This window comes from Helicoverpa armigera, chromosome 26, assembly GCF_030705265.1.
Source record: "Helicoverpa armigera isolate CAAS_96S chromosome 26, ASM3070526v1, whole genome shotgun sequence".
Taxonomy (NCBI): domain Eukaryota; kingdom Metazoa; phylum Arthropoda; class Insecta; order Lepidoptera; family Noctuidae; genus Helicoverpa; species Helicoverpa armigera.
This window is the reverse complement of record NC_087145.1, coordinates 5,597,492-5,885,849: the sequence shown is the minus strand read 5'-3', so window position 1 is coordinate 5,885,849 and position 288,358 is coordinate 5,597,492. Positions and strand designations below refer to the sequence as shown.

Sequence of the window (288,358 nt, the reverse complement as noted above, 5' to 3'; positions counted from 1 at the left end):
ATCGCTCTGTTTTTTATTACTTTTCTTGGTAAGGAAGATTTATTTTGAGCTTTCAGAACGAGGCTTGTTTGTTTCGAGAATCGAATGTTGGTTGGTTACTGTATGTTATACTTAAATGCTTTTTAGAAGTGTGTAAGTAGTTGTTTTGTAAGAAGATTGTCTAGGAAAATAAATAATGATCAAAACTTTTTTAGCTGCTTTTCAGTGTTACTGAGTATGACGATTTTATAAAGCTTAGTTTGAAGGATTCAAGTCATTGGTAAAATGTTAAATGGATTTGTAGTTTAAAATCAAAGAAGAAGTATAACTACCTACTTACCTTTATAATCAAATATAATTTATAGGCACTCACGATATTTAAAATTACTTGGTACCTAATTACTTAGAATTTACAGTCTATTTTTCACAGAACTAAATAAAGTGTTGTTTACTTCAATGAAAATATAGGAAAATGCTTAAAACGGATATTTATTTAAAGGTTAGCTTCCTTTCTAAGTATTAAACATCGCAGTCAATTAAAGTTAATAGATATTACTCCGTTCGTAGTAACATCGGACTACTCTCTAGGGTTTTATGAAAAACAGTGGAAAAATTCTTGTGAATTGACTTTGTTAGAAATTTTCTAAAATATATACTGGGTTCTTTTGTGTTCGTAGGTAGGTATTATTGTTCGTTTTTTTTCAAGTGTTGAAGTGTGTTTTTACCTACACTCAAACTGCAGCATTTATAAGCTTGTTTTTGATACTTCTCATTACATTAGATGCTATAGGCAACATATAGGCAACATTTTAACATCATGTGTGCGTATGATAACAATAATGTGTTAACGGTGCCTTACCTACACAGTTATTCTAAGAGGTGTTTTTTTATTACATAATTTACATAAGATCAGAAGATCAAAGTAGCACTTCCTCATAAAATATTAACCTACCAAAAAAGCTAACGAATATCTCTCAAGTAGCGTTGTAAAACATCGTCTATAAATTATAGCTACATTTCTGCCTACCTTCTAACCGGCTAGCCTTATAAAAGTATAGTCGGGCTATGTTTAAATTGTCTTAATTTTTCATCTCGCTTCGCCTCGAGCCGGTCGCCCCCCCTCTACCCTCATAATTGTTTTTAATTTAAGTCCGGAATGAGAAACGCTACAAGACTTGTTAGTAAGAGAAAAATAATGACCGTTTTGACAGGTATTATGTAAGAGTTTACGTTATAATTTGAAGGTAGGTTGGAATTTTGGAGGAAGGTTTTGGTGTCTCGTCTTGAAGGTAATTTTGAATTAGCGCAATTATAAAGTCATTATAAGAGTTGCATCAAAATTGTATGGGGTAACGTATGATTAAAAAGAGGGTCACAGAAAACTTGTTGATATACCTACTTATACTGGACCACTGCCTAGCTTTAGTTACATTATTTTGAACAGAAAATGTTTCTATATCTCATTACCAACTCATACAAGTGTAATTGGCGCCCGACTGGGACTCATCATTCGTACACCACAACCCAGTCCAAGTTGGGCGCCAATTCAGCACAGCAATCTTAAAGAAAACGATAGAATCTTCCTCACAGTTTCCAAGTCTAGAATAAAAACATACAAATAAAAGCCCCCGTCACCGTCTGCTGGCCCTGGCGTGATTCCAGAAGACTATAGCTGCCTCCATCCGTTTTCAAGTAACCCCTGAAAATATGTTGCCATGCGAGCTTATTTATGGGGCCTATGGCTTTCTTCGGCCGTTTTGTTTATCGTTTATAGCGAATTATTGGTTTTGGCTGCCAATTTGTATGCGGTTAAGGTACCTAAGTATTGTTCGTGTTATCGTGTATCTTGTTAAGGGCTTGTTCTATCGAAGTATCTCGTACTTAAGTCTGTTTTATAAAAGTACCTAGTAGTGAAATCTACACAGTGACAACAAAAAATAATAAGTTACGATTTATAATTAGCTTTGATAGATCATTCATTTCATGGTACTTTAGCGTTCAAAGTTTCCACATACTTATATCGTACAAGAGAGTGCACATTGACCTACTTAATCGTCATCTTTAACACGTCGTCATCTTTGACGAGACTTAGATATTTATGATATTTACATACACTTTAGTTCAATAAACAATAATTCAATATTTTCATCATTAGGTTAAGGTATACGTAGAACCTTCAAAAAAAGTTACCGCGATATAAATAATGACAAAAAAAAACGTGCTTCTTAAAAAACACGGGTACCACTTTCAACATCACCAAAATACAAAATTGGACCCTTTTTGTAAAAGATTTTTATATAATTATCTATATAAACGACGGTAGGGTTGTTCGTCAGTTACCTAAGGGTGGTTCGCGAAGTTAAGGCGACGAGTTTTTACAAGGGGTAGGCACCCCATTTTATTTTTTATCGCTGCCGAATTATTACTTGTGTGGCTGGAAGAAAGTACTGTGCTGTAGTTATGTGATTTTTTTGTTCACGTTTTTAAATCTTTTGAAAATAAAATAAATTAAGTGAATTCCTAAATCATACTTGAATTTTATGTTTCTGAGAGAAAGGATTTATTTTAAAAAAACACATAACCACAACAAAATCAAGAAAATCATTGGAATGAGAACCTGCTAATACATACCTACAAATACAAATTTCAAATGAATGTCTACTTATGATAAATTAAACCTTTATACCTATCTGTATTTATGTAAAGAAAGAAATATAAATAAATGTTTTTAAATGATTCTTGTTGCGATGTTTCTAATAAGATTTTTCATCTTGACTCGCTAAATTCACACTTCAATCCTTTTAAGACAGTTCAATGACCGCATTGTGAATAATAAGACGCTTTTAGTTTCATTTATTTCACAAATTCTATTCTTGGTGTAAATATTACTAATCATTTCTTTATTTTAGCTGAATTTTTAGAACATTGTAAATGAAAAAAAAAATAAAAAAAAGCGCGAAATAAAAAAAAACATTTTGAAATAAATTTAGCAACACTTTCTTGCTTCCATACCCAGCCTCCCCGGCAAGGTGGTAACAAAACTTAGTCCTCGGACCCCAGTCGAGGGAGAAAAATAAATCTAAATTGGTCCAATCCTTTGAAATCCCCCAATTTTTCTACTTTGGCGTTACCAAGAATAATTGTCGCGGAGTAACTTAAGAAAAGTTAGTTTTTAACTGGCAATTTTCAACCTTATTTCGAGAGAAATACGACTCATATTCACTTGGAACGAAGTGTGGAATAAAAATGGAAATATCTATACGTATTTTAAGTTAGTTTCGAGTTATTTATGCTTTGTAAGTTGAATTGAAAATGGTTGCTATTTTTCATCGGATATTTTAGGTAGGCTGACGGAATAAATCAGATTTTTATTTGAACAAGACGATCTAAAACTTGCAATGTTATTTTGGCGAGAGGGATAGCCGTTTCTTATGCGTAGCTTCGTTCAGTAGATGCCATATGGCACACTTTTTTCTGTTGGATTAAAGCATTAGGTACATAATAATATTCCTCCATATTATTACCTCGCAATGCAACTTTTCTAAGTTTGTATGTACTTTCTAAGTATATCTTAGACACCAATGGCTGATAAAAAGGTGAAGGAAAACATCTTGAGGAAACCTGGACTATATAGTCTGAAATCACCAACCCGCATTGAGCAAGCGTGGTGATTAATGCTCAATCCTTCTCCGTGTGAGAGGAGGCCTGTGCCCAGCAGCGGGACGATAAATAGGCTGAAACTATATACTATTATTACCTCGACCAGTTTTGATGCAGAAACAGAAAGCTCTTACTATAGCGTTCGCTACTAATTAGTTTTCTTCAATACTTCCTAAAAGTAAATAGGTTAATGAACTAAACAGAACCAAACATACTTAGATAATAACTTCTTAACGATTTAACCAAATTATACTTAAAACTTAGTTTAAATTTACCCAACGGAGGGTAGGTAAAGGTGAAAAATTGCTCCAATTCCAAAGTTTCAGACGCTCTCCTGTAACGGAAGTGACGTAATAAGCGGGTTCCGGTACCGCAGGACGTTTCACCGGAACTAGCTCATATACTCTGTTAAGGTCATAATACTATTATTTACTTGATGACCGATACAGAAAGGTTAAATTTTATATTTTATTAACTTAAATATTTAAACAAGTAATATGAATGAAGTAAGTAGGTACATACATGATGTGTTGTGACCCATATCGCCATTTTTATAACATCATTTATTAAAATGTCGTTATCCATCTATAGAGCTCCAAGTTCACATAGTTACTATGAAATTGTGCGTTCAATTTTCAAAGAAAACTGTCATTAATGATGTCGGTGATCTTGGGCCTCAATTTAATGAGAGCGTAAGAGCCTTCACACAAAAGGCTAAACTGTAGGACAACAGTTGGCCCGCTAGTTGCAAAACGGTTTTTGTTTTTTGGTTATTATGAATCTAATCAAACATTTCAGTTGCTTGGGTATCGGCTGGATACCTGATCTTTGTAATGTGCGCACTACCATTCATCTCCATACCGATTTATGAAGCCTATTACTATACTTACGTAGTAGAATTTTCATTGTTTATCTACTTAATAATTTTTAACTTGAAAAAGTTTCTGAAATTCTCAGTTCATCCATTAATAAGTATTGAGAGGTTTTCCAGAAGTTTTTTGCAGCATCCCGGTAAAGTTAAAGTTTAACTGTTAATATTCGCACCTCGAACTAGTCGGTAACTTTGCGACGGTGAAAAATTCGATGAGGCAGGCTAGGTCGCATTGTAAGCGGGGAATCAAGTATAGTAAATAATATTTAAATATTTAAGCTAAACTAACGAGTACCTATTTGTTTATTGGCTAACTGTAAAATAACGATTTATTTACTTATAGATTAGGTACTCTTAAAATTGAGAACCAAAAATAGCAAGGTGTGGTATTGAGGTTGCATTGAGTTATGATTTATCTATGATGGTAAGACGTTAAAATATGCAAAGGTTAGGTAGCCGTTATTAAAAAAAAAACGACCTACTTTTTGCAATAATTTTTATCAGTGCACTACTAAGTATCTCATATTCGCAAAGGAGTAATACTCATTTACTCATGAATCATGGCAAGTCTATGGTGGAAACCCCATAAAAATAGACAGATAGACAGACAGCCAGTTTATCGCTAACAGTATTACCAAAATCGCTGCCCGTTCGCAAATTAAAAAGTTACAGAACACTTTCGCTCGCAAACTTTCAACTATTCCATCCGCCATTTTGGTTTTAAACGGTTAACTTTTTAATTTTCACTCTTTGACGGTAGTATTTGGTTTTCATTCTGTTCGGTTCGGCTGATTTATGAGATTTGTTTATTTTTCAAGTAAAAACAAAAATTTTATGGATCTAAGTACTTGTTGGATTTTAATTTCCAACTAGAATATTAAGAATCCATTTCAAGTACCTACTTAAAGTTCACGCTTAACTAACTTAATTCAACCAAAAATATGTATATTGAAAGATAACTAATTTCATAATAAGTGAAGAAAAGCTGTTTTCCTAGAAGTGAAACAAAAACATTCAGAAATATTATTTCTGTAGGTAAATAAACAAAATCAATTTCAAAGCGAAGGGAAAAGAAAATTATCTCCTTTTGAATTGCCCTCGATTTCTTGAATCAGTTATAATGAATCTATCTTACCCTTATAAATCAAATTATGATTTGATTGAGAATATTCCGAACAAAAAATAAATGAGATTCTTGTTTGTACAGTCACTTACAAAAGATTTACATATCCCACGATATGTAAATAGGTCAAGTATATGAAGGTACCAAATAATGTTGTTATATTTTCTAGGTTTCCAAAAAAATAATGAAAATCATTAAATGAATTATCGTGATACAAAAAAGTTTACAGTTTAAACCGACTTGTATAAGGCTTTAATAGTACCTATGTTGCATATAGCATGTATGCAAATTAAGTGTGTATTTTTCATAATTATACTGTTTATCTGAAACCAAGATATTTTAAACGTCTAAGATAAACATCGACTAAGATAGTGGTATGCTTTCACATTAAAGTTTTTTTTGCAATGTTCACAACCAAGCCATCAAGCCAATGACTTATTATCACCCTTTTCCCAAAAAGAGATAAAAATAATCCCCACTTAATAAGTAGCACCTACCAGCTGAATCGAAATCATTCGTTCTTTCCAAATCTTGTATTTCCATCTCACTCATTATGAAGAGATAAAATTTAAATTGCAAAACTCATCCCCCATCGAAAAAAGGGCCAGTGGGCGTAGAAAAAGTACCAAAGTAAGGGGTGGCCACCCCCACGGAATTAATATTTTTCGAGGTACCCTTTCTTGTGATCGAAAGATTTCAGATATTATTAATATTTGAACGAAGATTTGTGATTTTCTGTTTGACGTTTTTGAATGATGAATGAGTGAATGGTTTATTGGAGCGCTGTTTTCATTTTAAAAAATATGGGCTTTAATGACGCTATTGATTGGGTATTTTTTACACTTTAAAAAAGCTTAAGACTAGGTATAGCTACTTTTTGTGAAATAATAGTTTTATTATCATTATTGTAAAACATAGCAAACATCACTGTTGCTGTGCACCTGCTTATTAGTTGTTAAAACTTGAGAACTTAGGGCCTGCGCATCAAGCAAAGAATGAAATGGAGCGCTGATTCTATTTTATTTAATGTCTTTGAAAAACTACTTATCATGATATCGCTTAGAAAAAATGCTGACATTTACTTATTCCTAAAATAATCTTGTCAAATTCCAAAGCAATGGTCTAAATAAAAACAATAAGCTGTCGATAACAGCCGTCTATCAGCATTGACACTCGAAAACTCAGAGAATTTCTTTCTACCCGCGAAACAAACAAGCAGCCCAAACTCTCAGAGTGCCAGAGATATCTCTAGAGAATGTTTTTAACAAACAAATGGGGCCCATTAAAGAGAAAATTGGCTTTGAAAAGTTTACGCTACGGCGTCGAAAGCGTGACAACTTGAAAAATTTGCGCAAAACTCGGCGTAATTGTCAATGATAGTGTTTTGTTTCTGATAGTTTAAACTCTATAGTCGATAGGTCGATAAACTTAGTTTGTATGTGCGACCTAGCAGGAGAAATCTTCGTTAAATAAGTCATGAACTAAATTGTAGCAGCAATCGTTAGTATTTAATACAATACGAATTTAAGTTCCTAAGTTATGCCATAAATAAGTAGTACCTTAGGCATGTAGGTACCCGCTTGTATTTTGCATAAGCAGCAGTTTATTTCAAAGTCCGTATAGGTAGTCATCGTAGTTTGTTAAAAGTAGGTTGCAAATAAAGTAAATCACAAAATAACTGTTATTTATTTTTAATCCATTTTCACGGTAAATCATTACATTTACAAACTCGTAACATCATACCATGCATCATCAGACAAAAGCAATTTCTCCATAAAATACCAATCTCAAAAGCGTTCGTTTTATATTAATTTTCGAAAATCCAAGATGGCGGCCATCATTAAAATTTTCTCTTAAACTCCCGTCCCCTAATTAAAAAATCGTGTCGAAGGGCAAATAAAATCAATTCCACCCCTTTTCGAGTTCCGAGGAGTTTTTCTTACCCCTGCACCCGTTTTCGTCGTAGGTAATTATATTTATATAAGTAATGAGTAAAAAGTTTTGATGGACCGATCTGGGGCATTATTTTGACGGATTTTTTTGGGAGGATTTGTGAATAAATTTTACTAACATAAATGAGCACCTATTACCATTTTTCCGTAGGTATCTAATATACCATGAAAAATATCCTAAATGGATGGATGTAAAAAAACTACGTCGTCACTAAAAATAGATTTTGAATTTAGTAGCTCTCTACGATTGCCTAAAAGTTACTAATTATTTCAATTGAAAGAAAGCTAAAATATTTTAAAGTACCTACCCGGGTGGCGCCGCGGGTTTTTTTAAGTTTTTAATCAGTTCAGTAACCTAAAAAAGATTTAAAATACAAAAATACTCTTATTTAAAAATTATGTAGAACAACAAAATTAGGGCAAGAAACAATAAAACTTAAATTTCAAAACAAAATGAGCGCTCATTTCAAATAATATTTTTTACGAAGCTTCGGCCATATTGTAACCCCACTCCCTGAGACGCCCACGACAGAAAAACCTTTAGAATTGAACAAAAATGTCCGCGCCAATGAGGGGTTGCTTGTAAAAATATAATCAATAGCGAGCGGGGGAGGGTTGAAAAAAGTTTCAAAAGAATTAGTTGTAAGTCTGCTGGTTGTAGATTGAAGAATGCGAACGCGATGTACTTAATACAAGAAAATATACATATTTCATACTTATTAAAACAATGGATTCGATTTTTGTGTTTAACTGTACCTGCTGTAGGTATACTTTTCTATTTATGTAAGATATGTTTTACTGTTATTTGCTCTGTTTGAATGTAAAAATAAACTGACTACAAAAGACCTTGTTATTTTTTTTACATTTTAATAATTTCCACTAAATAGGTACTCACCATTGAAAAGTGATTCCATGTTGCTCTTTTGATACTTGAGCAGTATTCAATAATACCCAAGTAGACAGTCGACTTGAAAACACGAGTTTTTCTTTACTTTTCAGTGGAAATGCGTTTACCTAAGCTTAAAGCTACACTTTGACTCTCGCATAGTGAAAATATGGAAACCATTTTCAAATTCAACACTGAATCTGCAACCTACTTTTAACCCCAAAATGCCACTATGGGGTCAAAATTACCAACTGTTACAATTTTTACTTTTCAAAATGTTACTTCCGAAACTACACTTCACCGACATGGTCAAAATACAACTGAAGTTAACCCTATCAAAGCGATGGGGTCAAAAAAGTTGTCTTACCGGTTATCTTGCCACAGGGACAAAGGACAGAAGGGTGCAAACTGGACATAAAAGAATCACCTTTTGCTAAAAAAGGGAACGGACGCGCTACTAATAATAGTGGAATGTACCTATTATAATATTTGGACCTATTTAAGTATCCAATGGGTCGGCTATTGTGATTTTTGCGGAACTGACCTGACCGGTTTTGGGTTAGGGTTGTGCTGTGTTTGAATTTGTCGATAGATTTAGTGATGAGATATTTATATGGAAAGTAATTAAGAACGTGCCACTTGATAATTTCTTCTTAGTAATGCTAGTCAAGTAAATGTGTAATGAAGATTATCATGAGGACTGGACACCGGTCACTCCCAAGTACTGCCTCGGGATTGTTCCCTACTCAAGTTGACGAAATCTTTTATTTATCGTGACAGTGACAGGTCATTAATTATTATCAATTTTAATAAAGAAAAATCGCCCTGAAAATATATTTATATTTTGTAGATTCAATATCATTTGTATATTTTGTAGAATTTATTATATACCTTTTTATTCACTATCGATAATTCTAGAACCATCTAAAACCATCGACACGCATATCGATAGACCAGACAACGTGTCCAACGGTCCACATAAAAAAAAACAACAATTAAAAAGCGAAGAATTGTCCAGGGGTACAATGTGCCTGATTTGCATTCTCACCGGACCGGTTCTCACGGCGGCAGTGAAGGGTTGCAGCCGGCCATAGCGTATGTCTTCATTTCACACCTCACGGCTTAGCCAATTTAGTCGCATATAAAACCGTTGGATTTTAAATCATTTTTATTTTGAGGTTTTTATTAAATTAATAATGATGTAGGTTGGTCAGAGTGATAAAAGGGTTAAGATGCTTTTTATTGTCTGATTGGTTACTTTTGTGTAACATGGCTTGTATTAAGTAATTGTTGAAAACTAGTCTTTTTTTAAGCGGACCATTGCTCACCCTGAAACAAAAATGTCGAATCAACAAAATCAACGAATATTTTTGATCCGAACTTTTCATTAGGTACATGAAACACATTAAGTATTGTCCAGACTGTCAAACCAGTACCTACTTACTGTTTTTATTAAATTCTAAGTTATTTATAGAAACAAAATAAAATAAAAAAAAAAACTAACTAAGTAATAGGTAACTAGGTTGACGTGTTTACTCGTAAGTAAGCTTGTAACCGATTACTTAATTGACTACGTCGCTACGTAGCTGTGACACTACCGCTACGAATTACGCAGGCGATGAAAACTGGGAAATATTATTTGTATCCATGTGATTATTATTTAAAAGCAATGTGATACAATTGACCGTTTTAATTTTATTTATTAGGTCGACCAACAAATTGTTTACACTAGGTTTCTATCTATAAAGAAATATGAAGTATGCTTAGGTATGCTTAGTTGCATAACTGTTGCATAGTTTTTGCTTATGCTCGGCTATGGGTAATCCTTCATTTAAAGGATATTTAAACAAGTAATTTTGTCCACCAATAAGTTCCTAACGAACATCAATCACCATAACAAGTGCTAAAAGTAATGATCATAAACATAAGCGTTTTGTGTGTTTGTCATACATACACTCCAACAAAATAAATTGTCGGTAAATAAAGAATACCTACTAGGAGAATGAAATCATCTCGAAGAAACCTGGACTATAAAGTCTGAAATCACCAACCCGCATTGAGCAAGCGTGGTGATTAATGCTTAATCCTTCTCCTTGTGAGAGGAGGCCTGTGCCCAGTGGGACGATAAAAAGGCTAATCATGAAAGAATGTAGATGCGTAGTGGTCACCCATCCGTATTAGTTCAGCAAATATTGCTTAACTTTATCTACCTGACTTACATTGGTGTTATTAGTTTCACAGTTCAAAATCATAACGAGCTCAATAACGGCTATCTGCTTAATAACAATTTCTGTCCCTTTGTCAGAACATTTCTCAGGTTGCCTACTCAAAGACACCGGAAGATGAGCAGATGAATACAAAACTACCCACTGGTCCAAATGATCATTTTTTACCAGCATCTTGCCCATTGTCCTTTATTCTTAAAGACAAATATTATTGTAAGTCCCCCTTGGTAATAGCGCGATAATATGCAATTAATTTGAATAATAATGCACAGGGGTCTGATTGACCCGCGGTTTTTTTCTTGAGAGCGATTAAGGGTTGTCTTTTGAGGGTTATGGACATCTTAAGAGATAAATGTAACGGTTTGATAGTGTATTTGGCGGTTGAGATTATTTTTAAGTAATAGTTTTTGATTGATTTTCTATTACCTAAATCAGGCACCAATTAGCGACTTCACGCATAGTTTTAATTAAATTACGCACAAGGGTAGTACCTTAATATTTCCATGAAGTTTCACAGTCTTTACAATGAAGTTTCACGAACCATTCAGATATTTTTACAGGACAGAATATAGTTATGTTACTTTCGGCATTAATTCCAGCTATTCATAATGATGAGCTTTTATACGGCACGTCTAATGTCTGTATGTATAAGCTATATTACTCAGCAGATAAACAAACATGTAACCATTTCATATTTTGTCAATTAAGATTTTCGCACGCGCAAGTCGGTTATCAAAAAAAGAACTCTACAATTTAACTAACGTCCAGCAGTAAACATTTTTTTTTTCTTAGCCCTTATACACCTCTCGATCCTGAGAGTGCTCCCCCCACCAGTCAGGGTTGTAGGCGTCCAGATCGTCACGCCACCTCTTCCGGGGACTACCCCGTCTGCGGTGGCCATCCTGTGGTATCCACTGAGCAACAACATTGGCCCACCTGTCTGGATGCATTCGGCTGACGTGCCCAGCCCAGTCCCATTTTAATTTTGCTGTTTTTGGCCCACATCGAAGATTCCTGTTTTGGAGCGTACTTGCGTACTCAGTCTATCCGCTTGATACCCAAAATACTACGCTCCAAACTTATGTATATTAAAAATAAGATAACGTAAAAAAGTTCATTATCTATCACTGTTTTATGGTTTTTATTAATTATCATATTTGTACCAAAGAAACCTCAATTTGTTAAGCGACATCTATTATCCAATAGCAGAACTAAAAGCGGTTGCGCCATCTAGTGTGTAATAGCAACAACATTTAACGCCATCTAGTGATGAATGGCTTACGTTAAATAGCGACCTCAGCGGGGAATAGCGGAACTAAAATACTTAGATGCGCCATCTGTTGTTGAATAGAATGACTAAAGTTTGAAGTAATAAAACACGACTAAAATAATTAAAATAAAGCAAGTTATTTTTTATTTTATAGACTCGTAATCTTAACTGAGTATTTTTTTACTCTAATTATATCGTTATGAATAAGGTATTTTTTTACTTCTATATCAATCAACAGAATAATTATAATTTTCTTTGTTCAAGCTACTCGCTGCTAGATGGCACTAGTAGTCCATCCGACACCCCTGTTTGTACAAAGCGCCCTTTCATAAAATGAAGGGTGTCGATGCCACGATCTTACCCGACTCGTTACCTTACTAGACAAATAGAAAGTGGGTATAAAAGTATTATTTTTTTTATTTCGATGACTTTACTTTCAAATCTTAAAGTATTCGTGAATGTGATTTCGGAAGTTTTCTTTGAGTGCAGCTTGTTCTTAGATAAAAAACTATTTATGTCTTCATGGAAATTTTATTTATTAAATGAATCTTTCGTTTAAAAAATATATTCATTCGGTACAGAACATCGTTTAATTTTAGGTGCTTTACTGACTTTTAAAGGTTTCTCGGCTTAAATTGAGTAAAAATTGGTTTTTCCACATGGTAATTCAGCACCTCTTAGATATTGCTCTTCTAATAAGATAATATTTAGGACATACAATACACCTAAACACAATAATAATGCACAAATTGCTATATAGCTACTATCTTAGACATGGGAGGCTGTAGCTAATAATATAAGACTAATTAGTTTAAATATAAGCATGTTGCTTGATATTGAGATGATTTAATTTTGATGCGGTTTTCCTTCATCGAACCGATGGTTAATTTATTTCAAACATCACATCGATAGTAGGCAAGGTTGTTTGAGCCCGATAGATGAAATGGTGGAAAAATAACAATGTTAAAAAATACGCAAAAAACGACTGTTAATTTCCTAACGATTTTAATTCGACTTGTAAACATGTGGCCAGTTACTTAAAATAGTGATAATAATTAATTAAACAATGCAACCTTATTTATAGTGTTTAAAAAATATGACAACATTTTTCCGTCAGTCAATATCCCAAAGCTGCCGAAAGCAAAACCACCTTAATCCGCAAAATTAACCCTCCAAATTCCCACGCTTAAAAAAACACGATAAAAAATAAATAAAACAAACAAGTTCACCTCATAAAGTCAAGCTCTGACTGACCAGCAAATTGCTTGACAAATTACACTTTTTTCACGTTAAAAAAGTGCCGACATACCGCCGTTTAAACACTGAATTAATCACGCCAATAACCCACAGGATATCCGGGTAAAAAAAATCTGTTAACATCCGAGCCCGGGTAAAAAATGCTTGAGCACTTAAAAAGTCATTTATATTCCCTTGTCGTGTTGGAAAAAAGAAGTAAAATATGCTCCGTAGGGAAGGGTTAAGGGGAGAATCTGATATGCTTATTTTCCGGTTAATTTTGGTTTTTCCGCTCTTAGTAGGGGGTTTTCTTGTGTTGTGTAATTAGCTGGATAACTGTTTTTGTAATTTTGTGTGGCCATATGGGCCTGCTATTTACTGGGTAAGTGAATAACCCTTAGGGAGAGCCAGCCAAAATGAAACACCATGAGTTGAGCACGTGGATAAATAGGTATAGCCGCATGGGTTCATCTATCATAAGGATAAGTAAAGCTTGGTGCTGTCGCTCTATGGATGGTCGACCTCCTATCTCATGATGAGGTCCTTTATGTTTCGGAAGACGCTTTAAATTAGGGACTCCAGCCATTGCGGTTAGGTAGCCAGAAGACAGAAAGATTAACAACTATTTTATATATTCACGGTGTATCGGGTTGGCCGTTGGCGACTGCCTATTTGATTTCAACAGGTTAGGTCACTGAGTCGAGATCAGCCAGGCAGTCGCACCTTGTAAAATACTGGTAGGTACTCAGTTGAATAGACTGACTTCTTCTTTCATATTCTGCACTGTGACTTCATCATAAAAATTCTTTCTAGCCACATCGTCTTTCACACAATTAATTAAACAATATCAATTAAAAATAAATACTAAGAATATACCACGCCACAAGAAGACGTTTCCTCTCACAAGACGCACAATTTTTATCCTCACCACCATCTTCCACATTACCTATCCGCAATCCATCTGGCAGCCGTTTCTATCCCCGTCCCATCCGGGGCGATGTTGTCCGGCGTCCGGAGTCCGGGACAACAAGTTACTTAGCCGCCCCCGTCCGAGCGGCCGGACAGTGGCCGGTCCGTCCCGAGGGTGAGTTAAGTTTGAGGTACACAGGGAAATATGAGGCGAATTTTTAATGTAGATTTTTTGGATTTTTTTTAATTGGTTTGTTATTTTAAAATTTTGCAATTAGATTGAGGATTTACCACGCAAATAGTTGTTACAACACTAATAATTTGTATTTCTTAAGCTTTTGTGAGCATAATGTTGGTTTTTGTATATTATCATAAGAGAATCGCCTTAGAATAGTTGGAGAATATTATTTTGTATCTAACCTACGCTACAGAAGCATACAAAATATTTAATACCTACATATTATCCTGGACAAGGTCGTGCACACATTTTTTACTACTAACAACCAAATTACCTAATTTTGTCTTATTTATAAAGGTACATTTATTACCCATAATAAAATCGCCCTTGTGCCTAATTATTGCAATAAGTGCACGCGTTCTTCAGTTCTCTTTTTTTTTCATTATTCAAAAAATACCATTACACTTGCCAACAACATCTCATTTATTAAATAACCAAAAAACTCCCACTGTGCCTCAACCCTTAACAGCTCGTTAGCATTCATTGGCGTTTATTTTACTTTTTTCCGCATTTTTTTTTATTTTGCGCTCGTTTACACGCTCCGAGGGACCGTTCACACGACACCAATGATTTTTATAATTCAATTTAGGGTTTATTTTCGAGTTTATGGTAATAAACTCCCGGAAGCATAATAAACACTTTTTCAAATAAAAATGGAGATTTTTTTCGTGTTTTTACATGAATATAATGGAGTCGTTTAGGGCTTTTTTGTTGGTATCATACATGTTAATGTTTGAGGGATTCTTGCATGTAAAAAGTGTTGTTTGAATTTAATGAGGGGATTTTTTACGGACTGTCTGACTAGAAGGTTACAATCTAAATGAAGGTTATGGTGATACTTTAAAAGTTAAGTGAACAATCATAATTCCTACGTAAACTTTTTTTCAATTTCGAGTGATTACTCTAACGTGGTATTGTACGAATAGGTTACATAGCTCGACTCTTGGCAAAGTCTATAATGTGTTATTGGGCCTATTGACGAATCAAAAGCTATCTTTGCAGCAAATATATATACTCTAAGTATATTCCGCATATTTGGTACAGTTTTTGAGGTATACCTAATAATTGGTAATCGTTGTCAAGGATTTATTTTTCTGTTTTTTTTCTCTCTCCTTTTTCCGCACACAATTTTGGTGTTACTGCTGCTTTTATATACCAGAGAATTACGTCATACTTTTTCCCTTGGTGATATATTTCTAAATCCTGCTGCAACTCTTCAAAAGGAATGTATGTAAGAATTCAGTTCCAAGTGGTTAAATCAAGTATACAACGAAGGTAGTTTTTTCTAACTAGAACATGATCTTATAAGCCGAAATTAGACTACAATTTAATTTAAATAAAAACATATTTTATGAAGAGCACTGTTAGGTCTTTGCTAACAACTGCTCTATATTCTGAGACTTTTTAAAATATTATTTAAATGTACCTGCATATCTCGATGTAACGTATACTGATAAACTGTGAAAGAAAATACCGACGAACCATGAAAAATAAAAATCTATAACTGACTTTAATTATGCGTGGACATGCCTTCTCTTTATGAGAACTTTTACTCGCCTGTGTAAATATAAAAATATCTATGATATAATATATGTGCGAGTGTAGGTAGATGACTTCTTTAAACAATTTTGTAGCCATCATAACCATTCTGCCTTTATCACAATTTCAGATCAGGGCAGCATATCTTCTTCAGAACTCTTCTATCTGATGTTGTCTCCCAAATAACATTCGTTATCATCTTTCACACAGCTCATTCATCGTTTATTTGATTACCAGTATCTAAATTTACCCAGGTTTTTATTCAAAATACTTCACTAAATCCTACTTATATTATAAATCCTACTTATATCCTACTTTATTATAAATGTGAAAGTTTGTGAGAATGTATGGATGTATGTTTGTTATTCAATCACGCAAAAATGGCTTGACCGATTAGCTTGAAATTTGGTATGTAGATAGGTGATACCCTGGATTAACACATAGGCTGTTTTTTAACAACACACCACGCGGGCGAAGCCGCTGGCGGAAGCTAGTATAGTATAAATTAAATTCGCGGATGTAAGTAGCCATCTTATCGTTGCGGGGCGCTTGCGGGTGCTTGCGGGGCGTTGCGGGGAAACTCTGGGCCGTCCGAGATCGTAATCAATTTAATTGGAAATTTCCTTTGATTAAACGCAAAGACGTTGTTAGAAGTTGACCTAATAAAACAGGTAGGGTCCGCAAGTTTGTGTTTGTTTTTGGGTGTATTTTCTTAACTGACTATTTATTATTTGGAGTCGATACAAAGAAGTTAACTTCATCCTTTTTTGCGTTCTGTGTGAAACCGTGGTTTCAGGATTGTTGGTCTTTAAAACTATTTCAGTGACGGCAAACGAAATGCAATTTTTTCAATATATATTCGCTCCAACTTTTCAGTTTCTATTTCAAAAAGATTCGCTCTGAATTTCCACATGTTAAAAAATACGGGAAGTGCATAAATATTCAGTTTCCTATACGTTACAAAGTCAAATAATTTATTTCATCAAGACCTTTACAAAAACTTATTATCGGCAAAAATATAACTAAGTTTGATTCTAGTTGCCCATTGCAAAAGTAGCTTCCTATGGAGAAGAACGGGCAAGAAACTCCATGGTACACTACACTTGTCATAAATCCATAGACAATAATTATATTTTTATAATTATATTTTTATTTGTTACACCATTTGATGTAGGTATCTTCACTTTACCGAAGCCAATTTAATACATTGCAACTACCCCGTATTATTTCATTATTTGAAACAAAATAAACAGTACTAACCAAAAACTGTTTTGCCAACGCTACCAAACGCGTATATCTTAAAATTTCCACCCAGTGAATCTTGCGGCGGACCAAGATTATGGCAATAAAATTTATGTATCGCAGCAAGTTTGCTTTGCTGACGGTACATAAGGCTATGTTGTGATGTAATGAATTCTTGCTACTTTAGGTTATGTTAAAAATTTTGTATTGGATAGTATTGGATAGTTAGGGATAGGAGCTAAGTTTAGGATAGTTGGGTCTTATTGAAATTTTGTAAGGCGTGGGAGTTTTTGCTAGGGGATTTTTGGAGTGAGGGTTATAGGAAAGCGTTTTTGGTTCGATACTAAAGAAATCCAGGCGTTGGATAGATGGTCAGGTACCAGGTATCACCAGGTTTTTGTTTTTTGTTTGTTCGAGTTAAGTTTTTAAGTAATTTTTTCACTTTTGCTATAGCAGCGAAAATCTGTCTGTTCGTACCTAATGTAAAAAAAAATCGGATAAAGTAACTGATAGATCTGCGTAAACGTAAACGCTATATAAACGTCAAACAAAGCGAGCTAGTGAATTATGATGACTTATAAAAATATTGAAAGAGGAAGAAAGAATATAAGATGTTTGCTAAGAGGCGTTGTAACAGGTTCTTGGACTCAAACATGACACCTTTTTTGAACAGTTGCAAGTATTTATCGCATTCATAATCCATTTTCATTTTAGCTTAGCTTCAGCCTCAGTAAAATGACAGTGACAATTTTATCTTTGAAACTTGTCGATCAACAATATATTTATGGTATAGTCAATATTTGAGTCATTCCCGTTGGATCCCACTTTTTTATGTGGGTATTCCCAATGGATCCCATTCGCTATTCCCATTGAATCCCACGGTTAGATGTCAATATTGTACCTACTTAGAAGAAAAATGTTATACGAAAAATACATATTTTTAAGCGACTTCCCAAAAAGGAGGAGGTTGTTATATAATTCGTATGTTTATATTTTTTCAAATACAATAGATAAGTACCTATCTTAACACAAAAAGTTTTCTCCCCAATGATCTACCTACTATTTATTGGAGAACTAGAAATTGAGATATAGCACACCCATATTTTACCATCCAAACATCCATTTCGCACTAAATAAATGAACGTCAAAGCGTAATATACGTAATTACCGTCTTTGTACATACATACATACATACAGACAAGACGATGTATATAATAAATATGTAGAGCGAGGCGCGAGGCACGAGGCGACGTAAAATTTGCGGGGGTGCCGTGTCGAGCGCTCTGGGGAGTGGTGTAAGTGCGATTTTTGTACTTAGTTTATCTTAAAGGGGAACAAAAGAAAAGTAATAACTAGTTTTACTGTGTTAATATGTAGGTGTTTTCGTGTTACATAATCTGTCTACAATATCTACTTATTCTAGCTGTTTCATAGCGAGATTGTTAAAAGAAATAATATAAATAAATATTATATTTTTATGCCGTTATTTTTAAATAATGATTCGCTAAAAACCTTTCTATACATTTCGATCTTGAGTATCAAGCTGGATGTCCTTCCAACCGAGATCAATTCAGATACACTCCTGCTTGGTTCCATAAAAATGAAGCTTTCATAATACTTATACAATCAGGGATTTAGCATAAATGAGTGCACCGACTGATACGTAAACGATCACTTTATGGTTTTACAGCGGCTTTTGATATTTTAATATTCTTGACATAAACTTGTCAAACTGCAAAACATTACATGTTAGTGATATAGGTGTAATAATTTATATAAGTACCTACTCGACATATTCCGATTAAAATTTTGCACGAACCCCTATCTACAAGAACAGCTCTCGCGTCTTGGTACAGCATATAAGTCGATCGCGGGGTGGTTTTTACATTCACCCCACAAGAGTACCCACCCCACCGCGAATCTCCTTCAACCACCCCTTCTATACACGCCAAAACCACCCCTGTAGCTTACGAAATAAGGTGGAATATCGCTTGTATGTTTTAGACGAAGTTTCCCCGGTTATAACCCTACCATCTTATATTAATATCATCTTGGGAGTCTCCACATATGATGAAGTTTTATGTTGTATGGAGATTATGTAGGTTTAGTGTCTATGTGTGACTATTCATGGTAGAATTACTGTCTTATCTGTGAGGATTAATGAATAATAATGAGGGAAGGAAAAAGGGATCGCGGTGTAGGTAGTAGGCACATAGAACCTTCGAGATTTCTCGGCTATTTGCTTATAAGTAGTCTTTTCTTTTCATAATCTTGGAGACGGTAATCCAGTCTTTTTAGATGCAGAACCAGTGCTTTACATGGAGCAACTGTCTAACTGTAGCCTCAGCCTAAGAATTTTACGGCTATCATCATCTTCCTGCCCTGTTCCCAAGTCATTTGGAGTCGGCGCAAAAATGTCTTTTTCTTCCATTCGTCTCTGTCTGACGTCATACTTACATCCACTCCCTTCTGCTTCATGTCCTCTTTCAGGCAATCAATCCATCTTCTCCTCGGTCTACCTCTGCCTCTCCATCCTTCCACATTCATACTTAGCACACTCTTTTCTAAGAATTTTCACTCTTTCTAAGAATTTTACGGCTATATTGATACCTAAAAATTTATAGTTATTACGTTACATAAGTACAAAAAAGTTAAACACGTTTGACACGTCTTTCGTATGATAGATGATATATAAACGAATCAACATCTTCGTATTCACATCTCAAGTTGTATCATCTTTCATACAATGTATCCTCCCCACATACACATTTCCTTTGTCTTGTAACATACTAGCTTTTGCTCGCTGATTTACAACACAACAGAGTAGTATAAGTATTATGTAGTAGCGAAGGATTATTTTTAAATATTTATGATATTGTTATTAACGGATAAACAGACATTCCATATGTGTTTAAAAACCTATTCTTGTGTTTGTTTTTTTTTTTATATATATAAAAACCATGCCAAACTTATTTTATTTGTGATAGCACTATAAATCTTTACACAAACCGACTTTTTACCACGTAGTTGGTTGTCTTGAAGGACCACACAATCTTTAAGGCCTTGCGTAAGTTACTACAAAAACTTAAACATCTATTGAACACTTGTCTAAAAAAAGGGTGGCTGCAAAATGGACCTTATTTCAACGTCATAATCTGTCATCATTTTAGACAAGTGTTCAACAGACTAGACGTTTAAAAGTTTTTGTAGTACCTAAGGACATTAGTGTTTAAAACATATCTAAATTAAGTAACTCATCTCGAGAAACGACATAACGACGTAACACAAAGGGATAACTTTAAATAGACGTAAAATTAAAACAACTAACCAGAAAAGGGGAAAAGGTAGCCCTTACGTTAATAATAAATTTCAAACGTATGGGTTTTTCGTGAAACGGCAGTCGGACGCGCCCTCTATCAAAACAGGAACTATGGCTGTGGCATTAATGTAGGATTATGAATCGTGTAGACAGGAGCATTCTTTGAAGAAGGAAAAAGGTGAAAAGCGACGACTGGGTTTTTTCCTAATTTAACACTAAAAAATACTTTTAAATGCAAAAAGCTTTAAAGATAGTATATGATATTAAATTAAAAGAGGTTTCGGAGATAGTGACATTCAGAATATATGAGTACCTACGTATGGATTTATCATTGTCAATTTATTAGGGAGCAATTCTCTGTGGATTACGAGTATTCACTTGATAGTTGGTATTTTTAAGTTAGCGAATGTGTTAAACTAGAAAAATGCGAAGGCATGAAAGTTACTCAACCATTAATTATAGTGAATGTACTAAAATACTTTCCTAAGTATACCTAAAAGACAGTTCATCAGCCCAAAACTACCAGAATAAAGTCTATAATGTTTAGTGGTGTTTTAGGCTCTATAAAACAGCTTCGAAGTCCGTTCTTTAACAAAAATGGATTAGCATAGATTGTTAGCAAAAGGATTAAATAAAAATAGATGACGATTTTATTTACGAATTGTATAACTTGAAATGAAATTTTAAATAGTTATTCGTGATAATAAGTACCGTATTTCAAGTAAAAACGTTGAATAATACTTTTCTTGAAGTTACGTACATAACACTGTTATGTGAGTTTTCCCTTTATCGATATGAAATTAATTAGCACATACGAAGCCGTTGCTCTAATGTAACAACATTCTATTAATAAGTAGTAAATTAACCTTGGATTATATTAATCACTGGACAAGGGATTGTAGAAATATCTGTTGAGAACTGATTTTAGTCAATTTAAAGATTTTACGTGCCAATTCTTTTCCATCCTAGACATATTTTTTAAGAACTGATTGGAGTTTATTTAAAGATTTTAAATGTTCTTTTTAACAGCTATGTTAGGATCGGCTTCTACAACTTAAGTAGGTCCCTGTAACTCTTATTTTGTGATTCAGATTTTTGTAAGATTGGTAGTCAGACTTTACAAGCTTCGGCCGACCAAACATTTTTGAATGATAGCTGGGCGGTGTTTTTTTTTTTACTTTAGATTGCTAAAGCAAGTTTTTACGAAACGTCAAAAGCTAGGTGCAAGGTTCCCAAAAATTGGGCCTTATGGTGAAGAGCTGACAAGAAGCTCTATGGACATTCTTTCAATAAATATTGTCTTACACTTGCAATAGCATAATTTTATATATTTTCAAAACGACCTATTCATATTATTATAGAAAATTAGAAATCCTACCCTTGGGGATTCATAAAATTCGTATGTATTAAAAATCAGCGTTCACCTCCTAGGGGACTGACTTATCATGCAAAACTCATACGCACTAACAAAAACATCCTTTTCTACCCAAAAACCCGCCAAATTAAAACTAAATCGCGCGACCCGAATTCAAATTTCGAACACCCCCCGCACACAACTACAGAAACAAAAACACCAATGAACGGCGCGCATTTAAATTTGGAACGCAACTATAAAATCGCAGGTATCGTCAACCCACGGTAAGAATTGTATTTTGCAAAAATATATGCGATAGTTATAGTACGTCCCGACCCCTTGGCTGAGGGGGTTGGGAGCAGGAAATGGGGTTGAAGTAGCAGGGAGTTTCTGCGTCGGGCGGGGTGTCTCCTAAAAACGGTTAAGTAGCTCCCCCTACCCTCTATAACTATTTTATGCGGTCCCCTTAGAAAGACAGCGGAGATGGGGCCTCGCGATACGCTATAGGCGTAGTTAGGATGGGGGAAGTGAAATTTTAATATGTCTAGTCGGTTAAGAATTCATGGCGGATTTATAATTAAATGCCTAATTAGGGTATTGCGTTGTTTTCATAATATGAGACGCGTATGAATTTTAACTTGTCTGGTAATCTGGGTTTTGTTTTCATGGGATGCCATAGCGTGGGTGACTGTTGTTATTTATTTATAGAATTGCGCAATTAGTGTGATTGCTAAAGTACATAAATGTAATATTTATACGATTTAAAATAATATGAGACCGCAATTTCAATGCTTATGTACATGTATGTTAAGTACATCAATATTTTACGTAAGTCAATTACATTTCACGCTGTGTATTTTTAATAAGATAACGAATAAAACTTACAGTGAGTATTTACACAAGACTCACATCAGTTTAACACTTCACTTCGACACTTTTCAGTTAGCTCCACTTTTTATTACTGTTGAAGGCACATTAGACAAGACATTGTAAGACGCTATTTTAAGTTCACATCACACATAATTTCACAAAGACACATTTATTACATCTTCACTTCCTAATTTAATTCACGTAAGTTTAATAAAAACACCGAAACTACTAAATAAACTTCACTACTACTTTAACTATCCGACACTTCTAACTATCAAATCACTACTGACAGGTTACACTTACAACGAAATCCTTCTTTACACATTTTATTTTTTTATTGTTATCTATTCAAATGCCCAAAATTCACCTGTGTCACCCCAATTTTCTCATAAAACAGGTTACATCAACTTGATATTGTCAAGTTCTTAAGGAATGACAATGAGAGTCCAAAGATTTCAAAGAAACTGGTTCAAGTCTACCTACGTGGGAATTTTAATGTAAAAACTTGAACCTGTCCAAAGTTAATTGTTGTGTTTAATAGGGTGTGATGTTTAAAAAAACATAAAAAATTAAGAGGGATCAAAAACTGACACTAATATTTTTTTATAAAATTATTTTATTGTCTTTTTAAAATTGTTTTTATGATATTATTTTTTTACTAAAAAAAAAACAATGATTGCGATAATCAATCATATAATTCAAATTGGTTAAATAGTATTTTGAGAGTATTTTATTATCTAGCAAAAATATTAGAACTATGGATAAATAAATGAATGTGAAACAATCATTCAATGGATTACTTGAATACCTTTAGAAAAAAACTTGTAATGCTGGAAGAAAGATCAAAACCCAAAAAAGTCTAAGACCGAAAACCCTACAGCTAAAAGTATTTTCTCATAACCTCTTAGTTCTCATGACCCTAAAACTCAAATAAACTGGAAATCCATACAACTTAACCCGAATCCTGATAAAATAAATTCTTATAAATCAAACTGGTTTCAAAAAAACTAGATTGATTCTTCTATAAAGACAGGTTGTCCAAGAATTGTCCAAGAGATACAATTTTTGAACTCAAATTCCCACACGGCTGTCGGCTATCAAAGTCCCTCGCTTTTTTCAAAACCTGTCGTATTTATAAAGGGATGGTCAGATACACAAATAAAAATTAAGATACGGATTGTAAAAAAACTGGTTTTTGTTGAAGGGTGTTGAGACAGTCTTGGACATTTCTTTGATATTTTTTTCTTGACAAAAAGTATCTTTTTATGTGGAACAATTTCTGTACTACAAACTTGATTTGTATGAAGTGTACAACTTTGACGTAGCTTTGTGAATTAGTAACTTATTCTACAAGATTTTGCGCAAAGGTTTAAGCAATTTATTTTCATAAGAGAACTTATGTGAGAACATGTGCGGTTGACACGGAATAAATATTACATCAAAATAAAAAAATATTGAAATTTTCCGTCCGAAACCGCGTTACGCCAAATGTTTGCGACTCCCGCCCGGCTGCTTATACTCATGTAAAAAGCCAACGTCTAAGGCGCACGGAACAGCGCGGGGGTGAGAGGGTGAGGGGGGGGAGGCACCGCGGCTCATGTATACACCTGAGCTGTCTCTGTGTGCGTGCACCAGATGTAAATGTGAGCTTATATTTTCATTTCAATAGTTTTTGCATTGCATCGGTGGGTGTGAGTTTGCGTGTGTGCGTTAATGCCGTATTGATTCAGCCTCTACGGCAACTTGGCAAGTTTATGATCTTTAAGATGCGTATTTCAGATATAAAAGTTTCCAGCCCACTGAATAAATATAGCGGCTTGGAACTTTGGTAAGTGGTTATAAATATCTATTGTCTAACTTTGTACTTTAGATTGCGATGAAATATTTAGAGAATTCAGCGTAAACTCTGTGTAATTTAATTGAATAGCTAGAACGCTCTCGTTGGGATCATCTGCTTTATTTACAAGATCGGGTTTAGCGGAAATATAAAGTTGCTATTGAATATTGCGCAAAATTAAATTCTATGGTTCTCAGTTAATAATAATAATTTATTAAAGATTCAATGCATAAACATCATATATTTTTCTACAAAGGTACAATACCGAAAGTAGGTTTTGTGCAATTTTTGTGTTTCTTACAAAATAATGTTACACTGTGCTCAGTGAATGTCTGTGCTATTTCAGGCTAGTTATGAGAAAATTTAATAAAGCTGATTATAAGGGACCGTTTATCATAGAAAATCTATTGTGATAGTCATAATATGATCGAGTACGGATACAAAAGTCGTCATACAAAATGTTTAGCCATGAGCCGACTGCCGGTAAAGATGTATGGTAAATGGCAAAAATAGATAGCACCGTGACCAAAAATAGTACATAATAATGAAGGCGGTTTTTTTAGATGTGATGAAGTAATGGTCTTGACTGTAAAGGTGAAAAAGTGATAAATGTTACTTTACTATTGCGTTTTATTCTCAATTTGAACACAAAAGTAATTTATTAAAATGAATTAACCAAACAACATGTCAATTTTCTACTTCTCATGCATTATTCAGAATTATGCAATATCTACCCAAAACAATCTCAATGACTATTTTCAACATTGCTATAACTATCCAAAATCTAAACAATAACACTTTACCAAACGAAATGGTTTTCATCTCTAAAAAAACCACTAAAACAATCTACAACAAAATGTTGACGACCCCACACCGCACACCGGCGGAGTTTGAAAAAGCGAGCGTCTAAGGAGGCGAGGGGCGCGGGAGGCACTTATATTTTAAGATGGCTTCCGAGCGAGCGGGAATATCGACGCGCGACCCCCGCCCCGCGCCTCGCCCCCGCACTTACGTCGCTATTCACTACCACACTGATTTGTTAGTGAGGGTACAACTTTTTTGAGCGCGAATTTTTAGGACGATTTTATTTCAGGAACTTGACGAGGTTTGGTAAGAATTGAGGACGATTTCCCGGTTAAATGACGAGAATCGATTGGTTTTGTTAAGAGACGGTTAGGTTAGCTATGAAGCTTATGTTACGAAAACTAGCATCTGTAAGATTCCTTTCAGATACTCGGATTTGGTCGCTTGATTTTGCGAGTCAACACGGCAAAAAACTTGTCGCATGCAAAAATGCAAACTCAGCCACGTAGGTACCTCGCGGATGCGAAGAAATAGAGCAAAACATTCGCTACCCTAAAAACGCCATAAGCAATACCTAATTATAATTTTGTCTAAATAAAAAAAGGTGGAGGAATATATTAATTTAATTAAAATTAAGTATAATAATTGAAATTAAATCTAAAATTAAAATTAGACGTATAAGTAGGTAAATCTAAAATTATGCTAAGTTAATATTAAATTACAAGTACCCTAAGTACTTGTAGTTCATGATTAGGTAAAATCTAAAATTAATCTAAGCATTAAAATAATGGAAGTATAATTTAAACATTAATAAAATATCTAATTTTAAAATTCCATGATTATAATAATTCACGATTTTCTAATATCTAAATTAAGAAAAATATAACAATTAGATCTACAACATACTTGCTACGAAATCAATATTTAAAATTACCCTAAATGCTTAAAAATAAAAATGATTAAAATTAACTGCTGCTCTTGCTAGGGGTGCTCCTAGCAGTTTTCTTTTTAACAATAGATGTTCTCTTGAAAGTTGACAAATTAGCCTCGAGCATTGCATCAATATCTTGCATCTCTGCACACCATGTAGGCAAATAGTTACCTTCCAGCCTAACGTTAACCAGACCCTTTGGGTTCCTATTCATCTCTTTCTGCGCCACCAGCACATCACGCAACTTCACCACGCTGGCAATAGTAAGATCATTGAAAGCTACGTTCAGATAACAGAGAGTGTTATTACCGCGACAACAGAGTTCATCGTCTCGCATAACAGTGTTATTACGATCAAAGGGATCGAACAAGGGTCCCATCAGTTCCTGGACTATCGCTTCTGCTCTTTCATTGAGCGACATGCCAGCATCTGCATGTGTTGAACTTTTATCTCTGAAAGGCGTTGATTGCTTCCTCTTAATTGTGGTCGACGCTTGTGATTTAACAGCCTTACCTTTTTTTGTTGACTTCTTTTCACTGTCCATTATTCTGAGATCGTTAATAGTAATGAGAAATAAGTCCTTCTTCTCTTTCAAGTATATCATAAGCCTTGATTTTTTATCGAACGTTTCCTGGCTAGTTAGGGGAAATTCTATTAATATGTCAAAAATGTAACCGGCTCCTACGTCGGTAATCTGATTGTCAGATAGATTTAAGTAAGCGAGACGTCGGTTTGAACGTAATGCTTCTGCTAAGTATTTTGCACCAACGTCTGTGATTTCGTTAGTCGACAAGTTAAGCACGGTTAATGATTTAGACGCAGGACAAGGATAAATAATTCTTTCAGCTATCAGTCTAATAACTTCATCATTAAGATTACATTTTGCTAAGGACAAATGTTTTAGGATAGGCTCATTCAATAGAATGTAATAATTAGCTTCAACAACATCCGTATTATCTAAACATAATTCTGTGACTTTAGATACAGGTAGGAGTTGAGATATGTCGTAGATCGTGCCCACGCGCAAGCCACAGTCGATCGTAATAGATGTCAAGTATTTGTACATAGGGACTAGTAGTGTTATTATTTTAATTACTTCTCTTGGTATGTACTTGTTTTTTACAAATTTGATTTGTACTAGGTTCATGAACTGATCATAGATTGCATGTATGTTGACGATATCGTCGGCTCCGGAGACGAGTGATGGGATGTTATAATTGCCGCTGGAACTTTGGGAACTACCGTCTTCTGATGGAGACCGTTTCTTTGCTTTTTTTGGTTTCTTTATTTTGGTGCGATCGCTTGCTACTACGCTTACATATTCACCTGTAGTAATTAAAGACTTTATATAACATGGGCACTACAAACGCGTATGTGGCCTATACAACTTCCCGCACCTCCTTATTCATACTTATAGGTATCAGAGGGTTCACTCAAGAACACTTTATTATATGTGGACTGAAGGAAACAAATACTTACTCATAGCTGTTTTGGTAACGACAATCCTCATTTCGACAGCCATCTGGTTGCAAGCCCATGGTAAATAAGTATCGAAATCAGTTGGGCTTGGATGATTGTGCGTGTTTGCCTGCATGTGCATATGCATCCATTGTCCAGGATCTATCATGATACGAGTATAATTAGGAAAATATTTAATTTAATTATGTAAAATATAAAAAAATGATTGATGACTTTATGCCATACAAAGACTTTGATAGAATATTAATGATGACAGAGGTCAACATTTGTATTTATACTTTTTTGTTAATCTTGGTTTTGTCTTTGAGGTAGACATACTTCTTTCTTGTTTTGGCACCAACGAATCTTTGATGATTTTTACTGAGAATGATAAAATAATAACGGACGGGTTTTAAGTGCTAGGTTCCATTTTATCATTCGTGAGGCCAATATTTATAATTTAGTTTCTTTAGTAAAAAATCTGAATGATAAATAATAGCTTTAAGGTTTTGTATAAAGGAGGTTTTGATCCAGTCAAAAAAAATCTTATACACGACAGATTCTTTTTGACATCCGTCATTTTCACGTAATTTTCGATACAACCTATACTGACGATTATATTTTCTAAATATTATTTTGTTTTAAATGGAGAAGCAAAGCCGCCAAGTCGCTGATCGTCCACTTCCAGAGGACTTCGATAGTTATCTACCTTGGGCCTGTTTCCAACTATCTGTAGATGCAACTGTCATTATAACAAGGACCTTCCAAAGTAAGTAACTGAACTGTGTACTCTACTATACTTATATAACACCATACTTTGATCACGAGTAATTCATTTAATATTCATAGAATCTTTATGGCGTTCTACCAACGATATTATCAAGTTATTGTCTATCTTATTTACAGGTAATCTAAGAACATCTGCGGACCGCCAAAAAAATAAAGCCACTGGCAAATCTAAAGTAGCTAGTGAAACACTTTCTGATCCAGAGAGCCTCACAGGGGGCGGAGGTATTGGTTCAGGATTTACCAAAGGTATAAATATGCTTCAAAAACCTGTCTACATCGAAACGACTTATAACGACTTTTTGCATTTGGTACAAATAAAGTTTCTGAAAAACACTGAAATACCCAGAACGGTTATGAAAATCATTGGTTTTATACTACCGTACCAGAAAACATTAACAACGCTTGTAATCAATAGCGGACTAAGTGCAGGTGTAATTCATGAAATAGAAAGATTTTTGCCAACAACGAACATCACTGAAGTTTGTCTTGACGGTACTACGCTCGTTGAAGCAAATTATCACATTCTCTTAAACAAAGGAATCATAAAATATCTTTCTTTATCAAAATGCAAAATAAATGACGCTGTAGTGAAAAATATTGCTGCAAAGTTAATCCCTCCATGCGCAGCTTCAAAGTCCCTGTCTGCATTAAATTTGGCCACGAATAGAATCACTGATATTGGCGCGAATCATATAGCAAACATATTGCGGTACAATAGACACCTCACTTACTTAAATTTATCTGACAATATGATCACAGATGATGGAGTAAGTAAAATCTTTGACATGTTATTAGAATTTCCTCTAACAGATCGAGAAACGGTTGAAAGAAACAAAAACCGAATGAAATACTTACGAGCGAAAAAACAGCTTATTCTCAAAAACATTCAGGGCGTGCAAATGGATGATTTTGAAAAAAAAAGTAAAAGAAAAGCGACGAAACCAGCTCTTAGTAAGAAGAAAGAAAAGGTTCATTCTTTGTCTACTATAGGCAGAAGTTTGACTGATATTGAGCAGCATCATTGGGACAAAGCTGGAGTTATTGCTGAAGGTATCTTAGGACCTTTCGATGATCCCTTCGGTGCAGATAACACAGAAACGCGAGAAAATAAAGTATATTGTTTTGGGAATAATAAATTGGCATATTTAAACCTTGCTTATAACAACCTGACATACAGCAGTCTTAAGAGACTGCGTGACGTGGTAATGACACAAAATATTTTACGCAGAAATCCACACGGTTTGATCAATGTGAGGATCGAAGGTAACTATTTGCCTGAAGCTTGTACAGAGTTGGAAATGATTGATAATATTCTCGAGGCTGGTTTGGCTTCGTATAAAAGACCATCAGAAGTAAATAAGAAGAAAGTTGTTAGTTCTAAGAACAGCTCGAAGCCGTCTTGATGTCTTAAGGTCTGGCGACATAATGTTCTATTGCTAATCCATGTTTTAGTTTAAAAGTTTTTAGCTATACGGCAATTTAGATCTAATTTTGTAATAGCCTCCGTTTAGAATATTATGTTATTTTTAATGCAATTTCTATTTAGATGATGTAATTATTTATAATTACTTAATTTTTAATCGTATTGTTAATTTTAGACTTACCTTAATTTACATTGGTTTGATTATAATCATATTTTCAAATATTTTATAGAAAACATTAAAAAAATATGAAAAAGTGTTACTTAACCGGTCGTGAACATGGTCTAAGCGCTATGACGATATTTAATTGTATTTTAATTTTTAGATTTGACTGTAATTTTAGAAGTTTCTTTAGTCTTAATTAAAGATGTGTTCCTTTACTGATCGTTTCATTTACCTATCGTTACTTCTGTTTCCGAACCTTCGCTTCAAATCTAAGGCCCGAGTCACACCAGAATGCGACGCGAACGGCTGCTGATGTTTCAGCCCGCGGCTGCCAGCGGCGACGCAATCTTTTCAAGCTTGCACTGGAAGTGCTCGCCGAGTCGCTGGCGGGCCTAAGGCACTTGTCTCACCGGCAACGATTAACGAGTAACGAGTAGAGCTAGAACTAGAAACGAGTTAGCGAGACGCGGGGAGCGAGTGCGTAGTTCCGATATTTGTGTAGCTCGGCTATAAGCGAGTGTGCGAGAGGCGGGCGATTACTCGCATCTCTCGCTCGCTAGATACGCACTGTAGAGAAATGACCACTGGTTGCTCTCTCGGCGTGAGTTCTAAACGCTTGGCGAGTGTCGCCGAGCGAGTGTTATCTTTCATAGCTTTTGTCGCTCAGCGACAAACTAGTGAAGCGAGTGCTCGCCGGCAGTGTGAACAGTCAGCGATCAACTATTTGTATATGCATCTCTTTTGTTCACTTGGAAAGTATATCTATTGTACGTTTCTTGAGCGAGGAAATAGCCGATAGTTAGTCGTTTTCTCGTCGTTGGTGGGACAACTGCCTAATAGAGAATCAATACAATGCGCCTCTATTTAGTCGAAGTAGCGGCCACATAGCACAAACAAAATAAATGGTATTTATTTTGTGCCTATAGCAAATACTCAAGGGGAAAACGTTCGTCTGGTCTCGCCTTATAAAATCCCAAGCACAGTCGCACAGCAGTCTTTAAAACGCTAGCAAGTACCTACACCTCATTCAGTCAGTTCCTCTTACGTAAAAAGTTAAACAAATAACTGCGAATAACAAACTTTATTGAAACTATCGAAATTATCACTACAATAGTATCTAAAATTACATATCAAACTAAAATTAAGCGTAAAACAAATTAATGTAAATTAGGAGAATCTAAAAATAGTCGTTAAAACAAGTTATATATTAATTAGAGACTCGAAATTCAAAATATATAGAAATAACACAATTAACATAGTTATAAATGAAGACGTAATAAGAAAATCTTAAATTCATCATAAATCTAAAAACTTACAATATCAACACATTTCTATACCTTAAAATACGAATAAAATATTCTGATATATTTATCTTCTGGTACTGGTTCTCCTTTTGGAAATTTCTGAATTTCTCTTCAGAATGGGCATCTCAGCCTTCAGTATTTTGTCAATTTGAGATAATTCGGGACATGATTTAGGCAAATAGTTACCTTCCAGTCTCAAATTGACTAAACCTTTAGGTTTTCTTCCTAAAACGCTCTGTGTTGTCACAACTTCACACAACTTCTTGAGGCTGCTGTAGGTGATATTGTTGTAAGCTAAGTTCAAATAAGCTAAAGTATTGTTGCCAAGGCAGTATAGTTTATCATCTCTTCTTACAGTGCTTTCTAAACAGAAGGGATCTTTGAAGGGTCCGAGCATAGTCTCAGCCGCGAGCTCAGCTCTCTCAAAAAAATGCGTCTCCACGTTAGGAAAGCTTTTGGCAGCTGTTCCAGACGGATCTTTATCAAGCGTTTTCTTTTTTGTCGGCAATGTCTGCTTGACTACCTTTTTTCTTTGAGCACTCTTTCTGTCGAAATCCCCAGATTGTAGTTCTTTTAGAGTTTTCTGAATTAAGTCGGCTTTATCTCTTAAGTAAGTCATAAGTCTCTTATTTCTTTCGAAAGTTTCTTTGTCAGTTAAAGTGAACTCTAGTAATGTGTCAAAAATGCTGTTTGCTCCTTCATCGGTAATCATGTTATCTGCTAAGTTTAAGTAGCAGAGACGTCTGTTAGATCGAAGCATTTCTGCCAAATATTTTACTCCAATATCCGTAATTTTGTTTGTCGACAAGTTCAATGCTGACAGTGATTTTGAAGCTGGACAGGGAGTAGTTAACTTTTCAGCAATGTATTTCACTATATCATCATTAATTTTACATTTCGCCACAGAAAGATGTTTCAAGACCTCATTATTTAAGAGTAAGTAGTAGTTCCCTTCAGGCACGAAAGTGTAATCAAGACACAATTCCGTGATGTGAGATGTTGGTAAGAACTGTGATATTTCATACATTACTTCCGCATTTACTCCACTATTGAATACAATTGAAGACAGTGTTTTATGGTGTGGCAGCATAAGAGCAAGGACGGTCATGACCGCTCTCGGTATATAATAATTTTTAAGAAACTTTATTTGTACTAGCTCCATATATTCATCATATATTGTTTGAACATAGACCGGTCTGATGGATAAGATCATTGCTTTCTCCAGTATAGGAGACAGCTCGTCTGACGTATCGTCTAAATCTGTGGCTGAATCTGGATGTGGCTTAGGTTTGCTTTTTGGTTTAGACTTTGATTCTCTGCCTGACACGCTATGATATTGAGCTGTAACAACAAGGAAGTTGATGATTTATATATCTTATCAAAATAATCTTACTTTGCTACACTACTTTCACCATTCAGATATCGGTGTTCAAGCTGCTGGTGGATATGATAAAGATAAAAAGTATTGTAACAAGCCTTCTATAAAATATATACTATATGTATACAGTGGGCTGTTCTAAAACAAGGAACCCCAGGATAACTGGGTACAAAGAGTCTGTTCTAGGTCATGAAAAAAAAACGGAACTGAAAGCTATAGATGTATAATTCGTACTGGAGAGCTAATAAGCTAAAACTATTAATGTCAGGCAATAAGGAAAAAGGTCCAAATACTAACACTGGTGACCCTTGAAGACGATGATGGTGGCATCGACCCCAAGTTGAGAACACGCCCAAGGGAAGAAATGATCAAAATCCTGAGGAGATGGACCCCCACTATGTCTGAACGAGTGCTGTCGAGGTGATGCCATTTAAATTAATAATATAACTATATAGAAAAAATATTCTTCCTTGTAAATTGTCGAAAATTTCCCAGAAAATGACAGAAGTCAAAAATATAGTGTTTGAATGCTTTTTAATTCTGCCTTTTGGTGTTAAGAAGAGAAAGGAGTTTGTAATCCTAGCACATGTTGTTTAATATACTAGCTTCTGCCCCAGTTTCAACCGCGTCCGGGATGGTGACAAAAGCTATCGTACATCCTTCTCCCGGGCCTAAACTACGGTTCAGCCATTCAACTAACACGACTTTCTAATGTATATTATAATAAGAGAATATTTAGGTAAAGGGACTTAAGAGCCATTCGGCTAACATTAACAAGTGACTCGCACTCACTCGCGTTCGCCAAACTGGTGTGGCTACGAACGCTTAGCAAAACATAGCAGAATAGTGGAGGCAGCAGCGGACGAGACAGCAGAAGTGATAACAGAAATAGCAACGGTATAGCATGATCTTTATGAAGGTACACATCACCTGCCTTCTATGAAGAATTTCGCAAAATATTGCGTCTTGTTTTATAGAATGAGTGGCATAGACGAGACCACAACCACAAGACGCAGGTGAAACCACGGGAAACAGCCAGTTATTTAAGTTTTATATCAGCTGTCTCAGTGAGATCTAAATACATGAAAGACTTCTACAACATTTGCTGACATCCCCTGACCGAAAGATATTTTTTATTATTTCGACGTGGTCATTATGTTAAAATGCAAATAAAAAGATTCGTTTATTTTCAAGATTTTATTTAAACTTAAACAACACAAAATACATTTAAAAACTAGAATAACATTCTAATCTAAAATAAGACAAGTCATAAAAGTAAAATATCATAAATCTAAAAATATTATAAGTTCTAGAAAATACATTTATGTAACAATCAATTTAAAACATGCAAAAAAATTTGGGACCTAAAATAAAAATATTTGAAATGTTAACTAAACATGAGAAGAATATTCACAGAATGATGATAAACATTATTTTACTTTAATTTAACTTATCTGCAGTTTTGATGTTAGAATGAGAATGTCTCTTTTTTACCACAGTCGATTGTCTAGGCAAAGAGTAATATAAAGCTAATGAAAGTATTTCATCAATTTTTTGCAGTTCTTCACATTCAATAGGCATGAAATTACCTTCAATGACTACATTGATTAAACCTCTCGGTACCCTTTGCATGTTTCTCTGAGTCACCACAACTTCATACAAAACTTTCAGAGTAGCATAAGTCAGATCGTTGTAAGCAAGATTCAAATAACAAAGACCGTTATTACCATAGCAAAATGTAGTTTTACCAGTGGTATAAATTTTTTCTGCACTGAAGGGATCACTAAAAAAACCTATCTGACATTCAGCCAAAGAAGCGGCTCTTTCACGCAGTTCTCCACAGGGCTTTTCGAAACTACTGACTACGTGACATTCCTTGGACAATTCCTTTTCCAGTTGTTTATTTTTTCTCATTAACATAGTATGTAACGGTTTAGCAACCTTCTTTTTAACTGCTTTCTTATCTTGATCACTCTTTAAAAGTTCTTTAGCAATCGCGCCTATAAGACCATTCTTCTTTTTTAAATATTGTAATAACCTACCCTTACTATCTAGTACTTCTTGTTTAGTCAACACAAAACTCTTCAAAGTATTAAGAATGCTGATAGCTCCATCATCAGTAATCATATTGTCAGCTAAGTTTAGATAGCCTAGCTTTCTGTTCGTTCGCAGTGCATCTGCTAAATATTTAGCACCTATGTCTGTAATTCTGTTAGTTGCTAAGTTCAGGGCAGAAAGCTTATGAGACGCGGGATTCGGGTACACTATTTTAGAAGAGATAGTTTGTACTACAGTATCGTTTATTTTACATTTTGATAGCGAGAGATATTTTAAACAAGAGTGGTCCAACAAAATATGATAGTTGGCTTCAAGAAGAACAGTCCCGTCTAAAACCATTTCGGTTATGTGACTAATATTTATAAATTTAGATATCTCGTATATAGACTCCATGGCTAAACCACTGTTGATGGTTATCGACCTCAGTAACTTATGGTACGGGACGACCAGGCCAATTATTTTAAAAACTTCTCTAGGTATTGGTTTGTTGTTCATGAATTGTAATTGTATTAGGTTTCCATTGCTATCATAAAATGCTTCGATGGTGATGGGGATTTCTGAATTAATTGAGGATTTAGTGGCTTCTCTAACTACACTTATAGCGTCTTCCGATGAAGATGCCATGGATGTTGCTCTGGATTTTGTTTTCTTCTCTTTTTTGGGTCGCTCGGCAATAACACTCACATATTGTTCTGTAACATAATTCATATTGGTTAGTTTGATAGTATTCACTGCGTCACAATTAAATCGACCCGCGGTTTATCCTGCGTCTGAGGGATTTCACACAATATTAACAACAGCATCTACTTTCTCTCATTTACTTTCTGCATCCGATATATTTCTACATAAGCTAAATCTCTACCGGGCCTAAGATGGCCCACTGATCCAGGATTTTATTTCATGAAAATCCATCCAGTTGTTTTAGCATGATATAGTAACAAACACATCCTCATAGACTTTTGCAATAATATTAGCAAGATAATCAAATTGAATTTATATTGTGAAACTGATAGTGTAATTTTGAGACCTGCAGTCAGAAAGTCTTGACATCACCGTCCAATCCGTTCAATCCGTCTTTAGCGTGGGTGGTGATTACCGCACTTAACTTCTCTTTATGTCAAGCCTGTGTACCAACAAAAGGACAGTGTAAAGACTGATGATAAATACGAAACTTACTTAGAAGACTCCTGATGACGACGACTGTGGTCTCAACAGACAATTGCTGGCAGGCCCACGGCAGAAATTCATCAAAATCTGTAGGGGTTGGCCGTTGGGGATGCTTGCTATGCGCACTAGAGCTATCCATTTATAAATAGACCTTAGAAAAAATACTTATAGAAATAAAATATCTTCGAAAATTACGAGTACTTTAAATGACGGAACTCGTCATAATGACTCGTTTTCTTCTTTTTTGGTTTCTTTGTTTTGTGTCCTTGGAGAAGAGGTTTGTTGAAAGAGTTTTTAGTGAGCTATATTTTCAGTATTTTTTCGATGATCAAAAACATGTGGTTCTCCAAATTGAATCTATATTGAACAGCGTCTTCTACCATACAAATTGTTCTTCGTAAGATTGGAAAACTTTGAACGTAGCTACCAAATTCCCCGATAAGATATTTTGCCCACACAGTTGAGAATTATATGTAATTATGTAAATAAGTAAACGGTGAAGTAGCGAGTTATCACGGGGCGCAGCACCTCCCCCCCCTCACCCCTCACAACCTTCTGCCACCCCCCGCGAAAACTAGCAGCGATATAATAACTTCGTGTGGCTGGTTTTGAGGATGGAGATGGATCCTTTAATTCTATTTTTATCTTCGCAGTACGTAAAATTTCTCTTGCTGTTCAAAAATGTCTGTATTCATTATCTCCAATTAATAAGTTCTTGCATCATGAATTCACACACACTTCAAATTACACTCAGCGGCACGGAATTTGGCCCAAGCACATTTGGGCCTTATAACCATTATTTATATGAAAAATCAGAATTTTTATTTTAAAATTGTTTAATTTACTCATTTTCCAAAAGAAAATGACTAACAAACAACAGAATTGTGAGGATTTTCATTAAGTTAGAAAACAGAGTCCTTTACCGCAATAATCACCAGAAACTTAAAATTCAACTTTTTTAACAAAACAGAAACTTATCGAATTTTAATAATGGGTGTTTCTTCCCCTTGATCTGATGACTGCCTGCATACGATCTGGCATGCTCTGGATGATGTTTTTTACCTCCACCTGGGAGATCTCCTCCCAGGTAGCTACCAGCGCGGTTTTCAGTTCACTGAGAGTCTGTGGTGGGTTACGTCTTGCTTGGACCTGTCTTTTAAGCATGTTCCAGACATGTTCTACAGGATTCATGGATGGGTTTATTGCAGGCCAGTCCAATTTTTGAATACCGACCTCGAACAAGTAATCGGTTACGCAAAGAGCTGTGTGAGGTCGAGCATTGTCCTGCATTATACGGAATTCTTCACTTCCTATCCTTCCCTGACAGGGTAAAACATGATTTTGAAGGATTTCTTCAATATTCGGCACTGTTGTCAGACGGCTTTCGACAACCAATAATTCAGTACGGGCTTCTAAACTTATGCCTCGCCAAACCAAGATGGACCCACCATGAAAACCAACTGTTTGCTTGGTAGTGGTGGGAAGAAACCATTCTTCGCGCTTTCTCCATTCACGTTCACGGCCGTCTGGAGCTTTTAAGATGACTCTGCATTCATCGGTTCTTAAAATTTTACTCCATTGGTCACGCGTCCAATTTGCATGTTCTCTTGCAAACCTAAGTCTGGCTTTGCGATGCTGCGGGAGAAGTTCCGGGCCTCGAGTTGGTCTCCGAGTACGCAGATCCTGTTCCTCCATCCTTCTTCTTATTGTGCACTTACGGACGTTGACTTCTCTTGCTGTTTGCAAAGGCTGGCGTATCTCTAAAGCAGTGAGAAACCGATTTTTCATTATTGCACGTACGATAAATCGGTCGTCGTGCGCCGACGAACACCTTACACCCCCACTTTCTGGTCTTCTTGTGTAAAGGCCAGTCTGGTCATACATTTTCTATGCATATCTTTAACTTGTACGTGGTGCACTTAAAGTTTTAACCATCTTCCGCTGCGTACGCCCTTAACGTCTTAGCATCACTACTTGAGCAACTTAAGCTGCAGTAAGGGTGATTTTCAGATGAAATTGTGAAAAAAAGAGAAACAAAAAACGATCATAATCATTATTTTTTTTTGGAACGTGCTTAGTACTTCGGCAATTTCTATCTGAATTTAAACTTAACTTTCTGCTTTGTGTTCCAACAACGGAATCTGTTTCTAGTGTTATAAAAGTTAAACAGACACACATTTTTCTGTATTTTAATTAACAATTACGAAAGGACTGACAATATGTCATATGAAATTAGAATTTACAACAGCTATCTGGGCTGATATCTACTTGTGTTTGTTTGGGCCAAATTCCGTGCCGCTGAGTTAATAAACATCGGAACTGCAATAGAATAAAATCTACAATTGGCCACTGAATTTTGCATGTTGATGCCCTCGCTTTTCCGAACCAACCTAAAACACTATAGCTCGGTGTTTTTTTTATCGCTATCGTGATGTTTTCAAGATGAATTATGAGATTTCTATTTCACGACCATTTTGGGGTCTCCTTTCAGTGCCTTCTAGTCTTAAGGGATGCAGCTAAAGTACTGATGCTTACCTATGTAAATACAAAATGAAATAAAGTCTCCTCCACAGTAAGCCAGCAGTCGCTACGCGAGCTCTAAGAAGTGTTTCAAAGGCAGCCATCTTGGATCTCATCTCCTTACGTGGCGCGAGATAATGTATTAAAATATGTACATACCGACATGTAGGTATACTTGTGTATACATGCGGCTTGAGAGAGCGAGTATACATGTGAATGTATACTGTATACGCGAAGTATCAGAACGTGACATGCGATACATAATTTATATTAGTGGGTGTATATTTCGCGGTGGTTTTAATGACACTTTGTATTACTTATTTTCTTGTTTATGTTGCATTGTATTACCGAACAGATACTGAGGACCAAACCTAACTAACATAGGAATCACAATGAACTGCAGATTTTAGACACCCCTTTTGAGACTATAATTCCCATAGCAGATTTTTCAAGTGATTTATTATTCTTCGTCCCCGATCCAGATTGATTGTAAGTAGGATGCAGTGCGCAAGTTAGAGATCTAGATATTGAGTAAAGAGCATGATAATTATTGTGTTGTTGTTTGATTTGAATCCAAAACCATATAAAATATTTTATGGGTGAAGAATCCTTAATGACTCGTAACTCTGTCGTCTATCTGTAGAACCAATTTGAATGAAATTAAGTACAGGACAAGAACCTATATGAATATGAATATTATGAACCTGAGAAAGGACATAGGCTACTTAATTTTTTATCAGAGGGCAGGAAATTTCTCCCTAAAAATGCAGATGGAACCGTGAAGAACAGCTGGTTCCTTACATTAATAAATTAACATCTCAAATAACGCATTTCAACAAGGATTTACAGTAGAACTCTAGCATAAACTTGGAGTAAATATGAGAATTTCTTGCTTGAAGTAGGTTGCAAGCGGCATCAACGCGGAATCTTAAGAACGGAGCGTCGTCGGTTCGTTCCTTCTCAATCTAAGTTTGTTCTGGCTCTCGCTTCTTGATTAGGGTTGCTACTTATAAAATAAATAAAGACTCTACTAATATTTGTGATACAATTAATCCTCATTCGCGAATTATACGCACATTTTTGTGGCAAAAAGATTAACAAACGCACTATCTTATTAACACTATATTAGATAAATTAAAAATCTAGCTTTTCAATTACCTTTTTTTTTTCAATTCATTTATTTGCAATATTCTATACATTTAATATTCCATATTATAACTTATAGATCTCCCTAACGAATTTATCTATTTATATTATATATCTATTTATTTTATATATATTTTATATATAGGTATATTTCGCACCTGCAGCACCTGGAGCAACTGGTTATCTGGCCACCTCAAACCAGTCATTTGGGCGGACACCCTGATGCTTCTCCGTGAGACTGGTGATCAGACTTTCTGGCTTCCGTAACGACTGCCAAAGATGGTCACTTGACAGCTGGGATCCACCAATTTAACAAGCCCAACGGAGACACTTGTCTGGGCTCTAGGCTATCTATTATTAGCTAGAGATGACAAAAAGGTGTATAAAATATTGTATACTATTAAAAAAAAAAGGTTTTCTTTAACCAAGTCTTGCAACCCTACCTGTTCGAAATTCAAAACGGAACGCGGGGTGGTGGGGTTTCATAAGTAAGTACGTGTTTCTAAGTTCCCGATTATATTGTCGGTTGGAGAGTGCCTGATTTATTTGTGTTGCCACTAATTCGAAATATATTTCCCTCGTTGTGGGGTGAGGCTTGCAACTCTTAGTGTTCTGGGTAATTTATAGATGTAAGGACTTTTGGTTAAGATATTTTGATTTCGATAAGAGATTTTGTGGCGTGTTATAGTTGTTCGGAGTTGAATATGTTTGGGAATTTAAATTGTATTTAGTTTGTACTGTGTTAGTATTAACATGTTGGAATAATTATTGTTTATTGGGTTTACGTATTAGTTCATATCGATATGTAATGTATGAGCATTGTAAATCAGTGGTAGCAGCCTCGATAAAGTCTCAATTGCGAATATAATGTTAACATGTTTTAAACTATTGAATTAACTTAACTCTTTTCGACTTTAAAAAATAGCTATGTTATGTATGTATATAGGTACTTATAATTATGTATATTAAAGGTTTCATTCCGGTTGCTTTTCTTGAAAGCAAGACGACCAGCTATGATGAAGATCCGTTTTCTAAGAGGTGTCACTACAAATTTTCACAAAAGAAAATCCGGATACAATTTTACCCTGCCAAGGAATTGAATCTACGATTATCAAGGCATCCTTTAGTACCGCAAAGTACGTGAGTCTAGCTAATAAGAAAGAAAGCACCTTGACTGATCTACTACAAAACTACCTTATATACATAATCTTTAATAAGACTAGCCATCTAGACTTTTGCTTCTCTGGAAACCATCTTGAATAAAAATAAAACAATTTATTGGTTCAAGATTGGTATTTATTATTAGGTTTTGCATACAAGAATCCACAATATTTTCTTAAAAGCAATATAAAGTAAACCTATGATTCGATGAATGCGACACATCAAACATTAATTAGACTTGAACAACATCTTTATAACTTTGTACAATAAAATAAAACATTACAGCAGTACAATAAACCTAAAACAACAAAACCACTAACTCATCTACACCCCTCAAAATAACAATAAACTCACACCTTAGAATCTTATGCAAATATCTTAACGTACCCATGTAAAACTTTACTCAGTAAAACTAATTAATTCTACTATATATCCACGTTATATAAGGGAAATTTTGAGTGCTCCGTCTTCGCTGTGTCTCAGGTGGCATCTGCCCCACCCCACTGCCCCCCCGGGTGGGGTGAACCACCCCGCGACGGTTCTATTTTCGCGGGGAATAAGTAACTGTGGCGTTATGTTGGAACGTCGCTATTGATTTTCTTAGTTGCTTATAAGGCGTTGTAGGTGGGGCGGATAGGGGAAAGGTAGGCGTAGATAGTGACAGGTTTCAAATGGTAGGTGTTTTTGAAGAAGTTGTGAAGATTGTTTTTAAGTTTTGAGCGCTTTTTGATGTGATATAATTTAGTTGGCATATATTTTTTGTCGTACGCAGATGGTAATTTTGTAAGCTTAGAATGAAGTTACTTTATTAAAGATGCGGGTACCGTTATGGTGTAACAACTAGCTTGACGTGTTGACCTAAAGTCAGTACGATGAACAATTTCAGAGCATGGTGTTGGTATCTAAAGATGAACAAGGTTTTAATAATAATATAGCTTTTGGACTTTAATACAGATCGCCTCTATATATATTATAAGTTAAAATAGCATCAAATTAGAAACTATCACATGCTTTTTAAATTCATATCACTCACACACACAAGGCATAATAAACATGTATGTATCTGTAATCTATTATAGGCACTTTACATATCATACTGATACATTTTATGTACAACACTAATTCATTGTTCAACATCTTCAAGCCTCCACATAACACACACAAACACCAAAGAAGCTTTACTTATCCATAATACAGTGAACATTATAATAATTTTAATGGAATCTTGTTAATCCCACCACGGGGTAAATGGGGGTGCCGCGAGCCCCCCTCCTCCCCACCCCACCCCGCGTGCGTATAAAATTACATAAACAGAGCAGAAACTATAACATTATATCTAAGACGTTTCAATTTAATTGAAATTTTAATTAAATTAGTGTTCGCGTCTTGGAGGAGTTCAATTTTGGAATTAATTGGTGTTTCATTCTGGCTTCGTATTTTAGTGGTTTCGTGTTTTCAGTGAATATTGTATAGTAGCTACTTAATTAAAATTAAGGCTGAAATAGAAGGTATATTAAAAGACATTCTAATTTGAAGAGTGATCAGAAACACAACTTTTGAGCGACACATCCTGGGTTCAATTCGCGCGTGCAGAAAGTGCAAAATTTTCTGCTGTTTCACACTCCGTCATTTTGAGTCCCAACTCGTTTATCTGTATGTTTATATAGGTATAGGTATAAAGGAAAAAAAACCTACTCAGATCACATATTTCCAAAATCTTCTAAAACAAAACTAACTTCACATTCCATAAATCCGAACCCAAATCTCCGACCACAAACAATAAAATACCGCTCAATCAAAATTGTAACAAGCATACATATACAATGAAATAGTGTAACATTATTAGCAATAAAAGGGCCGGGACTCGAACCCGCTGCTCAGCTAATAAGAGCCGTCGTAACTGCGTATGAGCGTGGAAGGAATTTCATAAAGCCACTCAGTGGTGGAAGACAATGCTATGGTCTGTGGTTGTCAAAGTTTTATTGAGTATTGCCTACTCATGGGTTCAAAGAAAAACACAATGTTATACCTACCTTTTTGCGGCTGATTTCTGATTACAATGATGATTGGTTAAGTGCATAGAATAAACAAATTTTCAGAATACGAACTGTCAAATGTGTTATCTTGCCCACATTTTGGAGACTTGGGAAAATTATTTTCATGAAAATACCGATTTGTGTTTTGCATAGTTCTAGTAACAAAGTATCCGCCAAAATTGACAGTAAAGGTTGCGCGCATTTTATAAATGTTTCAATTCGTTACTAAGTATTTGCTCTAGGGACTAGACCCAAAGAAACATGTTTATTCGGCACAGTGCCGCTCACCAGTGATATCTCGCCAGACCAACTGAATAATGTTGACCAACTGGAATAAACCAATTTCATATACTTACCAAAAGATCAAGCATACTTATATTTTTGACTAACTAGGATAAGTCAATTTCATATGCTTATAAAGACGAGTACATAGTTTGAGAGCCGCTGTCTAAGAGGAAAGATGAGGCGGCATTCGCGAGGGAGCGTCCCTCAGTAATTACCTCCCGCGTGGGTACACACTGCGGTACCTCTTCAATATTTATAAGACGCTGATGAAGGAATATCTTATATTATATATAAATTATACCTATATAAATAAATCTATGTTACAAGCAGCAATATTTTAAGGGTGCCGTCAAAAAATCGTGAATATCTTAGTTTGTTTTATATACACCTGTGTCTAAAATTCATGCAAGCATTTATCAGCAAAGTCGTTTTGTATTAAGCATTTTTATGAATAAAATGAGAAAAAAAGATGTTCCATTGAGGGCGTTGTGGATTTAATCGTCCCACTGCAGGCCTCTTCTCAGACGAATAAGGCGTGCGCGTTAATCACCATGCTTGCTCTAAGCAGATTGAATTATGTCCCATGTAACAAACCTATCACTTAGAAAATGTAACAACATCAATTAAAGATTTAACTTTGTAGATAAGTACTATTGAAAACACTTGCGTGAAAAATTATTCCACACCACGAATTTCCATACCAATCACGAACACACCAAAATTACAATCCAATACATACAAAATGTACGCAACACAGTCGAAAAATCTCCCTTTGCAATGAAAATCGAAACAAAATAATAGTATTTTCGTTAAAAGCAGACAGGGCACCCTTTTCATTTGGTCCGGCGGGCTGTCCATTAATTACGACTGGCCGATAGTTTGGACAACTAATTCTTATGATAAATTGCTACGGCTATTGGTAAAAATTGCTTCGGCCATTTTGTGGGTAAATTCTTGTTTTTGATTCTTTTATTTAGTTTTAAACAAAAAATAGTGAAGGATTAGTAAATTGTATTGATAAAGGAAGATGCTGTATTTGAAGTTCGGAAAAAATAGCAATTAGGTAAAAAATTGGTAAAAAAAAACTACAAAGACTACGATGAATTCACTTTTTCAAAACGATATGTTCTCATTTATTTATATAAGCAATCCATACAACATTACTACGATTAATATAAAATAGAAACCATGTAGTTAAGTATTCAATAATAAAGTTAACAATTCAATAAAAAAACAGGTTTCTAACACAGACAGGCAAGTTATCTTTTGTAAAAGAAAGCTCGTTTTCAAGGAATGGGAATTTCTACCCTTTAGAGCTGATATAAAAGTGTTTTGTGATCTGATTTAACCTGTTTCTGTCAAGTTTTGTGACCGACAGGTCGTGGGTACGATGCTCGGGTTGTAAAAACAGTTTACTGATAGTAACTAGACTAGTTTTGTATCTCTATCTGGTCTTCTTGAGTATTATTATTGTAAACACGTTTTTTTGTAACCTTTATTCGAGTATGTGTGTGGGAAAAATCGGTTATTATGATACCATTCTTAACTTTTTTCTGTTTACGCATGGTGTACTTAAATCTATTCTTGTTTGTAAATGTAACATATTCTTGTTGCTTTCAGGACAGTTTCCGGTTTAGAAATATAAAAAAATACTATCTCATAAATATAGCTACAGGTACTCATTTCCTCAGGATACTCATTTCATATTATTATCTATTGTCATCTTTAGAAACATTGATCTTTACGACCTGAAAGATTAATCAAACGCACATACATAAACGTATATGACTGCCAAAAATAAATAGCAAAACAAAAAAACCCACTTCCTATCTCAAAATATCTACATAACTCACCCTTTACAACGATATAACCAAGTCGCCCCAACTGAACAATACCGATAGGTACCTCCGAAAATTATTTACCAAACACGAAACTACCCTCGGAACAAAACGGCCCGCATCACGGCTTCAAAACGAAAGGAAATTATCCAAGACTGATAAGAAGTGAGGAGACGTTTGCCCAAGTAATGTTTCCGTTTCTCCCCTTCTCAGGACGAGGGGAGAAAGGGCTTATCGTACAAAAGGTATCGAGTCCCGACTCTCCCCTCTTTACAGAATTTTCGTGCTTTCCTCTTGCGGGTGGGGGACCCCCCTTTTTGCGACGTACATTTTCATTTCCTTCATCTTTCTCCGCATTCGAGGTACGCAGGGATGGATTTGGGTGGTTTGTTTGGGCGAGTCCTTCTGTGAAAAGAGAATTAATAGTTTGTTAGTACTTTCTAAGTTAACATTTTGTTATTTTTTTAATTTCAATTTTTTAATACAAATAAACAGGGGAAAGTACCCAAATATGTAAAAGGAGACATTGGTACGGCTGCAACACATAGGCTTTATTTTCAGGACTCGAGATAGACCGCGAGAATTAAGTAAGTAGGTAATCAATGTCAATACCCATTGATATTGAGCAATGTACCTATTTTTGTTTCATTATAAGAATATCACTATTCAACTGAGAAAGGAAACACGTAAATTACCTACTACCATTTTTATTTACATACCTATAAAAAAACTTTTGTGTGTTTTTACAATTCAAAACATTACTATAGATAGTTCAACTCAGATTTGCGCGCGGCCCTATGTGTGCGTCGGCTTGTAAATATACAACTTTCATTCGTGTGACAGTGACGTCGTCCGAGCATGACGTGTTCTTATCACTTTTTCTTATGGGTACAGTCGTTTACGAAAATACTAGTTATTCGCGGAGAAATTATTAAGGAGTCAGATAAAGCGTTTCAAAAAATAAAACGACATTCAAAGCTTTTTATTATTAAATATAGTTTTTCATTATTTTTTCATACGTCTTTTCAAATTGACATTGACAGTATCTAAGAATTGAATACTCCTTAAGTACATATTTTCTAGCTCGGGGTACGTGGACAATAAATAAAAGTGTGGACTAAGAATGTAAAAACAGGTATAATCTAGTATAATAATGTAAACAAAATGTGTGGGGAATTTTAAAAAGTTATATTGCTTCGCATAATGTCGACCAAAATAACAAAATAATAAAACTCATAAATGAACGTTTAAGTCAAATTGATGAAGGGATGTGGCGTCATACTTGTCGACATGTAGAAAAGAAAAAAGAAGAGTACTATAGACATTTTGACATTGGAGTCAGAATTTATAATTCTCCTTGGAGAGTAGCGAATCCGAAAATTCATCATTTGATTTTTCAAATAGCGATTCATAATCATTATAAATAAATAAACATTAAATTACGTAATAACTGTTTTTCTTTAAACCCCCGTATAAAACCCCTAAATAACTGTATTGTACCCGACTGTACCTCTTGTCACGCACACAAAGTTACTGTATATGTACAAGGGTTACCCACACATAAGGCCGCGCGCACAACTGAGTTGAACTTACTATATCGAATAACAAGCCGCCGCCATATTTCATAAGTTAGATTACACATGAAAATGCAAGCGCAGCTCATTTGAAATACTTTCAAAGTGCGCTGGGATAAAATTATGCTAACTACTGTTTTTATACCAAACAATGCAGGTGAAGTTTACCCAACTATTTTGTATTCCGTAGTTTTATAAAACTGGTTGAACTTTCTGATTTTATGTAAAATACACGCATATTGTTAGATTTTTTATGTATCTGTGTTTATATGCGGTCTGCGTTTGGCTCAGTGAATATACATAATTTCACTGTCTGATCTGGAAAGTTTTTAATGTGGCAACAGAAACACATCTTCTTTGGGAATTAGAACTGTCTTACAATTATGAGACAGACAGTCTGGAATCAGATAGATGTACAGCGAAAACCTAATAACTAGGGTCTTTTTCTTTTTGGCACGGTAGCCTAAAAACAGAAAAACTTTTCTCTCCTTCAACAAAACCCCAAATCCGCCCCTGCACTCAATTCCCCGTCTTACAGCAGCAACCTTAGACGCCCCCCCTCACGACCGCACCGCCCCCCTCCCCCCGCGTACTTCGTTAGCGAACTTCCATACTTTGTAATATGCAAATGTCGCTGCTAAGGGGATGTGGCGAACGTCGTCTTAAAATGAATTAATTATACAGGTGGGGTGAAATTTTCGTATTGATTTTAATGGGGTAATTAGCTGGTTTTAGGTTTTTTGGGGGAAAGTGGTCTAGTGATCGTGTAGAGGAGAAGAGGAAGACTTTCTTAGTGGTATTTTTTTTTTGGGGATTTAAAGTCTTACAGCCTGTAAACCGTTTGAGCGCTTTTGGTATAAGACGACGATTGACGCGCTATTATAAGCAGTTTAAATGCGTTAGATTACAGGTTAAATTATTATAATATATAAAGTATATATGTATGTATATAAGAAGGTACGATAAATGATGACAGAACACAATAATTATTGATTACGGTACAATATTCGATAAAAACATTATGGAAAAGAATATAAAATACCTACGTGTTCTGTACATTGTTTGTTACACTTTTTCTCATAAAGTACTGAGTGGATTTTATTTAAACTTAGCAGTACTTAATTAGATATTTTTGACAGATTAGAATAACATACACAGGTATGCGTACTTTTTATCCAAGTGCAAAAAGTAGTTCCTTCGCCTCGTGGGCTAAAGCTAGTATTTCATAAATTCCATAGACATAGTAACGATTGAAACCAATCGACAAAACAGTTGGCTTTCAGTATCGACAAAATGATAGAACTGTCATTTTCAGTCGTAGTTTCTGTTCCGGGTTCTAACTTAAACATAAATGAGGTATATACTTAGTTTGTTTAATTTATTTAAGTAACTACAAAGTACCTAAATATTGGATATGGTTGAGCTACGGTAATTTAAAAAAATCTACTTATTGTAAAATAAAAAGCAAAAAAGTGGAAATGAGCGTAATTTTGTGAAAATAAGGTTGTTTTTTTTATTTACATAAGTTTTTAAAAGATAGATCTTTTAAAAACATTTTATGTTAATTTATGTCCCTAACCAACATAGAAAACACGAAATAAACATGCACTGAAACGCTCAATATTTAAAACAACATTTGTTTTCAGCACATCAAACCCCAACAAAATTATATAAATCATTCTTCAGGAAAAAAAATCTTCAACAATGTTTCCTAAAATTATTTCTACATAATATCTTATACATAAATAGGTATTAGAATTATTCCCTATATATGTATGTACGATAGCAATCCGCCCTCCATTGCCGTCGCATAACGATCCGACGGGCGGCGTCGGAAAATGCCTGCGTTTCACGTAACTACAAGTGTTACTGCACTTTAAAAGTTTACGAAGCTATATAATTAATTATACGGTTAATTACTGAGTACTACTTGTTAACTATACATTTATATAATTGCCGATACCTTTTCTAGGATATTTTTTTTCTAGCTGATTAGGTACGCAATTACGGAATGAAGAAAATTAATACAAATGTCTGTTACTGTAGGTAATAATGTGCAAGACATTTTTAATCGTTTATCTATTTATAAAGTAATATTAATTTATTTCATAACATACAAATTATTTCAATAATTCAAACGGTAAGTATTTAATGAATGAATGAAAAACCAGTTTTTGTCTATTTGTTTTTGTCTATTTTTAATAACTAGCTGTTTCCCTTGAAATTACCCAAGTCCCTTGAAAACTAATTCCCGTACCCGGATAAAATATAGCCTTTGTCACTCGCGGATAGTTTACCTTTCCGACAGAGAAAGAATTTCTTAAATCGATTTGTTTTTTTTCCTATTTACAATACCTACCAGTATAGCGATAGACAGAGTTTTTGATTTTCTTTAAAAAACTACGATTGTTTCAATACCTAAATTCCAACAATCGCATCTACACACCTAACAGTGCGAATATACACGTAAATGACTCTACTCCCTTACCCAGCTGTAGAGAAGTGCGGCCAAGGTCAGTCCCAGCGCTGGGCAGATCACCACAATACAAACACGATGGTCCTCGCCACTACAATTAAATGGCCATGACAATACGCATGGAGGTACCGTTGGAACTCGCATCGAGTGAGAATAATATTTATATTCGTACCTATCGTCACAGTGTATAATTTTCTAGAAGAAACCCAGCCAGCTTCGTAGAACATTTATGATGCACAAGCGTATGTATGTAAAATGTGGACTTTTAGTTAGGTTTATGATAAGACATACTACTACTACTAATTATGTCATTCTGAATCACTTTCGCTTCGAAGTGATTTAGAATACTTAGGTACTTATTAGTTTTTCATGAAGGTTAGTAGATTTTCTCTTCTATCTAAAATAAATAGAGAATTTGTATATAAATACACACACTTGCATATCATTAGGGTTTTTAACCCCAAAAAACCTGTATCCGGATGAAAACGAAACTATCATTTTCTAAATTTCTCACATTCACAACCCTAAAATGCTACACCAAAAGCTTTATCCGGATGAAAAAGCTAACTACCACATCTGTGGGTATTTCTCATTTAAACCCTTAAATGATACACCAAAAAAACTACATCCGGATAAAACCAAAAATATCACTTCTAACTCACGCAACCCCGGTCATTCACATAGTAGGGGCGTCGTCCTCCGACTGACCGGCTATTTCTGTCGGCCGCTGAGATTTGATTGACGCTAGTACTTCACGATATCAACTGGTACGTATTTCGGGTGTAAACAGTTACCCACGTGTTTGTTATATGTGTTTGTTTGTTTATTTTGTGTTGTGTGTGTGATTTAAGGTGTGTTTTTGGTTGATAAATATGTTTTTATGAACAAAGCTTGCAGAAGGAATGAGTTTTTTTTGAGGAGGCTTGTGCAAAATGTTAGAAAAACTAGTACGTTAGAAATTTTCTTCTTGTTCTTATTGATCTTTAAGTTATATCCCCTGAAAAGGTTCGAGTTTTAAGAAATGATGGAGTTCAGAATTGTTGTTGTTAATATTCGAAGGTTATGCGCACTTAAATAATACACAAACAAGTTTTCGTATGAAAAAACCTTCTAAAAAAATGATTCTGGATTTCTAGGGCTTAGTTTAGTTTTTATGGTGTAGTATTTTTATGGTTCTTCAAAAAAAAAAAACCTTGCAGGATTACGTCTTAATCCTGCATGTCTACTTAGGCCTTTTTTCTTCGTGACGGTTTTTTTAAATAGGCTTAATTTTTTCTACGCACCCCCCTCGGAACGGGAGTCTGACTCCCATTGACATTTAATACTTATCCATAGACCCAGACCACAGACCATTATTCTACAGTTAACTAAACGTTCAAATACAACTACTAGCTTACTAACCGACCAAATCTGACCCAGACAACCTGATAATACCTTGAATATTATCTCAATTACTGACCTTGACACATCCGGGCATCGATCCGGGTATGCATCGGTTGTATGACCGGTGATGGAGTTGAATGACCGGCCTTAGTCGAATAACTAATAGGGAATTGATTTTGAGGGTAGTTTGGCTATATTGATTGTATTAGGTAGTGTTGATTGGATTAACTGTATTGCAGTAAGTAATAACTGTACTCTCAGGTACAGTACCAAATGCTTAGCGCGGTCGGTCCGTGGATGGGTGACTATCTTGTCGTAAGCAATCCGATAACCATTCGGTAAGACTGGTTCTCATTTTTTTTTGACTTCTGAGTACCCATGACGACATCAAAAGATGTTCAAATGACGGCTGTGGTGCACCAATTTTTTGCTCCTTCCGATCTCGTTATGACCGGAAAACCGAAATCCATGGAACAACCGCGCCAACCATTGCTTAACCTTACCTCAGTAGCCGCCTCTTACCCAGCGCCTTTTACATGTCATATTGATTTGTTTTAATTTAAGAAACTTATGCAAACCCGTCGGCAGCGGTTAAAGGCTTTCAAGTGTACCTACAACATTTGAAACCAATATTTTATTACATGGCTACACAAACTATACGTAGTATATTCAAAGTGAACTTTGAAAAAAACATGTGCAGTGTTTATTTCCAAAGCTTTTTTACATTCGGCATTATATCAAAAATCCTTTCCTAATATTATAAATTAATGCGAAAGTAACTTTGTTTGTCCAGACTTCACACTTTTGCACTTCTGTAAATAGTCTAGAGCCTGACAAATGACATGGGCTACTTTTTGCTTGTTAATTCGATAGGTACATATATTGAATCTTGAAGATTAAAAGAAAAATTACACTGAGGTTCTAAAATGTGTGTGCAATCTGTACAAATTTTGTAAAGCTGCAAAGACCCTGTACGCGCTTTATTTCAACAACTACAGGACCGATTAGAAAAATATTTATGTGTAAGATACTTATCCAATTTATCGAGGATAGCTACAGGCTTGTTTTTTATTCTATGCGTGTTTACAATATTTTTAGTAGGATAAAAGAAGTCCTAAATACAAAGAGCGTAGTGGAGAAGAAAAATTAGGAAAGCTGACCCCATCACCACGTGAGGTACCTGCATAGTAGGAAAAAGGGAGTCATCAAAAAATCTCAAAGCTCCTTACATCCGCATTTATTTAATAAACAACCAAATCCTTCAATACAGAACCTGAATATTGCAAGAAATATGCAAGTATCGTAATAATTAGTAAAGTTTAGTCGTGGTCAATTGTTGGGCTGTGACCTTGACCCTAACGAGACCCTCGGACCTCAAGGACGTGTTGTGTTGTAACACTTACAAGCTAACTTACGTTAAGTTACATCAACATTATTTTAGATATGGCTAGTTTTGGCTAACTTTGGCCTGAAGATTATTCTTAAAATAGAAATCTTCGTTGAATATCTTTCTTTCAAGTTTTTTGAACAAAACCAAGAAAGTAAACCGTTTGTCCACGCATAATGACGCGCACAAGATGACAGCCGCAAAAAAAATAACCAAGCAGTTGCCTAACAATGAAAATATAAGGCGAACAAACATAACACACTATAAATACTTAGGTAGGTACTTACTATTTTGGGTAATATCTCATTTTCTTCATCAATATGTTTCGTATGTAATGACAGAAGCAAGAAAGAACAAGAGAATAGTTTAAACGTAGCCAAGTAAGCAAACAAAAAACATTAAGTAATCACATGGTTTTTAGTTAACAATCAATTAACTTGCCTGTCGCACTAACACTATTTTACCTCACAAAAAAAAAACAAAATAATTTTCAACTTTGCACTATAAGTACTTTACTTTCAACTTTACACTATAAACCAATAAAACTTTTAAACATTTTGCCGCACTACGTTTTTCAACTTTTCACTAAAAACCGAACAACTCTCAAATCGTACTTTCTACTTTCCACGATAAACTCAAGATATAAACTAACAACAAATTCTTTAAGAAACTCACCCCTACGTATTCAGTATATTTTTAACAATATACCAACTTAAGTACTTTACTTTCAACTTTACACTTTAAAAAATTTAAACATTTTGCCACATTACGTTTTTTAAGTTTCCACCAAAAACCAACCAACTTTCGAATCGTACTTTCTACTTTCCACGATAAAATCAACATATAAACTAACATCAAATTCTTTAAGAAACTTACCCCTAATATTATTGTTATTTTATTTATTCAGTATCTTTTTTTACCACCCTTTCTTACAATAGGTTACCTGTTTCTTTGCAGCAGGTTCTTACATTCTTATTTTTTGTCAACAACTTAGAAATTCATTGTTATGTGGGCGCCCCTTCTTATAACTTTTGATGGGAATTAATTTAGCATAAAAATTGGGGGCAACTTTTAAATAGACTTAAGTATAATTTGTATTTTTTTCAGTAGGTAAGTGCTCGTTTTAAAATATGGTGTTATAATTTCGTAATAAAATGGTAAGACAAAGTTTCTTTTCTATAAGTAACTGAGTGACTGAACAATACTGAACATGTTAATTCATTTGTAATTAAACTTAAGCATTTGAAAAGAACTCAACAACAAATGTTTTATTAAAATTAATATTCAATAAGTACCAACGTGACTTCGTAGTTTATATTAAAAAAAAAAACATTTTACCAAGAGAAGCATCTACCTTATTAAAGGATTTTACTTTAGTGAAAGCCCTTGTATGCACCTAGCATTGATTCTCACAATTTCTTACAAAATCACCCCTTTTGCCATCCTTTATCACCCTCAGAGAAAGCAAAAAAGGGGATCCGTCAAAGACACCACAAACTTGATACAACTTTCTTTCAAAAACCAACCTGTTCCATTTTTGAATACAAATGCGTATCTTCGTAACCTGTTCTATTTTATTTGAATTTCGAACCATTTCTCACAAGAACTGGAATGAATTGCCCGAATCTGGTTCAAATTGCTTGGAATCGGATAAAACTGGTTTTAACTGGTTTTTGATTTGTAAGATTACGGGAATTTTGAATTGCAATTGTGTTATAAGGTTAAGATGTCATGGGAATCTATGGGGTAGTTTGATGGTTGATTTTCTGGTTAGATTAGTATCAAAGTGTGAGAATTTTGTCTTGGATGTTATTAATATTAAATGAAAACTTAAAGGGACATGAAAATTGAATGATGACATGCTGTTATTTTTAGTTAAATAGTTACAAAAAAAAGCGTATGGTTTCAACTGAAGGCAATAAAAACTATTTTTTTATGCATCTTACAAGCCCACTAAATAAAAATATTTACTGTACCTACTGTTTTTAATTCTGTAAATGAAAATACTAACTTCCACCTGGGGATTCACCCGCGCCCTAAGAAAACTACACCAATCAGCCAGATTCAAAGTAGACTAAGCCCAAGGTTACACAGATAGAGATACATACTAATTTTAGTAAGTAATTAAATTAAAACATAAGACAAACCATTACTTCCTGAAAGAAACTTTAACTCAAAACAAATTCGCATCTAAAAACAACCTCTCTCAAACAATATAACTATTGTTAGTTACAATAATAATCTTACAAACCAAACCCATTATTCCGAAATCCGAATTCATCTTAACCCAGTAGCTACATAAAAACATTACATTCATATCCAGCGCCATTACGCTACATAAAACCTTACAATTTCACCCTAACCTAATTTATACAACTCAGCGAAATTCTACTAGACGCCCTGCCCCAAACCGCCGAACAAAATTGCCTAAAGCGCTGCAGCGGCTGTCTCCTACAACGCACCCCACCTATTCCTCAGAGAAATTCAAATAACGAACGCCTAGCACCGCCATCTTGCGCAAGACGCTGGATAGAATAACTATACGTACTTTTTTCAGCGAAACGTCTTAAGTTGGACATTTTTACGCCACTATAGCTCTTATGACGACACCTTACGTTGGTAAATCGCTCGCGGAAAAATGGACCTACATCCCGCGTCTTGTATCAGCATTGACAGACCTAACTATTTTAGTCATCATTCTCAAATCAACCTTATTCCGTTGAATTAAAGTTGAAATTCAATTGCACTCTTCTTTCACTTACGTCATTGTAACATGCCGTCATAAAACTATAATAACAATGCACGCGGTTAAACTAGCTGCCGTCTCGTTCCGCGCGATTAATTTTCAATGTGTTAGAGCAAGACAAGCGCACGTAAGTAGTTGCTATTTAAGGGGCGTGGCTGAATAGTTAGGATAGTGGAAGTTTGGAAGAAGTTCGGAAGAGGGTAGCTTTTGGTAGATTTTATTGGATTTTACTGTAGTACGGTAATGGTACGCGGAAAATTTGAATATCAATGGCGCTCATTGAAATTTTAAATGGAGTTTCGCTATATTTTTAGATAAGTTGGGCAAAATGAATAGGTTGTAATTTGGGAAAATAAAACTGTATTAGAGTGGGAAAACTAAATACTTAACTGCTTATTGCAGTTCTGAAATAAAAAATAATTACTTATACCTTTTAAAATATGCTGAGTTACTTTGTTACCTGATAGCAAAAAATAAAGATTAGCTTGTTGGTACCTACATTGTATAAGTAAATCTTTACTCGAACTTCATTTATCGGTTGTGCCTCAAGGCAGTATACTTGGTCCCCTCCTTATTCTTCTTCACATCAACGATTTTCCAAAAAATACATATATAGGTAGTTACACGAAAAAGATTTGATTGTAACTACTGAGACTATCTAGTCGTGGTGGCCTAGTGGGTAAAAGACCAACCTCTCAAATATGAGGGCGCGGGTTCGATCCCAGGTCAGGCAAGTACCAATGCAACTTTTCTAAGTTTGTATGTACTTTCTAAGTATATCTTAGACACCATTGGCTGTGTTTCGGATGGCACGTTAAACTGTAGGTCCCGGCTGTCATTGAACATCCTTGGCAGTCGTTACGGGTAGTCAGAAGCCAGTAAGTCTGACACCAGTCTAACCAAGGGGTATCGGGTTGCCCGGGTAACTGGGTTGAGGAGGTCAGATAGGCAGTCGCTTCTTGTAAAGCACTGGTACTCAGCTGAATCCGGTTAGACTGGAAGCCGACCCCAACATGATTGGGAAAAGGCTCGGAGGATGATACTGAGACTATCTATTGATTGCCTAATAAATAGTGACTTAGATATGAACTTATCGAATACAAATTTTCAATTTCCAAATCACGGTCCTGCTCTTGCTTAATGCGAATTGGCAATTTGAATAACATATTCTTGTCTGCAAAGCTTAAAAAAATATTATAAACACAACAGAAGTCAAACTTGATAAAATATCAGGAAATAAAAAGTACACAGACTATCATCTACGCCTCTACGGCTTCTAGTCCAAGCGAATGCAGCAGAGTATCAGTATTTTACAATGAGCGATTGCCTATCTGACTTTACGACCTATTACTGCAGTATCCACTGGCTTCTGGCAACATGTAACGACTACCAAAGATGTTCAACTACAGTCGATTTTCCCAAATAAGTCTAGTTCCATCATGGCAGACAGCTAGTGCCAGCTAAATAGTTAAACGCTATAAAGCATTGCCAATAGGCAGAGGTTTCAGAGATTTGGACTACTTTTGTGGTCTCTCCGTACGTTATTTCAATATGTAAAAGAAATGCAATCTCTGATAGGTAGGTAGGACTACACATCCACTTGAAATCTGTAACCTGTTTTGCCCTACATATGTATAATAGAATAATAACAGAAGTTGTGGTGGCCTAATGGGACTAAAGGTGAAGCTTCATCTGGACTATAAGGCTGAAATCACCTACCCCCATTATAAGCAAGTGTGGTGATTAATGCGCAATCTTTCTCAGTGGCTGCAGCCCGGCAGTGGGACGATAAAAAAGACCAAAGGTGATGATGCATTATAGAAATAAAAAAAAATAATGCAGTCAATTTACAAATTAAATGCAGGTCAAATAAACATATTCAGTAAATTGCTTAAATTAAAAGGGGTATATTGGTGTTAATTCATAAAGTAATTCATTATTGCTAAGGTCTAGGATATAGGCAATTGCAGGTCGAGTATGAGTTTGAATGCCAAGCCGCAGGCGATTACTCCTCTTATTACCATTTTCGCCGAGACATACTTATGAATGCAAAAGAATATATATTTTTTTTAATATTATACACCTACATGATTCAATAAATAACTATTTAAAGTGACATAATATATTGGGGCTATTACTCGCCAATTTGGCTTCTGATCTTAAATCTGATGGAGGACCTACAATCAATCTCCATTTCACTCCCTGACCCGTTGGAACTCATTTTAATTCTTGAGTGTATAGGTATTTATTAAAGCTTACATGCTTTTACAAATGAAGACGAATTTTCAGCTTTACAGGGCAGTTTTGTTTTCAGTTTCAGCCGAGAGGCAAACGCATTTATGGCTATATAGCAATTTGTACTAAACAAAGAGTCTTGATTAAAATTACCTATGCCAGGAACGATAAAAGAGTATTTTACTACCCCAGCACGCCTTTTCATGCAACGTTGATGGAGCGGTGTAATATTTAAAATTCAAAAAACACGCCTGCAATGGTTTTGATTTTCATTGAATTCATTGATCGTATCGAAGTATCGAAACATCTGTCGATGACATTTCCATATACGTTTGAAAAAAGCCATCTGCCAGATAAAGACTGCTTATAATTTCTGCCAGATATTGCTATCCAAGACCTGTAAAACTGTAAAACCAAAAGTTATATGTTGTTAGTTTATCTGGCAGATAAGTTCCTAACAGGCTGTCAGAGACTCTTCATGACCAGTGAATTAGTCACGAATAACCTCTTATAAGTGCGATTGTGTAAAAATGATCTTACAAGATTTTCTACCCTTGTCGAATAAGACATCATCTAGTAACAGTTAAAAATGTTGATCTCATTTTTTTGCCATGTTTATTAGTTTTTTTTTCATATTTAAGATTGAGTCTGTTTTTATTTTGTATATTTTAAGTTTGATTGTGTTATATTTATAGTTTGTTTCACTCAATTTAAATGTAGATTTATCTAGTTTAAGTTACCACATATGTAAGTGAATGTTGGTTCACCTGTAATTGGCGACTGTGTAAGCCCTTTACTACTTAAAACCTCCTATTTTGTTAATTTGTACACAGAAGCTGTTGGTGTTCCTTTCTTAAATAAATAAATAAACACAATATCCCTCCTTTTCTTGTTAATCTAGGAAGAGGGATTACTCACATGACGGATTCATACTCAGACCACACCTGTTACAGAATTTTTTGTATTTGCATTTGCCCCCAGTAAGCACTTGTTTAAGAAAGTTTCTATTATAAGTGATTTCAAGCTGTATGAAAGAAAGAAAACTTCCGAAAGCTGCATGAATGCAGAAAAACTTTGTCAGTGTTAAATACCTCTATATTACTAGCCATTTTCACGCGTCTTCACTCGTGTCCGGTGGGAACTACTGCCCGTACCGGGATAAAATATAGCCTACCTACCTATATGACTCGCTCGGAAAGAGCGTATAGCTTTGCAACATTGAAAAAAACAATCCAACTGGTTTAGCACTGTTGGAGCCTTTAGGGTATTCTTGAAAAAAAAAACTATTCAAGTACCTACACAGTCCCATTTAAAAGCATTATTTTTCAGTTTAACAGTAAACAACGCGTATAACAACGTGACACATATCAACACGGGTGATGTTACGTGGACCTCGGACATCGCACACTGACACCCGTGGAGTGGACATTCAATCTAAAATAATTATTTAATTAAATAATTATTTGTGTTTACACAGGCAACATCTGCATACACTGACTTCTGGGGTTTTATGTATTTTGTCCCATTCAGTGTTTTGTGAATCGTTTTTTATTTTTTGTAAAAAGCTTTTTCGTTGATACGGTTGATACTTATTAGTAGTAGGTAGTTACAGCACTGCCTTGCCGTTCAGTTACGGTTTTGCGTATTAGATTGAAGGTCTGACAAAGGGCGATGTTGATAATTTTTCTAAGTTGTACTTACCTAGTTTCTGGTTGGATCTTGGACACTTTGACTGGGTAAAAACATCTATCAAACTTTTGTGTATGAAAAGAAGCCTATGCCCTGCAGCGACACACTAATTCGTGGGTTTTCTCCTTATTAAGTAGACAAATATGCACCTAATATGTACCTATATTATTACAGAAGAGAATAAAAAGTGCATTATATGTATAAATACGAGCAATGTTAGGATCAGGCCGCACATTGTTAGCTATAGAGTGGACATTCAACAAATAAATATGTATTATCGTTGTAGGAAAGATAATATAACATTCCAATAAGAACTTTGTTTGTATTAGATTCTATTTCAAATCAATCTCAAGAATTATTCTACTTCTTCGGTTAGTATCAATGAATTTTGTACCTACATCAAATTACTCGCCTTTCATAACATACCTACGTAATTTCAAACTTATTAAAAACGATGTGCTGCTTAAAGCCATTGTTATACAAAATGAAAGTAGGAGCTTCTGTCTAGCGTTTTCCCAATTATAGTGGGATCGGCTTCCAGTCTTAACGAATGTACATAGTTCTTTGAATACCAGTATTTTACATAGAGCAACTGCCTATATCTGACCTCCTCGAGCCAAAAAGCCTTTTGGTAAAAATGATTGTCCGATTTACTGTTTTCTAATGTCTGAAAATGACAGAGTTCATGGCATGGGAAAAATCAATAAAAAATAGGTACGAAAAATATCTAACATTGGTATCTATAGCTAATTTAATAAAAGTTTTTATTTTTGAATTTAGTATGTTATTTTTAGTGAAGTAGTTTAAGTTGGTGAATTTAGTGAACATATTCTTCTTTGAATAAAAAACCGGCCAAATGCGAGTCGGACTCGCGCACGAAGGGTTCCGTACCACTTATAAAACGAATAAAAAAATCACGTTCGTTGTATGGGTGCCCCCAAAATATTTATTGAATTCTAGTTTTCAATATTTGTTGTTATAGCGGCAACAAAAATACATCATCTGTGAAAATTTCAGCGCTCTAACTCTCACGGTTCATGAGATACAGCCTGGTGACAGACGGACGGACGGACAGAGGAGCGAAAACAATAGGGTGTCGTTTTACCCTTTGGGTACGGAATCCTAAAAATATCAGAATCGAAAAAAAAAACAGTTTAATATCGAGTCGACTCCTTCCCACTTTTGTTCGTGGAGGTCATCGTCCGGTCAGCGGCGACTTGTCACCTATCGACGTCGCGGTCTCGTGTTTCACTCCACGCTGAAATACTGAAAATATTTTCAAAATAAAAAGCATTTGTTTTGTGATTTTTTGTAAGTTTTTTACAGTATTATTTGTATTGATTTATTTTATTGAATTAGATACTAAAGTAGCTATTCCGGCGTGCTCTGGGATAATCGGATATAAAGTAGGTAGCCTATATCACAAACACAAGCTTTAAACGCTATCGGTGTACCAAAAATTTTAATCAGTGTTCAATAGTTTTGGCGTGAAGCGTGATACAAAGACAGAGTTACTTTAAGTTACTCTAATCATTTTTTTCTTTTAATATTACTAGGGATACTTTGTTTGGCCCCTCTTTTGAATAGTTCCTTAATAAGTTATTGTTGGTGTTTGTTACATAAATACATTCTCAAGATTTCTGGGTATATTTTGATGTTAATTGTGTACTAACGTCTCCCGAAATAAGGGCTAATACCTATATTTAGGGTACCGGCCAGCGTTGCCTAAGGTCTCGCTTATGACACATTCCCGATTTGTTTTTTTTTAAATGAAATATACCGGGTACAGGATCTATCCCGTTTTTCAGGGACATCTCGAACATTCGTGTAGCGTAGGTAAACAAACGACTATCAAACGATCAAGATTAGCAGTAAAACTGATGAAAAAACTCACCCTCACCGCTGACATTTACATCTTTAGCTATCCTTGCAGGTAGTCAGAGGGCAGAACATATGATAGCCAGTCTTTTGGAAGTCGTCAACAACATAGTTGAGAAAAGACTAGGCTCATAGTGATACATCCAAATTTTCACGTTTCTAACACTTGCGAAGTAAGATAGGAATTCAAGGTTTAGAGAGAAAATCCAAAATATTTGTTGCAAAGCTCAAGAAACTAATTTCATAACCAGAAATCTTAGTTAAAGACGCGTTTAGAATATCTCAGAATCTAGGCTGACCCTAAATCTTGATTTGAACTCAGAATTATAATTGTTTTGACTAAGTAATTAAAACAGGGGTTGTAATATTCTCACCGCCCATCTTGCGTATTTTTTTTATAAATAGACATTTGTGGTATCCTTTGTATAATCTCCATCTATACCAAAGATATGTTTGTTATCCGAGACAACTGAATTAATCTGAAAAAATATTTCACTATTGGAAAGCTACACTTTCCCCGGGTACCTACATATACAGGCTATATTTCATCCAGGTACGGAAAGAAGTTTCTACTAAAAAGAGCTAGCATTTAATAAGTATACCTGCCGGGAACTTTATTTTATTTTCCTATTCCAACTCCCTTCAACAAGTAATATAGTCTATAATTATTTTTTCTTCACAAATACTATTCTCTTCTTATAAGAATTGTTTCAAATAGTTACGGAGAGTGTCTGGGCATCTGAACAAAATGATAACTTCCGTCACAAAATATAAAACACCTTTGCAGAAAGAAATATAAAAATAGCAACTCAAGACGTCGAGTTGAGATTTTACTACCGAATTTCGCTATTCCCAAATAGATGGCGCTTTCTTCAACCGCATAGATAGATCATAGAAAACTACAAGAATGTCAATCGCTATTATTTTTTTTTTCTTTTTAATATTAAAAATAAGGCATTTCATATGGATATGCATAACGATGTTCCAATGGCTTTGCAACAAAACTGAAAAAGATAAAACAACTTTTCACCGCTGTTTAATGCTATCCGACGACAGATAGCGCTACTTTCACTTCTAATGGTACGTTATAGATGTCGCTTTTTTAGTTTATCTACTCCTTGGTAGATGGCAGCACATTCATGCTGAAATTCTGATTAGACTTATTCTAGTAAATAAATTGGTTATTGGAATCATCAAGCGAGACTATCCGATTATTTTATGTAGAAACAAGATGTATTATGATTTTTAATTAGAGGACCTAGTTTTTTTTAAGACGTTAAAAAGACGAGCTGATCTAGCACGAACGCCACGAAAGGTAGGTATTCTCCCACATAATTTTAATACAACTAGAATCTGGTCCTATATTTATAAGGTGTATTGACGCAACCGTTGTCTTGAAATATCACTTTTATCATAAGTGAGACCAGCCGATAGAAAAATATTCTATACTAAAGTAGCATGTAGGTACCCTATTACAGAAAACAGCAGTGTACGATAACATTGGATTGGATTACATATGCACTATGTATAATCACCAATTACCTAATTGTTTTTTTTTTAATATTTAACATTTTGTTTGTAGCAATTGTTATCGCGAAATTTTGACCTTAATTTTTTTTTTTGCAAACAGCTACATCTGCTTTGAAATACTTTAGTTTTTTGAAAATCGTGTACTTAATGTGTTTGACAAATAAAAAATTTATTGTCAAACACATTAAGGGTATTACCACACAGGGTAATAAAATATAATTGCAAGAACATGATTACCTACTTCAATTATTATCTATTCTAGATAAGCGCTCTTATATAAATAAGCTCTTGATTCTATCGGGCTTCGATCCTATGCAAATGAATATTTCTTTAAAGATATAATTAAGAAAATCATTAAACATGTCTCATAAAAAAATGCAATCTTTAACATCAAAAAGATTTCTTACGGTCTAACAAGTTTCTTACAAAACAACCCTTCAATGATGACCGCTGTCCACTGTTATTGTATTCCTCCGTTTCGGTCAGATTGACCCCTCGCGATATTTTAATGATAATAACAACTTCTTAGCATAAGAAATGAGTTAACTGTTAAAGTTTACTTCAAACCGGTTTTGGTTCTCATGGATTTCGTCAAAATGGACAACGGATGGTATTTTTTTTACTGTGCATGAAGTTGTATGATAACAAGTTAGGTACTCAGCAATTGATGAAATACGAATCTTTATGAATTTATTATAAACGTCTTTAAGCTGCCCCTTTAAAACACGCTTTTAGATACCTACCGCTATCACATTTTATGAAAATAGAATAAAATTGCATGCGTTTTTTTCACTAGTTGTTTCCCGAGGGAACTACCTACTTCCCACATCAGGATAAAAAGTAGCTTATACATGATTCTGATATATGTATAAGCCATGTTACAGCTAAAATGCGTGAAGAAGTAACAAACAAACTCACAAACTCAAACAATATTAATAAACTGAAATAACATTAGAGTGTTAAATTGCCTTGAATAAAGAAATCATATTGTACAACACGTAATACTGAAAGTATAATGTAGGTACTATTGTTATTTCACGCATCATGAACCCTACAGTGAACATTTAGTAGCCTTAATATTGATTGACGATGAGTTGTAACTCTCAAAATCCCCTTGTCTATGCTGTAACTATGGCGTTTCTCTCCCCTTTTCTCAAAAGTTTGTAACTTTTCAGTAAGCCTTTTCCTTTCCTTTGAAATTTTACTTTAAAATAAATACTAAAATATTTTTACGTTGTACGAAAAATGTGCTACAATTTTACGTTGAAAAGTGAAAAAAAATCTGCCCGAGTATCGAACATCAAAATAAATGACCACAAGAATTCAATAACAGTCAAAATAATTAGAATCGATCAACAAAAACATCACTTCGACACCCCATTAACCCTTCAATACCCCCCGTTCCCACACTGACCGCCGTCCGGCCGGTCATTTCGACCCCTTAGTGACAAAACACGTTTCTTAAGACATTTATCTTTTTTACAACCGGTTTTGTTTCCCACAGTGGACATCGTGGGCTTGTGGACATCTTCGGGTTAACACAGCAGTTGAAGGGTTGATATCGGCAGGTTAGGACTCAGTTGGGTCCTAGATTTGGTCCAAATGTGATGTGATGAAGATTCTGTGATGTTCAAAGCTTTTTAGTTGAAGTTTAATTTTTGAAGTGATGAAAATGTGATTTGTGTAGTTTTTTTTATTTCTCACTAGTGCTAATATGGTGTATAAACACCACTTGCTTAATATAATACATAACTTGAAGATAAGCAGCATAAAGTAGACAAGAAAAGAAAAAAGAAACAAACAACGTCATCACACAAAAGCTAAGTATAATAAAATTTTCGAATACTTCCTGTCAAGAAACTTTCAGTTTCAAGTACTAAAAAACTGTGATTCTAAAAACTCATTTATTCAGCTAACAGAAAATTCAAAACAAACTGTTTTTTCTCTCAAGTCGCACTCTAAACACAGCCAAAGTCTTTTTTAATTCCCATATTTTTTCCCAAAACAAAAAATATACTTTTTTTTACACGGAAAAAATATTACAACTATTACCTTTTCCACAATGTTGCGTAAGTTTTCCTAGTAGCAGTTTATAGCGACACCTGGTAGGTCATAAATCCGGGCGTTCCTGCAAAATGTAATGAAACGCCGAGCGTTTTCTCCTGGAAGCATCAGTCAGATCGCTTTACGAGCATCACGGGGTATATGCAAACTCTGAGATTTCAAAATTACGATTTGGCTATTTTTTGTGTTCAAATCACTATTCACATCTTTTATTGTTGTTATATTCTCAAGAGATTAACAACGGCAACTCTTAGGATAGAAGTAATAAATCCACTATTAAAAGTTCAAAAATATTTTTCTCGCTCACTAAAAATAAATGAAAACCGTAATTAGTAACTAGGGCATCGCCATTAAAGTCAAAGTCAAAATCATGTATTAAAGTAGGCTAATACAATTAGCACTTTTTAACGTCAAAATTATTACAAAAATGACAGCACCCCCAAAACGCCCCCCTTTCACCACTTCCTAGTGTTATGGCTGAAAACGCTCGCAAACATTGCAAAAACCACAGCTGCCGAAGCTTATTTCCTCTAACCCATCATCATTCTATGCAAAAACTTAAAGTAAACTTCTTCTTCTTTCTATTTCCTTCTTAAAATTTGTCACTACCAGTCTTATCTCCAAAAAGCACCATAAGCTAAGAGCTCCAGAAAACAAATTAGGAATCATCTGCGTTCTGGAAGACGTTTCCCTGCGAATGAATCAGTTAAGGCTAAATTGCCGCTTTGCCGCAGCCTTGCCGGCAAAATTTCCGCTCGCTACATTGTAGGGTTAAGCTGTGTAGTTGACTAGTATTTTTTTGTAATTTCGTTTTGTTTTTGAAGTATTTTGGTTTTAATTTGGTAATTTATTGGATTTTAATTACGAAACTTTGGCTTCGAAGTTGTGTATCATGTACTTAGGTACCAAAAAATAATGTAATGCAGATGTCGATTATGGAGAAGTTTCACAAAATATAAAAATAATGTTGATGAAGAATAATAATTTACTGTTAAAAAATGTTTTTGGGATGAACTGCCACTTACCTACCAACAAGATCGGATTTCATTTCATGTGAATAGTTTCTTTGTTTTAATCATTTATTTTTTATGTAAAGATCGTTTAAATTCAATTGACACTAAGTACTTCACTTGATAGCTACGGAAATAGGTGACAAATTGTTTGCCTTGCTATTCCAAGGTACAATCGAGTAGAGCAATTCGTAAATCACTTCTGTATTCATCTGTAGCTACATAAAATTAAATGCTATATAAAATTCTGCTATTATAAAATTCTTGTTATTATAGACGATTTTACATAAATGATTATAACATATACTCGTTTGGTAATAGCAATAACCTTAGCGGCTTACTTACATAAAAATCACTTATCAACTTCGATATTAAGTAAGCTGTTTTAGAAAGCCGGAGAATATCTTTTGATAAATAGAAAATGTTAATAAAAAGTACAGGTTAATAAGTAATATCTATGCATTTGATAGCATTATTTTTACATTGTATAATGGAGAGATCCATATGATTTTGATACTTATCAAAAAAATTTCGGCATGCCCTCATCACGCAAGACCCATCAATTCGTTGTAACCAAAACATTTAAATTTGGCGAACGTTTACATAAACATTGGGCGCAAAGGCAGGCACCCACTAACTCACTGTCGCCGAACAACGTCTCACTATTTCTTGGGGGTCATTAGCAGAAACGACACCCATTCCGAGGCCCATTTAGATAAAACGTCAGAGATTTGAACGAAGATTCGCTACCTCCTTAGACCCCCTTTCCTCCCTGACCCCCCTCGCGAGTAATGAGTCGCGAAGATTTTCACTGGGGTGCAAATGTTTATATAGGGTGCGAATTTATGTGTGTTAAGGCGCTGACTGATTTTCAGGGCGAAAAATGGTGTGTTTTAATTTCTTTTTTAAAGCTAGCAATTTATTAAGTTAAACTGTAATGGATCACGTGCTAATAAATCATAAAGTACATAATATGTAATAATAAAACAATAACAGCAAATGAAAAAAAAAATGGTGGAGAAATGTAACTAAATCCATTTCACAATTGTATTCTTTAGTGTATTGCTGTAGTCGATAATGCTATTTATTTACTTCTATTAGGTAACTACACCTTAACATAGATATCTAATATTATAAACTATTCCATATTTTCGGGCGTAGCACGTTCTTGGACAGTCCTGAAAATATCAATATCTCATAATAACCACAAAAAAAAAACACATTTATTTTTTTCTTCAAAAACCGCATCCTGTATACAAAATTTGGTGTACAGTACAACTCGTTTACTTATCTTTACTCTCTTTGAGACGGCTGGCACGGGTTAACTAGGCGGGGTCGTTTCTACCCCTACACTTTTATAATGCATTATTTAGCATCGGAGGGTTGAGTTCTTACAGTTCTATGTTTTGAAAGTAAAGGTATGTATGTGCCTTTATTTTGTAGACGTGATCTTTTGAGGGTTGTTTTAAGATTTTGTATCAATGGTTCTGTAAGGAAAATCAAATTAAATGAGTGAGCAAGTCTGGTAATAAATGAATTGAAAAACCTTCGTGTTAATGTCGTAAGTTTATTTCACTTACTTACCATATAAGACCAAAAAAATAAAAACCAAATTCTTTGTTGCACGACAAGAAACATGATAATTTATCATAACTTTTATTATATCTTGTAATAACAATATCTAGCAATTCTCCGCGGTTCAACCCATATTACATATAAAAAGTGTCAGCAATAGATTTAATGGAGCTTTAACTTTAATGGAGCTTTGTGCAACTGACGGTCAGTGTTTTTGTTTCTCATCATCATCAGCCTTTTTATCGCCCTACTGCTGGGCACAGTCTTCTGAGTGCTCTTGTCGTTTCTCTCTAGATTGAAATAAAATAAAATAAAAATTTATTAAAATAAAATGAGATTTCATTTTTAAAATCGGATTTTGTGCAAAGATAGTCAGCAAAAGACAGCTAGCGAACATCATGTGCAAAATAATATAAAAAAGTACAAAATAATGGTCATAATTAATTCAGGTCAATTAAAATCAATTAATATCGGTTCACCAAGTTTCACTTGACATACTGACGTTTACAACAATAATATGTAGGTATGTATCAGTAGGTAAAACCGCAGAAATACAACCGTTTCATAGGAAAATTAAACAGTATGAAAGCTTTTAGTAATAACTGATCATAATTTATTAGCAGGTATTCATGTTTATGAATTAACATACATACTAGTTGTATTCCGCGATTTTACTCATGACAGTAACTATTTCAAGTCCTGTATGAAGGCAAAACCTAGGTTCTTTTCAAATTACCTCCTTGATAATGTTCAAATTGGTCTTAATACGAGAACGTACGAACGAAACATAGGTAACTATCCTAGGATTATAACGGCTATTAATGAACTTCAAAACACCATAAAAATGTTTAAAAATAATACCTACCTAATAGAAAATAAAAGTTAGGTACTTTAGGCTTTATCCAATATTACATTATAATTCGAAGTTAACTAACCTAAACGCTTTTCAACTTGCTCTAAAACTTATTTTAATACATACAATGAAACTGAAAAAAAGAATATCAAAAAAAGAACAAGCAAATTCCAAATTCAAACAACCGCGCGTATCGACCGCTTCGTTCAAAAACTATGTCCCTTTCTAAATTCGTTAATAATACTTACTACCCACACATTCGCGCTGAGCCCGCCCCGCTCGCGCAAAAACCACCCCGCGCCTTGGGGCAATTCTTCAAAGGGTGAAAAAACTACCCCTACCCCACACCCCGGTCCGCCTTAACCAATTCTTGGGTTAAAAAAGGGGAGGATACTTAGCAACGAACTATGCAGGGGGATTGATTTTTGTTGCCGGCTTCAGAACGCCGCTAGTTCGAATTTAGAATGCGGAGGGCTATTATTTTGAAATTGGAATTTTATCAAGTTAGCGCGTTTGTTTGATTTCTTTTTTTTCTGAATTTGAATATCGAACGTTTTGAACAATTTTGCCCCAGGTTAGTAGTTTTTTTTTGTTTTTCATAAATGATTGGAAAAACTATCGATGTATTTACGAGTGAAGCAATAATTTAAGTACCTATCATTTTACAAACAATTTTAATAATACTAACCTTTTTTACGCTACTTAAAACATTATGTTACCAATTAATTATTTTTCATAATCAATCATTTCACAATGTTAATTTATTTAACAGAACTTGTCAGACGAACAAAATAACAATAACACAATGAATGTTAATAGTTATTACGATAAGATGACGTACAAAGGCACACAATTATACGTACGTACAAGAGAATATAAGTTATTGTAACTTAGCTTTGCTTATCTTTGTGTTAGACGACAAAATTCCGTTTCATTTACTTAATGATGTTAATTTTAAGTAAGATAGTAAGTAGATAAAGGTAGAGGTACATAAAATAATATATGTCGAAGCATTTATCAGCAGGTTTTACTTATAGCACCTGTTTTTGTATGAGGTTATTAATGGATAAGAAATTTATTTTAGGGGAATATTGAAGGATATCAAAAGGCTGCTATAATGTCATATTGCAAAATAATATCTCGAAAAGTCTAGGAATCTTACCTACAAATGTATTAATTAAAATACCCGTCTGGAACAACCAATTTTATTTAATTCTTCGTACAATTGATAAAGTAACCAAATAATTGCGTTTGTCAATACACAATTATATGCTACCCCACACAAACACATAGAAATTTACAACCTACCAAAAACCTCAAACAAAAAGTTATAACGCATTCAAATCCTCGCCCAAGTTATAAACTATAAAACTAACGAAATTTCCGCCAACGTTTTTCAACTTTCAACATATAACGGGTTTTTAGTAAAACCGACTATTAAATTTAACCCTTTTCTCGCTAAAAAGCTTATCCGAAAAAGCGTTGCACACATACTCATGCAAAAAACCCACACATGCATAAAAATTTACTAGTTACGTACACAGACAAAAAACCTTAACTAGTCGTGTTCTCCCCCCTCTCTCTCCTCACTTCACCCCCCCTCGCCCCACCGCCCTCATATCCTTGCAGGAATTTTGTTTACTTCTCTCTCTAAGGAAGGAACTGACGTACCGTTCCGGGAAACGTCTGCGTTTGAAATTGGAACGCTATTGGTTTTGTGTTCTTGTTTTTATTTTAATTTTCGAATGAGCTATTGTGATTGGTTCTTTGTCTTTTTGTTTCGTTTGATTGATTCGAATTTTTGAATGGGAATGGAACATTTAATGGGATATTAGGTACTGGTAATTGATTTGACGCATTTTTTCTTTAATTAAAACTCTTGAGGTTTATTTAGATTGCGATAAGTTATATGGATTGTATGTAAAATCAAAGATATGTTAAAAACCATATACCTACTTAGGTAAATACCTACCTTTTTGCATTTTGGTCCTATCTTATTTATATTCCAACAAAAGCATCATCATTAACAATTAGAAGTCCATTAAAAGATATAGTAAGAATGCCAAAATTATTCTCCCACCTGTTTATTTCTTATCCAGGTTGAAAACACAGCCTTATAAATATTTTTTAACTACCCTCAAGTCAATTTAACGTTCGCTAGCGATCACAAGCTGGAGGGGGGCGAAGAGGGGTGAGGGGGGGCGTGATATGAAAACTCGTGCCTCGAATACGGAACGCGCTCAATTCAAACTTGAATTTAAACGTGGAACGGCGCGTTCCAAGTTTCCAAATTTGGAAATTAAAGCGACTTGGCGGGAATTAAACACAATATGGCGGAGTTTGTTCAGTTTGATGGCGAAAAATTATGCATAGGTAGCTGTGTTTTGGGTAGCTTTTATTGATTAAAATTCCTTTGTTTGTTAGGATGATACTTTTTAGATCTAATTACTTAATTAAAAATCGTCAATTTGCATATTTATCGGCTTATAAATTGATCTATGTAGATATAAGTAAATAACACAAAACACGAGCCTCTATTTATCATTTATGTAAACCTATCTTCATCCTTCTTCTTTAGCCAAAGCCTAGGTAAATAGAATCGTTTTATGCAGCAAAGTCGATACAATAATAGTTCTTATTTCTATTACGATAGAGTACATAATAAAGTATTGGGCACAAGTTGAACCGAATCTTCTCCGCCTTTCAAGTGATGTTTTCAGCCACAACGCAAAAACCGAAAAAAATATCATTAATTTTCTTTTCATAATCTTCTTTTATGCTGTATAAGAATGAAAATAAAAATTATAATAAAATATATAACCATTTATATTAAATTACTTATGTACATTCAAACACTAAATTGTCTACTTCGAAAAAAATATCGACACCAATCTTGATATCACTACTCCCCTTTTAATCAAGCCTCCTAACGAGCAACAAAACACTTCATTTTAATAAACGTTTAATAAACGCACGATAATCACTAGGAACGCACAATCTTGCGTCAAATTACAAAATGAAGTAACAATATATTTCTTAAGAACGAGGGCGCACCTGCCCCGAAATTTTCATGTACAAACTTGGTTGTAATTAACAAAATACATTCAGAACTTGTAACTAGATTTAAATAGTAACGCTACTGAATAGGGATGGGGAGTGGAGATTACGTTGTCGATAATTTTAAGGGCTATTCCAAAAACAAATCGTTTTTGGAATAGCGGCTTGAAAGTGGTTTTGTCTATTTATTTAAAAATGGCTAATAAACTTTTTTAGTGCCATGTCTTATTCAGAAATATTTACTCATTATTATGAGGATTAATTTTATAAATGCCAGTAAGATTCTTAAAAAAAGAATTATTGTCTACAATTAGCGTGAATCTTTGGCAAAAGTATTTAGAAAAACTCTGTTTAGGAAAAAATTTACTGCCAATTGCAATTCTCTTGTATATTTAAACTTTAACTAAGAGCAAATAACAAAAGCCGAAAAAACACTGCACGAAGTATCAGATATAAAAAACGGACCACAAGATATATTCTTCACGCAACATCTCTAACTACAAACAATAACGCTTATCGATAAACCCGACCGTTTCCCATCCCTAACCCCCATACAAAGAGACACTAAGAAATTATGTATTCCCCTTAGCGGAGTTCGGGCTGAACTTTATTGAATTTGTTCCGAGACGTTCACAGTCGGGACTCGAATGCAGTACTTTTGTCAGGTGATCGTGATTTGAATGCCACTTCACTTCGTTAGACATAGTTTAAAGACAAATTTTAATGTTTCTATTTGTTCGACCCAATCCATTTTCGTGAGGGGCTTACGAAATTGAATACGCAATACTAAATTCTTTATAAGCATTTCATACGTTATATAGTTGGTACCAAGTTTCAGTCATTGGACTCCGTAGCATTCGTCAAATTACTTTGCTACTCTGAAGTTAGCGACAGAGCGACTGTCAAAGACTTGCTGAAATGTATTGCAGTATACATTGAAGTACCGGTTATCATTAGCCGTATGTCACATAAGGAGATACTTTACATAAAAAATATTTCTATAGTGATTCTGCGGGTCTGCAAGAATTACTTCACGTACCCGGGTGGAGTAATTCTAGTGGAGTAGAATGCAAGCAAGCAAACAAATAAACAAACACTTCAGCTTTATAATAGGTACTTAGTAGATATAGATTCTTTTTAATAAGTATTATTTGATAGACATTGGTAATTTGCTGCATTCGATCGAACTGTACAGTTTATTTATCATCGCAAATCAAATCAATAAAGTTTTTTGTTCATACAACTTGCATATCGTGTCGTTACTAGTAGCTAACTTCAGATAGGCAAATAATAAAATAAACTGAAACTAACGACAATAATATTTAGTAAAAGACAAAAAAAATTGTTGCTCCAAAAAATTTCACAAAACTGACTTATAGTAAAAAATTGTTAGTAGTAATCCCAAAAGGCTTTGAAGTGTTGTTTACTAACATAAGAACAAAGTTAGTGATGATATTATCAATCCCACTGCGTAGGAGTTACACTCATGATAACACGTAACTTGTTATTCTATCATGATTTTGTTATGATGTCAAAACTTAAACTATAGAAATATTTTAGTCAGATTTATGCATAAATATATTTTAAGTATAATAAGAATCTGTCTTATTCAGCTCAATTTTCAATGCCGCGAGTATCGAACGAATAAAAAGATAGTGAAATTCACATAGTAAAACATCAATAACTATTATTCAAATAAGTAAAAATACTTTTTTTGAGACTTAAAACTTCATAGCACTACTTCGAATACTCACATAAAATAAAGCCTATGACATTCAAAAATTATGAGGATTTTATTGGCAAAAGATTTTTTGAAATCGAATCAATAGATCCAGAGATTACCCCTCAAACTTCAAAAACTCGCAATCTAAAATAAATAAACTTTTTATAGTATAACGAGGTACGGATATACCAAATACACAAATAAATATTCCTAAAGCAATTAATGAATCAGAATTAAACAATGCTGTAGTAAATAGAAAATTCAAAGGCAAAGCAATTACGGAGGTATCGCGGTAATTTATGACTCTCTCCCAAGAAGCTCTTATCGTGACTGTACTATTGAGTGTAAGGGAAGTATAAAATTACGTACCGTAGGCCGTAATTTCTTGTTTAGAGACTGTTATGTTGAATTTAATTTTCATGGTGGTTTTATGGTAATGATAAGAACACATGGTGTGTTTTGTAGAAAAAACTTACTTGTGTCAATACAACTTTAGTTTGAAATATTAAATCGATAAAAAAAAACAATCCATTAGCACTTCTAGAACTTCTTTCTGATGTTATTTCCATAGGTATCATCAGAATCAATTAACTTGATTCTACTATCGTTTTAACTCCCCCAAAATCACCTTTAATATTTATACAATGCGAACCTATCCTACCTACCCTTTCGTTTAGTCCACTCTCTCTTATTTAGGTATTTAACATCACCATGACATACCTATCTCCATATATCTTTAATAATTTTTCTGTCCATTATCTCAAGTTTATTTGTGGTCCTCTGTCGCACGTCATTTCACAAGTAGCATTTTCTGAACCATATCGTCATTTACACAAACTATACATCTCTTCATTCGTCTTCTTCCTTTTCATTCAAAATATTATTATTATCTAGCATACAGCCCATTCTGAAAAACGAAGCATCACTTTAACTGCCTTTAATCTAATCACCAACAAAAGTTTAAAATTTTCTACGTCTAAACCTCTTACTAAAATCAATACCCGACCTCGTAGATACGGCACAGTGCGCAAAATATAAATTGGCCTTCATATATTTTAGGGGCACAAAAGTGTTTTGAAAAGTAGTTCGGAGTCACCCTTAATTCCTTTAGTTTTACTGCCTTTTTGGATGGTTTTTGGACCTCCGGGCGTTACTATGAAAATACGAATTTACGTTCTCACTTTGGCGTACATTGCTGCTTTAGAATCATTTAAATAACTTTTTATTGAATCGCTACGTGTATATTTTTGTCAAAAATAATATAAATGATGAAAAATAATAAGAAAATAAGCTGTATAAGCAAATCATGCACCGTAAACCGCATTCAACCCCCGTTTTTTATTTATGATTTATCACAAATTGATTGATATTTACAAAGGTTAGATTCTGTACCTAACAGAAATGATAAAAAACACAATTTCTTTAAGTCAATTGGACTGGTGGCATGCAAGCCGAATAAAACGCTGGGATGAAGACGTAGTTTCAAAATTCTTCAATAAAATAGTAACAGACTTTTTTCATCCAAATATAAAAACACAACAAAGACATCTTTATATAGATTTATTAATAAGTATTTGCTTAAAACCTTCTTCATCTTAGCATTTTTCGTCCATTTTGCTTAAAGGAACTCACATAATCAAAAACATGATTTGAAAAATCGACGTGAATTAATAATGACGTATGATATTTCAAAAGTATCGGTGGATTGGAACAACATTGCAACCTGCATTCGATGAATACGAACTGATCGAAAATGCAGACGACCACTTTACCAGATTAATATTTTATTTACATTTCATATTTTATATTTAAGTACGTGGATTTCGATTCGAGAGATAAATTAAAAGATACGTGAAATGTTTGGCCGTTTTTGGTAGGAATTCCATGTTACTTTTCATGGCTTTTTTGTCAAAACTGCTTCGGTCTGGTGATTATTTTGAAAACAAGTCGACATTTTACATCACACTGCAATTTGAAGACTTGCTGATCATTTTGGTACCCACTAAATAAAGTTCTAAAACGATTGAATACAAAAATAATTCACAGGTAATTTTTTTACAATTTCTTCCGAATAGAAGTGTAAACTTTCGAGAAGTAGAATAAAATAATTAGTAGGTAAAAAAACACAAAAAATATTATTAAAAATTCTCGTTACCTAAGAAGCAATGTACATCAAAATAATCCTAAAAACATTTAGAATTTTCATAGTAGTAGCACAAGGGTGTTTTATAAGGGTCTGTTTAGTTAGGCCGACCTTTTTTAGCCTTTCGGGCCCCCAGATAGTTTTAGTTCGGTAGCTGTAAAATTTTCAGAATTGCGTTCGGAAAAGTTAGCAGTAAAAGGGTAGTGTTTTTCGATCCTTTATTAGTTTCGAATATTTTCTGGGTTTGTTTGCGATTTTGTGTAGTGTTTTGTTAATTTGGTTTTGTTATACTTTTGGAGTGATTTTGTTCCGTGTTCTAGTTTTGAATGCGTATGAAGCAATTTAAGAAATGAGATAGTAAAACGTGTTTAAGGGACGATTAACGGCGTGAAATTATGCGTTCTGTGAAGTAATACTTTTTTTTAAATCAAATTAAAAATATATGTTTTGTACCATGGCAGTACAAATATAATACCAAACTATTCCTCCAATACCCAACTAAAAACTAAGATTAGAACCGAAATTAATTAACCAAACCGCGAAATGAAGTTGAAAAATTGATTAAAACCCCTTCAACCACATTTAGAGGGGGGTAGGAGTTACCACCACGGAACCGTCAAAGTTTTGCGAAGGGGAGAAAAGGGAGGGGGGGCAAAAATGAACCACCGGCACGAAGACGGATCGGGGAAGTTTAAATTTAGAGAATAAATTGTTGGGTTTCTTTCACTGGGAAATTTATGGAATTTCGTAGTGTTAGGTATTATTTGGCGAGGGGAGAGTCGGGGTGAAGTGTGTGTATTTTGTTAAGGTATGTTATGAAGATTTATTTATAGTGAATTCTTGTTGTAGGGGCGATACAGTCTTGGAGGAATACCAGTTAGTTACATACATAGTTTATGCCATTTTTTTTGAGCATTCTATTTACAAAAAACAGCCAAGAGTCAGACTCGCGGGAGAAGGGCAATTATATAAAATGAGTAAACATTTTTTAAATGGAGCCACAATAGATACTTTTTTAATTCTAATTTTCAGATTTGTAGTAGTAGCGTAATTAAATGTGCAAATTCTACCTGACTTACTATCACAGTTCATGAGATACAGCCTGATTACAGACAGACTAATACCAACATCTTAGTAAAAGAGTCCCTGTCTTTCCCTTTACGAACGAAACCATAAAAATATGTCAAATGAAATTTTATTTGTATCAAACGTGTACATTTGTGATGTATGGAACATTGTGTAACCTCAGGCATTCAGTTATGACAATATTATGCAGGCGGCTTCATTAGAATTCGGCAGAGCAAGATGGCGTTGAATTACAAGCTGTATCAATGTGACTTAATTGAATTCTCTTGTGTTGTACGATTGATTTTAATTTGTTAAAGAGTTTTGAGACGTTAAAAGTATAATACTTAAGTAAATTAAAAATAATAATAAATGATTTTTTTAACAATTAACTGCTTCTGTGGGTCTAACGCTTTGCTACATAAGTGGAATAAGCTTCACCAAAAAATAGTGTTGGGAAATATATTAATCGATAGAAAACGGCCAACCGAGAATCGTACTCACGCACGAAGGTTTCCGTAACATTTTTTAAAACGGCCAAGAAATATAGTTTGTTGTATCGGACCCACAAAAAATGATTTTAGAAATTTTTGTTATAGCAGCATTAGTAATAAGTACATTATCTATCTATTACGGATACACAGCTGATGACAGACATACAGCCTTATGACATACGGGTTGAGACCATCAGTCACTCTGTCTGACTACATTTCGTCAACAGTCCCATTTTTCCCTTTGGGCAAATCTCAAAAACAAAAGAACATCCAAAAAAAAAACAAATTCTAAAATACAATTTTATTATACCATTTGCTACACAGTGAGTAGAAGTACAAAGACAAGCGGCAACTTGTGAGAAGTAGCGAGTGGAGAGGCGCTCAGGAAACTCCTGAAACAAAGGAAGGTAATTGAAAATTCTATCAAAACTTGCCACGAACGAAGCCAACGAAGCTAGTTGGAAAGCTAGTGAGTTACTCGAATAGGGATGCGGGACTGTGGAACTGGTATTTTGGAACTGTGATTTTCGCGGAACTATGCTATTTAAAAAAAGTAGGTTGGAGGTTTTCTGTCATTTGTTAGTTTTTTAAATAATACAATGCTCCAGAATAATACTTGCAATGTTGTTACAATTTTAAAATCTTTATGTACATTTTTCTCGACAATGTAGCTAGCAATTGCAAATAATTTGGCATAAAGAGACGACCGGAGAGAGATCTTTCACAAAACCGACATTTACATGTGCTCCTATGCACGGGTGTATCAATCACCATCTTTAGACTAGGAACTGCTTTTTAAAAGTTTTTTAAAACACACAAAGCGATTTGATGCCTACCCTGACATCAAATCCTAAACTAGGTACATGTAGTACTCGCGTTAAGAGAGAAGAGTACCAGAGCCAGCTTTTCCTAGCCATATAATGAAAATACGTAGCTACCTATTATTTCAATCCTACTCCAAGAGCGCCCATCACTAGCACTCTATGAACGAATCGGTCCAAAGTTCCGTCTTGCGTCGTGTTTGACAATCAAAAGTTGACGCCGCCATTATTTCGCCAACGTCTTATTCCGAGTTCTCCAGCGTTCATTAGACTGCTTAATAAATGATTTATAATTGAAACTAATTGAGGAATAAATTGAAAAACTAATTTTTGAATTTACTTCATGATAATTTTCTTGTCATGTCGCTATACTGTACCTGCAGAATTTAAAAAAAAAGTATTGTCAATACGTATTTGAAAAATAGGTCTACTGAGCGATTGCTCAATAGATATACAAAGTCGTGGGACTTACCATACCAAAATCGTTGAACTATTTTGATAACATCAGTCTAGTTTCTAAAACTTTTTGTTTAGAAAAAAAATTATCAAATGATCTTGCTTTGTGTGCAGTTAGGAGTATGACTAACTAAAACCCACCTCTGTACCTTTTGTAGCCATTTTTGTACCAGGACCACGGTAACTTATATCTTCTGAGCCTTGTATAAGTATTATATTTGGCAACATAATTCAAACCTAGGTTTTGAAGATCTGGATAGTGAAATATCTCATTCGGAAAATATCCTTCATTCGAACAATATATAATTTACAATAATATGAAACAATAGGATACGTGGGAGAAAACGTCTATACAAGATTGTTATTGTAATATTCTAGGAATCGGAAAATTAATTATAAGACGTTGTAAAATTGAAAGACTAATTAAATTTCAACTATCTTGCCTTGACAACATTAAATTGAACATAAATCTAGGTAGAATATATATAATAATTACGTTTACTTTAAAACAGACTCATCTTAAACCTTTTTATAATCTATATTTGATATTTTTTAACCTATTTTTCCGCTCTTATAGTATTACTAGTGTATTACGGGCCCGGCTTCGCACGTATAAATTATATATATACCTAGAACTGTTCTTTGCTGAAAATAAGTTGATTAGTTTTATAGAAACAAGCATAATGATCATTGTTTTAAAATCATTTTTTTACTAAAATACTGGCTATCTTTATGCAATTATACGATTTCAACTACATATGTATTTGCTACATGCTTTCATGCACAATATGCACTCACAAAGATTGCGAAAAAAACTGTTAACTTATCAAACAAACTTCAAATTCAACACAATCTGTATACATATACAATAAATATAATATTAATACGTCTGTGTTCGCAATACAAGCGTTTCAAACGAGGTACAGCTAATTTAAATTTCTATTAAAACTTAGCAGTCGCGGCCCGTACTGTCAAAGGCAATCACAAATGTTTTATGTATACAATAACGCTCTTGTTATGTGTGGGTGCGGCTTTATGATCGTACTGCAAGATTTTGAAAAAAAACACTAATGGAACTAAAAAAAGGAAATGGATCTTGAAGTTGTGTGACGGGAAAAACAGTTGAAAACTCTTTTCATGGAAAATAAGACAAAGTTTTTCAAAATGTTAAGAAATATAACTTTTGAGACACCAGCAGATAAGTGGTAATTACACGTCCATACTTGAGAAAAAAAAAACCTGAAAAAGCTTTAACACAATCATTTTCCGATTTTCATAATTTGAAGAATCATGATGACGATTGCTTGATTGGTAGGTAATATTGATTGTTCAAAAGCACAAAAAAAATAATCAGATACTTATCGAAATTCACATTTGTAGTGTTTCATATTTCAAGTTTTTCATATTTGTAGTGTTTGGTATCCCATTTTGGACCATGCTTACCAACTAACTACTTTAAGTAAATTTAAAGTAGATAGAGCATTATTTTTTCAATAAAATCTAAATTCGGTTATTAATTTATTAAAATAAACCCACGCGAGAAACATCTATAAATACCTATTTAAAACTACCAATATCTCTAGAAAAGCTAAAATCGATACGAATTAAAAACCCTTTAATTGAATTTTCGAGAACTTCAAACGACTTTAAAGTCTCTTGAAAATCGACTTCGTATACCTATTTGAAGTTTTAATGAGTTTTCTTTACGCAAATACGTTTTACTTGAAAACTTGAACTTAAGTTTAAGTTAAGAGTAAATAAATTAAAATTCTTTGAATTTTAAGGCTCAAGTTTTGATACAATTTACATATGTGATGATTTTTGAAGTAGTTGATTAACTTCATCAATGATGTCGCAAGCTTGAATGCAATATGTGTAAACCGACTTCAAAGAGGGGAGATTCTCAATTTGGCTTTTAAGAGAATTGTTCAGTCCCGTAGTTTTTCAGTTATCTCTCATTATAATAAAGCATAATATTTTGTAAATGTATATTCGCTTACTCGATAGTCATAAACTCACATTCATGCCGATATACGGTCACGACATATTTAAATTGTGAAATATTCTACTCTAATAGCGCTGCTGAAAATTGTTCATATACTTAGTCACCTCTTTGGGTCTTTAAAAAAAATGAAGATATGTTCATCCAGGACATACAGGACATTCAGGTACAATTCTGTCTTATGCATAGAAAAAATCAGGCATGATTTTAGATATTACTTAATGTCAGTTGAATTTTAATATAAACACTATTTTGAGGATCATAAAAAATTGAATAAAAATCAAGAAAACATCGATAAAAAGGCCGTCAAAGACTAAAAATAAACTTAATCCTCGGATCGCTCAGGTTAGGTCCTAAACACATAATTTCATAACAATATTCTGAAAACACTGAAGCTCAAAAGTACAATGCTGGATACCGAACTACGTACTACGAACGACTACGTAATACGAACTACAATCAGGAGTCACATATGTATATGTTACCGTAAGATTACAAACATAGTTAGATTACAATCTATCTCGAGAGATTGTAAACTGTCGAATTATTGTAAACCGTAACACCTGATTGCAATTTAACGCATTATTTTTCGCTATATTATAATCTATCGATGAGAAATTGTCAAATTGTCAACTGTCCGAAAGCTCTCTCTGATTGGTCAGTCTTTTTGTAAGATCGACCAATCACGACCAGCCGTTCTGTTCCCATGGAGTTTCCGTAGAGTTAGGAATGAAATAGAGGTGTCAGTTAAATAAAATAAATGCTCTTCAAAAATTCTTCAAGTATTAAATTTATATAAAAACTAGCTTTTGCCCGCAACTTCGTTCGCGTGGAATAGTGACTACCAGCAGATTTTTGATTTGACCAATAGATGGCGCTATATGTCCGGAATAATTTTAATTATAAAAATAATATTTTTTTTGTAATAAAAACTATCCTAGGTCCTTTCTCAAGTTTCAAACTATGTCTGTACCAAATTTCACACAAATCGGTTCAGTAGTTTAGGCGTGAAGAAAAGACAGACAGACAGACAGACAGACGGACAGACAGACAGACAGACAGACAGACAGACAGACAGAGTTACTTTTGCATTTATAATATTAGTTTGGATAACTCTTATAAAAATACAGTTAGGTATTTTGTCTTCAAATACAAACTAATATTTAAAAATAAAATAAAAGGGGTGCTAATTAAACAGGCTTCTTTTTAATATCATTATTCGCCCCCAAAATGTATGTTGCCTTCTAAATTACTAAGTCAGCCACAATTAATAAAGCGTCGAGCATCTAAATAATACTATCTTAGCCACGAGTTATCTTCCACTCTAAATACAACTCAGCATGATGGTTATTTTTTTGCATCTAAATTTGTAGCATGCATTCTAACAGTAAACTTCTTAAATACTATTAAATGACATCATAAAAATATTTATTTACCTTCTAATTTTTTAACTCGTACCTACTGAGTTTTTTGTTTAAAATATAACACATCCCATATTAATTGACCCAGCATGGAAGTAAGCATGCAACATGCAGCAAGCATAACTTCTGTCACGGCTCCGGCGCTGCGGGGCTCCGGCGGTCCCATGCGAGCTTATCGTCGCAGATGGTTTTCACGCTCACCACCGCAGCTTCGGCTTGCTGGCCGGCTCCGCCGGCCAGCCTCAGCCGCGGCGGCGAGCGCTGAAACTACCTGCGCCTCAGCTCGCAGGCCGCCTCGCCCTCCGCGCCTACGCGGTTTTGAATTGCACTCTAGGGTAGGGCAGACAAGACTACGTGGAGTCGGTTTTGCAGCGATTCGTTTTCGTCACTGACTTCAATTTTTAATACAATTTTTAATTGTGTGTAATTTGAGTCTTAAAAATTAAGTACAATTTTTGATTTTATAAAAAATTAAACCGTCACTTATTTTTGCACGTCAAAGAGCTGTGACACCGGGAGTTGCAAAGAACATTGTCTTTTTTGACGTTCTACCAATCAGCGCGCAAGATGCATTCCGTTCTACGCCAGTTGACAATTTGACCGCTCTACATCGCTCTCGATCTTACAAAAAGACTGACCAATCAGGGAGAGCTTTCGGACAGTTGACAATTTGACAATTTCTCATCGATAGATTATAATATAGCGAAAAATAATGCGTTAAATTGCAATCAGGTGTTACGGTTTACAATAATTCGACAGTTTACAATCTCTCGAGATAGATTGTAATCTAACGATGTTTGTAATCTTACGGTGACATATTTAAAAAAACTATAACACCACCAAAAAGGTTCATCCCAAAAAAACTATACAACAAACAAAATAACACACACATACAAAAAATAATAGCACACATAAGCAAATAGCGTATACATGTTCAGTGCCGCGGCGCCACTCGCACTTATAACTCTTGGTCCGCCTTCACCTCCTCCGCTTCCTCTCCCCTCCCCCAAGACGCGGAATATTTACATAAATTTACAAATTTCGCGGCGAAATAAAATTTTGTAGGGCTGTCGCTTCGTAGAAATTATAAGTCAGTTAGATATTTTTGTGATTCATATTAAAATTCTTTTGACATTGATGAAAAATACATGAAAATCAGTCAGTATCTAATGAACGCAATTTTGTGTGATATTTCAACTGGCTGCCTGCTGCGTTATGTCAGTATTGAGCACGTTTGTTGTATGGAATCTTCCTGAAACATTCATTGTAATAGCAAGGCATAAAGTTACATACTATGCAATAGAAGAAAACTGCTCTCTAACTGTCAAGTTTCATGAGATGCAGTGCGGTTAAAGAGGGACAGTCGGACAGCGATGTCTTAACAATACTACCCCTTGGGTTTGTAAACATACAAATACTTCTCACTGAGACGGTTTTCAAGATATTTATTCAATATCCCTATTTTATCTAAAAGATTGTATTCTTTATTCGATAACTCTGATCGGATCTAAAAGTGTTGTCTAATTACGTGTAAGTAGTTTAAATTTTTTCATATTTCTACTTAATTCTCGTTCCTAAAACCTACAAAATTAAAAATAGTATTTATCTCAGCGTGCACAGCCCTATAACTAGAGCATAGTTGTCGGGTCGCCCCCCAGGTAGTCAGGAGGCGAAGGGGGGGCGTCGTTTTTCATGTTTAATTTTAACTTTGCAAAACCGGCGTTTTAATAAGCACCGGTCGTCTTTCGCGTTCAGAATTTTATGCTTTGCAAGCAACCTTTTCGTTTCAAATGAGAATTCTCGTTTTTAGTTTTAATGCCACACGAGAGACGTCAGTTTTATTGTGTTATAATTAGTTTTGGGTTGCCGTGTGATAAATTATTTTTAGTTTTTTTTTTATTGTTGTTGGTAGAACAACTGTTTCGTGTTGCTGTTTGAGGGTTGAGTTTTTTTGGTGAAAATTCTGTTTTCTCTCTGTCTTATTTTTGAGCGTTTAGTAGATTCTCTGCAACAGTTATGAAATTATATTTACTACTACTATGGCCTGAAAGCATCTATTTAAGCTGTACAAAATTATTGTGTTTTGTAATTATTTTATTAGTTCCAAATTAAGTATACTTAAATAACGATACTTAAACTGCAATTTTTAAATAAAAAATCCTAAAAATATATTTTGTTTAAAACAAAATAAAGCAAGCCTTTAAGTAATGATGTTCGCAATACCACGCAACCGAGATTACAATTAAAATAACTAAATACATTAATACCGTACGGCCTAAGCAGCTAAGCTGAGCAGTAAAACAAGGAACGGAATATTAAAACCAGAGGCACCAACGAAAGCCATTAAAATGCGTAATTGCTGGATTAAAGCGCCCAAGATTCCTCTATTTGCCTCACAATTCCTGTACAAACTACTATACCTTCGAAACACACAGTCTAAAAAACCTACCTACATTTTCTTACCACACTGCAAAACGTAAACAATTTTCCAACTCCATTTTGTTACTCTGTGCCATGTCCAAGATGGCGCGCGTTCCTAATTTGAACTTCGATTCAACGCGACGTGCCGTACATACGTCATGAGCGCGGTCTCAAGATTAGGCGATTTACATCGGCTTTTTCGTATTTCGAACGCACGATGGTGGCTGAATCGTTTTATGCCTTTGCCTTGAATATAAATGCCGTTAGTAATTTAAATGTGGAACGTGGTGATTTCTTTTTAATTAGATTGTTTTAAATGGAATTAGTTGAGGTTTTTTGGGGTTCGTTTTTAGGTGAAACCTTTATGGTTTATACATACTAATTTTTAGAAGTAAGTCCCTACATTGTTGCTATGTTGTGTAGGTAGGTACCGTCCTATTTAGAAGTTGTGCTAAGTTAAACAAAATTTTGGTGCCAAAAAATCATATAAAAATTTTTCTGTCAGCAGTTAGAAAACATGTGGTTTTTTAAGACCTTGAAAAGGACCCAAATAACTCACAACACATATTAAAGCTTCAACATCCTGATAATTAATATTATAAGTATTCTTTGGTAAGCAAAATTACCTTTTTTCTAGCCAGTTTTTTTTTAATTAAAAACATATCTAAGTAATCTAATAAAAAACTAACTATTTTCGTTTCATCTCATGCAAAATTCATTCTAAAAAAATCGAAAACAAAAGCATAATAGAAAAACTAAACACTAATAAAAGCGGGGTAGTAAAAACTTTCGCACCCCACTGGGCGGAGAAACACCCCCTAAACACATCTATAAATCTATATGACGTCATTAAGAAAACGGAGGCGCACGTCTTGCGTATACCCGTCTCCCTCACACCCACGCAAATACAAAGCAAAGAAAGAGACAGACAATGTCTTAGTAAAGAACAGCGGTTTCTCCCTCTCTCCCTTACAATGGTGAAAAGACGCCGAAAATTAAATAATACTTTGTCGTTTAAATTGAAAAGGGGGGGCGAGGGGGGGTAGTTTGGAAAATTTTGGGGGGGTAAGAGGTAAAAAGGTATTGATTTTAGAAGATTAGTCGTGACTATTGTCGGCCTTTATTTTGCGGTTATAGTTCGGTTTTGGTATTTTGAAGATTATGAATTCGGATTTAAGTTTCTTCTTTGATCTGTTAAGGAAATGTTTTGGCGGTTTATGAAGCATTATTTTTGGTCTTCAAACGTTTATTGCAAGGTGTCTTACTGGCTTTTAAATTTTTAATTAACATTACTAAAATTACAAAAAAAAAATATTTACAGAATGTTTGTTTACATTTACACTGTCATCTACATATTTTTTTAATAAGTGTGCCAGTTTCCTTAATATCGAAATGTATCTATATAGCAATAATGATTTTTAATAAGGTTATGTGAGCTCTTTAATAAAAATTATGTCTCAAATCTAGGATAAAAAATATATCATTTAAAGGCAATAAACAAAATACCTATAACTTAATAATAAATAACTGAAGTAGTAATTAAAATAGAGACTACCGTTACCGTTTCAATTCGAATACAATTTGATTCGGAATGTGAAATAATCGCCTCTGAGTATCGAGTAGTATTTGTGCTGTTTGTGAATTAAATACATTTGCAGACAATATTGTAGTTATTGTTTTTTAAATATTTATGAAAATACTGTCCACTTAAATGCAATTAGGTACTAGTATCACTCAAATTATTATGTTTCTCGATAAAAGACATGGCTTAATCCTCTCATCATGATCTGACGTTAATGGAAATGGAAAATATTTTTTTTATTTAGATAGATGCCTAATAAAAAAACTATCAAATTCATTTCAAAATTTATATTACAGGACCCGCAAATTTCTTCAGAAACCACCAACCTATACAAGATAAGAAGATATTCAGATAAGAAAAGATGGCTACTGCTAAATAAAAGCCATGCATTCATCCGCAACCGTGCATTTATCAAGAAATCTGACGTCATGGCAGAATGGATTTCAAGATGGAGAAATCCCCACAAACCATACAGCAACTTAACCAACATTAATACTAAAAAAAGTGAGTATGTTTATAAACCTAGGTACCTATTAATTTCGTTTTACCTTTTTTCCTGCTAGGTATTCTATATCTTTTTATTAATGTTTTATGGAAAAATTGTCTATTTTCAGATCATAAAAAAATATATTCTTAAGACCCCCCACACTTTGCAACCTTTTCAGCCGATTATCCTGCCCTTATTCCAATAATTCTTGGGAACCTTACGTCATCTAAGTCCACCTAACGTCAGTAAGTTTAGTAGCCACAAGTGTTACTACGCATGTCAGTCTTTAAACGTCAAGTTCAAACTCGTAGCACACACCATAAACCAAAGATAAACACCAAATATTTTCCTTTCAAAAATAAAAACAAAAAACAACATCTCTTTACCAGTCAACCCTACGCGTCTTAGATATTCTATCTAACTCCAGAAAATGTCATACCATTTTAATTATACTACGGAACGGCATAAAAGCAGTTTATCGCGAAAGGGTGGGGGGACTGCCCCACCCTAAGGGTGCGGAAGGGGGCAAGAAGCAGAGATTTTATAGCCCAGCACCGTCGCAACGCTTTTAATGGCTTATTTGCCCAGCCTTTGTGGGGTTACATGCCACCCCGGGCTTTTGTATCGCTGATTTTGTTCCAAATGATAGCGGTTCGATAGTGACGTCCTAGTTTTTTAGGGTTGAATAGCGATATTTTGTCTTATCGCTTAGCTTGCTCTAGCTAGAGCGACAAGATTAGATTGAAAATAAATCACTTTCATAGTAGTCTGTCAAGTTGAAGGCTTTATGTGAGAAGTATACAAAATTGATAATGAGGTACATGCTAAAACAAAGTGTGTTAATGCAAAATAACTTAACAGTTTTTGTGTGTAAAGCGTTACAAAAACAGACTATAATTATACAATTCCAACACACATCCACGCTTCAATACGTCAAAAGCCACCTGGTACCAAACACACTAAAACCAATAATACCAATGACCAAACAAGTTCTTTTCAAAGCACTTAAACTAGTTTGCCCAACGGGTCCAGTTGACCAAATGGCCAACTTTCCAGTTTCACGTTTTTGTCATCAAATGTGAAGGGTTGAAACCGATGGATTGATACAAATTCAAAAATGGAAACCGGTTCGAATAGTGTTCGAATTACGATTTTTGAATTTGAAACTTGATTTTCTTGTTTTCATTTTGTGCCTGATACATGTGTTCGTCGAAGGAGGTTTAATAATATTAAAATATAGTGGTTCAAGTAATGAATTTCCACTAGAATGAATTTACAGACTTTAGTTTGTTTACCTAAGTTTTGGAATATAAAATATTGTATCATTTAAAAATATTAAGCATAAATCTGTATAGATAATGGTTGTCCGAGTTGCTGAACTAGATTATGTTACAAACGAAGTAATAGGTATTTCGTTATGGTATCGCTTAGAAATATCAGCTAGTGACTAGATATTAAAAATAAACGTTATTGTGTGTTAATTACATGCTTCATCCCAAACAATTATTATAAACTATAATTTCTAATCTAAATTCTTTACGAGGATAAAACTTACAGTAAATAGGTACCTATTTAACTTAAAATTCTCGTCAAAAACATTTCCAAAACAACGATGAAAGACAGGCAGATATTCAAATAGGTATTATTCACAAGAAACCGTTAATTAACGCGATGATCAAAGAAGCTGAGTACAGCCATTGTGCCGACTTCCTGCAACGAGCCACGCGCATAAAAGCGCTAGTGAATATTATGGACTTGTATACGAGTTTAAAACGAGTATTTTGTTGAAAGATAGGGATTTTTTTGTGATATTCCGGTAAAAAAAATTATAAAAGAAAGTATTTATTTAGTATAATCATTAGTAATTAAAATGTATTATTTCGGTAATATGTGTAAAAAAGTCGAGTGAAAGAAAAAAATAAGGTCTACTGAAAAAAAATTACTAAGGAATTGAGTTTTTGGATATGCGGTATCTTATCATACTGACATAATCAAATGCCCAGTGCTTACTAGACTTAATGTAAAAACTTATAGACATGTTAAAACTCCCAAACGAATAAATAAAACACGACAGCAGAACACTAACTCACAAACACACTTACACCATTCTCCTTCACCCACGAAACGCGCCGTTCGCCATCTTGAAGGAAAACACAAAGATGCTGAATGGTGAAATTTTCTTGTGTAATTTTCACGCTTTTCCACCCTTACGCCCCCTTCCCCCCACCCCGAGGCAATTTGCGAAACCCCCCGTATACTCCGAACCTTCGTATCCCCATTTAGAAAAAGACGAACACCCTATACATTTTAAAGGTAGGCAAGGATCAAGATATATTGGTCCGACTATGTTTAGCAGCCTTAAATTCGTATTCACACAAGTGTAAGTTTTTAATTGATTTATAATTAATTATAGTTGATTATTGTGCTTCCTTTTGTTTTAGTTATTACGGGAGAACTGTAAAATGTACGTTTTGTTTATTCTTTTACTGTGTTTAGGTGGTAATTCTTATGAAACCATACATAATGTCAATTAGGGTCAGAAAGTATTATATTGTTAGGCAAAATATTATACTAAAGACTGTCAACGTTGTGATGATGCAGGATTAATCGTCATTAGAAAGAGATTTCAGAGGCTATAAAAAGATAACGTAAGTGAATAAGAAATAGCATAATTAAGTAAATAATTAAAAAACTGTTTTACTTCTGTCCGATATATCCATAAAGCATACAAAAATACACTTCTTACATAACCAAAATTATAGGTACCTGATAAAATTCCACTTTCCTTAAAGAACTCAATTCCAAGTACAAGAAAACGAGGCAATCATAACTTGAAAACTCCACATAATTCCGAACATTCCTGGAAATTCATTTATAAACAATATACGGTACATATATTATATAATTCACGGTATATTTTCGGTTGCAAGATGGGGTCGGGATCGCGAGCAAGTCCTACAAGAAAATTAGTTATTAAAATTTCACTGACGCTCCAAAATTTATCTCAGGCGCGGTGTAGTAGGATTCGGTAGTTTTGATACTTGGTGTTACGTAATAGTTGAGGTTTTTTGATTATTTATAGATTTTGTTTTTGTTTACAGATGCTGAAGTTACCACTACAATAGCAGCAGAAGTTGCAAGCATCAAGATTTCTGGAAAAGACTGAAAACTAATCACACCAACCTGAAAAATATAAATATTTTCAATTAGTAATTGTATACACCGCGGCAATGTCACCAAAAACTATTTCAAAAATCGTTCCCACTTATCTTGTTTAACAGCCTTTTCATAGTATCTAGAATATACACATTTTACTTAGCCAGCCATCAAAAAATCCCATTTCATTAAAATAGTAGCAGTGTTTCTTCGTTACCAAAAAGTTAAATAAAATCTACTGCAATATCAGATATTAAAAGATAACAAGTTTACCATTTTGGTCAAGCAAACCCTTCACCAAAATCTAAATTAACAACAAAACTAGAATTATCATAAAAGATGAACCCTTGTCCAGTGTGGGAACAAAAACAAGTTTTTCTAGTGATATCAGTTATTTCTTGCAAGAAACAGGTTTTTAAATAACAATAGAGGGGTCGTTTTGACCCCAAGACGTTACCGGACAGTGGTCAGCGCGTGGGAAAGGGTTAATCTTAGAGGGTTGGGGTAGCACACTGAGCTAATTTTGTAAGATTGTGTTAAGGTCAAATCTGGTTTTCGTTATTTGTAATGTAGATTAAGTTAACTGACTGTGAGAAATATAGAAAGATAAAAAAAAGGTTATGATGATTTTATTCCAAATTATTTATTGTTATTGTCAAATTACTGTTTGTTACTTAATTATAACTCTAATTTTAAAAATAAATTATTATTGTTATTAACAAATCATCAATCTCCCGTCTTATTGTGAAAACCTATGGTATTTGCGTTCATCAAATTGGTAATTGCGTTTCAACTGTCGTCCATATTTCTATGAAAAAAATCCTGTAAGTAAGAGAAAAAACCGGATATTTGTAGGTACAAAAATAAAGACAACCCAGGAAAACGTTGTTTTTTTTTACCTGTCTAATCTACGCCTTTTTTTTTCATCATCAGCCTATCGCAGTTCACTGCTGGACATAGGCCTTTTTTTTAACGACGTCAAAAATTATCAAATGACCCCTCCCGATGTGGGTTAGCAGCGGTGAGGGAGTGTCACGCCTTACTTACAAAAACTAATTCTAATAGATATAATTATGATCATCACGCCACTAAATTGGTCAGCACCTCGACAATTTTTTTCATTACCAAATCTCCCCTTAATTAGGGGTAATAAATTAAGTCTCAAGTATCAACTTTGTTCGTGCGCACTACATACCGAAGACGCTGTTAAAGTTTTCCGTGCTACTTTCGCGGCTGTGCAGAAAGTTGTGCCAGGGCTCATTACGGAGAACCGTAAGGGGTTTGTACACTTATATTATAGACGCTGACGTTGAAATCTGAGGCACCTATCTTTGGACGCTACGATCTTGTACGGAGAATCTATTTGCTATTATGTAGTAAAATGCCGCTTTGGTATAGTGGACGTAGTTTCAGGTTCGATTCCGGGGTTTGATTCTCAATAAAATTAATCAGCTTGCAGGTTAAGATTTGGTGATGAATAATTATCGGATGTATCATCACTGATGGTACAAGCGTACATCGGAAAATACATAAATGTCAGTCCTTGGCCCGTTTTCTCTCCGTTAGTTTTGGGTTGCCGTCCTATAGAAGCGAAGGAAAGTGTTTACTCAGAATTTTTTCGGCATTGAGAGCCGTGTTTATAAAGCTCTTTTTATCACATTCAATGCTTTAGCTGTTAGAAAATGTGGCAATAAATACGTTTAAACTATAACTAACTATTTTTTTTTACTTTCCTCCTTCAGGTAAGGCTTTCACAAACTCTAACATGGAATAAAATTTCGCCCCTAAAAACGCAGCGTCTTAAGCCGTTTAGTGTAGAGGTGCTCTAAAATTCCTCGCTTCGCCACCCTGAGGCGTTTATATAATATCTAACAGATAAGTTCCCGCTATATACCGTATTGACAGCGTTAATATTTATTACGCCATTGTTATCTAGGAGGCAGCATATAACTTAGATCAACAATGTAATAGCTTAATTAGGGGTGTTTTGTTTAAAAATGGGGGTTATGTTATGTAATATTTTAATAAGGATATTATATACTTCAATATTTATTGAGATAAAATCTATTTCCAAAGTATTGTCTGAAATGATCGAATAATATGATAGAGTCAGAAGCTCAAACAGTCGACTATGCACGTATGAAACACACATTCATTCTGTGTATGAAAAGAGGCCTGCGCCCAGCAGTGGGATAGTAGAAAAATAGCCGATGTACCTGAATATCATAATCTTACATATAATAAATGCAAGGTAACTTTGTTACACTAAAGCTTCTGAACTGATTGAAGGGGAATTTTGTACACAAATAGTATAAAACCAGAAAAAGTGCAGAAATACGCGTGGAACAGCCAGATATATAACCATGTGACTATAAGTTTCTCTACCCCAATAGATATTGCTAGGTCATCGCCTTCAAGCTCAATTACACACCCCAAAGCCTTTTAACTATAACTACTCGAACGATTTCTATACTATTGAACAGAATTTAACCTTTAGTAGATGAAGAAAATGACTGTCTAAATTAAAACAAAAGAATTTCGAGATTATCTGTTGCATGTTCAATATGTGAAGCATCTTTGTTTCTATTTAAATTACAATTTGATTTCAATCAGATCTATCCAATTTCATTATAATCAGTCTTTGTCGTTAATTTGTAAATATTTGTAAACTATTTGCGTACCTCTATCATTGAAATTATTCTGCTAATATATCTACTGCAGGTTATAATTAAGTAAGTATTTTTTGCATCGTTCTAGATAAGTCCTTCTCTTAGACACTGCTCTTATTTATTTTTATTCGTGATCTAAGGTTACTATAATCCACCCATCTAAAACCATAAAAATCTGGCAAAAATAATTATACTTACCAAAAAAGCAATGATGTTATATACCTACAACATCAGTATCAAAAACGAGCTATGACATCGTAAATTGCTATTTAAAAAATCCAAAGATTCGAATTGAGAACCTCTTTCTTGTCATTTAAAAACAAAAGCCAACCAAACGCCAAAAATCAGCTCTAATTAAAAAACAGCACCTATATACCTAAACAAAAAACTAATCGCCAAGACGTACCGGTCCGCCCCACCCTACCTCCCCCGCCCCACTTCGCCCCAAGTCCCGCGAACGCCCCATTTATCCACATTAATATAACTTGACTCGTGATAAATTGCTACAGAACCCGGCCTACGTTTTCTTAGACGAATTTTGTGGGTAGCTACAGCGTGTTCAGTTTTGGGAAATTGTTTTAAGAGTAGTAGTGGTTATGTAATTGATTTGCCGTTTTAGTAATAGTTGGGAATTATTTTTATGTTCTTTATACAAAAAATTATTGAGATTTTGGATAAAACTGTTAGTATACATAAAGTACACCGGTTGGCTGGGCTGGGGATCGTTAATTAATTTTTTTCTTTCCAGCAAAAAAACACATAAGAATTGTGGTTTACTGTGTGTGTGTTAACAAGAATAGGCGTTTTCGGGGGCTGTTTTTTGTAAACTTGACCTTCAAAAAGTACTGATTTTCAGCCTACTTTGAAAAAATACATTTTTGATATTGACCACTATCCACAGGCAAAGAAATTTAATTTATTTCGACATGTACTTTAAAAAAATATATTATATAGATCTACATTTCCTACCACTTCATAATAAATCTAAAACTATGCTGTAAAGTCCGACTTTCTACAAATTGAACTACGTTAATTAAAAAATCCGACAGCGCAGATTAAACATAGTTTTTAACTAACTTCTACAACTATGTGCTGGGAAGCTCATTTGGACCTTTTTACTCTTTTTAATTCATTTTGTGATGTCGAAAAGGAAAGAGGGAATTTAAAAATGCTGGTTTTATTTTAGGACTTATTTTTTTTATTCAACCACGCTTAGAGTTTTGATAAGTACTCTTTGAGAAAAGCATACTTATAAGAAAGGAAACACACTTGTGTTTCATTACACATTATTTTTAACATACTTATGTTAAAAATAATAATTTTTTTGACAGGTAAATCTATTTTTTTTATATACTTTTCTCTTCCTTTATCATATGCCAAGCCTTTTCCCAACTATGTTGGGGTCGGCATCCAGTCTAACCGGCAGCAGCTGAGTACCAGTGTTTTACAAGGAGCGACTGCCTATCTGACCTCCTTTATTTACTTTGAAAATATGCTTTTGCTTATCGCCCAGCGTTGACCTTGACGTAAGTATGTATGTATTTCTTCTTATTAAACCCCAATTCACACGCCCAATTTGGAACACCCTGTAGGAAATTTTCTCAGACACGTAATTAACGACGATGGCGGCCTTTTCGGTAACAAAAAACGGTTTTCCACACACTCCACGCCACGTCTACGCCACACACACGTTGCTTTTGTAACAAAGGTTGGATTAAGAAAGGAAAATGTCGAACTTAATGGATTTAGGCTCGTCAGCTGGCCGTTGTATGCGTGTAATGTGTGAACGTGTGCGTTGAGGTATGTATTTGGAGGGTATGTGTGTGTGTGTGGGAAATATGAGTATGATCTTTGTTTTTGGGGTTATCTATATTTTTTGTGTTTATTGTATGTATTTTAAAATGACTTTTATACAGTTAATAAGATTCCCACATTATATTGCTTAGCCGAAGCCATAATAGTGTACCCAGACATTATGAGTATTCTTACTTAGGTCTTGTTAATTTTCAAACAAGATTTGCTTTAATTTGGAACTTACCAATTAAAATCTAATCAACGAATTAAAATGCTTTTTCTTAAATTATTAAGGACATAAGTAGGTAGTCGAGTTTACCTTCGTACAACGGTTTAGAAAAATCTTTTGCATCTTAGGCGTATTCAGAACAAGACGAACATAAAATCTAGAGCATTTTCATATCAAATTATATTTTTTAAGCAAGCGAATGCTCATTTTATCCATATCCATTTCTTTTAAATAGAATATCCAAACGATAACCTTTGTCTGTTTATGGTAAAAATTACTTTATATAGTAATTAAATAGGCAAGATTTGTTCCAGCTCTAGTGTTTGTTTGTCTAGTCCAAATGTACACGTCAATACCTACTCCCACTAACACACTATATATTCAACAGTAAATAACTCCACTAAATACATAAAACAAAACACCTCAAAATCTCTAAATAAAATTACTTTCAACAAAGACGCCATTATCTCGGGGGGTTATCTCCAAACTCTTATAAGTGCGAATAATAATTAGAAGTGGGGGGTGGGGGGTTCGTTAGAGCCCTAATGCTGGCAGACATTAATCATTCCTTTCATAAAGAGTGGGGTTCGTAGATAAATAAGTGTAGTATGTGTTTTCTTAGGGTACGAGCTTGAGGAAAGTGGAGGTTAGTGTGGATGTGGCCTCATTAAATTGTGTGAAAATATATGGTTTTTTATAATGACCAATTAACAGTGAAAAAATTTGCTGTGTAAGAAATTTCTATCATTTGTAATAGGTTATTACCCTTGCCTTCTGGTCTAATCCGTTTAAATAGCTTTACGTGAAAAGATCTACCGACGTGAACTTTATGTAAGATGCGATAGAAAACAAAACTGTTAACAAAAATCGTAGAGACTTCTTATAAGATTTTATAAAGGTAAGTAATAACTACTATTCGAGCATGTAAGTAAATATGAGCACCACAGAAATGATGAACTCAATCCTTGCATTGAAATGACTTTCAGTATATAAAGCACAAATATTTCCCAGTCTTATCCCCTATATTCTATCGTCCGTTTCCTCAACGTAGCAAGGCGGTACTGCTACATAATTATTCATCTTAAATTGCACACGTCTGTATGTGTGTGTCGTATACACACACTAGTGCGCCTGTGTGTGTGCCAAATTACTCCCTCTTTGTAAGAAAGCACTCTCCGAGGGAAAATTTATAAATTTATTAAAGTGTACATGTTGAGAGATTTAATTATAAGGAAATAAGATATGTAGGTGTATTTGTGTAGGCATGTATGGCGTATGGGTGGTTGTGAGAGGGAGTGCTTCTGCAGTTATTGTTTAGGAGAAGCAATGATGGTAAATGATAGCAAAAATACAAATTTTGATCGGCATAGACAGTTCATACAAGAGATATTTTTTTGCGTGGTAACACCTATTTTTATACGATTATAGACGCAGCTTCCGATTAGTGTCTTATGATAGCACTATTATGTTAATCTGACACCCATATATAACCCTGTTTATTGGTGACACGATTCCCCTTCGTAAGGTTGGTTGACACACTTTCGGACGTCCGACTAATGGAGGCCAAACCGATGTTCGGTCACAGCGGTTGTTCTCTCTAAGATCAGCCAGCTGCGCAGAACATGATTTCCTCCTGGCCGATTATCGGCCGCGGCGGCTGTTCTCATTTAAGGAGATCAGTCAGCTGCGCAGGACATATTATAGATAGTGCACAAGCATCTGCGCAGACACAGGTGTAGGGACGGCAATCCACACGACCATGCACCAGAGAAAGATCAGGCGCAGAGTCGAACCCGGGAATCGAACTTGAGACCACGCGTACAGCACAGGTAACCCCGTACAGTAATAACTGTCAAAGATATTTTTACATACAAGGACAATGGTGATTAATGTCTCAAGATGTTGTAATTTTGCTTAAAACATCTTGAGACATCAGACAACTTCAACACCCCCAAAAATATCTGATACCTACCTAGCTTCATCAATAGACAGAGTTACTTGCGAAATTTTTATATTGAGTAAAAAGCACGTAGAATAGTGCGTAAATAAATAACCTTCCAACACAACTCTTAGACACAAAACGTGCAAGAAGACATCAACATCGGAAATTTAAATAATATGTTAATACAATGTTTGTGTTGGCCCCAAAAACTTAGCCGCCCTCGGCGATATTTCTTCATTCCACCCCTCCCACCGGGGGGGTGGTTACCCCCCTACATTTTAATTAAATCTCTCTACCAAACACGGGTAAGTATAAGACGTTTTGGTATTTTCTTTGTGTACAGGTGAAAGTAGGAATTTCGTCCCCTCCGTGTACCTATTGTATTTACTTTATATGCTTAGAATATATTAAATTTTAGGCTTTATGTGTAAGGTTTATTGTGCGTTAATTTCTTATTGTTATTTGAACAAGAGAATGTTATAACGTCTGCTTTCATAAGAGAGAGGCGTACCTAATTAGAAGTAAATACCTATTACTATATTTTTGTTTCCAGTTTGGTAAATTCTTAAAACCTCTGTAGATATAAAGTCATCAAGTTATTTAAACGCGCTTTGATACCACGTATTTACGGAATTGACGTCTATTGCTTCTTTAAAGGGTTTCTACAAATGTAGACCTAGTTACTAGTTACCGTAAAATATTTTTCATGATTCGTGATCGAAGCTTACACCTTTTCTTACAACTTTTCTAGATACCTATAATGGGCTATCTAACACTGAAAGATTTATTCACATCTGTTTAGCATAGCTTTTAAAATCAGTACAGTATCAGTAGATCTTTTTAACTTCAAGAATTTCATTTTTTTATAACGTCAAGAATGGAAATATTATTTCCCTGTTTAAGATCCCTCATTGTCTAAACTTAATAGTAGAATTCTCCTCCGGGAATGAAGCATGATTCCGGCTACGGATTACGTTTACTTAACACAATAAATATTATATAACGTAATAAGCTACAGGAATAGTTCCTGTAAACTGTGCAATAAAAATACCTAGAGCTTTCCAAATGTGGTTTTTGGGGACATTTATCGAATCAGTTCAGTAGTTCCAAAGCCAAAATATCAAGTAAGTAGTAGTAATTTAATTTGCAATGTATTGTTTTTAATAACATAAGTAAATAATTAAGCATTGAAAATTTTAACTATACTTGTCTTTCGTAACGTATTAAGGCTAGTCCTTACGCAGCAACTTACTGACGCTGAAATGTTTTTTAAATCGGGCTAAAAGTTCCTGAGATAACCGCGTTCAAGGAAACAAACTCATCAGCTTTATCATCATCATCACCATTAGCCACATAGCATTAGAGGTCAGATGATTGTGGCAGTGCTTGTATGTGGTCATTACTGTCGATAGAATTTCTTTTTATGGCTGAATAGGTCCATAGCTGCACTAAATTCAGCTTTATAAATATTGGTAAACAGTGTAGTCAACAGCTTCGTTAGCATCATCATCATCATCATCTCAGCCATAGGACGTCCACTGCTGAACATAGGCCTCCCCCTTAGATCTCCACAGATACCTGTTGGCTTCATTATACCTATACCATAATGCTTTATCACAAAGATTGTGTTATATCTATATCTTGATAGACAAATAGTTACGTGGAATGGGCTAGGTGATTGCGGCGAGGCGACGAGCTTGCAACTTAGTTACCCTGACACCTAATACGTAAGGAACGGTGCTATTTACTTACGTAGGTTCTATGGTAAAAGGTTATGGTAAAAAAATTGAGTAAATATGGTGAAAATTTTCAGCGGAATTATTTAGATTATTGAAAGATTTGAATCTTTTTCATAACCTATTAATATTATAGAACTGTTTTTTTTTTGTATACGACATTAAGTACTCGTTTTTACACTAAATTGTTTGTTAATGTCAGTTTACAAGATCTAAACGCTGCTCAGTAGGCATTCAGGAATTTTGAGAAAATGCTGACGATATAGCTTGTTAGGAGATAAAACTTGCTCCCTCAATAAGGAGGAGGGTGATCCAAAAGGTGAAATCATTTTGAAGGCAGCATTTAGATTCCTCATGCTTCAGCACATGAAGATACTTCATAATGTACTTCTTAAGTATTTTCTGCAATTTTTGTGTGTTCTGTTTTTTTTTGAAAGATGGTTTTCGATTAGAAAAAAAAATGGTTACATGCGGACTGGAAACGAAATCGTATACTCAATTTGTATGTTTTATGTCTGAAAGATTTTTCTTACTTATTAAATGCAGGGGACATATTAAAATAATTTCCCCGATAAGTCCACACCGTAGTTTCCACCCACCACAAAAAAAAAAAACCACCACACATCCACGATTTTACCCGTTTCACAAAAAAATAAATGGCACGGGCCGACATCAGCGCCCCCAAGCGGCGAACCACACAAACAACTGTTAAATTAACTTGCAGCGGTAAAAAAGCGCTGTAAGCGATTAACAGATTTGTGGGGCGCCAGTAATCGAGCCTCCAGCGTATGTCCGGCATGGAAAAAAAGCGATGAGTGCGCTTGATTGTACAGAGGAGGATTCTGTTTTTTTTCACGGTAACAATTATTTATTTATTTTTTTTTTAAGAAAAAGGTGGGTTGTTAAACATATTATTTTGAAAATATTATTATTTTACTGTAACTAATTCGTCATGATAACTAATTCGACATCTACTTACATTCTAATAAGAATGATAGTTACTATAATATACATACATATATGTAACTGAAATTGTATAAGACCCAAGTTAAAAGCAGCATAGCCTACATTAAGCGCTGATAATTACATCTATATACCTTTTATATCTATCAATAGGTATAATAAATACATAAATTGACAATGACAAATCTCCTACCGCATTTTCTTTGTAAACTGAAATATTAGTAATTGAAATGGAATAAGTTTTTTTATAAATTATCATTTTATGAATCTTCCTTTAAAGAAAAATTCAAAGCAGAGCAATGAGCTATCCTCCCTTTCCCTTTTTCTCATTATATAAAAAAAAAACTAAATAAATAATTCATTCACAGCAAAAAATACCATCTAAAAAAAATCCCTCTCCACTTTCTGAAACCCTGAAGGTGCTTCTTACAATAAATCACTGTTGGACAGTGGCGCCACTTAAAAATCCATTGCAGTACTCATCCCCACCCTCACACGAAGGGTTAAAATAACCACAGGTTAGGGAATATTTTTTAAACGAAACATGTAATTAAGACTTAATTTTCGTCCTTTGGGGGTGCTTTTTAGAAATAATCCACGGTTTTAGGAATTTACCTAATACTTACCTGGGTTAAGGTGTCAGTTTTTTTTGGCTTTATTTGAGCTTACTTGAGACTGGACAGTAAATCAATGTTTAGGAGCTTTATTACTGCGTAAATAGGAATATGCTGAATGGTAATGATTGCTTAATTAATATGTACCTAATAATTACATTTTACGTATTTTTTTATCTTTGCAATAGTTTCGCGAACAAAGTATCTATCTGACAGACCGCAGCATGCTTGTGTGATGGAAGACTTTGGTGAAAAATGAAGTCTTCAGAGCTGGAAAATATAGGATAACAGATTTTTTTTACAAATATTTATCCATCATACCATCATGTACTTACCTAAATATTTTTATAAAAACCAAGTACCTACCTACCTATTCTTATAAAGAAACAGCATTAACACAAACTAACAATAACAATCTTTCCCTACTACGCTTCCTTTTTGATAAAACACCTCAAAAATATCTGAAACATAACTTCAACTACTCGACAACAGATGTCGCTCCCAAAGTTCATAGTTCACATTAATTCCGCTAGAGCGGCGAAAGGTCAACAAAAATCCAATAAGAATTCGAGCCAACAAAAAAACTCTTTGACCCAAATCCAATAAGCCTCGTCAAAAGGCCTCGTTTAAAAAAATACAAAAGAGTTTATAAAACCCCAACCCCGGCTCACTTACAAGCCAATGAAGCGAGTAAATAAGCGAAAAATCCACCCTTCTGTGGAAAAAAAGATAAATTGGAAAAAAAGGAAAAAAGAAATAAAAAAACCGTCACTCGCGCTGACGTTCAGTCGTGCGAGCCGTAATTGTAAAAGGTCGGGAAAAAATACCGGGTTTTTTCGCGTACGGTGCTAAGGGTTCCGTAGTGTTTTTGGGGATTTTATGACCTTTGTAATTGAATCGAATGTGTTTTTAATTGATTGGATTTGATTTTAATGTTTGTTTGTGTAGATTTCTTAATAGACTTGATTCTAAATATATAGTCAATATTTCTTTTTGTTCAAGTTCGAATTGCTTTTTTTTAAATTAAATCTAAACTTATAATTTGACTATTATTTTCAATTCGTAGCAGATTACCTCAATATCTTCCTTTTCAAAATGACTGCTTATATTTTTATTTATTGTACCTGTTCAAATATTGGTTGCAAGCACTTTATTATTGTAATAAAATAAGATTCTTAAAAGTAACATTTTATTTATACTCAATTTAATTTATATTACCTTTAATTTAATTTAATAGATATGATGCAAAAATTATGTAGAAAATTAAGTTAAAAGTAAAACGATTTTCCTATATATTATTTTATCTCACCCATCACTCTACGGAACCCTAACCGTTATAAAAACTGTCAGTGGAATGGGAAATGAAAACCCTATTGAATTCATATGTGTAGCTCGGAGTAGCGAGCGCTGTCACACGATTGAAGGATTAGATTTGATTCAGTCCACACGTTGTTTTTTCTACAAATTCAAATGTTTTCAGTGTCAATAAATGGTATTTTGATTGGTGATTTTTTGAGTCTTTTTAAACGTGTACAAGACTAACTGTGAATTGTAACATATTAAGTTCTTCTATTAGGCATCTGTTAGAAAAAAAAATGCAATATTTTTAACCCTTTCTGACATCCTAGCTTAAAGTTTAGAATTTTTTCAAAGACATAAGACACAAAGTAAGCAGTTTTATTAACTGTACCTATAAAAAGAAAAATAAAAGAATGTTTTTTTTACCCAGGTAATTTGTACCCAGGTCTAGGTATCCGTATACCGAGTTTTATAAGAATATCGAAGGGATCCTCAAACTGTGTATTAAAATAATTTTTACCTATGTATCTTACATTTTTTTCAGAGAGTGTAATCTATTTGACACTAGATGGCAGCAAGAAAAAAGTGCAGCGGTAGTTTGGTAACGGTAGCGAGTAATATTTATTTTACTGAATATTGATACTTCAAATCAAATATTTGTCTGCTGATGTATTTATTGATTTTCAATAAATTCCAGTCGGAATTAGAATAAGTTTAGTCTGAATAAGAATGCTATAGTTCCGCTACTCGATAACAGACGTCGCTAGTATCGGTTTACTAACACTAGGAGGTTGCACTTTCGAATAGCAATTATTGTTAGTTCTTCTACTATTACGACATTCTGTTGTTTCGTATAGAAAAAAAAAACACTTTACTTGATAAATAATAAATATACGTGTTCTTGTACGTAATGATTTATAACTAATTCACATTTCTTAAAAAATCTTTTCAGCGACTTGTATGTACGCAAGCTTGACGTACAGATAGATAAAGTAACTTTTAGGGTCGTACCTAATATATGTAGGTAAGTAACTACCAGCAGCATTACAGTGCCATCTGTTAGGTAATTATCGGTCGTTCTCTGTCCACATCTAAAAGCATCTTCACAGGATTCTTTAAATTATTTTACAGCCCACTCAAGTACGTTTTCATCTTAGTATCATTAGCTTATGTTTTACTTCTTAAAATTCAATTTCTTCTTCTCAAGATTTTCTCCTTCATATTTACTTAGGCAAAGGTGTCCAGGATAGGTACTTACACTTAGGAAGTATTTTTTTTAGAAATATCATAATTATAACTTTAAAAAGTTACACTGGTACTTGACTGAACTGGAATCGAATCGCCAATCCGCCATGAGCGCGTATGGTCATTAACGCTCATTTCTTCTTTCATATCAGAAGAGGCCTGTCCTCAGCGGTGGAATAATAAAGAGCCGAAGACCTTTAATAGTCTGATTATTCTACTGTCTTTTGATTTCATCTGTCCGTAATGATCTGGGAAAAGAAAATTCTCTAGGTATGCAATTTAATAATAGTAATTAGTTCTTACGGGTGGTTAGTCAGAAGCCAGAAAATCAGAAAAAAGCAGTCTTATCTTGTGGAGGATCAAGCTGCTCATGTCATGTTCAACACTGGAACTCTGATTTTTTCAACAAAACCAAAAAGGAATTCATTTTATAACAACAGAACATCCAATTAAAGGTGAATAAGTTATTAAAAAAAAAACTCCGACCAAAAAAGACTTAAAGAACAAACCGACTCAATACAAAAACCGTTCAGTTTTTATATTAAAATATTCAAAATAAAGAAAATATGAAAAGCGTGAGTTGGCTACAGAAATCGCGGAAAACCAGCGAGACGGAATTAACTCTCTCCAACGCCAGACAGTTGTGAAAAACAAATTAATTTTAATACACCTGCACATTTTTATATACAAAAACGAATTTGGCTATGAAAACAGCGGGTAACGGAGATACGAATTTACTGGAGTTTTTTTTTATATATTTATTAAATGGTTAATCCTACTAATGTTATAAAGACGAAAATTGGATGGAATGAGTATGGATGATTGTTCCTGTTTTACGCAAAATTATTGAATGAAAGTTGATGGAACTTGGCTGTAATATAGAGTAAATATAAGGATAACATATTGCTTCTTTCAATAAGGGTGCTAGATGTGGTTGCCCTGAGAAGTGCACTAAAGGCACTCTTGCATTTCCAATATTCATAAAGGTACATCTAAAAAAAAACTCTGCTTTTGTAAAAACTCGACTAACACGAAAAAAAGACATTCTCAAAGGACAAATCTTAAACACAGTTCTACTCCTAAATCTCTAACAAGACGCCTGAATAACAAAGTACCCGTAATCGCTCATTTAATTTCCTCAAATAAATTCGCATCGAGCCCTGAAATCGGGAAATAGGGAAAAATAATTACCACTGAACATAACTCTGATATACACGTATTAATATTAAAAACTTTAATGAAAAAAATATTAAAAGGTAACCCTAAAATTTTATCCTTTTTTCCATTAGAGAGATTCTCCGGAACAGAAAGCGGGGAAGAGTGGCGAAATTGTATTTTTTTCCAGTATTCTTATTCATGTTTTACTCGCATGAGGTGACATATTTTCTGTGCTGTGGAAAAATATTTAAGTTGATAAGAGATTTACGTACTTACGTAGACTACTAACATTCATCGTCATAAGTATTTTTAGTTCAGCCTTATAAGTACCTACTGCCGCTGATGCTGGTAACGGGACACAAATCTCGTTTTTAAATCTTACACTACCACTGAACAAACTGCTGTACTGAAGCACTCAAGCATCGAAAGATATATCAGCAAAAGCACTTTCGTTAGGTACCATTTTATTTAATCTCATTGCCTTTTTTAAGAACGCTGATGCCGTTTTTGAAACTGCGAATGCGACCATAGGTCAAAGATAGTCTACGAAAAAATAATAATGCCAATATGAACAGTTTAAAACCATCTTAACTCTGGTAAGAAATCCTACTTTTTTAATCTAACTAGAATTAGAATCCAATTCGTCTCCACAATTTTTTGTGTTAATACGAAGTACAGTCAACTCCGAAATTATATTTTGGTACAAACCCTTTTAAGGACGGGCGCGTATCGTCGCGTGGTACAGTCGCAGCCACTGTAATCTGGTCCACAGATCTTTTTGTTTCGTTTTTAATATTGGAGAGTGATAGTCGTAGAAGATTATTCTGTATTTTTTTTAGTTTTGTATGTTTGTTAGATAAGGAGGTCTAAAAGCTCTAAAGTCTAAAGGATAACTTTATTTATTTTATTACCTAAAGGTACATAGTTTGTAAGTTGTAACGATACAAACAAAAATTTATATTACTTAAAAACCTGTTTAGAGAAAATATGTTTAATGTCTGGATGACTGAAATTTTATCCAGAAATAGGAGAAATAGACCCTTTCATTTAGTATACAAAAATAAAACACCATTGTAACGAAATAAGAATAATTTCATTACTTTTCAATAACAATTCATTTTATTACAAAAATTATAACATTACCACAATATTTTTTTTCTCCAGTTCATACAATTTTCCCGCCGACTGTACATAACGGTACTTTTTCTTCCCATCACAAAAATAAATATTTTAATCTGAGGGTGTAACTTGGAATCCTCTCCCAATTATAAGCTGGGAGGGTACCTTATACCCCAACCCTTGGCCAGTCGACGGTAAGGCGGAGTCTGTATGGAAAAATAAAAGAACCTTTTTTTTACATGTGGTTAGGATTTTTTGAAGGTACTTTATTGTTTTGATAAGGGATGATGTTAATAAACCTACATAATAATACTTATTCACTTAGTGAATAAGTATTATTATGTATTATTATGTAGTATTAGTATTATTACTTATTCACTAAGTGAATAAGTATTATTATGTAGGTTTATTTCCGCGAGTTGATGATGTACCTACCTCTAGGTTGTGTCTAGCGCGATTGACTGTCTTGGGTCTACTCTCTATCCATACATTATTACCTATAATTAATGTCATATTATCGTCACTCAATGAGCTCAATGAGTCAATACCCAATGAAAGGGTTAACCTCATTTATACGCAAATAGAATACACAATCTTTGAGTATTAACAGAAAAAGTCTGCGTTTGAGACATACATAAGAGGAAGCCTATTTTTAGCAGTGAAATGATGGCACATATTGAGAATAGTTATTACAATAGTCGGTAATTTATGTCGCGCCGTTTTGATATAATATAAATGGTTATAACCCTTAGATAATATGGTATGAAAGTTGTACACTATAGGGTCCATATTGTTTCAATATTTAAAAAAATAGTTGTAAAATTCCACCCAAACACACAAACATACATACATGTAAAATTACAAGCTTTTATTTAACTTGCAATGTATGTATATTTATACCACTTGGTCAGCATATGGAATTCTAATTCAGAGATGAATATAGTTTTCCCTATTCATATAACTTACGGATACACCTAATGATAGCCATTTACTTTCAAATGTTACAATATTGTAAAAGATACTAAGAATTTTACAATACTACAGTATCCTAACCTACATACTTTTCTAAATATATTTTTTATTTAATATTCCTACATCGTCATAACAAAAAAACACACACACACAACACTACCCAGACAGCCAAAATTCGAAAACCAAACCTTTTTAAAAACGCTTCTATCTCCAAAATTCACTTACAAAAAGTCGTAACAATGAAACTCCCCATATGGAGAAAAATGCTCTTAACATCCCCCTTCCCCTTTCTACCCATAAGGGGTGCTAATTTTTGCAAGGGCCCCGATTTTCTTTTACCTGCGAATATGTAAAGGGTATCTCTTGAAGATTACGTTCGAAACGATTTTTCACTTGAACGGTTTAAATATCAAAAAGGGTTGTATTGATTATTTTTTTACTTATATTAAATATCAATTTGTGTTTTATTTTTAGATTGGGGTTGTCTGTTATAGAAATATTTTTTGGGAAAGATAAAACAGATTGTACCTAACTGCTTATTAGCTTTATGAGCAACTTAATAAGAACTTGTTTAATATAGGTACACACATTGTATCTGAAGGTTTGGAACATCTTTCTGGACACCAATCTCATTTTCTTTATCGGCCCTTCAAAAGTATTTTTGTTTATGACGAGCCCTTAAAAACCCTTGTCGACTGATATGTATATGGAGATGTGTAGTAGTGCGCACATTACTACGAGGTATTCTGACTAAAGAGTTTAAGTTTAAGACTGAAAGGATTCAAGATTGACTATCTTCAAATGTTCTTCAGTTTAATTCTTACTGCTGATAATTATGAATCGTGAACTCCATATTTTCTTATCCTCTCCATTTTTTTCGTTATTAATTAGATTATCAAACAGTATTGTATGTATCTGACAAATGGTACCTAATTCACAAAATTGATAAAGGTAGTTAAATAATATACAGCAACTATGATGTCATATTCGCTTATCTCCAGCCTGACACATACCACTTTTATTAACAGCCTACAGAAAATCGTCACTTCATATAGGAACTACCGCATTATTGGTTTACAGTAAAATAATAAAATAACTATGTATTACGATACCCTTAAAAGATTTATCTGAAATTCCCAAGAGAGACTAATTTCTGAGAATGTTATAAATAACTTACCGCACTTAGGTACTTAATACTCAATGTGAATGCCACATAGCAAAATCGCGTAATGTCTGATTAATTCGATATTAATACCATAAGTAAATACTACCTTGTTTTCAAAATACCTATCATTTTCATAAGGATTAAACAACTGCATCTATTGGAATCAACAACTAATAATTTATTGTAGATAACCCACCCAACCCTTATTAATAAACATGGTTTCAAAAAATCCGGCTTCGGAGCTCGGTTTAGATCATTAACTTTCAATATGACGGTTGCACTAAAGCAGGTACTTCTTTAAGACCACGTTTTCCAATAACATGGCATACCTAAGTATAAACAATGATATAATTTTATTAATTTTTAATCCTTCTTCATCTGAGAGGAGCTCTGTGTCCACCAGTGGGACGATAAAAAGCCTAATGATAAAGTTTACTTACTCGAAAAACTAGCGTCACTTACTTCTATACATACCTTTCTTTCTCAAAGCAAATTCTCCATAATTCCTACCTCAAAAGTAAGTGGTTACATAAGAATAAAAGTGTTGCCATAAGCGGCAATCGTAAAGCGGTAGATAGGCGCGGTATATTTTTATGATAAGGTAGATTTATAGGAACGAGTCTTCGCGCCGCGGGCAGGCGGCGTCTACCCCGCCCTGTCAGCGAGCATAGTGTGGAAACGGATCTTGTGGTATATTTTTTGTTGCTTAGAATTTTTGAAACATTTATTGTTGAATTTGGGACAAAAGAGGGTAACTAGGCTCATTCATAAACCGAAAAGAAGAATGCATTAACCGTTATATTTTAGGTTTTCAGAAACAGCATAGAGACTAAAAACACACATTAAAAATAGTTTTAATTCACAATTTCGATAACTTGCATGCGCACTTGCAGAGCATAAAGTAACATACATCTTTGGTCGTAATCACATCGGATACAATGATTACCTACGTGTCTGCGATACTTAATGCAATATAACAAGGTCTCTGGTTTACAGCAGGTTTTTCATGCACGTAAGAACGGCAGGCTAGCTGGATGGCCGTTAATAATCTTGATAAAAAAAAAAATATAGGCAACGGCAATCGTTACATACTTACAAAATGCAATCCTGGTAACAGGCAGTTTCTTCTAAGTACATATCTACCACTTCTTCTTCTTGCCTTGTTCGCAAGTTATTTGAGGTCGGCGCAATATATTTTCCGCTTTAATTCCTCTCTGTTAGACGTCATACTAGCTTCCACTGATTTCTTATTATTTTTTCTTTCAGGCAGTAAATATCTTCCAATATCATTACATAATTTAATTCCACACTTCGATTTGCAAATTCTAATCACCCATTTTTAAAGAAGCTGTCTCCACACATCCCTACCCCATCCCATCCCTTTGTCTTGCCTCGCTCCGTATTTTTTCCCCATTACATTTTCATTTTATTTCATATTTCTCCTTGGGGGTGGATGGGGGAGGTAGGATAATAAAATTTTTCCCTTTTCGAACCCGTCGTACTTATTTATGGGGAGTGGAGAACGAATATGTTTTTCCTACGTTTTGGTAATGAGCCAAATTATAAGGTATGTTTTTTCAAATTTGTTAAGGGTGTTCGTTTTTTTGGTTTTTCGTTTTTTTTTTCGAGTTGTGTGAGTGTTTGAATGAGATAAAGTGTCGGGTTACATTGACAATGAATTGGATTATTATTTCGTTTTGTGATTTTTGTTTTGTAGACTGATACCTAATGGTATTTGGTGTTTCAGGGTTGTAATAGAGTTTGATGGTTTAAAGTTGTAACTTTGTCACATTGACGTGCCCATGACCTCGAAAATGTAGGCAGATTTAACCTACAGGATATTATTTAACGTTATCTTACACAGTGTTTTTTTCTTCAGAAAGACATAGCCTAGAACAATTTAGCCTAAATGCTTCAAAAATCACCTGGTAAAAATGTGAAAATACCAAAAAAATACTGCTGTTAACACAGTGTCTAATATAAAAAATGTTCGTCATACATAAAAATAAAATCACCGACTCAACAAACTCATTATAAAATTATTCGTCCCCGTGGACTTCTTGTCTTACAAACGACCCATTCATGCGCATCCACTTTACGAGTACAACATCGCCAAACTTTTATAAAACACGTTAATTACTTATTAGGTAAACACATAAAAACCGACTACAAACAACGAAATAGCCTTAAAAACAAAAACTAAGCACTCCCAAGCCTAAAAACGTTAAGGGTGAAAATTACTCTGCTTAAAAAGCATTAATAACCTTCTCCCCAAGACCCCCTAAAACTCCTTGCGCGCCATTTTCGAGTCCTTCGTTCATTAAAACTGTAGAAAAACACCTCCGGGGGGGTTGGGAAGACCCCCTCGGGGGGAGTTCCCCCTCGCAGGCCAGTCTAAAGAAGAAGAAATATGGATCAATAAAGAAATAGCTCCGTGCCCAATGGAAGCACCGGCTATCACGCACACAGATGCACTCGCAGCGTTCGTACACTCTTTTATATTTTTGGTTGTGTGCGTTTTTTTGTGAGTGTGTGCGACCGCAAGGAGATTTTTTATGATTGTTGGTTTGAATTGTTTGAGGGGTATTTTTGGTGATTTTTATGTTACGTACGTGATTTGAGGGTTGGGGAGTATCTTTGAAGAATTGGGGTTTGTTTTGTCTTTTATCTGAAGCTTTACAGAGCATATTTATTAGCATTAGTAGCGGTATTTTTTTAAAATAATTATGGGTATTTTCAAGATAACTGGACGTTATTTTTTGTACTTTTATAGAAATACATAATGTATTAATGTACAATAAAAACATATACTTAAGACAAAAATAAAAGCCTATCTAAAACTCTTTAAACGAAGAATTCACCCCAAAATGAAACTGCCACATGATGCCAAATAGACACTATAAAAAGTAGAAAATAACTGTGAGACTAGCATTAAAACGAGATAATGCCAGTAGTTGGCAAAAAACATAAATTTGGCAACATATCACGCTGGCAACATCGCCGGTCGTAACTACCCCCAGCGAGCGAAGGGTTGAATGATATTTTAATGCACTTTTTAAGTTTCTTGTGATATTATACTTTCAGTAAATTGAGTTACGTTGTTTTAATTCAAGTGTAAAAGGTAATGAACTCAATGAAAATTAAGAATATTAAATAAGTTTCAAAAGTAGTTTAGCCAGCCACTCCTGATATTTTTCTTAATGCAATGATCTGTTAGTATTATATATCTAGTAGTTATTTAAAGAAGGTGAAAAAAAACTTAACATCTACCTTATCTAACTTAACTGACAAATTCTTAAGCCTAAAAATAACTTACCGTAATTCGTAACATTTTCTTATTCACTCGAATGTATATTTCGTTGCTTTCACCGTTAATATCGCCCCATAAATTTTACAATAATAAATAATAGGCATTTCTCACCATCCATCTTGGAATATACTACTCATCCTTTATAATATTCACCGTAATAATTTTCTTGAAGCTTTTTGCATCATTTACCCTTAGGATAACAAAACATTTGCCTCTAAAAATACCAATTTAACTTGACCCCCACGCTTCTTAACTTTGTCCTTAAAGACCCTGGGATTTTTCATGAGCCCAGATTGAGAAGGACCAAGTTATGATGGTCAGATATTCGCTGACACACTGTCAGAAAGTGACGTCATCGCTGAGGGGAGAGGGGAGGGAATCCAACCCCCCCTTTTATCTTAGACCTGTAAAAATAATTGTTATTGAGTATTTCGTTGATGGGTTTGTTTTTCGGGGTATTTTGATGAAGTTCGGTTTGGGTGTATTGATCTTTTGCAACCCTTTTGACAGAAACTTATAACAATCTCCTGTTATTTAGCACAAGATAAAATATGTCAGTATTTTTTTATTATTGTACGTACTGGCAGCCTATTAAAATTGTTTATTAAAATATGGGACACTCAAAACTAATCCATCGCTTCAAGCTATTTCTCCTCATCCCCAGAAATCGATGTCAATTGGCTGAAAGATATTACCGAATAGGCTACTTAGCGCCGCTTTTGGTTCCCTGCTCCTCAGAGACAACATAATTCGCAGTTCTAGTAAAGTCGTTAATGAGAAAAATGGTGGCCCATACAGTCCTAGTGTTGATTAAAGTTCACATCTCGGCACGCGATATTTTTAAAGAAATTAATACATTTATTTATTTGACAGTTTATGTACATAGTGACACATGCATAATACAGACAAAAAGAAAAATAAAACAACAATTCACGGCTTATTTCATGAGAAATTTCTATTTCCTTTTACCATGATTACTATCTTCGGCAAGTCGCCTTCTCCTAGGACAAAAACAGCATGTTATTCAGTTTTACACTCCATTACATAAAGTGACATATTTTTTGAGAAGACAGGCAGATCTTCATAAAAACCAATATTCTTACGTGCCCCTTTGCTTCGTCCCTAGTCTAACACTTATTACCTATACTAAAATCAAATGTGTACGGCCAACTTTTACTCCTGAAAAAAATAACATCTTATCTTATTTTTTCAGCAATAAATTACATAATTATCTAGCAAGACGGAAAACAAAGAAGTAGTACGTACATTATCTAAGTACTCGCATACCTAAGTATACAACAGTACAGTTGATTCAATACGCGGGCCGCGCACAATGCACAGTGATTCACTCTAAGGCCATAAATCGAAAAATGTCATAGGCTTATCCCCATTAGATCTACTTACTAACTGATTAACAAGTAAAGAAGCTACCAAAAACTCTAAATACCCGTGTCATAAGGTCAACTTATTGACCACTTTTGTGCATCGGAAGTTGGCGCATCTCGAGTCTAATTATCGCAACGTGTGAGACATCAAAACTTAACACTTTGTTTTTGAGTGTCACTATTCCAAATCAAGTGTTTACGTATAGTGATAGTATGGAGGTCCAAGACCAAGGTATGTACTTCTATTATCAACTACTTTTTTATTTTTTTTAATGCGTTTAATATTTTTTTTATTTTTTTATTGAAGGTAGCGTTTTTGTAGATTTGTTTGGTATACTTTGATTTCATTTGGACCTATAACTTTTTGCTGCTCAGTGCTGCACTTGAGGCAAATGTTTTTCGAATAAAGAGGATGTTCTTATAAAACCATATAAGTTTCATCTGCATCTTTCTGCCCCTTCTTGGGTTAAAGGAGTGTCAAAGTATGCATGTCCATAGTATTGAAAAAACTTTATATTTTAAGTTCAGCTTTCATGTTGTTTTAGGTAAAGTTTTCAAATGTTCTGTTTCGAGGACGACTATTTTTGACATTTGGCACTCTAAAGAGGGTAGTCCAAATGAAAAATGCAACATGTCCTGAATACTTTTACAGAAACATCGTGCCTTTCGGATGACATCGAAAATATCAAACTAGAGACTTTAATTAATAAAATTATGAATGTATGTAAACGAATTTCTCATTATTGGGCAATATCAAATCGTAGTAGATCTAAGTTTATAGAGAGAATATTCAGATTGGCTGAATGTAGTTGAAAATATTAATGTAGAGCGAATTGAGTTACATGTATCTCAGATCTGACAAAGTTGAACCATCAACTTCCTCATTCAGATCCCTTCCTAACAGGTTTACGAAAGTTCCCTGTCAAAAACAAAAGGTGTACTATCAAAAATTGTACTAGATTTGTTATCTGTTTGTAGTAAACACTTTTGAGCTTGAATGTATTCTGGTATATTTTGTGTTTTGTGTGTATTTGCAAAAAAGGTTGTTCGTGTATTTTTGTTGTTTTATTTTATTCCTTTATGGTTGTTTTTAATATACATAACCATTATTTATATAGATTTTTCATTAAAAGTCGCAGTATGACATGTTCTAGGTTTATCGTCTAAAACAAAATTACTGCGAGACATTTTTACACCTAAATAGTAATGATATATTTTTTAATGAATGTGGATATGTTATAATTTTAATAATTTACACTTCTCTTAACATATTTCAACGTGTAAAATAAATTAATTAAAAGTATTTGTGAGTTTCGTATTTATGGCCGCCTTTGTATGGAGCGTGAATCACTGTGCAATGGGGGCGAACTGAAGAAATATGTAAAACGCCGGTACGGAACCCGCGGCGACGCGAACAGGGACGGACTTGGGGGCCCGTGACGAATGTGAGCTGCAATTTTTAATTGAGAATTATTTAGGATTTTTTAGCTTGATAAAAAGCTTTTTTGTTTTTGAATGCCTTTTTTTTTCAAAGTTGAGGTCGTTACATATTTATGTTACAGCTATATAACTTTTAAATATTGCATTCTGAAAATTGTTTTCTGCATTTGATAATTTCGCTTAATAAAACTTACCCAAAATATGTAGGTATCTCCACAAGCTTTATTTGTTTAGTTTTTACACCCGTAAAATACATAATTTATTCTTAAAGAGATACCTAGTATTGCATACCTAAATTATCATTATTCATTTCGAATAATTTAATTTATTTATTTATCTACATACATTTACCATTACATTAATGGGGTAAGTAAATGACAAAAAATAAATAACTCCCATTAAAACCTTATTTTTTTTATAAAAACTCATCTCAGAATTGTACCCTCCAAATTCGTCCCCGAGACGCTGTCCGTGGCCGAGGGGGGTGAGGCGCGGGCGGCGCGGGGCGGGAGGGACGGGGGGCGTCCGACACAGCGCTCCTTTTTACGTTGCGCGCCGCTGCATTGGTTAACAACATTTTCTTTGAATTTCGTCTTGGGAATATTTTTTTTTATCTGGAAAAATATTAGCTTTGGTATTTAGACTTTGGTATTTTTAGACTGCTATTTTAGCGTGGCAGATCTGGATAAGTACTCAAAATAAAATAAAAATGATTATTGTATGCAGACAGGACTAATCCTCCGAGACTAGGTGATAAAACACACTATGTATTTATATAAAATAAATGTCTAATTGGTACATGCAATAACAAAATAAAAATAAAACTTATTTTAGATTTTTATCATTACCATTTATTTGATTACTTCAAACTTAGCAATATTTATCATCATCTCAGCCTTAGGACGTTCACTGCTGAACATAGGCCTCCCCCATATTTATCTCCACAGATACCGGTTGGATGCGACCTGCATCCACAATATTTGTGCATAGATAAAAATCATATGTTAATAATCCAAGACCGAAATAAAACACTGCCAAAAATAACAAAAATCCAAATAAATAAATCCTATCACCACCAAAATGTTAACAACCCCATCCGCAAGAAGGTGTGAGCGGAGCGTTGCCTCAAGAATGCTACAATTTTCCCGAGTTTTCCATTTCTCGGCGACCCTCCCTCCCCACCTCCGGGGGATGGGGGGAGAAAAAAGAAGTGGCCTCTCGTTGCCTCGCGACGGAGACGCCTTGAGAACGGTTTTTGCTTGTTTTTTTAAGGGTAGTTTTTAGGGGGTCGATAATGTACCTTGACTTTGTTATATACTTTTTTGACCTTTATGTAATGGTAAGGCAGTATGATGTTTGTTGGATTTTAAATATAAAAGAGACATAAATGATCATTATGTATTTTTTGTATTGGAGATAATTTTTGTATTTCAAATGATGAAAAAAAAAATGCACTGACAGTAATTAATTGAAAAACTGTTTTTGATGAAAATTGAACAAAATATAAATAAATAACAGTTATTAAAGAGGACCGAGGTTTAAAGTGTTTTCTTAAAATAATAGGTCGTATCTTAAATTAAGAGTCCGTTTGCTAATTTGAAAGTACTGTCATCTGGCCTTTGGTTTTGGAGATCAATAATTATTTTCATCAATGGACGCAAATTATGACTCAGCCTACGGTTTGAGCTGTTATTATGAAAATATAGTAATTTTAGTACTTTTGCTTGGTCAATGAAAGTGATTAAGTCTACAACATAACAAGATAATTTATTTTATTAGAATTTAGATTTTCATGATAGAAGAGGGAAAATAAGACTAACAGAAATATACAAAATGTATAAGTAATGATATATTGTGTAATTTCTGTTACTTAATGCAATCAATAAAAATAAAATGAATACATTTCATTAAGTATACAATTCATTAAGTAATTAAATGATACAATTACATATTTATGTAAGTGCAAAAGATACTCAAATAACGCAGTGTTTATTCCAAGGAGTTTTATACTAATAGATACAGCTTCGTTTTTTTTGTCATCGCCTAAATAAACTTTTTGAACACAAAATTAAAGTCAAACTAAATACTTTCTCAGTATACTAAAAAAACATCTAAAATTAATCTAAAACAAAAAAGTAAAATGAAAAAGCAATCAGGGGTGTTCTCATTATAATTTATTCCTCCGCGCTGAAGGGACCGAGTCCGCTACAAGTTATACGTAACAAATCTCTTCTGTCGGGAAGAAAATATAAAAATCCCACCAAGAAAAGCCTATAAGCAACCCTAAGAACACACTCAAAACTCAACCTTATTCACGTGAAAATAAAATTCAAATCACCTTGTACAAAAGAGTTTTCACATCACCGTTTTTCCTTATGACAGAACGTCGTAACTGACAAAAAATACATTTGAATTTGAGCTTTATTGCAAGTGGAGAAGGAATAAAATTGGTTGCATTTTTTTCTATCTTAACTTGTTCACCCAAGTGATTATACAGGGTGGCCAAGACAGTGTTGGTGGAAATTCCCCAAGTGTTGGTGCTTCCCCCCACTTCTTTGCTGTGTTAATTTACATTTTAAATTGCACTTACATAGCTAAGCGGCGAGTTGCCCTGTTTTGTAGCGTCCTGTATAACGGCGGAGAACTCTCTGTATATACGTAGATTGCCTTACAGTTGCCTTTCGATCGATTAGGTTTTTCATTCAAGTACAGAGAGGTAGAGTTAATGATTCTCTTAGGGACTTACTTAGAATACAAAATTGAGACTAGAAATTGTCTGTAACGTCGAAGCAATGTGTGGTCACTATCGACACTATCTCAGTTTAAAAGCTTAGCTTGTACATATTCTCAAAACAACATAGTCGTAATCATATAAGTTAATAATCAATTTTAATTAAATTAATTAGGTCTATTCGTTTTTGTACTTTTTAAAGGACTACCATTTATTTCAGCAACCTGCGTGTTTTTCTGTTAATTTCTTTCTTTCTATTATAAGATCCTTATGTTTAACAAATAAATATTTCTGATTTTGATTCTGAACCATAAAATACGACCTTTTTCTGTGAATAATGTAATTTGAAAAGATGTATTTTCAAAGGCGTGGCTTAAAAACGTCTATTAAAATACCACCGACAATCATTTTAATAGCATATTATTGCAATACCGCGATTTGTGCGTAACAGACCGTTACATACATTTTCTAAGTGAATAATATTTTGCATGGCTACCCAATCATGTAGCGACGAATGTTACGTTATGGTGTGTGAGCACCTTAATCATATAGTGGGTGTGTTTTTTGAGAAATTGTTTATGTTCCATTCAATTATTTGTTAAATTATGGGTTGTTGAGTATATGGGTATTTCTGCTGGTTATTTTAGTTATTGTTTATTAAGTACGTCTTTATTTGTGTTTCATTTGCGACTAGATTGCGCATTACTACTAGGTTCAGGTATTTTAGCGTGAAATTGTATCAAATAAACTCACTGTGGTATTTATTGTATGTATTATGTAGCTACCTACTATATTATTAAAAGTAAGCATGTTTTGTATAAATATTTTAATGTAATGTAGATTTTTAGCTTCGAAACATAGTTTTTTAGTACTCCGGTATATTTTCTACACTAAACTTTATAATGTGTAGAAATAACACAAAAAAACAACCCGTTCACGAGTGATGATTCAGCTCTTTTCGTATGGTTAACAAAAACCTCTAAACACACATAATACTTAACATATCACAAACAGATGGTTTTAAAAACCCAATAGATTTTTTTCTTCGTAAGAATCCAACACAAAAATCTTTGCAGTATTAAAAAAAGATCTAAAATACTTTCACTAAACACCTGTTTAAGGTTAGATAAATAGTCAATAAATAAATGATTTTGTTACGACCGCGTTTCAACCCTTAACTTTCGTTTTCTTTAACATGACAGTTGTGGCGTCACTTTCTTGTTCCAATTTTAAAAATTGTTCTATCGTCTGTCCAAATGGGCGTAATCCTTAAGTTGTGAGCCATAAAGTATACTTTTGCGTAATTCTCATTTTAAAATCAGCAAATACAAAATTGTTCATGCCGCATTCTATTTTTTATTCAAATTATTTATCGGTTAAATTAATGTCAGTCTTATTTCAAAGGTTTAAGATTGAAAATTCTCTGCATCAAATTTTCGATGCTTGACCTACGTTTTCAAATTATTGATCCTGTTATATTGGAACGCATTTGATCGAATTTTAAGTAGTTCTTATAGCGAAGAGATAAGGTTTAAAATGCAATGAATTGATGATAAATTAATATTGTCTGAGATCGGGAGACGGAAGTAGCCATTTTAAAATTCAATAACTTCGCTTTCAATAAATAAACGATCGACACCTTGTTAAGTTTGGACATAGATTATGAAAATAATATTTAAACGTAGGCGCTAAAATTAAATAGACAATAGATATACAGGATATTTTTTTGTTAATTCTACGAATACCTACCGATTTTTTTCTTTCTATTTTGTATTCATTTTTATTTAGCACGTAATTTGAGCAGACAGCTTGGTTCACCGAAATTCTCAGGCTCTTGGCATACATGTCAACTATTTTTTAACACGCTTGTATTTCCTAGCTTCACTTGTAACTATGTATGTAAGAAAATCTTAGAATCTGAAATTGACCAACTTCCCGGTATTAGATTAGGATGAAATTTTGCACACGCTCTGAGATCTGATGAGAATAGATGACTAGTGTGTTTCTTAGTTACCCCTTGGTTAGACTGGTGTCAGACTTACTGGCTTCTGACCACCCGTAACGACTGCCAAGGATGTTCAATGACAGCCGGGACCTACAGTTTAACGTGCCATCCGAAACACAGCCAATGGTGTCTAAGATATACTTAGAAAGTACATACAAACTTAGAAAAGTTGCATTGGTACTTGCCTGACCTGGGATCGAACCCGCGCCCTCATACTTGAGAGGTTGGTCCTTTACCCACTAGGCCACCACGACTTTCCTACTACCACTACTTGGTTTAGACTTCTATAAATAACCAACAATGTATCAATTTATTCAATCTCTCCAGCACAGCTTAGGCAGAATCCATGCGCACTCTCGTACCCTCTGCTACATACCTACTCTTTGTCCCTCCAAGGCGTGACGCTGACGACACATGTGTCCTATCATTGCTTACAACTGCCCACCACCTGTTGCTTACTATGTTATACTTAAATGTTTATATTGTGAACATTTACTGTTTTTGTAAAGTTCGGTTTGTCAATTGTTTTTGGATAATGTGAGCTTTCGTTTTTAATATGAGTGATGGTGGTGTGGGTCTTTTATTTTAGATTCCGACGTCTTATTTATTTGTGTTTGAACTACATGACACTGTTATGTGCTCGAATTTAAGAAGTTTGACAATGAGAGAAGAGAAAATACGATAAAAAACGGCATATGTGTACATTAGTTTTTTCTTAGGTACAGGCTGAGCCTGTCGAAGCACGGTATATTTTTAGTCATGGAAGAAAAACTTTTATCTGGGGTTGGCCCGTTTTTTTTTCCACTATGACTATCTCACGAGTAATACTATTTCGAGTCTTCGTATCGTCTATGACCCATTGTTTCATTCTCTTTATATATGTTTTACTAACAAGAATGTATGACTGTCAAAAACTAGCCTGCGCTCCTTATGTAACTAACAGAAAAGAAATCACCATCGTACATAGCCAGCAAAAGTTCAACATTTTCACATACCTAAGCACCTATTACACCCCACCCTTTCCCCCACATACCGGGTGGGGACCCGGGTATTTGTGAGGCAAATTTTTAGTGTGACGCGCGGAAATCCGTCGCGAAGCTAACTATTCTCCGGAGCCGGATAACCGGTGTAAATCTTACATTAGACGGTATAGCCCAAGGAGGGAATGGAATTTTGATTGCTCATGGCAATTTTGAAGAAATTAAGTGCTGAACTTATATTACAAATTATTTAATATTGTAGGACCTGATTCTATTCCTGATTTCGATTGATATCGGCTTGTGGCTTGAAGCGCAAGTTAAACTGTGTGTTCTGCGATTTGTACCTATCTCTCTCACAGCCTCTATACTTTTCCATAAATATAATATGATGTCAATGTTTAATCGTTTTTAAAAATGACTGAAACAATTAGATATAACTAAGTTTTCAGGACATTATGTAAATAAGTACCAACCCATGAGTTTTTTCAAATAAAGCTCATACTAAAAGTATTACGCAAACTTTTGTAGAGATTAAAGTAAAGATATCGACTTTCATAGCTTAAGTTAAAGTTGTAAAACACGAGATATCGTGTTTACTTGACAAGTTATTGTTGGCAGTTTCAGTTTTTGTTAAGTAAGTATCTTTTATTACGACTGTCTTTTTCGTTCATCTTTAAGTCTTCTACTGTAACGCTGAAAAAAGAGTTTAGAATTTTGTTATCAGCACACGTATATACTGTTATTTTTTTAAACATTCCCTTAATTTGCTAAGTCGATGTAGTATATGATGTGCCCTCCATAGATAGGTACGTTCATGGAAATGTTAATTTATAATATATTTGGAAAATCTAGGTGTAATTTGTTATTTTAATAAATACAGGCAGGGACTATTGGTATGTATTTTTTATGGTTACAGGGATGTATTTTTTTTCGCAATAAAATCACAGAAATGCTACCTAAGACTAAACACAGAACAGTAGCGCCTGTAGGTATACAACACGCGACAGGAAGGCGACAATAATTCGCGGGTGTTTTCGCGAATTCTTACCGCGCCGGTACACCGCGTTTCCGTTACATACCGCGGCGCGTTTATCTACTGCCGTATCTGATTTTGTTTGTTCTTTGGTTTTAATGTGGTGCTGGTTGGGTATTTGGGTTGAGTGGATTTTAGTGGTATGTTTAGAAATTATGGGTTTCATAGTAAATATTAGCTATGTAATGAGGAGACTTTTTCTATTACATACTTATTGAAAAATGAGTATCTACACATTTGATTTTTCTAACTTCTTTTACTTTCACTTTAAATGTACACGCTAATATTATAGTCACTCCTCATAAAACACGGTTACTCACCTGCATCAGATTAGACTGAAAGCCGACTCCAACATAGTTGAAAAGGCTAGGCAGATGATGAAATTAACTACGTACCTACTCATTTACGCCCAATATAGACTAATAAGTAGAAATAGGTATTCAAATAACATCAAATGAGAACTAGCGCTTAAAACATTTTCAGTAATAAAGATATGACAAAAGAAACATAAATTACGACCTTCAAAAGCGCACAGCAGAAAATAAAAACAAAAATCATCATCATTAATCAAATCCAAAAAAAAAACAAATTCGGTAACTATTCGCAAATCCTTCACTTCACGATACGTGACCAGACAATATGCAACTACGAAACATCTGTCTGACCTTCTGACCTCGCCAAACAATAGCACCGTGAGAAGGGGTCAGTCGTTGGTCAGAACCGGAATTGACCCTTTGAATTCAAACAGGATTTTTGCAAAATCGGTGGTGTGGCCGTTGAAAGAGTTGCTTGGTATGCATTTGCCGACTTTGCGAAAGGAGAGATTATTATTTCAAACTTTGACTTTGACTATTTCTAAAGGAAATATATTATGAGTGTAGTAATTTTCAGGATTCACTGTGAACAAATCCAAACTTCAATTTACTTCTTTACAGTATTAATGTAAGATATTTATTATCAAGGTGGACAGGCGATCCATAAAAGTTGCCGGAAGACGCTGGATGCAGGTCGCCTCCAACAGGTATCTGTGGAGATCTAAGGGGGAGGCCTATGTTCAGCAGTGGACGTCCTATGCCTGAGATGATGATGATGATGATGATTTATTATCTTGATTGGCAGAAGACACGTATACAATTAAATCGATCATTTTAATACGTGCCCGCGGTGGTCACTTTACAACTAAAGTGAAAATATTCCACACACCTTATCATTCGTAGATTTCCAAATTAATAAAACCCAACGACAAACTACGAAACATCTGCCAAAGTTTTTTATATCAAAGGACAATAGAGTCGTGAGAAGGGGTCACTATTTGGTTGCAACCGGAATTGACCACTGCTTTATAGTTGTTGCTAATAATAATGTAACTAGACACCGTTGTAACTGACTGACCATTGATGTGAGAAAAAAAGAAGGAAATCTTTTTTTTTTCAATGAAGTATATTACAGTACAGACTGTTGACTAGCTTCTGCCGGCCGTTCCACCCGCGCCCTGTTTACTACTCAGCGGATCTACTAGATAACAAAAAGTTAGCATTTCCCAATAACTGGACTATATATTGAATGATTTTTTCAAATGGGGCCAGTTGTCCCTGAGATTAGGGCGTTCAAGAAAACAAATTCCTCAGTTTCATAATTTTTGTACAGATTTCTGAAGATCCGGCAGACTCTGCCAACAATAATAATTTGCGTATCTATTCAAATTTTGGCAAAAATGTATCCAAATCCTTTACCATTTTATAGTACGTGACCGGACAATATGCAAGTACGAAACATCTGCCTGACCTTTCACCTAGTAGGACAATAGCTCCGTAAGGAGGGGTCAGTCGCTGGTCAAAACCGGATCTAACCGGTAAGTTCCGCTTCAAACCGGTTCCAACTGCCGGTTGCATATTTTTAGGGACACTTTGGGACAGTATGGTTTAGTGCAGTATGGTTCAAGTTGCTATTTTCTTTTGAATGGGATTCATTACTATAGATGGTATGATAAATATAGTAATTTTATGGTTGGTAATTTGATTGATGTTTTCCATGATTTAAGGCTAAAAGGTAGGTGTGTATCGAATAGGAATTTAAGTAGTTTTTTTTAAGTAGGCATTTAAGTAGTATTAAATAACAATCACTAAAAAAAGAAGATGAACAAAAACAAAAACGCTTGCAACAAGTGGAACTAAACAAAATGCTCCTGTTGCCTAATAAAAAGGACTTTCTCTTTTACCGTCCAAAAATGTTAACCCTACCAACTGTCCAGCCACTATTCAATAGAAACTATTGATTATCAACAATATAAAAAAAAAAAACTTTTAACAATGCCCCGGACATATGGACAACGGTCGAAAAGACCGAACATAACTATATTTTTTGTGACCAACACGTTTTACCAAAATAAACACGAAACGAGTGACCATATGCCGCGGAAGGGTTAAAAAACATCTTTAGTCACGCCTTATCTATTGATTTGTTATTGAAGGGTTAAGTTTATTGGTAGAAAAAATTGTGAATTGGTCGTTGAGTCTTGTGGAGCGGATGCTAAAGTGAAATTGATCAATCAGGTATCGATTTTGTTAATCGATAGGGTATTTTTAACTGTAGAAAGGAACTTATTAGGCATGATTTTTTCGATGAAGGGTTAATACTTGTTCATTCGTATAACAATGATGGAATTTAGAAATCAGTTATTGATGTTGAAAAAAAATTTGTGGAATGTGAAAAATGTGATATTATGATGATGATAAAGACACATTCGTAGAAGACTAGAAAAACAGTTAGCTAATTGAAAGTAACACACAAAACTCTCATAGTTAAATTGATAAAAAATCTTATTAGTACCTACAATCCCTAAATAAATCTAGCTTTACAATAAATAAGACAATCATATCTACAGAAGAATCAAAAATCGCAGTATATACCTTTTATTCAACCTTCAAGTTTATCCAATACTCTGCCATTTACGTGTATTTTATCCATGGCCGCCATCAATAAAGTGCGCTGTAAAAATAAAGAAGAAACTTCAGTATCGCATCGGTAAATAAAATCGCTATCTAACGGGACTATCGATGAAAAACCGCCATCTTTCGGTTTGATTGAAATTTTATAGAGCATTCGCGTGATGGCCGCCGTGCCGTGTCGCGAAATTGTGCAGGGAGGGACTGATAAAAATTGAGCGAATAAGTTTTTTCGTAAATCACAAGTGTCTTCTAATATGTTGGTTGGGGAGGTTTAAGGTGGGTACATTGGGTACATACAATAAATGATGTCGTATTTTCGTCATCTCAGCCATAGAACGCGTCCACTTCCAAAAATCCACCTCATCTTGGATCGGTTGAAAGTACTTTACATTCAGCGTCCTTTTGGGTATTAAATAGTGTAATCATAATGCATTAACAAACATGACGTTAAACCTATATTTAGTACAAACATAATTTGCAATTTCAGAATTACTAGAGACAGAGATAAAAGAAGGATCAATAGTTACTTTAACCACCTACGGACTAACTTGAAACAAATAATCTTAGCCAAAATTATCGCTATATCATAGCTTACCACCAAATCCGGTCCTGCACCCGTTTGAAAATACGCAAGGGCATAAGTAACGGCAATGTAGAGCGTTTCATATAAATTGTGTATAATGCACGACAATGACTGGTGGTAGGCACAACTGCGCAGTTCTGACACGAGCCATTTTTATAAATAGAATATTATAGGCAATAAACTATCAACTATCATCTGCTTTACGTCTTATTGTAAATCTACATGAAAAATGTTTCCTATCAGGTGATCAAGTTTTCTATGAGTTGTCACTGGTCTAAGGTCTAAACTAACTAATATTGTAAATTATGAAAAATGACCTCTGTCTGTGTGTCTATTTTGCTTTTACGTCAAAACAACTGTATTTTATGATATTCTGCAGATCAGAGTTATGTATGCAAAACTCTTATGTATTCTACTTATAAGTCCGGAGCTGCATAGATAAAAATCATAAAAAATATATTTTCCAACTCCGCATCATTGAAACAACACAAAAATTTTAGATTTTATCGCAATGCCATATTTTATCTAAATTAATACCTCCTATACTTGACTAATTCAAAATTTTTATGCAAAGCAAAAAAATTATGACTTCCGAAATACCAAAACTAAAATTCCCTAATAATATGCAAATAGAATACTTTTGTCACTAAAACCGGTACAGTAGCAGCTGTCCAACACTTTTGGAACTTAAACCTTTAAGGAAGGGTCAACCAAACCAGATTTTTACCTTTACAAAATAGACAATGGGTCTAGAATTGACCCTTGGGGGACACCGGTCAGTTTTGCATTTTGTTGCCAAACCGGTTAGGTGACTAAAGGGTTATTTTTCATATTGTTATTAGTTAACTTTAATCATGTCCAGTGAAGATATGGTCAGTTTAATTTTGGTGTTGAAGTGCGATGGTTAGCAAAGTCTACTCAATAAAAAGTTTCAGTTAAATTTTTAGCTATGTAAAGTCAAGTGATCGTGATTTTTGTTTAGTGATGTGGTGGTAAAGGTTTTGAGTTATCGGTAAATCGATAATTTCATAAAGACTTTGGGTGTTCAAAATTATCTTGTTTCGATGTTTTAATCGACGTGAAAACATTATGTGAACTGTTTTAACTTTAAGTTTTAATAATTTCGATTAAAAAAAACTGTAGTTTATATAATCAAAAATGTAAACAACCATTCGCACATGATTAATTATTTTCAAGAAACAATGTAAAACACAAATTAAAATTCCAAAGAAAATAGAACCCAAAAATAATCCTTTCTCAAGAAACGAATAAAAACTCCATTATTTTTAACTAAGCTTGTACAACGGGTCCAAAACACTCTTTTCCCACGCATTGAAAGGTTAAAAACGTCGTTTGGTTAACAAAAAACGGGTTTTTCCTCCATCATGAAAAAGTCCCATAATTATCGCCTCCCCGTTTTGCTCGGCAAATAGAATTAGGCGTGAATTAAATTAGCCCGGAATTAACAAGGATAATACCCGGTTCTCTTCACGTTTTTTTCCTTATTTTTACGCCTTTTAAACGTTTTTTTGTGACACCGTCCCTCTTTGGGAGTGACGCGGGACATTCGGCCAATTTCGAAAAACAAATGCTTTTGTGTTTTTTTTCTTTTTTTCATTTAACTTCTTTTATTTATTTGATGAAAATGTGACGTTTGACGTTTTGCTGTTGTTACGTTTTTTAGAATTAGATCAACGGTAAAAAATGCTTTGCCATAATATTAACTTTAATAACTTTGATCTTTGATTGATTACTACTTTATAGCAAGTTTTATTATGTAAGTATTTTCGGAACAGTTTTTTTTTAATTTGACAAATATTTTCAAATGTTTTGATTTCAATCGTCCAATTTATATTTTTATATTATTATTTTTGTTATATTTTTTTCTCGATTATGTACCTATCGTTTGTACATATGTAACTAGTTATATCATTAGAGAGAAGGTTATTAACTTTTAAATTGCAATAAAACTTCTTCAAAGTAGTAATTATAAGGGTTATTCGTTTTAAACATTCTTGGGGGTAGAAAAACGTGGATGTAGAATTAGTAGAAGGAATCAAAAGTACGCTCAGACAAGAAAATATTACAGTGAATGTGACCAAGAATTGTTTTTTACTTTATATTTGTTTTCTTTCGAGGTATTTATACTTTTTTCTAAACACGAACTTTTTTAAAATTAATTATTTTTAAATATTAAAATTATAAAGGTAAAAATAAATTATATATCTAACTTATTTTGAAATTGGTCATAACTTTTAATTCAGGAGGAAAAGTATTTACTATTTCCAAAAATTCTAAATCCACGTTCACAGGGGTTTAAGAAAAGGGGTCTTTAAAATGTCAAAAGAAGGAACGAATTTCCCCAAGGGTGCTTTCCACCCCCTTAATTATATCTTTTAATGTGATGTCTGAGTGCATTTTTACACCCCCTGTACATAATGTACTGAGGGGGATAACTTAAGGGTATTTTTTAAGGGGTGGGCATCAGATTTTATTGATTTTCATAGACACAGGACTAGTTTTGAAAAACGTAACGCTGCTTTTTGAAAACTGTTAGTTTTTAGTTTGCTTTGCTTTTTTTAATCAGCCATTTTTGTAGTAAAAATTAGTAGATAACTACTTTTACAATGTTATGCGTGTTATTTGTATTTAAAGCTAAACCTATATTGGATAATGAGTGTCTTTCATTTTAAATAAGAATTAAAAATTTCTAAAAAAACTAGGCATAGCCTTACAGCCGTTCTCAATATTCTATTTCTTGCATTGCTTACTAGAGAATAGAAATTTGGCATTGACATTACTTTTATGGTACTAATGTCAAAATTCTATAACTAATAAGCAAAAACAATAGATAGAATATAATGAACTACCGTCAATCCATACATGAACTGTCTAATGCTCATTGATAGAATTTTGTACCTAATAATTCTAAAGATTCAATGATACATAGGAAAAACTCATTAGCCTATAATATAATCTCAGTAAGATAGATGAAAATCGAAAAATATTTTTGGCTTTATTATTTCTTGGTATATAAATAAAACTTAATTAGTATGTAAATGAGAAGACATCCGGATATCTCCTTGTTATGATCGCGATATTAACAGCAAAACTTAAATCAGGAATCTATCCTTTCTTTGCAAAACTATTAGATATAAATAAGAGTACAAAATTAGAGCCTTTTTATCAATTATTGATCCAAATAATTAATTTATTGTTTCAATTACCACTTCATGTTCAATGATTTTAACTTAATCACTACGAGTATAATATGTTTATCACTCTTTCAAATAAACTACTGAAAGGAATTTAATCAAACTTAGCAATAATGTAACGCATTCATCAGAAAAATATATAAATTACTTTTTATCCGGTTGTGGATAGTATTTTCTTAAGGATGTCCCAAAAGTCAAAGAGAAAAAGCCAAATAGAATATTTTTTTCGTTTTAAATTACAAAATATTCATCAAAAACGTCGACTAAAAAACAAAATGAAAGACAAACATCCACCCTCGCATCTTAGCAATTTAAAACAGGGGTTATTTTCATTTATTCCTTCTTCTTTTACCGAAACCACCCTTCGGAACACCCTTACTTACCAACCAGGATAATTTGACCTCCCTCGTCCCCCTATAGAATCAAATCTCCGAACAATTGAAGGGAAATGTTCTGTTTCCTAAAGGTCTTTCTTCACTGGGTTTGGACCCTTGCTGGGGAGTGACTGAGTTCCCTAAAAATATACTTACCCTTCTTAATTCGGAGGGTAGAATGATGGAAAAGTGTTTTATTATTACTTTTGTACCTACTGTGTTTTGTAAATTATTTTAAACGATCGCCTATCTGGAAAATTATGGGTATTGGTTAGAAAACATTAAATTTTATTGATTTTGAATCGCTTTTATTACAGGTAAATTTTGTTTTCCTGGTTCTTATTATATGTCAATATGTTATACCATAAATATTAAAAAAACAAGTAAATTTACATACAATAATTTGCAAATAAATAAATAATACTTTAATTAGGCAGAATTGAATTCGCAATTTCAGACAATATTGATCTTTGATCATAAAAGGCAGAAGATTGATGTTACATTTTGGATTTTTATAGTTACAAAATCTAGTTGATAATAGTAGTGTCCAATAGGCAATTCCTTATTTTTGGGAAAAACTTGTGATCATAGAAAAAAAATCTATCTTATTTTATAGCTTCTTTGAAACCGTATTTGGGAAAAACCATTTACCTGCTTATGTACCTATGCTGTTCTTATTTTGTGTTTACCTGAAGAGAGTTAATTTACTTAAAAAAAAAACATATTCTTCATTTGTTTTTTTGTCAATGACTCAAATTATTAATTTTATAGGGATTGACGTGTCGAATGATTTCTGAAAATGCATAATTTTTTAATTCATTAATGTTTAAATTTTTAACATTTCATGACTTCTGCAACGCCCGCGCCATGGCGATAAACATACTTATCTAATTTAAAATGTGTATTCTGCTAAAGCTAAACCTATATAACATCGAAAACATCAATTGTACATTTAATATTACTGACATTAGAAGAATCAAAATGGTTCCCGTAATCGGTTCTAAATTCAAAAATAAATTTCAAGCCAGCGATATCGATTCTAAATCCAAAACTGGCGGAGTTTGAAAATGGAAGCGCAAACTCGCCCACGGAATTCCAATGACGAATCGCAGAGGCTTTTTCTTGTTGCAAAACTGCCAACCTCATTTGCTATTTTGACAATTGTGTAAAATAAAAATAGTTCTTAGTGTTAAAGAAATACGGGTGATTATTGTTTGTTTTTTGGTTTTTGGCTGGCACTGTTTTGTCAGCAAGTTATCTCCCCACTGTCTCTCCCAAGGATTTATCGTCTTGCGGGGGGAAAGAGTGGGAAAAATAAGAAAGGGCTGTTTTTCCTGGGGTGGAGGAAGGGTAAGAGATTCAATTAAGGCGAACGTCGCCCGTGCAATTAATTATCCTTTCGAAATTATTGTTAGAGAAAAAATGGCGGATCTAAACTGGCGGGTTGGGTGCGACGTTTTGTAAAAAAAATGCTGAAAATTGTTCTATTTATTTTGTTAATGTATTTTTAAATTATAAATGTTTTTTCAAAATTATTAATGTTTACTATTCAAAATTTTATGTTTTTGGAGGAGATGGTGGAATCAAAATTTCGAATACATTTTGGCTTTACTTAATAATGGTTTTTATTTCACTCCAATTAAAATTTCCAAATTCAAAATTCGTACCTACCTTCCATAGTAAGGTAAAAATACTAACAACTAAGGTTAATTAGGTACCGCGTCACCACATATGAATATTTATTAATATTCTAATTAATTTATTCAGTTGACAGTATTACTTATCTATCTGTCCTCAGATTTTTTTTTAGTTTTGTAGTTTTTAGGCTAGAAAATGAATACTGTTATATTTCAGGTAATACTTAGTCATTTACAGAGTATTTAGGCAATGCAAATCTGCAAAATGTTAAGTCCAATAAAACTTCATGGTTTTTTTAAAAGACAATCTATAACATAATCGTTGAATACTCTTTCTGTTCTATATGTCTAGTAAACGAAACCACTACATGTTTCCTAAAACATACAAAAGAAAACTTAATCTAGAATGATGCGTAAATCGTGTACGAAGCCGTCTTTCAGGAATGTTTATAATGTCCTGACCTAAATTCAAAAGGACTTTAAAATCAAAACATACACGTCACACATTGACCCAGTAACGTATGTAAAGGTTAAAGACCTTCTACATAAACATTAAAGTAAAATAAACCTTAAAACAGCAGCATTAAAACTCCTTTTCCAACGTCTCAAACACATGTGTGAGGTTGTACTATTCACGTATCAATTAAAGTTTTGATTATTTCAAAGTTTGAGGAAACTTTCTTAGCTTTGATAAAATTTGAAACGAAATGGTTTTAATGTTATTGTTTTCTTTGCTAAAGTGTCCGTTATATAAATTATCCTCGAAATATAAAAAATGGTTGAATAGGTATCGTGTTTTATTATTTCTAAAATCGTCTGTAACAAAATGAGGTTGTAACAAAACTCCGTCTGAAGACGAAACTCAAAAGCTTCACAAACTGGCTGACAACAAAAAAATAAGAACAGTGACAAACAGCGTTCGAATTTCAAAAAGCAATTTAAAATGTAATCGAACACCGACGCGCCGTTAGATCTTATTCCCCCACCTTGGATCTATGAAAGGTATGGCATACTTTTATTCTTGAAGGGGCCGGCCGTCCACCCCATTTAAAAGAAGCCATCTTGGGATTGGGTACCGGGGGCAAACCCTCCCCACGGACTGGGGGCGGGGGAAGGGGGAGAACCACTTTTCTCAGCGAAGTGTTGTTTTAATTCTACCAAATATCTTTTCGTGAATACCTCACTGGTACAACTTCTGATATAATTTTCTTCGAGTAATATTTATACGTTTTAGGTGTAAACGCCTTGCGAATTTGTTCGTGTGAAACTCATTCTAATAATAGGAGGAGGTAATTACATTTGGGGTAATAATTTATAAAAGTTTTTTTGGGAATACTGTTTCCTTGAGTTCTGTAAGTAGGTAGTACCGTTATTTGTTGGTTTTATGTTTCATATTAGTAATAGCTGCACATAATAAGTAATGGGCTTAATCAAAATTCATATCTTACCTTCCTACTTACTTATGACTTTGAAAAATATATACCTACTTAAAAAAATCTTAGGTACCATGTTACCGAATACCTAGACAAAATTCCAAAATCCTAATTAAAAAAACAAACACCAAAAAAGCCCGCCATAAAAACCGTTAATTGCCGCCATTTTATACGAGCGAATTCCAAATTCGAATTCGACGCGCTTTGAAATTCTACGCCATAGTTGGGCAAAGGAATTCCACTTGCGTCCACTAACGTGGGACCGTCCAGGTAAATTTTAATTTCTATGCAAATTCGAGCTTTTCGTTCGGAGCTTAATCTATGAGCTTTGGCGATGTAAAGGTATCAAATCGCGTCGGGAAAACTTAATGAAAATACTGAACCAAGATGGCTAAGGATTGGCTATTGTTTTGTTTGACGTTTAATATTGTTTTTGTTCGTTAAATTGGTGAATTTTGTGTAGGAAATGTATTAGGAAAGAGATTTTAAAAATTATCCTTAAAGCTTGCCGGTTTACTTTCCTATCATACAATATTGTATACCGAAAATTACTTCATAGACTTCATCAAAATTGACTCAGTATAGTAATTATAGCGAAATAGGTGCTTTTTCAATCGAAGTAATTTCTTAATCATCATCATGCATTTTACTGTCCCACTGCAAGGCACAGGCGTCTTCTCATACAGAGAAGGAATGAGCATTTATCACCACTCTTGATCACAGCGGTTCGTCGATTTCAGACCTTTTAAGTACAAGTTTCCTCAAAGGTATTTTTGGTAATTGTGAATTTCGAAACAAGAAAGATAAAAACAAATACTATAGGTATGTAAGAGATTAGTTACAAAATTCCTGGTATAAAGGAAGGTATATAATAGCAAAATATCTTTAAAGTCGATTATAACTCCGCGGAATAATGGGAGAAAGAATCCAGTGCGGTTGCCTTAACCACGACCCTACTCAACGTTCTCGATTTGAAAAGAAGAGTTTGTACGATTTTATTTACATGAATATTTACGGAACTACAAATAATCACAAAACTAAAACAAAATAGCGTATTATTGTGTATCAAAATTGATTGCTTTAAGTTTTTGTTGTTGTGTTAACTTTCAGGAAAAAAATAGTTGCAAATTGGGCTACACCGGATTATATTATTTACTTCTATAACTAAAGATGCAGCATCTGTGATTATTTAGCTACATAAGCATTATAATTTTGGTCATAAAAATAAATATAGGTATACTTACGTGTTCTGTGAAATGATCATTCTAACTGTAGACGACTCATGCTGTACCTATGTACCTAATATTCAAGTTTCCATCAAAACGTTTTTACTCTATCTTCGCAAATAAATAGTAACGACTCCTATCTAGAACAATCTGCAGACAATTACAGTTTTTGCGCGCCGCTCCAAATTCAAATTCGAAAAACGTTAGTTGCCGAACGCTGCCGAAAACGCCCGAACGAGCTCGAAAAGCCAGCGAGATCACGTAGACCGATAACATTACCAAGTTTTCACATTACTGGAACTTTTATTACACTTATCTTGCAAGCGGGAGGCAGGTACTATCGTATGTACGCAAAAATGTACTTTACACAAATCCTATTCTTATATCTCTCTCTATATCTGAAGGCTTGAAGTTATTTTTCAGAGATTCGAAATTTGAATGGCTGGATAAAGAGTTTTTATGTGTGTTGGGAGTTTGGTACATCAGTAGTGACTTAAGTTACTTATGTTTTATTAGAGTAATGTGTTCGTTGATATATTTATATAGTAAAATTATTATCAGGTAATGGATACAATGTGTCTCTCCTCTGAAAACATGATGAGCAGCTTTGTATGGTTAAAAATGTAGAAATGTTGCATATTAGTAGGATAGCTAAGTAATCGCCCCTGCATCTGCATTTTGAATTTTAAATTTTGTTCTCGAACGTTATGGCCAAAAAGTTTTAGTTTCAAAAATATTTAAAGAGTCTTTGAAATATTGGTATAAGCGTCCAATAAGCGATGGTTTCGAAAATCTAACCAGATATTTAATTCTAGTTGGAATGTGAATATTAATTATGTTTCTCACAAGACCGTGTGATTCTAACAGATCACCTGCTGTCTTGGATATAAATTGATTTTTACACCCTGAAAGCCGTTTCTAATTTTGCAGGAAATCATCGCGGAGAAAACTTTCTTGAAAATTCTGTCATTTTCGTCCAGTATTATTATCATAATAAATAAAGCCTCCTTGGTATAAAGAACGGACCTTATCCAAAACTGTAGAAGAAATAACACTATATACTGACAAATTTTTGGTGCAGTTTACAGTTCCTGTCAAACAACGGTATTTTCTGTCATTTTCCCTTGAAAACTGACAGATGTCACATACAGAGTACCTATCCATGTCCATGATTTGACTTAAACTTTCATACAGACACAGGTTTTATTTTCCTAGTTTTTTAACAGTCTCCAATGTTTTAATGACTATTCCTAATTAGGTAGAAACCCATAAATATTCAGCAATCTCAACAAATGACCCCAGCCAAGAGTATGGAAACGGAGTTTACGACAATGCCTATAAGAAAACGGGCGTTGTGTTATAAAATTTGCATTCGGCTGGCGGGTGATGCAGGGAGGTTGGGAAGTGTGGAGACGGCTTTTGTGAAATTAAATTGTATATTTTTATATGAGACTAATAAGTCTCAAGATTTTAAAGTTTTATAACATCATGCCTGTTTTCTTTGAGGAGGTAGTAAGAGGTGTATTTTTTTTACATCGTAATCTTTATCCCTGTTTGTGTTTCAGCTAATAAAAATACAATAAGAACAAGTTGGTATTGTCACATGCTAAGAAAATGTGTATAAAATTTTACTTTTACGTGAACTTTCTTCTTGCGCAGTCTGCTAAAGTGTTATTTTTGATTTAACATCAAAGAAAAATACCTGGCGTTAAGTAATACGTCTTTAAATGTGCTCAAATGCTTTTTGATATCCAATACAGTTGTAAGTGATTAAACATTCTTATAATTTCTACAACTTATTGGAATTTTAAATCTCGTCCTGATGGAATCATGTTCTTTATTAACAAAAATAAGTTCTAGTTGGAAAATAACTATAAATAATTAAAATAAAGAGAAAGTTTTTTATCCTATTTGCTATGAATACCAGTTATGTATCGGGCTGGTATTTGTAGCAAATATGTAATTATTTCTGCTACATATTTATCTAATTCAACCATAGTTTTTGACCCCATAAATAGATTTATATTATGACTACAAAATAGTGTCGGATCATCTGAGGATGTCCCACTGCATTCAAAGCCACCCTTTTTCTTCTGGAGTCCTTTATGTACCAAGATCGATAATAATTCTTTACTAATAATAATCCCGCAGTGTCGGCAGATTCTATTTATACCTACATAAGTCTTGCACTTCAACACTAAAATTCTAATAGTAATTAACAAAAAGCCGTCGCCATCCTACCGACCACCCAGGGGGAGATTGTCCAACCTCCCCCTACTTAGGGGGGAGAGTCTAACAGGAAAAAGGAGGGTTGGAAAATTTCCATTTTCTTACGTATTTCGCCGTCTCTGCACCAGTTTTTGATTAACGGACGCTAGGGGCGAAATTTCATTATATATTCATCCCCTTGAAGCTTATTTACTCCCCCTTTTCCCCCCTTTTATTGTGCGGTTAATAATGTTATTATAAAAGTTTTTGGCGGTACGGCTATGTCTTGGGTACCGTGTTTTCTGTCCATGACTTTTAAATTGCAATGATGGTAAAATTGTATTTTTTTGGAGGGATTTTGTGGTGCTGCATTATGGAAGCTGTGTGTATATAGAATCTTCTAAAATACTTTAAATATTGTGTAAATTGTGTCCTGATATACTATTTTTCCTTGTCCTGGAGAAGAGATTTAAAAGGTCCCAGTTGACTTTATAGTAATTCCACAGACGTTTTGGTTCATCAGAAGAAAAAAACGAGGTTATTAGGGAGTTTGTACTGGTATTTTAAATTGTATAAAATAATGCTTTTCTTGAACTGTAACGGAAAATCTGAATGGGAATGGATTAACTTTAAGTACAAAATGGGAAAGTGATTTAAGTAAACAAAATTAATCCTTTTAAGTAATAGGTACATATTGTCTGTGAGAAAACCAATATCCAATACTTAAGTTACTTCAGTTAAAATTTAACCGGAATTTCAGCGATGTTAAGTTGACAAAGCCAAAGGTCAAGTTATTATTTAAACTTGAAGCAAAGTTGGTCATTTTAACTGAAATATAAGATTACAGCAATATTGCTTACTTCTATGCTTCTAGGACTTCAGATTAATGATGTCTTGAAAAATACTGTAAAAGTTAAAAAATAACTGAAAATGTGTGATGGGCACTTTAGGTTTGCAAATTGCATATCTTTTAGATCGGGAATTAAAAGTCATTTAAACGAATAGTCAAACAAATATGTACATAGAGGTACATTATGAAGGCGCATATTGAATTAAACACACACAAAACACATCATTTAATTTATGTGGCGCGGTGCAACTAGGTAACATTAAGTTATGTAACAATAACGTTTAATTGTCATATTATTTATTTTGGGTTTATGAATAAAATAAATATTCTTAAGGACGATTGAAATAGGTAATAACCAAAATCTAGCAGTACTAACCTATGTGCATAAGAACATGGCTATAGTTTTCATTTTTCCTAACAGCACAGATTACTTGGTGGTTCTATATTTATATAAAAGTTAATAACCCACTTACCTTACGCATTTTATTACATAAAACATGTTTCCTCTTTATTATAGTAGTTTAGATGTATCCATCATTTATCATTTAATTCAGTTTTTTTTAACACGATTATATAGTATTTCGAAAATTGTTTTGGCTTGTCGAACTCATATACTGATAAGAAATAAAGATCTACAGCACAGTATGGTGAAAATATTTCGATAATCATCATCTGCCTAGCCTTTTCCTTATGTTTCGATTATTTTGTCAGTCTTCAGTAGATGAAAGGAAAAACAGAGGTCGGAGAAAATTCTACTGATGATTTTTAGTTTAAAAAAATGCCAATGACAGCATCCTGTAGTTTACCTGATTTAGAAATCGAAGCCGGACATCACCGGTATATATGTAACAATATATTGTATAACATATGTATGCTAGTTTTAAGGTATTTATCTATGGGCCTTTGATGCCTGACAATAAAGATGATTTGATTTGATATACCGGTACCGGTAGGAACCGGTCTTCTAAAAAAAACATGCAAGAAATGAGTTGAGAAACCACAGTGCCACCACAAGTCAAAATTGTCGATTGGCTTCCAGTTTCCAGAAGGGTCTGAGTACCAGAGTTTTACATAGAGGGATTGCCTACTTATTTTGATCAAGCCATTACCCGGGTAACCCGGTATAAAATTAAAATCACGAAATTGATTTCACCAAGCCATAAATCTGATAACTCCTGATTTTTACATCATGATCTAAGAATCACAATCCTGAAAATAAAAAATAAGCTATGGAAACAACTTTAAAAATGAAACAACTTTGGAAATAATACTAAAATGATTACAGCGACTTTTCATAACCACCCAGAAAGATTACTTATAATGGTGTAAAAAATCGGAACATTATTTATTGACATTCTATTGACCTTCGAACTTTTTTTTATAACTATATATTTTTTTTATTTTTTTTTTAGTTTTAATATCGCGGCACTTTTACACACGGTCGGTTAGCCCATTGGTAAGTTATTCATTAGCTTGTGTTATAGGTGTTAACACAACTGATAAACTACATATAGTTTACATATTACCACACCCAGACCACAGCTAACAAGCATGCTCATCTCATAAAAACATTGACCGTACCAGGAATTGAACCCGGGACCAACAGTTCGACAGTCCGTCATGGTGACCATTGTGCCAACGAGGTCGTCGTATGTATAAACTCCCACAAAATTATATTTAGATTCTTTCAGCCAAATAACACACATGGACGTGGCCAAAGGTAGTAAGTAACGAAAATACATGAAAACTGTAATCTTGATACTGTAAACAACAAAAACAGTTGGACAATAAAAAACAAGTTAGCAGGATTATGTGTGTAAAATTTTCAAGACACAATTTTTCAGAATTACTCTGACTTGCACTGAAAACCGGTCAGAGTTTTTAACACACTTTTATTAAGTTGACCCGTATGTTACTATGTCATGAAAATTGGTAGCTGTATGTAATTCTGATAACATAAAATGGTACCGTCAAACTGAGCTGATGATGGAGCAGGAAGATATGAACTGGAACTTCATGATGGAACATCGTATCATAGCCGTGTTTGGACTTGTCTGGTAACGATTTTTATCTGTATTCATGAAAGCGTGTTTTTAGTGTGTTTACACTTTTAATTTACTTAGGTATTTTATTTGGCATTTTTCTGTCAACTATTTGATTGGAGGTCTGTAGCATGTGCCTAGCATGTGTCATGATATGACGTAATTTATTTGGTAAGGAATATAATTACATTGTAATTTGGTATGAAAGCAAATCGTAAAATAAATTATTCTTAAATTGTACTTGAACGCCATTTCTCAAATAGTATGAAACTCGTACAGGATCTGAAAGGTTACTTTTGTCCAATTTTCTATGGAAAGAACATACGATCCTCCTCATTTAACAATAATAATGATTTACCTGCTTGAACTTTTTATATTATCTAACAGTGTAAATTAACATAGTATTTTTTCTTTCAGGTTTTACAGTGCAGTACAGAAAGATGCTGGACATTGTGATGATGATGTATTTTTAAAATAATTTTGACTTGGTCATATAATATGAAACACACCAAAATCCAAACCAGCTTGGGCTTGTTCAAAAAGAACAGAAAAAAACTATCCGCTTAAGCGCAAGATGTTGTTTAGTTCCAAAAATGCACGCGTGGCGCTAGTTATAGCGTTACATAAAATATTTAACATATTGTCGTAATTAGTTTGTAAACTTATGGCAATAATTAAGATTGTTTGAGAGCATTTTTTTGAAATTCAAACCTTGTACTGTCTAAGTTTGCCATAATATTATATTTCCAGACAATTAATGTAGCTATTCGATACTAGGTGGCGCTGCTGCTCTGTTATAGTTTGAATAACTTAACCCGTAATGTAAATGAAACTGCAACCAAATTTTTAAACTTTATTTGAATCAAATAAACGTAATAACAAATTGTCTGGTTTCGGATTCTGAATATAAGCTAAAATAATTTATTTTAGGCGATTATCACACTGCCCCGCATGATGCAGCGTGGTGCGTGGATGCGTTTTTTTCCGTTGTATGGAAATATCTCCGTTTGTATGGAAAACACGCATAGTCCAACACACTGAAAACGCATCCACGCGCGTTCATGCGGATCACGCACATACATGCGGAAAAACACGCACCCCCGCGCGTAGGTGCGGGGCGAAACGCAAGGTATGGCACACTGATCCCGCAGTGACGCGCGTGATTTTGAATGGGCGTGACGTGTATATTTGAAAATGGAAGCCGCCGTGCGTGAATCTACCAAACGCACCTACGCGCGTGAGTGCGCGAAAAAACCGCACGATGATGCAGATCTGCACTCCCGCAGGAACGCGCGTAGGTGCGTCGACACGCAAGATGCAGCGTGATGCGGGGCAGTGTGAAGATCACCTTAAAAATACTATAGGATAACACTTCCAATATTATGCCATAGATGGCATTACTAGCAGGTTAATAGTTTACTGCTTTCATAACTAGATGGCAGCACATATAAAAAGCAAATACCGGTAAAAAAACATTATTATAAATAGTACAGTTTAAAATATAAGAAAAAAAAACTGTAACATTGAGAAAGAAAATTGAAAATGATGTCATTTATCATTGAGATTAACTCTGTACACACAAAAGTGTCACTAGGTAGATACTATTGCCACGTTAGATATTTACAACAGCAGATAAGGAAAGTTAAAAAAAACGAGCAAAGACTTGAGTAATTTATTAGTACATTTAACTTTACATTTTTATTTCGTGTACTTGTATTTATAATAAAATATTCAACTCACGGAACTCAAAAAGGAAAACAAATTTTCCTCTTAACAGCTACAAGGTATCAATTATTCTGAACACCGAAAGGAAAATAGCAAAAAATCAAAAATGAGAAAACGAATAGTTAATTTCATGGCGAATTAACTTTCGTGATCGCACAAATATTACTTTTGCAATGATTTTGAGAATCAAATAACAGTCCGTGGTATAGACGAAGCACCGTGATGAAGATCACAAAATAAAATCAAATAATAATGTGCAATATTTTTTTAATTGGGATTGTCTTTTTACATTGTTTACTACCGGCCCAACTTGACAGTACGTGTATACAAAGTTTTATGTAATTTCTGATAGTTCATGTGACGATAATAAGTTAGAAGATGACACCTTTCGTAGCTTACGTTCTTGGAATGGAAATTCTTGGATTGGGTGGGGTTTGGCATTTTAATTTTCTTTTAGTGGATCCAGATTTAAATCTCGAAGAAACAAAGCATTTTGATTCGACTGTTTTGTTTTTTTCTTTTTAAATTTACGATTATTACAGGTACTTGGTGATCGTCCACTTTATCATCATTTATAGTATTATCAATATCTTTCAGATCCTCTTTACCATAATTTTGCATTTTCTCGACTCTTCTAGCTTAATTTATAGATTATGGTTTCTATTTATTTATTCTTTCATTTGACATATTTTATTTCCAGCGCCAATTTTAGTCAGGCTCAGCGACAGTAAGGCATACATAATATTTTTGTGTTATTTGTCTCTAATATTGTAACCATATTTATGTTCTAGCTAACTCCAAATATGTTTTTCACCTAACTATATTTTAATATGACGTCTTGGACATTAACAAAAAAAGAGTGTTTGAATCACAAATGATTTGAGCACGTTGACATGTGAACTTTGTGTATTAAAATTGTAATCTTTTGTATGTTCCTTATCCAATATTTTAACATATGAATAATTGCTACTAAATCAAATTCCAGAGTATGACGTTCTATTAATACCAGTACAGAAAATTCCGATCAAAACGAAAAATGTGATCTACGCACCAATGAGACAGAGGTCTTCAAAAAGATTCAAAAAGGATGACTTTGATAGACTTGACATTGAGTCTTATGAGGAGGCGACAGAAATGCCAGATGTAGACAGCTTTGATTATGGTAAAGACCGAGATGGAGAGAGGACTGAGGAATCTCATGATTTTGAATCTAATTATGGAGATGATAAAATTGTTGGTGGTGTAGAAGTTGATATAAATCTGTATCCTTACCACGTGTCTTATGGTACTAACTGTGGTGGAGCTATCGTTGATAAGAGATGGGTTGTAACAGCTGGACATTGTGGGTAAGATAGCTTGATGTATTTTAACACGTGTCCTAAGTTCTTTAACATTACACTTTTATTTCATTGCCCAAATTTTGTGGCAATGATTGATAAGACCTTTTCACAGTAATTGTAAATCTATCAACAACAATTGCTCGAAATGATCATGATTTCTTCTTCTTAGAAGCTATAGAGTTCGTGAGGAAATAGGGAATATGACAAAGACTTAATATACAAGCAGTGTTAATTTTGTGTGTGTGTACAACCTTGCCAACTTTTCCACAGGAAAAAGCCGTATATAAGAGCGGGCTCAAAATACATAAATCAAGGAAAGAAGATATCTGTCAAAAGAGGCTATGTACATCCAATGTGGTCTTCTAAAAAGAAAGACCATCCATTTGATTACGATTTCCAATTATTAGAATTGAGTGAACCCTTGAAATTTGACGAAAATATCCAGCCAATCAAAATAGCTCATATTGAAGACATGGTTATTGGTAAAGTTGTTACAGTCACTGGTTGGGGTAATACTGAAGAAAATGTAAGTTGATGTCATAATAAGGATCATCATTTGATTTTTAAGACAATCCAGTAAAAAATAAATATTTATTTCGTACCTAGTCTTATGAACATGCTTCGACTTTTAGCGCTAAATTCAGATATATAAAAATGGTTAAGTGGCAATTAGGAAGTAGTTTGGTTATGACACGTGATCTTGTTATTCGTGCAATTATTTGAGCAATGTATATGTTTGCATTGGCATAGCAAAATTTTTGTTCAAGTGGGTATAAATCTTGAAATCCGTATTAGGCAAACTGACTGAGTACTCTAAGACATTTTTAACCAATTTGGAACCATAACACAAACGTGACAGTCTATAATAATGTATAAACTGTGTAATATTAGATTGAACGCATATGCATAGCTTTTAAATACGTATAGCCGTGTTTAGTTGAAACCAAGCGGTAAATTAAAATCCCATTGGTTCCGCCCATCTACACGTTTCTATTAACTAGTCGAATGTAACAAATTGAAAACAATCATTTATAACCAGACGCAGTTGTAGCTTAGGCTTCGCTTGCTTTAGCCGTTCGCCGCTTAGGCAAAATAACTATACTCAAGTTCATTCTAAGTTTAATTACTAATCTAGCATTCAGAAACATGAAAACTAAAAATTACCAATCACAATTTCATATAAAAGAGTGGACCTAAAATTGGTCCTTGGGGAACACTTGTTTTTATGAAAAGAAAGTCAGGCAAGATTTCACCTATTAAGTAAATGGTTGACAGATTTAATGCATGCTATATTGTACTTTATTTTCTGTTGGTCAGGGTCCATATTCCAATGTACTTCGAGCCGTAAGAGTACCAATTATATCCAAGGAGCACTGCCAAAATGTACCGTTCCCGTACTTTAGAGGAACTCTGACAGCTAGAATGTTCTGTGCTGGATATGCTGAAGGGAAAAAAGATGCTTGCCAGGTAAAATAACATTTTTAACAATTCTGATAATTTAGAGTAAAGTCGACAAATAAGTTAAGCCAAAAATAACAGATCCAGCATCCATAGTTAAATTAATGAAGAAGTAAGTGAACGTGGATGGATTAGTACTGTAGAAAAATCAATAAACTTTACAGCACAGAATTTTTGACCTTGAATATGTTCAAGGAGCTGACAGATAAAGGTAATATAAAACATATACCTCTATAGATACTAAGATTCCACATAGAATAAAATAAGCAGAAGAGGAAATTGACAATGTATTAACAAAACAAACAGCTAATAAATATTTTCAATTCCAGGGTGATTCCGGTGGACCTGCAGTGGCTTACGATCGTCTCCTAGGAATGGTTTCCTTCGGCTACGGTTGTGCAACTCCTGGATCCTATGGTGTCTACAGTAAAATTGCCAAAGTCAGGAGTTGGGTGGAACAGACAACTGGAATTAAATTTGACTAAACGATTTTGTACAGACTCGAAATATAATATTTTGGAACGTTGTGAATTTTATTTCTGTATCTTATGTTTATTGTTGTAATAAAAATGTCAAATAGTTTTACTCTTAGTCGTATTTGTCCTCTTCACTTTTGAAAATGTTATAACGTCACTACATATTTTTTTCATTTCAAATTATCCTGTTCTACTTCGTTTATTCATGAATATAACCTCTACTATTGTAACTTGAAAATTATTATCAAAACTTTAATTGTGTCTATCTTAGTCTTAGAATTGTATATCCCAAATTCATATGGCAAAATTAATGAAATTGTTATTAAAAACTATGTTTGAGAAATGTTCGTTTTATTTATGATAAGAAAAAGCCAAAAATCTATTTCCAAATTATTTTTAAAATATTGTGTTTTTAATGACCACATTTTATCTCATCGATCAACTGAAGATATCATTAGTTTTTCTGTATTCTAAAGCTGTTGATGTCCTATATCAAAAATGGGCCTTGAATCCCGAAACCGCGATAGTCACTGCTTTATTTGCCAAAATGTAGATGTCACAGAGGAAGGATAGATATGGCGCCTTCATATAGGTCCAATAATGTAAGGCAGGCGAGTTCAGTTACTAGAACTAACGAGGCGTTAGGGTTCCTTGTTGAATCAAGACCTGTCAAAAATCCGTCAAAAATTGCTATTGATTGATACCTTTGGTAGTCGTTACGGATAGTCAAAAGCCCCTAAGTCTGGCCAGGGGTATCGGGTTGTCCGGATGAGTTAAGGAGGTAAAGTATGTAGACAGTCGCTTTATGAAAAAGACAAAACCACTCAGTTGCATCCGAGTAATCTGAAAGATGAATTGTGGACCCAACATTGATTATAAAATTATGGTGTACCCAAGGGAGGTATTTTGGGATCAATGTGAATATGAGGTTGTCATTCTTGCAGAGTGTCTATGATTATCATAAAGTAGACATTTTGGTTTACGTATAAGTATGGTTATGAACAAAAATCATAGGTTCTATCCGTAGAAAGGTATGTGATAAGCTTCCATTAAGCTTTCTAGCTTAAGTTTTCAGGAAAAAAAACAAGTAGTCTTAGAGTATTTATTTCTTTAATCATAAAATACTCAATAATTTTATTGTCATTTATGACCCATTAAAGTCCAGTTAAATTTAAAATCTCAATTAAACTACCAAAATCCTATGACAGCATAAGTAAATTCTTCCACACCGTTCCTAATTTTTCGCCTGATTATCAATTAACGATTTTTAATTGAAATTTCGATTAGACATAATTAGTTTTTCTCATTGTTATGTTTTTCTTATTTATCGTCGTTTTAACTAATTTTGTCATCGTGCATGGGTAAGTGACACGTGTCTTCGTGACGTCATAATCTGATTTTTTACAGTTAAGGTTTATGTAAATGATGTCTCGTTGGTATAGTAGTCACGACTGCCACGTACGGGGTCTTGGGTTCGTTTCCCAGGTTGAGCCAGAAATGCTTTGGTTTTCCACAAAGATACCTGTCTGCAAGTTAATGATCAATATACGTGTACATTGAAGTGCTTTTACTGATACTGGTTACCTTATGGTCCCACGCATCCATTTCCATCTCCAAATAATCATCTCTGCTACATGCAGCCTCTCTTCATCCTTCTCTTTCAATGCAATACACGTCATAGTTTCATTTGTTAAAAATGTAGGAACAGTAGCGTCCTATTCTTTCTAATGGACTCTCACAGCAGAATTAAATAATATTGATGAATAATTCTACTTCAGTATAATCGGTGGTTATGAGATCGAAATCCACCTTGCGCCTTACCAAGTTAACTATGGCGATGAGTGTGGTGGAGCTCTTATACATAGGAAATGGGTTCTTACTACAGCTCATTGTGGGTAAGTTGTGAACCATCTTCTTATGGCCTTCTACTTCTACTTAAAAATAATCATCAGTTTTTCGGCCCTTAGGATGTCAGTTAAATTATTCAGTCCAGTTCCATATCCAGTTTTATTTTCCAACTGAACTGAATTAGCAACTTGGAGTAAGAAAGCGATTAGGAGGGTCTAACTAAAGGGAAGAAGATCGACCCAAAATCAACACCTGAAACGTAATCCTTGCTTTAGGCAATGTACATCACTTAAGATTAGTCTAATACCTTTCCAAAATTATATACACCTTTAAAATCTTCTACTTTTTCAGCACTAACCATACCTACATCAGGGTAGGCAGTAGCCATCGTCTCCGAGGTCCAAAGATCCTCGTTATCTCTCACTTCATCCATCCGATGTATAAGAAGAAACATGAGTTTGATTACGACGTTCAACTGTTGGCCATCCGTAGCCTCCACTTTAGTAGGATGGTCTATCCTATCAACATCAGTGAGCATTTTGGACAAAATATTTATGTGGCTGGATGGGGCTATCAGAAGGAACGTGTATGTTAATTATGTACTTACTATCCTTATTTCATTACTTAGTGTAATACTTACAAAAAGATTGCGACGCTTTCATGTACATATAAAATCAGAACTAATTAAAATGAAATTTGTCATAGAGGTAGTAACACTACAGAAGAAGTTAAAAAATTGTTGTAAGAAAAACAATGACCGACTATATGAGGAGGAATACTTAGAAGCAGGTTATGCCTTGAGAATAAACTTCGGCAAATTCGGTTAATTCATAATTACAATCGAACAAGTTTACTCCGTATTTCTAATTAAGAACGAATGTTTTTGGAATTAACAATTGATTTGTACAATATCTAGGGCGATTACCACGACACTCTTCAACAAGCCATGATCACGATGGTGCCTATGAAGGAGTGCCAGACTGTGAAGAATAAGTGGTATAATCACAGCCTAACGCCTAGAATGTTCTGCGCGGGTGGATGGGGACGAGATGCTTGTCAGGTAAGTTATTTTGGTGTTTTATCCACAACTTCCTTATCATCTTCCGAGCCTTTTTCCAACTATGTTTTGGTCGGCTTCCACATTTTTTTAGTTTACTGAAAAAAGGCTGCACCGATTTGGTTGAAATTAGTTTAAGTAGTTAGTAAAAGGTGGATTAACACATGGACTACTTTTTATCAACACACCAGGCTGGCGAAGCCGCGAGCGGAAGCTAGCTATTAATATATAAAAAAATACATTTACCTATATTATATTAAGAGCTACAAATTCGGTTTTTCGAAAAGCTTCAAAGTTTAGGGATATAGAACTTTACGGGAATCCACATACTAAATAATATAATGTAGTCGGAAAAATTCACAACCATTTTTATTACTCGTGCAAAAAATAGGTCTATACATATATGCAAGTGAAACCGCCGGAGGAATCTTTATATTTCTGAAGGATTTTTTTTTCAGGGCGACAGTGGTGGTCCAGCAGTGTCCCGTGGGAAACTCGTCGGCCTCTCGTCTTTCGGCTTCGGTTGCGGGCGACGAATGCCTGGAGTTTACACCAACATCTCTGAGAGCAGTATTAGAGAATGGATCAGAGAGCATACTGGTGTTTAGTGTTAAGAACATTTTTTAAAATAAAATCTGGAACTTTCTCTTTGTTACTAGGATATAGTCTAGGTTTCTAATAGTAAAAAAAATACTTTTGTAGTTTCAGGGTACAATCAAACAAAAAATAATTCGTATAGATTAGTATATCGTAGTAGTAGTATAGTATATATAATATCGTATAGACGAATAGTTACCTATCTAGCTTTGCCCATATTATTTACCTTAATTACGGAGGAAACAAAGACCTTATCCTTCCTCATAAATCACTCTATGCATCAGTGGAATCACTGCATGAAAACTCGATCATTTGTTTTCGAGTTACCGATAAGAATACTATAATTTTAATAATTAAATTATGTGTAGCTGACATAAGAGATGATTCCTTAGTAAGGAAACTACATAAACTGATCAGCACTCAATAGCTGGATTATCACGTTGTCAGTACTATCACGGCGCTTATTACCTTTGTACAGGCAGAGGAATCAATTCAGCGTGTTCGCAGTCAATGAACTTTCAATGAGGAGTGAGGATTGAGCGCTAAACCCTATCGGTGTATCTGTCGATATGTGTCTGTATGTTTGTCTGTTTTGTTGAGGATAACCAGATTTGGAGCTTTTCGGTTGAAGGTCTTTGTAGGTCAAAAGATGGTAGTTATGGTTATGATGATGAAAAAAAGAATTATTTGTGAAAATATGACACACTAGCCATTTTCCTACAGTTTTGGGGACTAGGTACTACCCGTACCGGGATAAAATATAGCCTATGTTCCTTATGCAGTTTAAAACAGTGAAATAATTTATAAATCCGTCCGTTTTTTTTTTCATTTCAGACTTCTACATCCAAGTTTCCTCACCTTTCTTTTGTAATTGGGGTCGAATATAAACTTAAGAGGCAGGTACTTATAATTCACAAAAGTACGTAATCTAAAACTTGCACCTAAATCGGCCTAGAATCAAACCTGTACCCTCATACTTTAACCACTAACCCACCACCACTCTTCCAGCGTTTAAATAACTGTTCTACTTCAAAATATTACAGCTATTAAACCACCCAATATCTAATCATTCAATTCGATATTCTCGCAAGCTATTGTTTTCACGGGCGCTTTAAATCGCTTTAAGCTGAACTGAGCGATGCCTAACACTGCATGTGTTGAATACTACGTTCATATTTGATGCGCCGTGTCGGCACTGAAGGGTTAACTTGCTATCGTAGTTTGTTGGACAATGAATGTCGCGTTTTAGGGTTGATGTTTGTGAACATTTTTTGGTGGATGCCATTTTAATTGCATATTTGGTATGACTCGTCTAGGGTTAAATATGTCATGTTCTTTTCTGTTCTTTATCTAATCTTAGGCTAAGTTTTGTCTTAATTGGTATAGATGTTTGCTGTAGTTTAAGTCAGAGAATTTTGCTTTTATCTATACTACGTAATATAATAAAAATAATGTTAGTTTGTTTGCACCCTGGATACTCCGAACCTGCTGAACCGATTTTCGAATTTGGGAAGCTACAAATCGTTTTCATGATGAAGTCATCCGTATATACAAACATCTACGTTTATAATATTTTTGTGGTTTCCTGGTACATAAGTACATAGTGTATGATTCTATATATATCAGAATCCTGTATAGATATCACTTTATCCAAATCCTGACGCTATCCAAACTTGCTCTGAAATGTTACACCAAACGGCAAAAATATTATAGGAACGACGATAGATTGGAACGTAGGAAATGCACGTAGAATAGGCTTTTTTCAGGTATGTATTATTTAAAAACAGGTTCTGAGTAGTTTATTTCATAAGGTCAAATCTCAGTAGGTATTGTGAAAAGCATGGGTATATGGATTTGAACTCAGTAACCACCAATGTGGCTGATTCAGTCAGTTTCAGTTTATCAGTTTAGTAAGTAATGTTGAAATGATGAAAGTTTTCTTCCAACAGTGGAGCTAACAGGCAATTATCACTTTTCTCACAGAAAATATAAATAATGATATCTTCAATATTTTCGTATTTAGAAATAGATACATAAATTTCCCATGTGGTAACAGTTAGATGAAACAGCTATATACATACGTGTACATCATTCAACAAATAGTAGGCGTGTCTCATATAAGGCTTTGCAAAATGATAATATAATAATTAACATTTCAACACGTATTATTTTTAGTACAGCCGAATCCTCAGTCAATTGGGATTGAACCCTACAAAAAATGCATCAGATATGCCTGTCGACAGTCTCAAAGTACCTGAATTAAGAGCTCAAATGAAACGATAGCCAGACTGACATGATAACAAATTCATTCCTGCCTATGGCGGAAAAATATTACGTTTTCAATATCAGTAAAAGGCAGACGCGAGTTAAAACTGCATGAAAACAGAGAGCCATTTAATTTCCAAACGGGGGGACGGAAAAATTGTCGAAAAACATTTTCCATTTTTCGGCATACCCCCCTCTGAAACCTCCTACCTCCGCTTTATATACAACATAACCCACACATGCAAGCGTTAATGTAATTATCAGTACAATTTTGTATAAATACTTTACAGTGTGCGTTTACGTGTGTCTGTGTGCGTAATGTACTGTCGCGTACAAATGTGGTAGTGTGGGTTTATTTTATCCAACACTGTTTGCTGTATATTGACGTGGGGTAAAAGGGGTAGTTTCACCCCACTAGGGGGGGCGATGACGATGACTGCGAGTCTGCGCAGTTGCCAGAAAGGGACGGCTAGACAAAAATGTATGGCTATAGTCTAGGCATGATTAATACTAGTGATTTAACCAGGAATCGCCTGTTATTATGGGCTGTTGATGTATGATTGAGTCCTGTAGTATTTACTGATGATGTCGTTTAAAGTCATTGACAGTCGTTTGTGCAGAAATAAAATTGCGTACCTACTGAAAAAAAAATATTCTCAAAACCAAACCAGTCCTGCTGCAGTTGCAGGGTAAAACAGAAGCTGCCCAGATGGGGTTAGGTCAATGAAACTTATGTCATGTAACTGAAATCATCAGGTTGGCCGCACACTCCAGCCTAAACTGTCGGCCGATGGTTGGTTGACAGTTTATGTTGAAGGTAATCGTGAATTCAATAACTTTTTAGTCGGTCTGATACCTGATCGTTGTAATGTGTGCACTATCATCTCATGTCATCTCCATACTGATTTATGACCCCGATCAAACCATCGGCCGACTAAAAGTTTGCAGTTTGCGGGGACTTGGGGACCAGCCTAATCGAATTCAATCATTTTCAGTAATGTATAAATAGTCAAAAGTAGAAAACCACATTACATACTTAACTGTCTTATATATATTTATTTAACCGACTTCACATAAAGGAGAAGCTTATAACTTTGTGATGTTTTTAATGACTTTCATGTAGTCAGTAAAGGTTTGCTATGAAAATTACATTTTGCTGACCGTATTCGCATGTAATAGGGTACGAAGCTATGCCATCAAGTAAGCATTTTAGACTCAAAGCTATGTAGTATTTTGGGAGCTAGAAATTCATTATGGCAAATTTAATGACAGTACCAGTCTAGCGAATCGAACCCCGACCTCGTGCTCAGTAGGTTTACGCACCTACTCTACTTGCAACCTAACTGAACATGAATGGGAATGCTAGTTTGTTCGTCACATTTCAACGGCTGAACCTTTTTAGACAGAATTAGGTGTGAAGACTTTGACGTTTTAAGTTTTGTCGAAAATAATTTCTGTATGTTCTTTAGGTAGGATGGAATGAGTTCCATCGCAGAAATGGTTAAACAAGATAATTTATTTCTAGAGTGAATAAATCATTATAATACATCAGGACAATAGTGAAGCCGTCGGAAACAGACAAATAAAGAATAATAAATGATATAATAATAAACCCTTTATGGATAAAATTGCATTTAGTTATCACTTGTCTCTATTCCATTTCGAGAAAAGTTAAGATTGATTAAAAAGCAGACATCTTATAACAGATTAGGAACTAAAGACTTGTTTTTCTAAATGAAATAAAAAAACTGAAAATCTATACCTACAGTTGTATTTCACGATCTCGCAATGATACGTTTATAACCTACCCCAATGCTAATTCGACCCTTAGGCTGAATGGACAAAATTCTATCATAATCGTTCAGTGATTTTCGAGATTAGCTCACGTAGACTGACCCGATGATGCTAAAATCAGTTTACAGTTGTCTGTTTAATTTGAGGGGTGAAATAGAGATGAAGAATTAAAATTCGTTTGGGGTGGGTACGGTTTTATGCATTTAAACACACGTGGTACAACAGTTCACCATCTGTCTAGCCTTTTCCAGTCAAACTGGATGGCAGGAGAGTACCAGTGTTTTACAAGGAGCGACTGCTTATCTGACCTCCTCAACCCATTTAGGACAACCCAGTACCCCTTGGTAAGACTGGTTGTCAGACTTCTGACTACCCGAAACGACTAGACGTTGTATGTTTGTTGTTATTTTTGTGGTTGTTATTATTTTATAAAATTGGCTGATCCCCGCATTAATAACCGCGTCCTGAAGAAACTACCAATGTTATTTTGGCAGTAAATAGTTACTTGATACTAGCTACTGGTTTTAAACACAAAATAAAACCTATTAATAATGTATTCTAGCCAGAGTATTTTTCTTTATTATAAAAAAATACGAAGACACCAAAAAAGTAAAACATAAGTACATTATGTATCCTTTATTCCTAATTCTAGGAGTCTTCAGAAAATGTATTGGAAATAAACCTACACACATGAACAACCTCCACAATTAGAAATTACAATTACGATTTCAAACATAACTTGTTTTCTTATACGGAGAAACAATAATATATATTCGTGTTTTACTCGGAATGTGAACCCGGACCCTTTGACCAGCAACATTCGCTAATAGCACAATAGATAAACCTAACATCCTGGTAGGATCAGATTGCCGATTTATTGGTAATAGGTTCAAATCCCTGCTCATAATTTCATGTGTTTTTAGCGATCCGTGTGGAAAATATGTTTAAAGAATGTTTTTACCTTTTGACTCTTATAAATGCGCGTTGATGCCTCGAACTACTGTTCAAATGATTTAAGTTAAGTTTGGTACACAGATAGTTGAAGCTAAATGACTTTTATCAAGGTGCGGGAAAAAGGTCCCTCGGAACGCGAGCGGAGAAGCAGATCAGCTAATATAATCAGCTATTTTAAAGGAGCTTTTTTCTTTTCTTATTTTGAAATATGTGATAATGATGATTTAAAATATGCAATTGACTATTATGTTACAAGACATTTGCTCTGGCTGAATAAACCAACAAAATAACACCAGTATGGATTAAAAAAAGCTCCGTATTTTTACAAACTTCCATACAAATTAAACTGATCATAGCAGAAAGCTTCCTTTCTTAGAAAAAACTTCTACAATCTATTAATTTTTATTTTTTTGCTACGTACGGAACCCGTAGTAAAATAGTGTGTTCTTCCACAGTAAAGTTGTCGGGTCTTCCTAGAAAGTGATTACAAATATTACCGTTACCTTACACGAGTTAAACCTTTAAGATAACTGGCCATTTTACATGCATAAGTACCACATGTCAGAACATTTATTTTACTGTGTTAGTAAAACTTACTTTTTTTTATTTGATTCACGTGGAATAAAAAAATACTGGAAAATGTGTTTTTTTTTCTTGTGATTAAACCAGAGTATATTCTATACAGTCTAACTCACCGAAAATAAAATGATTTGATGTTAGCATAAAGTTCTACTAGATACAAAAATAATTATATTCGACTTGTATTTTCAATAAAAAATCTATCGTTTATTTTCTGTGAATAAAACCACTAGATTTACTTTACCAATTTCACCTTAAAATCTACAAACAAAACACGAACCAATAATTCAATAGTTCTGACAACCTATAGGTACAAAGTTTCTCACATGGTTACGTCTATTTAAAACGGCAGCGGTCTCTCTATTCATTCGGCCAGCTATCCCGGTCTGTGCCCAACAATGGTTTAAAATTGTCCTAACCTAGGACCAGTTGCTTCGAATTGGGAAAACTGGGTCTAAAACGAGGTAGATTTACGTACCTTTAGACTGAAACGATGGATGGTTTGAATTTTAGTGTATTGGTGAATGGATTTATTGTATACTGTACAGTTGTATTTTGGGGTAATTTTTAAGTGACGGTATGGGTGTAAAGTTTCTCTGTTATGTATATGTGTTTGTGTGCTTGTCTGTGGCATTGCAGCTCTTAAATGGATGACTTGATTTGGATGCGGTTTTTGTTTTGGAAGGGAAGATTTCTAGTTGAAAAAATTAATTTTCAACATTTAATTAGCTATGAGCTTACGAAAAAACATTTGAATTATGTTAGATTATTGGTGATTTGGTTTTAGCTATAAGTATTATGGTTAACTTGCAGTAATGCTTAATACTTGATCACTTACGATTAGTTACTCAATTCTATGTCATTATATTTATCTTACCTATACATCAACTAGGAAAGGATATATTTGATAATAATGATTAATTGTGAACCAATTGTAAAAATAAACGCCTCTACCAAATATCTTTAGAAGTAACAAAAAAGAGTATTTGCGCCTCATAATAAGCGTAAAGCAATATTTAATTGCCCTTTGATATTAAACACCATAGTCATAAGTAAATACCTACTAACTAAAAATACCAGTCATCATAGAGTCATAGACAATTCGATTCAAACAATACAATTAGGTGAGTCAAGTTTTTATCTAGAAATCGTTCTTTATTGTTTCATTAGTCATTTTGTACTTTGCAATATTTTTAATTCATGGATTGTATAGATTTTCCCACAATTCCGTTCTAATTCCGTATAAAATTATTTCTGCATAATACATACATACAGTAGTTCTTCTCCATAGAAAGCTACTTTTGGAATGGGCAACTAGAATCAAACTTAGTTATATTTTTGACGTTAATAAGTGAGTGTAAAGGCCTAAATGAAATAAATGATTTGACTTTAAGTAGTCTACTGTTTAACCGGGATTCCTGGGGGCTAGAGAAAACTGAAAGATTGCTTTTTTCCAATTGGACCATTAGTTTATGAGATAACCAAACGACGACGATAGGTATTAGGTACTTATTACAGAGTATGGAAAATTATCTGCAAATAGGTACTTATTACAGAGCCATACTCTGTAATAAGTACCTATTTGCAGATAATTTTCGACTTTGCCCTAGCATTTCTAAATCTGAATGTTGGCTATGAATAATATCTATTTTCAGGTAATATTTCTAAGAAAGAAAACATTTTCGATCCCCACAGATCACGTTAATCAGAGCACAGTTTTGAAATCAGACCTCAAGGCTTCAGGCTTTCCTTCTTTGGCCAGCACGTTAATCAGAGTTTAGGCTTTGTAAGTCACCAAACATACCTACAGCCTACCAAAAACTCTAGCTACAATTTCACCGTCCCCGCAATACGACGCAGCATCATATTTTATTTGGAGATCAACACGAAATCGCTTATATACAGGCTGATCATGTATTTACATAAACGTTGGATACTTTACGCGACGGCTTAAAATCCGGACGTCCAATATATATTTATTAATTTCTGATAATTTTTACATGCTACACCATTTTCACGAGGCTTACGGACGTTGGGAAGCGGGGGAGCGTCAGCAGATATATTCAATACCAGTATTGTAGTGGTATAAAATTATCGCACTTGACTGTTATAATTAAGTCTAGTTTGGAGTGACTGCGGTGCATGGGGTCTCGGGTTCGATTGCTGGGCCAGGCCGAAATCGCTTTGGGGGTTTTAAAACCTGAGTATTATGAACAAAGTGATTTAAAATTGTTGTGTTTATAAGGTTTTACAAACAGGCTGTAAATTTTTCATTGAACAAAAAAATAAGTTCTTTGTTGGACACATTCATCTCTGCTCTATGGAAGTGATCTACCAGATCTAAAATATATACTTCTAGAATCTTTCCAAGAGTGAAATAAAATTATGTATTATATTGTGTAAAAAATTGTAGAAAAATACTTGTACCTTTTTTTGCAGACAGTCCCACAGGCTGCAACGCGTGCAGTTAATAATGATATATAGAATTTTGCGAGCGCACCCCTTAATCTGGCGGATTACCCGGTGATGTGATGCGACAACACCCTGTGTTACTATCATCATCATCATCATTATCCTACAATATCACTGTACCTTCATCACCTATGTTTTTTCTTGAGTTAGTTGTCAACTAATGCACGGGGGTGAAATTTCCAGGTTTTTTTTTAAACTTCAGATCAATCGATTTTACACGTGAAAGTCCAAGTTCCGATTATAAACAGCTGTTTGATTTGAAAATTATACGAAAGTATTCACAGTAACTTACCAATGTTTCGATATTGTCCTATGATGATGATGATCACCCTGTGAACAATAAAAAAAAGATACTCCCACGGTAAATATTATTTAAGAGTGTTATATTTTGCAAAAAATGCACTTTATAGCAATAGTTGCAGCCTTTTCTATCGTCCCACTGCTGGGCACAGGCCTCCTCTCATCACAGAGGGATTCAGCGTTTTGTTTTAAAGTGTCACAAACACTTTAAAACCAAAACAATTAAAAAAACTACACAACGGGCACTTACTTGGTACCAAAATAAAACAAAATTAACAAAAAATATTCCATCAAACAAACTCATCATCAAAATAACACCAAAGTACTTCTAACTCAATTCACACACGAAGTTTAGAATTCCATATAAAATATGCAATAACCAGGCATTTGCATAGAAAAACTTTAACCTCCAAACGCGCGTAGGTCGTCAAGTTTTGACTAAAACCTAGACATTTACTCCCACAGTATTAAACTAGGATTCTACCTAATGACTGTAAAAACTTAAGAGTAAAAATACTCGTTTCAAATGTCAGAGTTAAGTGATGTTTTATACTTATTTGAATGCGATAGAATTTAGAGGTTGTTTGATTGAGTCAAAATGTGGAATGTAATTTTTATCGTATTATTATGGGTACTTGCGTTTATGGGGTTGTTTAGCGCGGTCTCCCGTATCCTGAAGGATCTACCTCCCATGTAAGGATACTATGAAACTCACAAATGACGGGGCTTTCTATTACCTTCCAAAAGTGTTTTACTTAATATAAAACTATGATTTTACAACTCACTACCTATTTGCAATGTTGGTAATCTATACCAAGTTGGCACAGGCTAAACTCAGGAAGTTTTTGGAACATTTGTGAAAGTTCAATAAAATAATTATGCATCTTAAAAAACTTGAAGAAAAGAAGTCTATAGACAACCGCAATAGTGCAGAAAAATATTTTCTCAAGAAAACATAGAAATAATTACAAGAACTCCCACTTAACCTCAAAGTACAATCTCATGAATACACATAATTACCTACAGTACAAGCCACCGTGTTACACCATAAACAAAAAACTTACTGCACAACTTCGAATCTATGGCATTCCGATACAAGGTCAAAACCCATTGACCAATACCTCCGGGCTAATGTAGCATTAACAAGGGAAAACTACGTAATGGTCAAAAATACGATTAGCATTTTCATACCATGTAAAAGCAAATACCAACCTTAGGACTAAAACGCCAGGGTTCAATTTCCAATGAGGGAAGGTGGACTGGTAAATGAAAAGTTGCGGGTAGCAGTTTCTATTAGCGAAGTTCATGCTTTTGATTTAGAGGGTAGACAGAGATAGTGGTGTTGATGATTTTGAATGTTACATGGTTGAATTTGGATTGAAGGTCAGTCTTGATGTCGATGTTTTAGATGATTAGGCTGTTGTAATTAGTGGGAATTGTAGTAATAGGTCACTAATTGATGATAGTGTTTGGAGGAACGATAGATGTTCGAAAGACGTATTAGATAGATAAATTAATGGGGTACATAATGTGATAATGATACTGTACTTACAAACGTGTTGGAATCAATAAATGTAACGTTAGTATATCCCGTTCAGTTGTGTACCAAAATATTGAGCGTTCATTCCATTACACGCAGTCAGATCAAAAAGCAGTCTTTTATTACAAACCCCACCCTTCCTACCTACCCTGGAAGTAACGCACCGTGAATATACATACTTAATGTATGTACGTTTTCAAGAACCACACAACGACACAAGTACACAACAAATACACAAGTACATAAAGCTATTGATCCATTTTCCATAAAGCTCTTTATGAATATAATGTTCGGTAAATACTTTATTCTAACAGGCCAAATAACAAACAAATATGATACACACTAGCATGATGCGCTTAGAATATCCTAGATAGCTGACGCACACATGGAAACGTGGCGAGTTTTATAATAAACACGTAAAATCATTATTTGATGATTTGGAGGTACGCGAGTCATCGGGGTGAGGTGGGTGGCAGGTGGCCTCATCCCTCGGGCGAGGGGTCGCCGATGCAGCAGCAATGCAATCTACCCATCAGTGTGGCCGGCGAGGCTGCTGACGCCGCGTGTATACCACCTACGCAGCGCGAGAAAACCCACCGCGCAAAAATATTTCAAAAACTCTACCAGAAAAAAAAACAAATAATATTTAAAACAACAAAATACAAAACGGCCTAAATTCCAAAAATATCGAAATAAAAAAACCATAATTTGGTGACAAAATTCGAAATTTTGCGCGCATGCGTCTTACGCACCGCTGCCGCCCGCCGTCACATTCAGATAGTTTTATGCAATAGACGCTATTTAATTTTTCTCCACAACACACCATAATCATAAATAGTATTTAAGTGAATTTGTAATCAATAGTATTCAGCAACACTTGAACTCTATAGACTTTCAAAGGACCGGTTTAATTTTACTGTAAACCTAGTGTTAAGGCAACTGAAAGCAGTTTGACTCGGATTTGTCGTACCAGGGCTACTTAACATCAACGACCATCCGGGAGAAGCAGCTATCGAAAATAAAAAAGAAAAAGAAGAAAAGACCACATGGGAAGTCCGCGAAGAAGACCATGGCACTATAGAAGCGGACTAAAATAAGTTAAATGCGCAAGAAACTAAAGAAAGCCAAGATTTCATAGCAAAGGGGAATCTAGCAAAACAAATAACAACCAGCGCCATTTGACGATAAAGAAACACGTTTTTTCGCAATAGAACAAGTTTTAAGTTTATATCAACCGTTATTACAAGGAATCAATAGAAAAGAGAATTTAAATCTTAAGTTTTTTAAGTACATTTAAACAACACTGGTTAATTTTGGAACTTTTAATATTGATTTAAATTGATTTTTATATGCAAACTCTCTATATATATCTAGTGAAAAGTAATTTAGTGAAAGACTCTGGACCTACACATTAAGGCTAAGTGATATTTGAAATATTTGGCAAATAAGTTTTCGGGAAAAGCTTTCGACCAATTTCATCAACCGCTCCAGACTGTATGGTGGATGAAAACAAATTAAGCAAACTAAAAACAAATTCTTGTGCCTTAAATTGGCCTTAAATTATAAGTAAAAAAGGTAAGATAAAATTACTCCAAAAAAAGTTACAAAAATATCTAAATTTTACCGAGTTTACCTACCTGTTGAAGCGACTTCTAGATTTGTTTAAATAGTACAAAATTAAAATAAAATTAACATTAAGACTTAGTTAAATATTTGCGTTATTTCTATACCTATAACGTTTTATATGAGTATGTATAATTAATGGGCTTAACAAGGGCTAGACATACAATAAACTGACAATATAAAAGAAGACAGAGAGAAGAGAAGAAGACAGGAGATATACAAGAATTTATAGAAGAATTACAAGAATTTACACCTAAACCAAGAAACAGCAACCAAGTTGTCGCACAAGAGGCAACACTCAGGTAAGATAATATAAAAAATGATGATTTTGGAGACGAACATTTTCGTCCATATTTTTGTGCATGACATGTTTTCAGGGATATTTTCAACGTCTCCGAATTTTAAGAACAGATATGAATTCACCAGATTTAGCTTTAAAAAACCTCGTATGACGCCTTTTGAAACGCTCATTACATTAAATTATGTAATGAGCAAAATGGCCGTCCACCATTAAAATAAAATTGACATCTATTATCTCGCTCGCACTTACGGGGAACGTATCGACTGTTTCATCTTTTTCAGGCTCATTCCCGAAATCATCGGCGTTATCCTCTGCAGTAGTTTCATTTTGTTCTTTTAGATTATATACTTAATACTTATGTTTAAAGTTAGTTGTTTCTTTATTTACTAAACCAAGAGTATTAGTAAAAAAATCTTTAAGGCGAAAAAATAAAAAAATCATCATCAAAAATTTTCTCGTGTCTAAAATAAAGACCATGTGACTTACTACCGTCAGTGTGTTAGTATCGAATGCCAAGAACGCTGTAGAAACATTCGCCTAACTTTCGTTTTCGCCAAGTCAAGTTCAGGTTTTGCCGATGATTCCGGCGTGCGTGCCTTTTGCGCATGTCCGAGTCATCACAGTCATTGCCCAGCCAAATTATTGATCTCCGCCATGTTGGAAAACTGCGGGGGGAGAGGGGGGCGTCATTTACTAACGTGATAGTTTTCACAACGCTCAATTATGTAGGGAGGAGGGTTGTAGGGGGGTCCGAAAAAATGTATACATCAATATGGCGTATTTTGTATTAAATTCTATCGGTCACGCCCATCGGTTCGCGGAATTTATAGCAGGGGCTTTACTGGCTATACGATAGTTTATTTTAATTATGGTCCTTTCGTTTTAATTAATTAAGGCTTTTGAGTTTTTAGGCTTTATGTGGCGGTATGGCGCGTCTGCTAGTATGCTTTCTAGCAAACCACCGTCTTAAGGTCGAGTATTTTCGACGAGTTCAGTGAATGATTTCAGATTTGATGACCGTTTATGACTGTTTATCCTGATCGCGGATAGAAATAGAAATACTATTAGCAGCAGTTCCTTAGGAATCTCGTAAAGGATTTTAACGTCTCCAGAAGAGTTATTCTTGGCCAAATCTTTATTTTCTGCAAAGTTCAAAATTTTGTCAAAAACTTCACACTATTTCGCTACAAGGGTAGGCAGAACACCTAGCTATTTCTATACTTCGTAAATAGGTATATCGTCATCATTGTAATCATCTTATTCAGAATTCACCCCAATGTAAGCTGATCCCTTTTTGCTTTCACACCCTTCAAGTCTGAGGTTCACTATTGAGTGGTAGGCAGACATGTAGGTATACCCTTCGGTGGTGTGGTACCACTCCCTTTTTCATACACTGATTCATTTGATGATTCATGCATTAAGTCTCCGTCGCTTGTAAAGTTGTAAGTATATAGGAATGTTGGTATGGGAGTAGAAATAACACTTTATTTTGGAGAATTTATGATAATTAGGTTTTTGACTGAAATTTCTTATAAGTAGGTGTTGGTAACAAAGATTTTAAAAACCCAATTAGTCGACTTTAGGAAAACATGCGTACCTATATTTTTGTCAGGTTGATTTCAATGATCAGGCGAAGAGACCCGGGCTTGGTAAACAGTTTTAGGAACTTATTTTTTTTTATTTATTTATTTATTTATATATACTTTTATATATACTTATATTTGTATATACTTACAGTAAATTAGGTTCTGTATAATCTATAAATAAAATAAATCAAATGCATCTTCGAGTATTCGACACGTGTTTATTAAATGACCTGTACCCAGCGGTGGACTATCTATAGCTAAGTCTTCTTCGCATCCTATGGGTTATATTTTTACATATTTAATCACCTAACTCTTTATATATGCAGCTTCCGAATAATGTTATGAATAACTACATAAAGAAAAAACGTAATCTCGCGCCTTGTAGGTTCAAGTATACGCATTTTTACAAATGTCGATCTGTCAAAAATTTCAGTAACTTGAATTACAATAGTAATTAGTAATGTGGAATAAATTAAATTTAAATTTTTTAACAGAGCTTTTAAACTACTAAAAAAAAAAAACATAAAATTACGCCGTCGGCATTGCTGAAATTAATTCCAAGTCACCAGAAGATACACCAAGTATAACATTATCTACAATAATTCGCTAAGCGAAAAAGATTCTATCAATAAAAAGGCAGTTTACAACAAGAACCAGGCCTAATAGTCTCCATAATAACAACAAACAAAAAAACAAACAATAATTAACAAGTAATAATATTTTTTTGCTACTATAGTTGAATCATTACGGTGTCCTTAATGTCATTTTATATTAAATGGGTGTACGGCGCGCGCGCAGGAAAAAGTGAGATTACTATTGACTAATACGTAAGTTAAGTGGGTGTTTTTTGTTTTGATGCTCAAGCTATGATGTTGTGTGTTTATGGTCATTTTACGTGAGTATAATATCAAGGCTGATTGGTTTTGGAGTTGGGCAGAGGTTAAGGAGTTTGGGAGGACAGACTGGCTGTTGTAAACGATGGTTTAAAAATGAAATTGAAAGAAAAGTCACTAATTTTACCGGCTGCCAAGAAGGGTCATTTTTTTGGATAAACGTAGTTAGTAGACAAAGATCGAGCTAAAAAACGAATGAAATCAATCCAGTAGAACCAATACATTATATGCTATAAAAAAGTTCTTTGACCCGATCTGTCCAAGGCACAGAAATGAGTTTCATGAATGAAGGTAAGTTAACCAAGCTGTTTCCGTGACAATACACGGAAGGCTGAAACTGAATAAGCCAAGCTGTATATACAATATTCTACAAGTTTCATGAGGATATTAGGGATCTAGCAGTTATATCAATCGCCGATGATGATTTTCAGGCGCCCCTCACATAGTCCAGTTTGATAAGAAAATTGACGATGACAAAATATTATTGCCGTCACATCTATTAATTTGGGAATACATTTTGAAAGTATTTTATGTACATAGTTTTCAAATTAAATGCAATTTAAAAATTCGTCTTCGCCGGCGGCGTCCGTAGAAGCCGGCGGTATTAACTTTGTAGATGTTTAATTACCTCAGCGAGAAGAAGCTGAAAAATAAAAAAACTAAAATAGCGAGAACATTATTAATATAAAATATCTTAAACTATAAAAAAAAACATTAATTATTAAAACATTAGCAGAAAATTAAAGCAAGATTATAATTACTTATAGCAACTCTATTCTTTTAAAAGCTCAGCAACAATTACATAATTAAGAGATAACTGACCGAACATCATAAACATACAACAGAAAGAAACAAATAAAAAAAACCACCATTATCCAAACACCAAAACAAATAAGGAAATACTTAAACGACAGACAAAAAAATCGCATTTACCAGACATTTCTGGTCCGTGTAAACCGTCCGACACGACAACAAAACGCATCTAAGTCAAATGCGTGCAAAACACTGCGACAAGACACGATTGTCGTAATGTAATAAGACGCATTTTTCTTTGACAAAAACATGCGCAAGCGACGGTAATGGTGTTAGAAAATTGATGCGAGTTCAATGGTTGTTGAGTGGTTAGATGCTCTACTTGAGTTTTATGTTGCTCAGACTGTTTTTTGAATGATAGTAGTAAAAATGATGTGAATCTTTAAAAATAGATACCTACTAAATTAAAATTACTGAGTAGAAAAATATTTTTCGTATAGAAATAAAAGTTGTAAAGTTGTGACATAATTGAAATAAAAGTATTAAATATTAATGTTGTGTTTAGATATCACAAGAAATTCTGAAAAGAAAAAAGAGCTCTTTTCACTTCTAGTGTCATATTATTTTGAATCCACTGAAATTGTAGGAAATTCACAAATGAAAAGTTTAAGTTTTGTGTGAATATAAATTAAAATCCATCACCGTAAGTCACAAAAGCTTCTCAACAAATTTATTTATTTATTGGAAAACCTACGGCTATACAAAACAATGTTACAGACATAGAAGCCAAAAAAATCTATTAAGTAACTATATGTAGGTTTTCACGGATAGCAATAAAATATTTTTAAATAGTTCATGTCAATGTAAATAGCCATTTCACATTTACAAAGACAATTTTATACTCTTCACACATCTTCCTAGTAATCTAAAACCACTAAGCAGAGCAACATCACAACCGTACCGAGTACAGTGGTGACACCAAGTTTTTACAAGGTACACATTCTTCATTGGCAGTCAGACATTCCTACGAAACTCACCGTGAACCGCCTATCACAATATTGACTTAGAGTTTCCGAGTGTTGGCGCATATGCTTAGGTTTCTAAGCAAAGCCAGGGTTAGGGAGTATGTTGAGAGAGAAAAAGGATTTAAGTATTTGGTGTAACAGTTTCGAGTGTGACTGTAGTTTTTGTTAAAACTTTTGTGTGCGACGGTACCTACATGAAAAAATTTAGTAAATGAAATGTTTCCCTAAAAACGTGCCACTTTTTTTCTTAGAAACCGAATAAAAGTTATGAAGAACTGACTTATGAAATAATTTTGTACTGGTAAATCTAAAAACTGGAACTTACTTTTATTCTCATAACGATCCATGTATTACTCTGATACCCAAATAAGAGCACCTAAAATAATTATAATGTTCATAAAAACACGCTTCCCATTACATAGGCAAATGAATATTTTCTTTTTTCAAAATAATTATAGACGCATCAGTAGGACGGGTCTGTTGCCCTCTCACGCCAATATTCTAGTCACAGGAAATAGGCTACTATTTATCCAGCTGCGGGAAGTAGTTCCGTTGGATGGAAAATCCTCCATCAACTTCAGAATTCATGTTTTTTTTTGCTATCGACGTTTTCCTTCAAATCTTTTTTGTTTGATGATGAAACAAATTAAAGTACGTACAACTCTGTCTAGATTCGAATTGTGATTCATTGCATTACGCAATTTCTCAGCTGAGCTTGCTTGAGAATAATAGTTATTTTTAGGCTATAATACTTTGTCTGTAAATAGAACTAGATTTATATTTAAATTGCATTGTTTTTTCATTATCCCCGTATTGTAATTCCTATTTGGAGTATACTTTTTCTTCTATACTTTTCCGTCTGAATTCATCTCTCAAGTAACATTCTTCACAGCTATATTGTCTTTTACACAATCCATCCAAACATTTGACTAGTGTTTTTTTTTTTTAATTTGTCTTGACGCTACTGAATAAAACATTCTCTTACAAAATACAAGCTTATGCTTGCAGTGCCCCTTAAAGGGTACAATAACCGTATATCCACATGAAAAATGGGCTATACAATTTTATAATAATGTACTATACTCCAAATGAAATTTTGAAATTCGTTGAGCAGTTTCAGGAAAAATAACAGACAAACTGTTTACTCACCTAACTCTTTTATTACATACTCAAAGCTATGTATATATCTACTTATTTCTAACTTAAACACAAAAGTTGGTGAAAGGGCTTAACTTAGCTGAATGATGACTCAGCCTGGTGGGCGATTGCCTAAGTTTAAGTTGCATTCAAGTACAAGATGCTGGATCTATCGAATGGATTCGAATTGACATCGCTAGATGGCGTTAGTAGTCTCAGTATTAGAACTGCGGTTTTGAAACTTCATGGCTACTATTTTATTCGCAAAGATGATATTTGGTAGGTTTTTAATGAGGGAATTATCTAGTGATACGGCACGGTTTTCTTAGATGAGTTTAATTAACACAATGTCTGTAATATACTTGAATTAAAGCACCTGAGGGAAGACTGGTAGAGCATTTCATAATTTAGTTAGCAGATAATTTTTTGATAAGTTTTCTATAAATTAATTTCACTGAAAACCGAATGGTTAGAAACCACAATGGTTATATTTTTTTATTCAGTTTTAGCATTTTTAGGCAACAGTCTGAATCGCACTATGTGTTTAAACGACGTTTTCTGTATCTGAAAATGAGTTTAGTATTTTTGAGGCCCGTGAAAATTATATAGGTATATTTTTTAAATATATCTTTATGTTTGGATTATTTTACAACCACTTTTTTTGACACTAGCTGTTTCGCGCGGTTTCAGTAGCTTCCCGAAGGAACTTCTTCCCGTAGGTACGTCTATGATAGCTATCTTAATATCATATACTTAAATAAAAAACTTTTACTTAAAACTTAATTCTCAACTTCCCTAAAAATCGATCTACTAAAACCTAACAACTTCTAATAATTATATAGCCATCTAAGTATGAAGATTTCTAACATTTTGCCGTGTCCTAGAAACGTATACGAACCCACAGACACTGAACATTTCTTTCTATATCTAATACTACTATACCTATCTAAAATTCATAGCAAAATAAGTATAGGAGCCTAGCTTCGAAAAAACTTTTTTGCTGAAATGCCTAACTCGGAAAAGTTGCTCAAAGAAATATGAACCCTATCCTTATAAATTTAAGAATGTTTTTAGAGTCTATAGTCGTGGATTTTAGGACGTTTCAATTTGAATAAAGAATGCGGCAGTGCAGGCCAATGCACGGTGCATACAACTAAGTAGTGATGTGAAGGTTCCAATAACGGACTTTAGTGTTGTGCTGTATCAGTTCTTTTCGGAACTAGTTAATGGTGATTTTGGTTTTCGGTATTTTTTAAGGGAGTGTTGTGTTTCTAATAAATTCTAAACTTGATTTGGTAAATCTGTTTGATGTTAAGCGATTTTTTTGCGTAAAAGCCTCAAATTTTCGAGTCAGTTAACTCCATTTAAAACTGAAAACATGTGAGATATTGAAGCATTTTTGCATAAACTTGGCCAAAAAAAAGACATAGTTAAGATTTTTACTAAAACTACTTAAAATGAACTAATTAATCGATGAACTTTAATATTAAATTCAGTCAAAGTCTCATAGTATTATAGCATTTAACCCGTTATTTTTTTTTATTGCAACGCATTACTATATTAGCAAAAAAATAACGAACTTAAAACCATTTTCTCCCGCATCAAAGTGAAATACCGAAGCAGTTAAAAATAGCTGTTACTCGAGACTGTTCCAGTGGCGAGCGGTGCCTGTAAGCGCAATATAGGCTAAAACATATTATTATATGCGAGAAGTTCTTGTACTACGTGAAAATAGGGTTGCCAGCACCATACAATGTTGCTAGCCCTAGAAAAAACTTTTCGATTCACGATTCACGAACATTTCTCCAGAATTCGAAATTCAATTTTTGTTCGAAGCTATTTCTTGTTCAATCCCACGGAGGTTTTCTAAGAAGTTATGTAAATGTCGGAATGGAAAGTACATGTTTTATTGTCCGTTTAAAATGCATCTAGTTATACGGAAATATGTTTTTACTGCCTAGTTTTTATAGGCTAAATGTGTTTGATATAATTATTTCCTTGAAGACAACCACTTCAAAGAAAAGCTTTATAAAATGAGTCAGAATTATTTTGAAGTTGACACGTAGTAAAATGTGATGCGATTCAAATACAACAATAATACAGTCACATAAATAAAAGTACAGTTAGATAAAGAATAAGGAAATATAAAGGCATTAAACTAGGTTCTAACATCCTAGCACAGCCCTACGGCCCGCAGGCAAATATGAACGAATGTAAGTTGACTTAGAATAAGTATGTTCTGCAATCGAGAGTCAGGCAGTGTTAGATCATAATGTGGTGAAACAGCACACGCGCGCGACACTCCACCAGACCACAATGAAAACTTAACGATAATATAAGAAAAATTCCAAATAATAACGCCATTTTGCATCTACAGATGAGTTCGCGCCTTTTTCGTTCCTTTTTTAAATGGCGAGCGCCGCGCCGCTGCGCCCGCGTTCGATTTTCAAAAATGTGACTGTCAAACAGCTATTTTTGGAACTGTGATTTTGAAATTTTCAATGTGAAATGACTTGGTTTTAGTTATTTTTTTGCGTATTAATATTTTTTTTTATTGTAATTTTTTCAATATCTACGCTCGCCGTTCCGTGAAATTGCGGGAAAAAAATTAATATTGCGTAACTTGGAAATAAAAATAGTGTGCGTCGTGTCGATAAAGAATTTGGCGCGCAATCTTAAAAGAAGGTTTTATTCGAAACTGAAAAAGACCTCGTAAGAAAATCTTTATCGTTTATTTTGTAATGTGAGTGAAGATTCGGACTTTTGTGTTGTGTTGAAAGGAATTAAGGTTAGTCTGCTTTTTGCTTTATTATTATTTCTTATATACATTTTGGTGAATGTTATTTTACTGTTATATTTTTAGAATTATTGCAAGGATAACTCCTGCTATATCTTAAAGAGATTGGCCATAAAATAAATATTATACGTTTTGTTCTGAGCTGCTAAATAAAAGTTGTTAATAATTTAATTTACCTACCCATTAATTTAATTATAAATAATAAAAAAATATATTTTCAAAGACCGTACCTAATGCGTGTTATTTAGTGTGAAATATTGCATAGCTTCTAATCTTCATAATTACATACAAGATCTAACGGTAATTTAGCATTCGCTAATTTGTAATTTTTATCGTTTACCTATTTGAATTTGTTTCTTTTTTATTTATTTATTTTCAATTTACAGTATTTTTAACGTAATGTTTAATTTTTATCCCAGCTTGTCATTGTTTCCTTATTTTTCAATTTTATTCCATTATCATGCGGAAGAAATGATAAAGAATGGGACTGAAAAGTTTAAAAATTAAATTAACAAACCAAAATCATACTTTTATCAATAAACTCATGTCATTACTGCTCGCTCTTAACTACTCCCAAAAATGCTATCAAACTTTTCTGTCACAAAATAGGCAGCGCTCAAAAGACCGCAATAGGCCAGGTCTTTTCACCCACCCAGCCTATTCCTCTGAGTATGAGAACGGTTGCAGCAGTATCCCCACTAGGTCCGCGTCACACTGAAGGCGGAGCGGGGGCGTTTCGAAGGCGTGACTTTTTGACTTTCTATAAAACATGACGAATAGGTTCTCAGGATCTGAATTGTTGATTAAAAACCAAAGGTATTTGAATTTAATTATAGCCCTTTTATGTTAGTGGGGGTAATAATAGGCGTTCGTGTTGAAACAAACTTCTTGAAATATTCTCGTCAAATACCTTTGCTGGTCCGAAGTTGGGTGCTAGTGACTTCAGAGTAGTCAAAATGAACGAACAAAATACTGAAACGCATGCGCGAGACGTCAAATAGCCGAATTTAGAGTGCCAAAGTAAATTAAAAAGAAACTTATGTGAGTTGTATGATAAGGCACCTAATAAAATAAGTAGGTACTCTTTATTAATTAGAAATTAAGCAACGCTGGCCGCAACCGGTCCATAGATGAGTGCCCATCTTATCATGACGAATTCCTACGTGTTTCGGAAGGGTCCTTAAAAAGCTGGATCCTGAATGTTATCGGGTTGCCCAGGTAACTGAATTGCGGAGATCAAATAGACACTTGAGACACTTCCTAACGAGGCTGGCATAACGCAGCAGCGTTTAAGCCTCTAAAAATAAAAGGTTAAAAAAATCACTTAAACTCTGCTGCTTAGCTGCATTCGGTTAAACTGGACGCATTTTGGGGAAAAGTTAGGCCAAAGATTTCATCTGAACTGAATGATTACTATCTGTAAATAATACTCGCACTATAACGGGGTGGAAAATTGAGATTTATTCATGATAACTATCATATTAAGATAAATATGATCTTAAACCACCGTATAAAATACTCCACGAAGAAAACTATATAAAGGCATCTGTCTGGAAAATTGCAAAATCAATCAAATAACAATAAATTCGCATTACCTTTATAAATAAATCGTTTCTATTGAGAGAAAATCAAATAAAATTGATGGAGTTCACACTTCCGCGTGTGAACAATGGGACTTCGTTTGCTGTCTGTCTTGTGTTGTGATGGCGTGAATATACCAATTCTATTCTAGGGGACTATTTTATTCTACAGTTTTTATAAGTACTTCATAAGTCCAGGTTTCCTCGAGATATTTTCCTTCACCTTTTTATCAGCCTCTGAATTCACCAACCCGCATTGAGCAAGCGTGGTGATTAACGCTCACTCCTTCTCCGTGTGAGAGGAGGCTTGTGCCCAGCAGTGGAACGCCAAAAAGGCTGTAATAATATATATTTAAGGCACAGTTTTACTACTAGGAGAAGTTCTTGGATAAGATGGCTCTTGGACAAGACAGTCACTTTATGGTAAAACAATGGTATTCAGCTGAATGCATTCAATGAATTCAGCTGCTGCCTTTAAACTGAAAGAAAAATCTAAATAAGTTGGGAAAAGGCTAGGATATTGTTTTGGAGATATCTGGAAGCGGTCGAAATTCAGAAACCTTTGATTAATCCGTGGATTTTACTGTATCCAGCAGAAATCCATTAACGCGATCAAAAATTAAAAATACCTGTACACTGAAATCTTCCCTAAATTAACTGTCGCGATTACAGAACATAATGATATCTTTAAAATGAGTAAACTGTAAGTATTCTCTATTCACTAATTTGAAAACAGCACCCTGGGGAAATATTTTACACAATCTGATAAAACGCCGATAACGCTTTCAGGTCTATGCTGAAATTAAAACAGATAAAACATTGTTTTTTTTGCTTGATGGCTAAGAAATACTTACTGCTCCAATTTTCCAACTGATAATGCTAAAAGGCTACTTTTCCTCAGGTGTGCAAAGTTATTCCACATAGCCGTTTTCCCGCGGTTTCACCCGCGTCCCGTGGTAATTACTGCCCGTACCTTGATAAAATATAGCCTATGTTACTCGTGGATAATGTAGCTTTCGAATGGTGAAAGAATTTTAAAAAACGGTCCAGTGGTTTTTGAGCCTATTCATTACAACCAAACAAACAAACAAAGTTTTCCTCTTTATAATATTAGTATAGATTATACACATCAAGTTAACATTAGGAGATTAAGTAGGTATGTTGTTGTTGTGTAAAAACAAACAAACAAACAAACTAGTAGTAGGTATTGCGGAAGAAACTATTCATGTGTGTGCAAATGAGTACACGACTTTACCTTTAACAAAGCCGACGCGTTCAAATAACTTACTGAGAGATAGATTCATTTATTTTAGTTCATTTCTTGCTTTATTAGTTGAAGTTTCTGCACTCCATTTGGTCTGGGTATCATCATCATCATCTTCCTGCCCTGTTCCCAAGTCATTTGGGGTCGGCGCAACATGTCTTTTTCTTCCATTCTTCTCTGTCAGACGTCATACTTATATCCACTCCCTTCTGCTTCATGTCCTCTTTGAGGCAATCAATCCATCTTTTCCTCGGTGTACCTCTGACTGTCCATTCGTCCACATTCATACTTAGCACACTCATTGGTCTGGGTACCATAGCATTTTTTTTCACTTAAGTCAATAAAAAGTAGCCTACTTATATTCTCCTTCTTATGTAATGTCTAAAATTTAGATAAGGGAAGGACAATAAAGATTGAAGATCATTTCAAAAGGGGCTTCTATTTCAGACAAACTTAAAACTGAACAAAGTCTTCAGTTCTTCTATTTAATTCATAAAATAAGTATAGATAGATTGTAGCAGACGGCTTTAAACTACAGTTAATTGGTGACAAATCAAGGTTAGGCTTTATTCGGATGTACTGTTAATACTTCCCTCGGGCCGCGGGTGCAACCGATTGCACTAGGTATAATATTTAATTCTACCAAAGAATTTCCATTTTAAGATTTAAGCAACTTTCTTACAAATATTCCTTAAGATTTACTAACTCATTCTATACCGGTGTCAAAGGTCTGTGAAACCATTAGGTTGCGTAGGCGCACGCTTGAAGCTTATGGCCCAGCCTTTTTGATTTAGGTGCTATGTTGTTCCAGTTTTGTTGGTAAAAGCCTTCCTTGGTTGTTAAGCTGAAAATGTAATGAAACTTTATAATAATTATGCAGTTGGATATTTAAAAGAACCGCTGAATAAATGAAACTAGGCGTTTAGGCCCTAGCTAGCCAGCTAGCCTTGTGCATTTTTAGTCGGCCGACACTTTTTAATCGGGCAGCACATAAAGTAGTGAGAATATTACAACGATGAGGTATCAGACTATCTGACCGACAAAAATCTTTTATTGGATTTACGATTAACTTCGAAATAAATTAGTAGCGACCTAGGCAGCCTACTATCGGCCAACAGTTTAGTCTGCTATATTATGCGAGCTCAAAAGCACGCCAAATTGAAACATCTGCTAAAATGCTCACAAAAAAATAATACCCCTTCCCTACTGCTACAGTATGTCAATTTTTAGCATTTTAGAAAAGCATTTTTTAAATTTCGAGAGGAGCACGGGGCTTAGGAATAACATCACGAGGCTATCGATTTGTCAAAGAATTTAAACTTAAATTTCATGTTCAGGCAATTACGTTAAATCAATTAAATTAAAATTTTCCTTTTAAACCTGAATATTTAATCTTATTAAACATAAAAGTAAAATAAAATAAAATAAACAACTTTACAAACAAGCACCACCATTTTCCTCAAGACACCATTTTAAACAATAAAAACAAATAATAAATAAATGGAAAAATTCTAACGCAATGAAAATCGCATGCGCAGTCTCGCACACACGCGTCGCGCACGCACACATGCGCAGGAGTCGTTACGTAACGCCATTTTAAAGGCAATAAGTTGTTTAAAGTACGTTGTATGCATACGTGGTGGAGTTTGGGACTGTGACCACTGTCATACGGGATCCGGTTATGAATAAAAATCATAACTGACTATTGTGTTATGGTGAATAATTATGCAATTTTTTATTTGAGTTAGTTAGCTGGTAAGTGAAGGGTTTTGAAAAAGATTAAATTGGTACATATTTAAAAAAAAGCTTTTTGATTTTTATTCTCTGTAAAATTGTCCTACGTGTGAAACGTACTAAATCATTTATTATCAACATTTTTATCCAAATAATACAATGCATAAAATTGGCGTGTAGTAAAATGTACCTACATCTATTTAATTATAGGCATCTTAAAAATGGGCCAAGTTAAAAAAAAAAACTTTGAAATAATGTTATTAATTTTGACGTATAAAAATGCCATCATCTGTCAACAATGGGAACAAGCAAAAACGTATCAAGCAGCTCAATTTATATACAAATTTACATACATTTCAATAAGGCCGACTCTGTAGTCAGGAAAAATGTTGTACTTAATGTTACCAAGAATCGAATAGAGATTTCTTGATAAAAATAGCAGGCTCTTTAATCACCCAGCCAACGGTGCAACTTAGTTAAGTAGAGTAAGTTTATAAGGCTGGTAAGTATACTGTATTTTATGCTAAACTTAAAATGTTAAGTAATTTTGCGGTGTGACCGATAAATTTCTAATAAAATAGACTGTATTAGAGGCGATATAGTTTTATAGAAGCTTTTTGAATTTATTAGATGAGCTATTTGAGCTAATTGATTTTTTTTAGATGAAGTAAAGCGATTTAAAATAGACTTGAATTTTTTTATTCGATGATTAGGATAGCAAAAGAAGTTAAAAAAAGGACTGAACTAAGAAATAAAAAAAAAAATTACATAAAAAATCCCTACCAATTAAGAACCTCCACCTTGCTGGGAAGTCGGTTAAAAAGAATATTGAACTCGTATTTCATAAATCTTGTATGGTTTTCCAAGTTTAAATATACCTGTATATTGCTTATTAATTTGAACTTGGCTCAACATTGCCATGCACCATTTTTAACATGCAAATAGGCCACACAGAGTGAATCTAAAACCATAAGTACTATTGAAATGGCTAACTCTAATAGGCTTTATACTGGTCTAGCTAGATCTAAGTTAGCTGATAATCTAGACTATGTTAACTTCCTGCATTTTTCCACGCAAACATTACACTAAAAGTATATTAAGCTACAATTTAGTTCAGAGCTTAGTTATAAATAATCTTAGTAAATAATGTAATTAGAAGTAATTCAATCTAAGTTTCAAAGTACCATTTTCCGTTACATAATTAGTAATATTATTTTGATTGATTTATAATAGTGATAATTTCTATCCAATCTTATTCAGTTCATTATCAGGGAAAATTGTTTATAAAATTTATTAATTTGAAGCCAATACCAGCTCAATGAGAAGGAGCAATTTTTCAGCTATAGAATCTATAGTTTTTGTAAGTACTTTAATATTTTTATTACTAGCATTTAGGCAGATTTATAAACTAAGGTGTAAATAAAAAAATAAAACAGAAACATTTTAGACATTTACACAAGAATAAAGGTTTTTGTCCATAATATTTTCGTATGTCACAATAACGTTGGTCGAGATGAACGACCAACTTGTTGGCCAAACATTTAACTTCAAGAAGTGTGACCAACATTGGTCACTGTTGGACATAAAACTTAACTGAAAACGACTTTAAGTAGCCATGAGGTTAAGTGAGCATAGCAAGTTTATGACTCCACGAGTTAACTGGAAAGTTTTAAACAATAAAGTTTAAAATAATTATTGTAGTACTTACGTAGTGCAAAGTTAACTTCTTCTTCTTAAATTTAAGAGCCCAGCTCTTGTCGGTGCAGCTCCTTCCATTTACGCCTATCTAGCGCCAACTCCAGAACTTCCTTATACGTCACAACATTCAACTTCTCTTTAATTTGCTTGATGTAGCTATATCTTGGACGACCCCTTCCCCTCTTCCCTTCGACTTTCCCTTCCACGATGTTTTTTATAAAATCGTCGTGACGTATAAGGTGTCCTATCATTTTTCCTCTCCTGTTCTCTATGCTATGCAATAGTTGTCTTCTACTCCCTATTCTACTTAATACTTCTTCATTGCTAATTCTTTCCGTCCAACTAATTCTCTCCATCCTCCTCCAGCACCACAGTTAACTTACCTAATATTAAATGCTATTGCTACCTAGAAATACTACCTAGTTTGAAAGCGTTAAGCAGACTTCCTATCACATTTTAATTGTAAATTTAATAAAGAGTAAATGAAGCTTTTTAAAACTGAAACTTTATATTGATTTATGATCTATAAAATCAGTACTTAAAAGACAAAAACCGTCATAAAAATCATAGAACAATACCTTTAAAGACAGTGGCAATTTCCTTTTGTGAGCACGGTTATTTCATAAGTCTTGTCTGTAATACATACTTATCTATGTTTGTATTAACCCTAAAACTCATAGGTACCTCGGTTCATCGAAATAACATAAAGCTATAGAATCGAATCGAAATAATATTATAAAGAAATAGGAAAAAGGACACGAAGAAAAAATTGCAAAAAGTAGCTTTATGTAATAAATTGTTTAAGGACATGGATGGAAACGCTTAGAAACATATATTAAATATGTATTTAATTTTGTAAGTATTGCTTACTTTGTGATAAACCGTCTCATATCATGGCCGCTCCATTAATCCCAGTTTACAAAATTACACGGTAACAATTGATTATAAAACGTGTATAGTTTGTCACGACGGTTTGCTTCATCGCTTGAAGGCAAATTATGGGTTTTATATAGGTTTATTTGAAACAAGTGTAGAGAAAGGCTTGACTCAAAAGCTTAGGTTTATAACTTCATAATGAAAAGCTTTATTAAATGTTAAATAGAGTAATTTTAGCCATCTTTTAAGAAAGAGAGGCGCATCGTGTACCTATCTGTCTGGCGCCATTTGAGAAATAATATTTTTTCCAATCTTTGTATTAGAGGAGTTTGGTAATTTATCGAGCCTTTACTTAATTTTAATATGACAGACCATGGCAAGAAGCAACTCTAGTTGATCAATTTTTTTAATGGGATGTCATCCAATGATCTCTTCCGCTGTGGGTTAGCAGCGTCAGGGAGTGTCAGACTCTTATTGACTAAAACCCACACCATGTTCCATCTGGAGCCCCTTACGTACCAGAGCCGCGGTAACTCTTTCGAACAATCCCGGAGCCCAACTTTAGTTGATCTCTCATCCACATAACTTCTAAAACCCAGCCATCTTCAAAACCCGCTGTCCTACATAAAAGATAAAGATTCTCACCGCGACTGGATAGTATCAACTATCGAAGTTATTCCGATCCCGTCGGACAAGGAACATAGAAATTGTGTAAATCGTACCCCATACAGATGTTTTACGCTTTAACCAGATTTTCTTGGACTTTATCCAACATCCTCGGATTATTTACGTCCACTAGAAGCTATACTATAGCGTTGTAGATGCGATGCTTTTGATATCAAGGAAACATTTTTGCATCATCTTGACAGCTAATGCGCAGGGATTATTAAAATGTATGGAACGTTTTGAATATTTTTTTCAAACGGACAAAAGTTAAAATTATTTTAAACATTATAATCAGTTTTTTTTCTATTTTGTGCCTAAATATCTGTGATGAATGCTTGTCTAATTAATTACTTATCCACTTTTGGCATAAAAATATTGATTACTGTCTAGGTAGCAGGTACCGAAGAGAGCATTTTTTAGGGAGAGATTTACCACTTCATCATATAACTTTACCTTCATCATCATTAAAAATCAAATTACTGGCATTGGTTCTTGTTCTATCAAATTGTCGAATTCAGACTTTTTAGATAATAACCTGTATTTGTCTCTTTACGGTGTTTTCTTTCGTAGGTAATAGCTAAAGAACCAAAAAACTAAAAAAACAATAAAAATCTTTTCTCTTTCAAATCTAGACATTGTAGCTTCGAAATCCTAGTACTCAATCTACCTGACTTTTTAACTATTCAAAATCTATCGTCCAGTCAAGTAACAGTTAGCCGGTCACCTGATACATATCGAAGCTTGTAATACAGTTAGAAAAATGCGATGCGCCTGCGCAACTTAGTAGGCGGCCGATTTAAATACAGCCTGCTTTTTCTTGGAGAAAAACAGAGCTATTAAAATTGTAGCGATGATGATAGTTTTGCGGGGCAGTGATGTTTTTGTTTAAAGCTAATGAGAGATTTAATAACAGTCAGTTAAGTAATGAAATTGTACTCAAACTCGCTTGTTTCTTTTAATTGTTTATTTATGATGCTACTGAAAATACTATCAATTATATTTCTAGGAAGCTGTTCATTTCTCATTAAAAAATAATATAATTCTGAATTCGGGGTTAATTCCAGAATTTTTATGTATGTATATCAGAGAGCTCTCTCGTCAAAAGTATGTTTAAAATATTTCTTACGGCACATAAAGATATGTACAAGATTGTGATATTAAATGATCAAAGAAACATAGAAAATAATTTTTTTCAACCACAAATGATTTAACCAACCCAGTAACCAGACATTAAGTACCAATTTTCGAAGTCCGTCTGTTTTATAAGAGCTAAAACAGTAGTCTAGAACAATAGGTGTTATGACACTACCCACTAACATGACGATTATAGGAAAAACGATACAATAGTAGAGAAACTTGAGTTTGTAAATATGCCCATGGCGTTGTTAATCATACATTTTTATGGTACACATGCTTTTGTAGTCGGAAATTGTACTGTAGAAATGTTTATGTAATATTCGAATGTTTTGGCTGTGCTTGCCGCGGTTGGTTCTTAGATGGGTAACCGTTTTTAAAGAAAGCTACCGAGCGTTAGGTATTGTTACTTGTATATGATAGCTACGGGTAGTAAGGAATACAAAATACCATTATATACTTTTTTTATGAGACTGACTATCTAAATGATATTAATATTGATTTTTTATAAAAAAATAAAAATATAAAACTTCAAAATTCACTGTTACTATATATAGTAATCTTAAAAGCAGCCAAACAGAATATTTGGCGAAATACCTGCGCAATAATTTCTAGGCCAAATAGTACCCGAATCGAATCTGTCATGGCGTCCAAGATGCACTTAATAAAATCACAAACAAATCAGCAATTATCCTAAACGTTGTATGTTTTCCTTGCGTAAATGTTTTAGCAAACTCACCCACACATGCACGATTTGTTTTGTGTGCGTACGAGTTGCACGCACACATGTAACGGGATGCATCGCATAAACCAATGTTTGGCTGCCGTGCCAAAAAACACAAAGGAGATATGTAGTATGAGAGGTCTTGATACTTTTGCTTTGATCTTTTAAAAAAAATAAAAAAGCGTTTCCATTAATGATTTTATAATTATTTGTTTTAATTTTTTTGGAAAATGTACCTGCATATATTACTCCTTTGAGTATGTGAGTAAAGTAGGACGCTCTTTTTAATAATGAGTGCATTATAACCATTACTAATTTGCTTATTAACACATTAACACTAAATTATAGCGCCAATTATTAAGGAAGCCATAGAACTAAACTAGAAGATTAATAAAATAAAACTAACAAGCATAGTTTTTTGCCAAAGGTTAAATAACTAAAAGCGACACTCGCAATCGCACTTACCATTGAAAAAGACATAATTTGCAATATTAACATAATACAAGCAGACAAGATTGCAAACATAAATGCATTTTTAATAAAACCTCTATGCAAATACGGCTATAAAGACTATATGACAACGTTGTTATTTGAAAATTCTTTGCATTACCACCATCTTGGATTTATTTCATAAATAAATAAATATAAATATTGTCTAATTATATATTTATGCTGGCAGGTGTAACTGCCGGTGTTTCTTAGAAATCTTGTTTATTAATAGAAAACAGTAAACCAGTTTACGTGTCCTCTTTTAATATTAAAAATTAACACGTTTTACATAGTTGCTGGTTTACGGCTTAGGAAAAGGAAGTGATGATAAGCATTATGGCGTATGGGGTAGCTTGATACTCTTAATTGACCAGTTACTGACATGTTTTTAGTTTTCTAGTCTGTGCACTAAAATGGTGTGTACTGCAGGTAAGGATGTCTTCCTCAAATATTCAGGCTTGTAAAATTATGATAAAAAAATAATGTTCCTCTCGAGAATAAGAAGCAAAATCGTGATTTTCTTTGTGCTACTTTGCTAATTCATTCATTACATTTTTGTAATTGTTTATTTTTATTTAATTTAAATAAGGTAGAATAACCTGTCTTTTATTTTAATTGCATATATGTAATTATTCCTATCTGCATGTTAACACAGTGTTAAATATTAATATTACTCGTCTGTAATGAAAAAAGAATCACTATTTCATTGTCTCATCAATTTTTGAAATGACCTAGAAAGTATCAAAACTATTCGGTCCGCCAACAAAAGGGATAAAAACTTGCTAACACAAAAATAGAACGTCGAAAAATGAACATTAACGTATATTTTGAAATCTGCGCTGCGCGGGTGCTATCCAATCGCAGACGACGCGCACGTGTGTGCGTGAATCTGATAGGATTTTTAAATGTGTGCTTCTAACGTATTCGAGTGTTTTTTATATGTGTGTGTCTAATGGTAGTATGCTTTTAAGGTTTTTTTATTAGTGTGCGTCTATTTGGGTAGTGGGTTTTATATAGTTTCTTAGTTACAATGTTTTATACATAATATGATTCATTCTTGGAGTTATATCTTTGAATTTGGAGGCCAATTTTAATGAAAGCCGTTTGCTATAGTTGCTTGCGCTTATTTTATTTAAAGTTTGTTAGAAAAGTTGTCTTTAGACATAATTGTTATTAGAGTTTTAAAACCTACTTTAACGTGACCACATAAAGAAACGAGCTTACTGTCTTAAAAATATTTTTTATGCGACATTGACCTAATTTGCTTGAAACTATATTTTTAACTCCTTTTTATGAATTTAATATTTCCTTTCTTTCTAAACCCATTGTTTCTTAAGACTGCCTTCAAATGTAAGAAGCTTAGTGACAGGTTTAACGTTTAACAGTAGGTTTAAAGGCATTGTAATAGCCCAACGACAGAAAATGGCAGCGACTGAGCATTTCGACATACACTGATGGATCACTGACTATTATGATCGACATTTTGTGTACAAATGCATCAATGGAGATCGATGCTTATTGAATCTATGATTTAAATATTTGAGAGCCTTTCTGTTTCAATCAATGTCTGCAAAAGGTTTTTAGATGTTAGTAAACTGTATGACTCAAGCTGAAGGAAATTGTAAGAATAATCAGCTGATAAGTCTGAAATCGCGTACCCACCTTGAGCAATCAATATGTAAGCTGTAAGAAAGAAAGCCATTTTTCAGGAGTGGAAAACTGAATAGATTTAGCCTATAATGTTAACGTAATTATCATCCTAATTTATCACAATTATATTGGGGTCGGCAGGAAATGACCTTTTTTTTTCATACTCTTCTATAACAAACCTTTTTTTATTTTTTTGGGGGTTTTACACATATGTTTTCTAACATCACATCAGTGATTAGATTAACTGTGAAAAAAAAAACTCTCTTAAAAAAGATACTTCTACGCCAAAAATGTTCACGGTCACCTGAAAATGACTTGTTACACATTTTTTTTGCACTCAAAACCAGACATTGCAAGTGAGCCAAGTGCAGTAAGTGCATACAAAAATACCGACAAAATTCAAGGTTGAAATCTGTTAAAAATAACGCTCGTTGCATTCCCGATGCTCCTCTCTGGCAGTTTATTAAATCTGGATGCATTTTATATTCACGCTCAAATGCGTTTTGGGGTAGGTAATGGTTGAAACTTGAAGAAAATGTGACGTCATTCTTTTGTTTTGGCTTGTTTGTATTGTTGTGTTTCAATGAAAAATCGGGGAAATTATAATACCTATAGTAAATGATATCGGGAGTTTTTAGGCATGGTCGGTTAGCGTTCCTAAGTTATTGATCAGCTTCTGTTATGGGTGCTTAAACATTTGAGAAACTGCTACATATAAATAGCGATATGTTATTAAAAATATATTCATTTTCAGGTTACATGTTTTTGAGAATTTTAGTCTCGAGCTGCGTAGGGTTTCTTCTAGTCAAAATTATCTATATTATCTAATAGAAACATTTTTACTATTATCTGATTTTATTATCAGTACATTTTTTATTGATATACTAATGAGATATCTTTCGAGCTAAATAAATCAAATGGAAGCTTTCACTTATCATTAAATATTTTTTAATAGATTTTTAATTTAATTAGACTACACTCCATCTTTGAAACTAAAAATCTATCAACTTTAATAGCATTTCAAGTACATTAACTTTTATATTCAAATGGCACAATTTAACGAATGAAGAAACTAAAATCTAATTCTGAAGTAAGACGCATGCGCAGTCAGTGTGGTAATAAATTCTTTCCTTTCTCTTTATACCTACGTTTATAGTTTATCTCTTATGCGAACCAAATAGGTATTCTTAGGTACATTATTGTATGTCGTCCGAGTTGAAAACATAGCTCGTTTAGGTATACACAAATGTTTCTGTCTATTTTCGTTTCAGGATTTTTTTTTAATGGGAAATTATAAATTGACCCGCTGTGTGAGAGAGTGTCGGACTCTTACTGACTAAAACCCATCATGTTCCTTCTAAAACCCTTTATGTACCAGGGTCGCGGTAACTCAGTTGCATCCTATTAGTACTCGAAGTCGACCCCAAAATTGTTGGGAAAAGGCTAGGCCGATGATTGATTGGCCACGGTCACCTTTCGAAGGATTCCAAAATCATTCCCACCTGTTTCATAAGACCCATTGACTTTTCAGGTTCCTAACAACCTTTCGAGGAATGGAAAAGAGTGTCACTCTGATAGAGCGAGTCGTCCATCTACTGATCAAATAATGACTAGCACACTATAATTAAATTCCAAATAAAGTAATGTGAAATAATGACTAACACTAACAGAATGCTTAAATTGAATATTCATCACACAAATCGAATGAATCTAAAATCTATTTAAAACCTACTTATTATTGTAACCACAGACAAATAAAACAATACTCCGCCTCATTTGAGTGCCGCCCACGAAAAAATTAGACGGACGAATGATCAACCATAGAGCTTATAAATATGTATAGATACATAGAATGAATGTTCAATCATACTCATTCAGATACAAGACTGGCCAAACCACGCCTAGGAATAAATAAAATTTCGAAAATAGAACGCGAGCTTCCTGCGAATTGGTTCTAAATTTAAATATTGAAAAATGGCGGCAGCATGCGAACGGTTGAATTTTGTGCATAAAATTGCATCTCGCGTTACCGATCTAAACATTAAAAATAGAATTCGATAGTTAGGAGTAGTGTACATGGGAGGAATTTGCTTTCATGGCAACTGATTAAGGTAGTCTTGAGTTGGTAGGTATTTTTGATGTCGTAAAGTTTTAGTGCGATGTCTGTCTATTCGGTTTATTTTGTGCGGTTAGATAATTGAATTTTCCATAACAAATAAACCATAATGTTCTTAAGGTTTATTGGGCTATTGCCGAACTTCCATAACAGAGGCAAAGGACTACACACGCGATCACTGCCTAGCGTTTTAAAAACTTTCACATATACAAAAAAAAAACACATCTGACACGACCATAAAAATTTCATTTATTTACTCAATTTTAACCCTCCTCCCCCCAAATCACGGCATTGCCACCGTCATTACGTATGCACCAAGCCTAACAAACACCAGATTGCCTTCTTTCAAGCCAGTTAAAATAAACACCGTCGATATTTCGCAGCTCTTTAGAACGTTCGTATACATCGGTGCCCTAGTTGTGTGAGTGTTTTAATGTATGTATACATACACAGTAATGTATGTGTTTTAACGTTTGATCTTCGCTAGTAGATAGTTCGGCAAAAACATGGTTCGTTTTATGCGAGGTTGTATTTTCAAATGTTAGTTTGGATTTTGTTTTCCGTATATTTTCTAACGGTACAGGAAAGAGGCAGGCAGCCTAGGTTTTAGCTTGCACCTACTTTAATTGGTAGTATCTATTAGTAGAAAAAAGTTATCCTTGTAGGTAGTTACGTAAGCCCAGAAATATTTCTGAACGAAAAATGTTACGTTTATGTGTTCATCCTCTGAAGATCTACTTCATCTTAAAAATAATCTTTGATTTATGTAAAAAAATATTCCGAATACACTAATTAGTTGCTTCCCATTACATAACCCAAATAAATATTCAGCAAGCACCAAAAAAAAAAATTTATTTCCAATAAAATCTATTCACCATCAAAACTCTCCCTAATACCTCTTCCCGCCCACCCATCCAAAGAAAGCGTGAGAGATACATCAGTAGCAAATATTTAAAATCGTAAATACCTAACAGTACTCCCTCTCTGGTCACGACTGCGTAGGCGCAAGTACCTTCACGCCTTACTATAGCCGCGTGTATCGTATGTTTTCAAATGGTAAAAGGTGATGGATTTAAGTGTCTACATCATTGAGGCAGTTATGTAATGAATAAAACATCATATTTTAGCGGTTTACCTATAAAATTATATAAAATAATGTTTTTTGGTAGGGGAAAAATATCCTGTTAGTATCATTATCATCAGCGTTTTTTAAGTTTTTATCATGCCAATGCTGATCACATGCCTCCTCCCATCTTCTCATTTAGGATTGAGGATTGAATCATGTCTGGTTGTTTCATAATAAAATGTACAACTTTGATTTTTTTTTTGTCTAGGAGAAATAAGTTCTTATTATAATTATAACCTAGTTTTACCAATAATTATTTTCACGTAAAAATCAACTGTAAGATCAACCCACAGATTTTTTTTCTATCTGAAACGAAACTTTCAGCGTCATTTCTAAACGTTATATAATTCCGAAGCTAGCCGCTATCGGACGAGTCACGATCATGCGTAGGCGCCGGTTTTATTGCTGATCTATTGCAATTTGTACCTGATTGATTAGTGTGATTTATTTGTCGTATCTTATACTTAGTGGCTTTTCATTTTCGTGGATAGATGTGTGTTCCTTTTTTAATTTCATCGTCATCAGGCTTTTTAATGTCTTACTGCAGGGCACAGGCTTCTTCTTCACGCAGAGAAGGGATGAGACTAGATTGACTTGAAGAATTGCTGACTAAGACATATCCTTTCTCTTCAATTTGATTTCGTATTGTAGCATCTCTTCCAAACAAACACGAGGTCCCGAATTATAATAAATATTTTATGACTGCAAAATAAACTAATTTTGATTCTTAAAAATCTTTGTGTACTTTTCGTTAGCTTTGTGTAGGCTTCGTTGTATGTTAATTAATAGAAAGCGCATATTGACAGGATAAAACCATCATCTCGAAGAAAATTAGTAGTTTAAATATGAAACTAAAGAAGAACACAGTTTATTGGGCGGTATTTGTTTCCAAAGATGTCAAAAAATTCTCTACGAAAGTACATTAAAGATTTGCACTCATTGTTATCCCAGTTGTCACTCACAGTTGGCTCAGTGCCAGAAGATAGTGGCGTTTCATCAACTTTCCTCCCATCTAATTTATGTCCAAAGTGATGTAGTTGGTGATCAAAACGACAGTACTTTACCGCCTGATTTCAGCTTTAATTATTGTAGAATATCTATTATTTATACTCGGATATACGCCATACTTTGTCCAGGCTCTTTATTCCGAAACACAATCATTGTTACACTAATTGCTGAGCAAAGGTGAAGAAAAACACCTTGAGGAAACCTGGATTTTAAAGTCTGATATCCATCTTCCACATTGAGTAAGCGCGGTGATTATTCCTTCTCTATATGAGAAGAGACCTCTGCTCTACAGTGTAATCATAAAAAGGCTGATGATGATAATATTACGATCATCATTTGGTACTCTTACCTGTTCACAATGTTCTCGACGCATACCTTTGCTCCTGTGAAGTTAGCCAATACGGGTCTTACTACAAAAACTTTAAACCCTGTTTTACACTTGTCTAATAAAATTTTGGCTGCAAAATGAACCATATGTCAACGTCATAATTTGACATTTTTTTAGACAAGACATAAACTGACGTTTAAAAGTTTTTGTGGTAAGACGGTAGAAGTCTTGCGCTTGAGCACAACTGTTGTTTTTTTTTTTACTTTTGCACCATTTCTGGCCGTTGTCACTGCTAGCCAATTAAGAAACAAGAGCTGAATATGTAATCTTCATGACCTCCAATGCTCAGAAGTGAGTATAAATACCTCCAGTCCTGTAGCTGTCAAAATTTCAGATTTCAGAAAACGTGCAACGACTGTCAATATCTATGAACAATTCTACGCTAAATCAAAGTAGGTAACCAAAAATGATACCTAAATATATAAAGCAAAGTACATAAGACATAACAGCTTCAACTTAAAAACAACATGGCGTCTAACGCCTAATAATGCCATTGTCTCGAACCGGTAGAATTTTGGTTGCAAAACATGCTCGCGCGCAGCTCTGAGTCACTCGCGGTGGGGAGAGGGGGGATAGGCTGGCATAACTTGTAGGCTATACTAGATTATTGTAGATCAGCCGTAGTGTGCGTAAAAATGTTTAATCATTAGTAATGTATCATCATATATGTAATGATTAGGGTTCATTGCAGTATTTTTTAAATTAATAGAAAATTAAGGTGTGTGGGAAAATTGGACTTCAATAAAACAAAAGAACTTTAGAAACTTTACCTCATATTAATATGTGCATAGAGAAGGGCGCCTTTTTCTATGTGTTAATAAAAAGTAAGGATGTAAATAAAAGTATGATAGTTAAATTAAGGTTTGACTAAATGCAACTGAAAACTTAAACCAAAAAGTTAAAGTAAGTTTCCTTCGATTGACGAAACTATGGGTGTAACCACTAGTAATTTTTGTATCTTTATCGATGATTTAAAATAACAATTACAGGTTAGGGCAGACACAAAACGAGATTAGGATCAAACAGACCAGTCAATCATTACACGATTATAATAACTAATATTTTATTTATTGGTCTAAGCCTAGTCAATCATCTATTTCACAACATTCCTTTGTAAGATAAGTTTGTAAATCTGTGACCATATTTGTGAAGTCGATTTGTTTAGTAATTTGCATCTGAAACTTATTGTACTCTGGTAAAACATGGCGCCAATTTTCGTTTCGATCACTCAAAATATCTACTTATGGAAGTATCTTATTTAGGACATATAGAAAACTAGCTGTTCCTCACGGTTCCATTCACCAAGGGAACTCCTGGACTCCTTCCCGCTCCCTGGATATAAAGTAGGCTGCGACCTTTCTAACCGTTTGTACCAATCCTTTATGTACATCGGGAAAATTCTAATGGCCTTACTACAAGAACATTAAACACTATTTTACACTTGTCTAAAAAAAATGTGGCTCCAAAATGAACCATATGTCAACGTCATAATTTGACATTTTTTTAGACAAGTCTTAAACTGACGTTAAAAAGTTTTTGTGGTAAGACGGTAAGCGTTTAACTATAGCATCAAAAAGTATACAATTTCAGTCTGAAGGTTTTTGAGCACAATCAGTACTTAAAAAGTTACTGATAATTATAACACCCACTTAAAGCTATCGACTCAAAAGATAAAAGGTCCAAAAGAATTCCCACATTATAAAAACCTTCGTAATCTAATAAGAAAATGGTACGCATGTCCAAGTGTTGTGACGCGATACTTTGAGAACTGGTTAGGCTAGTTCTGCACTAAGTTATTATATTTCTTTTGAGCTCACACACCGCTTACTTTTTATTATGTAACACTGTTTTGTATAACACTGGATTATAGTAACGAGGTTATTTGTAATAACCACCAAGGATTACCATGTAGAAAATCAAACCTTTAGTAATCTCCCTTGAATTGAGCTATGCAATGACTGATCAATGTAGCAAGATCCCTTTCTTTGAGAGGATGTTAGGGTTAGATGACCTCTCCAGCTGAGTATTTCAGACTTTTACTGACTAAAATCCATGATGTTACTTCTGGAGCCCTTATTGTACTAAGGCTACGGATCTCGCCCCAAAAATCCTGCAGCATCGACAGACAGCTCCCTAAGTTTATCTGAAAAAGGGTATCGAATTGACATACCTTTCCATACATTGCTGTACATTTTCCATTGCTTAAGCATTCTAATTTCTTATTGAATGGCTAAATGAAATCATCATCTGCCTAGCCTTTTTCCAACTAGGTATTTCGGAGTCGGCTTCCAGTCTAACCAGATGCAGCTAGTACAAATCTTTCACATGGATGAAATTAGGCGTTCAATAACAAAATATGCAATTCAATATCCACCTTTATGAGAAAGATGACATTTTTGACAGGAGTTGTCAGTGGCGCCAACAAGCTATTAAAAACGTAAATGTCAACGTGTAAAAGTAATTTTAATTAAGCAGCCAAAGCACTGGGTAATGACATTTTATTAATTGGCAATATTTCTTCACCTGTTTAAACAGATAAGAAGAAATAATCATACTTACTAAGTTTGTTTTCCCAAATTACATCCTATTATTGACATGTTTTTACTACAAATTGTCCTTTATATTAATTAATTACTTTCTAGTTTATGGTCTAAAACCTATCTAGCATGGCCGACAAATTAGGAAGCTATTTCTATGATGGTACCATAAAAATCTCCCCATTCCCTTGGGTCGCACCACGGTCAGAAATCGCTATAAACTTGTTTCTTCTTAAGGAGATGGCTTACATTTTACAGAACTAGCTGTGGCCCATTTCTTTGTCCGCATATCAAAGGAACGGCTTCTCGCAGCCAGATGAACAGTAGCCTATCTCCTTTCTCAGGCTCTAGACTATCTGTGTAAAACCATTCTTTATTTATGTATGTTTGTCTGTCGCCTCTGACGCTTCTGTCACGCCATTACTACCGAAATTATTTGAATGAAACTTGGTGCTGACTTCATCTGGAACCAGAAAAAGGGCGAAAAAGCATTTTTGTTATTGAGTTTCAAAAAAACATACCTATAGTTCCCTCGGGTCGCGGGTGGAACCGCGTGAAACAACTGGCACACAATAAGTAAAAGAAAATAGTGTTGTCATTTTATTACGAGTCTCACCAACACTTAACCAATCGCCAATAAAAAAAAAAAACTATTATAATAAACCAATAATATTGTACTAGACCTTAACAGGTCCACTATAAATATGCCGAGAAAAAGCATCAATTAAAAGGTGCTTCAAGCTTTTAAATCAATCGGTCGACAGATTCATTAGAAAACTGACTTGTAAAATCTACCCTGAAACTTAAACGTTAAGGTTTATTTTTGATCGTCGTAGAAAAGTTATAAGGAAGATATTATAGGCTACAAGTTTAATGCTGTTTATATGTCTAGGATGAAAAATAGGCTGAGCTAGAGTGGTTATTAATGCGTTATTTTTTTTTTATATAGTGTGGGCAACCGAAACTAGTTTTTAGCATGCAAAACGGGATGTTGTATGTACAGTAGCACATCACTAGTAGGTGTCTAGTAAGTTTTAGGATAACGATTAATTATTATGAATTCAATTTTTGGGGATAAATTAAATAATACCTAATAATAAAACATAAGGTACAATTTCATGTTTTTCATTGTTTCAATAGTTAGTAGGATTTATTGTTAGCAGTACTTTTAAAAAAGGAACTTTGTAATTCCCTTTTCATGTAAAAGTACTGAAAATATTCATAACCCATTAATGGAAAATGTAGGACATATCCTTCAGGAAAACAAGCTTTATAAAACTCTCTAATATCCTCTCATTACTACACACCAAAGGTGTTGTTCAGTAAGTATATAAAGGCTGTTTCAATGATTCACCATACGTTTTAACGATAGTAATCAAAACGCAAGAAAACAGCAATTAAAATAATTATGATTCATAAACACAAACTCACGCGCAGCTAAAGTTCCTCAAAAAAGGAGCGCGCGAACTCAAAACAGGAAGAAATTTTCCCGCGGCGCGAGCGCATCTACCGGCAATGTTCGGAACTAAACCGGAGCGCGAACGACCGCCAACTCTTTCCGCGCGCTTTCTTTTATCTCCCCTCTCTCTCCCACATAAACACACGCCTACCTTTTTTGGCGTAAGAAAGGGACAGAAACAAAAAAATGGCCGAACGCACATGTGCGCGGGAGTTCGTTTTCGTCTTATTTTTCGCAGGTCATTCCCCTCGGATATATTCGCGTCGCTTTTGCGATTTTTTTGTCTTGCTCGGTCGTTTTTTATCGTTTTTCCTCCGTGTGTGTTCGGTGGGCTAGGTCGCGTGGGCCGTAGATTTATTTTTCTTGCTTTTATCTTAATCTGTTTTCTAATACTGTACAGTTTATGGGACCCTTTTTGAATCTAATGTTAGGTTTGTTGGCAATTTATTTTTTATGCCGTGCGGGGATGGCTAGGCTATTTATTATAGGTTGTAAACCGTCTTTCGATTCTAGGAAAGGTTTGCGCTTAAAAAATAAATTTTCTCGAGACATGAGAAGACTAATCATGAAAGTGTGAGGTGCGTTTCGTTTTTTTTATTAATTATGTTTTGCAACGAAAAAGTTTTTGAAAAATCTGTTGTTCCCTAAACATAGCATTACGGAATCAATAGTTGAAATAAGTTCAGCACTATTTTTAACTTCTTTTAAAAGGAGTTAAGTTCTATTAAGTTTTGTATAGTGCTTGAACCTTTCTAAAACGGCGCACCCCGGAAAAGGGAGGCACCATATTATCTCGATAAAATGATTAAAATATAATCTAGCATTCAGGATCAGAGTTCCCATATAATTAGGTTTAATAATAATCTACTAAAAATTTAATCTCCTACCATAATTTTACCACTAGGAAGAAACCTACGAAATCGTTTTAATTAAGCCAGTCAATTAATAAAGGAATTTTCTAATCGAAGTGTGCAGTAAAAAGATTTATCTCTAGTGCGCCGGAGCAACACACAGAGCCGTTAGCGACCTCTAGTGTGGGGTAATTGGAATATCGATATCGATAAATTTATCTCAATCGAGATTTTGTCTAATTGGATTGCTGTTTTCGCTATGGCGGAGTTTTTCTAATTAGTTGTTTCTTGGAAATTGTTCTGGTTTGGTGTTGTTGTCCAATTGGTCTGCGTCTGAAATAGAATATTTTGTTTATTAAAAATACTGTTTTTTAGTTAGAACAGAATTTTAAAAAGTGAGTAACATTCGCCAAAATTTATAGGTATTTTTAGATTAAATCGCATAAATGACATTTAGTATGAACTTTAATTTTAGTATTGTATGTACCTACTATTAAAATAGAATATGGGAAGACTATTCACGTTTAATTTGAATAATTTAGTTTTGAATACGAAGAAAACAAAATGTATTAAATTTGCTTTGCCCAATGTAAAAAATCTCGGTCCCGGTGTAATTTTGAACAATGAGGAACTTGAAACGGTACATGCTACGACTTTTCTAGGGATAACAGTAGACTCCAAAATTCAATGGGGTGAGCATATAACTGGCATCACGGGTAAATTAAGCTCTGCTGCGTACGCTGTCAGGAAAGTAAGAGCTCTCACCGATGTAGCCACGGCGCGTTTAGTGTACTTTAGCTATTTTCACTGCATCATGTCCTACGGAATTCTTATGTGGGGCAATGCTGCCGATATCGAGAATGTTTTCGTACTACAGAAGCGCGCTGTCCGTGCTATATACAAACTTGGTGCTAGAGTCTCCCTTAGGGAAAGGTTTAAGGATATTGGTATACTGACTGTGGCGTCTCAATACATTTATGCCAATATAATATACGTAAGGCAAAACCTAGATTCATATAGTAAAAACAGTGACGTACATCATTTTAATACCAGAAATAAACATAAGTTGACCGCACCTAATTATCGTCTACATAAGGTGCACGGTTCATTTGTGGGGCTTTGTGTACGCATTTATAACAGAATTCCGGTTCATCTGTTGGAGTTAACGGACAGTTCTTTTAAAAACAAAATCAAAGAAATTCTTGTTAAAAAGGCATATTATAATGTTAATGATTATTTCACAGATAAACGCAGATGGCAGCTCTGAAGTGGAATAAAAGTGCTTTATTTTATTTTGTATTTTTCGGTGTTTTAAATTAATAATTGATGAAATTGAAATTGAATTGTATAATTGTAAAATAAATTAATAATAATTAAATTGTAATAGACAGCTGTGTTGCTGGGAAGTTTGTTCTTCACCGCTTCTTCTTTCCAGCCATAACACTAGGAAGTGGTGAAAGGGGGGCGTTTTGGGGGTGCTGTCATTCATGTAAAAGTTTGACGTTAAAAAGTGCTAATCGTATTAGCCTATTTTAATAAATGATTTTGACTTTGACTTTGACTTTGACTAATATATCAAATTATTTGACATCGGTACTTTGTAGATATCTTTTTTTCCATGAATCATTTGTCTAGCCAGACCAGAATCATCTTTTATTTTTTTTAAGTAGGTATATCTGTAACGCAATATAGAGGTATTATGAACATAATAAGATTATCTATTACTTTTTATACAAACGCACACAAAAAGGAATATTTATTGACCATATTTGTCAACTTATAAAACATCGATAAAAATTTATACAACCCTTACAAGCTCTGTATGTGTACAAATACATATATGGTACTAATACATTGTATGAAAGCGAAAAGTTTTGCACATAACTTTAATAATTATTACGCATAAAATTAAACTATAGTTTTTGTTAGTTAAGTAATGTATTAAGTATTTTATAATACATTATTTTTCTGAGGTTCTGTAGTTTTAACGAGTATATCCGTGTCTTAAAAGAAACACCTGTCTTTGTCGTCATTCTCAATACTATTTAATTCAACTTATTTATTAATTTATTTATCTTTACTAATATTATAAAAGCGACATAAACTTCGTTTGTCTGTTTGTCGCAATTTCATGCAAAAACTATTGATCTCATTTGAAATAAATTGGGTACACAAATAACCGGGAAAAAATGGATAATAATAGAGCCTTAGAAAGATCATAGGTTACTCTTTACCCGATTGCAGGAAGTGGTTCTCTCGGGCGTGGGCCAATGCATTATGGCAAATCATTTTCAAGCCTCAGCATGATATTCAATAGTAAATCTGCATAACCTGAAAAATTAAAACAAAGGTATTTATTCTATCCATTCCTTCTCAAAGTCGATAGCCTATAAAAAGAACCTATTTTTTTTTTAAAAAATAAAAAAAAGCTTCGAAAGTATAACCATAACCAGTACCAGTGCATCTTCATGAAATGACTACCTATTTGACCTACCTCAACCCAGTTGTCAGGGGCAACACGCTATCTCTTGGTAAGACTGGTTGTCAGACTTGCTGGCTTCTGGCTACCTGTAACGATTGTCAAAGATGTACATATAATATACATAACAATCGGAAAGGACAATTTAACCTGCCTTTCGAAATATGGAGGTACCAGTTAGGTTATATATTGATTCATCCACTGACAGATTGGTCAACTCGTGCGGCTGTTACTACGGCTATACTTAAGCCCTTGGATTATATTTCGTCATTAATACAACCTAAAACATACTTTATTCAACTAAGGGCCGATTTTTAATCGCTAGATATCTTTCATCAAAGTATATGATTGACGTTTTGACAGGTTTTGTATAGAAAATATGCCAAACCGCTACATATTCCTGAGATAAATGTTAGGTTATATCGAAAAAAAATAAGCTTTTAAAATTAGGATAACTTCTGAGATTAACTGATTCGTTCAGTTTTAACCGCAGGTTAAACCAAGACCGCAAAGCGATTGGTTAGTCGGCAGCTTTAGTTAGCCTACCTGGACAAAAACTGTTCTAGGATTTAAGTCACGTATACAGATTGAAATTGATCTATTTTAATAAAGTTCATATTATATTATAATATTGAGGAGCTCATGACAAAGCAACAGGTCGATCGATTCATGGCATTCATTGTATAATTTTTTCATAGTCAATTTACAGTGTAAGTCATATACATATTTTACTTAAAGATTTTTCTTTTGAAAAGAGTTTCTTGCCTGGAGTGGCTTCATTATTAAAAAGTTTTACTAAGTACGTAAGTTATTCACACTGGAAAACAAATGCAATCATCATCATCATCATCATCAGCCTATCGCAGTCCACTGCTGGACATAGGCCTCTCCAAGTGCACGCCACTGAGATCAAATGCAATATGCATATTTAGTAATATAACTATCTTAATAGATATTTTTAATTTTTCTTATTAGATTCCAATACAAATTACGTTAGTTTTGAAACTGTCATTTTCATCAAGTTCCGTGGAACGTCTCATGGAAACTCAGATGAAAATTAGCCTATAGCCTTCTTCAATTTTCTAATGGACTATCTAACACTGAAAGACTTTTCGAAATCGGTTCCTTAGTACTTGAGATTAGCGCGTTTAAACAAACCAATTCTGCTGCTTTATAACATTACTAAAAACATGTAAGATGGTTAAAAACCGCAGTAAAACAGTAGTCTATCAAAAATTAGGTCATACTTTTACATACTTGCAATAGTCGTTTATAGACGTGCTTCTCTCATCGTGTCGCGAATAGAGTGTCTTTATCTACACTCGCACAAAGAGCCCTATGATTTCAACATACTACTTGTACTTAGGCCATGATAACGTTGTTATTTATAAGATGTGCTGTATTCATAGTGTGGGATTGGATTGGGTTTGTACTTATGTATGTTTTTGTGAGTTGGCAGTTGGTTTTCGTTGATTGGGGATTGTTTAAGTTTGTTGTCACATCACATCGTAGTTAATTCTTAATGTAAAATTTTGAAGATTTTTTTATATTCATTCACAAGTATTTTCTGATATAATGACTTACTTATGTTTAGTTTTATTTGAATTTGACATAAGACTGTTTGAAATAGGCTGACTGGTAGTGCTAGCAAAACTTAAAATTAATGAAAAGGGCAGATTGTACCAAGAAAGTTGGATGTGGAAATGAGGTAGTCAGAGACTACATGTAAAACTCTGATTATACAGGAAACAGACCAAAACATTGTCTGGTCAATGAGTAGGCAAATGACGAAAATAAGTGTATTTCTAGAGTCAGTTGTTTATTCAACTAATTTTAGAAATCAATACTTGGTTTTACAATAAGTAGAGAATCACTGTGATTTTGTTTTGCTAGGTACTGCTGTTAATTAGTTAAGGCAACTCGACTATGAATACAGCACTAGAGCTTTTTTTCCTTGCAACGGGGCGGGGTTATCGCGGAAAAGTTGTGGATTTTTCAAAATTTTATCAACTGCACGTTGAGATAACGTGCACACTAGTGCACAATTAGTGATGTGCATTGCAATGTGAGTCGAGATCGACTTAAATAGAGTATAATCGATCGACTGATATGTGACCACTTTGTTAGTATTTTAAAAGTGTGTCGTGGTTATTTAGGGTAAAATTAGGTGTAATGTGTACTTGCACAATATTTAATTTAGGTATTGTCCTAAGTCTGCAGTATTTTTTATGTTCACATCCATTTTGCACGGAACAAAAGAATACTTACGTAAGTCTATATCTCTTTTAATATAATTTAAGAAGAATCCATAGCTTTAAGTATCAATTCCATTTAATTCAAACACATGAGTAGTGAAGACTACAAAAAGGGATCGAAATAAAAACTAAATTGGATAAAACACAAGATTATGATCAAATCGATTATTGAGTTGTTCTCTTATTGGGTGATATACGGGTTCAATATAGTTTAAAATTAAGTTTAAGGACTTTTACTCAGAGTTAAACTACACGAATGGTTTTTCAACAACATTGAATTTAGGCATTTGTTCCACGATTTCTCTTGAGAGACACCAGTCAGGTAGAGGTTAAGAAAAGTCCTGAAAATGGGAAATCGTGTTTTTTTTTAAATTTATTTAAATTTTAATAATTACATAGGTGTTTCTTAAGTCTAAACTCGCCAAACTTTTACGTTTGATGGCGAGAAATATGACGTTGTTATAGGTAATTGGGGTTGAGGAGATCAGATAGGCAGTCGCTCCATGTAAAATACAGATACTCATTATCCAGTTAGACTGAACGACCAAGTGGTGATCTGATGGCTTTCTGCCTTCTGATTCCTATTGTTATATATATTCGAACTATCTTGCACCCGGATAAAAGCTTAGCCTTTCTTTACAAGTAATTGAAACTGAAATAATTTTACTAATCAGTTGATGAGAGCACGTTATAACAAACAAACTCTTCGGCTTACTAATTGTGTATAGATTTTGTTAGAAATTTATAGTATCAATCTCATCAGCTTTGTGCCTATAGCAAAAACAATCCAAGAAGTGTGTCTGTTCGTTATATAGGTACTCAAAAATTACTCCACAGATATTAAAACAGTTTTTACCAATTAGATAGGGATTCTATAAGAATGTTTTTTTTTATAATAAAACTATTCTCTGAAAGGGTTTTTTTGGTGGAATTGGAAAATCATTACCTTCTTTGTGTACTTACGCCACCTTCGTCCTTTTTTCCACGCTAAGTGATTTAACGCGTAGTATGAATAGGTAATCCCATGATAACTTGATTAGTTATGCTCTTTAAATGCTTACTATTATACTAATGACATAGGACATACCATATTAAGACCATCTTGATGATTTATTCAACATATGACTCAAAATAACAATAAAACTAAGTAAAAAAAAAACTTAGAAATGCCCTGCGTAAAAGAGTTTTGATATCCAATAGTTATATTTGTGGACTGCTATTATGCAAGATTTTGACTACATCTTGACTAAATCTTAAAGTATGAAAGTCACATCACTAGCCAATAAAGTAGACCAAGGAGCACACCACTCGAATCAAAATGTCTTAGCGCGAAAATTAATTTAAACGAAATTAAATTCTAAATTCATTTGAATTGGGTCGAAAGTTGAGTGATAGAAAATGGTTTATATGAAATTAAAATGCATGTTTCGAGTGCATTTTTTTCGTTAGAAAAAAGATAATAATGCTGCGTTTTAAATGGAAATTTTATAAGTTGACGCAGCGCAGGGCGGTTGTTTTTTCATACTTACGAGGTAAAATTTTCCATTGTTACGCAATAGTGACGCATTTTTTTAGTTTTTTTTTTGCGTTTTTTCTGCTTTTGAATTTTGAGTGTGTTTTTTTTTTCTTGAAGTGTGGAAAGAATAAACAAGTTTTGTGATTAAAGTACGTTTTTGTTTAAGTGGATTAAGAAAAGAATTATGCATTTTTTGTTCTACCGGGTAACCGAAAAAAAAAAATTAAAAAAGTTTTTTTGTTGGTATTTAGCCCACATTTCATTTCGATCAATAATACGTTTTTAAAGTAAGCTTAGAAAAAAATACCTAATTGAAAAAAAAAACCGGTAAGTTTTGTTTTACTTTTCAATCAGTGTTTTTTGAGAATGTACCTGTATTTTTTCTAACTAGTTTCATTAATATTTGGTAATTATAAATTCTAATTAGACTATTAGAATCAGAAGTGTTAACTATTCTCCGTTAGATGTCGCCTCTTTAAACAATGTTAGTTTTACTTTTTATGGATGACATCTGAGGTCATCGGAAACATAAATTACCTAAGTGGTAAAATCAATTCACTAAACGTTTTTTTATCAATGCATCTTAAAACTTTAGCTTAGTCAAACTGTGCATTGACATAAAACTTAAATAAAAAAAACTTTCAGTACAAAACTGTCGATAAACCTATTATAAAAAAATATGGGTATACTACACAATCTATTATTAATAAAATTATGCATCGATAAACGCATACAAATTATAATTGTAATGCAATTTGACAGTTTCACAGTCTATAACATTCATAATAGGGACAAAAAATGCACCCCACGGCAGAAAAAAAAAACACTCAATAGAAAAAAAGGCGGCACGCTCGCCACCAATTACCTCTTTTTTCTAAAAGCCGTTTTAACATATTTTTTTCTAACTTTTTATTGGTTGAGCGATAGGAGGGGCGTTTTTTTACCATTTTTTACAAACGTGCCAAGATTAACACGTGGGCATTTTTTTAGAGGCTACCGTTTAGTAAGCTGTGGGATTTGACACGCAATGTTTGGACAGGGGCGTTTTTTTTCTCTTTTTTTCTATTTTTTTTTTTGTTTCTTTTTGAATGTAGATTGATACTTGTGTAATTGTTTAACGGTTGATGTGAGGGGTGACGTTTTTTATGTATCCGGCTTATATTTTTATTTGGTGATAGATTTTTTTTATTTGAATGTTAGGTTGAGGAAAATTATTATAGTTTAAGTTATACTATCAGAAATGGTCCGTGTGGCTACATTTAATTTTACAAAAAAATCACTGACGTTTTTTTCTTAAATTATAATCTTTTTTTTCTACTCTGGATGGGTGGATACTTAGTAACTATGCCGCCAAAATATTAATAGTAGTTAACAATCAAACACATGGCTAAAGTTCGAAATAGAGAGTAGTTAACAATCATGTTTTGTTCAGGTCACCTAGGATAGGATATCTGTGTAACCCATTTCTTCAATTAAATTGAACACGTGCATCTTTAGTTAAAATAGAATTAATTCCGTCTTAGGAATTTCCTTGCATTTCAACGTTCCAGAGTTTTCCCAGTATGAATTGATTTTTCTCACTTGAATAATTATTTTGGGAAAAACGTTCAGAATTACTTAAAGAGAAAAACGGAAAATCGTCTTATCTACTAGTGTTTCAGGTGTAAAGAAGGGTATTATGTACAATTTTTCTTTTTTTTATAAATAGCTAAGTAATTGTTGTTTTTTTTTTTTAATTGAGAAAAGACAATTTCCGATTAAATCGTAGAACTATTTAATTAAAAATTGTTAATCATGTTTGGATACTAGCCAAAAATGGACATGGACTTTCTTTACGAGTACAATTCACAACCAAGGCTACCTATGCCATATCAAAGCAACGAAACCCAATCAAAAAATTAATAATTCAACAAAAAAACAACCTATACTTTTGTTTTGAAGGCACGCGTTTCGTTTCTAAGTTATCGATCACACAAACAGACACACTTGCTTTTGTTCGCTCACTTGTCACGGAATACTCGCATCAATAATGTTCTACTGACTTCTTAGTGTGGAGACCGCGTCTTAGAAACTTTGTAAAAAAAAGATATATATAAAAATATAAAGAAAAAACATTTATTAAATCAAATTGAAATAAGTCCTTTTTTTTCTTAAAAAAGTATTAGGGTCGATGTTACAATCGCCAGATAACTTGTATCTGAAGAATATATTGAGAGTCTTTGTATGGAAGATATGTCAAACTACCATATTTATTCCTCAGATGGTTGAACCGATGGCTGAAAAATAAGTCTAGACAAAATATTATTCCGCATTGCTCTTGACGCAGGTCATAAAAGCATAGTATTAAGCATATACCATAGTTATGTAGTATTTCTACAGACTAGGTAAATAGTTAAACATTTTAGTATATTTTAGAAAAAAATAACTAAGCACTATCAAAACTAGAGCCATTTCCACACTATCCAATGTTAACCCTTCACGTTTTCTTCCAAAAATGATTAAAAATAGGTCGCGGTGCGTGAGCGGGCGGTCATTATGACCCCCACGAGTTTTTATTCGAACAACCCTTCCAATGCTAGTTCATTTCTATATTTAGAACTCATTTTTATCAAACGGATATTTTTGATTGGATTGTAGAAAAGTGTATTTTAGAAATAGGAATTTTATATAAAAAAATGGACTACTAGTTTGAAGATAAACCCTGTTATAAAGCAGCAATAGATATACGCAGGGTACATTATGTTCTAAAACTAGTTTCCCGATTTTCATCCACGTCTCACGAGAACCACTTCTTACAACCGGGTAAAAAGTAACAAATATTATTTTCAGGTTCAGTAGTTTAGGCGTTAGGTCGTCGCCGCAACCATGTTTTGGTCGCCTTAAGATAACCAGACCATCCCTGTTTTTGAGAGAGCTGTACCTATGGTATTCACTATTTTTCATTTTTTCTCAAAATAAATTATCAGTTTATCACTTCTTAATTCTCTCATAGTGTTATTGGTACCTCTCCTATTATTTAAATTCTTATGGCAGTACCAGTTTAACGTTTTATAGAGGTAGAAATGTGTTATCAACATCATCGCAAGTGTGAACCCGTTCTTTCAAAGTACTTGTAAAATCTCATGCATTGACAAAGGGGCAAATTGGACACAATACTAGTACACCTAAAAAAATCTAACAAATGTCATAACCCTCCAAAAACCAGTTGAAACACAACACTAGATGATTCTTTCATCAATCCGTTGCACTTAACCCTGCAAAAAACCATACAGGATCCATTTGACCCTTTAATTTATGCAAATCAACCTTTAAATTCAATAGGTGAGCAAGGGTACTAATAATGTCGCCATTTTTTTGTTTCTATTTTCAAAAAACAATAAGGAACCGGTTGTTTTTGGTTGATGGGGTTCCTTCTTTGTTTGTCTATGGGAACGGCATAGACAAGATTGCGAGATAAAAGAGTTTCTAAGACTAGTTCGTGAGAAAATGATGTGAACACTGATAGAATAATTATTTAAATGAGACATGGATCGGTGTTGCTTGTTTTATTCAAGGGGTGAGCAGGATGTCTGGTAGAACAGTTAATTCAGTCTAGATTTTTCTAAGTATTCTACCTGGACCAGTTTTTTTTTACTTTTTGTTAATACGTTTTTGTTCTATTTTAACTTGACTTACATAGGATGTTCGTTTACTTTTGATTCTTCATACTCATAAGGTATCACGTGGTTAATAAATACAACGATAAGGAACTAAACAATGACCTCTAGAATTAAATCCTAGTTTTTGTTTATTTACCCATCCGAGGAAGGACTGCAGCATGAGCTACATACCCTTTATGTATCAATCTATTCGGTTGCTACTTAGCCATCATCATCTGTCTAGCTTTTTTCCAACTATGTTGGAATCGGCTTCCAGTTTAACACCATGCAGCTGGGTAGGTACTAATATTTATCGAGTGACTGCTTATCTGAGTCTTTCAACTCAAAAAAATGATACCCCTAGGTAAGACTGTTTGCCAGACATTCAGGCTTCTGACTGCATAGACATAACTATTGTTAAATATGAACTACGTAGGAACTCGTTATGTCATAGACGGATTGACTTAGCCACGAGCTTCTAAAAAGCTTAATAGATTTTTTAATGAATGTGAGAATCAACACATGTTATAATTTTTTGGATACAATAGAAATTAAATATTGAAAACCATTGGTATCTTGTAATGAATGGTTAGGTTTAATAGAAAAGTGGTTTAAAATGGTTAACAGTTACATTATTAATTGATGTATGACAAAATTAATGACTGTCGGTTCATTGGGATTTTGAAGGGTAACGATTATTTTAGAGTTTAGTGGTAGGTTTTTAAGTTTATATATATCAAGTTATATTCGTATATTACAGTTCTAGTGCTGATAACAACAAAAACAATATGATAATCTATTTCCATAAAAGAAAGTCGTGTTAGTTACACTATTTAAGTATAACTCAAGAATGTCTAAACGGATTTGGGTAAAAATTGGTGAAGATATATAAAGCATCTTTTATCTCTTCTTGGTATAAAAAGTTACCTTGAGACGCAGGTTAGTACTTTAAAACGCTTATTTTTCGAATTTATCTCTTTTATAGCTGTTTTCCAAATAAATAATAGATAAAAACTTTCAGATTTACAATATAACACATAATTAGAGTTCTTAATTGTGAGGATACGATACATTTTACTATATAAACTACATAGTTATATAATATAGTGTTGTGCGATACGGCTGCCGGAAATTATGCAAGTTAATATAAAAGTAACAATGGCCGAGAACAGCTGTCGAGTCTGTTCTACAGTGGACACGTTATTGTAACGTGAGTTCATTGTTTTTATTGGTGTTATTTTCTTTAATTAAAGTTCTTTTTCATAGACTTGTGAAGAAATTCTTAGATTTTTTTCCTCTTGTGAATAGAGTGGAAATTATTGACTGTTTGATGTAATTAATTTATAGGAACTAATTTTAGTTGTTTCTGTACATTATTGCATTTTTTTTTCTAAATTGTGGGAAGTTCGATTAGAAATTATTCATAACATTGGTCACTTCACCCCTTGCCAAGATCTGAAAAGTCTATTAAGTTACCATCGCCAATAAGGTCCCTATTCCCTAAACATCCAAACGCCTTAAAAATACCACTCACTTAAGCTAAATAAGCGAAATATTTTACAAGCTACTCAAAGATAGAGATAACGTACGTTTTAACCTGTCAGTTGGCACTGGAATAAATCGGCCTGTCTCGTATCAGTGATAGATCTGCTACACCTTTCTATTTTATTGGCTTGGATGTTTTGTTAATTAGTTGCGTTTTATACCGCGTTTCTGTTTGACTTTTTTGCGTAAATAAATCGTGGAAGACTGGGATTTTTCTTTAAAAATATAAACATTGCAGAATTTTTCAGAAATGATTTTTGAGAGAAAATAAAAATGAGTCTGTAGATATTTGTTGATTTATAAAATTGATGGTGTTTCGAGACTTCTTTAAAGAAAATAAAAATATCTCTGCATTCGTCGATGTAAAAACAATTTTTAAGGTGTTAATAAAATTCGTTTGCACAATTTATTTGAGCACAATTTTTTGTATTTAATTTTTCGTGAAAGATTCGTGTGGCCAATTTAATACAGCTTAACTTTTCTTGTATTTTATTTTTCGTTATTGAAATTAAACGTTCTTTTGGCCGCTGAAAAAATATTGCATTCAGTTTCTTCGAAATAAAAATCGGAACTTTATAAAATAAATGCGAAGTTTTAAAACTTTATAAAATGAATGCGACTTCGGTTTTGTTACCATTGTAGAGGGGTCCCTAAAACGTAGGGTCAACCACGCAGGCCATTCGATTCATTGTTTAATTTGATATTATTATTCGAATCGACTGTCTGTCCGTCCGTTATGAAGATTGTTGAAATGTATACAGAGTTTCTTATTTTAAATAGTTTTTTTTTATTCTTGGGTACTTATTTGTTTTTTAGTTTCAAAAATATTTTGTCCAAATGATATTTCGAAAGTCCTCACCGATCCTAAAGGTTATTCTGGTGTACAAATAGAACGGATACTACCTAATAGTTACAGTAAAGTTTCCAAAAACCCATACATAATATAACACTTACCACGCCATTTATCTACAGCAAACGTCAATTTCATCTAAAAGGTCCACTTCAGCAAATAGCTTGACACGAGAATCTTCTGAGACCCACATTTAGACACATTTCCAGTCACATTAGTTGCCTCTAATAAATAATCAACACTAGCTAAGGCTGAAACTAGAATATCACTGTCCAGCCATCTTTAGAAGTCACTCTGCTTCTGTCACCTTATAGGCATCTGTCAGTCGGGAAAGCATCTTTGCTTCAGCCTAATTTAGAGCCTTCTAAAGGTGACTACAATCGTACCAATCTACATTCTATGCCCATCTAGTAAGAAAATGTATCTTTGGTCGGCGTAATGGGTCTAGGGAGTTTCTTGCTAATTCATCTCCATAAGACTCACTCCTTGGAACCATGCACCTAGCTATAGATGTTTCGAAAGAACTTGTAAATAGGTCAATATGAAATAAAAATCTTAAACTACTTCACTCAAGTGAGGAGGTTAGATAGGTGCTCCATGTAAAAGAATGATACCTACTCAGCTGTATCTCGTTATACTGGAAGCCGACCCCAATATATTTGGAAAAAGTTTAGATAGTAACTAATTTATTCAATGTAGCTGTTTCTTTTTAAGATATCATTTGTAGGATTTAACCTTGGACTTACTACTATTTTTTAATCACCCTACATTTCGTAGAGAGACAGCATTTTCGTAGGGCAGTAGCGTCATCTGTCGTCTACGTAGAAACTTGCGAAGTTTGGATGTACATATAATATTCAAACTTCGAATGTTAAATATTCTAAATTTAAACATATTTAAGATATTATTTTATTTTTGTTTTATTCTATTCCTATTTTGAAATACTTATTGAGATTGATATTATGTACTTGCTTCAGGAACTTCCTGAAGCATCCAGATCAAAAAAACTTGGTTAGGTAAATTACATATAGTTTATTTAACACAAATAACTACATAATATAAGTGAACTTATTCTGTAGCATTTAATGCTATATAAACAACGCAATATCGGCTACACATAAAATTTAAAAACATTGCTTATTGTCCTTTATTTGACATCTAAATAGTTCAAATGCTAATAAAATAAGAGATAAGAAATTATCTTAATCACTGTTGAGAAAAATAACACAGTATTTGTGAATTTTATCACTAGAGTCTCCATTTTAGAAACCGGTTTCGCCATCTATCGGATATATTTTCAACCCTCTGTTAAGGGTTTTCGCAACCCCTTGTGTTTATAGATATTTTCTTTAGAATCTACGAAAAATATACTAGGTTTTGGGAACTGTAATGAGCTGTATAATAATAGGTATTTAGTATTATTAACTGGGATTTGAAAATACGTAAATCTCATATAGGTAGTTACCTACTGTAGGTTTTCATTGAGTCTCTCTCTGAGTATTTTTAATGACTTAACTTTTGTAAAAATATTTAAAGAAAAAAATATAATCATGATGGTTTACTTTGTGTTAGTTTTACTTATAGACTCACTAAAGGACTTACAGTGAATAGGACCCTCATTTTTTAATATTTATAATATTATGTAAATCATAAAAGTATTATGACAATAATGCGCACGATTCAATATTACCTGTATGGAATAAATTAACATAACATTAACCAATTGACCGCCACTTATCCAATTATTTGTTTAACTGCAATAAATCATTATCATTGATACGAAAACAGACAATGTAAAAATATGCAATTTTATTTATTGCCAATATTATAAAAAATATGAAAAAAAAAAAAAAATTATATAAATAATGTAGCAAAAAATTGAAAAACCATGTAACTCAAAATTGTACCAAAATCATAACCTCTTTATTCAAAGTCGTTTATATCACTAAGTACTTACGAGACACAGTACCTATACCTAGAACTAATTAAGTACTTACCTTGAAGTATACAATACATATAATTTTTCTAAGTCATTTCAAATAACCTACCGTGTTCATAGACCGTATATAGTCACTCCCAAGATTGCCCCTCCTTACATTATTATTGTTACAGCAATTTATACTTGCTAATGATTTGTTGAGGTAAAACAGGAGGTACCTATAAAGGAGTGGTAAAGAAAAAACTTTGTGTGATTAGAGCACTTTATTTGAAAATTAATGTGGGTTACAGTGTTTTTGAGTTGATTGTTAAATGTTTAATGAGTTTTGAGATTGGTTAAATATAGAATGTCGATATAGTTTGTCTAATTTTGGTAACAGTAAAGCGTTTCATAAAATGAAAATAATACCTAATTTTCATTTTCAGACAAATTGAATAGATACTAGATCTTACCGTAACTAATTAAATAAATAAAGTAGGTATAGTTTACACAAGTTAAATATTTATTAAATAGCCCTGGGTAATAAACTACCCTTAGTCAAACAATACATATAGAGGGCAGTGCTGTCTTAGTACAGGGAAATAAATTAGAAATAGGAAGTTAAACAAAAATAATACATACCTAATTATAAAAAAAAAACTCTGTTAAATCAACAAATAATAGACAATCCTGATTATTATTAACTAAAACACTGTTTATAATTCGAGTAGTCTAACTTTAAGACGAAGAAAATTTTCGTAGTTACTTACGCCATCTGCCGTGGGGTAGCAGAATAAGGTTTTTGCAAAGGAAAAGCTTTGCGGGGGTGCGAACACAGCGCCCCACTAAGATACAAAGCTTTCACTTCGTAGATTAGAACTAAACTTAGAAAAATCTAATGATTTGTAGAACTGGTCTTCAATAAAGGATAAAGTACCTGAAAAGGAAAAACATACGTTAAAAAGTTTCCATGTTTCTAAAAATAACTTTCTTTCTAGTTCAAAGCTGTAAAGTATACAAAGAAGGCGGAAAATCCCAACTTCCGCAACCCATTTCCCTAACTTTAGGTAAAACAGGAAAAAGTTAAATCTCACAAAAATATCGTTGGCTAAATCCCCATAAGCTAAGCCCCGCCTGAATATAGAAAAAAAATACAATAGTAAAAGAGGCGTCGCGAAAAGAAATGCTTAAAAACTCTATGCGAAACAGCGATATACGAAACTTCTAAGTGCGACCGAGATAGACGTCATTAAGAAAAAATCACAAAGAAACCCATTCTTTTTCATTTCCTCCCTCACTAATAGCGGCTTAGAAAAAAATGGGGAGCTCTACTCGTCCCGTTCTAACATGCAAGGGTGGGATAGGCTCGGGGTCGGGCGAGCGAGAGGGGCGACCACCCTGCGGCGTCCTTAGCGCCCTTTTTAATAGTTCTTATTTCGGCCGTAGTAGTCCGAGTGGTCCGTCATGCGTTTTTGGGGAAATTGTGTCCGAGTGTGTGGGAGCGCGGCGCGCGGGGCGAGGCGGCGGTCACACGGCGGCCGCTCGCCGCCGGCCGCGCCGTCTTTTCCTTGACCGGACGCATTTTTCCGCGGAAAAAACGCGGGGCGCGTGCGCCCGGCGTCGGTGGGGATGTTCTTGGCTACGTCTAAGGCGGCGGGGGCGGCGCCGCGTCTTGCTAGTTGGACCGGCGTCTTCGCCTGGCGCGCGCGTCCGCCCCACCCCGCAAGAAAGCGTCGCGACGCTCAAGTTTTCCACCAAGAAGTTAGTCGTCGTCCGCCCGCGTCTCAAGAAGGTCTCGTTTCCGCTTTCCACGGGACTTGCGCTTTTCCGGGGGTGACTCGGCCGCGAAAAATTAAATAAATTTAAACCGCGATAACTTTTTTCGGAAATATTTTTCGGACGCGTCGCGCTAAAAAGATTGTTGTATTGCAGATCCGAAGACATCGTCGGAGTACGAAAAGAGTGTGAATAAAAGAACCGCGAGCGATCGCATGTCCTCGTTGTGACGATACGTCCGAAACTGGAATTAATGTTGAAATACTTCAATGAAAACATATCCCTAGCGCTGCAGGAGAGGTACAGGGACCTCCATGAGTATCGGAAGACGGAAGCGGTAGAGGAGGGCTCACCGAGGGAGGCTAAAGTACCGAAAATAGCTGAGGAAGGCGAGCAGGTCGGCGGCGAGGGCGCGTTTGAGCCGAGCGCCGCGCCGCCGTTCCCGAGGCTGCTGGACCCTCCCAAGGAGGAGGACAACTTCGTGGCGAGCTGGCTCCAGAACTCCTTCAAGATGACCGCCGCCGAAGGCAACCCCGAGGCTTCCGCGGGAGGCAGCGCGCTGGACCTCCGCGCTGCCCCTCTATCTCTCCACATACCAACTCTGCAGCAAGCGGCTGAGGCGCAGAGGCAGTTCAAGATGCAGGACTTCTGGAACAGGAGCCGGCCAGGCTCTCCCAGCCAGGACCAGCTGGGGGAGGGCCACAGCCAGCCGGGGCCGGCGCCTCCGACGCCGCAGCCGCCAGCCACGCCAGACCACAAGATTATGACTGAAAAACTGGTCAATGAAATACAGGTGAGTGATCTTTTTTCACAACTTTAGGAATCTTAGGACGTTGTTTAGTGTTAGGAATTATGATTAGAATAATTTCCAAATCAAACATAAACATTTGAATATTTTCAGGATCAAAAGTGATGTGATTAGATAATATGATTAGAAATCAAAACATTTTATAGGTCGAAAATTCAAACGTCTTGGCGAATACTTTTGATACCGACGGCAAAACGGAGCGAAAACTTACCTGTAGTTAGAAAACACTGACTCATTTTCACTGAAACTTAGAGTCCTTTCATGAAATAAATCAACACATCACTTGATAAAGTTTACAAATACGCGTATATTTGAATACAAAACACTTTAAAATTACGTCTATCTTGTTCAAAGATTCATGTTAAACTGACCTCAGATTACTCCGAGGTGAAACTCGTTCCAAATTTGAATGATCCCTTCCTTATAAAATTAAAAAAAAGAAACGAGACAAGGCAACATATTGTAAGCTTTGTTAAACCAAGAAAGGGTTAAGGTCCTTCGTCAAAGTTATTATTAAATCGTTTTTGTGTCCTTATGTCGCATCCGGTTTTACAAAGGATATGTAAATAACAATAATCTGTGATAATTCTATTATTACCTGTGATCAACTTGTCGGCGGACTCGATTAGGTATTTTTTTTTTCTTTTTCAACGACTGTTTGTTTTGGGCATATGGTTTGATTATGTCTTTGACGTTCCGGTTTACTGATATTTTTTGTGTTAATAATGTCAATTTGAATCCACAATCGTTGTCATAAGCTATGATTGCTTTTAAAATTGGTTTGACGAATGTAGAAGTGCTGTTTAAAATAAGAATTGATTTTGGCGGGAGATATTTTGTCATATAAACGTATCCTTTATGTATTTTCGAATGTAATTCCCTTGTCGCTTATGTTAATTTTTAAAAACACTTAATTTAGTTTATTCGCATTTTCATTTAGAACATCTAATAACGTCTATTTCCAACGTAAAATTACTAAGTAATTCCGTCCGCAAAACTTCTCATTCCAAATTCAAACGCTACAAACACGAATGTTCGTTCTAAAACTAAAATTCCAGAAATAGGAAATAAAATCGCAGCTACGAAAATAAAAAACAAAAAGGAAAAATAGTAATAACTTTCTTAATCAAAAATTCGTAAACAACAGAGGAAAGAATATTACATTTTAAATTAGTTTCGGATACGTTTCACCTTGCGATTCCCACGGCACAGCGGATTAGGGCCGCGATCATTTTATTTTTAATTTTTTTCCAACTCTTTTGTTTTCACTGAAGGGGTGTTGACAGTTATTTGTAGCGAATCTTTTTTTTTTGTTTCCCGAAAATTTTTGTTTGAACAAAAACCGGTTTTACTATTCGTGTTCCTTATTCATCGTTTTTTTGCGTAAATTGAGATTTAACGGTTCGACGCGCTGCGCTTTTGTGGTTAAGTTTTTTAGCAGAATAGTTAATTAAAATTTGATTTATTAATATTTTTATTGTTGAGTCAAGGGTTTGCTATCAAAATAATGAATTTTGTTGTTTTTTTTTTCTTTAACTGTATATTTTGCGGTGGGAGTTAGGTTGTTAACGAGCGAAATAAAGTAACAAAATGTATTGAAATAGAACGCGCTTAAAAATAAAACTCTCATGTCGTCATTGTGGGTTCGATTCTTACCAAGCGATTCGCAAAATACATAGACTATTTAGAAATAACACATCTCAATATAGCAGGAAACATAATCTTTAAATCTTGACTCTGAAACTGTCTCAAAAAAAAACTAAAAAAGGAAAAAATATTGACTCACCACTGTATCTCTTTCACGCCGCATCTTGGATGACAGCAGCAACAGCAGTCACCTTCAGCCGACTCAACCATGAGTGAGAGATCACTCGTACCGTTTGCGCTGGTAAATTTACTATCAACACTCAATAATATCGATGTAAATACATTTTTAACTCTAAATGTTGTGTCTGTCCTTGGTTTTTTAAATTTTTAGTTTCTCATTTTTTACTAAAAATTTTTTTGGCTGCGAATTTTTTCGCGCTTTTAGTTTTTTTCGTTGCGCTTTCAAGACTTTGTCCATTGTTATATGATTAAGGTTTTACTGAGAATATTCTTAATGTTTCCTTCATTTAATTTCCTCTAATGAAAATACTGAATGTATCGATGAATTGAATCTATTAATGACCAGTAAAATGCAGCAAAGCTCTTATAGAACTTATGATTACTTATACACTACCTAAGAAGTACCTATAAGGCAATATAAATAATTCTTATAGAAGTTTCTCAGTGGACATTGTTCTTTTTAACGGATGTTTAGCGTCTTTTTAATTTAATTTTCGTTTTTTAACCATTGGTTAACAGCATGTGCACGAAGTGTTGTGTAGTTTTTGGTAACAATCCTAGTTTGGGTAAGTTTTATTTTTGTTTTTTACTAATTTAAGTTATGGGTTAACCTAACCTTTGAATTGCTTAAAACGTTGCTATGTTTAGTATTTAGATGGTTTTAACATTATAGGAATGCCGAACTCCATCTTTTTCAAATCATTGCTTGTCAATTTTGTCTAACATCACTTGTACTAAAACCATTTGACAAATTGCAACCACCTTTTTTCGATCCATTGCACATTTTTATTTTCATAAAAAGAAGCATCACTAAACTAAAATTTCGAAAATGGAACACCATAATTGATATTTATTTTCTAACATGGAAGTTTATTTATTTTCGGAATTTTAGTTTTTTTTATGTTTTTTTTAGTAATAAAGGAAATTAATGTGTGTTTGTTTGTTTACGCATGCAGCCTCAACAACAGTCGCCGACCGGGGAGACGCCGCTCGGTGATCGCAACGCGATGTTACCCTTCGCTCTGGTAAATGTCCTGAATAGCCTCAATATCGATGTAATTATTATTTTTTCTTTCTTTCCATCTTCTACACATGAGAGTGCTATGAAAACTTAAAAAAGAACCTGAGAAAATATTTTATACATTCTAACATATTCACATTCTATCCTATGGTTTAAACGTAATTTTTAATTGAATGAACACCCAACGAAATAGCGCAAAATTATAGTACCTTCACTTATTCAAGTACCCACTTTTTGTAATAAAACATAATTCATTTAAATGAGTTTTCATAGAACCATTTTCTCAATAGTGAGCTTCATTTTTCTATTTTATTTCTATTCCATTAAACATTATTACATCGTAACTTTATCTTTATTTTCTAAAAAGAAAGTACGAAGCTCATTATTATTCATAGTCGAAAAAAATAACAAATCTTTCTTCTTCGAACTTTCATAAAAATACATTTCAGTTTTGTTTTTAATACATTACGCTTTTATATTATTAACGAAAAACTAAAATAGTGTCTGAAACTCTTCGTTATTTTCACGATTTTATTTTTGTAATTTTAGTTTTATTCACGACAGTCTCGAATGGCATTACTAAGGGTTTCAGATACTAGATGAGAGTATTTGGTAATTTGGGGCTAATTTCTCATTTTTCCTACAGCAACAAGCGCGGTCAGGGCAGAGCATCAGTGAGAGAACCCTAGAGGAGTGCTGGTCGACACTTCAGCGAGTGAGTTGGCATCTGTTTCAATGTGTATTGTTATCTTCCAAAAGTAGGGGACCCGCGGCGGCGACTGTGTCTGATCATTTCAAACGTGTTCCAAATTTTTTTATAATTTTAGCGTATTTTGTTTTTTATTATTTTTTTATTTTCTGATGAATAAATGCTGTCTTTATTTTTTATTTTAATTGTTTTTATTTTTTACTTTTTATTTCCAGTTTTTTAGTTCTTGATTGACGGTCATAGAATGTTCTTCATACACAGTCGCTTAATCGAGTCCCCCAATAAACTGGGTATTGGTCACTATACCAATAGCTATTACTTAAATTTTAAGGTGAGTTTTAATTTTTATTAAAATTCCCACTAGCGTAAGGTCTAATAAATACAACTTTATCTAGTACTAAAGTGTTTTATCGTGGATCTAAGCAGTGGGTGGCGTGAGGCGTTCTTTTTTTATATTACAGGAACTATAAAGTATCTAGGTTCAATCTAAATGTTGCATATTCATTACTGAGGAAGCGTTTTCGCATAGAATCGAGTAAGATAAAAAATCTTGCGATAAAACGCCGCGGGCGTGTTAACAATTTATTTAATCGAGATCCGAGCGCCATTTTGTTTTTTGTTTTTTAATTCTGTTACCATCTGCGTACAAGGTGGCGTATGATAAGTCAGGAAGTACTTGTTACGGGATGTTATGCATCTGCATTTTATTGTTGTAATTTTATAGTACGCTGATATCGGATTAAATAATGATTTTTTGGTCTAGATTTTTTGCCAGCATTTAAAAAAAAATGTTAGGCAAGTGATACTTTATACGTAGCCTACTGCTTGTATTTTGAAATAGTAGAAGGAAGTCTTACTAAATAAGATAGAATGTTAACTATTACACAAAAGTTACAGACTAAGCTATGTAAATTAAACAGAAAAGTAGAAGAGGAAGTAAAATAAAAACCAACAATAAATCCTTACACAACTTAACATTTTTACAAGAACTAATCGTAAATTACGCGAAAAAAAAATCCGAGCACATTTTTACTTGAAACTGTTACAAAAACGGGGCTGCGTACATTTTAAAAATCTACAGTCATGTAAATAACGCAAAAAAGCACAGGTGCTTGAAAAAAATAAAGAGCCCGCCACGTCGGACGAAGCGGAAAAGTGTACTCCGACAAAATAAAAACTACACTCTTTGTACGAAGTCGGGTACTTGATCTTTTGTGGGCGGCGCCGACGAAAACTGTTGAGTCGGTCAAAAAATATTCGACTTCAAAATTCTGGTCAATGTATCAAAAATATTGTAAAGAAATTCTTTCTAATGACCGTTATTATTTTTCTTTATTTTATTTCTAGTAGGGGAATTTACAAAAAAAAACATAGTCATGTAATAGGTGCCCTGTGATATTGTAAAAACTATCTGATACAAAGCTATAGTAATTAGTGTTTAGAGGTACAAATTAAGGCCGTCACAAGTCGTAGACACATGAAAATGACGTAGGTTACTAAGTACAAAACCTATTTCAACAATATTCATTTACTAAAATGATGTATTTTTACTCACCTACATGTTCTTAATAAAATATGAAAGACATGTTAGAAGTATGTTGAAGTATTATTCGAATGACAGACGGACACAATGTTTTTCCTTACATTTGAAGGTGAAAAACAAACATGTTTTTTCAACAACCCTTCACTCTAAATATCCGACACCCAAAAAAGTACAGTCACAACCAAAACGGGCAGCTCCATAGTTTCCGATACACAAAACAAAAGTACGATATACATTGTCGAAAAAAATCCTTCAACATTTGCATGTCGATTCGCAATGAATTTATCGTTATTGCCTCTAGATTTATTATAGTACCGCTTTCCGAAAAAATCCACCGAAAATGACCGAGTCGAATTTAAAATTCAAATAGCAATTGTTTTTCGTTTCGAAATTGAGACGATTTTGACGTTCGCCGTCTTACTACGACATGTGTTTCAGTTTTTTTTGTTCCGTTTATTTTGCTTGCGACTGTACTTTGGCTGTACGTTTTTCGTATAAATCAATTCAGTTAAGTTGTCTTAGTTTTTGTTGTGCGGCCCCTTTTAAGTATAAATATTGTTTTAAAAATGCTTTTAATGACGAATGAAGAGTGTTTGGGTTTTTAGAAGTTTGCTTTTTTTCGCGTTTTCGTATGCGGTCGGTTTTATTTATTGGCGCTGAAAAAGAATGCGTATGTTAAGAGATTCTTTTTGGAACTTTTAAGACATTAAAAGATGCGGTTTTGGAACTTCAAGCGTTTTAAAATATTTATGATATCACGCCGTATTCCTAGGTTGTATTTTTTCTTCTTTACCTCGAAAGCCCTTTGACCGATATAAAGATTGAACAGGCTAAGTCTTTGATCTATTTTTATTAACAGTGAACTGAGCTTGGCTTAGAACCTGCAATAAATATAGTCTTTTTTTTCTAAGTAGGTTAGTCATCGCCTTATAAATCAATGACCTATTTTTACCTACATAAAGGCGCGTTTTCATACCTGGAGTATTTCATACTTAATTTTATCCTTTAATCATCTGTTAAGACTTAACGTAATAAGTATATGATTACATAACGCTTAATTGGTTTTAAGGGAAGCGTATACAACTACATATTTTTAAAATCTCCTGACTGTGTCTGGAAGTTATTTCAAAACTGAGTGTACCCGCCGATCATAACTAGTCTAACATAAATATAGTACGAAAGTAACGTTACAATATTACTAAGTAGTAAGTAGTTCTATTACATAAAAGAGCACAGAATAACTCAATTCAAAAAGAGAAAACTTTTCAAAAAAAGAAAAACGAACTCGCGAATTTAAAATCACAGCAGCAAAGATAATGAAATTGTTTTTTTTTTAAACGATTCTAACTGTAACATCTTGTAACAAGGGGAGGTAGGGAGCGGTAATTATGAAAAGTGTTCTAAAGGGGAGGGGGGTAGGACGGGAGACCGTTTAAAAAAAGAAGTATAATGACCAGCCAGCTTTTAAAGTTAATAGGTTTGGAAAGATCCTTCATAGTCTCTAAGACTTTTTTATGCCTTTTATGAAGTAGATCGATGGAAGCTTGTTAGGTGTGATGGCCGAAGCTTTTTTATTGGTTGTACTTAATAATGTGACTTTTTGATTGAGAAAGGTTTTTGAGTGAGCATTGGTTATGAGATCACATTTAAGTTTTACGTACCTAAGTATCGTACCGGGATAAAATAACCTATGGCACGCACAATTGAATAACATGTTTTTTAATTAGAACAATAATTATCACTCAGCTTAATAGATCCATGAATTACCCCTATAGCTTTAAAAACTCAAAATCTTTATCTCTTTATACTATTTGTAGACAGAACACAAAGCTGTAAGTCTGTAAGGACCATAAAATACATTTTTTTTAGTTGTTATTTCGTATACAATTATTTTAGGTTCTTGCGGTATATCAATAGTCAGTAGTTCATGGTTCCAAGGAGTGGGCCTTGGGAAGTAACTCTTTTCAAAACAGAAGCGTTTCATGTCAGTCCTAAAGTAAAAATAACAATTTTGAAAGACTAACTAAAATAAACTACGTAGGTAGATATACTAAATGTTGACTGTAGGAAGGTTAACAAAATTTCAATATCTTTTTAATAGGTTTTAACTGAATAATGTATGTCATCGATTATTCCATGAATCGGTAATAATGTTTTAAGGGAAATTTTCCGCGGTTATATTAAAATTTGTTAGTGCTACCACCAGTCTAGAAATAGTCAAACATTCAAAATGAACCTTATTGGTTCATTATAAAGATACGATTTCCTTTAACAGCTTCTTGGTGCCTATTTTTTGTAGTATTCTTGTTGCCACGATAGAACTCACAAAAATCTTTATTCTTCAAGCGGTTCAATTATACCTTGAACAAAATTTAGGGCATAATTAGTTTACTAGTGTATTGAGCAATTTTAGTACGTAATTATATTTTTTTGTACACCATTTAAAAATAGAGTAGAAGATTTCAAAAATGTTTTGATAAAATCTAAAAACTGCGATAAATGTTTATATATACAATTTTCTACAGCAGCAAAAAATCACCTTTCGTATCAAAAACAGACTGGTTATTTATATTAAAACTCACCCCTTGTATCAGAACGTGACGTCACAACACAGTGGCATTTATAATGACGTCAAATGGTGCTATCACCCCATCCCGTTTGGTAATTTTTACCACTTTTCTCCTATCTCCCGTAATTTTCCTTAACCCATTTTTGCCGTATTCATAGTGCGGATTTTGACGACCGTTTTTTGGCATTGAAATTCTCTATGCTTTTTTATTTGGCCAAGATTTGTAATTTAGCTGTTGCAGCTATGGTTACTACTAGGAAAACATAATGAAATTGGCAGAAATAGTATTTATGTTTCTTTGCCAGTTGAACCTATAAAACACCCGATATCTGCACTGAATATCTAAGGTTTTATTTATATATCAAAGTAATCATTTAATCAAATGAAAACAACAGAACTTTAATTACTGACCAATAAAACTACAAATCAGGTGATTAAAGACTGACCAATACTCTAAATCAATCTCTTAGGTTTTTGCCTAAGTAGTATTTCCAATATCAGTTGATATTGGTACAGAAAGCTAGTTTTTACGATAAGCCATTTTTTGGTTATAATTGATAGTGAGACCTTTACTATAAAAAAAAATACTCATAAATATACGGTTTTTAAGTAGGTCAATATTTTTACAACACTAATTATGTTTAAAGTTCTGCTGTCATAATAGCACGTGTAACAGTTTCATTATAATAGTGTTCGCTATTAATAATAACATTCAGTTACGCTTATAAGTAACAAAATAACTGACATTCCTATTAATTTTCAACTAAAATCAGTAATACATATGTCAACCTGTATCTCACTTGACATGATCTCAGGACTTGTAAGGTAACATTCGATATATATGAGTCATTTATTTTAATCTACTTTTAAGACTTGAAAAACTTTAGTACCTAACAGGGTTCTCTGTTTGTAAATGAGTTTTTATATCGTTTTGTACAATATACTTTCACGCCAGATTGCTCCCAAATAAACCAGTTTTTTCACCTATTTTGAATAACGTACGTGTTTGTCTGTCTAACAACATGAAAGAAATTGGTGATAGGCAACCAATTTTTTTTCTGGCCATATGTATTTCCTGCAAGTTCCAGTACTAAGAATGGGTTAATACATCATATGATTAAGTAGGTAGGACGCCTATGAATACGGGACGCTGCAGCCACGAACATTTTTCTTTCACGGCTCGCCATAATCTTTTTTTCGTTCGCTCGTAACTCATAAGAGAGCGAGTTTTTTGGTTAAAACTTGCAAAATTTATTTCGCAATTAGCGACAAGACACTCTTAACTCGAGACATTATTAGAAAAGTTTTCTTAGTGGCCGTAAAAACACCGTTTTTTGTGGCGATACGACACCTGCCCGTTTTTTGGAGTTTGAATAATTTATTTTTGATCTTTTTTTTATTATGGTCCTTTAAAATATTTATGACATTGATACTGGGACAGATCAATAAAATAAGTAAAAAATATCTGGATTCTTAAAAAGAAAAAAAAACTTTTTTTTTACATATTTTTCTTTAAAAATATGAAAAGCAAACAAGAGGCTAGCACGAATAACACTTCATTAACATGAAGTGAAACGGTGCGACATGACAACGGTTAAATTTTCACAAGCACACACAAATTGGCGGGAAAACACCGCCCTCCGGGGGCCGGCGGAATAAGAGAAAAACTCGGCAAAAATTAGATTTCTTCTGAAGCAAGTACGACGAAACGATCTTGATACTTGAATAACTTGTTGTATTTTTTTTGTAATAACAAAAGTAAAGTAGTTTGAATAAAAAGCCAAATTATCAGGTTAGTTAAAATGTTTCGTAACCATAATACTTATGACTTTTTACTACGCAATCTCACTTAAAAAGTAACGGAAAATATAATCAGTAACTAATTACTTCTTTAACGGTTTTGATAAAAAAAACTATAATTACGTACAGAAATTTTCTAAATGCGAAAAAATTGCAGCGCGTGTCAACATACCAATTATATTTTCAATTAGCTTCTTAATAAAGTTTAATTGACATAACGGTAAAATTGATAACAAACCGTACAAAATAAACGAATAATAATAAAAATTGCAAATTAAAAACTTATAATTTCAATTATGGCATAGATATGAATAAAATTATACAGCGAACCTTTTAAAATATAATAATACCACATTGCTAGTTATTTCTTGTAAAGGAACTAAGTATGTTTAGCGCCTCAATAAATTTTCTTATAATTATTATGACTAGTATGACGTAAACTCTATATTGCAATAAGAATAATTTCCATATTGGTTTAGAAATATGTCGTAAATAATATCTACGATAGGGTTGTCTGTATGTTTTCTTTAGTCTATCTACTACTATACCGCTTTACCAAATGAGAGAAAAAAAACTTGTTTATATTGAAAGTGAGGGAAGAATATTACTATTTTTTTGTTACTAGCTTCCACTAGTGGCTATCGGAACTACATAAATTGCCTTTCTCAAAACATAGACTATCTAACACTTAAATATTATTTCTTAAATTCGTCGTTCTTGAAATCAGAGTATACAAACTTACAAACTTGAGTTATTCAGGAGTACAGTTTTTTATGAAGAAGATAAAACCGCATAAAGAAGCCTACAGGATTATGGATAGAAATATTATTTATAAATACCTAGCTATTACATAGAACTGATTTGTATTTATGGTTATTGCACTTTCCATTTTATGTCGAATATTATACTTACTGTTGAGTTTATTTTACTCACAAATCTTATGTAACATTAAAAGTCTCAACTTGACAGTTCATGATATCTTTTGCGTATTAGCTCACAAAATTACTGAATACAAAAAAAATACTTAAGAAAATAAAATATAAAAAATCTTCGAAAGTGGAAAAGCATAAATGTTTTTTTCCTCCAAAGTATCAAAATTTTCGTTCCAACTACATCTCAGCTAATGGCTCGCTGCAGAGTAAAAAAGGAGTCGTCGTTGTAAGATAAAAATTAGCTGAAATTAAAAGATACTAACGAACACCATTCTACGATCTCGACTCAAATGGTTCTTAGCTTATTCGCTTTGCCCTCCATATTTTTTGTTTACCTACCTTCTTGGAGACGGTTGGAATATCGAGTCATTTTCTCTTATTGTGCCTCTGTCTTGCTGAAATGTAGAAATATAGTTATATGTGGGATATTTATTGGTATAGAAAACCAACGTATCTGAAAATCATACATATTAAGCAATAATTTGATGACTAGTTTTTGCCAGCGGCTTTTACTGCGTCCAGATTAAAAATATCCATTGGTATTTTCTGGATAGGTACTTAATTATGTAGTTTAATATTCACGATTTCAGGACATTTTAAAAATGACTACCTAATTAACAAAAAAAAATATTTCGAAATCACACAATGCAATATCGACGAATTCCGCAATTCCGTAATAAGTGAGGACTTACCGACAGTTAAATTGACAATAATCGTTCGTTAGTCCTCAAGCAGTCATTACCTACCCCCTTATTTGTGACATCCAACGGTTGGATAGGTTCTAAGTATCCTACGTACCTAGGGGACAATTTTTAGAGTTCAATAATGATTATAGTAAAACGGTACAAAGTAAATTGTCGTGTACAAACGAATTACGCATGATAAATTATAGTGGTGATTCGTGAAATTGGATTTGCTTGTCTTTTTTAGTATTTCATAAATATGTGGCAGGTTTTCTTTAGATTAAACTAGCATCATATTAAAATAATATTGCAAGAGATTTCGGTACGTAGTTTAATAACCTCTTACACTCTTTGTGTATGTAATTTATGTAGTCAATAACAGATAATTATAAAATTGACTTAATGAATCTTAGGATTACTATTTTTTAAATAAGTTACTCATGACATTGTCTGTACTGAACCTCAGAAAAAAAAATTGCGAACTTTTTTCTTGTCAACTTTTTTAATAACCCCAAGTAAAATATACAAGGATGTGTCAAACTGCTCATTATATTATTTCACGCTGTTTTGTTGCTAATTATCTATCATGTTGACAATATTGAAAGACTTTTGTTGTATTAATTAATGCAAGTATTGCTTTTTAATATTTTTGTTTTAATAAGCAATATTTGTAGTACATTGCCTTTATAATGCTGAAATTACAAATGTTTGTTGTCAATAGATGTAGGATATTGAGTGCGCAACCAAATCATTGTTAGGTAGGTTACGATTAGCTGTTCTTTGAATAATTATATTTTACACACCGATTTTCATTCAAATGTGAAAAATATATCACGTCATTTTTTTTTTCAAATATGTTACAAACTTTCTTTCATCTGTGTCTCTACGTCTTGTAAATAGACAAAAAGTAGATTGTATGTTATTCTAATCCTACTAATATTATAAACGCGAAAGTTTGTATGTATGGATGTATGGATGTATGGATGTTTGTTACTCTTTCACGCAAAAACTACTGAATGGATTTTAATGAAACTTTACAGTAATATAGCTTATACATCAGAATAACACATAGGCTACAATTTGTAAACATATTGTTCGAAATACTAAACCTGCGCAGACGAAGTCGCGTGCACCAGCTAGTATTATATTAAAACGATATGACTACCTGGTTTGATCGATATCCATCCAGCAGATTCAAACTGAAGAGGAACTATCATTATGACGTTTCGCCAGTATTTTTCTCAATTTTACTTGTATTCTGAACAAACTATAGAAATTCCTAAATCACAGCTTTCAATCTATCTAATTCTAAATCGATTCAATGGTTTGACCGCAAAAGCTAAGCGATTGACCACAATCTCACTTCTAATTTAAAACAAAAGAAATGTGTTCTAAACAAAAAACGATACTTTATTCAAGTCACCATAATTATGAAGAAACTGGCTATTCTCTGTAGTTTTATTTGCATCCCGAGGGAACTACTTCGTGCACTCGGATAAAAATTAACAATCCTGCTCCAGGCTTCAGACTATTAGTGTACCAATTATTAATCCAATTGGTTCAGAACTTTTAGCGTGAAAAGATTAGTTGTGTTATTAACTGAAAACACTATTAAATCATTCCAGCAATTACAATAAACCAACCAACCCTACCAATCTTAATAACCAACATATTCAAATCACAGACTTTCACAACCACAGCTAAAACAAACAGGAATCCGCCGCTAAAACCAAATCCCCATTAAACTGAACATCTAAAAACTTAGAAAATACACTAAGAAAACAGGTCGTAATCAAGACCACCGGCATAGGCCCCAAGATACTACAAAAAGTAAATATTTCCTACAAGAAAGCATCAAATAAGGTCTGATATAAAAACGATCGGGTAAAAAACTTCGCCTTACGAACAAGCAATGAAAAACTGCGGACATTCCCTCTCACTCACACACTATCACTTACTGCGACCAAACAGTCTTGATATTTATTAAAATAATAAAGAAAGTAACCAATTGTATTTTATAAATACATTTTTATACATAAATATATACAATAACAATGTTACTTTGTATACAAGGATTATGGTCAATTATGTACCACCATTTAATTTAAGTTGCCTCAAAAGGGCTTCCACTAATAGGCTTTGGCCCCACATATTTTGTCTTTCAAATATTCCTGTGATTAAAAAGATATGTTACTCTAAATAATAGTAAGCTAAGCCATGAAATCAATACTAAATGGACGCTTATTTTTCCCTATGTCTATTGCCATACAAACTAATATGCCAGAGCATGTTTCGCATAACTAAATGTAATTGTAAGCAGGCTAGAATGAAAAGAAAGAATAAAATAATTCATTTCATATCAACACACTATCGAGGAAAGGTTTGTAGTGTAAAAATCTTGATACTTTATGAAAAAAATATTATTGCAAAGTTTCTCAGAAGATTAATGAGTAACTTTGTTCTTCTTTAGATTGTAGAGAATAATTTCTATGAATATGAACTATGGTATTTAAATAAAATGTAGTAAGGAATGCGAAATGCGATTGTTATATTCGAAAGCGATGGCCGACTTTGTTTCTATGTAGTTACAATCTGTATTACTGACACACTTAATTCTACGTAATTAATTATAAAGAGATAACAGCTACACAGTTTTTCATAGCAACTAACCAAGCCATATTACGCTCAGCTATAAAATAAAAAGAAAGAAAAAAAGTATTCCAAATACAAAAATAAAAGTTCCAAATTAAAAATAAGAAAAAAGTAAACGCGATTACGTAAGAACAAGCACCAAGAAGTATTCTCTCGCCGAGCCTCAAACTAAGGAACCGCTTGGATATAACAGACTATAATAAAAAAGTTAGCGAGTACACATAAGTGCATTACGATGCCATGCCGTGCCTACTATAACTATAGTACTTATAACAGAACGCCCACGGTCGGAGCCGAGCACAACCATTTTTTTGCCGCACACTTACATTTGAAAAATACATGTTGACGTAAACACACACATTTCGCGTTGAAAAATCGCGAATAAAAAGTTTTTAGGCCGAACGAACTTTTTGTCTTTGCTTAAAAAAACTTATGTGACGCATCGAAGTGACGTTTCGTTTTTTTCTTTTGTTTTTTTTTTCTGTTTGTGAGTGATTGACATTTGTGCGATGAGTTTAAGGAATCGATTTGGATGTAAATCGAGAAAATTTCAATGCAGGTATTTATTTTTATTATAATGGCCGCTAAGAGCTTGTTGCGTAATTCTACGAACTAGTTTCCAATTTATTGCCCGCTCAACGAATAGATAAACAATAGATTCCGGTAACATTCCTCTCTGTATCTTAATGGAATTTGCTGGTAAAATAAAATTAAATAAAATAGGAAAAATTGCTAGCGTTCCTTTCGATTAACCTCACGTCAAGTTAATGATTTGTGAAAGTCTCAGATAAAAAATGTGTAAAGTATGTATGTAAGAATGTATTGTTTTATAACATGTTACTAATGAAATTTAGGAACTTTTGCGAGAAACATTGATTTATTCTTTTTCATTTTCATAACTAAACTTCGTAAATAACAACCTTCAAAAAAACATGCTGCAAATTCAAAGAAAAAAAGCATTTTTAAACTGTTTGTCCGCCAGTTAACCTAACTTAATGAGATAAGTAAAAGTTTAAGTAACAGTTTATATAGACTTGTTTACTTAGTTTAACTTAAGTCTTTACTTAGAGAAAGTAACCTAAACCAAAGTGCAAAGCGGTAAAAGTCAGTGTGACATTTTGTTTTTTTTTCTCAAGTTTCGAGAGAGGGAAGTAAAATATTTAGCTTGGCGAACTTGGCGAAATTACAATTTTTAAATAATTACCTTTTTTGAGGAATGAGGATTGAATTGTCTAATTAATCAATAAGTTAGGAATAAGAGGATAAAATTGTTTTGTCTATTGATTTTACGAGAGTACGTTACTTATTTCTACTTCTAATCAAATCTGAATAATTCACGAATTTATAAATCACTTTGATTTTGACTATTAATTAACCTGCGTATTTTTGCTTCCGTAACTATACTATTTAACTTTTAAAATCCTTAGCGGCTTAATAAGTAATTTATTTTTATAAATAAGGTTATCTATAATTGCAAAAAGAAATATTTTCCTATTTTTAATTTAGGTAGGAGTGAAATAAAATGCTATGGTATAATTATTAAGTAGGTACTGTAAAGTTTCAAACAGTATAAAATGTATGAATATTCATTTAGCTATTGTTGAATTTTATTTTGTTAATTATAATTCTGTCACTTTTATTAGGTAGGTACTAGCATAAGTAATATTTTTTATTGATTGTATAACTACTTTTACCACATTTTGCCGTCGGGCTTATACCTAAATATTTACTTTCTTTTGACAAAACATTATCGGCTTTTATTGCAAACAAATATTATTTTTATTTTATTCCAACAATCGAAACTATTATTTCCTATCTCATTTTTTTTAAATATCTTGATTAATATACCTAAACACATTTCTTTTAGGCACCTTAGTATTTATGTTGTAGGCATTTAAACATAAAAAGATGAAGCTTCCAAAGGCAACATAACTTATGAACTTTCTATTTTCTAAATACTTTATTATAAAGTATGATAGATGTGTCTTTAAAAGTATAGAAATAAAATGGCGGACACAATTACTTGAGAATATTACACAACTACATAATTCAACTTCAATTGACATCTTATATTTCGTAATATAAAAAGCATTTTTATAAAATATACGTACATTCGATAAAATACTCTATTTATTTTTACAAGTCAGAAATAAAATGAATTTTGTATTTTTGCTACAAAAAATGAGTGTGTAATTTTATAAATAAAAGTACTTGTTCAAAAAAACATTTTTCCGTTAACAAAAGGAACATCGTAAAAACTTTTTCAAAGCTTCAATACAGTTTGAGTGAATAAAAATTTAATTATTTCAAACTCGCACAGCGAAGCACTTTGTGCTCAGATCTTAAAAATAAACTTCTTTTGTACTACTCGCTTGCATGAGTCCGACTTTGTTATAAAGATAATTATGATATTTCTCTTAAAACAATGCTGTATTGTTTTTGAGAAGTTTATGGAAATTATTTTCTTCTTTTTGATATATAATTCCTTATCTCAAAGATACATATTTCAGGATTAAACCAGCTGACGTGGCAATGAAACATTTATTAATCAATCCGTTGCCAAATTGTTGTAAGGTAAAATATTAAACACGAACATAAGCATAAAAAACGGACTAAAACCCGTATTTTCATTGATCAGTTAATACCTACTCAAGAACTAAAGTAAATGCTACTTGAAATTCAGTACACCTACAAAAATAAGTAGGTATTGAAACGTCGTACGCGCATCACGATGATAAACGAATAACATTCTAATAAATATTTACTACAATTCCAATGAAAAAATCCCATTCAATAATACGTTACACAATTTATAATATAATTACAAAATACATTGTATAAAATAACAATGATAAACAATACATTTTTTAATACAAACTCACTGAAAAAATTACGCAACCCACACTCACTCACACATATACAAGATTGTTGTCGTAGGTCAAGACTCTACACACACGTGCAAACGTAAAAATTGCAAAGAGCAACGTACGCAAAAGTTACGGTATCGGTTTTTGTTAAATAAACAATAATAATCGGTATTTATTAGTGCATACCTGTAATTTAAGAACCTTTATAATACAGTTTTAGAAGTAAATAGGTCGAAAGTTTTGTAATATCAGCGTTATCGGAAGTGTGAAAATGTTTTCTTACCTAAGGATAATTGATTATTACGCTGTTGTTATTATCTACCGTAGACATAGTGTTTACTAGTAAAATTGCGCATTATATTAATTACAAATTTAGTTTGTAAAGACTAAAAAGCATATTTTTAGTTAGGTAAAAGAAAAAAATGGAACGTAGGTACTTTCTTAATATAAAATTATTAATTAACATGTCATTGACACCTTTCTTGCATGTTTTGTACATCTCTTAAGTAGATGCAATATATAAAATATGCATGTACACATAAATACTTCATAAATCTCAGAAAAGTACCTCAAGAATCTAAATCGAACCGCCACTCATAACAATAAAAACGTACACCGACAATTTCTATTCCTATTTCGACGACAAAAAGAGAACCATAAAAATACATATTTCAAGAATAGAATGAGCAAATGCTGTACCTAAAAAGAGAATAATATTTCTTCCGTTTGTCTAAACTTGTTCAGCGCACGCGCCCCTTTCGCATGTGGGCGTCGTTCGTCTGTGTGCGTCGGCAGTGTGTGCATACGTGTGGCGACCTACAAACGCGCGTGTGTGCGTGATGCGTAAGCGCAAACTCTTGTCTTAGGTTAGGGAGGTGAGCGAACTCTCTCGTTTTGCAGAGACCATTTATTTTTATTATGGGCCTACACGTGGACGGCAATGGACGTATATGGCGATTTTATTACGTTATCTTCCTCTTTGCACGATTTATCGGGATTTTGTGGTTTAGTTGGATATTTGCGTTATTTAGAGCTGTTATGTTTGTATGGTTATTAGCAATAACTTAAGATATAGTACTTTATAGGATTTATAACAATAACTATTAGAAGGGATTTAAAACTTAGATATTTCTCCATTAATATGCAAATAAATCTAAAACAAAAAACATTGCATAATCAATTCACAAAAAAGTGACATTGAAAACAAAAAAACAAAAAACTATTAACACACAATCCGATTAATTACGAATACAATCGGAAAAGGAAATAAGTATAAAAATTGGAATCGATTCCGCGCACCCATTGTGGTGTAATCGATTTAAAAATGCGAGTTCGATGATCGTGATCATGACCCAGGCACGCACATGAATACTGTATGAATGTTACTTTGTCCCTTCGAAAGTACAATAGTATTGTCGGGAAACTTTCTGTTCCTCATATAATATAATATTGTTGAAAATGTATAAGAAAATTAAGCATTCGTTTTATCTTTTTTCTTTCGCCTTTTATTATCGGGTAAGTGTTTGTATATCGATTAGGTTTTTATCGATGTAGAATGGGCTTTGTTTTAAGTGAGTAATGTTTAAAAAGTGGATTTTTGCCGATAAGTTAAGTATGTGAGAATAATAATAATTAAAAAATAACTGCAAGAAAGGAAATAAAAAAAAGGAAAAACAAGATCTTAAATTGGCTTGCTTTTCAATAAATCATCATTATAATATACCTATGTAGGGTTTGTATATCTGGTGAAAAATGTATCCTTCTAATTAAGAAGTTTTACGTATTTAAAAACAATTAGAAAACATAGTGAAGGAAAACTTTCCACAAAATTCGCAAAATAAAATAATCTTATTTTGCAAAAATCAAAAAACAAACCAGTTGTCGCACTGCCAAGTAATTTCTTTGTGATAATGGCCTTTACAATTCTTATCATTTAGCCCTGAAAGTGCGTTCCTCCTGCATTTTTAACTCAAAGACGTTGACACTATCGCTGCACAATTTTATTGTACTTTCTTAGTACCTACTTTTATTACCCGAAGGTCCCTGATATGTAATTTATGAGATATAAACTTTATTTCCAGTCCGATATTACGAAATATTTATAAATTGCTACACCCGTTTTGATTTAACGTCTACATTTTACGGCTGTTTTAAGAAACCTCTAAACTAACAGAAGTATCGTATTTTATGTGATAAACTACCTTTTTTAGTAAATCAGTAACTACCGTATAACGTAAGAACAATGATAGCAATTAATATAAGAATATTGGTGTTTAAGCAACTTCATCAGGCGATGTAATATTAAGATCGTAAACTGGGTAACAAAAACAAATGCCATATATATTAAACAATGTTTTAAATAATAGTGTTATTCTTTATAATGCACAGTTAATTGCGAGACATCTAATAATAAAAACAGGCACATATGTCGTTACATAACATAATAAAAAATGCACGCCGCGTCGTCATTTCTCCGATAAACACGATTAGGTATTGCATCATCGTTCACACACACACACACATACATATCATTGCACACATGTGTGATTCACTCACACATTGATACATATAATTTTTATTGAGTCTTTATTGTTGTGGTAAAATCATTACATTCGATTAAGGTGGTGTAATTTTATAAAATTATGAGTTTATTGTAATTTGACATGATTGTTGTTTGATTTTATGATCTTTGATCGTCATTCAGTCTATATTTTTTATTGAAATTATTTTAAAGTATTATTTTTTGATGATTGGAGCTGAGCATTCGCAACGCGTTGTCGTAGTGTATAAAATACTTAAGATTAAATATTTTGATGGTACTTACAATCTTTGGCGACTACTTTAAAAACTCAAAGAGATCATTCAAAAAAATAAATCCTTAAATAAAAAAATACATTAAATCTAAAACACACTACAATTAAAAAGACACAACGACAAACTAAAAAAAAAACACAACCTATTATTTTTAAGTGACGTTCTCAGATTTCATCCCGATAGTCGCATGTTTGTCTGTGTGTGTGCACCGCGCATGTGTGCGTGCTATCGCAGAAAGAAATGAGGTTATCTGAATGCGCCTGTCATTGTCTCGTTGTTAGCACTTCAATCGTAGACCTATTTTGTTACAGATATGTCTGGATATGAGACAGTCATATTTTTTAAGGGACAAATGCTTTTGGTTAAATTACAAGTCCCTAGGTACTGATTTGCAGTTTTTCGTCATTTCTAATATATAATACGAATAGGTCACGATGATATGACGAGATAGAAAGGAAAAGTTCTTGGTTAGAAAAAAATATTAGGTACAATTAATTAATTACCAAAAAGAGGAAACGTCTAAATTACGTGCATATGAAGATTTTAGACATTGATTTTTATCAAATTCAAATATATTCTAACCTGTAATGTAGAAAATATTAAATCTATCTTATAATTAAGTACCGTGTTAATAAATCAACACAATAACAAAAACCCTATTTAGTTTCTTGCAAACTTACCATAATTTCCTATTTAAAATTACCATTTCACAAGAAAAACACCATTAACAATACAAATTTTCATTCCAAAGGACAAAAACCTTGCATTCCAACAAGCTTAGAAGGCAAAACAAAAAATGCATTCTTTTGCGCATTCTATACTCTTGCGAGGTCTACACACACACATGTGCACAGTCTCACACAGGCACACGTCACTGTTTGTTGACATAGGTCAGTACCGATGGCCACTGCCGGCTTTTTTTTTTATTGGTCCTGAGTCCGTTCGTATGGACAATGCTGGTAGAATTAGAGTGTCAATTAGGAAAAAATGCTTTTTTCGCTTGGAAAGTTGCTGTTTTTGAATAATGTCGAGATTTAGACGATCGTGTGCACAATGGGCCATGTTGGTGTAGATTATACGTACATACCTTAAACACATTAAGTGTATCAGATAACATACTTAGGTACAATTGTATTACTTATCTTTGTGTAGGTGATACCTTATATGTATAAAAAATACAGAACTGATTCGAACGCTCTCGCTTTATGAATAAAAAACACACTTATAATTTTGACCTAAATTATTGGCAACTAAGATGGCTGAAAAATCCACAATTTTTGACACTAACTTAAAAAGCGAGTTTCAAATGACCTGTCTTAATTTCGAGCACTGTAACATACTCAAACATTCTGGCAACTAGTATAAAAGAATATTTGCTTATCTAGAAAAGAATAAGCATCATAAATATATGTTTGGCATAAGGCTCAGGTTTTGTTGCCAACACAGTTTATGTATTTTTTTGCAAGCAATGTACTATTTGTATGTATAAGTTGTTGAGTCATTTTTTCTCAGATTACACTTCATTGAGAATTGCTGTGAGAGTAATATTATATTTTTGCAATAACAATAGTTGCTAAAAATAGGTGCTACTATTGTAATTCTTTGAAAGAAAAGGTAATAGTGTGTCCTCTTTAGCTATCAGGTTTTTAACAAAAAAAAAAAAATTATACACCGAGTACGAGATAAAAAAACCTGCAAATAAGTCTTTTGCATTTTTTAATTTCACGTTCTGGCCTAAGTTAACCCGAAATTTTTCAAATGTAAAATATTTTTTTATTATTCTTCTTTTTGTTGATTTTATTTTCTCATCGGAAACTAAAATATTCGCAACTAGGGTGACCAACCAAGACCACACAACAAACAAGGACAATAAACAAAAATTGTCAGTGTACGTCCCAACACTGGAGTAGGAAGTCCCCTCGGTCGGGTGACCACGGACATTCCGTGGGCGGTAGAGATAGCCATATCTTAACAACTATCTAAACTAGCTCGTTTGCCTCTCACTCACTCTTGCGAGAATAACAGAGATGGCGAATGATTTGTATATTGTGTTCAGGATTGCATTGACTGTAGTTTTTTTTAGAAATAGTGTATTGGATGTTAGATTATGTTCGTGATGAGAGAAATTAATTTGTTGTTAGGTAATTGGGCATTGAAATTGATTTGAGCTTTTGCGGTTTACATTGTCATTAAAATTCGTTGTGTTAAAAATGTAGGTACTGTAAATCATAGCTGTACCTTCTGATAGTGTTTACTAGGTATAAAACATTACAAAAGAGTCATATTAGAAGAACGTACATACATACATCTTAATTCATACCTTCACATAAACTACTTAAAACAAGTTGACAGCCCACTTCCTAAGTTCATCACGCGAGACAACAAAAACTGTAATTTCGTATCACCGCAAACAAATGCGTGGTTTTCAAGTAAACGGCCATCTTTTAATGAGTAATCATTACATCAAATACATAGTGATAAACGGTTGAATACATTCCTACTGCAAGGCCAGTGCGAGGTCCCTCGTGATAAGGAAGACTGACCATCTGTAGGCTTCAGTAACTATTGAAGTCAAAGGACCAAGTGAACCTTGGGGGCTATATCTAAGGACCGATCTATAGATACTAATATTATAAGAAGGTTATTTCTTTGATTTTTTCTGGACTCCGAAACTACTGAACCGATTAGATAAGTTACTTCTTTGGGAAGCTACACTATCCACGGGTGAAAAAATATTTAATCCGGGCACGGGGTGCAGTGAAACCACCTGAAACCTGTTAGGTTTATATAAATGTTTGGACCAAGTTAAGATTGAAGAATAGGCAAAACTAGCCGGCTTAGTTCCTTTTTTCTCTTTTACTGTCAATTCAGTTCAAACAATAATTGAAGACCTTTTTCCTTTGTAAAGTAAAAGCCCTGATATTTCCACGTCAGTCTTTGAACTTTACGTTGTGCAATATTCAATATTAGTCACCTTACTTATAAGATTAACCTGGGTTAGACCGACTGCATTTCTTATGCTATTGTAATAATAATGAAAGCTACGTAGAAAAAATTATTTGACCTTATTAATTGCTATGGGCGGACAGCTTTATGTAGCTAAGTATACAACTTTTGACCAGCCAAATATATTTTACCTTTCAATACAGTGTAGGATTTTGGCAGTACATATTGGTAATACTAAGAAAACGTACGTATTTTTTAAATCTGTAAGATTACAAATTGCAAAAATATTGCTAATCTTATGCTTGTCATCGGTTGTCATAATTATTTTCAGTCGCCCTGAAAATTATAATATAATTTATCGTCAGTTAAATAATAACGTAAGTTAATCCTTTATGTTTTTACAAAATCACGGTCTTCCCTTGCCAAATTACTAGTAACTCTGACCAGAGTCAGTGCTGATGTGATTTTTTCAGTAGAAGGAACTAGGAACCTCACAGTAGTGCACTTTACAACACAAAGATTCTGCACAATCATGCTCCAACAAAATTAAACACACTTGGAACCCTTTTAAACAAACAGACAGCAATTATATTTATAAGTATTTATGTTTTTTATTCATTGTTTACGAGTTACGAGTACTTTCTTGTCCAAGGTTGGTTTTATTTAAAGAAAGACTCACAGAATAAGATACCGATGAGTAATTGTCGCCTTGAATCGATAAATACTTCTTATAAAAATTCATTTTTCTTGCAATACTGACTTCTGTGTTTGTGCGTTTATTAATGCCATTTTATTTATGTTGTAAATCTTACTTGATATGTTTACGGGGATCAATATGATGTATGCTTTCTCAAATTGTATTAATCTGTTTGTGTTTTTTTTATTGTTGTTTTAACTGGATTTTTTTACTGGGCGATTATTCACTTAGCTGTAATTGTGGCATTATGTATCCTCTTTTACTTGAAGTAGCTTCTGTTGAGTATGAGGCCACAGGAGTTCTGGTCTTGGGTCGGAAAAGTGTTAAAGTAATATTTGCTGTATGAAAGTTTTTAGTACATCAGAATGAGTATTAGATTTGGTATATTTAAAAAGAAGCCTACAATGTCACTGCATAATTTTTCCGTGGATAATATGAATCATATCCTTTATGAATATATATTTTTTATTCAGGCTTCAATCTATTTATACAAGCTATTTCTCCTAGTGATCTTTTATGCAAACATTGAGCCGTACAAACAATAATAAAATAATGAGATCGTGATTTTGTCATTAGGTTCAAGAAAAGCAAAATATTAAAAAAAAACAATACGTTACGCGTTTGTTTAAAGAATTTATTTCTTTGTATTCTTGGTTATGACTAATGTGTCCTTAAATAGTCATCATACATACATAAATAAAAATCTCAAGAAAAAAGAGAGATTAAGGATAAACATGGTAAGAAGACGGACATAGGATATTTTTTATCTGGGTACAGGAAGCCCCTTCGGCTCCCACGACTTCTCGTGGTCAAATTCTTAATATGTTGTATCTAATATTTTGCAATATTTAGATGTTATCAATTAGGTATCGGATCCCTATTCACCAATTTTGCAAATTAAACTCTTTTTTTTATAAAATATCATAGCTTTTGCGTGCACTAAAATCAAGAGCCCTTTGTCGCCAACTGACATTGGTAATTACACAAAAAAACAGTACTTTTATAATTTTTTAATTGTCATATCACCCTCGGTACTTTGCTTACAAATTGCAGTCCGTACATTGTGATAAGTTGATAATTATAACTTTGACACCTGTCGTGTTGGTTTACTTAATAGCCTTTTAGGTTGGTTTTACTTTTTTTACACGTTTTACACGTATGAAATTTTGTTAGTTAATTAGGTACGTGTTAATTACTGTGGGTGTGATTTGTGTGTGTTTTTTGATTAGTGTAACGGTTGTTGATAATTTAACGGTTGGTCAATGGATTTTCGTTGGTTATTTCAATTTTAAGTTTTGATTAGTAATATTCTTCAGCTATAACTTTTTGTGATTAAGGAAGTACACAGTGACTCTATTCTATAACTTATTATAGTAAAATACTAGTAGTTATTCCTAAACTTTTTAATGGATTACTGGATATTAATTTAATCATAATATTCATATTGAAAAACCACTCGAAAAATATTTTAAAGTCGTATACATTATTTAAAATTAAACGCTTAATCAACATTATCAATAGTCATAAATACAGTGTGCCCGTATTACAAGGTGCACATATCTCACACAATCACAGTACGTCAATGAAAGCGCAAGTACCTGAGTACAGTACGCCCACGGTACGAGTCACAATAAAACAAAATCCTTAACGTAACCGAATGACGCATTTTTACTGAACTTGACTCCAATCTTTTTTTAGGTCGCCTTTTTATTTATAAAAAGAAAAAATAACATGTTTTCCTGTGTTGGATGCACTGCTGGCCGATTTTTTCACGTTGCGTAACGATCTTGTCCTCAATATTTTTTAATGTTGGGCACCCTACTTTTTTTGATGGCTTTTTTTTTATTTTTAACTTTGATTTTTTGATGTGAAAATGCTTTGCTTGAAGAATAATATGTCTTGTTAACAAAAAAGTAACAATGATAGGTATGTACTACAATAGTACAAAAAACGATGAGTATTTTTTGTACAAAAGTCATACAAACTGCAGTGCGATTTAAAAGCCGTAAAAATCTCAGCCATCTCTTAAAAAACAACACTTTTCCCAGCAATAAAAACCGCTGTAAAAAAGCGAAAAAGGCAGTAATTTTTCTTAATAGAGCTGTAACACTGAGTGTCGGCACAATTTACGTAAAAATGAGGCGTGCATATTTCATTACTTTTTTTATGTCGGTAAAGCGCTCAATTTTTTACGTCGCTAATTACTCCCTAAGGGCTTGTACTAGTGTCCGTCAGGTTAGAAGGGACCATTTAGAATTTATGATTTTTGCTGTTTGTGATTTCAGACTCTATTATATTTAGTTTTTTTTTTTTTCGATATTCAGCATTTTTTTCGTGACAATGCTAGACTGAATTAAAGCGTTCTTTACTGCTTTTTTTATTGTACTCTTAAAGGTCTAGATGAAGACGATACCAAAAATATTATTGTGATAAATGTCTGCTGCGCAATTTTTTTATTACACGTATGTTATATTTTAACTAATGACCGTATTGAATGCTTTTTTTTCTATTGTTCTCTAACCTTTATAATTAGCATTATAAGCTTAAGCGTTTATATTTTAAATTAAATACACACCAAAATTAATCTACAAGGCAATTAAATCCTACCGTAACTTATTGTTTACTATAGTATTATTGCAAATACTACATTGTTTATTACTTATTTTATATGTTTCAATGATAATTAATTTATTTTTATATACAGTCGCAGTTTTAAAATTATTATTTTATTATTATCCTTATCCTAACATAGTATTTGCGGTCATGTTTTATTTTTAAATAAGGTGTGTTACGCATTTTACAAGGTTTTTACACATTGTAGTATTATAATTATGTGTGTTTAAGTTATTATGATTTTTACAACTGAAACATCTTTAGGGGTTAAATTGTACTTCTGTACTACACAGTTTAATAAAAATAATATCACACTACCTACATTAATATCTTATGATTTTGCGTAGATACCTTATTTTGAAATATTTTTTCCGAAAAAAAAGGGAGGGGTCCCGCTATCCTGACGAACACGAATCATTTTTATTCAGAAGTGCGCACTTGGTGGAGACATTCTGAACATTAACCGGGTTACATGAAAATTTTCATTTTTATTAATTAGCTCTTAAAAGTTTTTACAGGGGAATATTGGTGATATTTTCTAAGAACAACATAGGTATTAAGTGTGGTAGAAAAGAGAGCATATTTATGTCAATTTTGAAGAAAAGAGAGTAATTAAAGAAAAGACAATGCATTATTTAGGTGTTTGAAAAACTAAGTATTAACCCGATAGACAGTGTATAAATACATATATCACGCTCGTGATTGAGTACTAGTAAAATTGTTTCTATCTAAGAACTCAATTTCATAAATTCGAATAATATACTAAAGCAAAGAACTAAAAAATCTCGTCTCATATACATATCAGTTTTACCATACAATAATTTACTTATACGACGACAGACTCAACCAAACGATATTCAACTAAAGGTACAGATATTTCAACTTAACTATAAATACTAGCGAAACTGGCAGTTACGTCGATACTAACAATAAGTCAAGTGTTCTTCCGGGAACAGAACCTTAGACCTCGGCGTCATATCGTATCAAAAGCATAAATTCTTTGCAATTTCTTCGTTGCGTGATACGGCGGTGGGCCCACTTTCTACCACGCGTGAAAGGTTTACACTACAGGACAAATTTATTGGCACACCTTTGAGATTTGCAGTTTATTCTTATTATAAATTATATGCAAGGTTTTTGTCTGTTTATGCGTGATTTCTAATTAATGAAGTAAAGCTAAATGTGGGAATATGTAATTATTAATTTTAATCGTGTATACAGTTGCGGCTTGTGACACCTAAGTGTTAATTTAACGACTGTTTTGGTATTAAAAAATAAACCAATTAATAGTTTTTCCGCTGTTCTACTAGATTTATCGCAATTTGCCTATTATTTCCTGCTTCAGACATATTACTCCTCAACAAACAAGGAACACGGTGACATAATTTTATAATTTTTTAAACAAACATTATGTTGTATTTAATTGATTTTTGTAATATTTTTCCTTCCGCTTTGAGAGCGGGACGGAATAAAATTATTATTTAAAATAAAATGTTAAGTTCAGTTATATTGTTGACCGCGATACCTACAAGTAGTTGGTGTAAAAAAATAAATAATTATAGTTCTTCAAAATGTGGATCAATCAAAATTCTGATGTGCTATTCGAGGTAATCTATTTTTATTTAATTTACTTTTAACAGTCGACCAATGTTTATTTAATATTTATGTAATGAATCTTTTGTAAAAAAGTTTAACAAACTCTCAAAAATAACATTATTAACATCTTTAAACATGTAAAAAAAATCTTAATGAAATTAACAAAATAACCAATAGGCACAAGAATTCCCGTATAAAGTAAATATATGTACAATACAGCTCATAGGTCGCGTAACATAGATTTTATTACAATATTGTAGGTATCAGTTTCCATGGCCGCCACTGTACGGTTGCGTGTCCAAAGTCGTTTCTTTGCAATCGTAGAACGAAGGGTTTTCAATAAATACACAAGCAAACGTATAAAATATATACTCCGAGATTAGGTCGAGATTAAAGTATTGTAACATGACAACCAGTATTGATAAAACTTTGATGTTTTTTCTGTGTTATGTAACTAATGAAGTAATCTATACTAGAGCTCTTGATACTAATATTATTAAGCTGAACGGCCTATTTCGAAACGTGCTAATCTCAAGAGGCTGATTTGAAAAAAATATTTTCCTTTTATAAAGCTCATGGATAGAAGAAGGTCTACTTTTTATCCGGGTGCGCGAAAACAAGATGCGGTATTGCTGTTTATTAAAGCTAGGCCTTTCTTCTAGTATAATTGCGTGAGAGTGTTTGTTTTACACTGAAACCCCTGAAGTGATAGAGATATTTTAGCATAATCAAGAGATAAAGGCATTTTTTTTTATCTCAAAGTTTGTTTCGCGAAAACTAATCCTGTCATATTTTTAATTGTGAACATTAAGTAAGGTCAAGGTAACAATCCGTTTAAAAGTGCTATAAGGTTTTTCCTTTAGGAAAATTACTAAGAGGCTGGATGACAGCAAATATAACTGGGGAAAATAATGTTGTTTACTTTTCAAATTAGATGTGGTAATTGTCCAAAAATAGCTTTCAATTTATTGAAAATCATTTGTAAAATATGTTTAAACTCGTGTAGAGAAATTACTCATTTAGGTATTTAAATAGGTATGAAATGCAATGTGCACAAAACAGTTTTACATTGTTTTACTAAAAAGGGCATTTGTCTTCTTCTTTGCTTCACTACAATTAAAGATACATAAGTTTTAAATGATTTTTCATGTCTAAAATGTTACACAAAAAACGTAAAAAATGTTACATAAAAAACATAAAAATGTTATATAAATATTAGTTCACCATAGAAAACAAACGAACTCACACGCGTAGTTAAGATTTAATCAGTATTTTTGGATAGAAAGTCGAAAATAACGAAAACTGTAGGTTGCTTATTAACGCGTCAAGATTCCGCGGTTTATGTACGAATAGGCAAACTAGCCTGTCATGTCTTTATATGTTTGAGAAATTAAGTTTTCTAGGGTTTAAGGCAATTTCAGAGCAGGATATTCCTTTGGGTTATGTTTTTATACTGACTTAAGGTATTTTATTTTATTTTATTCGGAAAACAGTTTTACAAAAACCACTTAAATTACCATTTATAATAACTAGAAACCAATTACATATTTTCGCATATCAAAGATTTAAATTATGTTGGGACATTTTACCATAGGATAAGATTCAAAAATTACTGTTTACAATACTTTCATCAAGATACAAATGAGTCAAAGCAATGAGCTTTATTTTTTCCCTCTTTTATTTTTCAGTGAACAATCGTAGGTACCATAAAGAACCACGTCTGAAACTCTTTCCATCTCTTAAGAAAACCTTTTTCATTACACTACCATACACTTACTTTAATAACCAACAATAGGTACAGTTTAAAACGCCCACAATACGACCCAATAATGTCACTAAACTAAGAAATAGCGGTCGCAATCAACCATGGAAACCATGGTACTAAATAATATTAAGTCTCTATAATTTCCCCTTATCTCTTCTAGTAGAAGGCAATTTCTTTGCCACGGTAAAATTATAGAACGCCGCGCGCGAAACTTAACACCACCATGGGTGTATGTATGTATGGTTGTGGCTTAGAGTATGTTACCTACTGGAAACGCCATTGCCATGCCTTACCTTCTGTCTGAAAAGCGCCACTCATCTTCGTAAAAGGTTCAAGTCAAGTGCGTCAATTTTATATTTGTATTTAGAAAGAATAAGAAAGATAATATATAAGATTGCGTGATATATATAACAAAAAAGAATGAACAATGAGAGGGTAGTAGTATACGTCACGAGTACGCAATACGGCCCTCGCACAGCATAATGCTGCAAACCTATGCGAAAAACAAAGTCCCACTAAGTTTACTCAATTTTGTCTTGTACGTCTATAATGATCACTTCGAAAAAGCAGTAAGCTGTCAGTGCCTATTTATTGCGTCAACTCGCAAATTGGCAGACTTTTTCGCAAAATCATTTGTGCTCATAGCACCTCCAGTCGGTTCAATGCTCTAAGTGTTGTATGTATGTAACGCGTACTACGCTTACTACTGGTAGTGTTTCCGTAGATTTGTATGGATATTTGATACGATATATTGGGTAATAAGGTGTATTTACTGTGGTTCCAATGCTCGTTTTCCAGTTTGAATATTTTTCAGATAGTTCTCGGAACCTCCCTTCAGTATATTTGAACGTAAGCTTAGACCCACGCTACATGACTTAACACTTCAGAAATATAAGTGTGTTACCTCCGTATCCTCCTATTTCGAATTGTGATATCCCATATGCCTTAAGACCATTCTCTTTTCTTTACATAGCCCCTCATGACTGAAGATCGTGGTCACCAACCAATCTTAGCCCATCATCAAAAACGTAACCAACAGACGTCATTTGAAACAATGTTTTAACACATCAGCTTCCACCAAAACCAGTATATAATAACCACAATCTTCAGTCCTCTTCAACCCCACAAACGACCTTCAATAACCCTCAAACCCGCATTGTTACAGATATTTATGCACAAAAACGCCATGCAGATGCACGCAAGAGAACTGCAAAGGGGTCTTGGAGGAGAAGTAAAGCCTCATCAGTGTCAGCAGTGCTTGAAGTCCTTCAGTTCCAACCATCAGCTGGTGCAGCATATTCGAGTGCATACGGGGGAAAAGCCTTACAAGTGTTCCTACTGTGACCGACGGTTCAAGCAGTTGAGTCATGTGCAACAGCATACGAGATTGCATACAGGTTAGTGGATCATTTTGGAGATTTTTTTATGATAACCAGTCTTACCATGGGATATCGTTTGCCCGGCCATTTTTTAAGGTATGACAATCAGTCTTTGCTAAGAGGTATCTGAGTACAGAAGGTCAAAGCGGTCGTTCTGTGTAAGGAAAAGGCTAGGCAGATGATGGTGGGAGCGACCTCGATGTTTGTGTACGGAAGAGGTTAGGATTTCAACATGAGTCTCAAAGTGTATTTTTGACGTTAGGGTAGAAAGAGCGTCTTTCGGTGTAGGTATCGATATTTGTAATGTTAGCATACAGGATCTATTTCACGGTTACTAGAGATGAATTATTTAACAAATACATAATTAGAACTTTATGAGTAAGAATAATCCGTCATTTAAGTTTAAGTGGTACACAGGCCATAAAGATTAAAGCCTATGTGATTTTCAAAAATATGCATTTGTAGTGTTATTCTCAATCTAAGATCAAAAACGAATATTAAAATAGCCAATTACGAACGCTCTTTTAATAGATTCTTACGTAAAACTATTTTAGTCGCTTTATTTATACATCTAGCATTACTCATACTTTTGCCTCTAAACATATATGAGGACAAAAAAATATAAAACATAGCAATCAAAACAAAATATGTGCTATTTATATGTTAATAAAATACGCGTAAAAATACGCTACGTGACGTGACCAAAGTAATCTCTTGATTTATAAGGAAATTGTTAGCCCTCTAAAATTGCTATTAGGGAATTTACTGCCAAACAATTAAAATTTTACCTGTTAACTTACATTTTGAAGAACGAAAATCCCCATATTTGGTATGAAAATATAACCACAAACAAATAGAGTTATCTTATGCAAAGCCGAGTTTATGTAATGGCGATCAAAAGAAAGAATAAAATAGTAGAGAACTATAAAAACAAATGCCTAACGTATTCTAAATAGAACAAGCTTTAAAAATTCAACATGTCTGCACCAAATCCAAATTTAAAAACAGAACGCGAGCGCGTCACGAAAAAATAGAACGATGTAATTAAAATAGGCTCCCCACTATTGGCCGATGTTTCTTAGAAAAAAAATGTAGAACCGTATACGTGAAAAGCGGTAAAAAAAATTCTCCAATGGCCAGCGGCGAGCGGCGGCGCCGACCAATGGGAGGGGCGCCTTGCAAGCGAAGTACGTTTTACGTGGCTTAGATAGAAAAAAATTTACGTGTTTTTCCACGTTCGTAACAGCCAATGGGCGGCCGGCATCCATTTGTATCTGCATTATAATTCAATCACATGTTTTTGTCGAGATTTTTATTGTTTCGTTTAGCAAAGCAATTAGTTGTATGTAGTTGTATGTGGATCTTGTTTTTGTAATGTGTTCTTAGGAGAACATGTTCTATCTTATTAAAATATGTTTATATAGATAGGGTTTTTATGTTAGTTTTTTTATAATGATTAATGTTGATTTGAGTTGTCTTTAACATTTTTTGTATTAAATTCAATTTTTTTTTATCGTGCTTTTATTATGACAAAGAACAAAAACACGGGTCTTTGATAACTATTTCTTAATTCATTTTTAATCTAAACAAAGAAAAAACTCTTTCAGAAGAAAGCAAAAATCAATTCCAATAAACGACTTTTAATTATAAGTCTCGTATAAATGAATAGATTCAACATTAAACGGTGTCCATTAAAAACACTTTTCCCTACAAACAGTGCTTATAATGACAGACTAAAAAACTCGACATAGCCGTTCATAATAATTAACGCATTTATTACAATCCCCTGATTGCAGGTTACAAGTAGTAATGAGTTTTTTAATTGTAGCAATGTCGACAAGTCGCGTCGACAGTATCGCTGCGATTTTATTCGGTTTATCGACTTTTTTGGCGTGTTTTTCTCAACACTATTGTTAGTTTTTTATTTGGCGTGTTGGTATTTTGTACTCGTAAATGATCTTAAAAATTTTACTAACAGTTTTAAATTTTTTTATGTTTTTTAACAAAGCTACTGTAATTTATGAAGCAATGGTTTCTAAGAACGTTTTTTTTGACACGCAAACAAACTGAATAGACAAATAAATATTTAAAAAGCCACTTAGTATAACTATGTAGAGCCGACGTATGTCGTGAACTAATAATACGTTACAACTGAACACCTTTTTCAGCCTTTCAGTAGCTATGAAATATTCCCACGTTTTTCCACTTTTACTTGGTAAAATTCCCCCTTTGTTACTCAGTACATAATCTTTTATAACACCTTGCGGTATGGTTGAGTTTGACAAAATGGTAGCCTGTCTATTAGTTGAGAATAATCAGAAAAGGTATGATATACTTCGAAGTTAAAATAATTAAAAGCGCTAAACGAAATAAGAATCAACTGAGCGAGGATAGCTAGCTAGCTTATAAACATTATTATATAGATAACTAGCTTAGAAACATAGGATATATTGAATAGGACTCTTGAATCGGTTCTGTACGTAAATAAAAACCTTAGCAACATTTCTTACAACAAAATCTTTTTAAACATAGGGAATTCAATTAAGAAAACACTTGGACCTCCATTGTTCAAAAAGTCTAACACAAAAAGTTCGTATACATCCTTATTCATACTCAAAATAGGCCGAAAAAGTCGTCAATCCCCACTCCCCAATTATTTTCAAGATTTTGCATGACAATAGGACAAAAAACTTGGATACGAGGCGAAGTTTCGTCCTACATTTTCTTTGGAAACATTCGATAAAGAAGATTTTCTTGTTTGCTTTATATTTCGTTTTATATTTTGGGAGTATCTTTTGAGTGTTTATACGATGGCCCATGGTTATTTTATACTGAGCATTTCACCAACAAAGACATAAAGAATGATTTCAAATAAAGATGATATATTTTCTTTACACATAGGTACCATACCATAGTACTAATGCGGCCAGTTAAACTACAAAGAAAAAATCTCACCATTATTATAACTACTTTTCGAAATCAAAATGGAAACTATAATACAGTTCAAATTATAAAGCTAACAAGAAACACAAAGCAAATTATAAATTTTATAACTAACTAAAAAAAAATAACAGGTGTACGCAAAACTTAAACGGTCTCCTTCCGGTCGCTACTGAAACTCAATATTAAACTGAAAACTTTTCAGTTTCAGTGAAAAATTCTCTAAAAGAACAAAGACTTTCTGTCCAATGTTCTTCAAAGTTTTGAGAGAAATATTCGAATAATTTTCTCTACGGAACCTTTTCGCCTTTTAAACAGACAACTTTGTATTTTTTTACTTTTTAGCCTTTTCGGTTATGTTAGTGTACCCGTATTAACCAACTAACTTTTTCTCGCGGTTTCACCCACGGCCTAGGAGAACTTACTCATAAAAAATATAGCCATGTCACCCGGTGATAGAGTAACTTCCCAACAGTATCTAAAAGAATTTACAAATCGATTCAGTAACCAACCATGGTATACTTTTGTATTATTTTTTTGCAACCAGATTCTTCTATTTTTAATACATCTTCTTTCAATCATTCTTTCTAACTCATCACTCAGATTAATTCTAGAACATTCGAGGCGCTTTATACCCCATTCGTCACCGTAATCCTGCCCAACTATACATACTAGCTTCATGCTAATCCAGATTGTGTTGATATGAGCATAGGTATGTCTCTATACCTTAGCAATCAACTGAATTTGAGCATCGGGTACTTGGTTAGCCTTCTAGATCTTTCGTAATTTTAGGGCATTTGTCGAAGTTTTGATAGCGGTGTTTCTAAATGTTGCAGTTGAAAATACATAGGTCCTCTATGTGTATTTGAATCAGCAGTTTTTGTAACTATTACAGTAGTGTCGATAATAATACCTATAGTTACTTCTACCACTTCAAATGAGTGTTTGATATCATTGCTACTTACAGTATCGTTTCCAATCATTTCAGCTACAAAATCATGATCATTTACAAAATGCTTTTGCTCAAAATTACCGTCATTTTCGGAAGTTGAATGACCTACGCCAACATAAATACTATAGCCTTTTACGGTTTCACGCCCTGTGCAAATTATTGGTGCTATGTACTTATATAGAGGGGGTGAAGGGGTGATCTCGTGTGTTCGCGAGTGGGGTGGGGAGGCGGGGGGATAGTGGAAATCAATAGAATCATTGCGCCACGGTATACAGACGATGATTCTACTGAGCCCGCGGGTGAAGCTGCGTTGCAATGACGACGTAAAAATCTGAAAGATAATCATTTTGTCCTTTAAATAGACGCTGATGATGTTCATGATGATTTTTAAAGATTTGGTGAGCTTATTAGGGAATTACAGAAGATGAATAATGAGTTTATATTTGCCACTGTATACAATAACCACAAACAGTTTATAGAAGAATAGCTAGCTAAAAGGGTAATGATTAACATACAATGTAAGGCGTAGGAAAATTACTTAATCAGTAGCATAAACAAACATATTCGATAAATGTGTCAACAACAGTATATAGTTAGACTTTTTATTAAAAGGAATTAGATAACAATGCATAGTATTTTTCCTTCATTCTTAGATTCCCTAAATGTTGTTACAAAAACGCCATCTTGAATCAAATTCACATCTTCTTCCTTGTTAAACAAATCAACTTCAGATTCAAATTCTTCTCCAACACCTTTCCCTTCTTCTCAAGGTTTCGCCTTGTTATTTCCTCAAGTATATGCACTTATGCATACAATAGTTATGTTTAACTTGCTTGTCATCCCACGCAAGTTCTTAGAACCAATGGTCACGGGCTAGCGGGATAGCCTTCTCTTGTGTGTCTAAATCGATATCTATGTGCACAACACTAGCTGTAGTGTGTTCGAAGTGATGGGCATGCTTCATCAGATCATTTTGAGCTGTTAGTGTTGGGCTTAATTCAGTTTCAGAGTTTTTATCTTCGTTCCCAGTGAGGGCCTTGTGTGCAAAGTAAGAGAATATAAAAATGTATTCCTTCAACTACGATATGTTAAAAGCACCGCTATCTATCTTTTATGGAAATAGATAAAATCTACCTACGCATCTAGATAACTCACAATATTAATTAAAAATAAAATTGTATTCGATTATAACACGTTAATTTGCTTTCTCTTTAGATTGAGTCTTGCAATTTTATATGGAGTTTATATTGCGAGATCTGGTTTTATTAGAGAGCTCATTTTAATGCTCTTATGAACTGTAGGTCCCTTGGTAGAAAGCCACGATTCATTTTTTATTCTGTGTTCTTTCAACTTAACTTCACTTTCATCCATCCATCTTTGACTGATGTCACTAATATTCCTTTTAACCATATCGCCATTTATGTAATCCGTCCATCATTTCTATGGACTTAAGCAAAACAGTCGCTTTAATAAAGGAATAAATAAATAATACAATGACGTGATGGCGAGTTCACGACATACTTATATCTTTGCATGTCTATTTGACTCCTTGCACACCCTTTACAACAGTCTAAAAAATTATGAACATAACGCTTTTAGACACGGATATCAAATACATAGTTAACTTCAGAAATCTAAGGATTTTTCATTACAACATCAGGTACGATTTTTAACGTTAACAATTACAGGCAGGAATAGAATTGAACTTCTAATACATATAATTTTGATAATGAACTTACCCTTCTGTATATAGATAGTCTTCGATCTATAGTAGGTAAGCATAAAACGGGTCCCATCAGGGATTTGGGCAGGAGAGGTGTCTGAAACTCATCAATAGGATTTCACAATACGGCTGCTTGATCTATGGAATACTATACCTTGCATTGCGGGGTCGAATCGTAAATGAAGGTTATTTGGAGCAAAAAGACCTCAATCTAGAAAAATAATAATAATATTGAACTTAAAAATACTAACCTAGCCGTATGGAGTTATACATTAGGCTTAAAGTGAACTAAAAATATTTTTTTCCTGCAAAGGTTTTGTGATATATTACTCAAAATATTAAAATGAAGATAGGAATACGTTTCAGTCAAAATAATCTCCACAACCAAACCGCACTGTTGTGGCTTCCGTAGCGCACAAAATGCATTTCCTTTAAATTAAACTAATGCGATATCGGCCTAAATAAATGATAATTTTGGACCCCGTCTTGTTCAAATGCGGTTGGTGCATATGACTAACAACCAATATTACCTTCCCATTGAAATCCGTAATTTTCAACCATTATATTAATCCTCGTTGCTATGGCAGCTTTTATAACAATTACTAAAGATGTCTGCTTGCATAAGCAGTCGATATCATACACATTAAAAAGCAAATAAAGCCATCAAAATTCATTGAAGATCCCATGGCGTCTATAATGCGTTGAGAGCGCGTGATTACAATAGCTAAGATCCCATTGGACACATTTAATTACGTGGTAGAAATAAAATTAATTATAAAGTCTTTTACTAAAACATACAGCAAAATATAATTCAATTCTGACGTTGATGTCGGCCATTTTCTCGCACGATCGCTTTTAAAGCTTACGTCATTTTGTACCCTAAAAATAACCACAAGAAAGGGGATGTTGAACTTGGTACCTTTGGGAATAACCGTTAATTCAACCACGTAATCCATCTTATCATTTCTGTGAAAAAATATTAATGGAAAAATTTGTCCGCGTTAAAGAAATCCTCGTCCCACTGGGGAAGGGTGGTTTAAATTATGTGGTATTTTAGTGGTAAATAATGTAATATTAATATGGGGTATATTTTGGCTGTCTGCCATTTTCAGTTTGGAAGGAAATGTTGCAGTTTTTAGATAAATGATTTTAAATAGAGTAATAAATTTTGGGGTAATCTTATGATATACTTGAGCTGCATGATTTAGTAACTAACTCATAAGGAATATTATTAATTTGTTGTTGCAAATATTTGAAAATATTTCCATCACATAAAAAACTTTTCCGCACAATCTGATAATAACGAAGTCTTGGAAATCAACCTAGGATATTATAAGAAAAGCCTACTAAAAACATTTAATTACAACATCATACCTATTTAGACATAGTTTCGCGAAAAAGCCAACAAACAACCTACCAATTCCAGCTAATCGGTTGAAAAACAAATGCTTTTTTACAAAAAAATATCACAAAACAGAATCGTCCAATAGAAAACGACGTAATTTCCATGATTGGTTCAACTTCGGGGATTCAGTTATCTTTTTTTCTGTCGCTTTTTTTCATTTTCCACCGCGTCTTTGTGCTACCCTTCAGAAAAAGAGGGCAGGGTGTACTGCGAGTATAAGTCTTGATACTCGCATTTTCTTTTTTGAAAATACCTACTTGGGTGTTACACATTATGTACACTACATTTCAAAATATGTTATTTTAGTCACATTATTTCTATAATGTTTCTGTAATTTAATTATTTATAAAGGAAAGCTACGTGTGTGTATCTGGAATAGGTAACGTTAAAAAAAGCTCTGCTGTCATATTAAAAATTATGACTTATGTGATTACCGCTTTAACAGATATTGCAAAACTGGCATCTACCAGCGGTTTCACCTGCTTCTTCAGGGAACATCCTGCACCCAGATTAAAAGTCTATGTTATTCAGATGTTTACGCCATATTACTGCCAAAATTAATTCAATAGCTTTAGTGTGAAAACAGATCAAACATCCACACATAATACTTTTGCTTTCATATTGCTACTAAAATACCTACAAATAATCAAGTATCAAGATTATTCAAAGTGTAAAAAACTGTAGTCTATTTGCAGAAACCGAGATGGAAAAAAGGTTGTTTCGCGTGATCGGCTTTTATTTGATTTTCACAAAATGTTTGCGTCCAAATTAGCGCCCGTCGCCTCCCATTCAGTATTCCGTTTGTTTTTCCGTATTTTTCTTTCCTTTTATATAGACATTTTTGCCATTTTTTACGTTTCAATTATTTTTTGAAGACGTTTAATTGATTGTGTTTTTGATTTGTGATTCTTTAGTTTAAAAAAACTGATGTTTGTGGCTTCTAAGCCTTCTAAATAAAACCTTTATAAGGCAAATAGTTCATAGTTAATTTAACTATTATCATAAATACGTTATATTTCTATACAATTTAATTTTTCCTTCGTTATTAAAGTTTAATTATGCGCCATACTTCGAACGGCGTGGCTATCTAAAAATAATGTTCAGATGTTTAGCAAAAAGGTTAAAGTTCACAAAGTCCATAATATAAAGTAAACCAAAGGTTGAAACCCTTGCTTTTTTATAAAATAAAAGAAACCACCAAAGTTATCTTTCTATTAATTTGAAGTACACCTAACCCTTCGCTGAGAGATTTTTGTTGGATAGGGTCGAATTTTGTGTAGTTTTTGACGTCAACCCTTTTTTGGGTTCAAATTCCTTTTTATCTTATGCATTTTTGTAAAAGCACTTTTAGTTTTTATAACAGCGTTTAACAAATTAAAATAAGTTCTTGAAACACTGGACGCAACGACGCAAACACATAGGTACATGATTAAGTTAACAAAATTAAACAAAAATGCAGTAACCACAAAAATTGAATCATTTTCCTAAAACACATTCTGTAAAAAAAACTAAAAAAACACACACACACAAACCGCACTCACTCAATAAAATAACGCCCACATCAATGCCAATTTCTAACCACTGTGCATCTGAGTACCTACTCAACTGTAGGCCGCCATTACCACTTAAGTGTTCAAATAGTAATGGGAAAGAAATCACATCCCCTCCCTACCAACCCTCGGGCCCCAGATGTCGCCCGAAAGATTTTTCAGCCGAAATGAGCTTTTGCCTAATTTATTTTTTGCCACCTTCTTTTACCCGGGTAAATATTGACGTCATATCGCCGATTTGAATTGCGTGGATATGCCTGGGATTTTTTATTATTTTAGAATAGTTTTTTTGTGAAATTGTTTTTTTTTAATTTTGTGTTTCTTTTTAAGAAAAAAAATTACGGTGTGAAATGTACGGTCAATCGTGGAGTTTTATGTTCACAAAAATATGTTCATTTGTAATAAAGAATATTGCAAAAATGCTTTTATATATTTTTTTAACAAAAGGTTTATTTTTTATCTTGTCAATAAAACGTCAAATTGTCCCGCCTATCTTATCCACACTACACGAATTCTGACAAGAGGCTCCCGAAGGTCGTATCTCAGTTTTTTGCCGGAACCGGACGTACGGTCCGGCGATTACGAAATTATATTGGGGAAGAAATTCTTCTTTGAATTTTTTGCTACTTTCTTTAGGTGTCGGTCTCGATTGGTTATTAAATCGGACTTAGTGTCGCACCCTCTTTTAATTGTCTTGGAAATTTTTGTCTGGAGTTTTTTTAATTAGGCCCACTGTGCGGGACGTTTGGAACGGGAGAAATATTTGTAACCTTTGTATTGGACGCAAACTGAGTACCTAGATAATTTTTGTGCAATTCATTTACTTTTTAATTAGTCATACATGCAAAACAAATAAAGTTTACCTTATATGAAATATAGTTCACATCCCAAAATAAAGTGAAATTCAAGGTCTGAAACAGAAACAAGGAAAAAACAGTACAAAACTCTCTTATTAAGAGAATAAATATGATTTAGCGTCTATTTTCATAACATCGCGTCGATGTGTACCAAAACAATACCTCTGGCGAGGTATAAAGAAACAAAAGCAGCCTAATCACAGTCTAAAAAAACAATAGTAAAAAAAAAACAAATAAGGTTCAATTAATCTTACAAAGAATAATTACGACTGTTATTAATTATAACCTTTTTTGTGTTTTAACTCCTTGGGATTGTTACTGTTCATCTTTTGTTCGGCCATATGGTAGGGTACAAATTGGTTTAGGGTGCGAAATGTTCAAGATTATTTCTTAAGACGATGTGTGAAAGTGTTAAAATTATCAATAGAAGTGATTTTGGTGCCCATAAAAAATAAAAATAAAATTAATAAAAAAAACTTAACCCCTTAGGCCAAAATTTGCCGGACTTAAATTGAAACAAAATTAAAAAAGTTTTCTAAAAGTAAAAAGAAAATAATAAGTAAAATTAATTCTATTTTAAACAACTCTCGTGAGCTAAAAACATTTTTTCTACTGCACTCTAAGACATCGAGGACACAATTTGTAAAACAAAGAAGGCAATTTTAACATGACAATTACCATCGCATAATGAATAGACACGAAGGAACAATATAGTTACAGAAAAACAGGTTTCCTTACTAAACATACGTTTTGTTTAACAAAACTTTATTCTCTTGTGTGAACTGTATGTATGTAGCACTTGTTTTTTAACGAGAGGAGACATTTTGAAATAGTTAGTAGGTACGTAATAGTTTGTACGCAGATTCATACACAATGACGGTTTTGATTTAGAATTCAAAAATATTTGCTTTATGATAAAACGTCACAAAAAAACTTAATTGGAAACAGTTTTGAGAACATTGCAAAAAAACTACTCGTTGCAGTAAATACTCGTAAATGTTTTACAATAACTTTCTCCGGTACCTCAAAAAAAACCTATCAAGAACCAGAAAAAATACTTATAACAGTCTTTATGGATCAGTCCATTGACTCCGAGATTTCGACGCACAACATCTGTTGATCCCACATGTTACCGAAAAAGTTAAAAATCCCTTTAAAAATCACTAGCAATACTGAATCACTGATGGGCTTATTCCGGTATCCCAAGATCACTTTATGACTGCATAAGAACAACAGATGTCCGCCGGATCCTTGAATCGATTTATAATATTAGTTTTATGGTTATTTCGATTAAAAACATCGAAAAAATCGGATAGGGTCACGGAAGTCTGGTGATTAGTATTTTTTTTGGTATCGAAAGTGTTATTTGTGTTTTAGGGTTAAATTCTTCGATTGAAGTTGATTGCTATTTATGTGTGTTACTTTATGAGAATGCTGCTACTATATTTATGAAGCTAAATTGTATTGTTGTCACATTACTTTGCATTCCACATCAAACGGTTAAATCGTAATAATCTTGAGTCAACATTCAACTGAACTGCCTGTGACTAACCTTTGTAATCTAAATCATATCTTAACCCTACAAAAGCGACAGTAGAATACAAAGAAACGAAAAACAAAAGCAAATCGTGACACAATTAGCGAAAAAATAAAAATTCAAAAATGGAACGCCGCGAACTGACGCGAACACGCAAACTCTCTCGTTCGAAATTCAAATCCCTATGGAGACTTTGGAGACCTTTTGTTTTTTTACACTAGCAACTTGCTACTTAGCCGTTTCTTTCATTCTTCCTTCTTTAATTAGCAAAAGAATAGGATTGCGTGTTGCTCTTAATTTTTTTTAATTTAATTACTTACTCTAGAAAGACAATGGATAATGCGTTTCGCAATTAATTGTTGAGACATGCTAATTTTTGTAGTCTTTTGTTTATTTATTATTTGACGTTGAAAGGAAGTATTGTGAAATAGTTATTTTACTCACGGCTTCCTTTAAAAGGAATTTGTCTACTTTCATTAATTAGCACACCAGTGCTGATATTTGCATTTTATTTGTTTATACTATAATGAAATCATTTTATGAATACAGTAATAAAGTTACTGATACGCCGTTTTTTTGCTTACACAAATTTAGCTATCACGCACACATTACCTGGATATGTATCCAAAGATAAGTGCACTATTATGTTATTATAGGCATCAAAAGTTGCATCACCAGATGCGAAGTAACGGTACACGCTGTGCAATACCGCACGTTACCGGCTAAAACTGGTTTTGTTTAGCAAAAATATGTAGATGTATAACGAGCTCGAGCTTGGATTTTGTTGCGTGCGGGCATTCGCGACCTTTGCAGCGGTAGGGTTAGCTTGTTTGTACGTTTTATTGATATTTATCTTATATTTTGTTATAATTTATTGGTGGTGGCGATGCTGTTAGTGAAAAAGCGCAGCCACTATCTCGCTGAAATATATTTTGAAAACCCCATTCACACGCTCTTACAATTGTATGTTATACCTAATAGGTAACTTCTGAATGAAATATATTTTTAATAAAGGGTAGCATAAACAAAGGCTTTAATTACACACACACTATTAACGAAATCAATAGATCTCAGAATAACCCAGACGTTTTCAAGAAATCGTTCATCCCCCATTTTTTTTTTCACTTAATTTAAACTCAAAAGATACTCGAGTTAATTGCTCGCCTCCTTTCAAGAATCGAACCGATTTTATAAGAGAAAGGAAAATTTTCTCCATTTTCCCTATTTTTTGGCACCGTGGGGGCGTGGCGGGTCCATTGTGCGACGAACGGTGATTAGAATTCAATTTTGGAACAATCGAACGAATGTGTTAAGAATGATGCGGTGCATCTTAATTGGAAAACCTATTTTTGAATCGTCGTGATTAATTGCTCGATTTAGAGAGGAGATTTTGAATCACGTTCGCATTTAAGGGTTAGGTACAGTCGGAATATTTTTGGTGTAGATATCTTCTTTATATGAAGTCTTAAATTAATTAGTAAATTATTATCCATCTTTAACACAATATGTACTAAGTAATTAATTTTAGGTGAGTTATTTACAACTGAGTATGAGGTATCGCTAATTAAGTACAAGACCAAATATTTTAAATAACAATAATTATCTTAAAACTGAATGCAACTCAAAACATAACCCGTTCACTACCATATGGTTTGTAATTCATCAAAATTAGACACGGAAGAGCCGGTCAATAATAAAAATTTGTATAAAAAACTAACCCTGCAACTGCAACGACAAACATTCGGACACAATGGGGTCTAAAACGTCCCGGAAGATATTCTTTCCGTACCTGTGAACAAAATAATAGCCTTGCGCCTTTTATTAGCATAATAATAGTGGCCGTACTATTATTTTGGCGATATTGGCTAACAAACGACTATTATGGCTTGGGCAGCTGCGGCCATTTTTTGGGGTCATCGTCCACTGGTATTTTTGTCTACATGACGAACAATGATGGTCACAACCCTTTCGAAAAATAATAGCAATTATTATTTTTATAATTAACAAAGGATTGATATATGTCTCGTTGGTCTATTATCTATTTGCGATTGAATGGAGAATTGTAATAATAGTTATATTGTTGTCTGAATCCTAGTGCGGTCATAACGGATTAGGCTTAAAGTCTGTGAATACCTTTTCGCCTACGAGTTTTAGCCTTACACAATTTCAGTCTAGCTCCGCTAACTTCTACTATAGGTATATGTAGGTAAAGTATCTGTTTCGTAAGCCTGTGTTTAAATCTTCTAACGATTATACTTGCCTATATTTAAACTAAAAGTCATACAATTTTTAAAAACTAAATAAATAAATGCCAATAAAAGACAAAAAGCCTAATTAATATGCACGAACAAATCACACGATATTAATAAAAACAGCTCGTTTGTAAACGTTAAAATAATAATTAACGGTGTACAAAAAATAATGCAGATTGACACACGGCCCCTCTGTCCATGGACAAACAACAGGTAATCGAAGGGTTAAGTTTTAGGGACAATACACAAAGACAAAAAATACCTCAAAGGGTTAATTCGAAACGGAAGATTTTTATACTGCACGTATTGTGTTTTGTTTTTATGTAGTTTGTTAACGGTCAAGTCTTACCTACTTATATTTTTAACTAGCTTAAAATTGTGACGTCACTCGCTTTGTGAAAATAGTAACTGTTAAGAGATAAGTTTTCTAAGTAGATCATGGTTAAGTGCTTTTTTCATGAAATACACAATACTGTTTTTTATCCTAACAAACCAAGCACTGGCTTAAATCAGTCCCTCATTAGTACAAACTAATCTACATTCAACATAGTACTAACGCTGTCGCCATTTCCACAATATCGATTTGCAACTAAAAATAAAATCCGCGTCCATTCATTTCCCATCTACTCAAATAAAATAAAATAAAAAAAATGTTCAAACTACGAACTTTAAATCGACATTAAAATCGGATTCAACACTGCGACTGCAGATGAATTTTTAAATCGTCCCGAAGTTGGGGACTTTTTTTTTAGTGGAAAATGTCCGATGTCTCAACGGGGAGGTGGGGGGCGAATAAAAATAATTGCCGCCAGGGACTGATGCCCGGGCCAACCTCTTACTATTCACACGATCTTAGTTAGTGACAGGGTTGGCAGTTGATCGGGGAAATAAGAACTGTCTTTTGTTTTTGCTATAAAAATATTAGATGGCGTCTCGCTGCGCTGTTGGTATAGGTATGTAGTTGTACAATAAAGGATTATATCTGGACTAGTAGCTTTGTTGTACGTAAGATACCTTCATGCTATAATAGGATTGCATCAGAAAACCGTACTGTTTCTTACCGTACTTAAATTTTAACAGCGTCCTTATTTCCTGCGTCATATACCTTAATAGATAGTTTTGCGCTTAAACCTAAAGTTAAAACAAACATTAACCTAGATTAAGAAAAAAACATTAATTACTACAAAACATTAAGATAAAATACACACAGGAAACTCGTTAGCAGCCCTAGGAGACTACGGCAACTTGAGGAAAACTTGCCAACTATAGTTTTTGTTCTTTTTGCATTTTTCCCGAGCGCAAAACGTTTGCTTTTTTTGCTTTTTTCGCTTAACCCGCTCCTTCGGTTGAATCTTTTTACTCGTCGCTGAAACGTGTACCCTTTTCAGGAGTTGCTTGGCTATCTTTCTTAACTTGACTGCTTTAGATTTAGAGTGGCGTGGAGAGGGTTAAGAAATTTTATCTTTCGAGTTTTTCTTTTTAGAATTAGTTTTTATGGAGATGGTTTTCTTTGTTTTATTTTTTTACTGTTTTATTCTATAATAACTTCGTAGAGTACTGCGAAATGAGACTCCGTTCTAAGAATATAGTTTAAGACATAGACTTTTCCGATACCAAGCTCTGAAGTCGAGGACAAAAGTTAGTCAATTATAATTAAACACACCTATATAATAATAAATATATAATGATTCACAGTTTTATAATACACACAAATGAGTCCAATTAACCACATTTTTTGTACCTAGCAGCGAAATATTATTAATAATAGTAATTGCAATTTTAGTCGTAAATAAGATATTTTCCTCAAATTAAAACTTATTTTTAGGTATCGGTCGTTTCTATAGTTATAAAATTTAAACGATGAAAATATACAGGTATTAGTTATACAATTAATATTATCCTGAAATGAAATAATATTTCAGGAATATTATTTGTTCATTCTAATGCCATAAATTATTGTCTACATTATAAATGTTTGAACAAACTAATAAATAATACTTTATAAACAAATGCAAATTATAATAAAACAAAAAAAAGTTTAATACTTTTTCACCTGAACTCTCCTCAGGTTTTGCTATTCCTTGAAAACTCCTTAAGTTTTTATTTGACCACTGAAGCATTCGCGAGATAGCGCCGCGGTGAAAATTAAAAAAAAACCGTCAAGATAAAAAAGGATTCCTCTCGGTAAGAAACTTTGCATCGTTCTCTCAACCCTCGACAAGCACTTTTTATTACTTTTACCAACTTAAGAAATACTTTGAACAGTCTGTTTTTTCTTGAATCGATTACAATTAAAAGTTACAACTCGGTAACAATTCGGAACCGATATTCGTAAGTCGAATTTTGCATATTGATGTTCTTTCCGAAATATTAGCATGACTTTTGTTGTTCAAACGGAGTTTTACTTGCATAACGATTACTGTTACCTAACGCGGACTGAATAGCCCACAGATTTATTACCTAATTCGCGTAACCAGCCCATCTATCGAACGATTTCAGCTCTAAATTACAGCTTAAACACAATACCTTATTAGTACAAAATGTATATAGTAACACGAAATACAATATAAAACATTAAATTCGGTACAATGCAGCCAGTTTAAATGTAAAATCCGCTGCCAAAATTATCAGCATAAAACAAAATGGCGGCCGATATCCATATTTAACAGCACGTCAATACGAATTCCGCCCGGCGGACGCAGGTGGAATACTATTATATTTTTTTTTATGCCCACTGGCCACCCCGAAATAGTTGGGGGCCAGGGTGGCGATAGTTGGGAGGGAGTGCGTGACCCCCACCCTCGAATACTTCGCCCCCACCCCAGCGGGCGGGGCGGGGGGAGGTTGCACCACCATGTGTGCACGCAAATTCGAGGCCCAATAATTTAAATTTCCAATAGCAATGATTAATGTTGTATAAATTCACAAACATACATACAAATAGTGCGCATAGTAGGTTGTTCGTTGGGTGTAAAATGTTCGATATAGCGTGGTTTAATGACTGCAGCATTTTAGGGTTGTTTTCGACTTCTCATTATACGAAATTCCGAAAAGTTTTCTTTCCTCATCCATTTACGGTTATACCTTTTCACTATATACTATAACATACGCATACTTCATATTCCTCTTACCCTTTTGCCAATCACCATAAGCTCCAATCTACCTTTATTTCTTACTAGAATAATTCCCATAAAAATCCTATAAGAACACCGGATCGATCGGCACTTGTACTACAAATTACACATTCGGCAGTGCATGGCTTACATCGGGTCATTTTCACTGCATTCAATGCAGCTTTGCAGTGTAAATTATACTTGAATCACTAGTGTTACAAATGTACCTGTAATTTTACTGTAAAACTCTTTGAAATTATACTACTTAGTTATGATACTTTAGTGATTTAAATAGTTAGGCACCTATGCTCGGTAATATTATTAAGCTGATGACTTTTTTTCACTTGGACGCGCTTATCTCAAAAATTACTGGTCCGATTTCCAAAATTCTTTCAGTTTAAGTTACTTAACCCATTTATCGACAATGGCTACTTTTATCCAGGTGCGCGAAGTAGTTCCCTCTGCCTCTCTGATAGTACTAACATAAAAGCGAATGCAACAATTCTATTCGGTTAGACGAAAAATTGTCTGAAGTCAGATTTCGTCCGACGAAGGAAAGGTTAAGTTCATAAAGTAGTTACATCATGATGTTTAAGTAAAACAGAGGGAAGTAGCAAGTTAACTATAGTTTAAAGATAATATAGATTATTTAAAACGGATAGTTATTTGCAAGCGCGTAATTAACTTGCAGACAAGCGTTGGCGATACTTTTACTATGATATTATTGTTTTATGCGGGTTTACTTGCTTTTTGCGTAAGCTATAGGCTGTAAAAGTATCCTATAAACTTCTGTAAAGGTTCAGCTGTCTCCATACCGAATTTAATCATCATCGGTTCAGTATTTTTACCGTGAAAGTTGATTATAAAGACAGACTTATTTTAGCGTTTATAATGATGTAGTTAGGATATTTAATCAACAGTTAATCTTTAGTAGGATATTAAAAATATTTCATAACTGACAGTTACAGTAAATTGGACGTTTATGAAGTTATAGACGTTTAAGTTGTATTACGCAATGTCTTGCCGATGACGGGTTGAGTTTCATACAGTTAGTGGTTTGGTTAGTTCACATTTTTTTACCTATTCCTTAGGTACTAGTTTTTTGTTATCTTATTGGAAATCTGTTTTTTCAAACAGCCACTGTGTAATATAGGTAAATGTATGATTACCGAGGTATACAATGCATGACTTAATACTTTTATAGTCATTCGTTAAATCTTTATCTAGTAGCATATAGTCATAGTAGATACTACCAGATAGGTAAACATCAAAAAGGGCAAATATCGTGACAAAAAAACGCCAATACCAATTTCCGAATCCAAACGCAAAAAAATAAAATAAAAAATGCATGAAAATAACATAAAAAAAATGTCAATCTCGACATCAAAAACTCAAATAATTCGCGTGCAGTATAAAACGGCGAGAAGTCTGCGTTCCAAATTCAAAAATAAATTGTGCATCGCGCACGCGCCGGCCGGCCGACGTGTTTTAAAATCGACGCGCAACGAGATATGTTTAATTTTAATTTTCGAATCCACCGCCATATCTATGTAAACGTAGATGTGTTTGTGTGTGTGTATGCTGCAGGTATTTTGTGGATGTGGACATTTTGGTATGTTACTGGTCTGGTTAATGTTGAACTACAGCTGTCAAAAAGTGAATTTTGCTGTATTCGTGCAAAAAATATATACATAGTTAATCAAAGTGGTGAGGTAAAATAAAGCCATAAAAACTAATCTAAATAAAATATTTCAATAAGCACATACCTACGTTGTTTTTTTAACAAATACTAAAAACATCATTTAGTTTCAGTCACTTACTAAAAAGTCCATATATTTTCTCTAGCTTACAACGGGAACATTACCATTTCTATGTGTGACTACAACTTACATGTGTGTGTGTTGTCAGATGACAGATCATGACATATCATATTAATATGTCTTGTCGTCAGTTTGTTTTTTAATGTCCTTTTTAAAGATGGCCGCTGTAATAATGTCAAATGCCTGTTCCTTTACCAAAGTATGTCGTAATTGGTTTGCTAATGGTATTAGAAAATACAAGCAAGTATTTTTTTTATCTTTATGAGGCATAGCTAAAGTTAAGTATCAGTTAGTTTTCTTAGATTCAGGTGATTTGTGCTGCAATTAGTGTATTTTAAAAGACTATAACAGAGGATGATTATTCGCAATTCTTCTGTAAATATTTTTTTTTCGGATGTTTTGGACTTATTAGCTAACTAGATTAAAAATATATCATAAACATACCTACCTATTCAGGTAATACTGATACCCGATTGAAACAAACAGACAATTAAGTAAACCTACCTATAAACATCTAAAGGTGAATAATACAGAAAACGTGCCCACCATCATACTTTGAAAACTTAATGAAGTATAATGTCATAATTTGTTTTTCCATTTAAGTACTTCCAAGGTTTAACCGCCTTCAAAAAAGGACATTAAAAATGCCATGAACCAAAGTTTTTTATCTCTCAACATTTTAAAATCTTTAAAAACATTAAAAGCTAAGTTATTTTTAAAGAACAAAATTAAATTAAATTTGCTTAAGTCACGTCTCGTGAGACACGTAGATTTTAATCATCATAATTTTAAATCTAGATAATTATTTTTTTCTTATTTTAAGTTTTATAAATGCAGTCTTTCTGAAATGTTATTTTTTTGTAGATGTTTGCAAAGTTAGCAGATCTATAATTGTTGTGTTGCAACTCTTGGCTGCGTAACAGAATTCCTTCGCCTTTGTGGAATTATGTTTTTTTATTGTATATTTCTTCGAGAGGCTTTGTTTGTTCGATGTTTTCTGCTAATGACTGCCCAACTGTGAAAATATATGAACAAAACACTATCACATGATAATGTGCAAGGCGTCAAACATTATCTTCACAGCGGCAAAGTTATATTACTGGAGCTATCCTGAGCATTTTATTCGACTTCTAACCAAACATCATAACTCAGTGGTCAGTTTCAAGAATCAAACCCAACATTAACTTAAATCATAAATATGACAATAATATTGTTTTATCTCGCTAAATTATGCTAGTCTATCTCAAAAAGCCGACCTAGGCATGCTAAATGTCTAACGTAAGAATGTATAATGCCTACGCATTCGAGTCAAAGGTGGCTGGGAGTAACTTTTGTATGTAAATCGAAGGCGTAGGTTTCAGGATACCTGGGTCTAGCCTAGGCTTTGTAATACCTGGATTCCGAGCCAAGGAAATGTTTTTAGGTCTCTAATTAGGTGGTTGTTTGAGTATTTTGTTTGCTTTTTTGACGTGGTCGTTTTTCTTGTTAGAACGTATTAATTAACAAATTCAAACTAGAATTCTAATAATGGCCTTATTTATTATTGTATTAATTCTATTTTGAACTGCTAACAGATGTTTTCTTTTATGACTACACCTTTTTTCAACTTTAATAAAATAGGTACCACATAGAAGCCCATATAAATAAGCGGTATTTTTTTGAATCCGTATTTTGTATTTTTTTTCTTTTCGGCTGGTTTTACTTTAGTTTCAATATTCTTAGAAAACATATGAAAACTCAAAAAATAAATAACTAAAATTCCCACAAATTACCAAACTATAAATCCGTTCACGATCTAAAAGATACCATCCTTTACCATCGCACATCGGCCAAACTGTGCTAAGGTAAGCGCCTTTCCCTTCCATTTATTCATAGTGAAATAACAAAAATAGCTATACTGTACACCACCAGTGTTTCTAGACCTCTGAGGTAACTTATTTTCATCATTCAAGAGGTCTATCTTACGCTGGTCGGTACACGCGTAGGTTGCACAAGTTGTATACGTTGAAAAATGGCGGCTAAGCCACAATAGTATAGGGAACAGCGAACCCGGAAGACATATTGACCATAGACAAGATTAATCTATGGTACGTTTGTTTTTTTTTTGTATGAAGAATCTATTACGGTAATGGGCCATTTGTTAGTGGTTATGATTTGATTGTTATTTCAAAAGCTTATTGGAATGGGTATGTGAAATTCAATTGAAAGTATTTTGTGTTCTAATGTCGATAAGTAATCGTGGGAACTTGCAGTTTTGGGTGAAAACGTAATAAAACAGTGACATGGAGAGTTCTAGTTTTTTCTACAATTAATTACTTAAGTATATTTCGGATCAGTCTTTATCAGAAATTAACTTTTGAAAAACAATTTAGGTAGGTACCTACTCATTATTTTACTTTTGCGTTACTTTCATAAAGCTTAATCAATGTTATTTATTTTATTTGCATCAGTTCTCATTATTACAACACTGAATCATTAAATAAATTGACATAAAACCAGAGACAATCTATTTAAAAACGCATTATAAACTTATATAGATGTTTGCTATTAGCCGAATGAAAAACTATAAAGCACCGTAGTTTATTACCCATTGATGTAATCGAAGAACCATCGGTAATTATTATAATGTAATCCTTATAATAATCTACCTTTTAGGGTTATTATTATTTCATAAATACAACGTAATCATATCTGCGTATTATCTCGTCTGTATTACTTTAAACAGCTTGTCTAAATATGATGAAATTTGGAAGTATCAATTCAATTTTGATACCTCCTTACACTATGTAAGTTTCTATTTGATCTCATAACCAGTATATAGGCGTTTTAGATTCTAGGTGCACATAATACCTATAGTAAACAGGTAATATATTGGTTGAGGATATCAAATCAAAGTTACAATCGCTTATAAAAAAATGAAGTAGCCAAGTATTCATACAAAACATTCCCACAGCATAGAAATTGGATCATAATCACCAATTCACAATAATCACCACTTAAGAGTGTAGAATAACCGTGACGCATCAATGATTATTGACCCCACCTATGTTAGGCAAGGTTTTATTCCCGGAATACTGGCTAGACCTCGTTTTCAGACATTCACTTTTATTTGTGAAACTTCAAAAATCTAACCTGTATTGGGCTAAGTAATTGTAAAAATGAATATGACTAAAAAATAAAATTGAAAAACTAAAACTAAAAATATATTCTTTTCTATTTTATTTTCTGACTTTTAGTTAAAAACAAAATCATAATAATGATTGTTAAACCGATCTAACTCTAAATAAAGTCCACATTACAATTACGCCATCCAATTAATTTTTATATCACCGCCAAGGACAGTGCAATCACCAAACACAGCCCATAAAACAGACAACTCGATATTTAAATCACTTTTATCAGCTCTAACTAATAAAACATACACACTTATAAAATTTACTGGCAATAAATATGGCGATCGAACCGTTACAGCCTACACTAGATACACATACATATCTATCTAGTTGCATCTAGGAAATAATTCTACAATAATCTTAGTCCCTCACGCGTATAATATGCACGCATTCTTCCCAGACATGCAAAATTCACATACACTACCAAAGCGCAGGACTCCGTACATACACGCGCCTGTGTGTGGGTAACGCGCCTGTGTGCGTGCGTTCAACGACCTATGCATTTGCTTGCAGTACAGGCTAAAAGTATGCGTTCGTTTTATTATGGTCTTATTTTAAAAATGGAACGCCACGTTCGGTTTCTTTCGCGTTGGGTTAGGTCGCGGTCGTGATTTTTCGGCTTTTTAACAAACGTGCCCTCGCTGCCTGAGATTGTTTCGAATTTCGAACTGGTTTGCGGTTCCGTTGTGTAAGATTACCGTTAGTGTTCGATTTTCGAACGTCGATTGTTCTAATTTTAATGTTTGGTTTAACTTTAATACGAGCATATGGTTCAAATCTTTTTGATTAGAAGTTTAAAACGTCGTTGTTGTTAGTTATTAAGGTCAGATATATTGTGTTGTTAACTATTACTTAGGTATCATTATGTCGAGTTCTATAAATGGAGTCCACCAACAATTACTGCGAAAGAATGGCAAGGAATTGTAGTATACCGTCTTATATGAAGCAGTACCGCAGTTACCAAATATCATCTAAATTGATCCTTTCTCCAAAAAACCCGAACAAAAAGACGCAAGTTCAACAAAAACTGAAATGTAGCTTTCTTTACAGGGGAGCGCCCTTACAAATGTCACCTACCTGATTGTGGTAGAGCCTTCATCCAGCTGTCGAACCTTCAACAGCATCTGAGGAACCATGATGCTCAGGTGGAAAGGGCAAAGAACCGTCCCTTTCATTGTAATATCTGTGGCAAAGGGTTCGCGACTGAGAGCAGTTTGAGAACGCACACGGCAAAGGTCAGTATCTTAATTTTTATAAAAAACAGTCCATTTGTAAAATAATTGCTTGGATTTTTTAAGTAATTTATTTAAGTTTTGAAATATATGATTAATGTTAATTAAATAATTGCTAAGATACTATTGTATGTTAATTGTTCTCGCTAAAGTGATGTTAAAAATTGTGCTATTGTGTAGGTTATTGACTTGATGATGTTTTGGAGAATTGGTAAAACAATTTTTTCCATATTATTTCGTTTTATTTTTCAATTTTATACAAGTTTCTCAAAAAAGTCGAAACTTGTTTTTCATTTTATTAATGTCAGAATGTTATTTTTAGTTTCAAAATTTAAATATCGAAACAAAAATTGGCAATTTAAATTTTAGTTTCTTGAACACAAAATTGTACGTTTTGGCTGAATATTATTTTCAAAATTCCCTCTGGACTGTATGTTTTTGTTGTTATTATGTGTTTTTATGATGAATGTGTCCTAATCTTTGAACTGCTATGCCCGCATCGCCACCGCCGGTGGAACAGGAGCTTCAGCTGCACCTTGGTGTTTTGCAGCAACACGCGGCACTCATGATAGGTGGCGCCACCGCCACTCCATGCCCAATATGCCACAAAGTAGTGTTCGGGGGCGAAGCCCTAGTAGAACACATGAAGAACACACACAAGGACCCCAATGCATCCGGCGTTGCGAGTAAGTTTCACAGCGTTTCGTTCAATATTCGAAGGATTGGTCCGTTTGAAAAAAGAACTCTGCTCGATACAAACGTCGAAGAAGTTCCTTTTTTGAATTCTTTCGAAATTAGAATACCTAAAACGGCGTTCTGTTCCCATTTGAAAATGGAATGTCATTGGTATTCTTTTTTCAATTTGTTTGGGTTTAGATTTTAAGTTAGGTTTAAATATCTCTTTTATTAGCTCACGTATTTTCTAAATTAAAATTTAAATACGAATGATTTAATTTTAATAATGGCATTGTTAAAATCATTTTATTCTAATAACGTAATAAAAATTCGTGATACGTAGCAATAGGAGAGATATGTTAGCATGTAAGTTATGTCACTGGAAGTTTGTAACTGGTCATCGTAACAGGGCGATAAGTTGTACTTATCTAACATTATGTTTAACGTTATAAAAGCTTCCAGCTGGCACAAAGCCATGAGGGGTGTTGGTTTCAATATCAACGGTAAAACAAAAACGTATCGTTTCCATAAATCTCAAACGTTAACTTAATAAATAAGCGCTGAACGCAGTCCGGGGACTAGATGTTATTGTTTTAGCATCATTCTGAGGGTAGTATGTTTTGCAAACATTTCTTGCTTGTCCCTGGAAGTACAAATTCTTCGGATGGCGTTCAGTCTATATTATCATAACATGTTTTGTTTATGTATCTAATGGCAGCGTTTTCCTCGTTTTCTATCGTCAATTCCGTTTCGTTGGCATCCAATGTTCAGTTAATTGGTTTCTGTTTTGGTTCTACTTATTGATTTATTTAAGCTCCATTTATTTTCGTGTTTTGAATTCGGTTAGATGACTGTTATTTTAAGTGTTTGACGGCATTTTGTTGTTGAATCCCCTTTGATAATTGTTATGATTATTTTCATAACAATTTAAAATCAAACCTATTATTAGTCAAAAATGATTATTTATTATTGTATTAAAATCAATCCCGATTGCTGACAGCAACAACAAGGTACCGTCTTCAAAAAAATTCAAACTAACAATGGAACTAACCTGTTTTTTTTTTCTTTTTTTCCTCCTCTAACCCACTAACCTACCCTATCCTGGTGACCAGGCCCTCCGGCTACGTCACCATACCCGGCGCAAGCTAAACCTGTTGACCCTTACATAGCGAAGCGACGGACGGCGAACCACCCGTGTCCTGTCTGCGGGAAGCACTATGTCAACGAAGGTTCGCTGAGGAAGCACCTGGCCTGTCACCCGGAGACCCAGCTCACCAGTGGACTCCGAATGTGGCCGTGTTCCGTCTGCCAAGCTGTGTTTACGCATGAAAGTGGTAAGTGGTGATGATGGCAGAATAGGCCCAATTGTCCCGTTAATCACATGCTTTAGCCATTCTTATTAATTTGAGACAAAAGTAGAGCCAACCAACAATAAAAAGAACATAAGTAAAGACTGTGCTTATGTCCCAAGTATGTGAGCTACGCAACGTAGAATATTTGGTTCTATTCTAATCTGCAGTTAGTTTAACGACTGCCATATAAGATACTATTGAGCAAAGTAATAGTGTCTTATTGATAATCTCTGAACATTTCAAAATGGACACACATTAGTCTATCTAGTACTTCGATGCAGTTAAAATGGAGTTGTTTCTTAGCAGTCGTTATCTGTATAAATAAGCATTGTAATAAAGTACTCCGTTAATTATTATTCCATAGGTATTTGCTGCATATTTGTCTAAAATTGACTTCAGTCGATATCAGTCAAATATGCAAACACCTTGTCGATAACGGCTGGGCTCTAGTTGTTAAATCTTCACGCAAAGATAAATCACAACACAGACTAAAGCATAAAATGTTTTTGAACCGGAATCGAATCTCGTTCCCGAAGGACATTTATCATAGATGCCGTGAAGCCGCAGGCTAAAGCTAGTTATGAATTTATTAACCAAACAATGTGTTTTCGTTTCCTATTGCTTTCTTGCATTCTTTACGTGACAAAAGACTTAATCCGACATGAGAAAAATCACTAAACAGATTTTTATCGATACTGATTTGATAACAAATATTTCAGGTCTCCTCTCCCACATGGAACACATGAGAATGGAACCTAAACATCAGTTCGCCGCGCAGTACGTGCTGTCTCGAGCGGCCGCCGAGAGACGAGAGAGAGACATCATCGCTGCCGTCTCGGCCTCTGCCGGAGGATCAGGCCTCTTGAACCTCGCGCCGCCCTCCCCAGCGCACTCGGACTCTTCCTCGAATGGACGACTGTCTTCCTCTGCTGGTTCCGAAGCAGGGGCAGCAGTCAACAAACTCACGGACCTACTCAGATCAGCCAATAATGGACACCAAGCATACGGAGATGAGAGAGTAGCCGCCATTGCCGCGGCCGCCGCCAACATGATGGCCCAGCCAGGCGAAGGTGCTAGTGCCGTGCAGGTAGCTGCTGCCAACCTGGTATCCGCGATGAGGCAGCAACTGGCCAGAGAGCCGCCCCCGGCTCAACCACCTGCGGAAACTCCACCAGCACCTTCGGAAGCGGCTTTGAGAATCCAACAAGCCGAGGCCCTTTTACGAAGTCAGGCTGAGGCATTACGACTGGCCGTCTCCCAAGCCGCAGCGGCTCACGGCAACGAGGCTGCAAGTCCTTTAAGACATAATGGAGGTTTCCCTCCACAACCGCCAAACGACGCTAGTGGACAAATATCACCGGAATTAGTAGAAGCTTTCAGAATCGCACAAGAGCAGCGACTAGAACAGGCTTTGAGATTGCATGATCCCAGGATGTTGGGTTTTAACCTGCCTTCACCGGTGCAGCAGGCGGCTCAACAGGCTGCTCAGCAAGCCGCGCAGCAAGCTGTCGCCGCTCAGCAGGCGGCGGCTCAGCAGGCTGCCCAACAGGCAGCGCAGCAGGTGGCCCAGCAAGCTGCCCAGGCTGCACAGCAAGCGGCTCAGCAGGCCGCGCAACAGGCCGCACAGCAGGCCGTCCAGCAGCAGCACATCCAGGCCGCGCAAGCCGCGCAGGCCGCTCAGGCCGCCCAGCAGGCTGCCCAGCAAGCTGTCCACCTCCAGCAAAACCCTCAGCCATGAAAATTTAGCTATTACTAATCCGATGCGATTTCGACGCAGTAGGTGTAATTTAGCTCGTAAATCCTAGTAAAAATTATAAAAGGGGGACTTTTGTATTTTTTCGACGAAAAATTATTTTAGCCGGAGTTCGAATGAAATCGCCTCTGATTGGTAATTCGTAACAATTTATTATTTTACCGAGTTAGTTTTGGACTCTAAAGTGTTTTTACGTTTAATTTTAGCCGGCAAAAGTATACAATTATGAAAAAAGTAATAACATTAATTTAGATAGAACTAACTGTTGTAAATAGGGAAACTTTTAGCGGAAACAAATTTTACTGTATATAAAATAAAAAGTACCTAAAATAGTTGAATGAATGAACAAAATGGAACAAAAACTCGCCCGAACAAGTAATTAGATGTAGAGTTACGACAAATAATATTACAGTGCAATCTTCTATTATTTGTTTGGTTATTATTGAGTGTTTTTATTAGAAATATATATTTATTTTTATTAGCTTTACCACAGAGCAGTGAATTTCTTAGCTTAGTACAAACTTTTGGATGTGCCAAACAGGTTTAAGCACGTTTTATCGCATTTAGCGACGGTTTATTGCAATATAATTAGTTGCATTATGTTTCCATAGGATATTTTAATATTAATTATTCAATTTTAATAATTATTTTTATTTATCTTTTCACGCAATAACACGTCTTATGCTAGTCACGTTTTGAACGCACAAAATAATTCTATTTAACAAAAAATAAATTTTATTTTTACTTTATTTTCATTTTCAAAATTTCTTATTTCTTGGCGTATTTTATTTTTAAATGCCATATTAGATAATAATTATGTAAATACCGTAGCACTTTACGCAAATGTTGATGCTTTTGTTTTATAAATTAAAAAATAACAGTTTATTTTAACATTATACGATTATTATTTTAACTGGAAAACAATTATTTACAAAATGATTTGTATAGTTGTATAGGTATATATATAAAAAATATTCATTATTTTTTCAGAAGACTGCCGTTACTTATCTTTTGTATGTAAATAAATCAAAATGGAATTGTAATTGATAAATAAAAAATAGCGATTTTTCACTGAACTTACAGTCAACAGGACAATTGATCACAATTGGACTAAGCGTCAAAGTTACATAAAACTAACAACTACTAGAACTTTGGACGACAATTACCTTGAGTAGACAAACAGAAACACAAGACATTCTTTTCATCACGGATGTTCACACAGCCCAAATACTTAATACATTTATTTTTATTTTTCAAACAAGCATAATTAAACAGCAATAGCCCAGAAATCATTTTTAAATGATTAATAGTTGCATTTTGCAATTATACAATCATTAAACAATAAACTTAATAATGCATACAGTTGCCGCAATAGATTTATAGTTCACGATTGCAAAATATCCCCCTGTTTTACATGAAAAATATGGGGGATTTTTTGCAATCCCAAATTTAAGAGAATGTCAAGTGTTGCCGAATATTAATTCTTTTTAATATTATCAACATGTATTATATAAGGGACAATTTATGTGAACCAAATGAATGCACTTTATTTCGTTCATACAAGTTGTATTAATACGTATAATCGTAACATAGGTAAGGTAAAAATAAGCTGATTTTAATGTACGTCATTGTTTCATTCTTGAATTAATATTGGTATATTCGTTCAGTGGTGCACTATATCCAAGTGTTCTCTCTGCTGCGTTATATCAATGTAAATAGGAAAAAAAATCAATGCAATAGCCCAAAAATCATTGTTTATTTCCGTATCGTGTTCTTATTTTTGTGGAAGAAAGATGTTTTTATTTCGAAATAATTTTCTTAATTCTTTATTTCGTTAATGAAATACACAACTTTTCGGCAAAGATTTATTTATTGTTTTGGAACGGACAGGCAAGTAACATCGAGACGCGAGTGGTTACCAATACCGTATACATATGTTTTCTAGGAAACGTGAGTAAAAATTCAATTATATTGGACGTGAAACCATTTTGACTGATACAAACCAAAAATGATATGATAATCGCAATAAAATTCCAAGTGAACGGATCGCTATTTATGTGTAAAAATGTCCTCATAAATTTAATATATAAATAAATTAATATAACAACAAAAGAAGTTCCTATGAATATTGTATAAAAGGTATTGTTTTAAATTTAGGTCTTAGTAGAAGGAAAAATTTATGAACGTTTGGTATTTTTAAAGTTATAATTAATGAACCATCATGTTAGGGAACTTGACTCGGGAGGTGACGAGTTGTACAAAAATAAAAAAGCACGGATCGTGAATCCTAACATTAGATTTTTAGATCAAAAGTTACGTTTCCAAGAAAGTGTTCATGTCGCATCGTGGTTCATATTTTTGCGCGCCGTATTTCATTGTAAAAATATTTGTAAAAAAAACATATTCAAGTTGTATTTTCGAGATGGTAAAATTTAATTATAAGAATTTTTGATTAAGATACGAAAATAAAATGAAAAAAATAGTGTTTAGGTATAATACGGCGCACAAAAATGTGGAAATAAACGTATTTTCTGTGATCATCGAAATGGAATAGTTATAACAGATCGTGTCTGCGAGTTGTCAGAGGTTACTTTTAAGTTTTCGAAGGTGAATTTTTTTAATGTTATACGGAAAAAAGGTGAAAATGTTTTTCTACATTTATTTTATGAGAAAAAAATCCGTAGTTAAGCAGTGTACATTAAATATAAAGCCTAATTAACAGTAAAGGCGATGTACGGATCGCCGATACGGAGTCAAATAATATTACATTTGTGCACATTTGTAATATTTTTGACTGTTTTTTAGTATCAATAGTACCTACTGGATTCAGTTGATGTCATTTCACATGCAGTACTTAGTCTGCATGAATCTCAATTTTTAAAATGCGCTGTCAGTTTTTATGGATACGACGCCTAGATTAATTGGCTATTAATTAATGTTTAAAGTTACATTATTGTGTTATTTAATTGTTTTGTTACTAGAAAAAATCGTTGACGAACGTTTTTGGTATCACTTTTTTACTGTCCTATACAGTTTGGATGGTTGGTTTGTTCATATTAGAACAGTAAAAAAGTGATAATATGAGTACTTACAAATAAAATTGTTCTTACATCTGAACATCGAATCGCGACCTACAACTAGCGATTACATTACATTTTTTATTTCAAAGTTAGAGGAAAAATATTAACAGCTGCTACTTTGATATTTCGAAACATTGCCTACCTAAGAAATCCAAACTAAAATTACAGAAATAAACATCATATTATTTTCAGACCCTAATATGTTTCCACATTATTCGAAAGAGAAAATTGATAAAATACGATTCTAGAATAGTTAAGCAGTTGATAATATTTTTCTGAAATTGTTAAGTTTTTAAACAATGAATTGCTGTTGATTTGACTTAAACATCCTCATTGACTGTTACAAGTTATTTAATTTATCGCTTGTTCGTTTACGTGTTTGTATGTCAGCTTGTTTTACTACATATTTAGCTAAATATACATCATTAATCATATAATTAAGTGTAGTCAGGATAGCCAGGTTTTCAATTTAACTCACATAGTAGTCGTATATCTTAATGTATCGTAAGTTAGTATAATTAATGTAATGTAATACCGGGATACCATTTATAAATAATTACTCAAGTCTTTATTTATAAAAGGTTGAAAATATAATATAAAGTATGCGGTCAAATGCTCACTTTATATTATAACGTAGTAAACAACGAATAAAAAAACAAATAAATACAAAAAAAAATATCCGTGTACTTAAACGTACTTAAATGTCATAGATAATGGAATTTATTATTGGTGTTTTTTACGGGAACTTATTACATCCCGTTCTTGCGTCGTATCCATTTTATAAACATAACTTTAAGAAAAAAAAAATGCAATCATCAACCATTTTTGTAGTATACGTTTACGAAAATGAAAATTTTAATTTTTAATCCGAAAACAAAATTACAAAAATAACATTTCAAAAACTAAAAACTGAAAAAAAAAATTGGGTATAATCAATCAAAGGGTATTTTGTCGATGCCGCTGACAGCGCATTCATTTTTTGTCTATTTTATTGTATGCCTAGCCTCTGTAATGTCACATAGGGCATTTGCGTTGTTACAACGTTTTTGTTAAAAATCGTTAACTCTGTTTTCGCAAAACTTTACCCAATTGGTGTAATTCTAGTCTTATCTTTTGTATCCTTAAAAATGTCGTGATTGATCAAAAATTGTTGTACGTTTTTGGAAACCGTAAATTGTAAAAATAAAAATGGAAACTTGTATAAATCAAATATTGTAAAAAATTATTACAATATTATATTTCGGCGTAAAAATTGTAAAATTCAAAAATGTTTAGACGTTAGAATAAAAATCTTTACAGATTAGGTAGAAGTCAAAATTCGTGTTTGGCATGCTGTATTTAAATTTAAAGAAGTAAAAATTAAACAAAATTGTAAATAAATTTTAGAAATGTGATGTGACGATATTACTGTACCTAATCGATGTTTAGGCGAATAAACATACCTGTTGGATATTTCTTATTAACTCTCTTAAGTAATGAGGGTTCACGACAGATCATTTTTTTTTTGTTTAATTATTTTGTAATTTTTATTTTATTTTTACGATTATTTCTCGTGTATAGAGTTGTACCCTATAATCTTAAGTTTAATTATTATTAAAAATTATTAATATAAAACGATGCCATGTTTTTAAGTAATTATTTTAGATTTACTCGATGTGTTTATTAAATATTATATTTTTTATAAAAGTTATTATTTTTTTTGTACTCGATATTTAGTCAAAATAAGAACTGCTATGTAATTTATAGTTAAGTTTAGCGTTGTTATGTTAAGCAATATTTTTTTAGTTATTACATTTTATTGAACAAATTTAATTAACCCATTAATTTTATTGTGAAAAAGTATAATTTTAACAACGGAAAATGCTTACTGTGTCATTCAATTGAGAATAGTGACTATAATTGCCGAAACGGTTAGCTATAATTATTTTAAAAAATAAAAAGGATGATTCATAGGTGCGTTTTTCTTTATAAATAACCCTTTCTCTTTTAATATGTCTTAGTTGCAGAAGTTAGAAGCAGTTTAAAAAAGTAGGACACGATTATAAAGACAGCTTACGCCATCTGTTGGTGAGTAGCAGAACTAGTTTCTTGAAAATTACTGTTTTTTTTTCTTATTGGTATTGAAATATAGACTTATTAAAAAGCTGAGAAACTGGAAATATACCAGTTAGATAAAAATAATGAAACTGATCATTGGATAATATTCCAGTTCAGATAGAAAAATATCTGTGTCTCTTAGTTTCACCGAATAACCAGCTTGTATGTGTTTGATAGAATAGCTAGTATTCTGCTGGAATCCTGCAGAGATGTTAAGACGTCAAGTAGACCGATCAGTGAAAAGCTAGAGTTGGGTTTGACTAGGTACAAACTACTTATTACCTATATTATTTTATTGAACATAAAATTTTGACTACCGCTTTGGTCTAGTTTTTAAAATGTCGCGACTGCTGAGCGCGAAGTTTCGGGTTCGATTCCCGGGTCGGGCCTTAATCGCTTAGTGGGTTTTATAAATAGGCTGTTGATACCCACGTTCATCGCAGAGCACGTTAATGTCAGTCCTGCACCTGATCTCCGTCCGGTCGTGTCGGATTTTCATCAAATCGAGCTATGAGAGTGAAGGAATTGGGAGTGCTTCTGTGTCTACGGTAGGTAATGATTATTAACAATCATTTCATCATAACAACCAATTAACATATAGTATTAATCATTATATGTCCTGTGCAATCGCTTACAATCGGCTAGGAAGACATAATCATTCTATTTTGACTACTTGGTAACTCGAAAAATATAAGTCCATATCTAGTTCCTTTTCACAAAATCAAAGTAGGAAGGATGCCCTCCTTTTTCCTGGAATTTTCCTAGTCATCAACTTATGTAAGTTGATGACTAGGAAAATTGATTGTGGTCTAGGAGTAAAACATTGGTGTGCCTTGTGAATAAATAAATAAAAACAATATTTTGCAAACACCGCTTGCTGGCTGGATAAGGCCTAACTATTATATGTTATCAGGACCTTTTCAATCGACTTCAAAAAAAGTTGCAGGTTCTCAATATAGATGTTTTACAAACTCTATAAACATACAGTAAGTTCTCATCATCATCCTCATCGTCTTCCTGCCCTTATGCCAACATGCATTAAGTTTTCATCAGATAGGTATAAAATATAAATAAGAATTACTTAGTATCTACCTGTAAGAAATTTTTTAATGAACATTTGTTAGGGCCCGCTGGGCGTGTTTTGGACAGCCCTAAATAAAGGAGTAAAATTGAGAATTGCGCTACCTAGCAGTCTTATTCTGCACTATATAGACCAAGTAAAAACAAAACGTCATGACAGCGCCATCTGTTAGTTATCATTAGTACTCACAAGAAGTTTTGGATCAGCGCCATCTGTACATTGTCTGGTACTCTTTGAAAACTAAATGGGAATCAGCGCCATCTATGCTTGTTACTTTGTACTAGCAACATAACAACCGAACTTAATGTTTTGCGAAATCGTGAAAGTTGGAATGATTGTGTACCCTAGCTGTTGGTTTGTCAGTTAGAATAAGTTTTCATAGATGGCGGTGCATGCACAACGACCTATCGCGACAAGCAGCTGTTGTCGAGGCTGTGTTTTGGATGGGTATGGATAAGTATGTTAACTATTATAGTAATCTGTGGTATGGTGTAAAAGTATTATTGGGCTTTTTAAAAATAAACGTGACGAGATTTATAATATTTGGGTTGCGATGTTGCTGGCTGATGCTTCATCACCATCAGCATTTTTATTGTCCCGCTGACTGCTGACTGCGCACACCTCCTCTGACCGAGAGAAGAATTAAATGATTTCTGGTTTCCTTAAGATATACGTACCTATATGGGTACTGGCGTCCAAGATATTTATACCTACATAGGTACTAAGAAAGTAGGTACATACCTATAAACTAAGAAAAGTTGCATCCATATTTCTATTATAACGGACCACTTATTCTGCCAAGGGTTGCTTAACCTTGTGATCGAATGACCCTTGCCACTGTTAAGTACTTAGCCACAAGCTGTTTGCCCTAGTTGTTCCCTGCAGTTTCACCCACGTCCTGAGTGAACTAATTCCCGCAATAAGATAAAAAGAAGAAGCCTGTGTACTTTTTCAGGGTCCAGATTACCTGTCGGTACCTGTAACAAAAATTAAATTGGTTTAATGTTTTTGTCGTGAAAGCCGGACAGACAGACGTCAAACATTCTACTACTACATACCTACTTAGCTAATTTTGAATCATCATCATCTTCCTGCTACCAAAGCCCCCATCCCAATTTTATTTGAGTTCGGTGCAGTATGTTTTCTCCTTCAATAATCTTTTATCAAAGTTACTTTCGCACATAGCTAGTTATTAAATTAATATTGAGTTATGTATAATTATTTACTTTTCTATAGAAAGTTCTTAGCATTAACGTTTTATTATACCTTCCCTCCTTATATTACAGGTACTTACTAAAGTACTGTAAAACCGAATGATCACAAAGGAAACTTGCCGCCAATGATTAGCAGGCTAACCGACTATACGCAGTGTTGCCAGCGAAGCGTTGTAATTATTATAATATTAAATAAATCGCTTTTGTTCGGGAAAAAACCGCGCCGATATACATTGAGATCTGAAGCTTGGCAGTGTGTGTGTGGCAGTGTAGTGTGGATAAGGTTTTTGGTTTTATTTTCTTAGAAATCTGATTGTCAAACTTACAGACAGACATGTGCGGTGATGACTTTGTTGCGCCACTTCTTCTCATCAGATAAATACATTATTTAGGACTGGTGAAAGGTTCACGTTTTAGAGACTGTTAAAAGGTTTCTTTCTACTTTTAAAAATCCTGATTTTCATTGTCAAAATAAGTAAGTAGGTTCCCAGGACCTGGACAGGTCGTTCCTATGGTCTTTAGCATGGCTTCTGTTTGCAATCTTGCATTCACAAGATTAGCCCTTCATCTTCAGATGTTTATCTGTTTCTTTATTTAGTCCTGTATATAGCGGTGACTAGTTTATCTCTTCTCAAATAGTTTATTTACAGTCAGATACTGAAAATTCAGTTCAGTAATCCAGAATTACAAGATCCAGACGTGATGTTTCAGTGATCGGTCCACAACAGTTCCCATATTTGTATTCAAGAGTCAGAACAGAAGCGACAATTCTGTGAAAACCAACGCCTTTGAAAACATAATTTCTTATAAAAATTACAAAGTATTATTCGTACAATTCGTTTAAAATTCTAAGCCATGTCCATACAATACGGCTGAGACGCCACGCTCGCGTGTCCCGCTTATCACAAAGAATACGTTAACTGCACTTTTTCTACTTCGAGTTTTTCACATCGGCGATATGTAATTTTCATTCCTCGATGCCACTTTTTCACCGTACAGGGGCGCCTAACTCGATATTTTTTAAGAACAACGTCTTTTTTATTTTGACATTATGATTATTTCTTTTTGCAATGTTAAATCGAGTGCGTTTTTGTTTGTGCCGTAGGAACCACGACGCCTATGATTTGATAATGATGTGTTTACATTTTTTCCGCGTTCATCGTTTAGTTTTTAGAGTTTGAATGTCGTTTTTTGCGTTTTTAACTGTGGTTTCACGTGACAATTGAGTGTTTAACGTTTTTCTATTGTATTCGCGGTTTGTGGTAATTTGTAAGTGACACTTGTGCGTGATTGATGCATGCGCTTCTATTTATTGATTGATTTGTGTCAATCATCGATTGAAAATTATTGTTGTTTGAGTTTATTTTTGGTTGATTATTCGTTCATAAATTGTCGTGCTTTCCTGTTTTAGACGTATGATGTTTATGGATGATCATAAATTTTGTTTCGCAATTATACCGAAGTGTGTAAATTAGTTTTCTTTTTACACGTATTAAAAGTATGACATATTCAATACCTAATAGAATTGGACGATTCTTAGCAAAATGTATGAGAGAGCCAAAAATAAAATATGGTGTAACAAAAAAAATAATGAAAAAAGTGTATATTTTTTTCTAAAGAAAGGTTCGCGATCCCTGCCCGCTCCAGCGCCCAGACAACCACGGTCTATGGTTTTCTAACAAATAAGTGTATTGCCATCGGCTATTAAAATCTTCGCTTTAATTAACGGAAGAAAAAAAACAACCCCTTTTGCTTCGTGCCACTTCATTCTAGACTTTATATGTGCGAGCGATTTATACGAGATTATTATTTTATGCGAAAGTGCAGTTACGCTGTTATGAAGTTGGGTCGTTAATGGAGAAATAGTAAGGGTAATGGCATTTAGGTACCTTTTAGTAGTTTTTTTTTAGTTTTAATTGCTGGATATAGTTTCTGTTAGGATTGTTTAAAGGTATATTATCACGCTAGGTCGTGTACATAGTATGGGTAAATTTTATCTTCGCCCTTAGGGTGAGAAAATGCTAACCTTCTTACTTGTCGTTTCCCTAGTATGATTATAACCTACTTAATATGAACACACATTTATCAAAATAATTTTTTTTACCCTCAGCATGTAAAAAAAAACTCCTAGGGGAGATGTTCCCAAAACGGGTAAGCTAAGGGAAGATGTTAAATAAAATAACCAAGAACATTACATGCGACTTGTATTTGTACTCATAGGGTTGTTTATATAATAAACTTTGGAAAACATAAGATAGTCTTAGTAATCTTCTTCAAAATTCAGAAAAAAGTCAAAAAAAATAAACCCCTTCGAAATACCCGCTTTGCCCTCGGGGGAGTCCTAAAACGGGTAGCGCCTTTGGGCAAAGCAGGTAATGAATGAATATATGTGATAAATGAATTAGAAAACGTATCTTAGCCTCCTGTTATCCAGGAAATCTTTATCGTTAATTAGTCTCCTTAATTATATTAAACAGTTTTCTTATTTTGATCAGTCTAGATCACTTTTTTACTTTATTAAATGTTACATTTGAAATTATAACCCTACCAGCAGATAATTTTGTTAAAAATCAGAGAAAACATATTTTAATTTCTTTTTCACGCTGTTCCTGTACTTCTTCAGCTCTCTGTGGCTTCCTTTGTCTTCGATTAGCTTTCTGTGGGATCAATTGAGGAAGTGCCCCCTTATTTCAAATCGGGTAGTCACCCGTTATGCCCCTACCCGTTTTGCCCAAAAGCACGTTTTTAATTTCAACTACCATAACCTTAAAATAGTAAACAAGGAGACCACTAAGTATTCACAATTAATAAGCATATAACATGCAAAATGATAATACAAAACTGCGAAAACCGTATCTTGCACCATATTTGAGTAGTCAGCACTAGTATAATCCGATTTTTTTTAATAAACTCTGCAAAAATCTTTTTTTACATCTAATCTCGAAAACGCTCGTTCTAGGCGCGCGAGCCAACTGACCGTGATCGGCGCGGTGGTAGCGCACCGCTCTACACTCACAGGTTCACACTAAGACCGAATAAGATACGAATGGCAAGGCCTACCCGTTTCAGGAAGGGTACCCGTTTTAGGAACATCTCCCCTACTCCATGCACTCGGGTTAAAAAAACCTAACTAAACTTATCAGTATAAGTGTTTAAATCAAATTTTATCTTAATGCGTTGTGGTTACGACTGGTATAATATCATGACAGCTTAATAAAGAAATAAACTCTTATAACCATAGTGCTATTAAATTAGAATAGGACTTTTTTCCTAAATTATTCTGTTTATTTTAAAGCCTTGATAGAGAGTAGTCGTCATGTGCCTAGGCTTTTCCGAAGTATGTAAATTGGAGTCGGCTAACTGACCAGAAGGGGGAAAACTGCTCGAATTTGACATGGAGCAACTACGTATCCACCTATCTGACTTCCTCAATCTTGTTACCTGGGCAACCCCATATTCCTTAGACAGGTTGTAAGACTTTGTGACTTCTTACTACCTGTCACGAATGTCAAAGAAATGGTGTAGGTACAGCTAGTACACACGAATTTAACGTGCCTTAAAAAACATGGCATAAATCTCATCCATGGACCGACCGAGCCGAGTGCTGATTAACCTTACGATCGATCGAATCGTGTGGCTTTTGGCAAAATTGATCTATGTATCTTTCTCAACGCTGACCAGAATTTGACAAAATGTTATACAGTTACTATAGAACATTGATACGGCAATTGAAATATAATATCCTAGCATAAAGATATAACATATTCATATCATAAACGTATCAATAATATGCAAAACTTGACCTAACCTAAAACCGGTCCCATTGCATCCAAAAACCGATAAAAAACGGCAAAAAGAACCGCCGTAGACGGTTTTTTCATTAAAACGAACAATATTATTATCATATTATCGTACTAATTAAAAAAACTTATTTATTTTTGGGGTTCCTTCAGTTTTTTTTACACACGTACACTCGAATTTTATTTAGGTAATTAGATATATATACTTAATAAAATATATTGTAAATTATAATACATAAATGGATTGGACAAAGTAGATATAAAAAATTATTAGTCAGATTTGAAGAAATGGTTTTGCCCATACCAGGCTAAATGATTGAATGTAAATATTATTTTTAATAAAGGGTCATATAATTGTAATATCCCTTTAAAAAGCTTTTTTACTGCATATTATTTAGCAAAACGGGTATTTAAAAATACTTAATTGTAAACCAAAAAATAACTAAACCATTAAAGTCTCCCTATACGTAAAGCATTCATCATAAATTCATAGTAATTTCCCATAATGGGTAAAAGGAATTACCGGCTTGTCTATCACGCCTGACTGCTCTTAGAATGCTCAGCAGTTGTTTACCATAGATTTACATTGTACGTTTGAAACATAGATTATGGTTAAATAATTACCTCGTGTTTGTTTTTAACGTTCAGAAGCTATTTTTAATTACAGTGAGAAAGAAAAAAATATTTGCGCATGAACTTATCGTATATATTTGAAGAATGAATAGACCAAAAATAATCGTGCACTCTCGTTTACCAATTTTATTAATTTGCCTAGCCTTTTCCTTACTATCTTGGGCTTGGCTTCTATTCTAACCAAATGCAGCGAAGCACCAGTGTCATACATGGAGCTACTTACTGTCTTTCTTACCTGCTCAACCCAGTTACCCTGGCAACCTGATTATCCTTTGTAAGACCATAGCTGTCGGGTCTACTCCTAAGGACTTAACAGTTTTCATTTTTTTTTGTGAAAAAAGTACCAACCCCTCATGTATGAGTGTGTGGGTTCGATTCCAGGTCAGGCAAGTACCAATGCAACTTTTCTAAGTTTGTATGTACTTCCTAAGTATAGGTTAGACACAAATGGCTTATAAAAAGATGAAGGAAAACATCTCGAGGAAACCTGGATTATACAGTCCGAAATCACCAACCCGCACTGAGCAAGCGTGGTGATTAATGCTCAATCCTTCTCCGTCTGAGAGGAGGCCTGTGGGACGATAAAAAAGGCTGTAACAGAACAGAACTGTGAAAAAAATATCTACGGAACCACAAAGAAAAACAGAAAAACACTTGCCCAATCCTTAACGTTATCAACATTAATATGTAAAATTGCAATAAATAATGCTCGCGTGTCCGTATCAGATAAACGCATAACTGTTTATCATTGCGACTGCACGGGAAAGGGGTAGGCAGACTACTGCGATAGTTTGTTCAAAATTTTTTTGAAGTTCTAGTAATATTATGAACGCGGACTTTGAGAAAACCTCCGTGTATCTTGTGTCAATCTGATCTCGAGTTACTGAAATGACGATATGTACCTAATTTGGAAGACATACATATGAATTTTGGTAAAAAGGTGTGGTGGCTTAATGAGTAAAGAACCAACCAGTCGTTACAAGTAGCCAGTAAGTGTGACAAACAGTCTCACCAAGGGGTATAGGCTTTCCCGGGCAACTGGGTTGAGGAGGTCAGATTGGCAGTCGCTCCTTGTAAAGCACTGGTACTCAGCTGAATCCGGATAGACTGGAAGCCGACCCCAACATAGTCGGGAAAAAGGCTCAGAAGATAATGATGATGACTAATTAATTCTGGTACCTGGGTTAAGAAGGTCAGATAGGCAGTTGCATAATCCGACTGAAGCCGACTCCAACACAGTTGGGAAAAGGTTAAATAGAATCAGATGATGAAATGATTAGAAGAATATTTTACACAGCTATTTTAACTACAGTGTGTAAAAATTTTGAATTATTGAATATAGCGATAGTGGTAACTACATAGTAATTTTTCTACCTTCACACTTACTTACTAGGTATTTTTCTGCGTATCCCTCAAAGAATCAAAAGCAACGGGAATGCAATTAAGAGTGTATGTAAAACAATGTTTTGGTTTTTTATACCACAATCTGGGATCGCGGTCCTGCTATGTTAACGTGTGTATCTGATAGTATTCAAGTTCTTTGTGAATTTTTGTACCTTTGTTAAAAGTTTTTTTCATATTACTTATAATTATGGCTAGGTTAAAGTTCTTTTTAAATGAAAGTTGAGTAGGTAAGTAAAGTTGATGTCAGATTATTTTATCTAAGTTTAGGTACCTACATACTTTTTATTTATAATCTGCATTGCCATACGCAGCTGCTGTGCACAGAGTCGTGGGTTCGATTGCCGGGTCGGGCAGAAATCGCTTTGTGCATCGATTCGGTGAGCACGTGAATGTCCACTACCCGATCTCTCTCCGGTCGTGTCGTCCCATTTGTCTATGAGAGTGAGGGCACCTGTGTAAGTATGTGCAAATAATGTTTTCTGCTGGCTGATCTCCCTAAATAAGAAGAGTCGCCGTGGCCTTTAATCAGCCTGGATACCATTCATATTACTGTATCAATAAGGTAAACAATCTTTTCTTTCTAGCAGACTATATTTAACTGCTCTTTTTTAAAATGACGTTATTTCTTTCGATTATAAATTCAGACATTTTTCAAGTAACATCAAACATAAGATCATTCTGCAATCGCAAGTTCGTCACACGCGACGCAAGCGCAAAGGGGAGTCAACTACAGGTGGTATCATGAATCAACTCCTGCGCACTTAAACAGCGTAACATTAAACATACAATTATTTTGGACTTGTTAACAGTCGCAGTTTGGACGTCGCGATAATAATACGTTAAGTATGTTAATATTTGTTACTGAGTGTAGTGTAGATTGTGATAATGAATTCTTATGATGATTATACATTTTTCAGTGTATTTACCATCGTTTTAACTAGGTCTTTCAAGGGAACTACTTCCCGTATCAGGATAAAAATAGCCGTTCACACTTACTAATAACGTGGCTTTCTATTGGCAAAAATATGTTCAAAATTAGTTCAGGACATCCAGTAGTAATATGCTACCTTATAATATTTGCGCTTCATCTTTTACTGGGAGTTTTCCACTGCACGGGGGAACCTCTTTTCGGACCCGTATAAAATATACCCTATGTTACTCTGAGATAGTGTAGCTTTCCAACAATTAAATATTTTTTCAGTTCATTATGTAAATATATTATGTTACTAAAAGCGTTACTATATAACAATAAAAGTAATAATGGCTTATCAGTTAAACATAAGAGCGCAGTTAAAGCCTCTCATTGTAAAAGGCAATCGTTTAAATTTTAACTATACCCATTAGAGATTATTATATAGTTTTATGTTGATCCATAAAACATTTTTATGTAGATGTAAGTGTCAATTATAACATGCTTCGTCACGAATGATGGTTATTGTAACTGAAGAGTTTAAACTTTAAGTTTAACTTAGATAGGTGAACTGGTCTTAGTAGATAGTGACTTTTTACTTATAAATGTGTGTATCATGAGGTCAAGCAACGCTTGGCGCGGTCGGTCAATGGATGGGTGACCATCTTGTCATGACAAGTTCTTCCGTGGTTCGGAAAATTCCTCAGAGTTCACGTAAAATTGGTGGCTCCCAGCTAGTATTTGGACATCTTCATTCGTTACAAGAAGTCAGAAGCCAGAAGATCTGACAAGTCTTACCAAGGGATAGCGGGTTGCCTGGATAACTGGGTTGAGGAGGTCAGAAGCGTATATAGAATGTATGCCAATCCCAACACAGTTAGACTAAGGCTAGGCAGAAGAGTTAAGTTGGTGCGAAAAATGAATCCTATTGCATGATCTTGGGTTTGGATATTATTTGGATACTTTATTTTTTATTTGGATATTCTAAAATAGGGCATACAACATGTTATAATATTTTAAACAATTTAAAAAAAGGTTCGCTCAACGCTAGTGAAAAAACTTCTTAGACGACCTCTTTATATTTGCAGAAAAATTTACCTATCATTTAATTATTCAATTGTTAATGTGTGCCTTATTTACTATTAATTTAGAATTGCTAGTATACATTTACATATTGAAAAGAAAGCTAACAACCTTTGCATGTCATTTACCTATCTAAGTCACATAACTTACTATGGGAATATAATTTTCTATGCTTAAGTAAATAATAAGTACATAATGTAATGACTAGGTTTCTAAGAAAGCTTATTTTCTCATACTAGTTTTCTAGTAGTTGGGCTATTGTTCTTTAGTCAGTGCAAGAGTGGGGTGACCATAACTCTGCGATTGGTGGGATTAAATCTTGATAAGAATTAATTAATATGAACATAATGCAGTGATTGTGGGATTTGCTAACATCTTACTAATCATACCATATTGTAAAGTAGCTGTTCCCCGCGGTTTGTAAATGCGTCACGAGGGAACTACTTTCCGCACACGGATAAAAAATAGCCTTGTCCTTTCTCAAGCTTTAGACTGTTGCATGATTGGTTCAGTAGATTTGGCGTATAAGCGCTACAGATAGACGGAGTTAATTTCGCATTGATATTAAAAGTATGGATATTAAAATTAAAATATTGACGGATATTATTTACACCTTTGCGTAAAAACTACAGAATTTTGAATTTGAATGTTTACAACGTAACCTCATTTTCAAAATTTGACACATTATATAATCTTCCACTTTTACAACGATAGTGTGTCTTACATTAATCTTTTACGACACTCCAAATTTAGTTTCAGTCAATTATTAGGAAGAACAATGAATACCTAATATGCCTAAATCTACTAAAAATCTATAAAAATGATGGTCACCCTAGTGTTAGCACAGATTAACAACACTATCGCGTACTATTGATTGATTGATAGATGTTAGCGCAATGCTATTGTCAGCAATGATTTATCTATGATAAACAATAATTTATCAATCGCTGAAATTATACGCAAGGAATTTAAAATGTTCAGGTATTAGCATTGTAATTGTATTTGTAGTCGGTTTGTGGATGACTAGATATTTCTTGCGGTTTTACTCGTAATCTTCTCACACGAAAATAATTGTATCTATTAATCTACTATTAGTTTAAACAGCAAGAGTTGACTTACTTTTTTACATAGCAATATATTTTTTACAAGCTAACATTATTTGATCACATTTGCCAAAATAATATTAGAATTATTGTTTTTCATGCATCCAAAAATTATTATTTAAGGAAATTTCGTAAGATTTCGATTGGTTCCAAATTTTCATTTGGCTGAGTTGTGTAAGCTCATTCCCATTTTGTAATTTTTAACGTCATATTTTACTTAAGTCTGATTGAAGTGCCGACACTCAAGTCCACGAACAGAATTCGTTAGATGATTACTAGGCAAATGAGTTAGCTTCTATAATTAATTAAGTTTTTTATATAATTTATTCAAGTACAGGTGCTATACAGGGTTATAGGTAAAACACTAACAACCTCACAGGACCATATTACTAATATCATAAACTAAAACTTTTGTTCTATGACTTTTAATAATTCTCAGATTTTAGTTCATCAAAATTTTCACACAAAAATTAAAATATTTCAAGTGTACGCTCTAAAAGTTACGAAGTCTATGCGAAGCACAGTAAACAGTAGTACAAAAGATAGCGGAGGGGAGCGGGGCTCGGGCAGGGGGAGCGTTTGACCTATTTACAAGCGGCCGTCAGTCGTTTTTATGCGCCCGCGTCGCATCATACGTGTCCTTGTAGCGAAATTCGGTGGTGCGAACGTAATTATCTTTACAGTATGGCGTATCGATATTCAAATGTCGAGTACACGGAAATGGTGCGAATGCTGGCTAGGTGTGAAGACAATGTTTCGGAAGCCTGTCGCCAATACGCCATACGATTCCCAAACATTCCTACACCTAGCTGAGTAACAATGCTAGCCGCCACACAGCGGTTACGAGATTACGGGCAATTCCGGCATGCCATCAGGGATAGTGATCGTCCACCGAGGCACACAGTACGTGAAGAGGACGATATTTTGTTTTTTTTTTTATTTGACCTTTTCGTAAAAAGTATGACTAGGTACGAGAATACTGCGCGCGAGGCGTAGGGTAGGTAAAGATCTTGCATTCATTCTAAAAATGCAAACCCTTCACCAAACGAATTTATTGTAATGAGTGATAATCTCGACTCGTCCGCACACTCTAAGGTCGACTAATCGCTCGACTGGTTTCGATCGGGCCATTAGTTGGTGAAGAAATGGTGGGGGCGTGCAAATTTTATCACTATAGCAAAATAGAGTTGAAATGTGTTAGATAGAACAATGAAATCTTGTAGGTTTGTTTTTGGCAAATGTATTATATTTTATAAAAAGTCATAGAACTAAAGTTGTAGTTTATGATGTTAGTAATACAGTCCTGCAAGGTTGTTAGTGTGTTACCAATAACCCTGTATAAATCGCACTTCACAGGTGCAAGAAGTTCGCACGCTAAACGGTATGAGGCGGAACTGTGCTTAATCAACTTGTTTGAGGTTAATTAGGGTTATAATAAGCCTAGATATTTTATTTTTTCGACCATTATAAGATGGGCTTCGTATAGAAAATCTACACTAGCTGTTTCAATTGTGGCCTAAAGTTACAGATGTTTTAATTCATGAAAGCGGGTAAGACATGCTTGTGTGAGTTTTACGTGCTCATGTCTTTGTGTGATTCGACGACTAAGCTAGTAGGCTCGCCCGCTTTCGTAAAATAAAACATCTGTGCTACGGTATTATCTTCCTGTACCAGCCATCTCGTGATGCACACTAAACACTAAGTTCAACCCTTTTTCGGTCATATTTTGTACTCCTTTCTCTACAATAACAGGTATTCAGAAGCAAGAAAGTAACAACCAGTCATATCAATGTTGTCAGTTATGTCTCTGGATAATTGGTTTGAGGATATCAACCAGGATCTTCATATGAATCGTTCTGCATATCAGCTGCATTCGGTTATACTCATAGTCACCTCTAAAATGGTAGCGTTAAAGCTAGGTAGACAATGAACAAAGCGTAATCAAATATTTAAACGATCAGGAAAAAGGATTATTCATTGGCATTAAGTCAAGTACTCAACACTCATCGAAAATACCTAATAGTACCTAAATCCTTTACCTTACAATAGCTTTGACAGAAAACAAAAGCAGGGTCTTCATAGTAGAAAATGTAACTTGAAACAAAATAATCCTTACTTCAACTTAATTGCTAACAAAATCATTGAACCTTAACCGTTGCTTGGTTAGAAAATATTTTCCAGTACTACAGGTCTTAGAGGCGACTAATAAACTGCCGTAAGTTACTGCTTGCTGGGCGGACCCGGGCGCAAGTCTAGTACATAATTGCACGGCGGCATAATTCTTATGTGGCGTGCGCAAGAGTGGAATATTGTAACGTCTACGCGTTATGAACCGTGGAGTTTTGTTTGGGAAAAACTGTGGAGTTGGTGATTGTTGCAATTTTTTTTGAAGGTTCTGTTTAGAGATACCATTAATTACACTTACCTGTATCGGGTGTGTCGTACCTAATCACATTACATTAAATACGTTAATATACTGGTTAATATACATATGTCGAAACCATTGTAAGTACATGTGACAGGATTTAATGTGAACTTACTTCTAAAAATTATCAAGCGATAGCTAAAGTATAAATATGTGTATGTCATCAAACTGCTTCTCCAATTATAATTCGGTTAACAAAAGGTAAACTAGACAGGGAATTGGTACTGGTACCTAATGATTTGCCGGACCAAAAAAAATATCATGGAATACATGGGTAGGTACAGTAATTAAGTAATTTAAAAAATGTGTAATCTCAGAAGCAAAACATTTGCAACAGCATAAAGTACTCATTATTTGCAAGTAAAGTAAAAATATTGTACTAAAGTCACTCCACGGCACTGCTGTCATAAAGGCGCTATCACACACACACAAAAGCGGAAACGTTGACATTTCTATAATATAAAACTTATGCACTATAATTCCGTTGATCGTGCAAAAAAACAGGTGTTTTTACAAAGGTCAGGTGGTTCTGACCGCGTGCAGTTAACGGCTCTCGTTAAACTGCGGTTATCTAATCGGGACATGCTCTTGCGCAGTCTTGAAATCCTTTTAGTTTAACGATGATCTGGTGGTGGTTTTATTATTTTTAATTGTTTTTTAGTATGGTAAATTGAACGATTAGATGGTTATGGTTGATTTTGGGTTGTTAAGTTTTTTTTTGTGTTTATTTTTTTTGTGTGTAGGCAGATGGTTGATGATAGTGACGCAGAATGGTGTTTGAATGTGGATGGTGTCAACGAGGTTGATTTAGAAGATCCTGGTGTGATGTTTTGGTCAGACAAGATATGATTAAGAAAGAATTCAAAATTATAGCAGAAAATTTTACAACCATTACTCATATACAGTTAATATATTATTTTTTTGTTCAATAGTCTATCTCATTAAGTTTAAGATATAGTTTTATGTACGCTGTTACATACTGATAGACAAAATGTATACCTAGGTTAAGTCGTAGTGGTAGGGTAGATAAATACTATAAAGGTCGCCGGAAGACGCTGGATGCAGGTCGCTTCCAACCAATATATGTGGAGATCGAAGGGGGCTTCCTATGTTCAGCAGTGGACGTCTTACGGCTGAGATGATTACTACACAACTTTACATTTTCATGTTAGTATATGCGAAGACATTAAACATGGGTGTAGTACTAATATATTATTATCAAATCTCTATGGATGTCTATGTATGCGAGATCCTGGAATTATTCAAAAGGTCTAGTAAAGGTACAATCAAAATAAAATAACTATGTATAGGTAGGTACCAATCGAAACCAACTACAATTCACAGCCATACCAATCAAATTACCTCTAAGCAAACACTCGATATTCTGTATTCTATCGAATATTTCCCATGATTAACAATGGGGGTGCAAAAACCATAGTTTCCCATGGTAGACTTTCGCTCGATAATATCATTTGGGTCGTGTGTGAGCATGAGCACAATGCTTCTTGTCAACCTGCTCTGAATTATTTGATAGGTACAGTCTGTAGCTGTAATGAGTAGATTAGAATTTTATTTCGTCATAAATATAGTGAAGAAATATATTATTTTCTTTTTATTACGTATATACAAAGATAATTTAAGAATTAGATAATACTCTAATGGTTAAATATTGACCTATTCAATATGATAACGAAATATCTAATGGTTAAATATTGACCTATTCAATATACTGAACGAAAGACTGCTAAATTCCTGCGACAAAAATACTAATTCCTAAGAATAGTTTTGATTGAAGCTTAAGCACTGTTTGGATATTCTGACGGCTACTTGAAAAAATGACATTCATATCTGTAGTTTTTTAGTGTATTTTGTTGAATAAATGACGTGATAAGGAATCGGTTCTTTATAGCTTTCTAAATAAAATTTCAGTTGAAAGAGTCTGTCCTAGTCTAGTGTTAATAGTTTGAATTAGTATTATCTAGCTATTAGACATAATACAGTGATAAACACTATCGGCAGCATTGTATTGTAATTCGAATCCAATTTTAGTAAAAGCTTTCGAATAAGGACGCAACGTCATAACCGTAGGTACTTATGAAGCTTTTGAAAACACAAAAATTATAGTTGCGATGGCTATAAAAAAAACAATGTTTCCTTAACTGAATCAACAAAAGAAAATCCCTGGCGTTCTTCTCAAAAACTATAAGATTGTAAGCACCAGCTTTTCTTAGAAACAATAATTATTTGTTACCGACTGTACCGCAACTTGTACTCGCGAAGTAATTATTTAATCTTATAGTGCGTGTGTAACATTTTTCTCACTATCTGATTATATTAGATGACGTGAACTATATAGGTTTTTGCTGGGAATTTAAGATTTTTACATACATACATAGGTAGTTTAGCTTGTATGAATTACTTAGACGTGTTCTCAGATGTTTCAGAATGTTTTGCAAGTGTAGTAATCTTATTAGGTAGTATGTGACCTGAAAAAAATTGTAACATCTTAATTATTTTTTACATATAATTGGGCTTGTATGAATTGTCTAGTTTTTAGGATGTTTCCGAATGTTTCATTAGACTAATCTTTTAGACGACTTGAGAAAAAAATTACCTAAGTAATTTATAAACTAACTACCTAGTTTGTTTCTCCCTCTTTTTAAAGGAGCTAATTCCTGCGTCTGGATACAAAGTAGCTCGGTACGGTACTTACATAATTATCTCAATAAATTAGGAAGATGTTCAAGTTATGTACATACGCCCAGTATAATATTATCTTTGTATTTCTATGGATACGCCAGGATATTTAATACAAAGTGCTGCAACATTTTTCCTTTAAGAATTTGTCCTCAGAGTAACTTTTTAATTGATATTAAAAACGAGCCATAATTTAACATGTAGGTACCTAGGCTGCATTAGTTTGTTGAAAGGCTCTATAAGCTTAACTATTTTTAATATTTTTTCTTAGCAAATAGATAGAGGTTAGCATATAACCCGACGCAGAATATGGAGAATAAACTTTGGTCCATCTTTAAGCTCATGAGTGATGGTCGAAAAAGGATAATATTATACATAAATCCACACCCATCACCATACAGATAAATATTATTTTACTTATGAATAAATTATTCAAATTGTAGCAAGTACCTACCTAATGTTAAATCCTTGTTCCAATACAATTGCTCTCAACAATAATTTCAGGCTATTGGGAAGATTTTGAAAATATCTTTGGCCTTCTCCGGGTCTACTGATTAATGTGCTAAGTTATTCAATTACATGAATATTTTTTAGAAAAAAACACCAATTTACTTTTTCAAAGACCATAAACCAAACGAAAACCATTTCGGACCAAAAATCCGAAATCTTTAAATCTACATCGCACAACAAACTGTCATTAAGCATACCATCTCTTTCACACAGTACAATAATAAACAAAGACAAAAAGCTTTCTCTGGCGTTCTCTTCTAAGTAGCCAGTATAAGTTGACCCGTCATAGCTCAAGAGGTCTGTATTCTGTTCGATATTTTTCAAAGGTAGAATGGTCAGTGAGGTCAAGCTATGTTGGTCGAATGGTCTGTCTCGTTCGAACGTGGAACGTATGTGATGAGTATAAGGACGCCCTTTTTGCGCGTAGTCTGCACGACTAGGCGGCATATTTCTGAAGGATATAGAGTTACTAGGAGTCGTGTTGTGTGTCTAAAGATTTTTATAACAAACTAACCCAAAAAGCCCACCATTTTTATTTTTACAAAAACTGTTCTTCTTTTTCTTCTTTCGTGTCGATTACATGTCGAACCAATTTTGTGCAAACGTCACATAAACCATCTGCTAAATAAATAGTCCAAACAAAGCCTAAAAAAACATGTGGATTGGATAGATGAGACAGTTCTTGAGTTATTATATTACAACGCTTAATTTTCTTATGATTCCGGAATGTATGAATGTCATATTTCAATTAGTTGCTAGATAATGAATTAATTCTTTCTTATTTCCGTTGGTTTTACCATCTACAACCCTTTCGTGGGCCTTGGCCTCCGCTATAATCATCCATCAGCTGTCATGGAGCTTGGCTTAGCTCTAATACACTTTTATTCCAAAAAATAGATAAAACTCCGAATTGCAATAGCAACCCCCTTTCTGGGAAGTCGGTCAAAAAAAGCTTTGCCTTCATATAGAAATTAAAATAATATACTTTACAGTCTTTATACCGCTTCTTTATACCAATCAATACTGACCTCCATAAAATGAACCAAAACGTTTTATTTATTTTTTGTACAGATAAGAACATAATTCATATTTTGTTATGCTATGTTCTAATACTAACTCATTTTAGGACATAGAACAAAACTTAATTTACATTCCTTTTTACTTGACCAATATGAATAAACAAGTTCGAAGATAACAATTACCGCGTCAAAGACGCATGTTAATTTATAATTGCTAAAATTTTAATTACACACTAAAACCGTCAGAAATACGAACTAGAATCATCAATTAAAATCATTCTTCGTTACACAAAATTACGGCAAATCGATTTAATTGTTTTGATTTGCATTATCATTTACCTACTGGTGAATTGCGTTCCGATTCACTTAACGAATAGCAGTTATGAAAAAGTATTGGAATAATTTACTGGCAACTTTGTAAACAAACGGGTAAAGATAGGATCTTTAATGTCTAGATTATAGTGAGTAGCTTTGATAGCTTCTGCGTGTAACGAAGGAATTAAAACGGGTTATGAAATTTTATGGTTAGGATTTTTTGTCGATGCTTAAGGTACTGTTGAATACAAGTAGGCAAAATACTTTTTGTTATCATTAAAGTCACAAGCATGACTTTAATAATAAAAGTATCTTAAACCTTAATCGCTTTTTTAAGATCTTCCTACGATTTTTCAAAACCCAGATAGCTCTTTTTTAAACTTAAACAACACTAATAGTTGCCTATAAATATTATTTTATGTTATTTGATTCATTGCAACAAAAAAAAAATGTATAAAAAATATAGTTTCAAACGAGTGTGACCTCTCCAAATATTTCTGTGTCCACCGCAGATGACGACGACGGACAGCGCGCGCTGAGTTTTTGCGCGCCATCCGTACTGGACGTTCCAAGTTCAAATTTGAAAATTGGAACTCAAACGTTCGATATTTGAAATTTTAAATTTAGTATGAAATATTTCAAAGTTGCTTTTGATTTTTTTATTTTTCAAAATAAAAGGAGTATGATTTTATTCTTCTTGTGATTTGCGTCAGTTTTTAATATTTTCTCACATAGTTTAATGTAGTCTTTTATTTCAAACGATAATTTATTCTGGAGCTAAAGCTAAGTATAAAAATAAAAATATATACACTTATACTGGCATGAAATGAGTTAACAAATAAATAATTTACAGATTTTGTTTTTTAAACCGTGAAGCATAATTCAATATCACACTAAGTAGTTGCAATATAGAAAATAATTACCTATAAGTATTATTTACTACTAAACATAGCGTGAACTATAAATAATAATCTTAGATAAAATATCTAACTATAAATAAATACGCATGTTCAGTTATGCAAATCTATAAACCTATTCTAAGTAAACTCGCACGGCTTAGTAATGAAAAGTTACGCCGTATGATTTTACCTCAACATGGAATCGAACGCACGCCATCGCGATAAGTAACTGTTGGGTTTATAAACTGTTCTTGTAATTCTAGACTTTTCTATTTATAAGGATTTCAGTATGCAAGTATACTGACTTCTGCACTTCTGACTTCTAATACATCTACTAATATGTGATAGGATTTAATGTGATAAGGTACGACACACCCGATATATTAAATAGGAAACATTTTTTTGTTTGTTTGTTTCTACTCTAAAGGCTTCGAAACCACTGGAGCGATTTGAACATTTTCAGTGTTGGAAAGCTACACTCTCCCCGAGAAACATAGGCCATCCCGGTATAGACACTAGTTCCACCATGACGCGGGTGAAACCGTGGGAAAACAGCTAGTAATTAATTAACCACTATCATCATCAAAAAGGTGAAGGAAATCATCTTGAGGAAACCTGGACTATATAGTCTGAAATCACCAACCTGCATTGAGCAATCGTAGTGATTAATGCTCAATCCTTCTCCGTATGAGAGGAGGCCTGTGCCCAGCAGTGGGACGATAAAAAGGCTGTAACAGTATCATTATCATCCTTCTTAGTTTTGTTAGCCTTCTAGCAGTGTTCAGTGTAATAAGTTGCAGCGGAATACCAATTTGTTCATGAAACCAGCCTATCTGAATTTTGTTTTACATTTGATAAGCGGTTTCATCGGCGTCTTGTGTTGAACCACTTGACATACCCGTAAAAACCACGCTCGAGTACTAGATGGTATGTGTAGCAAATACTTCAGTTTTAGGAATAAGTATAGATTTAATAATACTAAACTAGGTAATCAGTTGATATGTACTGCAAACCTCTCCAGCCTCATTATGCTGTGCTCTACCGGGTCCATATTGTTTCAACTTTATAAAAATACCACCTGTATAACATAATATGGAACGCAAATAAAGAATTGAGTAAGTATTGAATATCAAATTAAATCTTTAAAATTTATTCGGGTTTAACAATTAACAAATAACTTTTTATTACTATGTCTTAATAATCAAAATATATACAACATACAACTAACTATATACACTTACTATTTTAAAAAATTGCATCAAAAACTCCTCCTCATCGCTGCCCACCGGGAGTGTACCCAAGAGGCTGGCAGCATTGCCACGTTGGATGGCAATGCTTACTTTTTGGCCAAAATAAAAACCAGCCCTTGGGTCACCTGAAGTGTCAGCAAGTCGCTTAGAGATATCCTTATATAGGAGATGAGCACTTGGACCCCACGGCCCGAGGGTTTCAACCCCAATCGGCTCAAACGTATAGTTATCCACCAGGGAACTATATTTGCGCCGTTTGAGGTCCTCTGCGATATATAGCAATAGCAGGTACCTGCCGTGATGGTGTTTCGTCGCCGTATTCCGGTTCACTCGTAGTCTGAGAGAACTAGTACTAGTAGTTTACCTAGTAACACATTTCTACACTTCAATATTAATCATAGTTCACATTCAAGCACAACACACACACAGAACATAAAACACTTACTTCTAATACACACAGCACACACACCAATAGTCTACTCGACGTCCGTGCGTCATTTTTAGGGATCCAGCAGAATACCAGCGTCAGGTATTCTACCTGACACATGCTGAGTTGGACTCCCATTCGGTGCAAACGTAAGACACTGCAGCGCGCCGTTAATCTCTGATTGTATTTCATATTTTATGTTTCTCTTTCTACCCACTTCTTGTTTTGTTTTATTTTTCTTATTGTGTATCTTTGTGGTGTCTTTTTGTTTGTCTGAATAAATGTTTTATCTATCTATCTTTATCCGGGTTCGTGCAGAAGTTCCCACGGGATGCGGGTGAAACTGCTGGCAGAAGCTAGTTTAAGTATTATATTTGTAAGAAAGGGATTATTAAGTTGCCTACTCAATTCCATAGGTACCTTGATACCTTCTCATTCAGAGAAGGTAGATGAGCTTTGAGTAATCACCACGCTATATCAGCAGGGTTTGTGATTTCATGTTTTTCATAAAGTTTTCTTCCTGTTTTTGAAACAACTGGAGCTTATCCTATCTAATTTGAATTTGTTAATAACGTGGTAAAAAAAATACTCTTCGATCTGATAATTAGTTATTTATTTTATCAACGACCAATAGTTAGTTTTAGTTCAAAATGGAATGTGCTATTTAAAAGTTTGTAGCTTTTTTGTGTAGGTAGGCAGGAATCTCAGATTGAAGAAAATAGCAGATATGCTATTTCATTCTGATTCGCAGTAAAAGATATTAAAAAAAAAAAACACAAAAATAACACTAGAACCTATAAGTAACTGCAAGCTATAGTTTTTATCTGTTATGGTAAGTACAAATTATTTACAGTAGTTACAATTTATTTGAGAAATATATCATTTTCGACTTTGAAAAATATTTTTATATAGATTTGTAGTTTTTATTGTATTTGAATTAAACTTGTTCACTTTGTACATAGTTGTATTAAAATTGTATAGCAATAAAGTATGTCGTTGTATTACTCTATACAACAAATTATTATGATTAAATTAATGAATGCCTTAAGATAGTTACGTGATCGTCGTTTCAAGGGCACTCATGCCATTTTATACATAACACTACACATCATTTTAGTTACAGCCTATTTATTCGTCCCACTGCTGGGCACAGGCCTCCTCTCACACGGAGAAGGATTGAGCATTAATCACCACGCTTGCTCAATGCGGGTTGGTGATTTCAGACTATATAGTCCAGGTTTCCTCAAGATGTTTTCCTTCACCTTTTTATCAGCCATTGGTGTCTAAGATATACTTAGAAAGTACATACAAACTTAGAAAAGTTGCATTGGTACTTGCCTGACCTGGATTCGAACCCGCGCCCTCATACTCGAGAGGTTGGTTCTTTGCCCACTAGGCCACCACGACTTTTTATAAACATTTATTTATTCATCTATAAAACAACATGAGTTTTCGGAAAAGTCTCTCAATGTCTTTTTAGATAATAGACTGTAGGTCTTAGAAAAACTTGATTTTCCTTGAATGCTATGGATAGGTATAGGTTTCATGAACCTAAGTACCCAAAACCACAAACGGATAGACACAACCTAAGAATATATAACTTAAAGCCTAAATTAAGAATGTGTATCAGAAATTTTAACTAGAAACTTTATCTATGAGATAATGTCGATAAAGGCCATCATTGGACGGTGTATTATTTAAATTATGGAATCAGGCGTTACTTTGCGGAAATCTATGACATAAAGAACCTATTAGGGAAAATTTGCAGCTGCTAGCGGTATATTATGTTTAGCTACATCAAACTATTAGTTCTATGAATGGACTATGAGTGTCCCGGGGAAAAAACTTCAGTACTTATAAAATATAGGATATATTTCACGCGGAGATAGTGTTGTATTAGTTAAATATTATTTCAATCAGGTTCAATAGTTTAGACACTTACAGCCTTTGGAACCCTCAACACTTTCGGATTTTGCACTCGGTTTTTTTGAGCAGTTACTATGGGTGATTGCACAAGGTTACTGGGTTGAGCAAGACAGATAAGCAGTCGCTTCATGTAAAGCACTGGTATTCAGTTCATCTGATTAAATTGGGAGCCAACCCTGATAGAGTTAAAAAAAGGCAGAAAAGTTTAACCGCCAATCAAGCATTTGATAAAACAGATCATAAATCAAACTGAAAAACCTAAATCGTACACTTAACTACACAACCATTAACCGTGACAATTAATATTGTTTATAGTTATTTTAACTGACATTTACGTGTCGTTTAACTGTTTGTATCTTCCTTTAACGTTTCACTGACCCTTTTGCGATGCCGACAGGTGTAATGCTTACATTCATTAGAAATATAAATAGCTGTAATATTTTAGAATTTTAAAGTCTTCGTGATAATCGATTGATAGGGTTAAGTAACAGATGCCGATGTCATTACTTGGATGGGTCATCATGTTTTACTTATCATTATGCTTTACCCTTAAATCTTATCTTATGATTCGTAAAAGGTGGAGGCATGCCTAAGGGTAGACACCGTTTTCACTCACTCCCATAGTCCGATGAAATAGCAATCACATACCAGCAATGGGACTAACCAAGGCTTACTATGAGTGATAGTAGAGGCGTAACTATAACTACTTGGGTACTACGAAGGGTGAAGATGGAAGAAGACTGTGTAATGAGACACGATAGTCCAAGGTCGATTTCGGCTACGGTGGCTGTTCTCATATACTAAAAGGCCTATTTCAGCCAGGGAAGCTGCTTATTATTTAAATTAGGTACTAACTGTAGTAATAATCTGTTTAGGCTACGTTTGAAGTTGCAAGATTGTTCGAAAGAGTTCTCCGGCCCTTGTCGACAAAAGGCTCCAGAATTGACCAAGGTAGGTTTTAGTCAGTAAAAGTGACACACGGGCCCAGCGTGTGCCACTTTTAATTAATTTATTTTATATCTATTTATTTTCCAACCTCAAAAATAAGGCTACTTTTAAGAAATTAGGTACACTTCTGAAGGTTCTAGTCAAAATTAAATAGGTACTAAGGTTTTAACGCTTGTTTGCCAAGGGTGTGACGGATGGAAAAATGCTCCTTTTTTCTGAGTACCTTATGTTAGAATCAATAAACTATTACTGGGCAGAGAGGTAGATTCAATAATGGATCCAGCTTCTGAATGTTCTAAAGTTCTACCAATACTTTAGGTAGTTTCAGGGAAAATATCTCATCACACTAACATTTCTTGATGGCTTATTATAAAAACATGCAAGTTTCAATACAAGAATATTTGCTTCTTTCTCATAAATCACCCCATGTAAAATTCAGTTTGTTAACTAAGTAAACTAGTAGCAAAGGTGCAGGCTGTACGAGTCTCAAATAAATGCAGTAAATCGTGCTCCTAGCCTTTTCCTAACTATATCTATGTCGCTTTACTCTCTTAACAGATTCAGCTGAGTACCAGTGTTTTACAACGAGCGAATGCCTATCTGATATCCTCAACGAAGTTACCCGGGCAGAAGACTGGTTGTTAGACTGTCTGGCTTCTGAAAACCCGTAAGAACTGTTAAAGATGTTCAAATGATAGCAAATCAAGAGCAAAATCGTAGTGGTCAAACCACATTCATTGATTCACAATCACCACAATCTATCGATAAGTTCTAGCTATTTACCGCGGAAAAAATAAATAACTAGTAATAAAAATAACAATAGTAACGAGTACATCTAAAAATATCTATAGCTAACCCTAACCTACCGCAAGCGTATCGAATTAAAAAGCAAACACCACACTGTTTCATAGTTCATCCGAAAAAAAAATGCCAAGACAATGCACTGGAGCAAAAAGTCTACGGATCGTATAATATATTGCTCGAATCATGCTTAACACTGCGGCTGCAGACGGTCGCGACTGGATGCCGTTTATGCAAACTTAGGCCACTCCTACACCGCCACGCCTCCGAGCCAATTCCCTCTCTCACTCCTACAAGTCACTTGTCAAATCTCCATCTCCCTCTCGTGCATAACGCCTACACATTTTCCAAGGCAAGTTTTTAGTCGATCAAAAGACATCGCCCGTGTTGACGCTCCCGGTAAAATAAAGCGTTGAAAAAAAATCTTTTTGAACGTGCTTTTTTCCCCGTTTCTTTATAAGCATGGAGGTTTTTTCAGTGGTTCTCTTATCAGTGTGTGATAGTGGTGTTTCTAGTTCTTCCTGACTGTGTATTTTTGTGTTGTGTGCTGTGTTGTGTGTCTTTTTCTATGAAGGTAATTTTTGTTGTTGTTTTTTTTCGTCAGGGTTATTTTTAAGTGTCGTTGCTATGTCAAACGGTTTAAGTGTTTATGTAGCTATTTTTAATTTAAGTTCAAGTGGCGGTTTATGGATGCGTACGATAAGAATTAAATTATAGTGTCAAGTTGCGAAAAAAACCGCTTTTGGAGTGTAAATTGAATAGTTTTGCGTTTATTGTAAAAAGGTGCAAATTGTAGTCGGTATATTACAGGATATGACATAATGCCTATTTTTTTGTTACATTTAACCTATAAGTGACTTTTGGGATCCACGTGCCCCAA

General features: G+C 33.9%; 7 protein-coding genes across 23 annotated transcripts; 4 read left to right on the top strand and 3 right to left on the bottom strand.

Moving 5' to 3' along the window:
* Positions 1-25,945: 25,945 nt before the first annotated feature.
* On the bottom strand, positions 25,946-27,937 carry LOC110375056 (uncharacterized). Its single transcript, XM_021333027.3, has 2 exons — positions 27,725-27,937; positions 25,946-27,571 (listed from the first exon to the last, which is right to left on the bottom strand). Exons 1-2 carry the CDS (start codon positions 27,870-27,872, stop codon positions 26,280-26,282), a joined length of 1,440 nt encoding a protein of 479 aa, XP_021188702.3. The 5' UTR covers positions 27,873-27,937; the 3' UTR covers positions 25,946-26,279.
* A 340-nt stretch (positions 27,938-28,277) lies between these two features.
* On the top strand, positions 28,278-30,244 carry LOC110375049 (leucine-rich repeat-containing protein 71). The gene is made up of 2 exons (XM_021333011.3): positions 28,278-28,472; positions 28,610-30,244. The coding sequence occupies exons 1-2, from the start codon at positions 28,349-28,351 to the stop codon at positions 29,893-29,895; spliced, it is 1,410 nt and encodes a 469-aa protein (XP_021188686.3). The 5' UTR covers positions 28,278-28,348; the 3' UTR covers positions 29,896-30,244.
* Positions 30,245-31,145: 901 nt separating this feature from the next.
* Positions 31,146-33,278, bottom strand: LOC110375052 (uncharacterized). The gene is made up of 2 exons (XM_021333023.3): positions 33,058-33,278; positions 31,146-32,723 (listed from the first exon to the last, which is right to left on the bottom strand). Exons 1-2 carry the CDS (start codon positions 33,188-33,190, stop codon positions 31,447-31,449), a joined length of 1,410 nt encoding a protein of 469 aa, XP_021188698.3. The 5' UTR covers positions 33,191-33,278; the 3' UTR covers positions 31,146-31,446.
* Positions 33,279-33,955: 677 nt separating this feature from the next.
* On the bottom strand, positions 33,956-36,208 carry LOC110375054 (leucine-rich repeat-containing protein 71). Its single transcript, XM_021333024.3, has 2 exons — positions 35,995-36,208; positions 33,956-35,510 (listed from the first exon to the last, which is right to left on the bottom strand). Exons 1-2 carry the CDS (start codon positions 36,122-36,124, stop codon positions 34,201-34,203), a joined length of 1,440 nt encoding a protein of 479 aa, XP_021188699.3. The 5' UTR covers positions 36,125-36,208; the 3' UTR covers positions 33,956-34,200.
* Positions 36,209-136,166: 99,958 nt separating this feature from the next.
* Positions 136,167-139,550, top strand: LOC110375045 (trypsin-1). 2 transcript variants are annotated; one of them, XM_049849575.2, is made up of 5 exons: positions 136,167-136,545; positions 137,215-137,575; positions 137,840-138,095; positions 138,887-139,036; positions 139,357-139,550. In XM_049849575.2, the coding sequence occupies exons 1-5, from the start codon at positions 136,482-136,484 to the stop codon at positions 139,510-139,512; spliced, it is 987 nt and encodes a 328-aa protein (XP_049705532.1). In that variant the 5' UTR covers positions 136,167-136,481; the 3' UTR covers positions 139,513-139,550. The 2 variants fall into 2 exon arrangements, with proteins under 2 accessions (XP_049705532.1, XP_063897871.1); XM_064041801.1 differs by lacking the exon at positions 136,167-136,545 and adding an exon at positions 136,808-136,956.
* Positions 139,551-140,928: 1,378 nt separating this feature from the next.
* LOC135118844 (trypsin-2-like) lies at positions 140,929-143,016 on the top strand. Its single transcript, XM_064041883.1, has 5 exons — positions 140,929-140,939; positions 141,282-141,398; positions 141,703-141,937; positions 142,268-142,411; positions 142,867-143,016. Exons 1-5 carry the CDS (start codon positions 140,929-140,931, stop codon positions 143,014-143,016), a joined length of 657 nt encoding a protein of 218 aa, XP_063897953.1.
* A 10,433-nt stretch (positions 143,017-153,449) lies between these two features.
* Positions 153,450-261,071, top strand: LOC110375050 (zinc finger protein 135). 16 transcript variants are annotated; one of them, XM_049849568.2, is made up of 10 exons: positions 153,450-154,834; positions 200,458-201,094; positions 202,935-202,997; positions 203,893-203,991; positions 204,604-204,672; positions 231,309-231,540; positions 253,895-254,079; positions 254,597-254,762; positions 255,864-256,085; positions 256,823-261,071. In XM_049849568.2, exons 2-10 carry the CDS (start codon positions 200,555-200,557, stop codon positions 257,839-257,841), a joined length of 2,595 nt encoding a protein of 864 aa, XP_049705525.1. In that variant the 5' UTR covers positions 153,450-154,834; positions 200,458-200,554; the 3' UTR covers positions 257,842-261,071. The 16 variants fall into 16 exon arrangements, with proteins under 16 accessions (XP_049705525.1, XP_049705521.1, XP_049705517.1 ...); XM_049849564.2 differs by having other exon boundaries at positions 204,604-204,696; XM_049849560.2 differs by having other exon boundaries at positions 202,935-203,030.
* The last annotated feature ends 27,287 nt before the right edge of the window (positions 261,072-288,358 follow it).

Bases quoted from the DNA above. Each gene is read 5' to 3' on its own strand.
- LOC110375056 (XM_021333027.3), bottom strand. From the start codon at position 27,872: ATGATAGATCCTGGACAATGGATGCATATGCACATGCAGGCAAACACG. The intron at 27,572-27,724 runs GTAAGTATTTGT...TAATTACTACAG, and splicing joins CGTTACCAAAACAGCTATGA to GTGAATATGTAAGCGTAGTA.
- LOC110375049 (XM_021333011.3), top strand. From the start codon at position 28,349: ATGGAGAAGCAAAGCCGCCAAGTCGCTGATCGTCCACTTCCAGAGGAC. The intron at 28,473-28,609 runs GTAAGTAACTGA...TCTTATTTACAG, and splicing joins TATAACAAGGACCTTCCAAA to GTAATCTAAGAACATCTGCG.
- LOC110375052 (XM_021333023.3), bottom strand. From the start codon at position 33,190: ATGGCATCACCTCGACAGCACTCGTTCAGACATAGTGGGGGTCCATCT. The intron at 32,724-33,057 runs GTTAGTATTTGG...TTGTTGTTACAG, and splicing joins CGTCTTCAAGGGTCACCAGT to CTCAATATCATAGCGTGTCA.
- LOC110375054 (XM_021333024.3), bottom strand. From the start codon at position 36,124: ATGGATAGCTCTAGTGCGCATAGCAAGCATCCCCAACGGCCAACCCCT. The intron at 35,511-35,994 runs GTAAGTTTCGTA...ATTATGTTACAG, and splicing joins CGTCATCAGGAGTCTTCTAA to AACAATATGTGAGTGTTATT.
- LOC110375045 (XM_049849575.2), top strand. From the start codon at position 136,482: ATGTGCAATATTTTTTTAATTGGGATTGTCTTTTTACATTGTTTACTA. The intron at 137,576-137,839 runs GTAAGATAGCTT...ACTTTTCCACAG, and splicing joins GTAACAGCTGGACATTGTGG to GAAAAAGCCGTATATAAGAG. The intron at 138,096-138,886 runs GTAAGTTGATGT...TCTGTTGGTCAG, and splicing joins GGGGTAATACTGAAGAAAAT to GGTCCATATTCCAATGTACT.
- LOC135118844 (XM_064041883.1), top strand. The intron at 141,399-141,702 runs GTAAGTTGTGAA...CTACTTTTTCAG, and splicing joins CTTACTACAGCTCATTGTGG to CACTAACCATACCTACATCA. The intron at 142,412-142,866 runs GTAAGTTATTTT...TTTTTTTTTCAG, and splicing joins GGGGACGAGATGCTTGTCAG to GGCGACAGTGGTGGTCCAGC.
- LOC110375050 (XM_049849556.2), top strand. From the start codon at position 200,555: ATGTTGAAATACTTCAATGAAAACATATCCCTAGCGCTGCAGGAGAGG. The intron at 203,031-203,892 runs GTAAATACATTT...TTACGCATGCAG, and splicing joins CAACACTCAATAATATCGAT to CCTCAACAACAGTCGCCGAC. The intron at 204,697-231,308 runs GTATTGTTATCT...GCATTGTTACAG, and splicing joins GTTGGCATCTGTTTCAATGT to ATATTTATGCACAAAAACGC.